The 254,880-nt window shown below is 41.5% G+C and overlaps 5 protein-coding genes and 3 long non-coding RNA genes across 11 annotated transcripts; 6 read left to right on the top strand and 2 right to left on the bottom strand.

The window, feature by feature from the left end:
• The first annotated feature begins 121,525 nt into the window (after positions 1 to 121,525).
• On the top strand, positions 121,526 to 160,247 carry LOC122335490 (sucrase-isomaltase, intestinal-like). The gene is made up of 48 exons (XM_043233372.1): positions 121,526 to 121,659; positions 122,241 to 122,340; positions 123,481 to 123,572; positions 123,652 to 123,772; positions 123,994 to 124,103; positions 124,194 to 124,345; positions 124,802 to 124,973; positions 126,675 to 126,774; positions 126,894 to 127,006; positions 127,093 to 127,218; positions 128,624 to 128,755; positions 128,828 to 128,944; positions 129,196 to 129,309; positions 129,456 to 129,540; positions 129,622 to 129,739; positions 130,027 to 130,198; positions 132,309 to 132,425; positions 132,718 to 132,872; positions 132,953 to 133,037; positions 134,416 to 134,472; positions 136,712 to 136,836; positions 136,970 to 137,058; positions 138,260 to 138,309; positions 138,458 to 138,631; positions 140,288 to 140,437; positions 140,558 to 140,761; positions 141,204 to 141,358; positions 141,508 to 141,676; positions 141,917 to 142,013; positions 142,681 to 142,793; positions 142,879 to 143,004; positions 143,215 to 143,346; positions 143,520 to 143,639; positions 150,329 to 150,391; positions 150,725 to 150,841; positions 151,554 to 151,644; positions 152,388 to 152,526; positions 152,608 to 152,741; positions 152,939 to 152,973; positions 154,953 to 155,069; positions 155,258 to 155,406; positions 155,859 to 155,943; positions 156,290 to 156,346; positions 157,863 to 157,987; positions 158,204 to 158,292; positions 158,878 to 158,927; positions 159,168 to 159,329; positions 160,036 to 160,247. Exons 2-48 carry the CDS (start codon positions 122,241 to 122,243, stop codon positions 160,114 to 160,116), a joined length of 5,436 nt encoding a protein of 1,811 aa, XP_043089307.1. The 5' UTR covers positions 121,526 to 121,659; the 3' UTR covers positions 160,117 to 160,247.
• Positions 134,479 to 136,705, top strand: LOC122335491. Its single transcript, XR_006248972.1, has 3 exons — positions 134,479 to 135,975; positions 136,082 to 136,152; positions 136,247 to 136,705. It is a non-coding gene; the product is annotated as an uncharacterized LOC122335491 (long non-coding RNA).
• Positions 160,248 to 182,751: 22,504 nt separating the features above from the next.
• LOC122335472 lies at positions 182,752 to 183,809 on the top strand. The gene is made up of 3 exons (XR_006248968.1): positions 182,752 to 182,820; positions 183,300 to 183,370; positions 183,562 to 183,809. It is a non-coding gene; the product is annotated as an uncharacterized LOC122335472 (long non-coding RNA).
• A 511-nt stretch (positions 183,810 to 184,320) lies between these two features.
• On the bottom strand, positions 184,321 to 186,579 carry LOC122335486 (serine/threonine-protein kinase pim-1-like). Its single transcript, XM_043233368.1, has 6 exons — positions 186,477 to 186,579; positions 185,897 to 186,042; positions 185,731 to 185,781; positions 185,265 to 185,643; positions 185,003 to 185,179; positions 184,321 to 184,885 (listed from the first exon to the last, which is right to left on the bottom strand). Exons 1-6 carry the CDS (start codon positions 186,577 to 186,579, stop codon positions 184,764 to 184,766), a joined length of 978 nt encoding a protein of 325 aa, XP_043089303.1. The 3' UTR covers positions 184,321 to 184,763.
• A 5,721-nt stretch (positions 186,580 to 192,300) lies between these two features.
• ifngr1l (interferon gamma receptor 1-like) lies at positions 192,301 to 199,564 on the bottom strand. The gene is made up of 7 exons (XM_043233360.1): positions 199,374 to 199,564; positions 196,306 to 196,423; positions 196,040 to 196,221; positions 195,466 to 195,599; positions 195,210 to 195,381; positions 194,677 to 194,798; positions 192,301 to 194,559 (listed from the first exon to the last, which is right to left on the bottom strand). Exons 1-7 carry the CDS (start codon positions 199,441 to 199,443, stop codon positions 194,236 to 194,238), a joined length of 1,122 nt encoding a protein of 373 aa, XP_043089295.1. The 5' UTR covers positions 199,444 to 199,564; the 3' UTR covers positions 192,301 to 194,235.
• A 243-nt stretch (positions 199,565 to 199,807) lies between these two features.
• Positions 199,808 to 206,106, top strand: si:ch73-52p7.1 (uncharacterized protein LOC100321084 homolog). 3 transcript variants are annotated; one of them, XM_043233361.1, is made up of 5 exons: positions 199,808 to 199,959; positions 201,218 to 201,370; positions 201,542 to 202,058; positions 202,370 to 202,596; positions 203,650 to 206,106. In XM_043233361.1, the coding sequence occupies exon 5, from the start codon at positions 203,670 to 203,672 to the stop codon at positions 204,309 to 204,311; it is 642 nt and encodes a 213-aa protein (XP_043089296.1). In that variant the 5' UTR covers positions 199,808 to 199,959; positions 201,218 to 201,370; positions 201,542 to 202,058; positions 202,370 to 202,596; positions 203,650 to 203,669; the 3' UTR covers positions 204,312 to 206,106. The 3 variants fall into 3 exon arrangements, with proteins under 3 accessions (XP_043089296.1, XP_043089298.1, XP_043089297.1); XM_043233363.1 differs by lacking the exon at positions 201,542 to 202,058; XM_043233362.1 differs by lacking the exons at positions 199,808 to 199,959; positions 201,218 to 201,370 and having other exon boundaries at positions 201,385 to 202,058.
• A 788-nt stretch (positions 206,107 to 206,894) lies between these two features.
• LOC122335474 lies at positions 206,895 to 243,286 on the top strand. 2 transcript variants are annotated; one of them, XR_006248969.1, is made up of 4 exons: positions 206,895 to 206,956; positions 207,902 to 207,986; positions 208,066 to 208,149; positions 242,735 to 243,286. It is a non-coding gene; the product is annotated as an uncharacterized LOC122335474 (long non-coding RNA). The 2 variants fall into 2 exon arrangements; XR_006248970.1 differs by lacking the exon at positions 242,735 to 243,286 and adding an exon at positions 211,366 to 211,562.
• olig3 (oligodendrocyte transcription factor 3) lies at positions 222,675 to 224,929 on the top strand. The gene has a single exon (XM_043233356.1). It carries the CDS (start codon positions 223,113 to 223,115, stop codon positions 223,899 to 223,901), a length of 789 nt encoding a protein of 262 aa, XP_043089291.1. The 5' UTR covers positions 222,675 to 223,112; the 3' UTR covers positions 223,902 to 224,929.
• Positions 243,287 to 254,880: the final 11,594 nt, after the last annotated feature.

Below are 254,880 nucleotides of genomic sequence, written 5' to 3'. Positions count from 1 at the left end.
AGGGTATGGTGGATGAGTGAAGAGTCCAGAAGTAGCACCTTCACGGCCAAGATTGGCTAGATGTAGCGCTTCTGGATGTTTGCATTAAGTTTGAATTCTTAAAAATTTCCTCCAGGGTTACCACACGAGTGAAAGGCCCATTAAAAATTTTCTCCAGGGTTACCATGGTCGAGTGGAAAAGCGCCCAAGAAGTAGCACTTAACCCAGCCAAGATCGGCTGGATGAAGCGCCTGGACGTTTGGACTTTCGCTTGAATATTTAAAAATTTCCTCCAGGGTGGCAGGGGTTGAATGGAAAAGAGTCCAAGAAGTAGCACCTTTCACGGCCAAGATTGGCTAGATGAAGCGCCTGGATGTTTGGCATTAAGTTTTGAATTCTTAAAAATTTTCTCCAGGGTTACCATGGTCGAGTGGAAAAGCGCCGCAAGAAGTAGCACTTAACCCAGCCAAGATCGGCTGGATGAAGCGCCTGACGCTTGGACTTTCGCTTTGAATATTTAAAAATTTCCTCCAGGGTGGCAGGGGTTGAATGGAAAAGAGTCCAAGAAGTAGCACCTTTCACGGCCAAGATTGGCTAGATGAAGCGCCTGGATGTTTGGCATTAAGTTTTGAATTCTTAAAAATTTTCTCCAGGGTTACCATGGTCGAGTGGAAAAGCGCCCAAGAAGTAGCACTTAACCCAGCCAAGATCGGCTGGATGAAGCGCCTGGATATCTGGACTCAGGTTTTGAATATTTAAAAATTTTCTCCAGGGTGGCAGTGGTTGAGTGGAAAAGAGTCCAAGAAGTAGCACCTTTCACGGCCAAGATTGGCTAGATGAAGCACCTGGATGTTTGGCATTAAGTTTTGAATTCTTAAAAATTTTCTCCAGGGTTACCATGGTCGAGTGGAAAAGCGTCCAAGAAGTAGCACTTAACCCAGCCAAGATCGGCTGGATGAAGCGCCTGATATCTTGGACTCAGGTTTTGAAAATTTAAAAATTTCTCCAGGGTGGCAGTGGTTGAGTGGAAAAGAGTCCAAGAAGTAGCACCTTTCACGGCCAAGATTGGCTAGATGAAGCTCCTGGATGTTTGGCATTAAGTTTTGAATTCTTAAAAATTTTCTCCAGGGTTACCATGGTCGAGTGGAAAAGCGTCCAAGAAGTAGCACTTAACCCAGCCAAGATCGGCTGGATGAAGCGCCTGGACGTTTGGACTTTCGCTTTGAAATTTAAAAATTTCTCCAGGGTGGCAGGGGTTGAGTGGAAAAGAGTCCAAGAAGTAGCACCTTTCACGGCCAAGATTGGCTAGATGAAGCGCCTGGATGTTTGGCATTAAGTTTTGAATTCTTAAAAATTTTCTCCAGGGTTACCATGGTCGAGTGGAAAAGCGTCCAAGAAGTAGCACTTAACCCAGCCAAGATCGGCTGGATGAAGCGCCTAGATATCTGGACTCAGGTTTTGAATATTTAAAAATTTTCTCCAGGGTGGCAGGGGTTGAATGGAAAAGAGTCCAAGAAGTAGCACCTTTCACGGCCAAGATTGGCTAGATGAAGCGCCTGGATGTTTGGCATTAAGTTTTGAATTCTTAAAAATTTTCTCCAGGGTTACCATGGTCGAGTGTGGAAAAGCGTCCAAGAAGTAGCACTTAACCCAGCCAAGATCGGCTGGATGAAGCGCCTAGATATCTGGACTCAGGTTTTGAATATTTAAAAATTTCCTCCAGGGTGGCAGGGGTTGAGTGGAAAAGAGTCCAAGAAGTAGCACCTTTCACGGCCAAGATTGGCTAGATGAAGCGCCTGGATGTTTGGCATTAAGTTTTGAATTCTTAAAATTTTTCTCCAGGGTTACCATGGTCGAGTGGAAAAGCGCCCAAAGAAGTAGCACTTAACCCAGCCAAGATCGGCTGGATGAAGCGCCTGGACGTTTGGACTTTCGCTTTGAAAATTTAAAAATTTCTCCAGGGTGGCAGGGGTTGAGTGGAAAAGAGTCCAAGAAGTAGCACCTTTCACGGCCAAGATTGGCTAGATGAAGCGCCTGGATGTTTGGCATTAAGTTTTGAATTCTTAAAAATTTTCTCCAGGGTTACCATGGTCGAGTGGAAAAGCGCCAAGAGAAGTAGCACTTAACCCAGCCAAGATCGGCTGGATGAAGCGCCTGATATCTGGACTCAGGTTTGAATATTTAAAAATTTCTCCAGGGTGGCAGGGGTTGAATGGAAAAGAGTCCAAGAAGTAGCACCTTTCACGGCCAAGATTGGCTAGATGAAGCGCCTGGATGTTTGGCATTAAGTTTTGAATTCTAAAAATTTTCTCCAGGGTTACCATGGTCGAGTGGAAAAGCGCCCAAGAAGTAGCACTTAACCCAGCCAAGATCGGCTGGATGAAGCGCTAGACGCTTGGACTTTCGCTTTGAAAATTTAAAAATTTCTCCCAGGGTGGCAGGGGTTGAGTGGAAAAGAGTCCAAGAAGTAGCACCTTTCACGGCCAAGATTGGCTAGATGAAGCGCCTGGATGTTTGGCATTAAGTTTTGAATTCTTAAAAATTTTCTCCAGGGTTACCATGGTCGAGTGGAAAAGCGTCCAAGAAGTAGCACTTAACCCAGCCAAGATCGGCTGGATGAAGCGCCTGGACGTCTGGACTTTCGCTTTGAATATTTAAAAATTTCTCCAGGGTGGCAGGGGTTGAGTGGAAAAGAGTCCAAGAAGTAGCACCTTTCACGGCCAAGATTGGCTAGATGAAGCGCCTGGATGTTTGGCATTAAGTTTTGAATTCTTAAAATTTTCTCCCAGGGTTACCATGGTCGAGTGGAAAAGCGCCCCAAGAAGTAGCACTTAACCCAGCCAAGATCGGCTGGATGAAGCGCCTGGACGCTTGGACTTTCGCTTTGAAATTTAAAAATTTCTCCAGGGTGGCAGGGGTTGAATGGAAAAGAGTCCAAGAAGTAGCACCTTTCACGGCCAAGATTGGCTAGATGAAGCGCCTGGATGTTTGGCATTAAGTTTTGAATTCTTAAAAATTTTCTCCAGGGTTACCATGGTCGAGTGGAAAAGCGCCCAAGAAGTAGCACTTAACCCAGCCAAGATCGGCTGGATGAAGCGCCTGATATCTGGACTCAGCTTTTGAAAATTTAAAAATTTCCTCCAGGGTGGCAGGGGTTGAATGGAAAAGAGTCCAAGAAGTAGCACCTTTCACGGCCAAGATTGGCTAGATGAAGCGCCTGGATGTTTGGCATTAAGTTTTGAATTCTTAAAAATTTTCTCCAGGGTTACCATGGTCGAGTGGAAAAGCGCCCAAGAAGTAGCACTTAACCCAGCCAAGATCGGCTGGATGAAGCGCCTGGATATCTGGACTCAGGTTTTGAATATTTAAAAAATTTTCTCCAGGGTGGCAGTGGTTGAGTGGAAAAGAGTCCAAGAAGTAGCACCTTTCACGGCCAAGATTGGCTAGATGAAGCTCCTGGATGTTTGGCATTAAGTTTTGAATTCTTAAAAATTTTCTCCAGGGTTACCATGGTCGAGGGGAAAAGCGTCCAAGAAGTAGCACTTAACCCAGCCAAGATCGGCTGGATGAAGCGCCTGACGCTTGGACTTTCGCTTTGAAAATTAAAAATTTCTCCAGGGTGGCAGGGGTTGAGTGGAAAAGAGTCCAAGAAGTAGCACCTTTCACGGCCAAGATTGGCTAGATGAAGCGCCTGGATGTTTGGCATTAAGTTTTGAATTCTTAAAAATTTTCTCCAGGGTTACCATGGTCGAGTGGAAAAGCGTCCAAGAAGTAGCACTTAACCCAGCCAAGATCGGCTGGATGAAGCGCCTGGACGATTCTGGACTCAGGTTTTGAATATTTAAAAATTTCTCCCAGGGTGGCAGGGTTGAGTGGAAAAGAGTCCAAAGTAGCACCTTTCACGGCCAAGATTGGCTAGATGAAGCGCCTGGATGTTTGGCATTAAGTTTTGAATTCTTAAAAATTTTCTCCAGGGTTACCATGGTCGAGTGGAAAAGCGCCCAAGAAGTAGCACTTAACCCAGCCAAGATCGGCTGGATGAAGCGCCTAGATATCTGGACTCAGGTTTTGAATATTTAAAAATTTCCTCCAGGGTGGCAGGGGTTGAGAGTGGAAAAGAGTCCAAGAAGTAGCACCTTTCACGGCCAAGATTGGCTAGATGAAGCGCCTGGATGTTTGGCATTAAGTTTTGAATTCTTAAAAATTTTCTCCAGGGTTACCATGGTCGAGTGAAAAGCGCCCAAGAAGTAGCACTTAACCCAGCCAAGATCGGCTGGATGAAGCGCCTGGACGCTTGGACTTTCGCTTTTGAAAATTTAAAAATTTCTCCAGGGTGGCAGGGGTTGAGTGGAAAAGAGTCCAAGAAGTAGCACCTTTCACGGCCAAGATTGGCTAGATGAAGCGCCTGGATGTTTGGCATTAAGTTTTGAATTCTTAAAATTTTCTCCAGGGTTACCATGGTCGAGTGGAAAAGCGCCCAAGAAGTAGCACTTAACCCAGCCAAGATCGGCTGGATGAAGCGCCTGGACGCTTGGACTTTCTTTGAATATTTAAAAATTTTCTCCAGGGTGGCAGGGGTTGAATGGAAAAGAGTCCAAGAAGTAGCACCTTTCACGCCAAGATTGGCTAGATGAAGCGCCTGGATGTTTGGCATTAAGTTTTGAATTCTTAAAAATTTTCTCCAGGGTTACCATGGTCGAGTGGAAAAGCGCCCAAGAAGTAGCACTTAACCCAGCCAAGATCGGCTGGATGAAGCGCCTGGATATCTGGACTCAGGTTTTGAATATTTAAAAATTTTCTCCAGGGTGGCAGGGGTTGAGTGGAAAGAGTCCAAGAAGTAGCACCTTTCACGCCAAGATTGGCTAGATGAAGCGCCTGGATGTTTGGCATTAAGTTTTGAATTCTTAAAAATTTTCTCCAGGGTTACCATGGTCGAGTGGAAAAGCGCCAAGAAGAAGTAGCACTTAACCCAGCCAAGATCGGCTGGATGAAGCGCCTGGACGCTTGGACTTTTTTGAAAATTTAAAAATTTCTCCAGGGTGGCAGGGGTTGAGTGGAAAAGAGTCCAAGAAGTAGCACCTTTCACGGCCAAGATTGGCTAGATGAAGCGCCTGGATGTTTGGCATTAAGTTTTGAATTCTTAAAAATTTTCTCCAGGGTTACCATGGTCGAGTGGTGGAAAAGCGCCCAAGAAGTAGCACTTAACCCAGCCAAGATCGGCTGGATGAAGCGCCTGGACGCTTGGACTTTCGCTTTGAATATTTAAAAATTTTCTCTCCAGGGTGGCAGGGGTTGAATGGAAAAGAGTCCAAGAAGTAGCACCTTTCACGGCCAAGATTGGCTAGATGAAGCGCCTGGATGTTTGGCATTAAGTTTTGAATTCTTAAAAATTTTCTCCAGGGTTACCATGGTCGAGTGGAAAAGCGCCCAAGAAGTAGCACTTAACCCAGCCAAGATCGGCTGGATGAAGCGCCTGGATATCTGGACTTTCGCTTTGAATATTTAAAAATTTTCTCCAGGGTGGCAGGGTTGAGTGGAAAGAGTCCAAGAAGTAGCACCTTTCACGGCCAAGATTGGCTAGATGAAGCGCCTGGATGTTTGGCATTAAGTTTTGAATTCTTAAAAATTTTCTCCAGGGTTACCATGGTCGAGTGGAAAAGCGCCCAAGAAGTAGCACTTAACCCAGCCAAGATCGGCTGGATGAAGCGCCTGGACGCTTGGACTTTCGCTTTTGAATATTTAAAAATTTCTCCAGGGTGGCAGGGGTTGAGTGGAAAAGAGTCCAAGAAGTAGCACCTTTCACGGCCAAGATTGGCTAGATGAAGCGCCTGGATGTTTGGCATTAAGTTTTGAATTCTTAAAAATTTTCTCCAGGGTTACCATGGTCGAGTGGAAAAGCGTCCCAAGAAGTAGCACTTAACCCAGCCAAGATCGGCTGATGAAGCGCCTAGATATCTGGACTCAGGTTTTGAATATTTAAAAATTTCTCCAGGGTGGCAGGGGTTGAGTGGAAAAGAGTCCAAGAAGTAGCACCTTTCACGGCCAAGATTGGCTAGATGAAGCGCCTGGATGTTTGGCATTAAGTTTTGAATTCTTAAAAATTTTCTCCAGGTTTACCATGGTCGAGTGGAAAAGCGCCCAAGAAGTAGCACTTAACCCAGCCAAGATCGGCTGGATGAAGCGCCTGGACGTTTGGACTTTCGCTTTGAATATTTAAAAATTTCTCCAGGGTGGCAGGGGTTGAGTGGAAAAGAGTCCAAGAAGTAGCACCTTTCACGGCCAAGATTGGCTAGATGAAGCGCCTGGATGTTTGGCATTAAGTTTTGAATTCTTAAAAATTTTCTCCAGGGTTACCATGGTCGAGTGGAAAGGCGTCCAAGAAGTAGCACTTAACCCAGCCAAGATCGGCTGGATGAAGAGCCTAGACGCTGGACTCAGGTTTTGAATATTTAAAAATTTCTCCAGGGTGGCAGGGGTTGAGTGGAAAAGAGTCCAAGAAGTAGCACCTTTCACGGCCAAGATTGGCTAGATGAAGCGCCTGGATGTTTGGCATTAAGTTTTGAATTCTTAAAATTTTCTCCAGGGTTACCATGGTCGAGTGGAAAAGCGCCCAAGAAGTAGCACTTAACCCAGCCAAGATCGGCTGGATGAAGCGCCTAGATATCTGGACTCAGGTTTTGAATATTTAAAAATTTCTCCAGGGTGGCAGGGTTGAGTGGAAAAGAGTCCAAGAAGTAGCACCTTTCACGGCCAAGATTGGCTAGATGAAGCGCCTGGATGTTTGGCATTAAGTTTTGAATTCTTAAAATTTTTCTCCAGGGTTACCATGGTCGAGTGGAAAAGCGTCCAAGAAGTAGCACTTAACCCAGCCAAGATCGGCTGGATGAAGCGCCTGGATATTTGGACTTTCGCTTTGAATATTTAAAAATTTCTCCAGGGTGGCAGGGGTTGAGTGGAAAAGAGTCCAAGAAGTAGCACCTTTCACGCCCAAGATTGGCTAGATGAAGCGCCTGGATGTTTGGCATTAAGTTTTGAATTCTTAAAAATTTTCTCCAGGGTTACCATGGTCGAGTGGAAAAGCGCCCAAGAAGTAGCACTTAACCCAGCCAAGATCGGCTGGATGAAGCGCCTGACGCTCTGGACTCAGGCTTTGAATATTTAAAAATTTTCTCCAGGGTGGCAGGGTTGAGTGGAAAAGAGTCCAAGAAGTAGCACCTTTCACGCCAAGATTGGCTAGATGAAGCGCCTGGATGTTTGGCATTAAGTTTTGAATTCTTAAAATTTTTCCAGGGTTACCATGGTCGAGTGGAAAAGCGTCAAGAAGTAGCACTTAACCCAGCCAAGATCGGCTGGATGAAGCGCCTGATATCTGGACTCAGGCTTTGAATATTTAAAAATTTCTCCAGGGTGGCAGGGGTTGAGTGGAAAAGAGTCCAAGAAGTAGCACCTTTCACGCCAAGATTGGCTAGATGAAGCGCCTGGATGTTTGGCATTAAGTTTTGAATTCTTAAAAATTTTCCAGGGTTACCATGGTCGAGTGGAAAAGCGCCCAAGAAGTAGCACTTAACCCAGCCAAGATCGGCTGGATGAAGCGCCTGATATCTGGACTCAGGTTTTGAATATTTAAAAATTTCTCCAGGGTGGCAGGGGTTGAATGGAAAAGAGTCCAAGAAGTAGCACCTTTCACGGCCAAGATTGGCTAGATGAAGCGCCTGGATGTTTGGCATTAAGTTTTGAATTCTTAAAAATTTTCTCCAGGGTTACCATGGTCGAGTGGAAAAGCGCCCAAGAAGTAGCACTTAACCCAGCCAAGATCGGCTGGATGAAGCGCCTGGACGTTTGGACTTTCGCTTGAAAATTTAAAAATTTCTCCAGGGTGGCAGGGGTTGAGTGGAAAAGAGTCCAAGAAGTAGCACCTTTCACGGCCAAGATTGGCTAGATGAAGCGCCTGGATGTTTGGCATTAAGTTTTGAATTCTTAAAAATTTTCTCCAGGGTTACCATGGTCGAGTGGAAAAGCGCCCAAGAAGTAGCACTTAACCCAGCCAAGATCGGCTGGATGAAGCGCCTGGATATCTGGACTCAGGTTTTGAATATTTAAAAATTTTCTCCAGGGTGGCAGGGGTTGAGTGGAAAAGAGTCCAAGAAGTAGCAGCACCTTTCACGCCAAGATTGGCTAGATGAAGCTCCTGGATGTTTGGCATTAAGTTTTGAATTCTTAAAAATTTTCTCCAGGGTTACCATGGTCGAGTGGAAAAGCTGCGTCAAGAAGTAGCACTTAACCCAGCCAAGATCGGCTGGATGAAGCGCCTGGACGCTTGGACTTTCGCTTGAAAATTTAAAAATTTTCTCCAGGTGGCAGGGGAGTGGAAAAGAGTCCAAGAAGTAGCACCTTTCACGCCAAGATTGGCTAGATGAAGCGCCTGGATGTTTGGCATTAAGTTTTGAATTCTTAAAAATTTTCTCCAGGGTTACCATGGTCGAGTGGGAAAAGCGCCCAAGAAGTAGCACTTAACCCAGCCAAGATCGGCTGGATGAAGCGCCTGGACGCTTGGACTTTCGCTTTGAAAATTTAAAAATTTTCTCCAGGGTGGCAGGGGTTGAATGGAAAAGAGTCCAAGAAGTAGCACCTTTCACGGCCAAGATTGGCTAGATGAAGCGCCTGGATGTTTGGCATTAAGTTTTGAATTCTTAAAAATTTTCTCCAGGGTTACCATGGTCGAGTGGAAAAGCGCCCAAGAAGTAGCACTTAACCCAGCCAAGATCGGCTGGATGAAGCGCCTAGATATCTGGACTCAGGTTTTGAATATTTAAAAATTTCTCCAGGGTGGCAGTGGTTGAGTGGAAAAGAGTCCAAGAAGTAGCACCTTTCACGGCCAAGATTGGCTAGATGAAGCGCCTGGATGTTTGGCATTAAGTTTTGAATTCTTAAAAATTTTCTCCAGGGTTACCATGGTCGAGTGGAAAAGCGCGCCAAGAAGTAGCACTTAACCCAGCCAAGATCGGCTGGATGAAGCGCTGGACGCTTGGACTTTTTTGAAAATTTAAAAATTTCTCCAGGGTGGCAGGGGTTGAGTGGAAAAGAGTCCAAGAAGTAGCACCTTTCACGGCCAAGATTGGCTAGATGAAGCGCCTGGATGTTTGGCATTAAGTTTTGAATTCTTAAAAATTTTCTCCAGGGTTACCATGGTCGAGTGGAAAGCTGCCCAAGAAGTAGCACTTAACCCAGCCAAGATCGGCTGGATGAAGCGCCTGATATCTGGACTCAGGTTTTGAATATTTAAAAATTTCTCCAGGGTGGCAGGGGTTGAGTGGAAAAGAGTCCAAGAAGTAGCACCTTTCACGGCCAAGATTGGCTAGATGAAGCGCCTGGATGTTTGGCATTAAGTTTTGAATTCTTAAAAATTTTCTCCAGGGTTACCATGGTCGAGTGGAAAAGCGCCCAAGAAGTAGCACTTAACCCAGCCAAGATCGGCTGGATGATGAAGCGCCTGGACGCTTGGACTTTCGCTTTGAAAATTTAAAAATTTCTCCAGGGTGGCAGGGGTTGAGTGGAAAAGAGTCCAAGAAGTAGCACCTTTCACGGCCAAGATTGGCTAGATGAAGCGCCTGGATGTTTGGCATTAAGTTTTGAATTCTTAAAAATTTTCTCCAGGGTTACCATGGTCGAGTGGAAAAGCCCCCAAGAAGTAGCACTTAACCCAGCCAAGATCGGCTGGATGAAGCGCCTGATATCTGGACTCAGGTTTTGAATATTTAAAAATTTACTCCAGGGTGGCAGTGGTTGAGTGGAAAAAGAGTCCAAGAAGTAGCACCTTTCACGGCCAAGATTGGCTAGATGAAGCGCCTGGATGTTTGGCATTAAGTTTTGAATTCTTAAAAATTTTCTCCAGGGTTACCATGGTCGAGTGGAAAAGCGTCCAAGAAGTAGCACACTTAACCCAGCCAAGATCGGCTGGATGAAGCGCCTGGACGCTTGGACTTTCGCTTTGAAAATTTAAAAATTTCTCCAGGGTGGCAGGGGTTGAGTGGAAAAGAGTCCAAGAAGTAGCACCTTTCACGGCCAAGATTGGCTAGATGAAGCGCCTGGATGTTTGGCATTAAGTTTTGAATTCTTAAAAATTTTCTCCAGGGTTACCATGGTCGAGTGGAAAAGCGCCCAAGAAGTAGCACTTAACCCAGCCAAGATCGGCTGGATGAAGCGCCTGACGATATCTGGACTCAGGTTTTGAATATTTAAAAATTTCTCCAGGGTGGCAGGGGTTGAATGGAAAAGAGTCCAAGAAGTAGCACCTTTCACGGCCAAGATTGGCTAGATGAAGCGCCTGGATGTTTGGCATTAAGTTTTGAATTCTTAAAAATTTTCTCCAGGGTTACCATGGTCGAGTGGAAAAGCGCCCAAGAAGTAGCACTTAACCCAGCCAAGATCGGCTGGATGAAGCGCCTAGATATCTGGACTCAGGTTTTGAATATTCAAAAATTTCTTCCAGGGTGGCAGGGGTTGAGTGGAAAAGAGTCCAAGAAGTAGCACCTTTCACGGCCAAGATTGGCTAGATGAAGCGCCTGGATGTTTGGCATTAAGTTTTGAATTCTTAAAAATTTTCTCCAGGGTTACCATGGTCGAGTGGAAAAGCGCCCAAGAAGTAGCACTTAACCCAGCCAAGATCGGCTGGATGAAGCGCCTGGACGCTTGGACTTTCGCTTTTGAATATTTAAAAATTTCTCCAGGGTGGCAGGGGTTGAGTGGAAAAGAGTCCAAGAAGTAGCACCTTTCACGGCCAAGATTGGCTAGATGAAGCGCCTGGATGTTTGGCATTAAGTTTTGAATTCTTAAAAATTTTCTCCAGGGTTACCATGGTCGAGTGGAAAAGCGCCCAAGAAGTAGCACTTAACCCAGCCAAGATCGGCTGGATGAAGCGCCTGGACGCTTGGACTTTCAGGTTTGAATATTTAAAAATTTCTCCAGGGTGGCAGGGGTTGAATGGAAAAGAGTCCAAGAAGTAGCACCTTTCACGGCCAAGATTGGCTAGATGAAGCGCCTGGATGTTTGGCATTAAGTTTTGAATTCTTAAAAATTTTCTCCAGGGTTACCATGGTCGAGTGGAAAAGCGCCCAAGAAGTAGCACTTAACCCAGCCAAGATCGGCTGGATGAAGCGCCTGGATATCTGGACTCAGGTTTTGAATATTTAAAAATTTCTCCAGGGTGGCAGGGGTTGAGTGGAAAAGAGTCCAAGAAGTAGCACCTTTCACGGCCAAGATTGGCTAGATGAAGCGCCTGGATGTTTGGCATTAAGTTTTGAATTCTTAAAAATTTCTCCAGGGTTACCATGGTCGAGTGGAAAAGCGCCCAAGAAGTAGCACTTAACCCAGCCAAGATCGGCTGGATGAAGCGCCTGGACGCTTGACTTTCGCTTTGAAAATTTAAAAATTTCTCCAGGGTGGCAGGGTTGAGTGGAAAAGAGTCCAAGAAGTAGCACCTTTCACGGCCAAGATTGGCTAGATGAAGCGCCTGGATGTTTGGCATTAAGTTTTGAATTCTTAAAAATTTTCTCCAGGGTTACCATGGTCGAGTGGAAAAGCGCCCAAGAAGTAGCACTTAACCCAGCCAAGATCGGCTGGATGAAGCGCCTGGACGCTTGGACTTTCGCTTGAATATTTAAAAAAAATTCTCCAGGGTGGCAGGGGTTGAATGGAAAAGAGTCCAAGAAGTAGCACCTTTCACGGCCAAGATTGGCTAGATGAAGCGCCTGGATGTTTGGCATTAAGTTTTGAATTCTTAAAAATTTTCTCCAGGGTTACCATGGTCGAGTGGAAAAGCGCCCAAGAAGTAGCACTTAACCCAGCCAAGATCGGCTGGATGAAGCGCCTGGATATCTGGACTCAGGTTTTGAATATTTAAAAATTTCTCCAGGGTGGCAGGGGTTGAGTGGAAAAGAGTCCAAGAAGTAGCACCTTTCACGGCCAAGATTGGCTAGATGAAGCGCCTGGATGTTTGGCATTAAGTTTTGAATTCTTAAAAATTTTCTCAGGGTTACCATGGTCGAGTGGAAAAGCGCCCAAGAAGTAGCACTTAACCCAGCCAAGATCGGCTGGATGAAGCGCCTGGACGTTTGGACTTTCGCTTTTGAAAATTTAAAAATTTCTCCAGGTGGCAGGGGTTGAGTGGAAAAGAGTCCAAGAAGTAGCACCTTTCACGGCCAAGATTGGCTAGATGAAGCGCCTGGATGTTTGGCATTAAGTTTTGAATTCTTAAAAATTTTCTCCAGGGTTACCATGGTCGAGTGGAAAAGCGTCCAAGAAGTAGCACTTAACCCAGCCAAGATCGGCTGGATGAAGCGCCTGGATATTGGACTTTCGCTTTGAAATTTAAAAATTTCTCCAGGGTGGCAGGGGTTGAGTGGAAAAGAGTCCAAGAAGTAGCACCTTTCACGGCCAAGATTGGCTAGATGAAGCGCCTGGATGTTTGCATTAAGTTTTGATTTTTAAAAATTTTCTCCAGGGTTACCATGGTCGAGTGGAAAAGCGCCCAAGAAGTAGCACTTAACCCAGCCAAGATCGGCTGGATGAAGCGCCTAGATATCTGGACTCAGGTTTTGAATATTTAAAAATTTCTCCAGGGTGGCAGGGGTTGAGTGGAAAAGAGTCCAAGAAGTAGCACCTTTCACGGCCAAGATTGGCTAGATGAAGCGCCTGGATGTTTGGCATTAAGTTTTGAATTCTTAAAAATTTTCTCCAGGGTTACCATGGTCGAGTGGAAAAGCGCCCAAGAAAGAAGTAGCACTTAACCCAGCCAAGATCGGCTGGATGAAGCGCCTGGATATCTGGACTTTCGCTTTGAAAATTTAAAAATTTCTCCAGGGTGGCAGGGGTTGAGTGGAAAAGAGTCCAAGAAGTAGCACCTTTCACGGCCAAGATTGGCTAGATGAAGCGCCTGGATGTTTGGCATTAAGTTTTGAATTCTTAAAAATTTTCTCCAGGGTTACCATGGTCGAGTGGAAAAGCGCCCAAGAAGTAGCACTTAACCCAGCCAAGATCGGCTGGATGAAGCGCCTGGATATCTGGACTCAGGTTTTGAATATTTAAAAATTTCTCTCCAGGTGGCAGGGTTGAGTGGAAAAGAGTCCAAGAAGTAGCACCTTTCACGCCAAGATTGGCTAGATGAAGCGCCTGGATGTTTGGCATTAAGTTTTGAATTCTTAAAATTTTCTCCAGGGTTACCATGGTCGAGTGGAAAAGCGTCCAAGAAGTAGCACTTAACCCAGCCAAGATCGGCTGGATGAAGCGCCTGGATATTTGGACTTTCGGTTTTGAAAATTTAAAAATTTCCTCCAGGGTGGCAGGGGTTGAGTGGAAAAGAGTCCAAGAAGTAGCACCTTTCACGGCCAAGATTGGCTAGATGAAGCGCCTGGATGTTTGGCATTAAGTTTTGAATTTTAAAAATTTTCTCCAGGGTTACCATGGTCGAGTGGAAAGCGCCCAAGAAGTAGCACTTAACCCAGCCAAGATCGGCTGGATGAAGCGCCTGACGTTTGGACTTTTTGCTTTGAAAATTTAAAAATTTCTCCAGGGTGGCAGGGTTGAATGGAAAAGAGTCCAAGAAGTAGCACCTTCACGGCCAAGATTGGCTAGATGAAGCGCCTGGATGTTTGGCATTAAGTTTTGAATTCTTAAAATTTTTCTCCAGGGTTACCACCATGGTCGAGTGGAAAAGCGCCCAAGAAGTAGCACTTAACCCAGCCAAGATCGGCTGGATGAAGCGCCTGATATCTTGGACTTTCGCTTTGAATATTTAAAAATTTCTCCAGGGTGGCAGGGTTGAATGGAAAAGAGTCCAAGAAGTAGCACCTTTCACGCCAAGATTGGCTAGATGAAGCGCCTGGATGTTTGGCATTAAGTTTTGAATTCTTAAAAATTTTCTCCAGGGTTACCATGGTCGAGTGGAAAGCGCCCAAGAAGTAGCACTTAACCCAGCCAAGATCGGCTGGATGAAGCGCCTGGATGTTTGGACTTTCGCTTTTTGAAAATTTAAAAATTTCCCAGGGTGGCAGGGGTTGAGTGGAAAAGAGTCCAAGAAGTAGCACCTTTCACGGCCAAGATTGGCTAGATGAAGCGCCTGGATGTTTGGCATTAAGTTTTGAATTCTTAAAAATTTTCTCCAGGGTTACCATGGTCGAGTGGAAAGCGCCCAAGAAGTAGCACTTAACCCAGCCAAGATCGGCTGGATGAAGCGCCTGATATCTGGACTCAGGTTTTGAATATTTAAAAATTTCTCCAGGGTGGCAGGGGAGTGAGGAAAAGAGTCCAAGAAGTAGCACCTTTCACGGCCAAGATTGGCTAGATGAAGCGCCTGGATGTTTGGCATTAAGTTTTGAATTCTTAAAAATTTTCTCCAGGGTTACCATGGTCGAGTGGAAAAGCGCCCAAGAAGTAGCAGCACTAACCCAGCCAAGATCGGCTGGATGAAGCGCCCTGATATCTGGACTCAGGTTTTGAAATTTAAAAAATTTCTCCAGGGTGGCAGGGGTTGAGTGGAAAAGAGTCCAAGAAGTAGCACCTTTCACGCCAAGATTGGCTAGATGAAGCGCCTGGATGTTTGGCATTAAGTTTTGAATTCTTAAAAATTTTCCAGGGTTACCATGGTCGAGTGGAAAAGCGCCCAAGAAGTAGCACTTAACCCAGCCAAGATCGGCTGGATGAAGCGCCTGACGTTTGGACTTTCAGGCTTTGAAAATTTAAAAATTTCTCCAGGGTGGCAGGGGTTGAGTGGAAAAGAGTCCAAGAAGTAGCACCTTTCACGGCCAAGATTGGCTAGATGAAGCGCCTGGATGTTTGGCATTAAGTTTTGAATTCTTAAAAATTTTCTCCAGGGTTACCATGGTCGAGTGGAAAAGCGCCCAAGAAGTAGCACTTAACCCAGCCAAGATCGGCTGGATGAAGCGCCTGATATTTGGACTTTCGCTTTGAATATTTAAAAATTTCTCCCAGGGTGGCAGGGGTTGAGTGGAAAAGAGTCCAAGAAGTAGCACCTTTCACGGCCAAGATTGGCTAGATGAAGCGCCTGGATGTTTGGCATTAAGTTTTGAATTCTTAAAAATTTTCTCCAGGGTTACCATGGTCGAGTGGAAAAGCGTCCAAGAAGTAGCACTTAACCCAGCCAAGATCGGCTGGATGAAGCGCCTGGATATCTGGACTCAGGTTTTGAATATTTAAAAATTTCTCCAGGGTGGCAGGGGGTGAGTGGAAAAGAGTCCAAGAAGTAGCACCTTTCACGGCCAAGATTGGCTAGATGAAGCGCCTGGATGTTTGGCATTAAGTTTTGAATTCTTAAAAATTTTCTCCAGGGTTACCATGGTCGAGTGGAAAAGCGTCCAAGAAGTAGCACTTAACCCAGCCAAGATCGGCTGGATGAAGCGCCTGGACGTCTGGACTTCAGGTTTTGAATATTTAAAAATTTCTCCAGGGTGGCAGGGTTGAATGGAAAAGAGTCCAAGAAGTAGCACCTTTCACGCCAAGATTGGCTAGATGAAGCGCCTGGATGTTTGGCATTAAGTTTTGAATTCTTAAAAATTTTCTCCAGGGTTACCATGGTCGAGTGGAAAAGCGCCCAAGAAGTAGCACTTAACCCAGCCAAGATCGGCTGGATGAAGCGCCTGGATATTTGGACTTTCGCTTGAAAATTTAAAAATTTCTCCAGGTGGCAGGGGTTGAGTGGAAAAGAGTCCAAGAAGTAGCACCTTTCACGCCAAGATTGGCTAGATGAAGCGCCTGGATGTTTGGCATTAAGTTTTGAATTCTTAAAAATTTTCTCCAGGGTTACCATGGTCGAGTGGAAAAGCGCCCCAAGAAGTAGCACTTAACCCAGCCAAGATCGGCTGGATGAAGCGCCTGATATCTGGACTCAGGTTTTGAATATTTAAAAAATTTCTCCAGGGTGGCAGGGGTTGAGTGGAAAATAGTCCAAGAAGTAGCACCTTTCACGGCCAAGATTGGCTAGATGAAGCGCCTGGATGTTTGGCATTAAGTTTTGAATTCTTAAAATTTTTCTCCAGGGTTACCATGGTCGAGTGGAAAAGCGTCCAAGAAGTAGCACTTAACCCAGCCAAGATCGGCTGGATGAAGCGCCTAGATATCTGGACTCAGGTTTTGAATATTTAAAAATTTCTCCAGGGTGGCAGGGGTTGAATGGAAAAGAGTCCAAGAAGTAGCACCTTTCACGGCCAAGATTGGCTAGATGAAGCGCCTGGATGGATGTTTGGATTAAGTTTTGAATTCTTAAAAATTTTCCAGGGTTACCATGGTCGAGTGGAAAAGCGCCCAAGAAGTAGCACTTAACCCAGCCAAGATCGGCTGGATGAAGCGCCTGACGTTTGGACTTTCTTTGAAAATTTAAAAATTTCTCCAGGGTGGCAGGGGTTGAGTGGAAAAGAGTCCAAGAAGTAGCACCTTTCACAGCCAAGATTGGCTAGATGAAGCGCCTGGATGTTTGGCATTAAGTTTTGAATTCTTAAAAATTTTCTCCAGGGTTACCATGGTCGAGTGGAAAAGCGCCCAAGAAGTAGCACTTAACCCAGCCAAGATCGGCTGGATGAAGCGCCTGACGCTTGGACTTTCAGGTTTTGAAAATTTAAAAATTTCTCCAGGGTGGCAGGGGTTGAGTGGAAAAGAGTCCAAGAAGTAGCACCTTTCACGGCCAAGATTGGCTAGATGAAGCGCCTGGATGTTTGGCATTAAGTTTTGAATTCTTAAAAATTTTCTCCAGGTTACCATGGTCGAGTGTGGAAAAGCGCCCAAGAAGTAGCACTTAACCCAGCCAAGATCGGCTGGATGAAGCGCCTGATATCTGGACTCAGGTTTTGCTTGAAAATTTAAAAATTTCTCCAGGGTGGCAGGGGTTGAGTGGAAAAGAGTCCAGAAGTAGCACCTTTCACGCCAAGATTGGCTAGATGAAGCGCCTGGATGTTTGGCATTAAGTTTTGAATTCTTAAAAATTTTCTCCAGGGTTACCATGGTCGAGTGGAAAAGCGCCCAAGAAGAAGTAGCACTTAACCCAGCCAAGATCGGCTGGATGAAGCGCCTGACGCTTGGACTCAGGCTTTGAAAATTTAAAAATTTCTCCAGGGTGGCAGGGTTGAGTGGAAAAGAGTCCAAGAAGTAGCACCTTTCACGCCAAGATTGGCTAGATGAAGCGCCTGGATGTTTGGCATTAAGTTTTGAATTCTTAAAAATTTTCTCCAGGGTTACCATGGTCGAGTGGAAAAGCGTCCAAGAAGTAGCACTTAACCCAGCCAAGATCGGCTGGATGAAGCGCCTAGATATCTGGACTCAGGTTTTGAATATTTAAAAATTTTCTCCAGGGTGGCAGTGGTTGAGTGGAAAAGAGTCCAAGAAGTAGCACCTTTCACGGCCAAGATTGGCTAGATGAAGCGCCTGGATGTTTGGCATTAAGTTTTGAATTCTTAAAAATTTTCTCCAGGGTTACCATGGTGGTCGAGTGGAAAAGCGCCCAAGAAGTAGCACTTAACCCAGCCAAGATCGGCTGGATGAAGCGCCTGGACGTTTGACTTTCGCTTTTGAAAATTTAAAAATTTCCTCCAGGGTGGCAGGGGTTGAGTGGAAAAGAGTCCAAGAAGTAGCACCTTTCACGGCCAAGATTGGCTAGATGAAGCGCCTGGATGTTTGGCATTAAGTTTTGAATTCTTAAAAATTTTCTCCAGGGTTACCATGGTCGAGTGGAAAAGCGTCCAAGAAGTAGCACTTAACCCAGGCAAGATCGGCTGGATGAAGCGCCTGGATATCTGGACAGGTTTTGAATATTTAAAAATTTCTCCAGGGTGGCAGGGGTTGAGAGGAAAAGAGTCCAAGAAGTAGCACCTTTCACGCCAAGATTGGCTAGATGAAGCGCCTGGATGTTTGGCATTAAGTTTTGAATTCTTAAAAATTTTCTCCAGGGTTACCATGGTCGAGTGGAAAAGCGCCCAAGAAGTAGCACTTAACCCAGCCAAGATCGGCTGGATGAAGCGCCTGGACGCTTGGACTTTCGCTTTGAAAATTTAAAAATTTCTCTCCAGGGTGGCAGGGGTTGAGTGGAAAAGAGTCCAAGAAGTAGCACCTTTCACGGCCAAGATTGGCTAGATGAAGCGCCTGGATGTTTGGCATTAAGTTTTGAATTCTTAAAAATTTTCTCCAGGGTTACCATGGGTCGAGTGGAAAAGCGTCCAAGAAGTAGCACTTAACCCAGCCAAGATCGGCTGGATGAAGCGCCTGGACGCTGGACTCAGGTTTTGAATATTTAAAAATTTCTCCAGGGTGGCAGGGGTTGAGTGGAAAAGAGTCCAAGAAGTAGCACCTTTCACGGCCAAGATTGGCTAGATGAAGCGCCTGGATGTTTGGCATTAAGTTTTGAATTCTTAAAAATTTCTCTCAGGGTTACCATGGTCGAGTGGAAAAGCGCCCAAGAAGTAGCACTTAACCCAGCCAAGATCGGCTGGATGAAGCGCCTGGATATCTGGACTCAGGCTTTGAATATTTAAAAATTTCTCCAGGGTGGCAGGGTTGAGTGGAAAAGAGTCCAAGAAGTAGCACCTTTCACGGCCAAGATTGGCTAGATGAAGCGCCTGGATGTTTGGCATTAAGTTTTGAATTCTTAAAAATTTTCTCCAGGGTTACCATGGTCGAGTGGAAAAGCGTCCCAAAGAAGTAGCACTTAACCCAGCCAAGATCGGCTGGATGAAGCGCCTGGACGCTTGGACTTCGCTTTTGAATATTTAAAAATTCTCCAGGGTGGCAGGGGTTGAGGAAAAGAGAGTCCAAGAAGTAGCACCTTTCACGGCCAAGATTGGCTAGATGAAGCGCCTGGATGTTTGGCATTAAGTTTTGAATTCTTAAAAATTTTCTCCAGGGTTACCATGGTCGAGTGGAAAAGCGCCCAAGAAGTAGCACTTAACCCAGCCAAGATCGGCTGGATGAAGCGCCTGGACGCTTGGACTTTCGCTTTTGAAAATTTAAAAATTTCTCCAGGGTGGCAGGGGTTGAATGGAAAAGAGTCCAAGAAGTAGCACCTTTCACGGCCAAGATTGGCTAGATGAAGCGCCTGGATGTTTGGCATTAAGTTTTGAATTCTTAAAAATTTTCTCCAGGGTTACCATGGTCGAGTGGAAAAGCGCCCAAGAAGTAGCACTTAACCCAGCCAAGATCGGCTGGATGAAGCGCCTAGATATCTGGACTCAGGTTTTGAATATTTAAAAATTTCTCCAGGGTGGCAGGGGTTGAGTGGAAAGAGTCCCAGAAGTAGCACCTTTCACGGCCAAGATTGGCTAGATGAAGCGCCTGGATGTTTGGCATTAAGTTTTGAATTCTTAAAAATTTTCTCCAGGGTTACCATGGTCGAGTGGAAAAGCTGCGTCAAGAAGTAGCACTTAACCCAGCCAAGATCGGCTGGATGAAGCGCCTGGACGTTTGGACTTTCGCTTTGAAATTTAAAAAATTTCTCCAGGGTGGCAGGGGTTGAGTGGAAAAGAGTCCAAGAAGTAGCACCTTTCACGGCCAAGATTGGCTAGATGAAGCGCCTGGATGTTTGGCATTAAGTTTTGAATTCTTAAAAATTTTCTCCAGGGTTACCATGGTCGAGTGGAAAAGCGTCCAAGAAGTAGTAGCACTTAACCCAGCCAAGATCGGCTGGATGAAGCCTGATATTTGGACTTTCGCTTTGAATATTTAAAAATTTCCTCCATGGTGGCAGGGGTTGAGTGGAAAAGAGTCCAAGAAGTAGCACCTTTCACGGCCAAGATTGGCTAGATGAAGCGCCTGGATGTTTGGCATTAAGTTTTGAATTCTTAAAAATTTTTCTCAGGGTTACCATGGTCGAGTGGAAAAGCGTCCAAGAAGTAGCACTTAACCCAGCCAAGATCGGCTGGATGAAGCGCCTGATATCTGGACTCAGGTTTTGAATATTTAAAAATTTCTCCAGGGTGGCAGGGGTTGAGTGGAAAAGAGTCCAAGAAGTAGCACCTTTCACGCCAAGATTGGCTAGATGAAGCGCCTGGATGTTTGGCATTAAGTTTTGAATTCTTAAAAATTTTCTCCAGGGTTACCATGGTCGAGTGGAAAGCTGCCCAAGAAGTAGCACTTAACCCAGCCAAGATCGGCTGGATGAAGCGCCTGGATATTTGGACTTTCGCTTTTGAAATTTAAAAATTTCCAGGGTGGCAGGGGTTGAGTGGAAAAGAGTCCAAGAAGTAGCACCTTTCACGGCCAAGATTGGCTAGATGAAGCGCCTGGATGTTTGGCATTAAGTTTTGAATTCTTAAAAATTTTCTCCAGGGTTACCATGGTCGAGTGGAAAAGCGCCCAAGAAGTAGCACTTAACCCAGCCAAGATCGGCTGGATGAAGCGCCTGGATATCTGGACTCAGGTTTTGAATATTTAAAAATTTCTCCAGGGTGGCAGGGGTTGAGTGGAAAAGAGTCCAAGTAGCACCTTTACGGCCAAGGTGATTGCTGACAGCTTTCTGGATGTTTGACATTAAGTTTTGAATTCTTAAAAATTTTCTGTGGTTGGCCATGGCTCTAGGAAAAGATTCAAGTTAGTAGCACTTAACCCAGCCAAGATCGCTGGATGAAGGGCCTGGATGTTTGGCCTTCCTGAAAATTAAAAATTCTCTCCAGGGTGGCAGTGGTGGAGTGGAGAGTGAGAATCCGCAGTGAAGGCACCTTTCTACGGCCAAGATTGGCTAGATGTAGCGCCTCTGGATGTTTTGGTATTAAGTTTTAAATTCCACAATTTTTCTCCAGGGCTACCATGGTTGGAGTGCAAAAGCATATCTATAAATAGCACTCTAACTCCAGCCAAGATCGGCTGGATGGAAGTGCCTGACGTTTGGACCAGGCTTTGAAAATTAAAAATTTCATCCAGGTTGGTGGTTAAGGGGAAAGAGCCCATATGAAGGGAACCTTTCACGCTACGATTGGCTAGATGGAAGCGCCCGGATGTCATACATTAATATTTGAATTCTTAAAAATTTTCTCAGTGCTACTAAGGTCGCAGAGTGGAAAGCTGGGCCTAGCAGCGGTGAGATACCTATCGCAGCCAAGATCGGGCTGGATGTGAAGCGCCTAGATATCGCTTGGACTTCAGGTTTCTAAGATTTAAAAATTCCTCCAGGGTGGCAGGGGTTGAGTGGAAAGAGTCCAAGAAGTACCACGCTTTACTGCCAAGATTGGCTAGATGAAGCGCTTCCGATGTTTAGTATTAAGTTTTAAATTCTTAAAAATTTTCTCCAGGGTTACTACATGGTTTCCAGGTGAAAAGACCAAAGAAGTAGGCACTTAACCTCCAGCCAAGATCATGCTTGGATGAAGCGCCTGGACGCTTGGACTCTTCGCTTGAAAATTAAAAAAATTTCTCCAGGTGGCAGGGCTTGAGTGAAAAGAGTCCAAGAAGTAGCACATTTCACTGCCAAGATTGGTTAGGGATGAAGCGCCAGGATGTTTGGCATATATAAGTTTTGAATTCTAAAAAATTTTTCCAGGGTTACCATGGTCGAGTGAAAAGATGTCAAGAAGCAGCACTTCTAGCCCAAAGCCAAGATCGGGCTGGATGAAGAGCTTCCAGGACGCTTGGACTCAGCTTGGTAAATTTAAAATCTCTCCAGGGTGGCAGGGGTTGAGTGAAAAGAGTCCAAGAAGTAGCACCTTTCACCGCCAAGATTGGCTAGATGAAGCGCTGGATGTTTGGTATTACGCTCTTGAATTTGCAAATTTTCTCTGGCGGTTACATGGTCGAGTGGAAAGCGCTACATGCACACTTAACCTCAGCAAGACAATGGAGTTAAAGTGTCGGTATATTCGGACTCAGGCTTTAGTATTTAAAATTTCCTCCAGGTGGTAGGGGTTGGAGTAGAAGGTGAGCCCGGCAAGTGCAGCACCCTTCACGCTAGATTGGTTAGATGAAGTCTCTGGATGTTTTGGTAATAAGATTTGAATTCCTTGAAAAGTGGTCTCCAGGGCTTACTATGGTTGAGTGGAAAAGGCTCCAATAGTTGACACTCTCACCCAGCTAAGATCGGCCAGATGAGTTACTGGATGTTTGGCATTAAGTTTTACCTTAAAATTTTTCAGGGTTACCATGGTTTGGTGCGAAATGCGCCCATAGCAGCACTTAACCCAGCCAAGATCGCCGTCGAGTGGAAAAGCGCCCAAGAAGTAGCACTTAACCCAGCCAAGATCGGCTGGATGAAGCGCCTAGATATCTGGACTTTTTTGAAAATTTAAAAATTTCTCCAGGGTGGCAGGGGTTGAGTGGAAAAGAGTCCAAGAAGTAGCACCTTTCACGCCAAGATTGGCTAGATGAAGCGCCTGGATGTTTGGCATTAAGTTTTGAATTCTTAAAAATTTTCTCCAGGGTTACCATGGTCGAGTGGAAAAGCGCCCAAGAAGTAGCAGCACTTAACCCAGCCAAGATCGGCTGGATGAAGCGCCTGGATATCTTGACTTTCGCTTTGAAAATTTAAAAATTTCTCCAGGGTGGCAGGGGTTGAGTGGAAAAGAGTCCAAGAAGTAGCACCTTTCACGGCCAAGATTGGCTAGATGAAGCGCCTGGATGTTTGGCATTAAGTTTTGAATTCTTAAAAATTTTCCAGGGTTACCATGGTCGAGTGGAAAAGCCCAAGAAGTAGCACTTAACCCAGCCAAGATCGGCTGGATGAAGCGCCTGGATATCTGGACTTTCAGCTTTTGAAAATTTAAAAATTTCTCCAGGGTGGCAGGGGTTGAGTGGAAAAGAGTCCAAGAAGTAGCACCTTTCACGGCCAAGATTGGCTAGATGAAGCGCCTGGATGTTTGGCATTAAGTTTTGAATTCTTAAAATTTTCTCCAGGGTTACCATGGTCGAGTGGAAAAGCCCAAGAAGTAGCACTTAACCCAGCCAAGATCGGCTGGATGAAGCGCCTGGATATCTTGACTTTCGCTTTGAAAATTTAAAAATTTCTCCAGGTGGCAGGGGTTGAATGGAAAAGAGTCCAAGAAGTAGCACCTTTCACGGCCAAGATTGGCTAGATGAAGCGCCTGGATGTTTGGCATTAAGTTTTGAATTTAAAAATTTTCTCCAGGGTTACCATGGTCGAGTGGAAAAGCGCCCAAGAAGTAGCACTTAACCCAGCCAAGATCGGCTGGATGAAGCGCCTAGATATCTGGACTCAGGTTTTGAATATTTAAAAATTTCTCCAGGGTGGCAGGGGTTGAGTGGAAAAGAGTCCAAGAAGTAGCACCTTTCACGGCCAAGATTGGCTAGATGAAGCGCCTGGATGTTTGGCATTAAGTTTTGAATTCTTAAAATTTTCTCCAGGGTTACCATGGTCGAGTGGAAAAGCGCCCAAGAAGTAGCACTTAACCCAGCCAAGATCGGCTGGATGAAGCGCCTGGACGCTTGGACTTTCGCTTTGAAAATTTAAAAATTTTCTCCAGGGTGGCAGGGGTTGAGTGGAAAAGAGTCCAAGAAGTAGCACCTTTCACGGCCAAGATTGGCTAGATGAAGCGCCTGGATGTTTGGCATTAAGTTTTGAATTCTTAAAAATTTTCTCCAGGGTTACCATGGTCGAGTGGAAAAGCGCCAAAGAAGTAGCACTTAACCCAGCCAAGATCGGCTGGATGAAGCGCCTGATATCTGGACTCAGGTTTTGAATATTTAAAAATTTCTCCAGGGTGGCAGGGGTTGAGTGGAAAAGAGTCCAAGAAGTAGCACCTTTCACGCCAAGATTGGCTAGATGAAGCGCCTGGATGTTTGGCATTAAGTTTTGAATTCTTAAAAATTTTCTCCAGGGTTACCATGGTCGAGTGGAAAAGCGTCAAGAAGTAGCACTTAACCCAGCCAAGATCGGCTGGATGAAGCGCCTGGACGCTTGGACTTTCGCTTTGAAAATTAAAAATTTCTCCCAGGGTGGCAGGGGTTGAGTGGAAAAGAGTCCAAGAAGTAGCACCTTTCACGCCAAGATTGGCTAGATGAAGCGCCTGGATGTTTGGCATTAAGTTTTGAATTCTTAAAAATTTTCTCCAGGGTTACCATGGTCGAGTGGAAAAGCGCCCAAGAAGTAGCACTTAACCCAGCCAAGATCGCTGGATGAAGCGCCTGGACGCTTGGACTTTCGCTTTGAAATTTAAAAATTTCTCCAGGGTGGCAGGGGTTGAATGGAAAAGAGTCCAAGAAGTAGCACCTTTCACGGCCAAGATTGGCTAGATGAAGCGCCTGGATGTTTGGCATTAAGTTTTGAATTCTTAAAAATTTTCTCCAGGGTTACCATGGTCGAGTGGAAAAGCGCCCAAGAAGTAGCACTTAACCCAGCCAAGATCGGCTGGATGAAGCGCCTGGACGATTTCTGGACTTTCGCTTTGAATATTTAAAAATTCCTCCAGGGTGGCAGGGGTTGAGTGGAAAAGAGTCCAAGAAGTAGCACCTTTCACGCCAAGATTGGCTAGATGAAGCGCCTGGATGTTTGGCATTAAGTTTTGAATTCTTAAAAATTTTCTCCAGGGTTACCATGGTCGAGTGGAAAAGCGCCCAAGAAGTAGCACTTAACCCAGCCAAGATCGGCTGGATGAAGCGCCTGGATATTTGGACTTTCGCTTTGAAATTTAAAAAAATTTCTCCAGGGTGGCAGGGTTGAGTGGAAAAGAGTCCAAGAAGTAGCACCTTTCACGGCCAAGATTGGCTAGATGAAGCGCCTGGATGTTTGGCATTAAGTTTTGAATTCTTAAAAATTTTCTCCAGGGTTACCATGGTCGAGTGGAAAAGCGTCAAAGAAGTAGCACTTAACCCAGCCAAGATCGGCTGGATGAAGCGCCTAGATATCTGACTCAGGTTTTGAATATTTAAAAATTTACTCCAGGGTGGCAGGGTTGAGTGGAAAAGAGTCCAAGAAGTAGCACCTTTCACGCCAAGATTGGCTAGATGAAGCGCCTGGATGTTTGGCATTAAGTTTTGAATTCTTAAAAATTTTCTCCAGGGTTACCATGGTCGAGTGGAAAAGCGCCCAAGAAGTAGCACTTAACCCAGCCAAGATCGGCTGGATGAAGCGCCTGGACGTTTGGACTTTCGCTTTGAAAATTTAAAAATTTCTCCAGGGTGGCAGGGGTTGAAGTGGAAAAGAGTCCAAGAAGTAGCACCTTTCACGGCCAAGATTGGCTAGATGAAGCGCCTGGATGTTTGGCATTAAGTTTTGAATTCTTAAAAATTTTCTCCAGGGTTACCATGGTCGAGTGTGAAAAGCGCCCAAGAAGTAGCACTTAACCCAGCCAAGATCGGCTGGATGAAGCGCCTAGATATCTGGACTCAGGTTTTGAATATTTAAAAATTTCTTCCAGGGTGGCAGTGGTTGAGTGGAAAAGAGTCCAAGAAGTAGCACCTTTCACGGCCAAGATTGGCTAGATGAAGCGCCTGGATGTTTGGCATTAAGTTTTGAATTCTTAAAAATTTTCTCCAGGGTTACCATGGTCGAGTGGAAAAGCGTCCCAAGAAGTAGCACTTAACCCAGCCAAGATCGGCTGGATGAAGCGCCTGGATATCTGGACTCAGGTTTTGAATATTTAAAAATTTTCTCCAGGGTGGCAGGGGTTGAATGGAAAAGAGTCCAAGAAGTAGCACCTTTCACGGCCAAGATTGGCTAGATGAAGCGCCTGGATGTTTGGCATTAAGTTTTGAATTCTTAAAATTTTCTCTCAGGGTTACCATGGTCGAGTGGAAAAGCGTCCAAGAAGTAGCACTTAACCCAGCCAAGATCGGCTGGATGAAGCGCCTGGACGTTTGGACTTTCGTTTTGAAAATTTAAAAATTTCTCCAGGGTGGCAGGGGTTGAATGGAAAAGAGTCCAAGAAGTAGCACCTTTCACGGCCAAGATTGGCTAGATGAAGCGCCTGGATGTTTGGCATTAAGTTTTGAATTCTTAAAAATTTTCTCCAGGGTTACCATGGTCGAGTGGAAAAGCGTCCAAGAAGTAGCACTTAACCCAGCCAAGATCGGCTGGATGAAGCGCCTGGATGTTTGGACTTTCGCTTTGAAAATTTAAAAATTTCCTCCAGGGTGGCAGGGGTTGAGTGGAAAAGAGTCCAAGAAGTAGCACCTTCACGCCAAGATTGGCTAGATAGATGAAGCGCCTGGATGTTTGGCATTAAGTTTTGAATTCTTAAAAATTTTCTCCAGGGTTACCATGGTCGAGTGGAAAAGCGTCCAAGAAGTAGCACTTAACCCAGCCAAGATCGGCTGGATGAAGCGCCTGATATCTGGACTCAGGTTTTGAATATTTAAAAATTTCTCCAGGGTGGCAGGGGTTGAGTGGAAAAGAGTCCAAGAAGTAGCACCTTTCACGGCCAAGATTGGCTAGATGAAGCGCCTGGATGTTTGGCATTAAGTTTTGAATTCTTAAAAATTTTTTCTCCAGGGTTACCATGGTCGAGTGGAAAGCTGCGTCAAAGAAGTAGCACTTAACCCAGCCAAGATCGGCTGGATGAAGCGCCTGGATATCTGGACTCAGGTTTTGAATATTTAAAAATTTCTCCAGGGTGGCAGGGGTTGAGTGGAAAAGAGTCCAAGAAGTAGCACCTTTCACGCCAAGATTGGCTAGATGAAGCGCCTGGATGTTTGGCATTAAGTTTTGAATTCTTAAAAATTTTCTCCAGGGTTACCATGGTCGAGTGGAAAAGCGCCCAAGAAGTAGCACTTAACCCAGCCAAGATCGGCTGGATGAAGCGCCTGGACGTTTGGACTTCGCTTTTGAAAATTTAAAAATTTCTCCAGGGTGGCAGGGGTTGAGTGGAAAAGAGTCCAAGAAGTAGCACCTTTCACGGCCAAGATTGGCTAGATGAAGCGCCTGGATGTTTGGCATTAAGTTTTGAATTCTTAAAAATTTTCTCCAGGGTTACCATGGTCGAGTGGAAAAGCGCCCAAGAAGTAGCACTTAACCCAGCCAAGATCGGCTGGATGAAGCGCCTGGATATCTGGACTCAGGTTTTGAATATTTAAAAATTTCTCCAGGGTGGCAGGGGTTGAGTGGAAAAGAGTCCAAGAAGTAGCACCTTTCACGCCAAGATTGGCTAGATGAAGCGCCTGGATGTTTGGCATTAAGTTTTGAATTCTTAAAATTCTCTCCAGGGTTACCATGGTCGAGTGGAAAAGCGCCCAAGAAGTAGCACTTAACCCAGCCAAGATCGGCTGGATGAAGCGCCTGGATATCTGGACTTCAGGTTTTGAAAATTTAAAAATTTCTCCAGGGTGGCAGTGGTTGAGTGGAAAAGAGTCCAAGAAGTAGCACCTTTCACGGCCAAGATTGGCTAGATGAAGCGCCTGGATGTTTGGCATTAAGTTTTGAATTCTTAAAAATTTTCTCCAGGGTTACCATGGTCGAGTGGAAAAGCGCCCAAGAAGTAGCACTTAACCCAGCCAAGATCGGCTGGATGAAGCGCCTGATATCTGACTCAGGTTTTGAATATTTAAAAATTTCCTCCAGGGTGGCAGGGGTTGAGTGGAAAAGAGTCCAAGAAGTAGCACCTTTCACGGCCAAGATTGGCTAGATGAAGCGCCTGGATGTTTGGCATTAAGTTTTGAATTCTTAAAAATTTTCTCCAGGGTTACCATGGTCGAGTGGAAAAGCGTCAAGAAGAAGTAGCACTTAACCCAGCCAAGATCGGCTGGATGAAGCGCCTGATATTTGGACTTTCGCTTTGAAAATTTAAAAATTTCTCCAGGGTGGCAGGGGTTGAGTGGAAAAGAGTCCAAGAAGTAGCACCTTCACGGCCAAGATTGGCTAGATAAAGCCCTGGATGTTTGGCATTAAGTTTTGAATTCTAAAATTTTCTCCAGGGTTACCATGGTCGGCGGAAAAGCGCCCGAAGAAGTAGCACTTTAACCCAGGCAGGAATCAGGCTGGATGCAAGCGCCTAGACGTTTGGACCTTTCGCTCTAAATATTTAAAAATTCCATTCCAGGGTGGCAGTGGATGAATGGAAAAGAGTCCAAGAAGTAGCACCTTTCACGGCAAGTGATTGGCTGTGGGATAAAGCTCTCCTGATGTTTGAAATAAGTTTTGAATTCTTAAAAATTTTCCAGGGGTTACTCATGGAGCCTAAAGTGGAAATGCGTCCAAGAAGTAGCACTTAAATCAGGCAGGATCGGACGGCCGAAGAGCCTAGATATCTTGACTCAGGTTTTGAATAATTAAAAATTTCTCACCATGGGTGGCAGCAGTGGATGAGTGGAAAAGAGTCCCAGAAGTAACACCTTTCACGCTCGAGATTGGCTAGATGAAGTACCTCTGGATGTTTGGCATTAAGTTTTGAACTCTTAAAAATTTTCCAGGGTTACCATAGTCGCAGTAGGAAAAGTTGTCTGCCAGTTGTAATTTAACTCCAGCCAAGATCGGCTGGATGAAGAGCCTAGATATCTTGACTTTCGGTTTTGAAACATTAAAAATTTCTCCAGGTGGCAGCTGCTGAGTGGAAAAGAGTCCACTAAGTAGCATTTTTCACGCTGGGTGCATTGCCTAGATGAAGCGCTCTGGATGCTCTGTACAAGCCTTGAATTCTTAAAATTTTTCTCCAGTGTGGCCATGGTCGATTGAAAAAGTGTCTAGTTAGCTAGTGGCACTCCTAACCCAGGCAAAAGATCGGCGACATGAAGTGCCTAGATATCTGACTCGGGGTTTTGAAGATTAAAAAAATTTACCTCCAGGTGGCAGTGGATGAATGGAAAAGAGTCCTGTGGGCTACCAATCTCTCATGGCCAAAGTGATTGGCTAGATGAAGCCTCCTGGATGCCTGGCAATAAGTTTTGAATTTTTTAAAAATTTTCTCCAGGGTTGGGCTTATGATCGAAAGTGGAAAAGCATCTGGCTGTTAGGTTAGACTTAACTCCAGCCTAGATCGGGCTGGATGGTGCTTTTCGACGTTTGGATTTTCGCTAGAAAATTTCCAAAAATTACTCCATGGTGGGTGCAGTGGATGAGGGGAAAGAGTCCGGCTAGCGAAATTCCTTTCACGTGCCATGATTGCCTAGGATGGGGCTCCTTGGATGCTTGGGTATTAAGTTTTTGAATTTTAAAAATTTTCTACAGAGTTACTATGGAACGAGTGGAAAAGCTGTTCAAAAAGTAGCACTCCAATACAGCCAGGATCGCTGGATGAAGCGCCGACGCTGTTGGACTTCTCTGAGCTTTGAATATTTTAAAAATTTCCTCCAGGTGGTAAAGGTGCTGAAATCGGAAAAGAGTCCCAAGAAGTGAGCAATCTTCACGCCAAGATTGGCAGATGAAGCGCCTGGATGTTTAAAATAAGCCTTGAATTCTTAAAAATTTTCTCTCCAGGGTTACTAAGTGTCGAGTGGAAAAAGCTGGCCCGCTATTTAGTACTTCTTAACTCCAGCCAGGATCGGCTGGATGTAAAGCGCCCGAACGCTTGGACTAGCTTGAATATTTAAAAATTTCTCCAGGGTGGTAGGCTGAAATGGAAAAGACTCCAAGTAGCGTAGCACCTTTCTCACGCCAAGATTACTATGATAAAGCCTCTGGATGCTTTGGCATTAAGTGCCTTCACCCCCAAAAATTTTCTCCAGGGTTAACGCGGTTGAATGGAAAATGGCCCAAGAAGTAGTACTTTAACCCAGCTGGAAGATCGTGGCTGGATGAAGAGTCTAGATATCTGACCTAGGTGTTGAATATTTAAAAATTTCTCCAGGGTAGAAGTTGTGGAGTGGAAAGATTCTAAGATGTAGTACCTTTCACGGCCAAGATTGGCTAAGATGAAGCTACTGGATGCTCATAATAAGTCTTTAACTCTGGCAACCTTCCTCCAGGGCTACTGGTGGTTTCCAGTGGGAAATGCGCTCCAAGAAGTAGCACTTTCACTGACAGGCAAAGGATCAGCTGGATAAAGCACCCGACATCTGACCTGGGGGTTTCTGAACACGTAAAAATTTTCTCCAGGGTCGCAGTGGTTGAGTGGGAAAAGAGTCCCCAGAAGTAGCACCTCTCACTGCCATGACTGGCTAAATGAAGCACCTGGATGCTTATGGCATTAAGCCTTAAATTCCTTTAAAGAATTTCTTACAAGGTTACCATATGGTCGGCGGAAAAGCTACCCAAGAAGTAGTGACTGAATCCAGGCAAGATCAAGGATGAAGCTACAGACGCTTTGGACTTTCAGGTTTTGGTATATTTGGGTAAAAATTCCTCCATGGTGGCAGGGGCTGAGTGGAGCAGAGTCCTATAGCACCTTTCACGGCGCGGGATTGGCTAGATAAAGCTCCTGACAGTTTGGGTGGCATTGGTGCCTTTAAATTCTTAAAAATTTTCCAGGGAAGTTACTATGGTTTATATGGGAAAAGTTGGCCCAAGAAGTAGCACTTAACCCAGCCAAGATCGGGTTGATGAAGTTTCACTCAGAATATCTGGACTCTCTGGGCTTTCTAATATTTCTAAAAATTTCCTCCAAGGTGGTAGTTGTTGAAAATGGAAAAGAGTCTCAAGAAGTAGCACTTTTCATGGCTAAGATTTGGCTATTGTGGATGAAGTGCCCTGAGGCAGAATAAGTCTTGAATTCCCAAAAAATTCCTCTCCCAGATTACTATGGTCGAGCGGAAATGCCGCCCAAGAAGCGAGCACTTAATCCAGGTAAGATTCGGTCGCTGGATGAAGTTACCAGATATCTGGACGACTGCGTTTTAAAGAATATTTAAAAATGCATTTCCAGGGTGGCAGTTGTGGAGGAAAAGAGTCCCCAGAAGTAGTACTCTTAACAAGGCAAGTGATTAGCTGATGAAGCTCCCGGATGTTTAAGTATTGCTTTGTATTCTTAAAAATTTTCTACAGGGTTACCATGGTCGAGCGGAAAGGCTGCTGAAGAAGTGCGCACTTAACCTGTGCCAAGATCGCCGGATAAAAAGCACCTGATCGCTTCGACCCAGGTTTTGAATATTAAAAATTTTTTTTCCATGGTGGCAGGGTTGAATGGCGAAGTCTGCCAGCGGTAGCAATCTTCACGGCCTAGATTGGCTAGATGAAGTGAACTGGATGTTTGGCATTAAGCTTTGAATCTTAAACACCTTCTCCATGGCTACCATGGTCGTGAAAGCGGAAATGCGTCCAAGAAGTGCACACACTTCTTAACCCAGGTAAAGATCGGCTGGATGATGCACCTTGATATCTGACTCAGTGCCTGAATATTTAAAAATTCCTACTCCTAGGTGGCAGTGATAAGTGAAAAGAGTCCCAGAAGTAGCACCTTTCACGCGCGCGATTACTAGATGAAGCTCCTGGGATGTTTGGCATTAAGTCTTGTATTCTTAAAAATTTTCTACAGGGTTACTATGGTCGTGAGTGGAAAAGCGCCCATGAAGTAAAAGACTTAACCCAGCCGACCAGCTGGATGTAAGCAGCTGACGCTTTGGATTCTCGGCTTGAAAAAATTTAAAAACTTCTCCATGGTGGCAGGGGTTGAGTGGAAAAAGAGTCCAAGAAGTAGGCACCTTTCAGGGCCAAGATTGGCCAGGGATGTGAAGTGTAGCTGGATGTTTGGTATTAAGTTTTAAATTTTTAAAAAATTTCTCCAGGGTCACTATGGTCGAGTGGAAAGGCCCTACTATGTTGTGGACTTAACTCTGCAGCCAAGATCAGCTGGGATGGGGAGCTCAGACGCTCTGACCTGTCGTTTTGAAAATTAAAAAAATTCTCCATGGGTGGTAGGGGTTGAAGTGAAAAAGAGTCCAAGAAGTAGCACCTTTCACTACAAGATTGGCTAGATGAAGCACCTGGTTGTTTGGTAATAAGTTTTAAATTTTTTTAAAATTTTCTTCTCCAGGTTGGCCAAGGGGTCGAGTGGAAAAAGGCGCTGCGAAGGGGTAGGGGTGCACTTAACCCAGCCAGGATCGGCTGGATGAAGCGCCACCTGGACAGTTGACTTTTCGCTTGAACATTTAAAACTCCCTCTCCAGAAAGATATAGGCTGGAATGAAAAAGAGCCCAAGAAGTAAAGTGACCTTTCTGTCGCCAAGATTACAGATGTGAAGCTACTGGATGTTTCACATTAAAGCTTTGAATTCCCAAAATTTTTCTCTCCAGTGTTACGCTACCAGAGTGGAAATGCTGGCTCTACAAGTAGCACTTAACCCAGGCAAAGATCGTATCGGGATGGAAGCACCCTCATATCTGACCTGCGGTTTTTTGAATATTTAAAAAGTTTACCTGCAGGGTGGCAGTGGATGAGCGGAAAGAGTCCCAGAAGTAGCACGTTTCACGCCACGCGATTGGCTAGATGAAGCTCCCGGATGCTTGCACTATGCCTTGAATTTAAAAAATTTTCTACAGAGTTACTACATGGTTTGAGTGGAAAAGCTGGCCAGAAGTAGGTGGCACTTGAACCCAGCCAAGATCGGCTGGATGAAGCGCTTCTGACGTTTGATCTCTCGCTTGAAAAATTAAAAAATCTCTCCATGGTGGCAGGCTTGAGTGGAAAATAGTCCATACAGTAGCACCTTCACGGCCAAGATTGGCTAGATGAAGCTACCCTGGATGTTTGGCATTAAGTTCTAACTTTTAAAAATTTTCTCTCCAGGGTTACTATGGTCGAGTGGAAAAGCTGCCCAAGCAGAAGCATTTAACCCAGCCAAGATCGGGCTGGATGAAGCTACTCGGACGTCTTGGCCTTCGGGTCGCTTGAAAATTAAAAAAACTTCCCCATGGTGTGGCAGGGTTGAAATGGAAAAGAGTCCAAGAAATTGCACCTTTCACGCGTAAGATTGGCCAGAGATGAAGCAGCTTGATGTTTGGCATTAAGTTTTGAATTCCCAAAATTTCTCCAGGGTTGGCTTGGTCGCAGCGGGAAAAGTGGTGGCTCCAAGAAGTGAGCACTTAACCCAGCCAGGATCGGGCTGGATGAAGCTACTGAACGTTTGGCCTTTCGCTTTGCCAATTAAAAAACTTTCTCCAGGGTGGTATGGGTTAAATGGAAAAGAGTCCGGCTAATAGCACCTTTCACGTGCCAAGATTGCCAGATAAAGCCGCCGGGATGTTTGGTAATAAGTTTTGAATTCTTAAAATTTTCTCCAGGGACTACAGCATGGTCAGGCGGGAAAAGCCGGCCTGAAAAAGTAGCAATTTAACCCAGCTAAGATCTGCTGGATGGAAGCTCCGGACGTTTGGACTTTCGCTGAAAATTAAAAATTTCTCCGTGGTGGCAGGGGTTGGAATGGAAAAGAGTCTGCCAGAAGTAGCACCTTTCACGGCCAAGATTGGCTGATGACAGCGCCCAGGATGTTTGGTGCATTAAGTTTTGAATTTTAAAAATTTTCTCCAGGGTTACCATGGTATGGCAGTGGAAAAGTCGGTCCAAGAAGTAGCACTTAACCCAGACAAGATCGGCTGGATGAAGCGCCTAGATTGATCTGGACTCAGGTTTTGAATATTTAAAAATTTCTCCAGGGTGGCAGGGGTTGAGTCGGAAAAGGAGTCCAAGAAGTAGCAACTTTCTTACGGCCAAGACTTGGCCAGGATGAAGCACCTGGTTGTTTGGCAGCATTGCCTTAAATTTCTTAAAATTTTCTCCAGGCTTACTAAGGCGGTAGTCGCATAGAAAGCGCCCGCTAGAAGTAGGGGCCCTTAACCGCCGCCAAGATCGGGCTGGATAAAGCGCCTAGATATCTGGACTCAGGTTTTGAATATTTAAAACTTTTCTCCAGGTGGCAGAAGTTGAGTGGAAAAGAGTCCAAGAAGTAGCACCTTTCACGGCCAAGATTGGCGCCAGATGAAGCACCTGGATGTTTGGCATTAAGTTTTGAATTCTTAAAAATTTTCTCCAGGGTTACTATGTGTCGAGTGGAAAAGCTGCCTGAAGAAGTAGCACTTAACCCAGCCAAGATCGGCTGGATGAAGCGCCTGGACGCTGGACTTTTGGCTTTTGAATATTTAAAAATTTACCAGGGTGGCAGGAGTGGAATGGAAAAGAGTCCAAGAAGTAGCACCTTTCACGTGCCAAGATTGGCTGTGATGAAGCTCCTGAATGTTTGGCATTAAGTTTTGAATTTCTTAAAAATTTTCTCCAGGGTTACCATGGTCAGCGGAAAGCGCCCAAGAAGTAGCACTTAACTCCAGCCAAGATCGGGCTGGATGAAGCGCCTGATATTTGGACTTTCGGTTTTGAATATTTAAAAATTTACTCCAGGGTGGCAGTGGATGAGTGGAAAGAGTCCCAGAAGTAGCACCTTTCACGGCCAAGATTGGCTAGATGAAGCGCCTGGATGTTTGGGCATTAAGCTTGAATTCTTAAAAATTTTCACAGGGTTACCATGGTCGAGTGGAAAAGCTGTCAAGAAGTAGCACTTAACCCAGCCAAGATCGGGCTGGATGAAGCTACCTGGACGTGCTTGGACTTTCGCTTTGGAAAATTAAAAAATTTCTCCATGGTGGCAGGGGTTGAGTGGAAAAGAGTCCAATGAAGTAGCACCTTTCACGGCCAAGATTGGCTAGATGAAGCGCCTGGATGTTTGGCATTAAATGCATTTTGAATTCTTAAAAATTTTCTCCAGGGTTACCATGGTCGAGGTGGAAAAGCGTCAAGAAGTAGCACTTAAACTCAGCCAAGATCGGCCGATGAAGCGCCTGATATCTTGGACTTTCGCTTTGAATATTTAAAAATTTCTCCAGGGTGGCAGTGGTTGAGTGGAAAAGAGCTCCAAGAAGTAGCACCTTTCACGGCCAAGATTGGCTAGATGAAGCGCCTGGATGTTTGGTATTAAGTTTTGAATTCTTAAAATTTTCTTCTCCAGGGCTTACCATGGTCGAAAGTGGAAAACTTCCGCTTCCAAGAAGTAGCACTTTAACCCAGCCAAGATCGGGGCTGATGAAGCGCCTGGATTATTTGGACTTTCGCTTGAATATTTAAAAATTTCCTCCAGGGTGGCAGTGGCTGAGTGGAAAAGAGTCCAAGAAGTAGCACCTTTCACGACCATGATTGGCTAGATGAAGCGCCTGGGATGTGTTTGTGGCATTAAGTTTTGAATTCTTAAAAATTTTCTCCAGGGTTACCATGGTCGCAGGTGGAAAAAGCCGTCCAAGAAGTAGCACTTAACTCCAGCCAAGATCGGTTGGATGAAGCGCCTGGACGCTTGGACTTTCGCTTTGAAAATTTAAAAATTTTCTCCAGGGTGGCAGTGGTTGAGTGGAAAAGAGTCCAAGAAGTAGCACTTTTCACGGCCAAAAGATTGGCTAGATGAAGCGCCTGGATGTTTGGCATTAAGTTTTGAATTCTTAAAAATTTTCCAGGGTTACCATGGTCGAGAGTGGAAAAAGTAGTTCAAGAAGTAGCACTTAACCCAGCCAGGATCGGCTGGATGAAGCGCCTGGACGCTTGACTTTCGCTTGAATATTTAAAAATTTCTCCAGGGTGGCAGGGGTTGAATGGAAAAGAGTCCAAGAAGTAGCACCTTTCACGGCCAAGATTTAGGCTAGATGAAGCGCCTGGATGTTTGGTGTAATTCTAAGTTTTCAGTGAATTCTTAACCCAGGGCAAAATTTTCTCCAGGGTTACCATGAGATTGCAAAGTGGAAAAGCTGCCCAAGAAGTAGCACTTAACCCAGCCAAGATCGGCTGGATGAAGCGCCAGACGTCTGGACTCAGGTTTTGAATATTTAAAAATTTACTCCAGGTGTGGCAGGGGTTGAGTGGAAAAGAGTCCAAGAAGTAGCACCTTTCACGCCAAGATTGGCTAGATGAAGCGCCTGGATGTTTGGCATTAAGTTTTGAATTCTTAAAAATTTTCTCCTGGGTTACCATGGTCGAAAGTGGAAAAGCGCCCAAGAAGTAGCACTTAACCCAGCCAAGATCGGCTGGATGAAGCGCCTGGACGCTTGGACTTTCGCTTTGAAAATTTAAAAATTTCTCCAGGGTGGCAGGGTTGAGTGGAAAAGAGTCCAAGAAGTAGCACCTTTCACGGCCAAGATTGGCTAGATGAAGCGCCTGGATGTTTGGCATTAAGTTTTGAATTCTTAAAAATTTTCTCCAGGGTTACCATAGTCGAGTGGAAAGCTGCCCAAGAAGTAGCACTTAACCCAGCCAAGATCGGCTGGAATGAAGTGCCTAGATATCTGGACTCAGGTTTTGAATATTTAAAAATTTCTCCAGGTGGCAGGGGTTGAGTGGAAAAGAGTCCAAGAAGTAGCACCTTTCACGGCCAAGATTGGCTAGATGAAGCACCTGGATGTTTGGCATTAAGTTTTGAATTCTTAAAAATTTTCTCCAGGGTTACCATGGTCGAGTGGAAAGCGCCCAAGAAGTAGCACTTAACCCAGCCAAGATCGGCTGGATGAAGCGCCTGGATATCTGGACTCAGGTTTTGAATATTTAAAAATTTTCTCCAGGGTGGCAGGGGTTGAGGGAAAAGAGTCCAAGAAGTAGCACCTTTCACGGCCAAGATTGGCTAGATGAAGCGCCTGGATGTTTGGCATTAAGTTTTGAATTCTTAAAAATTTTCTCCAGGGTTACCATGGTCGAGTGGAAAAAGCGCCCAAGAAGTAGCACTTAACCCAGCCAAGATCGGCTGGATGAAGCGCCTAGATATCTGGACTCAGGTTTGAATATTTAAAAATTTCTCTCCAGGGTGGCAGGGGTTGAGTGGAAAAGAGTCCAAGAAGTAGCACCTTTCACGGCCAAGATTGGCTAGATGAAGCGCCTGGATGTTTGGCATTAAGTTTTGAATTCTTAAAAATTTTCTCCAGGGTTACCATGGTCGAGTGGAAAAGCTGTCCAAGAAGTAGCACTTAACCCAGCCAAGATCGGCTGGATGAAGCGCTGGACGTTTGGACTTTCGCTTTTGAAAATTTAAAAATTTTCTCCAGGGTGGCAGGGGTTGAGTGGAAAAGAGTCCAAGAAGTAGCACCTTTCACGGCCAAGATTGGCTAGATGAAGCGCCTGGATGTTTGGCATTAAGTTTTGAATTCTTAAAAATTTTCTCCAGGGTTACCATGGTCGAGTGGAAAAGCGTCCAAGAAGTAGCACTTAACCCAGCCAAGATCGGCTGGATGAAGCGCCTGGATATCTGGACTCAGGCTTTTGAAAATTTAAAAATTTCTCCAGGGTGGCAGTGGTTGAGTGGAAAAGAGTCCCAGAAGTAGCACCTTTCACGCCAAGATTGGCTAGATGAAGCTCCTGGATGTTTGGCATTAAGTTTTGAATTCTTAAAAAATTTTCTACAGGGTTACCATGGTCGAGTGGAAAAGCGTCCAAGAAGTAGCACTTAACCCAGCCAAGATCGGCTGGATGAAGCGCCTGGACGCTGGACTTTCGCTTTGAATATTTAAAAATTTCTCCAGGGTGGCAGGGGTTGAATGGAAAAGAGTCCAAGAAGTAGCACCTTTCACGCCAAGATTGGCTAGATGAAGCGCCTGGATGTTTGGCATTAAGTTTTGAATTCTTAAAAATTTTCTCCAGGGTTACCATGGTCGAGTGGAAAAGCGCCCAAGAAGTAGCACTTAACCCAGCCAAGATCGGCTGGATGAAGCGCCTGGATGTTTGGACTTTCGCTTTGAAAATGTAAAAATTTCCTCCAGGGTGGCAGTTGTTGAGTGGAAAAGAGTCCAAGAAGTAGCACCTTTCACGGCCAAGATTGGCTAGATGAAGCGCCTGGATGTTTGGCATTAAGTTTTGAATTCTTAAAAATTTTCTCCAGGGTTACCATGGTCGAGTGGAAAAGCGCCCAAGAAGTAGCACTTAACCCAGCCAAGATCGGCTGGATGAAGCGCCTAGATATCTGGACTCAGGTTTTGAATATTTAAAAATTTTCTCCAGGGTGGCAGTGGTTGAGTGGAAAAGAGTCCAAGAAGTAGCACCTTTCACGGCCAAGATTGGCTAGATGAAGCGCCTGGATGTTTGGCATTAAGTTTTGAATTCTTAAAAATTTTCTCCAGGGTTACCATGGTCGAGTGGAAAAGCGCCCAAGAAGTAGCACTTAACCCAGCCAAGATCGGCTGGATGAAGCGCCTGGATATCTGGACTCAGCTTTGAATATTTAAAAATTTCCTCCATGGTGGCAGGGGTTGAGTGGAAAAGAGTCCAAGAAGTAGCACCTTTCACGGCCAAGATTGGCTAGATGAAGCGCCTGGATGTTTGGCATTAAGTTTTGAATTTTAAAATTTTCTCCAGGGTTACCATGGTCGAGTGGAAAGCGCCCAAGAAGTAGCACTTAACCCAGGCAAGATCGGCTGGATGAAGCGCCTAGATATCTGGACTTTCGCTTTGAATATTTAAAAATTTACTCCAGGGTGGCAGGGGTTGAGTGGAAAAGAGTCCAAGAAGTAGCACCTTTCACGGCCAAGATTGGCTAGATGAAGCGCCTGGATGTTTGGCATTAAGTTTTGAATTCTTAAAAATTTTCTCCAGGGTTACCATGGTCGAGTGGAAAAGCGCCCAAGAAGTAGCACTTAACCCAGCCAAGATCGGCTGGATGAAGCGCCTAGATATCTGACTTTCGCCTTTGAATATTTAAAAATTTCTCCAGGGTGGCAGGGGTTGAGTGGAAAAGAGTCCAAGAAGTAGCACCTTTCACGCCAAGATTGGCTAGATGAAGCGCCTGGATGTTTGGCATTAAGTTTTGAATTCTTAAAAATTTTCTCCAGGGTTACCATGGTCGAGTGAAAAGCGTCTAAGAAGTAGCACTTAACCCAGCCAAGATCGGGCTGGATGAAGCGCCTGGACGCTGGACTTTCGCTTGAAAATTTAAAAATTTCCTCCATGGTGGCAGGGGTTGAGTGGAAAAGAGTCCAAGAAGTAGCACCTTTCACGCCAAGATTGGCTAGATGAAGCGCCTGGATGTTTGGCATTAAGTTTTGAATTCTTAAAAATTTTCTCCAGGGTTACCATGGTCGAGTGGAAAAGCGTCCAAGAAGTAGCACTTAACCCAGCCAAGATCGGCTGGATGAAGCGCCTGACGCTGGACTTTCGCTTTGAATATTTAAAAATTTCTCCAGGGTGGCAGGGGTTGAGTGGAAAAGAGTCCAAGAAGTAGCACCTTTCACGGCCAAGATTGGCTAGATGAAGCTCCTGGATGTTTGGCATTAAGTTTTGAATTCTTAAAAATTTTCTCCAGGGTTACCATGGTCGAGTGGAAAAGCGTCCAAGAAGTAGCACTTAACCCAGCCAAGATCGGCTGGATGAAGCGCCTGGACGTCTGGACTCAGGTTTTGAATATTTAAAAATTTCTCCAGGGTGGCAGGGGTTGAGTGGAAAAGAGTCCAAGAAGTAGCACCTTTCACGGCCAAGATTGGCTAGATGAAGCGCCTGGATGTTTGGCATTAAGTTTTGAATTCTTAAAAATTTTCTCCAGGGTTACCATGGTCGAGTGGAAAAGCTGCCCAAGAAGTAGCACTTAACCCAGCCAAGATCGGCTGGATGAAGCGCCTGGACGCTTGGTTTTCGCTTTGAAATTTAAAAATTTTCTCCAGGGTGGCAGGGGTTGAAGTGGAAAAGAGTCCAAGAAGTAGCACCTTTCACGCCCAAGATTGGCTAGATGAAGCGCCTGGATGTTTGGCATTAAGTTTTGAATTCTTAAAAATTTTCTCCAGGGTTACCATGGTCGAGTGGAAAAGCGTCCAAGAAGTAGCACTTAACCCAGCCAAGATCGGCTGGATGAAGCGCCTGGACGTTTGGACTTTCGCTTTGAAAATTTTAAAATTTCCTCCAGGGTGGCAGGGGTTGAATGGAAAAGAGTCCAAGAAGTAGCACCTTTCACGGCCAAGATTGGCTAGATGAAGCGCCTGGATGTTTGGCATTAAGTTTTGAATTCTTAAAAATTTTCTCCAGGGTTACCATGGTCGGCGGAAAAGCGCTCCAAGAAGTAGCACTTAACCCAGCCAAGATCGGCTGGATGAAGCGCCTGGATGCTTGGACTTTCGCTTTGAATATTTAAAAATTTCTCCAGGGTGGCAGGGGTTGAATGGAAAAGAGTCCAAGAAGTAGCACCTTTCACGGCCAAGATTGGCTAGATGAAGCGCCTGGGATGTTTGGCATTAAGTTTTGAATTTTTAAAAATTTTCTCCAGGGTTACCATGGTCGAGTGGAAAAGCTGCCCAAGAAGTAGCACTTAACCCAGCCAAGATCGGCTGGATGAAGCGCCTGATATCTGGACTCAGGTTTTGAATATTTAAAAATTTACTCCAGGGTGGCAGTGGCTGAGTGGAAAAGAGTCCCAGAAGTAGCACCTTCACGCCATGATTGGCTAGATGAAGCTCCTGGATGTTTGGCATTAAGTTTTGAATTCTTAAAAATTTTCTCCAGGGTTACCATGGTCGAGTGGAAAAAGCGCCTCAAGAAGTAGCACTTAACCCAGCCAAGATCGGCTGGATGAAGCGCCTAGATATCTGGACTCAGGCTTTGAAAATTTAAAAATTTCTCCCAGGGTGGCAGGGGTTGAGTGGAAAAGAGTCCAAGAAGTAGCACCTTTCACGGCCAAGATTGGCTAGATGAAGCGCCTGGATGTTTGGCATTAAGTTTTGAATTCTAAAAATTTTCTCCAGGGTTACCATGGTCGAAAGTGGAAAAGCTGCCCAAGAAGTAGCACTTAACCCAGCCAAGATCGGGCTGGATGAAGCGCCTGACGCTTTGACTTTCGCTTTGAATATTTAAAAATTTCTCCAGGGTGGCAGTGGTTGAGTGGAAAAGAGTCCAAGAAGTAGCACCTTTCACGCCAAGATTGGCTAGATGAAGCGCCTGGATGTTTGGCATTAAGTTTTGAATTCTTAAAAATTTTCTCCAGGGTTACCATGGTCGAGTGGAAAAGCTGCCCAAGAAGTAGCACTTAACCCAGCCAAGATCGGCTGGATGAAGCGCCTGGATATCTGGACTCAGGCTTTGAATATTTAAAAATTTCTCCAGGGTGGCAGTGGTTGAGTGGAAAAGAGTCCAAGAAGTAGCACCTTTCACGTGCCAAGATTGGCTAGATGAAGCGCCTGGATGTTTGGCATTAAGTTTTGAATTCTTAAAAATTTTCTCCAGGGTTACCATGGTCGAGTGGAAAAGCTGCCCAAGAAGTAGCACTTAACCCAGCCAAGATCGGCTGGATGAAGCGCCTAGATATCTGGACTCAGGTTTTGAATATTTAAAAATTTTCTCCAGGGTGGCAGTGGTTGAGTGGAAAAGAGTCCAAGAAGTAGCACCTTTCACGGCCAAGATTGGCTAGATGAAGCACCTGGATGTTTGGCATTAAGTTTTGAATTCTTAAAAATTTTCTCCAGGGTTACCATGGTCGAGTGGAAAAGCGCCCAAGAAGTAGCACTTAACCCAGCCAAGATCGGCTGGATGAAGCGCCTAGATATCTGGACTCAGGTTTTGAATATTTAAAAATTTCTCCAGGGTGGCAGTGGTTGAGTGGAAAAGAGTCCAAGAAGTAGCACCTTTCACGTGCCAAGATTGGCTAGATGAAGCGCCTGGATGTTTGGCATTAAGTTTTGAATTCTTAAAAATTTTCTCCAGGGTTACCATGGTCGAGTGGAAAAGCGTCCAAGAAGTAGCACTTAACCCAGCCAAGATCGGCTGGATGAAGTGCCTGGATATCTGGACTTTCGCTTTGAAATATTTAAAAAATTTCTCCAGGGTGGCAGGGGTTGAATGGAAAAGAGTCCAAGAAGTAGCACCTTTCACGGCCAAGATTGGCTAGATGAAGCGCCTGGATGTTTGGCATTAAGTTTTGAATTCTTAAAAATTTTCTCCAGGGTTACCATGGTCGAAGTGGAAAAGCCGCCCAAGAAGTAGCACTTAACCCAGCCAAGATCGGCTGGATGAAGCGCCTAGATATCTGGACTTTCGCTTTGAATATTTAAAAATTTCTCCAGGGTGGCAGGGGCTGAGTGGAAAAGAGTCCAAGAAGTAGCACCTTTCACGGCCAAGATTGGCTAGATGAAGCGCCTGGATGTTTGGCATTAAGTTTTGAATTCTTAAAAATTTTCTCCAGGGTTACCATGGTCGAGTGGAAATGCGTCCAAGAAGTAGCACTTAACCCAGCCAAGATCGGCTGGATGAAGCACCTCGATATCTGGACTCAGTTTTTGAATATTTAAAAATTTACTCCAGGGTGGCAGTGGATGAGTGGAAAAGAGTCCAAGAAGTAGCACCTTTCACGGCCAAGATTGGCTAGATGAAGCTCCTGGATGTTTGGCATTAAGTTTTGAATTCTTAAAAATTTTCTACAGAGTTACCATGGTCGAGTGGAAAAGCGTCCAAGAAGTAGCACTTAACCCAGCCAAGATCGGCTGGATGAAGCTCCTGGACGTTTGGACTTTCGCTTTGAAAATTTAAAAATTTCCTCCATGGTGGCAGGGGTTGAGTGGAAAAGAGTCCAAGAAGTAGCACCTTTCACGGCCAAGATTGGCTAGATGAAGCGCCTGGATGTTTGGCATTAAGTTTTGAATTCTTAAAAATTTTCTCCAGGGTTACCATGGTCGAGTGGAAAAGCGTCCAAGAAGTAGCACTTAACCCAGCCAAGATCGGGCTGGATGAAGCGCCTAGATATCTGGACTCAGGTTTTGAATATTTAAAAATTTCTCCAGGGTGGCAGTGGTTGAGTGGAAAAGAGTCCAAGAAGTAGCACCTTTCACGCCAAGATTGGCTAGATGAAGCGCCTGGATGTTTGGCATTAAGTTTTGAATTCTTAAAAATTTTCTCCAGGGTTACCATGGTCGAGTGGAAAAGCGCCCAAGAAGTAGCACTTAACCCAGCCAAGATCGGCTGGATGAAGCGCCTGACGCTTTGACTTTCGCTTTGAATATTTAAAAATTTCCTCCAGGGTGGCAGGGTTGAATGGAAAAGAGTCCAAGAAGTAGCACCTTTCACGGCCAAGATTGGCTAGATGAAGCGCCTGGATGTTTGGCATTAAGTTTTGAATTCTTAAAATTTTCTCCAGGGTTACCATGGTCGAGTGGAAAAGCGCCCAAGAAGTAGCACTTAACCCAGCCAAGATCGGCTGGATGAAGCGCCTGACGCTTGGACTTTCGCTTTGAATATTTAAAAATTTCTCCAGGGTGGCAGGGGTTGAATGGAAAAGAGTCCAAGAAGTAGCACCTTTCACGGCCAAGATTGGCTAGATGAAGCGCCTGGATGTTTGGCATTAAGTTTTGAATTCTTAAAAATTTTCTCCAGGGTTACCATGGTCGAGTGGAAAAGCGTCCAAGAAGTAGCACTTAACCCAGCCAAGATCGGGCTGGATGAAGCGCCTGGATATCTGGACTCAGGTTTTGAATATTTAAAAATTTCTCCAGGGTGGCAGGGTTGAGTGGAAAAGAGTCCAAGAAGTAGCACCTTTCACGGCCAAGATTGGCTAGATGAAGCTACCTGGATGTTTGGCATTAAGTTTTGAATTCTTAAAAATTTTCTCCAGGGTTACCATGGTCGAGTGGAAAAGCGTCCAAGAAGTAGCACTTAACCCAGCCAAGATCGGGCTGGATGAAGCGCCTGGATATTTGGACTTTCGCTTTTGAAAATTTAAAAATTTTCTCCAGGGTGGCAGGGGTTGAGTGGAAAAGAGTCCAAGAAGTAGCACCTTTCACGGCCAAGATTGGCTAGATGAAGCGCCTGGATGTTTGGCATTAAGTTTTGAATTCTTAAAAATTTTCTCCAGGGTTACCATGGTCGAGTGGAAAAGCGTCCAAGAAGTAGCACTTAACCCAGCCAAGATCGGCTGGATGAAGCGCCTAGATATCTGGACTCAGGTTTTGAATATTTAAAAATTTACTCCAGGGTGGCAGTGGTTGAGTGGAAAAGAGTCCAAGAAGTAGCACCTTTCACGGCCAAGATTGGCTAGATGAAGCTCCTGGATGTTTGGCATTAAGTTTTGAATTCTAAAAATTTTCTCCAGGGTTACCATGGTCGAGTGGAAAAGCGTCCCAAGAAGTAGCACTTTAACCCAGCCAAGATCGGCTGGATGAAGCGCCTGGACGTTTGGACTTTCGCTTTGAAAATTTAAAAATTTCCTCCAGGGTGGCAGGGGTTGAGTGGAAAAGAGTCCAAGAAGTAGCACCTTTCACGGCCAAGATTGGCTAGATGAAGCGCCTGGATGTTTGGCATTAAGTTTTGAATTCTTAAAAATTTTCTCCAGGGTTACCATGGTCGAGTGGAAAAAGCGCCCAAGAAGTAGCACTTAACCCAGCCAAGATCGGCTGGATGAAGCGCCTGGATATCTGGACTCAGGTTTTGAATATTTAAAAATTTACTCCAGGGTGGCAGTGGATGAGTGGAAAAGAGTCCAAGAAGTAGCACCTTTCACGGCCAAGATTGGCTAGATGAAGCTCCTGGATGTTTGGCATTAAGTTTTGAATTCTTAAAAATTTTCTCCAGGGTTACCATGGTCGAGTGGAAAAGCGTCAAGAAGTAGCACTTAACCCAGCCAAGATCGGCTGGATGAAGCGCCTGATATCTTGGACTTTCGCTTTGAATATTTAAAAATTTCTCCAGGGTGGCAGGGGTTGAGTGGAAAAGAGTCCAAGAAGTAGCACCTTTCACGGCCAAGATTGGCTAGATGAAGCGCCTGGATGTTTGGCATTAAGTTTTGAATTCTTAAAAATTTTCTCCAGGGTTACCATGGTCGAGTGGAAAAGCGTCCAAGAAGTAGCACTTAACCCAGCCAAGATCGGCTGGATGAAGCGCCTAGATATCTGGACTCAGGTTTTGAATATTTAAAAATTTCCTCCAGGGTGGCAGGGGTTGAGTGGAAAAGAGTCCAAGAAGTAGCACCTTTCACGGCCAAGATTGGCTAGATGAAGCGCCTGGATGTTTGGCATTAAGTTTTGAATTCTTAAAAATTTTCTCCAGGGTTACCATGGTCGAGTGGAAAAGCGCCCAAGAAGTAGTAGCACTTAACCCAGCCAAGATCGGCTGGATGAAGCGCCTGGACGTTTGGACTTTCGCTTTGAATATTTAAAAATTTTCTCCAGGGTGGCAGGGGTTGAATGGAAAAGAGTCCAAGAAGTAGCACCTTTCACGGCCAAGATTGGCTAGATGAAGCGCCTGGATGTTTGGCATTAAGTTTTGAATTCTTAAAAATTTTCTCCAGGGTTACCATGGTCGAGTGGAAAAGCGCCCAAGAAGTAGCACTTAACCCAGCCAAGATCGGCTGGATGAAGCGCCTGGATATCTTTGACTTTCGTTTTGAATATTTAAAAATTTTCTCCAGGGTGGCAGTGGTTGAGTGGAAAAGAGTCCAAGAAGTAGCACCTTTCACGGCCAAGATTGGCTAGATGAAGCGCCTGGATGTTTGGCATTAAGTTTTGAATTCTTAAAAATTTTCTCCAGGGTTACCATGGTCGAGTGGAAAAGCGTCCAAGAAGTAGCACTTTAACCCAGCCAAGATCGGCTGGATGAAGCGCCTGGATATCTGGACTCAGGCTTTGAAAATTTAAAAATTTCTCCAGGGTGGCAGGGGTTGAGTGGAAAAGAGTCCAAGAAGTAGCACCTTTCACGGCCAAGATTGGCTAGATGAAGCGCCTGGATGTTTGGCATTAAGTTTTGAATTCTTAAAAATTTTCTCCAGGGTTACCATGGTCGAGTGGAAAAGCGCCCAAGAAGTAGCACTTAACCCAGCCAGGATCGGCTGGATGAAGCGCCTGGACGTTTGGACTTCGCTTTTGAAAATTTAAAAATTTCTCCAGGGTGGCAGGGGTTGAGTGGAAAGAGTCCAAGAAGTAGCACCTTTCACGCCAAGATTGGCTAGATGAAGCGCCTGGATGTTTGGCATTAAGTTTTGAATTCTTAAAAATTTTCTCCAGGGTTACCATGGTCGAGTGGAAAAGCGTCCAAGAAGTAGCACTTAACCCAGCCAAGATCGGCTGGATGAAGCGCCTAGATATCTGGACTCAGGTTTTTTGAATATTTAAAAATTTCTCCAGGGTGGCAGGGGATGAGTGGAAAAGAGTCCAAGAAGTAGCACCTTTCACGGCCATGATTGGCTAGATGAAGCTCCTGGATGTTTGGCATTAAGTTTTGAATTCTTAAAAATTTTCTCCAGGGTTACCATGGTCGAGTGGAAAAGCGTCCAAGAAGTAGCACTTAACCCAGCCAAGATCGGCTGGATGAAGCGCCTGGACGTTTGGACTTTCGCTTTGAAAATTTAAAAATTTCCTCCAGGGTGGCAGGGGTTGAATGGAAAAGAGTCCAAGAAGTAGCACCTTTCACGGCCAAGATTGGCTAGATGAAGCGCCTGGATGTTTGGCATTAAGTTTTGAATTCTTAAAAATTTTCCAGGGTTACCATGGTCGAGTGGAAAAGCGTCCAAGAAGTAGCACTTAACCCAGCCAAGATCGGCTGGATGAAGCGCCTGGATATTTGGACTTTCGGTTTTGAATATTTAAAATTTCTCCAGGGTGGCAGGGTTGAGTGGAAAAGAGTCCAAGAAGTAGCACCTTTCACGCCAAGATTGGCTAGATGAAGCGCCTGGATGTTTGGCATTAAGTTTTGAATTCTTAAAAATTTTCTCCAGGGTTACCATGGTCGAAAAGTGAAAAGCTGTCCAAGAAGTAGCACTTAACCCAGCCAAGATCGGCTGGATGAAGCGCCTAGATATCTGGACTCAGGTTTTGAATATTTAAAAATTTCCTCCAGGGTGGCAGGGTTGAGTGGAAAAGAGTCCAAGAAGTAGCACCTTTCACGGCCAAGATTGGCTAGATGAAGCGCCTGGATGTTTGGCATTAAGTTTTGAATTCTTAAAAATTTTCTCCAGGGTTACCATGGTCGAGTGGAAAAGCGTCCAAGAAGTAGCACTTAACCCAGCCAGGATCGGCTGGATGAAGCGCCTGGACGTTTGGACTTTCGCTTTGAATATTTAAAAATTTCTCCAGGGTGGCAGGGGTTGAATGGAAAAGAGTCCAAGAAGTAGCACCTTTCACGGCCAAGATTGGCTAGATGAAGCGCCTGGATGTTTGGCATTAAGTTTTGAATTCTTAAAAATTTTCTCCAGGGTTACCATGGTCGAGTGGAAAAGCGTCCAAGAAGTAGCACTTAACCCAGCCAAGATCGGCTGGATGAAGCGCCTAGATATCTGGACTCAGGTTTTGAATATTTAAAAATTTCCTCCAGGGTGGCAGGGGTTGAGTGGAAAAGAGTCCAAGAAGTAGCACCTTTCACGGCCAAGATTGGCTAGATGAAGCTCCTGGATGTTTGGCATTAAGTTTTGAATTCTTAAAAATTTTCTCCAGGGTTACCATGGTCGAGTGGAAAAGCGTCCAAGAAGTAGCACTTAACCCAGCCAAGATCGGCTGGATGAAGCGCCTGGACGTTTGGACTTTCGCTTTGAAAATTTAAAAATTTCTCCAGGGTGGCAGGGGTTGAATGGAAAAGAGTCCAAGAAGTAGCACCTTTCACGGCCAAGATTGGCTAGATGAAGCGCCTGGATGTTTGGCATTAAGTTTTGAATTCTTAAAAATTTTCTCCAGGGTTACCATGGTCGAGTGGAAAAGCGCCCAAGAAGTAGCACTTAACCCAGCCAAGATCGGCTGGATGAAGCGCCTAGATATCTGGACTCAGGTTTTGAATATTTAAAAATTTCCTCCAGGGTGGCAGGGGTTGAGTGGAAAAGAGTCCAAGAAGTAGCACCTTTCACGGCCAAGATTGGCTAGATGAAGCGCCTGGATGTTTGGCATTAAGTTTTGAATTCTTAAAAATTTTCTCCAGGGTTACCATGGTCGAGTGGAAAAGCGTCCAAGAAGTAGCACTTAACCCAGCCAAGATCGGCTGGATGAAGCGCCTGGACGTTTGGACTTTCGCTTTGAAAATTTAAAAATTTCCTCCAGGGTGGCAGGGGTTGAAAGGAAAAGAGTCCAAGAAGTAGCACCTTTCACGGCCAAGATTGGCTAGATGAAGCGCCTGGATGTTTGGCATTAAGTTTTGAATTCTTAAAAATTTTCTCCAGGGTTACCATGGTCGAGTGGAAAAGCGTCCAAGAAGTAGCACTTAACCCAGCCAAGATCGGCTGGATGAAGCACCTCGATATCTGGACTCAGTTTTTGAATATTTAAAAATTTACTCCAGGGTGGCAGTGGATGAGTGGAAAAGAGTCCAAGAAGTAGCACCTTTCACGGCCATGATTGGCTAGATGAAGCTCCTGGATGTTTGGCATTAAGTTTTGAATTCTTAAAAATTTTCTACAGGGTTACCATGGTCGAGTGGAAAAGCGTCCAAGAAGTAGCACTTAACCCAGCCAAGATCGGCTGGATGAAGCGCCTGGACGTTTGGACTTTCGCTTTGAAAATTTAAAAATTTCCTCCATGGTGGCAGGGGTTGAATGGAAAAGAGTCCAAGAAGTAGCACCTTTCACGGCCAAGATTGGCTAGATGAAGCGCCTGGATGTTTGGCATTAAGTTTTGAATTCTTAAAAATTTTCTCCAGGGTTACCATGGTCGAGTGGAAAAGCGTCCAAGAAGTAGCACTTAACCCAGCCAAGATCGGCTGGATGAAGCGCCTGGATGTTTGGACTTTCGCTTTGAATATTTAAAAATTTCCTCCAGGGTGGCAGGGGATGAGTGGAAAAGAGTCCAAGAAGTAGCACCTTTCACGGCCAAGATTGGCTAGATGAAGCGCCTGGATGTTTGGCATTAAGTTTTGAATTCTTAAAAATTTTCTCCAGGGTTACCATGGTCGAGTGGAAAAGCGCCCAAGAAGTAGCACTTAACCCAGCCAAGATCGGCTGGATGAAGCGCCTGATATCTGGACTCAGGTTTTGAATATTTAAAAATTTACTCCAGGGTGGCAGGGATGAGTGGAAAAGAGTCCAAGAAGTAGCACCTTTCACGGCCAAGATTGGCTAGATGAAGCGCCTGGATGTTTGGCATTAAGTTTTGAATTCTTAAAAATTTTTCTCCAGGGTTACCATGGTCGAGTGGAAAAGCGTCCCAAGAAGTAGCACTTAACCCAGCCAAGATCGGCTGGATGAAGCGCCTGACGTTTGGACTTCAGGTTTTGAAAATTTAAAAATTTCCTCCAGGGTGGCAGGGGTTGAGTGGAAAAGAGTCCAAGAAGTAGCACCTTTCACGGCCAAGATTGGCTAGATGAAGCGCCTGGATGTTTGGCATTAAGTTTTGAATTCTTAAAAATTTTCTCCAGGGTTACCATGGTCGAGTGGAAAAGCGCCCAAGAAGTAGCACTTAACCCAGCCAAGATCGGCTGGATGAAGCGCCTAGATATCTGGACTCAGGTTTTGAATATTTAAAAATTTCTCCAGGGTGGCAGGGGTTGAGTGGAAAAGAGTCCAAGAAGTAGCACCTTTCACGGCCAAGATTGGCTAGATGAAGCGCCTGGATGTTTGGCATTAAGTTTTGAATTCTTAAAAATTTTCTCCAGGGTTACCATGGTCGAGTGGAAAAGCGTCCAAGAAGTAGCACTTAACCCAGCCAAGATCGGCTGGATGAAGCGCCTGGACGTCTTGGACTTTCGCTTTGAAAATTTAAAAATTTCTCCAGGGTGGCAGGGGTTGAGTGGAAAAGAGTCCAAGAAGTAGCACCTTTCACGGCCAAGATTGGCTAGATGAAGCGCCTGGATGTTTGGCATTAAGTTTTGAATTCTTAAAAATTTTCTCCAGGGTTACCATGGTCGAGTGGAAAAGCGCCCAAGAAGTAGCACTTAACCCAGCCAAGATCGGCTGGATGAAGCGCCTGATATCTGGACTCAGGCTTTGAATATTTAAAAATTTCCTCCAGGGTGGCAGGGGTTGAATGGAAAAGAGTCCAAGAAGTAGCACCTTTCACGCCAAGATTGGCTAGATGAAGCGCCTGGATGTTTGGCATTAAGTTTTGAATTCTTAAAAATTTTCTCCAGGGTTACCATGGTCGAGTGGAAAAGCGTCCAAGAAGTAGCACTTAACCCAGCCAAGATCGGCTGGATGAAGCGCCTGGACGTTTGGACTTTCGCTTTGAAAATTAAAAAATTTTCTCCAGGGTGGCAGGGGTTGAGTGGAAAAGAGTCCAAGAAGTAGCACCTTTCACGGCCAAGATTGGCTAGATGAAGCGCCTGGATGTTTGGCATTAAGTTTTGAATTCTTAAAAATTTTCTCCAGGGTTACCATGGTCGAGTGGAAAAGCGCCCAAGAAGTAGCACTTAACCCAGCCAAGATCGGCTGGATGAAGCGCCTGGACGTTTGGACTTTCGCTTAGAAAATTAAAAAATTTACTCCAGGGTGGCAGTGGATGAGTGGAAAAGAGTCCCAGAAGTAGCACCTTTCACGGCCATGATTGGCTAGATGAAGCTCCTGGATGTTTGGCATTAAGTTTTGAATTCTTAAAATTTTCTCCAGGGTTACCATGGTCGAGTGGAAAAGCGTCCAAGAAGTAGCACTTAACCCAGGCAAGATCGGCTGGATGAAGCGCCTGGACGCTTTGGACTTTCGCTTGAAAATTTAAAAATTTCTCCAGGGTGGCAGGGGTTGAATGGAAAAGAGTCCAAGAAGTAGCACCTTTCACGGCCAAGATTGGCTAGATGAAGCGCCTGGATGTTTGGCATTAAATTTTGAATTCTTAAAAATTTTCTCCAGGGTTACCATGGTCGAGTGGAAAAGCGCCCAAAGAAGTAGCACTTAACCCAGGCAAGATCGGCTGGATGAAGTGCCTAGATATCTGGACTCAGGTTTTGAATATTTAAAAATTTTCTCCATGGTGGCAGGGGTTGAGTGGAAAAGAGTCCAAGAAGTAGCACCTTTCACGGCCAAGATTGGCTAGATGAAGCGCCTGGATGTTTGGCATTAAGTTTTGAATTCTTAAAAATTTTCTCCAGGGTTACCATGGTCGAGTGGAAAAGCGCCCAAGAAGTAGCACTTAACCCAGCCAAGATCGGCTGGATGAAGCGCCTGGATATTTGGACTTTCGCTTTGAATATTTAAAAATTTCTCCAGGGTGGCAGGGGTTGAGTGGAAAAGAGTCCAAGAAGTAGCACCTTTCACGGCCAAGATTGGCTAGATGAAGCGCCTGGATGTTTGGCATTAAGTTTTGAATTCTTAAAAATTTTCTCCAGGGTTACCATGGTCGAGTGGAAAAGCGTCCAAGAAGTAGCACTTAACCCAGCCAAGATCGGCTGGATGAAGCGCCTAGACGTCTGGACTCAGGCTTTGAATATTTAAAAATTTCTCCAGGGTGGCAGGGGTTGAGTGGAAAAGAGTCCAAGAAGTAGCACCTTTCACGCCAAGATTGGCTAGATGAAGCGCCTGGATGTTTGGCATTAAGTTTTGAATTCTTAAAAATTTTCCAGGGTTACCATGGTCGAGTGGAAAAGCGCCCAAGAAGTAGCACTTAACCCAGCCAAGATCGGCTGGATGAAGCGCCTGGATATCTGGACTCAGGTTTTGAATATTTAAAAATTTCTCCAGGGTGGCAGGGGTTGAGTGGAAAAGAGTCCAAGAAGTAGCACCTTTCACGGCCAAGATTGGCTAGATGAAGCGCCTGGATGTTTGGCATTAAGTTTTGAATTCTTAAAAATTTTCTCCAGGGTTACCATGGTCGAGTGGAAAAGCGCCCAAGAAGTAGCACTTAACCCAGCCAAGATCGGCTGGATGAAGCGCCTAGATATCTGGACTCAGGTTTTGAATATTTAAAAATTTCTCCAGGGTGGCAGGGGTTGAGTGGAAAAGAGTCCAAGAAGTAGCACCTTTCACGGCCAAGATTGGCTAGATGAAGCGCCTGGATGTTTGGCATTAAGTTTTGAATTCTTAAAAATTTTCTCCAGGGTTACCATGGTCGAGTGGAAAAGCGCCCAAGAAGTAGCACTTAACCCAGCCAAGATCGGCTGGATGAAGCGCCTGGACGTCTGGACTTTCGCTTTGAATATTTAAAAATTTCTCCAGGGTGGCAGGGGTTGAATGGAAAAGAGTCCAAGAAGTAGCACCTTTCACGCCAAGATTGGCTAGATGAAGCGCCTGGATGTTTGGCATTAAGTTTTGAATTCTTAAAAATTTTCTCCAGGGTTACCATGGTCGAGTGGAAAAGCGTCCAAGAAGTAGCACTTAACCCAGCCAAGATCGGCTGGATGAAGCGCCTAGATATCTGGACTCAGGTTTTGAATATTTAAAAATTTCTCTCCAGGGTGGCAGTGGTTGAGTGGAAAAGAGTCCAAGAAGTAGCACCTTTCACGGCCAAGATTGGCTAGATGAAGCTCCTGGATGTTTGGCATTAAGTTTTGAATTCTTAAAAATTTTCTCCAGGGTTACCATGGTCGAGTGGAAAAGCGTCCAAGAAGTAGCACTTAACCCAGCCAAGATCGGCTGGATGAAGCGCCTGGACGTTTGGACTTTCGCTTTGAAAATTTAAAAATTTCCTCCAGGGTGGCAGGGGTTGAGTGGAAAAGAGTCCAAGAAGTAGCACCTTTCACGGCCAAGATTGGCTAGATGAAGCGCCTGGATGTTTGGCATTAAGTTTTGAATTCTTAAAAATTTTCTCCAGGGTTACCATGGTCGAGTGGAAAAGCGTCCAAGAAGTAGCACTTAACCCAGCCAAGATCGGCTGGATGAAGCGCCTAGATATCTGGACTCAGGTTTTGAATATTTAAAAATTTACTCCAGGGTGGCAGTGGTTGAGTGGAAAAGAGTCCAAGAAGTAGCACCTTTCACGGCCAAGATTGGCTAGATGAAGCTCCTGGATGTTTGGCATTAAGTTTTGAATTCTAAAAATTTTCTCCAGGGTTACCATGGTCGAGTGGAAAAGCGTCCAAGAAGTAGCACTTAACCCAGCCAAGATCGGCTGGATGAAGCGCCTGGACGCTTGGACTTTCGCTTTGAAAATTTAAAAATTTCCTCCAGGGTGGCAGGGGTTGAGTGGAAAAGAGTCCAAGAAGTAGCACCTTTCACGGCCAAGATTGGCTAGATGAAGCGCCTGGATGTTTGGCATTAAGTTTTGAATTCTTAAAAATTTTCTCCAGGGTTACCATGGTCGAGTGGAAAAGCGCCCAAGAAGTAGCACTTAACCCAGCCAAGATCGGCTGGATGAAGCGCCTGGATATCTGGACTTTCGCTTTGAATATTTAAAAATTTCTCCAGGGTGGCAGGGGTTGAGTGGAAAAGAGTCCAAGAAGTAGCACCTTTCACGGCCAAGATTGGCTAGATGAAGCGCCTGGATGTTTGGCATTAAGTTTTGAATTCTTAAAAATTTCTCCAGGGTTACCATGGTCGAGTGGAAAAGCGTCCAAGAAGTAGCACTTAACCCAGCCAAGATCGGCTGGATGAAGCGCCTGGATATCTGGACTCAGGTTTTGAATATTTAAAAATTTCCTCCAGGGTGGCAGGGGTTGAGTGGAAAAGAGTCCAAGAAGTAGCACCTTTCACGGCCAAGATTGGCTAGATGAAGCGCCTGGATGTTTGGCATTAAGTTTTGAATTCTTAAAAATTTTCTCCAGGGTTACCATGGTCGAGTGGAAAAGCGTCCAAGAAGTAGCACTTAACCCAGCCAAGATCGGCTGGATGAAGCGCCTGGATATCTGGACTTTCGCTTTGAATATTTAAAAATTTCTCCAGGGTGGCAGGGGTTGAGTGGAAAAAGAGTCCAAGAAGTAGCACCTTTCACGGCCAAGATTGGCTAGATGAAGCGCCTGGATGTTTGGCATTAAGTTTTGAATTCTTAAAAATTTTCTCCAGGGTTACCATGGTCGAGTGGAAAAGCGTCCAAGAAGTAGCACTTAACCCAGCCAAGATCGGCTGGATGAAGCGCCTCGATATCTGGACTTTCGCTTTTGAATATTTAAAAATTTCTCTCCAGGGTGGCAGGGGTTGAGTGGAAAAGAGTCCAAGAAGTAGCACCTTTCACGGCCAAGATTGGCTAGATGAAGCGCCTGGATGTTTGGCATTAAGTTTTGAATTCTTAAAAATTTTCTCCAGGGTTACCATGGTCGAGTGGAAAAGCGTCCAAGAAGTAGCACTTAACCCAGCCAGGATCGGCTGGATGAAGCGCCTGGACGTTTGGACTTTCGCTTTGAATATTTAAAAATTTCTCCAGGGTGGCAGGGGTTGAGTGGAAAAGAGTCCAAGAAGTAGCACCTTTCACGGCCAAGATTGGCTAGATGAAGCGCCTGGATGTTTGGCATTAAGTTTTGAATTCTTAAAAATTTTCTCCAGGGTTACCATGGTCGAGTGGAAAAGCGCCCAAGAAGTAGCACTTAACCCAGCCAAGATCGGCTGGATGAAGCGCCTGGATATCTTGGACTTTCGGTTTTGAATATTTAAAAATTTCTCCAGGGTGGCAGGGGTTGAGTGGAAAAGAGTCCAAGAAGTAGCACCTTTCACGGCCAAGATTGGCTAGATGAAGCGCCTGGATGTTTGGCATTAAGTTTTGAATTCTTAAAAATTTTCTCCAGGGTTACCATGGTCGAGTGGAAAAGCGTCCAAGAAGTAGCACTTAACCCAGCCAAGATCGGCTGGATGAAGCGCCTGGATATTTGGACTTTCGCTTTGAAAATTTAAAAATTTCTCCAGGGTGGCAGGGGTTGAGTGGAAAAGAGTCCAAGAAGTAGCACCTTTCACGGCCAAGATTGGCTAGATGAAGCGCCTGGATGTTTGGCATTAAGTTTTGAATTCTTAAAATTTTCTCCAGGGTTACCATATGGTCGAGTGGAAAAGCGCCCAAGAAGTAGCACTTAACCCAGCCAAGATCGGCTGGATGAAGCGCCTGACGTCTGGACTCAGCTTTGAATATTTAAAAATTTCTCCAGGGTGGCAGTGGTTGAGTGGAAAAGAGTCCAAGAAGTAGCACCTTTCACGCCAAGATTGGCTAGATGAAGCGCCTGGATGTTTGGCATTAAGTTTTGAATTCTTAAAAATTTTCTCCAGGGTTACCATGGTCGAGTGGAAAAGCGTCCAGAAGTAGCACTTAACCCAGCCAGGATCGGCTGGATGAAGCGCCTGGACGTTTGGACTTTCGCTTTGAATATTTAAAAATTTCTCCAGGGTGGCAGGGGTTGAGTGGAAAAGAGTCCAAGAAGTAGCACCTTTCACGGCCAAGATTGGCTAGATGAAGCGCCTGGATGTTTGGCATTAAGTTTTGAATTCTTAAAAATTTTCTCCAGGGTTACCATGGTCGAGTGGAAAAGCGCCCAAGAAGTAGCACTTAACCCAGCCAAGATCGGCTGGATGAAGCGCCTGATATCTGGACTTTCGCTTTGAATATTTAAAAATTTCTCCAGGGTGGCAGGGGTTGAGTGGAAAAGAGTCCAAGAAGTAGCACCTTTCACGGCCAAGATTGGCTAGATGAAGCGCCTGGATGTTTGGCATTAAGTTTTGAATTCTTAAAAATTTTCTCCAGGGTTACCATGGTCGAGTGGAAAAGCGCCCAAGAAGTAGCACTTAACCCAGCCAAGATCGGCTGGATGAAGCGCCTGGACGCTTGGACTTTCGCTTTGAATATTTAAAAATTTCTCCAGGGTGGCAGGGGTTGAGTGGAAAAGAGTCCAAGAAGTAGCACCTTTCACGGCCAAGATTGGCTAGATGAAGCGCCTGGATGTTTGGCATTAAGTTTTGAATTCTTAAAAATTTTCTCCAGGGTTACCATGGTCGAGTGGAAAAGCGTCCAAGAAGTAGCACTTAACCCAGCCAAGATCGGCTGGATGAAGCGCCTGGACGTTTGGGACTTTCGCTTTGAATATTTAAAAATTTCTCCAGGGTGGCAGGGGTTGAGTGGAAAAGAGTCCAAGAAGTAGCACCTTTCACGGCCAAGATTGGCTAGATGAAGTGCCTGGATGTTTGGCATTAAGTTTTGAATTCTTAAAAATTTTCTCCAGGGTTACCATGGTCGAGTGGAAAAGCGTCCAAGAAGTAGCACTTAACCCAGCCAAGATCGGCTGGATGAAGCGCCTGGATATCTGGACTCAGGTTTTGAATATTTAAAAATTTCTCCAGGGTGGCAGGGTTGAGTGGAAAAGAGTCCAAGAAGTAGCACCTTTCACGGCCAAGATTGGCTAGATGAAGCGCCTGGATGTTTGGCATTAAGTTTTGAATTCTTAAAAATTTTCTCCAGGGTTACCATGGTCGAGTGGAAAAGCGTCCAAGAAGTAGCACTTAACCCAGCCAAGATCGGCTGGATGAAGCGCCTGGACGCTCTGGACTCAGGTTTTGAATATTTAAAAATTTCCTCCAGGGTGGCAGTTGTTGAGTGGAAAAGAGTCCAAGAAGTAGCACCTTTCACGGCCAAGATTGGCTAGATGAAGCGCCTGGATGTTTGGCATTAAGTTTTGAATTCTTAAAAATTTTCTCCAGGGTTACCATGGTCGAGTGGAAAAGCGTCCAAGAAGTAGCACTTAACCCAGCCAAGATCGGCTGGATGAAGCGCCTGGATATTTGGACTCAGGTTTTGAATATTTAAAAATTTCTCCAGGGTGGCAGGGGTTGAGTGGAAAAGAGTCCAAGAAGTAGCACCTTTCACGGCCAAGATTGGCTAGATGAAGCGCCTGGATGTTTGGCATTAAGTTTTGAATTCTTAAAAATTTTCTCCAGGGTTACCATGGTCGAGTGGAAAAGCGTCCAAGAAGTAGCACTTAACCCAGCCAAGATCGGCTGGATGAAGCGCCTGGATATCTTGGACTTTCAGGTTTTGAATATTTAAAAATTTCTCCAGGGTGGCAGGGGTTGGTGGAAAAGAGTCCAAGAAGTAGCACCTTTCACGGCCAAGATTGGCTAGATGAAGCGCCTGGATGTTTGGCATTAAGTTTTGAATTCTTAAAAATTTTCTCCAGGGTTACCATGGTCGAGTGGAAAAGCGTCCAAGAAGTAGCACTTAACCCAGGCAAGATCGGCTGGATGAAGCGCCTAGATATCTGGACTCAGGTTTTGAATATTTAAAAATTTACTCCAGGGTGGCAGTGGATGAGTGGAAAAGAGTCCCAGAAGTAGCACCTTTCACGGCCATGATTGGCTAGATGAAGCTCCTGGATGTTTGGCATTAAGTTTTGAATTCTTAAAAATTTTCTCCAGGGTTACCATGGTCGAGTGGAAAAGCGTCCAAGAAGTAGCACTTAACCCAGCCAAGATCGGCTGGATGAAGCGCCTGGACGTTTGGACTTTCGCTTTGAATATTTAAAAATTTCTCCCAGGGTGGCAGGGGTTGAGTGGAAAAGAGTCCAAGAAGTAGCACCTTTCACGGCCAAGATTGGCTAGATGAAGCGCCTGGATGTTTGGCATTAAGTTTTGAATTCTTAAAAATTTTCTCCAGGGTTACCATGGTCGAGTGGAAAAGCGTCCAAGAAGTAGCACTTAACCCAGCCAAGATCGGCTGGATGAAGCGCCTGGACGTCTGGACTCAGGTTTTGAATATTTAAAAATTTCTCCAGGTTGGCAGGGGTTAAGTGGAAAAGAGTCCAAGAAGTAGCACCTTTCACGGCCAAGATTGGCTAGATGAAGCGCCTGGATGTTTGGCATTAAGTTTTGAATTCTTAAAAATTTTCTCCAGGGTTACCATGGTCGAGTGGAAAAGCGTCCAAGAAGTAGCACTTAACCCAGCCAAGATCGGCTGGATGAAGCGCCTGGACAGTTGGACTTTCGCTTTGAATATTTAAAAATTTCCTCCAGGGTGGCAGGGGTTGAATGGAAAAGAGTCCAAGAAGTAGCACCTTTCACGGCCAAGATTGGCTAGATGAAGCGCCTGGATGTTTGGCATTAAGTTTTGAATTCTTAAAATTTTTCTCCAGTGTTACCATGGTCGAGTGGAAAAGCGTCCAAGAAGTAGCACTTAACCCAGCCAAGATCGGCTGGATGAAGCGCCTAGATATCTGGACTCAGGTTTTGAATATTTAAAAATTTACTCCAGGGTGGCAGTGGATGAGTGGAAAAGAGTCCAAGAAGTAGCACCTTTCACGGCCAAGATTGGCTAGATGAAGCTCCTGGATGTTTGGCATTAAGTTTTGAATTCTTAAAAATTTTCTCCAGGGTTACCATGGTCGAGTGGAAAAGCGCCCAAGAAGTAGCACTTAACCCAGCCAAGATCGGCTGGATGAAGCGCCTGGACGCTTGGACTTTCGCTTTGAAAATTTAAAAATTTCTCCAGGGTGGCAGGGGTTGAGTGGAAAAGAGTCCAAGAAGTAGCACCTTTCACGGCCAAGATTGGCTAGATGAAGCGCCTGGATGTTTGGCATTAAGTTTTGAATTCTTAAAAATTTTCTCCAGGGTTACCATGGTCGAGTGGAAAAGCGTCCAAGAAGTAGCACTTAACCCAGCCAAGATCGGCTGGATGAAGCGCCTGGATATCTGGACTCAGGCTTTTGAAAATTTAAAAATTTCTCCAGGGTGGCAGGGGTTGAGTGGAAAAGAGTCCAAGAAGTAGCACCTTTCACGGCCAAGATTGGCTAGATGAAGCGCCTGGATGTTTGGCATTAAGTTTTGAATTCTTAAAAATTTTCTCCAGGGTTACCATGGTCGAGTGGAAAAGCGCCCAAGAAGTAGCACTTAACCCAGCCAAGATCGGCTGGATGAAGCGCCTGGACGCTTGGACTTTCGCTTTTGAAAATTTAAAAATTTCTCCAGGGTGGCAGGGGTTGAGTGGAAAAGAGTCCAAGAAGTAGCACCTTTCACGGCCAAGATTGGCTAGATGAAGCGCCTGGATGTTTGGCATTAAGTTTTGAATTCTTAAAAATTTTCTCCAGGGTTACCATGGTCGAGTGGAAAAGCGTCAAGAAGTAGCACTTAACCCAGCCAAGATCGGCTGGATGAAGCGCCTAGATATCTGGACTCAGGTTTTGAATATTTAAAAATTTCTCCAGGGTGGCAGGGGTTGAGTGGAAAAGAGTCCAAGAAGTAGCACCTTTCACGGCCAAGATTGGCTAGATGAAGCGCCTGGATGTTTGGCATTAAGTTTTGAATTCTTAAAAATTTTCTCCAGGGTTACCATGGTCGAGTGGAAAAGCGTCCAAGAAGTAGCACTTAACCCAGCCAAGATCGGCTGGATGAAGCGCCTGGATATCTGGACTTTCGCTTTGAAAATTTAAAAATTTCTCCAGGGTGGCAGGGGTTGAGTGGAAAAGAGTCCAAGAAGTAGCACCTTTCACGGCCAAGATTGGCTAGATGAAGCGCCTGGATGTTTGGCATTAAGTTTTGAATTCTTAAAAATTTTCTCCAGGGTTACCATGGTCGAGTGGGAAAGCGTCCAAGAAGTAGCACTTAACCCAGCCAAGATCGGCTGGATGAAGCGCCTGGATATCTGGACTCAGGTTTTGAATATTTAAAAATTTACTCCAGGGTGGCAGTGGTTGAGTGGAAAAGAGTCCCAGAAGTAGCACCTTTCACGGCCAAGATTGGCTAGATGAAGCGCCTGGATGTTTGGCATTAAGTTTTGAATTCTTAAAAATTTTCTCCAGGGTTACCATGGTCGAGTGGAAAAGCGTCCAAGAAGTAGCACTTAACCCAGCCAAGATCGGCTGGATGAAGCGCCTGGACGTTTGGACTTTCGCTTTGAATATTTAAAAATTTCCTCCAGGGTGGCAGGGGTTGAGTGGAAAAGAGTCCAAGAAGTAGCACCTTTCACGGCCAAGATTGGCTAGATGAAGCGCCTGGATGTTTGGCATTAAGTTTTGAATTCTTAAAAATTTTCTCCAGGGTTACCATGGTCGAGTGGAAAAGCGTCCAAGAAGTAGCACTTAACCCAGCCAAGATCGGCTGGATGAAGCGCCTGGACGTTTGGACTTTCGCTTTGAATATTTAAAAATTTCCTCCAGGGTGGCAGGGGTTGAATGGAAAAGAGTCCAAGAAGTAGCACCTTTCACGGCCAAGATTGGCTAGATGAAGCGCCTGGATGTTTGGCATTAAGTTTTGAATTCTTAAAAATTTTCTCCAGGGTTACCATGGTCGAGTGGAAAAGCGTCCAAGAAGTAGCACTTAACCCAGCCAAGATCGGCTGGATGAAGCGCCTGGATATCTGGACTCAGGCTTTGAATATTTAAAAATTTCTCCCAGGGTGGCAGTGGTTGAGTGGAAAAGAGTCCAAGAAGTAGCACCTTTCACGGCCAAGATTGGCTAGATGAAGCGCCTGGATGTTTGGCATTAAGTTTTGAATTCTTAAAAATTTTCTCCAGGGTTACCATGGTCGAGTGGAAAAGCGCCAAGAAGTAGCACTTAACCCAGCCAAGATCGGCTGGATGAAGCGCCTGGACGTTTTGGACTTTCGCTTTTGAATATTTAAAAATTTCTCCAGGGTGGCAGGGGTTGAGTGGAAAAGAGTCCAAGAAGTAGCACCTTTCACGGCCAAGATTGGCTAGATGAAGCGCCTGGATGTTTGGCATTAAGTTTTGAATTCTTAAAAATTTTCTCCAGGGTTACCATGGTCGAGTGGAAAAGCGTCCAAGAAGTAGCACTTAACCCAGCCAAGATCGGCTGGATGAAGCGCCTGGATATCTGGACTCAGGCTTTGAATATTTAAAAATTTCTCTCCAGGGTGGCAGGGGTTGAGTGGAAAAGAGTCCAAGAAGTAGCACCTTTCACGGCCAAGATTGGCTAGATGAAGCGCCTGGATGTTTGGCATTAAGTTTTGAATTCTTAAAAATTTTCTCCAGGGTTACCATGGTCGAGTGGAAAAGCGCCCAAGAAGTAGCACTTAACCCAGCCAAGATCGGCTGGATGAAGCGCCTGGATATCTGGACTTTCGCTTTTGAATATTTAAAAATTTTTCTCCAGGGTGGCAGGGGTTGAGTGGAAAAGAGTCCAAGAAGTAGCACCTTTCACGGCCAAGATTGGCTAGATGAAGCGCCTGGATGTTTGGCATTAAGTTTTGAATTCTTAAAAATTTTCTCCAGGGTTACCATGGTCGAGTGGAAAAGCGTCCAAGAAGTAGCACTTAACCCAGCCAAGATCGGCTGGATGAAGCGCCTGGATATCTGGACTCAGGTTTTGAATATTTAAAAATTTACTCCAGGGTGGCAGTGGTTGAGTGGAAAAGAGTCCAAGAAGTAGCACCTTTCACGGCCAAGATTGGCTAGATGAAGCGCCTGGATGTTTGGCATTAAGTTTTGAATTCTTAAAAATTTTCTCCAGGGTTACCATGGTCGAGTGGAAAAGCGTCAAGAAGTAGCACTTAACCCAGCCAAGATCGGCTGGATGAAGCGCCTGGACGCTTGGACTTTCGCTTGAAAATTTAAAAATTTCTCTCCAGGGTGGCAGGGGTTGAGTGGAAAAGAGTCCAAGAAGTAGCACCTTTCACGGCCAAGATTGGCTAGATGAAGCGCCTGGATGTTTGGCATTAAGTTTTGAATTCTTAAAAATTTTCTCCAGGGTTACCATGGTCGAGTGGAAAAGCGCCCAAGAAGTAGCACTTAACCCAGCCAAGATCGGCTGGATGAAGCGCCTGATATTGGACTCAGGTTTTGAATATTTAAAAATTTCTCCAGGGTGGCAGGGGTTGAGTGGAAAAGAGTCCAAGAAGTAGCACCTTTCACGGCCAAGATTGGCTAGATGAAGCGCCTGGATGTTTGGCATTAAGTTTTGAATTCTTAAAAATTTTCTCCAGGGTTACCATGGTCGAGTGGAAAAGCGCCCAAGAAGTAGCACTTAACCCAGCCAAGATCGGCTGGATGAAGCGCCTGGATATTTGGACTCAGGCTTTGAAAATTTAAAAATTTCTCCAGGGTGGCAGGGGTTGAGGAAAAGAGTCCAAGAAGTAGCACCTTTCACGGCCAAGATTGGCTAGATGAAGCGCCTGGATGTTTGGCATTAAGTTTTGAATTCTTAAAAATTTTCTCCAGGGTTACCATGGTCGAGTGGAAAAGCGCCCAAGAAGTAGCACTTAACCCAGCCAAGATCGGCTGGATGAAGCGCCTGGATATCTGGACTTTCAGGTTTTGAATATTTAAAAATTTCTCCAGGGTGGCAGGGGTTGAGTGGAAAAGAGTCCAAGAAGTAGCACCTTTCACGCCAAGATTGGCTAGATGAAGCGCCTGGATGTTTGGCATTAAGTTTTGAATTCTTAAAAATTTTCTCCAGGGTTACCATGGTCGAGTGGAAAAGCGCCCAAGAAGTAGCACTTAACCCAGCCAAGATCGGCTGGATGAAGCGCCTGATATTGGACTCAGGTTTTGAATATTTAAAAATTTTTCTCCAGGGTGGCAGGGTTGAGTGGAAAAGAGTCCAAGAAGTAGCACCTTTCACGGCCAAGATTGGCTAGATGAAGCGCCTGGATGTTTGGCATTAAGTTTTGAATTCTTAAAAATTTTCTCCAGGGTTACCATGGTCGAGTGGAAAAGCGCCCAAGAAGTAGCACTTAACCCAGCCAAGATCGGCTGGATGAAGCGCCTGGACGCTTGGACTTTCGCTTTGAATATTTAAAAATTTCTCCAGGGTGGCAGGGGTTGAATGGAAAAGAGTCCAAGAAGTAGCACCTTTCACGGCCAAGATTGGCTAGATGAAGCGCCTGGATGTTTGGCATTAAGTTTTGAATTCTTAAAAATTTTCTCCAGGGTTACCATGGTCGAGTGGAAAAGCGCCCAAGAAGTAGCACTTAACCCAGCCAAGATCGGCTGGATGAAGCGCCTGGATATCTGGACTCAGGTTTTGAAAATTTAAAAATTTCTCCAGGGTGGCAGGGGTTGAGTGGAAAAGAGTCCAAGAAGTAGCACCTTTCACGGCCAAGATTGGCTAGATGAAGCGCCTGGATGTTTGGCATTAAGTTTGAATTCTTAAAAATTTTCTCCAGGGTTACCATGGTCGAGTGGAAAAGCGCCCAAGAAGTAGCACTTAACCCAGCCAAGATCGGCTGGATGAAGCGCCTGGATATCTGGACTCAGGTTTTGAATATTTAAAAATTTTCTCCAGGGTGGCAGGGGTTGAGTGGAAAAGAGTCCAAGAAGTAGCACCTTTCACGGCCAAGATTGGCTAGATGAAGCGCCTGGATGTTTGGCATTAAGTTTTGAATTCTTAAAAATTTTCTCCAGGGTTACCATGGTCGAGTGGAAAAGCGTCCCAAGAAGTAGCACTTAACCCAGCCAAGATCGGCTGGATGAAGCGCCTGGATATCTGGACTCAGGTTTTGAATATTTAAAAATTTCTCCAGGGTGGCAGGGGTTGAGTGGAAAAGAGTCCAAGAAGTAGCACCTTTCACGGCCAAGATTGGCTAGATGAAGCGCCTGGATGTTTGGCATTAAGTTTTGAATTCTTAAAAATTTTCTCCAGGGTTACCATGGTCGAGTGGAAAAGCGTCCAAGAAGTAGTAGCACTAACCCAGCCAAGATCGGCTGGATGAAGCGCCTGGATATCTTGGACTTTCGCTTTGAATATTTAAAAATTTCTCCAGGTGGCAGGGGTTGAATGGAAAAGAGTCCAAGAAGTAGCACCTTTCACGCCAAGATTGGCTAGATGAAGCGCCTGGATGTTTGGCATTAAGTTTTGAATTCTTAAAAATTTTCTCCAGGGTTACCATGGTCGAGTGGAAAAGCGTCCAAGAAGTAGCACTTAACCCAGCCAAGATCGGCTGGATGAAGCGCCTGGACGTTTGGACTTTCGCTTTGAATATTTAAAAATTTCTCCAGGGTGGCAGGGGTTGAATGGAAAAGAGTCCAAGAAGTAGCACCTTTCACGGCCAAGATTGGCTAGATGAAGCGCCTGGATGTTTGGCATTAAGTTTTGAATTCTTAAAAATTTTCTCCAGGGTTACCATGGTCGAGTGGAAAAGCGCCCAAGAAGTAGCACTTAACCCAGCCAAGATCGGCTGGATGAAGCGCCTGATATCTGGACTTTCGCTTTGAATATTTAAAAATTTACTCCAGGGTGGCAGGGGTTGAGTGGAAAAGAGTCCAAGAAGTAGCACCTTTCACGGCCAAGATTGGCTAGATGAAGCGCCTGGATGTTTGGCATTAAGTTTTGAATTCTTAAAAATTTTCTCCAGGGTTACCATGGTCGAGTGGAAAAGCGTCCAAAAAGTAGCACTTAACCCAGCCAAGATCGGCTGGATGAAGCGCCTGGATATCTGGACTTTCGCTTTGAATATTTAAAAATTTACTCCAGAGTGGCAGGGGTTGAGTGGAAAAGAGTCCAAGAAGTAGCACCTTTCACGGCCAAGATTGGCTAGATGAAGCGCCTGGATGTTTGGCATTAAGTTTTGAATTCTTAAAAATTTTCTCCAGGGTTACCATGGTCGAGTGGAAAAGCGTCCAAAAAGTAGCACTTAACCCAGCCAGGATCGGCTGGATGAAGCGCCTGGATATCTGGACTTTCGCTTTGAAAATTTAAAAATTTCTCCAGGGTGGCAGGGGTTGAGTGGAAAAGAGTCCAAGAAGTAGCACCTTTCACGGCCAAGATTGGCTAGATGAAGCGCCTGGATGTTTGGCATTAAGTTTTGAATTCTTAAAAATTTTCTCCAGGGTTACCATGGTCGAGTGGAAAAGCGTCCAAGAAGTAGCACTTAACCCAGCCAAGATCGGCTGGATGAAGCGCCTGGACGTTTGGACTTTCGCTTTGAATATTTAAAAATTTCCTCCAGGGTGGCAGGGGTTGAATGGAAAAGAGTCCAAGAAGTAGCACCTTTCACGGCCAAGATTGGCTAGATGAAGCGCCTGGATGTTTGGCATTAAGTTTTGAATTCTTAAAAATTTTCTCCAGGGTTACCATGGTCGAGTGGAAATGCGTCCAAGAAGTAGCACTTAACCCAGGCAAGATCGGCTGGATGAAGCGCCTCGATATCTGGACTCAGTTTTTGAATATTTAAAAATTTACTCCAGGGTGGCAGTGGATGAGTGGAAAAGAGTCCCAGAAGTAGCACCTTTCACGGCCATGATTGGCTAGATGAAGCTCCTGGATGTTTGGCATTAAGTTTTGAATTCTTAAAAATTTTCTCCAGGGTTACCATGGTCGAGTGGAAAAGCGTCCAAGAAGTAGCACTTAACCCAGGCAAGATCGGCTGGATGAAGCGCCTAGATATCTGGACTCAGGTTTTGAATATTTAAAAATTTACTCCAGGGTGGCAGTGGATGAGTGGAAAAGAGTCCCAGAAGTAGCACCTTTCACGGCCATGATTGGCTAGATGAAGCTCCTGGATGTTTGGCATTAAGTTTTGAATTCTTAAAAATTTTCTCCAGGGTTACCATGGTCGAGTGGAAAAGCGTCCAAGAAGTAGCACTTAACCCAGCCAAGATCGGCTGGATGAAGCTCCTGGACGTTTGGACTTTCGCTTTGAAAATTAAAAAATTTCCTCCAGGCTGGCAGGGGTTGAATGGAAAAGAGTCCAAGAAGTAGCACCTTTCACGGCCAAGATTGGCTAGATGAAGCGCCAGGATGTTTGACATTAAGTTTTGAATTCTTAAAAATTTTCTCCAGGGTTACTATGGTTGAGTGGAAAAGCGTCCAAGAAGTAGCACTTAGCCCAGACAAGATCGGCTGGATGAAGCGCTTAGAGATCTGGACTCAGGTTTTGAATATTTAAAAATTTCCTCCAGGGTGGCAGGGGTTGAGTGGAAAAGAGTCCAAGAAGTAGCACCTTTCACGGCCAAGATTGGCTAGATGAAGCGCCTGGTTGTTTGGCATTAAGTTTTAAATTCTTTTTTCTCCAGGGTTACCAAGGTGGTGACGTCCAGAAGTAGCACTTAACCCAGCCAGATCGGCTGGATGGGCGCCTGGGCCGTTTGACCTTCGCTTTGAAAGTAGCTTTCACTCCAGGGTGGCAGTGGATGAGTGGAAAAAGAGTCCAGAAGTAGCACCTCACGGCCATGATTGGCTAGATGAAGCTCCTGGATGTTTGGCATTAAATTTTGAATTCTTAAATTTTCTACAGGATTTTCATGGTCGGTGGAAAGCGTCCAAGTAGCATAGCAGTCAGGATCGGCTGGATGAAGCGCCTGGGCGTTTGGACTTTAACTGAATATTAAAAATTTCCTCCAGGGGTGGCAGGGGTTGAATGGAAAAGAGGTCAAGAAGTAGCTGCCTCACGGCCAAGATTGGCTAGATATGAGCGTGGATGTTTGGCATTGAGTTTTGAATTCTTAAAATTTCTCCAGGAGTTACCGTAATTAGTGGAAAAGCGTCAAGAAGTAGCATAACCAGCCAAGATGAAGCTGGATAAAATAAGCCACATTTGTTTTGGCCTTCGGCTTTGAAAGAATTAAAAAAATTTCTCCAGGGTAGCAGGGGTTGAATGGAAAGAGTCAAAGTATTAGCACCTTTCGGCCAAGATTGGCTAGGTGAAGCGCCTGGATGTTTGGCATTAAATTTTGAATTCTTAAAAATTTTCTCTAGAATTTACCATGGTCGAGTGGAAAAGCGTCCAGAAGTAGCCATAACTAGCCAAGATCATTTGGATGAAAGCGCCTGGATGTTTGGTTTAAGCTTTGAAAATGTAAAATTAACTCAGGGTGGCGGTTGTTGAGTGGAAAAGAGTCAGAAGTAACACCTTTCCACGGCCAAGATTGGCTAGATGAAGCACCTGGATGTTTGGCATTAAGTTTTGAATTCTTAAAAATTTTTCTCCAGGAGTTACCATGGTCGGAGTGGAAAAGCGTCCAAGAAGTAGCACTTAGCAGTCAGGATCGGCTGGATGGAAGCGCCTGGACGTTTGGACTTTAACTTTGAATATTTAAAAATTTCCTCCAGGGTGCTTGGGGTTGAATGGAAAGAGTCCCAGAAGTAGCACCTTTCCACGGCCATGATTGGCTAGATGAAGCTCCTGGATGTTTGGCATTAAGTCTTGAATTCTTAAAAATTTTCTCAGGGTTACCAGTGAGTGGAAAAGCGTCAAGAAGTAGCATAGGCAAGGTCGGCTGGATGGGCGCCTAGATATCTGGACTCAGGTTTTGAATATTTAAAAATTTACTCCAGGGTGGCAGTTGTTGAGTGGAAAAAGAGTCAAGAAATAGCACCTTTCCACGGCCAAGATTGGCTAGATGAGCGCCCTGGATGTTTGGCATTAAGTTTCAATTCTTAAAAATTTTCTCCAGGGTTACCATGGTCAGGTGAAGCGTCAAAGTAGCACCAACCCAGCCAGAATCGGCTGGATGAAGCGCTGGGTACGTTTGGACTTTGCTTTGAATATTTAGAACTCTTCCAGGGTGGCAGGGGTTGAATGGAAAAGAGTCAAGAAGTAGCACCTTTCCAACACTGACCAAGATTGGCTAGATAAAGCGCCTGGATGTTTGGCATTAAGTTTTGAATTCTTAAAAATTTTCTCCAGGGTTACCATGGTCCCAGTGGAAAAGCGTCCAAGTAGCACTTAACTTGGAAGCAAGATCGGCTGGATGAAGCGCCTGGGCGTTTGGACTTTCGCTTTGAAAGATTTAAAATTTCCTCCACTGGTGGCAGGGTTCAGTGGAAAGAGTCAAAAGTAGCACCTTTCACGGCCAAGATTGGCTAGATGGAAAGCCTGGATGTTTGGCATTAAGTTTGAATTCTTAAAAATTTTCTCCAGGGTTACCGTGGTCAGTGGAAGCGTCAGAAGTAGCACTTAACCCAGCCAGAATCGGCTGGATGAAGCGCCTGGGCGTTTGGACTTTTACGCTTTGAATATTTAAAGAATTTCCTCAGGGCAGGGGTTGAATGGAAAGAGTCAGAAGTGGCACCTTTCACTGCCAAGATTGGCTAGATAAAGCGCCTGGATGTTTGGCATTAAGTTTTGAATTCTTAAAAATTTTCTCCAGGGTTACCATGGTGGTGGAAAAGCGTCCAGAAGTAGCACTTAACCCAGCCAAGATCGGCTGGATGGAAACCTGGATATCTGGACTCAGGTTTGAATATTTAAAAATTTCCTCAGGGTGGCAGTTGTTGAGTGGAAAAGAGTCCAAGAGTAGCACCTTTCAAGCAAGATTAGCTAGATGAAGCGCCTGGATGTTTGGCATTAAGTTTGAATTCTTAAAAATTTTCTCAGGTTACCATGGTCCAGTGGAAAAAGCGTCCAAGAAGTACCACTTAACCCGAGCCATCACGGCTGGATGAAAGCGCCTGGGCGTTTGGACTTTACGCTTTGAATATTTAAAAATTTCCTCCAGGGTGGCAGGGTTGAATGGAAAGAGTCCAAGTAGCACCTTTACGGCCAAGATTGGCTAGATGAAAGCGCCTGGATGTTTGGCATTAAGTTTTGATTGTAAAAAATTTTCTCCAGAATTTACCATGAATTAAGTGGAAAAGCGTCCAAGTAGCACTTAACCCAGCCAGGATCGGCTGGATAGAGCGCCCTGGACATTGGTTTCGCTTTGAATATTTAAAATTTCCTCCATGGTGGCAGGGTTGAATGGAAAAGAGGTCAAGAAGTAGCACCTTTCACGGCCAAGATTGAAAACAGATGAAAGCGCCTGGATGTTGGCATTAAGTTTGAATTCTTAAAATTTTCTCCAGAGGTTACCATGGTCAGTGGAAAAGCGTCCAGAAGTAGCACTTAACCCAGCCAAGATCGGCTGGATGAAACTAGACTCTCGGACTCAGTTTTGAATATTTAAAAATTTTCTCCAGGGTGCTTGGGGTTTAATGGAAAGGTCAAGAAACAGCACCTTTCACGGCCAAGATTGGCTAGATGAAGCGCCCTGGATGTTTGGCATTAAGTTTTGAATTCTTACAAAATTTTCTCCAGGCTTACCATGGTCGAGTGGAAATGCGTCCAAGAAGTAGCACTTAACCCAGGCAAGATCGGCTGGATGAAGCGCCTAGATATCTGGACTCAGGTTTTGAATATTTAAAAATTTACTCCAGGGTGGCAGTGGATGAGTGGAAAAGAGTCCCAGAAGTAGCACCTTTCACGGCCATGATTGGCTAGATGAAGCTCCTGGATGTTTGGCATTAAGTTTTGAATTCTTAAAAATTTTCTACAGGGTTACCATGGTCGAGTGGAAAAGCGTCAAGAAGTAGCACTTAACCCAGCCAAGATCGGCTGGATGAAGCGCCTGGACGTTTGGACTCAGGTTTTGAATATTTAAAAATTTCCTCCAGGGTGGCAGTGGTTGAGTGGAAAAGAGTCCAAGAAGTAGCACCTTTCACGGCCAAGATTGGCTAGATGAAGCGCCTGGATGTTTGGCATTAAGTTTTGAATTCTTAAAAATTTTCTCCAGGGTTACCATGGTCGAGTGGAAAAGCGTCCAAGAAGTAGCACTTAACCCAGCCAGGATCGGCTGGATGAAGCGCCTGGACGTTTGGACTTCAGGTTTTGAATATTTAAAAATTTCCTCCAGGGTGGCAGGGGTTGAGTGGAAAAGAGTCCAAGAAGTAGCACCTTTCACGGCCAAGATTGGCTAGATGAAGCGCCTGGATGTTTGGCATTAAGTTTTGAATTCTTAAAAATTTTCTCCAGGGTTACCATGGTCGAGTGGAAAAGCGTCAAGAAGTAGCTTAACCCAGCCAAGATCGGCTGGATGAAGCGCCTGGATATCTGGACTCAGGTTTTGAATATTTAAAAATTTCCTCCAGGGTGGCAGGGGTTGAGTGGAAAAGAGTCCAAGAAGTAGCACCTTTCACGGCCAAGATTGGCTAGATGAAGCGCCTGGATGTTTGGCATTAAGTTTTGAATTCTTAAAAATTTTCTCCAGGGTTACCATGGTCGAGTGGAAAAGCGTCAAGAAGTAGCACTTAACCCAGCCAAGATCGGCTGGATGAAGCGCCTGGGCGTTTGGACTCAGGTTTTGAATATTTAAAAATTTCCTCCAGGGTGGCAGGGGTTGAGTGGAAAAGAGTCCAAGAAGTAGCACCTTTCACGGCCAAGATTGGCTAGATGAAGCGCCTGGATGTTTGGCATTAAGTTTTGAATTCTTAAAAATTTTCTCCAGGGTTACCATGGTCGAGTGAAAAGCGTCAAGAAGTAGCACTTAACCCAGCCAAGATCGGCTGGATGAAGCGCCTAGATATCTGGACTCAGGTTTTGAATATTTAAAAATTTCCTCCAGGGTGGCAGGGGTTGAGTGGAAAAGAGTCCAAGAAGTAGCACCTTTCACGGCCAAGATTGGCTAGATGAAGCGCCTGGATGTTTGGCATTAAGTTTTGAATTCTTAAAAATTTTCTCCAGGGTTACCATGGTCGAGTGGAAAAGCGTCAAGAAGTAGCTTAACCCAGCCAAGATCGGCTGGATGAAGCGCCTGGGCGTCTGGACTTTCAGGTTTTGAATATTTAAAAATTTCCTCCAGGGTGGCAGGGGTTGAATGGAAAAGAGTCAAGAAGTAGCACCTTTCACGGCCAAGATTGGCTAGATGAAGCGCCTGGATGTTTGGCATTAAGTTTTGAATTCTTAAAAATTTTCTCCAGGGTTACCATGGTCGAGTGGAAAAGCGTCCAAGAAGTAGCACTTAACCCAGCCAGGATCGGCTGGATGAAGCGCCTGGACGTTTGGACTTTCGCTTTGAATATTTAAAAATTTCCTCCAGGGTGGCAGGGGTTGAATGGAAAAGAGTCCAAGAAGTAGCACCTTTCACGGCCAAGATTGGCTAGATGAAGCGCCTGGATGTTTGGCATTAAGTTTTGAATTCTTAAAAATTTTCTCCAGGGTTACCATGGTCGAGTGGAAAAGCGTCCAAGAAGTAGCACTTAACCCAGCCAAGATCGGCTGGATGAAGCGCCTAGATATCTGGACTCAGGTTTTGAATATTTAAAAATTTACTCCAGGGTGGCAGTGGATGAGTGGAAAAGAGTCCCAGAAGTAGCACCTTTCACGGCCATGATTGGCTAGATGAAGCTCCTGGATGTTTGGCATTAAGTTTTGAATTCTTAAAAATTTTCTCCAGGGTTACCATGGTCGAGTGGAAAAGCGTCCAAGAAGTAGCACTTAACCCAGCCAAGATCGGCTGGATGAAGCGCCTGGACGTCTGGACTTTCGTTTTGAATATTTAAAAATTTTCTCCAGGGTGGCAGTGGTTGAGTGGAAAGAGTCAAGAAGTAGCACCTTTCACGGCCAAGATTGGCTAGATGAAGCGCCTGGATGTTTGGCATTAAGTTTTGAATTCTTAAAAATTTTCTCCAGGGTTACCATGGTCGAGTGGAAAAGCGTCCAAGAAGTAGCACTTAACCCAGCCAGGATCGGCTGGATGAAGCGCCTGGACGTTTGGACTTTCGCTTTGAATATTTAAAAATTTCCTCCAGGGTGGCAGGGGTTGAGTGGAAAAGAGTCCAAGAAGTAGCACCTTTCACGGCCAAGATTGGCTAGATGAAGCGCCTGGATGTTTGGCATTAAGTTTTGAATTCTTAAAAATTTTCTCCAGGGTTACCATGGTCGAGTGGAAAAGCGTCAAGAAGTAGCACTTAACCCAGCCAAGATCGGCTGGATGAAGCGCCTGGACGTTTGGACTCAGGCTTTGAATATTTAAAAATTTCCTCCAGGGTGGCAGGGGTTGAATGGAAAAGAGTCCAAGAAGTAGCACCTTTCACGGCCAAGATTGGCTAGATGAAGCGCCTGGATGTTTGGCATTAAGTTTTGAATTCTTAAAAATTTTCTCCAGGGTTACCATGGTCGAGTGGAAAAGCGTCAAGAAGTAGCACTTAACCCAGCCAAGATCGGCTGGATGAAGCGCCTGGACGTTTGGACTCAGGCTTTGAATATTTAAAAATTTCCTCCAGGGTGGCAGGGGTTGAGTGGAAAAGAGTCCAAGAAGTAGCACCTTTCACGGCCAAGATTGGCTAGATGAAGCGCCTGGATGTTTGGCATTAAGTTTTGAATTCTTAAAAATTTTCTCCAGGGTTACCATGGTCGAGTGGAAAAGCGTCAAGAAGTAGCACTTAACCCAGCCAGGATCGGCTGGATGAAGCGCCTGGACGTTTGGACTTTCGCTTTGAATATTTAAAAATTTCCTCCAGGGTGGCATGGGTTGAGTGGAAAAGAGTCCAAGAAGTAGCACCTTTCACGGCCAAGATTGGCTAGATGAAGCGCCTGGATGTTTGGCATTAAGTTTTGAATTCTTAAAAATTTTCTCCAGGGTTACCATGGTCGAGTGGAAAAGCGTCAAGAAGTAGCACTTAACCCAGCCAAGATCGGCTGGATGAAGCGCCTAGATATCTGGACTCAGGTTTTGAAAATTTAAAAATTTCCTCCAGGGTGGCAGGGGTTGAGTGGAAAAGAGTCCAAGAAGTAGCACCTTTCACGGCCAAGATTGGCTAGATGAAGCGCCTGGATGTTTGGCATTAAGTTTTGAATTCTTAAAAATTTTCTCCAGGGTTACCATGGTCGAGTGGAAAAGCGTCCAAGAAGTAGCACTTAACCCAGCCAAGATCGGCTGGATGAAGCGCCTGGACGTTTGGACTTCAGGCTTTGAATATTTAAAAATTTCTCCAGGGTGGCAGGGGTTGAGGGAAAGAGTCCAAGAAGTAGCACCTTTCACGGCCAAGATTGGCTAGATGAAGCGCCTGGATGTTTGGCATTAAGTTTTGAATTCTTAAAAATTTTCTCCAGGGTTACCATGGTCGAGTGGAAAAAGCGTCAAGAAGTAGCACTTAGCAGCCAGGATCGGCTGGATGAAGCGCCTGGACGTTTGGACTTTCGCTTTGAATATTTAAAAATTTCCTCCAGGGTGGCAGGGGTTGAATGGAAAAGAGTCCAAGAAGTAGCACCTTTCACGGCCAAGATTGGCTAGATGAAGCGCCTGGATGTTTGGCATTAAGTTTTGAATTCTTAAAAATTTTCTCCAGGGTTACCATGGTCGAGTGGAAAAGCGTCCAAGTAGCACTTAACCCAGCCAAGATCGGCTGGATGAAGCGCCTAGATATCTGGACTCAGGTTTTGAATATTTAAAAATTTCCTCCAGGGTGGCAGTGGTTGAGTGGAAAAGAGTCCAAGAAGTAGCACCTTTCACGGCCAAGATTGGCTAGATGAAGCGCCTGGATGTTTGGCATTAAGTTTTGAATTCTTAAAAATTTTCTCCAGGGTTACCATGGTCGAGTGGAAAAGCGTCCAAGAAGTAGCACTTAACCCAGCCAAGATCGGCTGGATGAAGCGCCTAGATATCTGGACTCAGGTTTTGAATATTTAAAAATTTCCTCCAGGGTGGCAGGGTTGAATGGAAAAGAGTCCAAGAAGTAGCACCTTTCACGGCCAAGATTGGCTAGATGAAGCGCCTGGATGTTTGGCATTAAGTTTTGAATTCTTAAAAATTTTCTCCAGGGTTACCATGGTCGAGTGGAAAAGCGTCCCAAGAAGTAGCACTTAACCCAGCCAAGATCGGCTGGATGAAGCGCCTGGACGTTTGGACTTTCGCTTTGAAAATATTTAAAAATTTCCTCCAGGGTGGCAGTGGTTGAGTGGAAAAGAGTCCAGAAGTAGCACCTTTCACGGCCAAGATTGGCTAGATGAAGCGCCTGGATGTTTGGCATTAAGTTTTGAATTCTTAAAAATTTTCTCCAGGGTTACCATGGTCGAGTGGAAAAGCGTCAAGAAGTAGCACTTAACCCAGCCAAGATCGGCTGGATGAAGCGCCTGGACGTTTGGACTCAGGTTTTGAATATTTAAAAATTTCCTCCAGGGTGGCAGTGGTTGAGTGGAAAAGAGTCCAAGAAGTAGCACCTTTCACGGCCAAGATTGGCTAGATGAAGCGCCTGGATGTTTGGCATTAAGTTTTGAATTCTTAAAAATTTTCTCCAGGGTTACCATGGTCGAGTGGAAAAGCGTCCAAGAAGTAGCACTTAACCCAGCCAAGATCGGCTGGATGAAGCGCCTGGATGTTTGGACTTTTGCTTTGAAAATTTAAAAATTTCCTCCAGGGTGGCAGTGGTTGAGTGGAAAAGAGTCAAGAAGTAGCACCTTTCACGGCCAAGATTGGCTAGATGAAGCGCCTGGATGTTTGGCATTAAGTTTTGAATTCTTAAAAATTTTCTCCAGGGTTACCATGGTCGAGTGGAAAAGCGTCCAAGAAGTAGCACTTAACCCAGCCAAGATCGGCTGGATGAAGCGCCTAGATATCTGGACTCAGGTTTTGAATATTTAAAAATTTCCTCCAGGGTGGCAGGGGTTGAGTGGAAAAGAGTCCAAGAAGTAGCACCTTTCACGGCCAAGATTGGCTAGATGAAGCGCCTGGATGTTTGGCATTAAGTTTTGAATTCTTAAAAATTTTCTCCAGGGTTACCATGGTCGAGTGGAAAAGCGTCCAAGAAGTAGCACTTAACCCAGGCAAGATCGGCTGGATGAAGCGCCTAGACGTCTGGACTCAGGTTTTGAATATTTAAAAATTTCCTCCAGGGTGGCAGTGGTTGAGTGGAAAAGAGTCCAAGAAGTAGCACCTTTCACGGCCAAGATTGGCTAGATGAAGCGCCTGGATGTTTGGCATTAAGTTTTGAATTCTTAAAAATTTTCTCCAGGGTTACCATGGTCGAGTGGAAAAGCGTCCAAGAAGTAGCACTTAACCCAGCCAAGATCGGCTGGAGGAAGCGCCTAGATATCTGGATTCAGGTTTTGAATATTTAAAAATTTCCTCCAGGGTGGCAGTGGTTGAGTGGAAAAGCGTCCAAGAAGTAGCACCTTTCACGGCCAAGATTGGCTAGATGAAGCGCCTGGATGTTTGGCATTAAGTTTTGAATTCTTAAAAATTTTCTCCAGGGTTACCATGGTCGAGTGGAAAAGCGTCAAGAAGTAGCACTTAACCCAGCCAAGATCGGCTGGATGAAGAGCCTAGATATTTGGACTCAGGTTTTGAATATTTAAAAATTTCTCCAGGGTGGCAGGGGTTGAGTGGAAAAGAGTCAAGAAGTAGCACCTTTCACGGCCAAGATTGGCTAGATGAAGCGCCTGGATGTTTGGCATTAAGTTTTGAATTCTTAAAAATTTTCTCCAGGGTTACCATGGTCGAGTGGAAAAGCGTCAAGAAGTAGCACTTAACCCAGCCAAGATCGGCTGGATGAAAGCGCCTGGACGTTTGGACTCAGGTTTTGAATATTTAAAAATTTCCTCCAGGGTGGCAGGGGTTGAGTGGAAAAGAGTCCAAGAAGTAGCACCTTTCACGGCCAAGATTGGCTAGATGAAGCGCCTGGATGTTTGGCATTAAGTTTTGAATTCTTAAAAATTTTCTCCAGGGTTACCATGGTCGAGTGGAAAAGCGTCAAGAAGTAGCACTTAACCCAGCCAAGATCGGCTGGATGAAGCGCCTGGGCGTTTGGACTCAGGTTTTGAATATTTAAAAATTTCCTCCAGGGTGGCAGGGGTTGAGTGGAAAAGAGTCCAAGAAGTAGCACCTTTCACGGCCAAGATTGGCTAGATGAAGCGCCTGGATGTTTGGCATTAAGTTTTGAATTCTTAAAAATTTTCTCCAGGGTTACCATGGTCGAGTGGAAAAGCGTCCAAGAAGTAGCACTTAACCCAGGCAAGATCGGCTGGATGAAGCGCCTAGATATCTGGACTCAGGTTTTGAATATTTAAAAATTTACTCCAGGGTGGCAGTGGATGAGTGGAAAAGAGTCCCAGAAGTAGCACCTTTCACGGCCATGATTGGCTAGATGAAGCTCCTGGATGTTTGGCATTAAGTTTTGAATTCTTAAAAATTTTCTACAGGGTTACCATGGTCGAGTGGAAAAGCGTCCAAGAAGTAGCACTTAACCCAGCCAAGATCGGCTGGATGAAGCGCCTGGACGTTTGGACTTTCGCTTTGAAAATTTAAAAATTTCCTCCATGGTGGCAGGGGTTGAATGGAAAAGAGTCCAAGAAGTAGCACCTTTCACGGCCAAGATTGGCTAGATGAAGCGCCTGGATGTTTGGCATTAAGTTTTGAATTCTTAAAAATTTTCTCCAGGGTTACCATGGTCGAGTGGAAAAGCGTCCAAGAAGTAGCACTTAACCCAGCCAAGATCGGCTGGATGAAGCGCCTAGATATCTGGACTCAGGTTTTGAATATTTAAAAATTTCCTCCAGGGTGGCAGGGGTTGAGTGGAAAAGAGTCCAAGAAGTAGCACCTTTCACGGCCAAGATTGGCTAGATGAAGCGCCTGGATGTTTGGCATTAAGTTTTGAATTCTTAAAAATTTTCTCCAGGGTTACCATGGTCGAGTGGAAAAGCGTCCAAGAAGTAGCACTTAACCCAGCCAAGATCGGCTGGATGAAGCGCCTGGATGTTTGGACTTTCGCTTTGAAAATTTAAAAATTTCCTCCAGGGTGGCAGGGGTTGAGTGGAAAAGAGTCCAAGAAGTAGCACCTTTCACGGCCAAGATTGGCTAGATGAAGCGCCTGGATGTTTGGCATTAAGTTTTGAATTCTTAAAAATTTTCTCCAGGGTTACCATGGTCGAGTGGAAAAGCGTCCAAGAAGTAGCACTTAACCCAGGCAAGATCGGCTGGATGAAGCGCCTAGATATCTGGACTCAGGTTTTGAATATTTAAAAATTTACTCCAGGGTGGCAGTGGATGAGTGGAAAAGAGTCCCAGAAGTAGCACCTTTCACGGCCATGATTGGCTAGATGAAGCTCCTGGATGTTTGGCATTAAGTTTTGAATTCTTAAAAATTTTCTACAGGGTTACCATGGTCGAGTGGAAAAGCGTCCAAGAAGTAGCACTTAACCCAGCCAAGATCGGCTGGATGAAGCGCCTGGACGTTTGGACTTTCGCTTTGAAAATTTAAAAATTTCCTCCATGGTGGCAGGGGTTGAGTGGAAAAGAGTCCAAGAAGTAGCACCTTTCACGGCCAAGATTGGCTAGATGAAGCGCCTGGATGTTTGGCATTAAGTTTTGAATTCTTAAAAATTTTCTCCAGGGTTACCATGGTCGAGTGGAAAAGCGTCCAAGAAGTAGCACTTAACCCAGCCAAGATCGGCTGGATGAAGAGCCTAGATATCTGGACTCAGGTTTTGAATATTTAAAAATTTCCTCCAGGGTGGCAGGGGTTGAGTGGAAAAGAGTCCAAGAAGTAGCACCTTTCACGGCCAAGATTGGCTAGATGAAGCGCCTGGATGTTTGGCATTAAGTTTTGAATTCTTAAAAATTTTCTCCAGGGTTACCATGGTCGAGTGGAAAAGCGTCAAGAAGTAGCACTTAACCCAGCCAAGATCGGCTGGATGAAGCGCCTAGATATCTGGACTCAGGTTTTGAATATTTAAAAATTTTCTCCAGGGTGGCAGTGGTTGAGTGGAAAAGAGTCCAAGAAGTAGCACCTTTCACGGCCAAGATTGGCTAGATGAAGCACCTGGATGTTTGGCATTAAGTTTTGAATTCTTAAAAATTTTCTCCAGGGTTACCATGGTCGAGTGGAAAAGCGTCCAAGAAGTAGCACTTAACCCAGGCAAGATCGGCTGGATGAAGCGCCTAGATATCTGGACTCAGGTTTTGAATATTTAAAAATTTACTCCAGGGTGGCAGTGGATGAGTGGAAAAGAGTCCCAGAAGTAGCACCTTTCACGGCCATGATTGGCTAGATGAAGCTCCTGGATGTTTGGCATTAAGTTTTGAATTCTTAAAAATTTTCTACAGGGTTACCATGGTCGAGTGGAAAAGCGTCAGAAGTAGCACTTAACCCAGCCAAGATCGGCTGGATGAAGCGCCTGGACGCTTGGACTTTCGCTTTGAATATTTAAAAATTTCCTCCAGGGTGGCAGGGGTTGAATGGAAAAGAGTCCAAGAAGTAGCACCTTTCACGGCCAAGATTGGCTAGATGAAGCGCCTGGATGTTTGGCATTAAGTTTTGAATTCTTAAAAATTTTCTCCAGGGTTACCATGGTCGAGTGGAAAAGCGTCCAAGAAGTAGCACTTAACCCAGCCAAGATCGGCTGGATGAAGCGCCTAGATATCTGGACTCAGGTTTTGAATATTTAAAAATTTCCTCCAGGGTGGCAGGGTTGAGTGGAAAAGAGTCCAAGAAGTAGCACCTTTCACGGCCAAGATTGGCTAGATGAAGCGCCTGGATGTTTGGCATTAAGTTTTGAATTCTTAAAAATTTTCTCCAGGGTTACCATGGTCGAGTGGAAAAGCGTCCAAGAAGTAGCACTTAACCCAGCCAAGATCGGCTGGATGAAGCGCCTAGATATCTGGACTCAGTTTTTGAATATTTAAAAATTTCCTCCAGGGTGGCAGGGGTTGAGTGGAAAAGAGTCCCAAGAAGTAGCACCTTTCACGGCCAAGATTGGCTAGATGAAGCGCCTGGATGTTTGGCATTAAGTTTTGAATTCTTAAAAATTTTCTCCAGGGTTACCATGGTCGAGTGGAAAAGCGTCAAGAAGTAGCACTTAACCCAGCCAAGATCGGCTGGATGAAGCGCCTGGACGTTTGGACTTTCGCTTTGAAAATTTAAAAATTTCCTCCAGGGTGGCAGAGGTTGAATGGAAAAGAGTCTAAGAAGTAGCACCTTTCACGGCCAAGATTGGCTAGATGAAGCGCCTGGATGTTTGGCATTAAGTTTTGAATTCTTAAAAATTTTCTCCAGGGTTACCATGGTCGAGTGGAAAAGCGTCCAGAAGTAGCACTTAACCCAGCCAAGATCGGCTGGATGAAGCGCCTAGATATCTGGACTCAGGTTTTGAATATTTAAAAATTTCCTCCAGGGTGGCAGTGGTTGAGTGGAAAAGAGTCCCAGAAGTAGCACCTTTCACGGCCAAGATTGGCTAGATGAAGCGCCTGGATGTTTGGCATTAAGTTTTGAATTCTTAAAAATTTTCTCCAGGGTTACCATGGTCGAGTGGAAAAGCGTCCAAGAAGTAGCACTTAACCCAGCCAAGATCGGCTGGATGAAGTGCCTGGACGTTTGGACTTCAGGCTTTGAAAATTAAAAAATTTCCTCCAGGGTGGCAGGGGTTGAGTGGAAAAGAGTCCAAGAAGTAGCACCTTTCACGGCCAAGATTGGCTAGATGAAGCGCCTGGATGTTTGGCATTAAATTTTGAATTCTTAAAAATTTTCTCCAGGGTTACCATGGACGAGTGAAAAGCGCGCCCAAGAAGTAGCACTTAACCCAGCCAAGATCGGCTGGATGAAGCGCCTGGACGTTTGGACTTCGCTTTGAAAATTTAAAAATTTCCTCCAGGGCAGGCAGGGGTTGAGTGGAAAAGAGTCCAAGAAGTAGCACCTTTCACGGCCAAGATTGGCTAGATGAAGCGCCTGGATGTTTGGCATTAAGTTTTGAATTCTTAAAAATTTTCTCCAGGGTTACCATGGTCGAGTGGAAAAGCATCCAAGAAGTAGCACTTAACCCAGCCAAGATCGGCTGGATGAAGCGCCTAGATATCTGGATTCAGGCTTTGAATATTTAAAAATTTCCTCCAGGGTGGCAGGGGTTGAATGGAAAAGAGTGAAAGAAGTAGCACCTTTCACGGCCAAGATTGGCTAGATGAAGCGCCTGGATGTTTGGCATTAAGTTTTGAATTCTTAAAAATTTTCTCCAGGGTTACCATGGTCGAGTGGAAAAGCGTCAAGAAGTAGCACTTAACCCAGCCAAGATCGGCTGGATGAAGTGCCTAGATATCTGGACTCAGGTTTTGAATATTTAAAAATTTCCTCCAGGGTGGCAGGGTTGAATGGAAAGAGTCCAAGAAGTAGCACCTTTCACGGCCAAGATTGGCTAGATGAAGCGCCTGGATGTTTGGCATTAAGTTTTGAATTCTTAAAAATTTTCTCCAGGGTTACCATGGTCGAGTGGAAAAGCGTCCAAGAAGTAGCACTTAACCCAGCCAAGATCGGCTGGATGAAGCGCTCAGATATCTGGACTCAGGTTTTGAATATTTAAAAATTTCCTCCAGGGTGGCAGGGGTTGAATGGAAAAGAGTCCAAGAAGTAGCACCTTTCACGGCCAAGATTGGCTAGATGAAGCGCCTGGATGTTTGGCATTAAGTTTTGAATTCTTAAAATTTTCTCCAGGGTTACCATGGTCGAGTGGAAAAGCGTCAAGAAGTAGCACTTAACCCAGCCAAGATCGGCTGGATGAAGCGCCTGGACGTTTGGACTTTCGCTTTGAAAATTTAAAAATTTCCTCCAGGGTGGCAGTGGTTGAGTGGAAAAGAGTCTAAGAAGTAGCACCTTTCACGGCCAAGATTGGCTAGATGAAGCGCCTGGATGTTTGGCATTAAGTTTTGAATTCATAAAAATTTTCTCCAGGGTTACCATGGTCGAATGGAAAAGGGTCCAAGAAGTAGCACTTAACCCAGCCAAGATCGACTGGATGAAGCGCCTGGACGTTTGGACTTTCGCTTTGAAAATTAAAAATTTCCTCCAGCGTGGCAGGGTTGAATGGAAAAGAGTCCAGAAGTAGCACCTTTCACGGCCAAGATTGGCTAGATGAAGCGCCTGGATGTTTGGCATTAAGTTTTGAATTCTTAAAAAATTTTCTCCAGTGTTACCATGGTCAGAGTGGAAAAGCGTCCAAGAAGTAGCATCTAACCCAGCCAAGATCGGCTGGATGAAGCGCCTGGACGTTTGGACTTTCGCTTTGAAAATTAAAAAATTTCCTCCAGGGTGGCAGTGGTTGAGTGGTAAAGAGTCCAAGAAGTAGCACCTTTCACGGCCAAGATTGGCTAGATGAAGCGCCTGGATGTTTGGCATTAAGTTTTGAATTCTTAAAAATTTTCTCCAGGGTTACCATGGTCGAGTAGAAAAGCGTCCAAGAAGTAGCACTTAACCCAGCCAAGATCGGCTGGATGAAGCGCCTGTTTGTTTGGACTTTCGCTTTGAAAATTAAAAATTTCCTCCAGGGTGGCAGGGGTTGAATGGAAAAGAGTCAAAGAAGTAGCACCTTTCACGGCCAAGATTGGCTAGATGAAGCGCCTGGATGTTTGGCATTAAGTTTTGAATTCTTAAAAATTTTCTCCAGGGTTACCATGGTCGAGTGGAAAAGCGTCCAAGAAGTAGCACTTAACCCAGCCAAGATCGGCTGGATGAAGCGCCTGGACGTTTGGACTTTCGCTTTGAAAATTTAAAAATTTCCTCCAGGGTGGCAGGGGTTGAGTGGAAAAGAGTCCAAGAAGTAGCACCTTTCACGTGCCAAGATTGGCTAGATGAAGCGCCTGGATGTTTGGCATTAAGTTTTGAATTCTTAAAAATTTTCTCCAGGGTTACCATGGTCGAGTGGAAAAGCGTCCAAGAAGTAGCACTTAACCCAGCCAAGATCGGCTGGATGAAGCGCCTGGACGTTTGGACTTTCGGTTTTGAAAATTAAAAAATTTCCTCCAGGGTGGCAGGGGTTGAATGGAAAAGAGTTCAAGAAGTAGCACCTTTCACGGCCAAGATTGGCTAGATGAAGCGCCTGGATGTTTGGCATTAAGTTTTGAATTCTTAAAAATTTTCTCCAGGGTTACCATGGTCGAGTGGAAAAGCGTCCAAGAAGTAGCACTTAACCCAGCCAAGATCGGCTGGATGAAGCGCCTGGACGTTTGGACTTTCGCTTTGAAAATTTAAAAATTTCCTCCAGGGTGGCAGTGGTTGATTGGAAAAGAGTCCAAGAAGTAGCACCTTTCACGGCCAAGATTGGCTAGATGAAGCGCCTGGATGTTTGGCATTAAGTTTTGAATTCTTAAAAATTTTCTCCAGGGTTACCATGGTCGAGTGGAAAAGCGTCCAAGAAGTAGCACTTAACCCAGCCAGGATCGGCTGGATGAAGCGCCTGGACGTTTGGACTTTCGCTTTGAATATTTAAAAATTTCCTCCAGGGTGGCAGGGGTTGAATGGAAAAGAGTCCAAGAAGTAGCACCTTTCACGGCCAAGATTGGCTAGATGAAGCGCCTGGATGTTTGGCATTAAGTTTTAAATTCTTAAAAATTTTCTCCAGGGTTACCATGGTCGAGTGGAAAAGCGTCCAAGAAGTAGCACTTAACCCAGCCAAGATCGGCTGGATAAAGCGCCTGTTTGTTTGGCCTTTCGCTTTGAAAATTAAAAAATTTCCTCCAGGGTGGCAGGGGTTGAATGGAAAAGAGTCAAAGAAGTAGCACCTTTCACGGCCAAGATTGGCTAGATGAAGCGCCTGGATGTTTGGCATTAAATTTTGAATTCTTAAAAATTTTTTCAGGGTTACCATGGTCGAGTGGAAAGCGTCAAGAAGTAGCACTTAACCCAGCCAAGATCGGCTGGATGAAGCGCCTGGACGTTTGGACTTTTCGCTTTGAAAATTAAAAAATTTCCTCCAGGGTGGCAGGGGTTGAATGGAAAAGAGTCAAGAAGTAGCACCTTTCACGGCCAAGATTGGCTAGATGAAGCGCCTGGATGTTTGGCATTAAGTTTTGAATTCTTAAAAATTTTCTCCAGGGTTACCATGGTCGAGTGGAAAAGCGTCAAGAAGTAGCACTTAACCCAGCCAAGATCGGCTGGATGAAGTGCCTGGAGATATCTGGACTCAGGTTTTGAATATTTAAAAATTTCCTCCAGGGTGGCAGGGGTTGAATGGAAAAGAGTCCAAGAAGTAGCACCTTTCACGGCCAAGATTGGCTAGATGAAGCGCATGGATGTTTGGCATTAAGTTTTGAATTCTTAAAAATTTTCTCCAGGGTTACCATGGTCGAGTGGAAAAGCGTCCCAAGAAGTAGCACTTAACCCAGCCAAGATCGGCTGGATGAAGCGCCTGGACGCTTTGGACTTTCGCTTTGAAAATTAAAAATTTCCTCCAGGGTGGCAGGGGTTGAATGGAAAAGAGTCCAAGAAGTAGCACCTTTCACGGCCAAGATTGGCTAGATGAAGCGCCTGGATGTTTGGCATTAAGTTTTGAATTCTTAAAAATTTTCTCCAGGGTTACCATGGTCGAGTGGAAAAGCGTCAAGAAGTAGCACTTAACCCAGCCAAGATCGGCTGGATGAAGCGCCTGGACGTTTGGACTTTCGCTTTGAAAATTTAAAAATTTCCTCCACGTGGCAGGGATTGAATGGAAAAGAGTCCATTAAGTAGCACCTTTTCACGGCCAAGATTGGCCTAGATGAAGCATTAAGTTTTGAATTCTTAAAAATTTTCTCCAGGGTTACCATGGTCGGAGTGGAAAAGCGTCCAAGAAGAGGCATCTAACCCAGCCAAGATCGGCTGGATGAAGCGCCTGGACGTTTGGACTTTCGCTTTGAAAATTTAAAAATTTCCTCCAGGGTGGCAGTGGTTGATTGGAAAAGAGTCCAAGAAGTAGCACCTTTCATGGCCAAGATTGGCTAGATGAAGCGCCTGGATGTTTGGCATTAAGTTTTGAATTCTTAAAAATTTTCTCCACGGTTACCATGGTCGAGTGGAAAAGCGTCAAGAAGTAGCACTTAACCCAGCCAAGATCGGCTGGATGAAGCGCCTGGACGTTTGGACTTTCGCTTTGAAAATTTAAAAATTTCCTCCAGGGTGGCAGTGGTTGATTGGAAAAGAGTCAAGAAGTAGCACCTTTCACGGCCAAGATTGGCTAGATGAAGAGCCTGGATGTTTGGCATTAAGTTTTGAATTCTTTAAAATTTTCTCCAGGGTTACCATGGTCGAGTGGAAAAGCGTCCAGAAGTAGCACTTAACCCAGCCAAGATCGGCTGGATGAAGCGCCTAGATATCTGGACTCAGGTTTTGAATATTTAAAAATTACCTCCAGGGTGGCAGGGGTTGAATGGAAAAGAGTCCAAGAAGTAGCACCTTTCACGGCCAAGATTGGCTAGATGAACGCCTGGATGTTTGGCATTAAGTTTTGAATTCATAAAAATTTTCTCCAGGGTGACCATGGTCGAGTGGAAAAGCGTCCAAGAAGTAGCACTTAACCCAGCCAAGATCGGCTGGATGAAGCGCCTGGACGTTTGGACTTTCGCTTTGAAAATTAAAAAATTTCCTCCAGAGTGGCAGGGTTGAATGGAAAAGAGTCCATGAAGTAGCACCTTTCACGGCCAAGATTGGCTAGATGCCTGGAGTTTAAGTTTTGAATTCTTAAAAATTTTCTCCAGGGTTACCATGGTCGAGTGGAAAAGCGTCCAAGAAGTGGCACTTAAGCCAGCCAAGATCGGCTGGATGAAGCGCCTGGACGTTTGGACTTTCGTTTTGAAAATTTAAAAATTTCCTCCAGGGTGGCAGGGGTTGAGTGGAAAAGAGTCCAGAAGTAGCACCTTTCACGGCCAAGATTGGCTAGATGAAGACCCTGGATGTTTGGCATTAAGTTTTGAATTCTTAAAAATTTTCTCCAGGGTTACCATGGTCGAGTGGAAAAGCGTCCAGAAGTAGCACTTAACCCAGCCAAGATCGGCTGGATGAAGCGCCCTGGATATCTGGACTCAGGTTTTGAATATTTAAAAATTACCTCCAGGGTGGCAGGGGTTGAATGGAAAAGAGTCCAAGAAGTAGCACCTTTCACGGCCAAGATTGGCTAGATGAAGCGCCTGGATGTTTGGTCATTAAGTTTTGAATTCTTAAAATTTTTCTCCAGGGTTACCATGGTCGAGTGGAAAAGCGTCAAGAAGTAGCACTTAACCCAGCCAAGATCGGCTGGATGAAGCGCCTGGACGTTTGGACTTTCGCTTTGAAAATTAAAAATTTCTCCAGGGTGGCAGGGTTTGAGTGGAAAAGAGTCCAAGAAGTAGCACCTTTCACGGCCAAGATTGGCTAGATGAAGCGCCTGGATGTTTGGCATTAAGTTTTGAATTCATAAAAATTTTCTCCAGGGTTACCATGGTCGAGTGGAAAAGCGTCAAGAAGTAGCACTTAACCCAGCCAAGATCGGCTGGATGAAGCGCCTGGATATTTGGACTTTCGTTTTGAAAATTAAAAATTTCCTCCACCGTGGCAGGGATTGAATGGAAAAGAGTCCATTAAGTAGCACCTTTCACGCCAAGAGATGAAGGCTAGATGAAGCATTAAGTTTTGAATTCTTAAAAATTTTCTCCAGGGTTACCATGGTCGAGTGGAAAAGCGTCCAAGAAGTGGCACTTAACCCAGCCAAGATCGGCTGGATGAAGCGCCTGGACGTTTGGACTTTCGCTTTGAAAATTAAAAAATTTCCTCCAGGGTGGCAGTGGTTGATTGGAAAAGAGTCCAAGAAGTAGCACCTTTCACGGCCAAGATTGGCTAGATGAAGCGCCTGGATGTTTGGCATTAAGTTTTGAATTCTTAAAAATTTTCTCCACGGTTACCATGGTCGAGTGGAAAAGCGTCAAGAAGTGGCACTTAACCCAGCCAAGATCGGCTGGATGAAGCGCCTGGACGTTTGGACTTTCGCTTTGAAAATTTAAAAATTTCCTCCAGGGTGGCAGTGGTTGATTGGAAAAGAGTCCAAGAAGTAGCACCTTTCACGGCCAAGATTGGCTAGATGAAGAGCCTGGATGTTTGGCATTAAGTTTTGAATTCTTAAAAATTTTCTCCAGGGTTACCATGGTCGAGTGGAAAAGCGTCCAGAAGTAGCACTTAACCCAGGCAAGATCGGCTGGATGAAGAGCCTAGATATCTGGACTCAGGTTTTGAATATTTAAAAATTTCCTCCAGGGTGGCAGTTGTTGAGTGGAAAAGAGTCCAAGAAGCAGCACCTTTCACGGCCAAGATTGGCTAGATGAAGCCCCTAGATGTTTGGCATTAAGTTTTGAATTCTTAAAATTTTTCTCCAGGGTTACCATGGTCGAGTGGAAAAGCGCCCAGGAGTAGCACTTAACCCAGCCAAGATCGGCTGGATGAAGCGCCTTGACGTTTGGACTTTCGCTTTGAAAATTAAAAAATTTCCTCCAGCGTGGCAGGGGTTGAATGGAAAAGAGTCCATGAAGTAGCACCTTTCACGGCCAAGATTGGCTGGATGAAGCTTAAGTTTTGAATTCTTAAAAATTTTCTCCAGGGTTACCATGGTCGAGTGGAAAAGCGTCCAGTGGCATAACCCAGCCAAGATCGGCTGGATGAAGCGCCTGGGCGTTTGACTACGTTTGAAAATTTAAAAATTTCCTCCAGGGTGGCAGGGTTGAGTGGAAAAGAGTCAAGTAGCACCTTTCCGGCCAAGATTGGCTAGATAAATTCCCTGGATGTTTGGCATTAAGTTTTGAATTCTTAAATTTTCTCAGGAGGTTACCATGAGTGAGTGGAAACGTCAAGTAGCATAGCAGCCAAGATCGGCTGGATGAAGCGCCTGGACGTTTTAGACTTTCTTTGAAAATTAAAATTTCCTCCAGGGTGGCAGAGTTGAGTGGAAAGGAGTCAGAAGTAGCACCTTTCACGGTAGAGATTGGTTAGATGAAGCTCCTGGATGTTTGGCATTAGTTTGAATTCTTAAAAATTTTCTCCACGATTTACCATGGTGGAGTGGAAAGCGTCAGAAGTGGCATAGCTTGGCCAAGATGGCTGGATGGAAGCGCCTAGATATCTGGACTCAGGTTTTGAATATTTAAAAATTTCCTCCAGGAGTGGCAGGGTTGATTGAAGAGTCAAGTAGCACCTTTCCACGGCCAAGATTGGCTAGATGAAGAGCCTGGATGTTTGGCATTAAGTTTTGAATTCTTAAAAAATTTTCTCAGGGTTACCATGGTTGAGTGGAAAAACGTCGAAGTAGCGCCAGCAGCCAAGATCGGCTGGATGAAGCGCCTGAATATCTGGATTCAGGTTTTGAATATTTAGAAATTTCCTCCCGGTGCTTGGGGTTGATTGGAAAGAGTCCAGAAGTAGCACCTTTCCGGTAAGATTGGCTAGATGAGCGCCTGGATGTTTGGCATTAAGATTTAAATTCTTAATTTTCTCCAAAGTTACCATGGTCGGTGGAAAGCGTCAAGTAGCATAACCCAGCAAGATCGGCTGGATGAAGCGCCTGGGTGTTTGGACTCCCTTTGAAAATTTCCTGCAGGGTGGCAGGGTTAGTGGAAAGAGTCCAAGAAGTATCACCTTTCCACGGCCAAGATTGGATAGATGGAAAGCGCCTGGATGTTTTGTAAGTTTGAATTGCAAAAATTTTCTCCAGGGTTACCCATGGTGATGGAAAAAGCGTCAAAAAGTAGCACTTAGCAGCCAACATCGGCCTGGGCCAGAAGCACCTAGATATCTGGACTCAGGTTTTGAAAGATTAAGAATTTCATCCAGGGTGGCAGGGTTGAATGGAAAAGAGTCCAAGTAGCACTTAGCAGCCAGGATCGGCTGGATGAAGCGCCTGGATTTTGGACTTTAAACACGAAAATTTCCTGCAAATTGTAGGGGTTGAGTGGAAGAGTCAAGAAGTAGCACCTTTCCGGCCAAGATTGGCTAGATGGGCGCCTGGATGTTTGGCATTAAGTTTTGAATTCTTAAAAATTTTCTCACGGTTACCATGGTCGAGTGGAAAGCGTCAAGAAGTAGCACTTAACCCAGCCAAGATCGCCTGGATGACACCTGGGCGTTTGGACTTTCCCTTTGAAAATTTCCTACAGGGTAGCGAGGGTTGAGTGGAAGCGTCAGAAGTAGCACTTAACCCAGCCAACATCGGCTGGACGGCGCTAGATATCTGGACTCAGGTTTTAAGATTAAAAATTTACATCCAGGGTGGCAGGGTTTGAATGGAAAGAGTCCAGAAATAGCACCTTTCACGGCCAAGATTAGTAGATGAAGCGCCTGGATGTTTGGCATTAGAGATTTTGAATTCTTAAAAATTTTCTTCAAAGGTTACCGCGAGTGCAGTGGAAAAGCGTCAGAAAATGGCACTTAGCCCAGCCAGGATCGGCTGGATGAAAGCGCCTGGGCGTTTGGTTGCCGCTTTCAAATATTTAAAATTTTCTCCAGGGTTACCATGGTAGGTGGAAAAGCGTCAAGTAGCACTTAGCAGCCAAGATCGGCGGATGAGCATAGATAATGGACTCCAGGTTTGAATATTTAAAAATTTCCTCCAGGGTGGCAGTTGTTGAGTGGAAAAGAATTAAGAAGTAGCACCTTTCCGGCCAAGATTGGCTAGATGAAGCGCCTGGATGTTTGGCATTAGTTTTGAATTCTCATAAATTTCAGAGGTTACCATGAGTACAGTGGAAGCGTCCAAGTAGCCTTAGCAGCCAAGATCGGCTGGATGAAAGCGCCTAGATATCTGGACTCCAGGTTTGAAGATTAAAAAATTTCCACCAGGGTGTAGCAGAAGTTGGATGGAAAAGTCAGAAGTAACACCTTTCCAATGAATGGAGGCTAGATAGGCGCGGATGTTTGGCATTAAGTTTTAAGTGCAAAAATTTTCTCACAGTTACCATGGTCAGTGGGCGTCAAAAGTAGCACTTAACCCAGCCAAGATCGGCTGGATGAAGCGCCTGGATGTTTGGACTTTCCACTGAATTTCCTACAGGGTGCTTGGGGTTGAGTGGAAAGAAGTCCAAGAAGTAGCACTCAACCCAGCCTAGATCGACTGGATAGAAATTGCAGATGATTTGGCCTTCCTTTGAAAATTAAAATTTCCTCCAGGGTGGCAGGGTTGTGTGGAAAAGTCCAAGTAGCACCTTTTAAGCCAAGATTGGCTAGATGGAAGCACCTGGATGTTTGGCATTAAGTTTTGAATTCTGAAATTTTTCTCGGGGTTACCATGGTCAGGTGGAAACGTCAAGAAGTAGCATAACCCAGCCAAGGTCGGCTGGGTGAAGAACCCTAGATGTCGGACTCAGGATTTGATATTTAATTCCTCCAGGGTGGCAGTTATTTGAGTGGAAAGAGTCAAGTAGCACTTTCCACGGCCAAGATTGGCTAGATGAACCCCTGGATGTTGGCATTAAGTTTGAATTCATAAGAAATTTTCTCCAGAACACCAGCAGTGGTGGAAAAGCGTCAAGAAGTAGCATAGCCAAGATCGTGGATGAAGCGCCTGGACGTTTGGACTTTCGCTTTGAAAATTAAAAAATTTCCTCCAGCGTGGCGAGGTTGAGATGGAAAAAGTCTGCGTAGCACCTTTCACGGCCAAGATTGGCTGGATGAAGCTAAATTTGAATTCTTAAAATTTTCTCAGGAGTTACCATGAGTCGATGGAAAAGCGTCAAGAAGTGGCATAACCCAGCCAAGATCGGCTGGATGAAAGCACTTTCGTTTGGACTTCGTTTTGAAAATTTAAAATTTCCTCAGGGTGGCAGGGTTGAGTGGAAAAGAGTCCAAGTAGCACCTTTCACGTGTGTGGCTAGATGAGCGCCTGGATGTTTGGCATTAAGTTTTGGATTGTAAAGAAATTTTCCAGTTACCATGAGTGAGTGGAAAAAGCGTCAGAAGTAGCATGCTTAATGAATCCCGGCTGGATGAAGCGCCTAGACGTTTGGACTTTCCTTTTGAAAATTAAAAATTTCCTCCAGCGTGGCAGTGGTTGGTGGAAAGAGTCAAGTAGCACCTTTCAGGGCGAGATTGGCTGGATGAAGCGCCTGGATGTTTGGCATTATTTTTACAGATTCATAAAAATTTTCTTCTCCACACCAGGTTACCGTGTGGTGGTGGCGTCAGAAGTAGCATAGCAGCCAAGATCGGCTGGATGACGCCTAGATATCTGGATTCAGGTTTTGCAGATATTAAATTTCTCAGGGTGGCAGGGTTTGAATGAAAAGAGTCCAAGAAGTAGCACCTTTCCGGCCAAGATTGGCTAGATGAAGCACCTGGATCTTTGGCATTAAGTTTTAAATTCTTACAAATTTTTTCTCCAGGGTTGCCATGATGGAGTGGAAAAGCGTCAGAAGTAGCATAGCCAGCCAGTGGCTGGATGGGGTGCCTGGGCGTTTTGGACTTTAGCTTTGAAAATGTAATTTCCTCCATGGTGGCAGTGGTTGAGTGGACAAGAGTCAGAGTAGCACCTTTCACGGCCAAGATTGGCTAGATGAAGCGCCTGGATGTTTGGAATTAAGTTTTGATTTCTTAAAAAATTTTCTCAGGGTTACCATGGTTGAGTGGAAAAACGTCAGAAGTAGCATAACCCAGCCAAGATCGGCTGGATGAAAAACCTAGTTATCTGGACTCAGGTTTTGAATGTTTAATTTCTCCAGGGTGGCAGTTATTGGTGAAGAGTCAAGTAGCACCTTTCACGTGAATTGGCTAGATGAAGCGCCTGGATGTTTTGCATTAAGTTTAATTCTTAAAAATTTTCTCAGTTTACCATGTTCCAGTGGAAAAAGCGTCCAATAAGTGTGCTGCCCAGCCAGGATAGAAGGCTGGATGAAAGCGCCTGGACTTTTGGTTTCGCTTTGAATATTTAAAAGTTTCCTCCAGGTGGCAGGGTTTGATGAAGAGTCAGCGCACCTTTTCGTAGTTTAGCTAGATGAAGCGCCTGGATGTTTTGGCATTGAGTTTTGAATTCTTAAGAAATTTTCTCCTGGGTTACCATGGTGAGTGGAAAAGCGTCAGAAGTAGCATAACCCAGCCAAGATCGGCTGGATGAAGCGCCTAAACCGTTTGGACTTCGCGCAAAAATTTTAAAAATTTTCTCCAGGGTGGCAGCGGTTGAGTGGAAAAGAGTCCAAGAAGTAGCACCTTTCACGGCCAAGATTGGCTAGATGAAGCGCCTGGATGTTTGGCATTAAGTTTTGAATATCTTAAAAATTTTCTCCAGGGTTACCATGGTCGAGTGGAAAAGCGCCCAAGAAGTAGCACTTAACCCAGCCAAGATCGGCTGGATGAAGAGCCTCAGAAATCTGGACTCAGGTTTTGAATATTTCCAAAAGTAGCACCTTTCCTCCAGGGTGGCAGTTGTTGAGTGGAAAAGAGTTGAATTCTAAGCACTTTCTCCCCAGCGAGTGGTATCGGCTGGATGACTTAACCCAGCGATCGGCTGGACGAAGCTTGGACTTGGACTTTCGCTTTGAATATTTAAAAATTTCTCCAGGGTGGCAGGGGTTGAATGGAAAGAGTCCAAGAAGTAGCACCTTTCATGGCCAAGATTGGCTAGATGAAGCGCCTGGATGTTTGGCATTAAGTTTTGAATTCTTAAAAATTTTCTCCAGGGTTACCATGGTCGAGTGGAAAAGCGTCCAAGAAGTAGCACTTAACCCAGCCAAGATCGGCTGGATGAAGCGCCTAGATATCTGGACTCAGGTTTTGAATATTTAAAAATTTACTCCAGGGTGGCAGTGGTCGAGTGGAAAAGAGTCCCAGAAGTAGCACCTTTCACGGCCAAGCTTGGCTAGATGAAGCGCCTGGATGTTTGGCATTAAATTTTGAATTCTTAAAAATTTTCTCCAGGGTTACCATGGTCGAGTGGAAAAGCGTCCAAGAAGTAGCACTTAACCCAGCCAAGATCGGCTGGATGAAGCGCCTAGATATCTGGACTCAGGTTTTGAATATTTAAAAATTTCCTCCAGGGTGGCAGGGGTTGAATGGAAAAGAGTCCAAGAAGTAGCACCTGTCACGGCCAAGATTGGCTAGATGAAGCGCCTGGATGTTTTGCATTAAGTTTTAAATTCTTAAAAATTTTCTCCAGGGTTACCATGGTCGAGTGGAAAAGCGTCCAAGAAGTAGCACTTAACCCAGCCAAGATCGGCTGGATGAAGCGCCTAGATATCTGGACTCAGGTTTTGAATATTTAAAAATTTTCTCCAGGGTGGCAGCGGTTGAGTGGAAAAGAGTCCAAGAAGTAGCACCTTTCATGGCCAAGATTGGCTAGATGAAGCGCCTGGATGTTTGGCATTAAGTTTTGAATTCTTAAAAATTTTCTCCAGGGTTACCATGGTCGAGTGGAAAAGCGTCCAAGAAGTAGCACTTAACCCAGCCAAGATCGGCTGGATGAAGCGCCTAGATATCTGGACTCAGGTTTTGAATATTTAAAAATTTTCTCCAGAGTGGCAGCGGTTGAGTGGAAAAGAGTCCAAGAAGTAGCACCTTTCATGGCCAAGATTGGCTAGATGAAGCGCCTGGATGTTTGGCATTAAGTTTTGAATTCTTAAAAATTTTCTCCAGGGTTACCATAGTCGAGTGGAAAAGCGTCCAAGAAGTAGGACTTAACCCAGCCAACATCGGCTGGACGAAGCGCCTAGATATCTGGACTCAGGTTTTGAAGATTAAAAAATTTCATCCAGGGTGGCAGGGGTTGAATGAAAAAGAGTCCAAGAAGTAGCACCTTTCACGGCCAAGATTGGCTAGATGAAGCGCCTGGATGTTTGGCATTAAGTTTTGAATTCTTAAAAATTTTCTACAGGGTTACCATGGTCGAGTGGAAAAGCGTCCACGAAGTAGCACTTAACCCAGCCAAGATCGGCTGGATGAAGCGCCTGGACGCTTGGACTTTCGCTTTGAATATTTAAAAATTTCCTCCAGGGTGGCAGGGGTTGAATGGAAAAGAGACCAAGAAGTAGCACCTTTCACGGCCAAGATTGGCTAGATGAAGCGCCTGGATGTTTGGCATTAAGTTTTGAATTCTTAAAAATTTTCTCCAGGGTTACCATGGTCGAGTGGAAAAGCGTCCAAGAAGTAGCACTTAACCCAGGCAAGATCGGCTGGATGAAGCGCCTAGATATCTGGACTCAGGTTTTGAATATTTAAAAATTTACTCCAGTGTGGCAGTGGATGAGTGGAAAAGAGTCCCAGAAGTAGTACCTTTCACGGCCATTATTGGCTAGATGAAGCTCCTGGATGTTTGGCATTAAGTTTTGAATTCTTAAAAATTTTCTACAGGGTTACCTTGATCGAGTGGAAAAGCGCCCAGAAGTAGCACTTAACCCAGCCAAGATCGGCTGGATGAAGCGCCTGGATATTTGGACTCAGGTTTGAAAATTTAAAAATTTCCTCCATGGTGGCAGGGGTTGAGTGGAAAAGAGTCCAAGAAGTAGCACCTTTCACGGCCAAGATTGGCTAGATGAAGCGCCTGGATGTTTGGCATTAAGTTTTGAATTCTTAAAAATTTTCTCCAGGGTTACCATGGTCGAGTGGAAAAGCGTCCAAGAAGTAGCACTTAACCCAGCCCGGATCGGCTGGATGAAGCGCCTGGACGCTTGGACTTTCGCTTGAATATTTAAAAATTTCTCCAGGGTGGCAGGGGTTGAATGGAAAAGAGTCCAAGAAGTAGCACCTTTCACGGCCAAGATTGACTAGATGAAGCGCCTGGATGTTTGGCATTAAGTTTTGAATTCTTAAAAATTTTCTCCAGGGTTACCATGGTCGAGTGGAAAAGCGTCCAAGAAGTAGCACTTAACCCAGCCAAGATCGGCTGGATGAAGCGCCTAGATATCTGGACTCAGGTTTTTGAATATTTAAAAATTTTCTCCAGGGTGGCAGTGGTTCAGTGAAAAAGAGTCCAAGAAGTAGCACCTTTCACGGCCAAGATTGGCTAGATGAAGCGCCTGGATGTTTGGCATTAAGTTTTGAAATCTTAAAAATTTTCTCCAGGGTTACCATGGTCGAGTGGAAAAGCGTCCAAGAAGTAGCACTTAACCCAGCCAACATCGGCTGGACGAAGCGCATAGATATCTGGACTCACGTTTTGAAAATTAAAAAATTTCCTCCACGGTGGCCAGTGGTTGAATGGAAAAGAGTCCAAGAAGAAGCACCTTTCACGGCCAAGATTGGTTAGATGAAGCGCCTGGATGTATGGCATTAAGTTTTGAATTCTTAAAAATTTTCTCCAGGGTTACCACGGTCGATTGGAAAAGCGTCCAAGAAGTAGCACTTAACCCAGCCAAGATCGGCTGGATGAAGCGCCTAGGTTTCTGGACTCAGGTTTGAAAATTAAGAAAAATTTCCTCCAGGGTGGCAGCGGTTGAGTGTAAAAGTGTCCAAGAAGTAGCACCTTTCACGGCCAAGATTGGCTAGATGAAGCGCCTGGATGTTTGGCATTAAGTTTTGAATCCTAAAAAATTTTCTCCAGGGTTACCATGGTCGAGTGGAAAAGCGTCCAAGAAGGAGTACTTAACCCAACCAAGATCGGCTGGATGAAGCGCCTAGATATCTGGACTCAGGTTTTGAAAATTTAAAATTTTCCTCCAGGGTGGCAGGGGTTGAATGGAAAAGAGTCCAAGAAGTAGCACCTTTCACGGCCAAGATTGGCTAGATGAAGCGCCTGGATGTTTGGCATTAAGTTTTGAATTCTTAAAAATTTTCTCCAGGGTTACCATGGTCGAGTGGAAAAGCGTCCAAGAAGTAGCACTTTACCCAGCCAAGATCGGCTGGATGAAGAGCCTGGACGATTGGACTTTCGCTTTGAAAATTTAAAAATTTCCTCCAGGGTGGCAGTGGTTGAGTGGAAAAGAGTCCAAGAAGTAGCACCTTTCACGGCCAAGATTTGCTAGATGAAGCGCCTGGATGTTTGGCATAAAGTTTTGAATTCTTAAAAATTTTCTCCAAGGTTACCATGGTCGAGTGGAAAAGCGTCCAAGAAGTAGCACTTAACCCAGCCAAGATCGGCTGGATGAAGCGCCTAGGTATCTGGACTCAGGTTTGAAAATTAAAAAATTTCCTCCAGGTTGGCAGGGGTTGAGTGGAAAAGAGTCCAAGAAGTAGCACCTTTAACGGCCAAGATTGGCTAGATGAAGCGCCTGGATGTATGGCATTAAGTTTTGAATTCTTAAAAATTTTCTCCAGGGTTACCATGGTCGAGTGGAAAAGCGTCCAAGAAGTAGCACTTAACCCAGCAAAGATTGGCTGGATGAAGCGCCTAGGTATCTGGACTAAGGTTTGAAAATTAAAAAAAATTTCATCCAGGGTGGCAGGGGTTGAGTGGAAAAGAGTCCAAGAAGTAGCACCTTTCACGGCCAAGATTGGCTAGATGAAGCGCCTGGATGTTTGGCATTAAGTTTTGATTTCTTACAAATTTTCTCCAGGGTTACCATGGTCGAGTGGAAAAGCGTCCAAGAAGTAGCACTTAACCCAGCCAAGATCGGCTGAATGAAGCGCCTGGACGATTGGACTTTCGCTTTGAAAATTTAGAAAAATTTCCTCCAGGGTGGCAGGGGTTGAGTGGAAAAGAGTCCAAGAAGTAGCACCTTTCACGGCCAAGATTGGCTAGATGAAGCGCCTGGATGTTTGGCATTAAGTTTTGAATTCTTAAAAATATTCTCCAGGGTTACCATGGTCGAGTGGAAAAGCGTCCAAGAAGTAGCACTTAACCCAGCCAAGATCGGCTGGATGAAGCGCCTAGGTATCTGGACTCAGGTTTGAAAATTAAGAAAAATTTCCTCCAGGGTGGCAGGGGTTGAGTGGAAAAGAGTCCAAGAAGTAGCACCTTTCACGGCCAAGATTGGCTAGATGAAGCGCCTGGATGTTTGGCATTAAGTTTTGAATTCTTAAAAATTTTCTCCAGGGTTACCATGGTCGAGTGGAAAAGCGTCCAAGAAGTAGCACTTAACTCAGCCAAGATCAGCTGGATGAAGTGTCTGGACGTTTGGACTTTCACCTTGAAAATTTATAAATTTCCTCCAGGGTGGCAGGGGTTGAGTGGAAAAGAGTCCAAGAAGTAGCACCTTTCACGGCCAAGATTGGCTAGATGAAGCGCCTGGATGTTTGGCATTAAGTTTTGAATTCTTAAAAATTTTCTCCAGGGTTACCATGGTCGAGTGGAAAAGCGTCCAAGAAGTAGCACTTAACCCAGCCAAGATCGGCTGGATGAAGTGTCTGGTAGTTGGACTTTCGCTTTGAAAATTTATAAATTTCTCCAGGGTGGCAGGGGTTGAGTGAAAAAAGTTCCAAGAAGTAGCACCTTTCACGTCCAAGATTGGTTAGATGTAGCGCCTGTATGTTTGGCATTAAGTTTTAAATTTTAAAAAATTTTCTCCAGGGTTACCATGGTCTAGTGGAAAAGCGTCCAAGAAGTAGAACTCAACCCAGCCAAGATTGGCTGGACGAAGCGCCTGGACCTTTGGACTTTCGCTTTGAAAATTTAAAAATTTCCTCCAGGGTGGCAGGGGTTGAGTGGAAAAGAGTCCAAGAAGTAGCACCTTTCACGGCCAAGATTGGCTAGATGAAGCGCCTGGATGTTTGGCATTAAGTTTTGAATTCTTAAAAATTTTCTCCAGGGTTACCATGGTCGAGTGGAAAAGCGTCCAAGAAGTAGCACTTAACTCAGCCAAGATCAGCTGGATGAAGTGTCTGGACGTTTGGACTTTCACCTTGAAAATTTATAAATTTCCTCCAGGGTGGCAGGGGTTGAGTGGAAAAGAGTCCAAGAAGTAGCACCTTTCACGGCCAAGATTGGCTAGATGAAGCGCCTGGATGTTTGGCATTAAGTTTTGAATTCTTAAAAATTTTCTCCAGGGTTACCATGGTCGAGTGGAAAAGCGTCCAAGAAGTAGCACTTAACCCAGCCAAGATCGGCTGGATGAAGTGTCTGGTCATTTGGACTTTCGCTTTGAAAATTTATAAATTTCCTCCAGGGTGGCAGGGGTTGAGTGAAAAAAAATCCAAGAAGTAGCACCTTTCACGGCCAAGATTGGCTAGATGAAGCGCCTGGATGTTTGGCATTAAGTTTTGAATTCTTAAAAATTTTCTCCAGGGTTACCATGGTCGAGTGGAAAAGCGTCCAAGAAGTAGCACTTAACCCAGCCAAGATCGGCTGGATGAAGCGCCTGGACGTTTGGACTTTCGCTTTGAAACTTTAAAAATTTCTTTCAGGGTGGCAGGGTTTGAGTGGAAAAGAGTCCAAGAAGTAGCACCTTTCACGGCCAAGATTGGCTTGATGAAGCACCTGGATGTTTGGCATTACGTTTTGAATTCTAAAAAATTTTCTCCAGGGTTACCATGGTCGAGTGGAAAAGCGTCCAAGAAGGAGCACTTAACCCAACCAAGATCGGCTGGATGAAGCGCCTAGATATCTGGACTCAGGTTTTGAAAATTAAAAAATTTCCTCCAGGGTGGCAGGGGTTGAATGGAAAGGAGTCCAAGAAGTAGCACCTTTCACGGCCAAGATTGGCTAGATGAAGCGCCTGGATGTTTGGCATTAAGTTTTGATTTCTTAAAAATTTTGTCCAGGGTTACCATGGTCGAGTGGAAAAGCGTCCAAGAAGTAGCACTTAACCCACCCAAGATCGGCTGGATGAAGCGCCTAGATATCTAGACTCAGGTTTTGAAAATTCAAAAATTTCCTCCAGGGTGGCAGGGGTTGAATGGAAAAGAGTCCAAGAACTAGCACCTTTCACGGCCAAGATTGGCCAGATGAAGTGCCTGGATGTTTGGCATTAAGTTTTGAATTCTTAAAATTTTTCTCCAGGGTTACCATGGTCGAGTGGAAAAGCGTCCAAGAAGTAGCACTTAACCCAGCCAAGATCGGCTGGATGAAGTGTCTGGTCGTTTGGACTTTCGCTTTGAAAATTTAAAAATTTCCTCCAGGGTGGCAGGGGTTGAGTGGAAAAGAGTCCAAGAAGTAGCACCTTTCACGGCCAAGATTGGCTAGATGAAGCGCCTGGATGTTTGGCATTAAGTTTTGAATTCTAAAAAATTTTCTCCAGGGTTACCATGGTTGAGTGGAAAGCGTCCAAGAAGTAGCTCTTAAGCCAGCCAAGATCGCCTGGATGAAGCGCCTGGACGTTTGGATTTTCGCTTTGAATATTTAAAAATTTCCTCCAGGGTGGCAGGGGTTGAGTGGAAAAGAGTCCAAGAAGTAGCACCTTTCACAGCCATGATTGGCTAGATGAAGCGCCTGGATGTTTGGCATTAAGTTTTGAATTCCTTAAAAAATTCTCCATTGTTACCATGGTCGAGTGGAAAAGCGTCCAAGAAGTAGCACTTAACCCAGCCAAGATTGGCTGGATAAAGCGCCTAGGTATCTGGACTCAGGTTTGAAAATTAAGAAAAATTTCCTCCAGGATGGCAGGGGTTGAGTGGAAAAGAGTCCAAGAAGTAGCACCTTTCACGGCCAAGATTGGCTAGATGAAGCACCTGGATGTTTGGCATTAAGTTTTGAATTCTTAAAAGTTTTCTCCAGGGTTACCATGGTCGAGAGGAAGAGCGTCTAAGAAGGAGCACTTAACCCAACCAAGATCGGCTGGAAAAAGCGCCTAGATATCTGGACTCAGGTTTTGAAAATTCAAAAATTTCTCCAGGGTGGCAGGTGTTGAATGGAAAAAAATCCAAGAAGAAGCACCTTTCACGGCCAAGATTGGCTAGATGAAGCGCCTGGATGTTTGGCATTAAGTTTTGATTTCTTAAAAATTTTCTCCAGGGTTACCATGGTCGAGTGGAAAAGCGTCCAAGAAGTAGCACTTAACCCAGCCAAGATCGGCTGGATGAAGCGCCTAGATATCTAGACTCAGGTTTTGAAAATTAAAAAATTTCCTCCAGGGTGGCAGGGGTTGAATGGAAAAGAGTCCAAGAACTAGCACCTTTCACGGCCAAGATTGGCCAGATGAAGTGCCTGGATGTTTGGCATTAAGTTTTGAATTCTTAAAATTTTTCTCCAGGGTTACCATGGTCGAGTGGAAAAGCTTCCAAAAAGTAGCACTTAACCCAGCCAAGATTGGTTGGATGAAGCGCCTGGACGTTTGGACTTTCGCTTTGAAAATGTAAAAGTTTCCTCCAGGGTGGCAGGGGTCGAGTGGAAAAGAGTCCAAGAAGTAGCACCTTTTACGGCCAAGATTGGCTAGATGAAGCGCCTGGATGTTTGGTATTAAGTTTTGAATTCTTAAAAATATTCTCCAGGGTTACCATGGTTGAGTGGAAAAGCGTCCAAGAAGTAGCACTTAACCCAGCAAAGATTGGCTAGATTGAAGCGCTTGGATGTTTGGTATTAAGTTTTGAGTTCTTAAAAATTTTCTCCAGGGTTACCATGGTCGAGTGGAAAAGCGTCCAAGAAGTAGCACTTAATCCAGCCAAGATTGGCTGGATGAAGCGCCTAGGTATCTGGACTCAGGTTTGAAAATTAAGAAAAATTTCCTCCAGGGTGGCAGGGGTTGAGTGGAAAAGGGTCCAAGAAGTAGCACCTTTCACGGCCAAGATTGGCTAAATGAAGCGCCTGGATGTTTGGCATTAAGTTTTGAATTCTTAAAAATTTTCTCCAGGGTTACCATGGTCGAGTGGAAAAGCGTCCAAGAAGTAGCACTTAACCCAGCCAAGATCGGCTGGATGAAGTGTCTGGTCGTTTGGACTTTCGCTTTGAAAATTTATAAATTTCCTCCAGGGTGGCAGGGGTTGAGTGAAAAAAAATCCAAGAAGTAGCACCTTTCACGGCCAAGATTGGCTAGATGAAGCGCCTGGATGTTTGGCATTAAGTTTTGAATTCTTAAAAATTTTCTCCAGGGTTACCATGGTCGAGTGGAAAAGCGTCCAAGAAGTAGCACTTAACCCAGCCAACATCGGCTGGACGAAGCGCCTAGATATCTGGACTCAGGTTTTGAAAATTAAAAAATTTCCTCCAGGGTGGCCAGTGGTTGATTGGAAAAGAGTCCAAGAAGAAGCACCTTTCACGGCCAAGATTGGCTAGATGAAGCGCCTGGATGTTTGGCATTAAGTTTTGAATTCTTTAAAATTTTCTCCAGCGTTACCATGATCGAGTGGAAAAGCGTCCAAGAAGTAGCACTTAACCCAGCCAAGATCGGCTGGATGAAGCGCCTGGACGTTTGGACTTTCGCTTTGAAAATTAAAAATTTTCCTCCAGGGTGGCAGGGGTTGAGTGGAAAAGAGTCCAAGAAGTAGCACCTTTCACGGCCAAGATTGGCTAGATGAAGCGCCTGGATGTTTGGCATTAAGTTTTGAATTCTTAAAAATTTTCTCCAGGGTTACCATGGTCGAGTGGAAAAGCGTCCAAGAAGTAGCACTTAACCCAGCCAAGATTGGCTGAATGAACCGCCTGGATGTTTGGCATTAAGTTTTGAATTCTTAAAAAATTTCTCCAGGGTTACCATGGTCGAGTGGAAAAGCGTCCAAGAAGGAGCACTTAATCCAGCCAAGATCGGCTGGATGAAGCGCCTAGATATCTGGACTCAGGTTTTGAAACTTAAAAAATTTCCTCCAGGGTGGCAGGGGTTGAATGGAAAAGAGTCCAAGAAGTAGCACCTTTCACGGCCAAGATTGGCTAGATGAAGCGCCTGGATGTTTGGCATTAAGTTTTGATTTCTTAAAAATTTTCTCCAGGGTTACCATGGTCGAGTGGAAAAGCGTCCAAGAAGTAGCACTTAACCCAGCCAAGTTCGGCTGGATGAAGCGCCTAGATATCTGGACTCAGTTTTGAAACTTAAAAAATTTCCTCCAGGGTGGCAGGGGTTGAATGGAAAAGAGTCCAAGAAGTAGCACCTTTCACGGCCAAGATTGGCTAGATGAAGCGCCTAGATGTTTGGCATTAAGTTTTGATTTCTTAAAAATTTTCTCCAGGGTTACCATGGTCGAGTGGAAAAGCGTCCAAGAAGTAGCACTTAACCCAGCCAAAATCGGCTGGATGAAGCGCCTAGATATCTGGACTCAGGTTTTGAAACTTAAAAAATTTCCTCCAGGGTGGCAGGGGTTGAATGGAAAAGAGTCCAAGAAGTAGCACCTTTCACGGCCAAGATTGGCTAGATGAAGCGCCTGGATGTTTGGCATTAAGTTTTGATTTCTTAAAAATTTTCTCCAGGGTTACCATGGTCGAGTGGAAAAGCGTCCAAGAAGTAGCACTTAACCCAGCCAAGTTCGGCTGGATGAAGCGCCTAGATATCTGGACTCAGTTTTTGAAACTTAAAAAATTTCCTCCAGGGTGGCAGGGGTTGAATGGAAAAGAGTCCAAGAAGTAGCACCTTTCACGGCCAAGATTGGCTAGATGAAGCGCCTAGATGTTTGGCATTAAGTTTTGATTTCTTAAAAATTTTCTCCAGGGTTACCATGGTCGAGTGGAAAAGCGTCCAAGAAGTAGCACTTAACCCAGCCAAAATCGGCTGGATGAAGCGCCTAGATATCTGGACTCAGGTTTTGAAACTTAAAAAATTTCCTCCAGGGTGGCAGGGGTTGAATGGAAAAGAGTCCAAGAACTAGCACCTTTCACGGCCAAGATTGGCTAGATGAAGCGCCTGGATGTTTGGCATTAAGTATTGAATTCTTAAAAATTTTCTCCAGGGTTACCATGGTCGAGTGGAAAAGCGTCCAAGAAGTAGCACTTAACCCAGCCAAGATTGGCTGGATGAAGCCCCTAGATATCTGGACTCAGGTTTTGAAAATTAAAAAATTTCCTCCAGGGTGGCAGTGGTTGAATGGAAAAGAGTCCAAGAAGAAGCACCTTTCACGGCCAAGATTGGCTAGATGAAGTGCCTGGATGTTTGGCATTAAGTTTTGAATTCTTAAACATTTTCTCCAAGGTTACCATGGTCGAGTGGAAAAGCGTCCAAGAAGTAGCACTTAACCCAGCCAAGTTCGGCTGGAGGAAGCGCCTGGGCGTTTGGACTTTCGCTTTGAAAATTTAAAAATTTCCTCCAGGGTGGCAGGGGTTGAGTGGAAAAGAGTCCAAGAAGTAGCACCTTTCACGGCCAAGATTGGCTAGATGAAGCGCCTGGATGTTTGGCATTAAGTTTTGAATTCTTAAAAATTTTCTCCAGGGTTACCATGTCGAGTGGAAAAGCGTCCAAGAAGTAGCACTTAACCCAGCCAAGATTGGCTGGATGAAGCGCCTAGGTATCTGGACTCAGGTTTGAAAATTAAAAAATTTCCTCCAGGGTGGCAGGGGTTGAATGGAAAGGAGTCCAAGAAGTAGCACCTTTCACGGCCAAGATTGGCTAGATGAAGCGCCTGGATGTTTGGCATTAAGTTTTGAATTCTTAAAAATTTTCTCCAGGGTTACCATGGTCGAGTGGAAAAGCGTCCAAGAAGTAGCACTTAACCCAACCAAGATCGGCTGGATGAAGCGCCTAGATATCTGGACTCAGGTTTTGAAAATTAAAAAATTTCCTCCATGGTGGCAGGGGTTGAATGGAAAAGAGTCCAAGAAGTAGCACCTTTCACGGCCAAGATTGGCTAGATGAAGCGCCTGGATGTTTGGCATTAAGTTTTGAATTCTTAAAAATTTTCTCCAGGGTTACCATGGTCGAGTGGAAAAGCGTCCAAGAAGTAGCACTTAACCCAGCCAAGATCGGCTGGACAAAGCGCCTAGATATCTGGACTCAGGTTTTGAAAATTAAAAAAATTCCTCCAGGGTGGCAGTGGTTGAATGGAAAAGAGTCCAAGAAGAAGCACCTTTCACGGCCAAGATTGGCTAGATGAAGCGCCTGGATGTTTGGCATTAAGTTTTGAATTCTTAAAATTTTCTTCCAGGGTTACCATGGTCGAGTGGGAAAGCGTCCGAGAAGTCGCACTTAACCCAGCCGATATCGCCTGGATGTTTGGGCTTAGGTTTTGAAAGCTTAAACATTTCTTCCAGGGTTACCATGGTTGAGGGGGAAAGTGTCCGAGAAATCGCACCTATCCCGGCCAAGATCGGCTGGCTGAAGCGCATTGGATGTTTGGGCTTAGGTTTTGAAAGCTTAAACATTTCTTCCAGGATTACCATGGTCGAGTGGGAAAGCGTCCGAGAAATCGCACCTATCCCGGCAAAGATTGGCTGGAAGAAGCGCCTGGACGTTTGGAATTAGGTTTTGAAAATTTTAAAATTTCATCCAGGGTGGTAGGGGTTGAGTGGAAAAGACTACAAAAAGTAGCACCTTTCATGGCCAAGATCGGCTAGATGAAGCGTCTGGACGTTTAGACTTAGGTTTTTGAAAAATTTTCTTAGGTCTGAAGTGTCTGAGAAAAAAGAGTCGCAGAAGTAACACCTAGTCAATATCGCCTGGATGAAGCGCTTGGATGTTTGGACTTAGGTTTTGAAAATTTTAAAATTTCCTCCAGGGTGGCAGGTGTTGAGTGAAAAAGCGTCCAAGAAGTAGCACCTATCACGGCCATGATCACCTGGATGAAGTGCCTGGCTGTCTGGACTTAAGTTTGGAATGCTTAAAAAATTTCTCCAGGGTGGCAGGGGCTTGGATTGAGGTGGAAAATTTTAAAATTTCCTCCAGGGTGAGGTGTTGAGAAGAAGTAGCCATGATCACTGGATGAAGTTGGCTGTCTGGACTTAAGATCGCTTAAAAAAATTTCTCCAGGGTGGCAGGGGTTGAGATTTCACGACCAAGATCGGCTAGATGAAGCGCCTGGCTGTCTGGACTTAGGTTTTGAATGCTTAAAAATTTCTTCCAGGATTACTATGGTCGAGTGGGAAAGCGTCCAAGAAATCGCACCTATTCCGGCCAAGATCGGCTGGATGAAGCGCCTGGACATTTGGACTTAGGTTTTGAAAATTAAAAAATTTCCTCCAGGGTGCCAGGGGTTGAGTGGAAAAGAGTCCAAGAAGTAGCTCCTTTCACGGCCAAGATCAGCTAGATGAAGCGCCTGGATGTTTTCGGCTTAAGTTTTGACTTCTTAAAAATTTTCTCCAGGGTTACCATGGTCGAGTGGAAAAGCGTCCGAGAAGTTGCACCTATCCCGGCTAATATCGCGTGGATGAAGTGCCTGGATGTCTGGACTAAGGCTTTGAACGGTTAAAATTTTCTTCCAGGGTTATCATGGTTGAGTTGAAAAGCATCTGAGAAGTCGCACTTAACCCGGCCAAAATCATGCCCTTAAAAGTTTTATAGTAATGGGTGAGTCTGTGGGCCCAGGCCTTGACGAAAATTGTAATCCAGGGCCTTTACTGAATAAAATCATGTCCAGTAATATGCTACTGTTATAGGGTTAGTCTGTGAGCCTGGATGTCTGGACTTAGGTTTTGAATGCTTAAAAACGTCTTCCAGGGTTACCATGGTCGAGTAGATAAGCGTCCAAGAAGTCTCACTTAACCCGGCCAAGATCGGCTGGTTGAAGTACCTTGATGTTTGGTCTTAGATTTTTAACGTTTAAAAATTTTCACCAGGGTGGCGGGTGTCGAGTAGGAAAGCGTCCATGAAGTTGCACCTATCACGTCCAAGATCAACTAGATGAAGCGCATGGATGTTTGGGATTAGGTTTGAATGTTAAAAAATTTCCTCCAGGCTTACCATGGTCGAGTGGGAAAGCGTCCGAGAAGTTGCACCTATCCCGGCCTATATCTCCTGGATGAAGCTCCTGGATGTCTGGACTTAGGTTTAAAATTTTTCTCCAGGGTTACCATGGTCAAGTGGGAAAGCGTTCGAGAAATCGCACATAACCCGGCCAAGATCGGCTAGATGAAGTGCCTGGATGTTTGGACTTAGGTTTTGAACGTTCACCTCACACCCTGAAGAAGGAAGGAAAGAAGGAAAAGGAAGAGAGAGAGCATGAGCACCCTCACGACACGGACTGGCAAGATCACCTGTATTTGTTTGAGTTTCTTTGTTAATAAACCCACCCTCTGGGGTTTTGATTTGAGCCCTCCTTGCTGTGTTTCTTCACCCCTTCTCAATATAATTAAATTAATTGTTTGATTCATTTGAACAGACACGTGCTGCCATCTACTGGTTGTTTTAGTGTCATATTTATGTACCTATGACCAACCTAAACCAGCACCAAAACACAGTCATTAAATATTGAATTTTTTGTTGATATTAGTATTGTGTTAATATTAGTGTTGTTAGCGTTTTGACACACACATTGTGTGTGCATGCTTTGGTTTAACTTACATTGTAAGGACAAAGTATCCCCACAAAAAAAACAAATAAATGATTAGCTAATATTAAACTACCACTTTTAGCTGTGTACTTTAACTTACTAATTCATTAATAAAAAAGGTTATTGTTAGTTAATAATAATGGAAATTTAATACTGAGTTTTTCATTTGTTCCTCTGTAGTTATTCAACAAACTTCGGTCATTTACACCAATTAATAAAATTGATTAAATATTGAAATATACTTGATCTGTGACAAAGTTTAAGCTATTGAGCATAAGACTGTATTGTGGTTTCAGTATAGATATTTAGATAGAGAGAGTTACAGTGCAACAGTGTTTACAGTGTTTTTTTTTATTCCATCAGGAGCATCAGCAACAGCACCGACTCAACAGGTGTCTGTTCAGAAACTGAAGGAGGAAAATGCTTTTTTAAAAGTTAAAATTAAATTCTTAGAAGATAAATGCAAGGACATCGAAAGCGAGAGAGCCTGACTAATGGTAAGCTGTTTTATCTCTAAAATCAAGTATACTTTACAACCAGTTATATGTTATGCTTATAATGTGTACTACAGTACAAATAGTTATAAATGAATGTTTTACTTCAGGAAATGGACATAGTCCACATTATAACATACCCTGGCATATAATGGAGCAGTGTACTCCAGTCTGAGTCTGTCTTTGTTTTAAATTATATCTTGTGGTGTTTGTTAACAAAGGTAATAAAATATTCAAATTTAACAATAAATTTAGATGGGAAGTTGGCAAAAATGGAAGAAATTAAATGTGCTGTAAATATGATTTGGTTTGTATTCCTTATCAGCCCTTTCAGCAAAGGAAGACATGGGAGCTTCATGCAAATAAGATGATGCTGAGTCAAAGTCTTCCAGTACAGAAGATGAATGTCATACAGAACATAAAAAGAAGACAAAGAGTAGACGAAAAATTGAGAGGAAAAAGAAACATCACAAAGTTGACTCATCATCCTCATCTGAATCAATCTCAACTCAGTCCTCTTCATCCCCTGCACAAGAAGGAAAAATGCACAAGAGGTATGTAGTCCACACATTTACGTTTAATTTTATTTATTTGTTTATTGAGGAACGCATTGCAATGAAATGGGAGAGGCTAATACTTTTTTTAAGATAAACTTTTAAAGTAAACAGGAAAAGGAAAATAAATAAGAAAAATGTGGAAACATTTGTGTCACGTCTTTGGACTTTGTGTTATTGTTTTTGTCGTTTGCCATGTGTTCCGTTTAACCCACTTTAGTTAATTGTCTTTATTGTCTTCAGCTGTGTGTAGTTTAAGTAATTATTATTACTTAGTAATTATTATTATTTAGGTCCTGTGGTTTCAGTTCTGTTTGTCCGATCTCGTCTTTATGTGCATGAGATTTTGTCCTGTCTACCTGCCTGCCTGCCTGTAATTATATAGTTTATTTTCATCTCTGAGTAGATTAAAACGCTTTATTTACCCTTATGCTTGTGTGTGCTCTCCTGCTAACCACACCCGTGACAATTTGGATGTTTGACTAAACAAACGTTTTTTAGTTTATGAATTGTCATAAATGATGAAATGCACAACAAGTGTGTCACACGTGGACTTCTTTTTTGTTGTTGTTTTTGTTGTGTGCCATGTGTTCTGTGTGACCTTATGTTAATTATCGTTTTGTTTTCAGCTCTGTCTTGTTTAAGTATTTACGTTGTATATTTAAGTCCTGTGGTTTCAGTTCTGTTTGTGCGATCTCGTCTATGTTATTGTGGTTTAGTTCGTCTGCCTGTCTACCTACCTACCTGCCTGAGGTATTAATTCTATATATATGTGCATGATTAAACTCGTTAACCTGATATATTCATCGAGTGCTCCTTCACGCTAAACCACAGCGTGACAGAAGATCGGACCCTACAACAGTACAAGTATATAGCGCCGCATTTTCCCCTTTTGTTTTTCTCGAAATGTTCCTCTTGAGGACTATATGGAAATGTTCATCGTCCTCTCCAATGACTTCCATTACCCAGACAGCTTTCTGTGCGGGATTTACTTCCGCGGACTAAACCCTTCCTGTCAAGTTAAGCTGTCCGGGAACGGTCCTCGAGAGAGCCTCGGCGCTTACATCGAGTGGATGCAGCACATGGACAACAACACCAGCCCCACTCAGGATCCAGAGCCCAGCCCATCACTTCACCACATCTTCGAGCTCCAGCCTGAGCCCATCGATGGCGAATTAAGCTTCTCCTAACTTTTGACATACAACCAAATTCAGCAAAGACCTTTTGGCTGTAATATTTGTAATCCTTGTAGCAGATGCCAGACTTCCATTTATTTATAACATAATAATCTTTTATTGTCTGTTCTTTGTTAGTCTTTTTTTCCAGAGCAAGCCATTAACAGATACAAGAAGGTATTGGGCTATTTGAAAGGCTTACTTCAAATGCGGTGTGGATAGAAAGACAATTGTGGATACTGCTGCAATTGCAGAGCTCGAAGCATGTGACAATGAGGCATACAAACATTTGCCTGCCACATTCCAAAGAGGACAGAAACTGTCTGATTTTGCAGAGCAGTGCAGAGATTTATGCAGACAGGAGCCACGGCAAAGCACCATTGAAAAAAAAAAAGCTGGCATACTTATTGACTTTTGTGAGAAACAAAAATAACCCATAGAACCTGTGCATATGCATGTGTATGTGTGTTTCTTTGTATGATAAATACCATTCGGTACAAGCAGGTATTTTATGTGGGTGAATGAATGACCAACATTCTGTTTAATCCTCAATACTACGACTGAGGTGAGATCCTTGAGCAAGACACTGACCCTCCAATTGATATACACATATTATTTAAAAAAAATTACACACATTTAGTATTTTATTATTGTACAATATATTACACATTGCTTGACATATGTACACAAAAAATATTTTCAGATTTTATATCGCGTGTCACATATAAACAGAAATAGGACATCAGGTACAAGTCTGTTATTAGGTTACTGATAATGTAACAGTCTTGCGAATTAGTTAAAATGTTAAAGTACAGCTAGTCATTTGTCCTGCATTACTTATTGTTTAGTTTTGTGTGAATTCTGAAATTTTCTCATTAGTTCTCTGGGAAGAAAAAAAATAGTAGTTATTGGTTAGTTAATAGTAAACCCCCAGTGTCATCTTTGTGCTATTACTTACTAATTTGTTAATCAGAGTTTCTTGTTAGTTAATAGCAGTTCCTACATTGTTGATAATGTGTTACTGATTTTTTCCTGTGTAGTTATTGATTAATGAAGGATCAGTATTCTAAATTGTTACCTGTTTGTCTGCTCTCTCAGACACTGTTTTAGCAGACACTGTGAAAACTACAAGAAATAAAACATAAATATTTCAGTCTCTCCTTCAAATATTCATTGATATGCAATCTAAGGTGACAAATCTGAATCCAATTACGTCTCTAACATAACATTGTTCAGAAACTGATATAAATAACATTAAACAACATTGCATTTGTAATAGACTTAAACATGTATTACCGTGTGTGCCCTCTTAGACCATGCATATAAAACTCTCCATGTGTGTTTCTCTGCATCTATGTTAGATCCACCCATAATGCATTTGATATTTACAATTTTGAACGCGATTCTACTGGTCTAATTGTATTTAATGATCTATGCTAAGCTATGCTAAAAATGCTATCACTAGACTCAGAGATCAGCTGAATGGAGTCAAAAATAGTAAAACACAATTTATTAACTCTGGGGGAGTTGGAGAATGAGCCGTTGTGCTCTCTTGCCTCTCGGAGAGGAATACAGTTGATTTGAATTAGAGATTATGCACACGTGTTAGAGAGAGACGCACACAAAGATAAGTATAATAGAAAAGATAACTATAATAATAGATATATATTTTTTTAACAATACATATCGTGTCAAAGCACTGAAAAGTATCAAATTTGGAGGATAGAGTGTCAGTAATGTATAATGACTAAACACTCAATTTTCAGCTAAAGGCATTTCATTATTGTATGCAGAGACGTTGTTGTCTAGATTAACTCAGTTTCCATATAATCTTTGATAGACAAATATATTATTATTTCTTTTCATATGTAAATTGATCCACCAGAGGTGCAAAGAAAATAAAATAAATTAGATTACATTGGCTAACTTTTGTTTTTATTTATTTATTTTTTTAGGTACTTTATTTATAAGTAGAGAATTTATTATTTAATAAACAATATACCAATTAGCCAGTCATGACCACCTATATAATAAATTGTATGACCTCCTTTAGCCCACAAAACAGCAGCCATGTGGCAAGAAACTGATTAGACAAGGTGGAAACAGGTCTACTGGGATATCTGGTACAACAATCTCAACAGAAGGTTCTTCAGTTCAGGCCAGGACAGTATAGCTTTCCCTGGTTTACATCTAATAGGAGGTACTGGCAAGGATAAAAGAAGGACTTTCTATGCATCCAGACAAATGTGCCATTGCCAAATTTTTGATACATTGTATACTGAGGCATGGAGTTATATGCCCTCCTTTTGGAAGGATTTAGAAGGCTATTAAGCATTTTGAGTTAAGTAGCTGTTTAGCTGTGAAATAGGCTTTGAATGTTTTAGTTCGGGGTGTCCAAACTTGTTCCTGAAGGGCCACTGTCCTATAGAATTTTGCTCCAACCATCTCCACAAAATCTTTCCTGGCACTTTTAGTATGTGTTGTTATAGCTGCAACAGGTCTGTTTAACTTGGGTTAGAGCTAAACTCTACATGACAGTGGCCCTCCAGGACCCTATCTGGTGGGCAGAAAATGTATTATGACTGATCATTAAGACTTAGCTTAGTTTGTCCACATGAGACTCTTATGCCCATATTGAATGCTGTTTTTTATCTGTGCAACCCTTTGACATTGAGGTTTTATATCAGACCGGTCCTGAGAACTGTGCAGCTGATTTCCTCACTAGGAAGCCAATGGGACACTCTAAAGAAAGGGGAGGACATGTCACGATGTAAGTCCGTGACCATGAGCAAACTGTGTGCCTGTACCTCCTCTCATCACAGTCTGTTTGCAGGAACTGATATCGTGTAACCTATATCATGTATCGTGACCATTGAGGTGGTCTCAGTCCGCTTCTCAAACGAACTCTGGTATGGTGCATCTGATGTGCAAATATGATCTGACCCAATAGCAGAATTCACCCTAAGAAACAGAGAGCTCACATATTTAGCAACATGATGTAAGTGCCTTAAATATGCTAATAAGCTTGCCGTTAAGTCCTAGCAGAATTCACAATGAGTTGGGGAAAAATGTGTCGGTGAGAAATATTAAAGGGTTTGTTATCACCCCAAAATGAAAATTCTATCATTAATTGCTCATCTTGTTTCAAACCCATAAGTCTTTAGTTCATCTTTGGAACACAAATTAAGATAATTTGATATAATCTGATAGCTGTCTGTTGAGAGGTTCGTTTGTTTGTATCTCCGTGTAGCTTCGTTGTTCAATTTATCACCTCTTCTCTAGCGATCAAATATAATTAAATTGTCTACATACCGCTGATACTATCTATCAAACTAATCTAACTAATTCGACTGCTGTTAGTTCGCTTGCTTTAATCTAAAACTCGGCGGTGAGTTAGTACTCATTAGCCGATTCACTTTCGTTCCCACCCGCGTTTACACGCCTATTATAGGTTTCTTTTCGCTCCTCTTCATTTGTTCCTCACACTCGTTCGCTCCATTTCCACAAGCTTGTCAAACAAGAGTGATAAGTGAGTCTTCCATAACTTACAGTGAGTAAATGGCTTCTCCTTGCAACGTCACTTGCACCGCTTGCCACATGTATAGCTTATCCTTCTCTGTTAGCAGTCAGGGATTCACGTGTGATAAATGCAGGGAAATAGCTAGGCTGACAGAGAAGGTTTTAGAATTAGAGACACGCATCCAAGCGTTAATTGAGGACAGTAAGAATGCGAGAAAGTTAAAGGTAGAGATACTGCTTTGGATGCGACTAGTACAGTGTATCATGTACATTGTTCAATTCCAGCTTTACAGCCCGTGCAGCAGGCAGCTGGGTGACCGTGAGGCGCACTAGTCGCGGGTCAAAACACCGCTCTTCCATTCCAATCAGAACATAAAACAGGTTCTCCCCACTCAGTGACACACCCACTGAGAAACCTGATCAAAGTGCTCAACGTGAAAATAGAGACACCAGCCACCGTAGTCCAATGCTTACCGGGAGCCAGAGCGTCTGACATCTTTTCAAATTTAAAAGTGCTGGCTAATGCTAAACGTAAATTCCGTAAGATTCTTATTCACGTTGGCACTAATAATGTTCGACTTCGCCAGTCGGAGATCACTAAAAGTAATATTAAAGATGTGTGTGAATTTGCAAGTACGATGTCGGACAATGTAATATGCTCTGGTCCCCTCCCTGCTTACCAGGGGTGATGATTTACAGCAGACTGCTGGGTCTCAATGGCTGGATGTCTAAGTGGTGCCCGCAGAATAACATAGGCTTTATAGACAATTGGATGAGTTTCTGAGGCAGACCTGACCTGTTGAAAAGAGACTTCATCCCTCCTGGGGTGGTGGCGCTCTTCTATCTAAAAATATGGCATATAGAGCTCCAACTTGACCAACTAGTGCCCAGGTCAGGAAGCAGACAGACCGGCTAAACCGACCGTCTGCTAGCTGCCTCACGTCACAGAAGGCAGTTAATTCTCAACACATAGAGACTTTCACCTAGATATCACACTATAGAGACTGTGTCTGTTGAGGTTTTGGTACTGCATATAATATTATCTATAGAATCATGTGCTAGTGACAAATCCATCCTGTCATGTTTGTACTGGTTACTGTATACAGGACACCAGGACACAGCACAGATTTCATTAAAGAATTTGCTGATTTTCTAACTGAGTTAGTACTGGCCGCAGATAAAGTCTTAATTGTTGATGATTTTAATATCCATGTTGATAATGAAAAAGACGCATTAGGATTAGCTTTCTTAGACATTCTGAACTCCGTTGGGGTTAGACAACACGTCGCTGGACCTACTCATTGTCAAAATCAATTAATCAATCAATCAATCATTTTTATTTTTAGCGCTTTTAACAACACAGGTTGCATCAAAGCACTGTACAGTATAAAGTAGAAGAATCAGAATCACTTTATTGCCAGGTATGTTTACACATACGAGGAATTTGTTTTAGTGACAGAAACTCTACAGTGCAACACGATAACAAGACAAGACAGATAATAAAGAGAATTATATACACTATACAAAATATAAAATGTGCAAAACAGCAAAAATAAAAAATATATACTATAAACATTCAAGTGTAAACAGGAATTATGTTTGTGCAGTGTTATGTGCAAATCTGTATGTTAAATAAATAAGTGTCCTCAAGTGTTCATGACATGGACTGCCTGGGGGAAGAAACTGGTCCTGTTTCTGGCTGTCCTGGTACTCAGTGCTCTGTAGCGTCGACCAGACGGCAACAGTTCGAAGATGGAGTGTGCTGTATGTGAGGGGTCCAGAGTGATTTTCTTAACCCTAACCCTAACCCTAACTTCTAGCGATTATCATTGAATTGATTACAGAGACCTTCTCTGCATTTAATATCAAATTGTTCAATCTCGTCATTATACATCCCTGTCATTGTATTCTTCTGCTTTATACTGTTCAGTGCTTTGATGCAACCTGTGTTGTTAAACCGCTATATGAATAAAAATGATTGATTGATTGATTGATTGATTGATTGATTGATTGATTGATTGATTGCTATCAGATCCTTCATACAGCAATGCTACTGAAAAGATCCTGATGCAGAAACTCTAGTCCTCTGACCAGATGCACAGAACTTAATTTCTAATTGTGCACCTGGTATTCATTACGTTATGGGGACCAAATATCCCCATAAGGAAACAAGCTTATAAGCATACATGATTTAATTTTTTTAAAATCTGAACACTTCCTTTAAGGGGTAGGTTTAGGTGTAGAACAGTAACACACAGTCTATACTGTATAAAAACCATTACACCTAGGGAAGGTCCTCATAAAACACGGAAACACAATAAGTGTGTGAGTGTGATATTCTAGGTATTATCAAACAGAAAGATTTTATCAAGATTTTTGTCAAACAGAATCTATTTTTCATTAGCTTAATCTAAATGGCAAATCACATTTTTGCACATTTTTTATATTAAATGTACAATTTTTCACCAACTTAGTATGTGTCAAGGGCATATATACATACCAGTAAAAGTCCATTTATTGGTTTAATTATAGTCTATTTGGTTCAATTTAAATGTACAGAAATAAAGAGGTTAAGCAATTAACTGTAGCAAGTTGTCATTATTTTGTTTGGCCCAATTAAAGCAGCCAAACAATCCTTCCATAGATCTGAATAAAAGAAATGTGTGTTATGTGTAACCACTCAAAATAAACTGAAAGTTATCATCCCTTTTGTAGATGGTAAATATAGTAGGGAATTTAAAGAGGCTCTGTGTTAATGTATACACTTACTCTTAACATAGTGTTACCATGGAGGTTACCGGGCCTCCTCCTCTGCACCACCAGAGGGAGGTCTCGCCAGAGTATTAACCCATTAAACTCCCTTTCCATACTGCCTCTTACCTGGGGCTGAGTACACACCTGTCCCCTTTGCCACGCCCACTGCTCATTAGTTCCCCTATTTAAAAGGACTAGTCAGTTCTACCTGTGCAAAAGTCTTGATTTGCTACGGTGATCATTTCTGAGCATTTAACATTGTATTCTCTGCCTTGTTACCAACCTTCTGGTCATCTGTTCTGACAGCAGCAAACAGGTGTGACAAAAGCAAAACACAGCAATAGTCAAGGAAACAAGCGAGGGTAGAAAAACAGTGTCCAGGATGGCAGGCAAAGATCTGTACAAGAGATAATCAAACACAGGGAAAACCAGGACTATTCAAAGACACAGTGGGGAAAAAACAGGCTTCGTACAGTAGATATACAATACTCAGTGGTTTGTTTAGAACCTGAGCTGATCTAAATAACCCGGATAATGAGTTTACAAGGAAGAGGAGTTCATCGGTTACCAAGGGAACTAAGAATGTGGGCAGGGAACAGGGAACAATGGGGAACAAACACTTCAAAACAAGAGTCCAACAACACAAAGGCAGAGGGAACATTGACTTTGAAATTGTGAACATTGAAATTGTGACATTTATCCCCATCCCCCTTATTTTATGCATGAAAGGAAGGACAGGTGTTTCTCTAATATTGAAATTGCACAATTTAAATGTAAATATTAAATGTATGCACTAATTAAGACACACACATGTAATTTTGATTTGTGAAAGTGCTCTCTTTACTTCTGCTGGCTTTATAAAACGTAGGACACTCTCCTGTACATGGGTCATGTTGATTTGTGCTTTTTAGGTAATTCTGTAGTTATGTGCCTCATTTCTGTGTAGCACAAAATAACAATATTGCGGGCAGGCAGATTGAAACCACACGTATAAACGACGAGAAAGGACGATTAAACAGAAGCAAAATGGAACTTATATACACACACAGGAAATGACAAAAAAAAACTACACAAACCTGAACACAGTAAGATAATAAATAAGAGTCCACATGTGTGACAGTGGGTAAAACATGCCATATTTTTAAATATCTGCATATGGTGACTATGGAAATATGCCAACTGTTTGTGGCTGCATCAGATTAGGTCAGAGTTTGTTGGAAAAAACGTTCATATTACAACCTAACAACACTGATGAAGCATGTTCAGTTTGGTGAAAGCACCAATGGGGGCAGAGGTGTAAAATACTTCAGTAAATGAATGAGATTTTCACATTAATTCATATAATTAGTCGAACATAATTACTTAGAAATATTTGCTGAGAAAAAGACCAAATTTAAAACAAATGAATTATCCTTTTAGACAGTGACGTAGACAACACAAAAATTGTCCTTTCAAAATATTTGAATTCTTTTGCTGTCATTAATTCAGCCCATTCTTGCATCCTGTTTGAAATATGTTTCTAACCTCTGCATCACACTGTTATTAAAAAAAATAATATTGAGATTTGGTCATCCCAGATGTTTTCATGACTTTCTTTCTTCAGATAAACACTAGCAAAAAAGTTTAGGTCATATAATACAAGGGGACAGGACCAGGCCCATAGCCAGAGGTCCGGACCTCAGTAGATGTTTCATGTTCAAAAATAAAATTTGTCCTCTGAATAACTAATTTGCTGTTAAACGTCTCATATGAGTTTCTGCATGACATGTATATTTCAGTTTAAACAGTTGCAAGAACTGTAGTGTCCGTGGTATGGAAATGATAACGGCAAGATGCTGACAAAGTACACAAGACTCTTGAGAGAATTTATGAGTGAGGACACTGATGCAACATCTAGGTTGCCTGATCCATCTATTTTAAGCATTTACACTTGTTTTTTTTCCACTTCATTTGAAAAATTAGAAAGCTAATAAAGTAGGTTGTAGTTTAGAGTTGGCTTTATATGAAAATCTAAATAATTTCATTTTATTTTTTATTAATTTTAGTTTTCTTTATTTGCAATATCTGGCAAGATTGCATCGCCAGTACTGAAAACATCTACATCTCTGTCGCTTTTAAAGTATTTATAATGTATATAATAAGTTGTATTTGTTTGTTATTATAGCAGTACCCACGAGCAATTGCAGGTTATCAAAATATTTTTTAAATGCATAATTTTTTTTTATAGGTAAACTGACATGTTTTGTATTACGTCAGAAATAAACTTCTAATGGTATTTTGTTAATTATTGTGTTAACAGTTCAGAATATTTGTAAAAGGGGAGACTTTGATAAGCATTATTTATTTATACAAAACAACAAAAACACCATATATGCAGGTTGTTGGTGTTTAATGCATGACTGGTTAACCAAACATTGCAATGTGGTACAAGTAAAAAAGGATTTCAATACAACAATCTTATAAAGCTGTATAAATGTTTTACATGTAGGATGTATAAAAGGTTCAAAATAATGCAACTGTATACAATAAGCCCAGTTGTATACAAGCACAAAGCTTAAAACACATTATAGTTTAACAACTGTGACGGTGTGAAGAATCACACATCAAGGGTGGATTTATTGACAGTTAAAATTAATATACAGGTGAAATAAGTTCCAACTTGTGTCCGGTGCTTGTGATGCTGTGTCTCTCCGTGGTATAGTGAGTTGGGCTGATCGGTTTCACGCTAATGTCTGTGAGAAGTAATGGAGGCTCAACTACCAGCGTGTCTTCTGGGACTTCCCTCCCAGCATGCTCATTTACATACTTCAAAAAGGTTTTTTTACTGGTCCTTGCTGCAAGATGGCAGGTGCAGGATTTATTGGCAGATACTTCTCTTTCTTCTAGCCAAACAGTATTATTAGGGTGTAGTATTATTAAGTGTATTATTATTACACTTTCCAACCTTTTCTTGCCAAAATCATGTCAAAGAAAGGGAACATTAAAACTGTTCCCCACTGTGCACTGATCATATAACTGATGACAGACATACTGTCCATTTGGGAGGAGCAACTTCACTTCTACTTCACTCTGTGTATGGACAAGGGTTTCATCGCAAAACTGTGCAATGAGTAAATGGAAAATATGTCCTCAGTGAACACCAAGAATTTTTTTGTGTGGAACAATGGGTCCTGGGCTCAGAGGCAAAGTGTCATCTAGGTTTCGTTCATCTATTTCAATGTCACCAGTGAATACTGTCAATACATTGCTAATAACGTCATTGACAAACTTTCAAAAGGAACATTCAGATAATAATCTTGAACATCCAGATCCTCAGTGGAATGCAAGATACAGAATCAGTGCCTAGACTTTCCACAAAAAATGATATCTGAAGACATTCATTTTGCTAGAAGAAGTGGAAGGACTTTGATCCTGGTTGTTATCTCATACATTCTCATTTAGTGCCACAAACTGATAGCGGTCAGATAGATATGATTTAAACCATGCTATGGCGCTTCCTCTAATGCCAACATGGTTTTCTAGTCTATCCAAGAGAATATTGTGATCGATAGTATGGAATGCTGCACTAAGATCTAATAGCACTAATAACGAGATAAAACCACGATCCGATGATAGAAGCAGGTCATTAGTAATTCTAATGAGAGCAGTCTCAGTACTATGGTACGGTGTAAAACCTGATTGGAAATGCACGCAAATACCATTTTTTTCTAAAAAGGAATACAGTTGTGAGCATACTACCTTTTCTAGTATCTTTGACAGAAAAGTGAGATTAGAGATTGGTCTGTAATTTACTAAGTCTGTGGGATCAAGATGTGGTTTCTTAATAAGAGGCTTAACTACAGCCAGCTTGAATGTTTTGGGAACATATCCTAATGATAATGATGAATTAATAATGGTCAAAATAGGATCTATGACTTCTGGAAGCAAATCTTTTAATAGTTTAGATGGAATAGGGTCTAACATACATGTTGCTGGTTTAGATGATTTAACAAGTTTGTACAAGTCTTCTTCTCCTATAATAAATTCTCCATTTTTCCTCAGGGGATCTAACGCTCACTATCTGATGTGAACCTGTAGTTGACAGCTGCATAGTTACAATTTTATCTCTGATGGTATCAATCATAGAAGTAAAGAAATCCCTGAAGTCATTACAGCTATACTCTTGGGCAATGTTAGCACCTGTTGACGATTTATTTTTTGTTAATTTAGTCACTGTATTGAATAAATACAGAGGGTTGTGTTTGTTTTCTTCTAAACAAGAGGTAAAAAATAATCAGATCTAGCCATTTTTAATGCTTTTCTGTATGACAGGATACTCTCCCGCCAGGCAATACGAAATACTTCTAATTTAGTTTTTCTCCACCTGCGCTCCATTTTCCGGGCTGCTCTCTTTAGGGTGCGTGTGTTTTCATTATACTATGGAGTCAGATTGTTTTCTTTCATCTTTTTTAAGTGCAAAGGAGCAACTGTATCTAAAGTGCTAGAAAAAAGAGAGTGCATAGTTTCTGTTATATCATCAAGTTTTTGCGTTGCAAAGGAATTGGGATAAGTCAGGAAGATTACTTAGAAAGCTTTCTTTTGTGGTGGAAGTGATGGTTCTATCATACTTCTAATAAGGTGCAGAATTTGCAGGTTTAAGTATACAGAGTTCACACAAGACTAGATAGTGATCTGAAATGTCATCACTTTGCTGCAGAACTTCAACCATTTTAACATCCATTCCATGTGACAGTATTAGATCTAGAGTATGAGTAGGTCCAGAGACGCGTTGTCTAACCCCAACGGAGTTCATAATATCTAAGAAAACTAATCCTAATGCGTCTTTTTCATTATCAACATGGATATTAAAATCGCCAACAATTATTATTAAAACTTTATCTGCGGCAAGTACTAACTCGGTTAGAAAATCAGCAAATTCTTAAATGAAATCTGTGCTGTGTTCCAGTGGCCTGTATACACTAGCCAGTACAAACATGACAGGGGATTTATCACTAACACATGATTTTATAGATAATGTTATATGCAGCACCAAAACTTCAAATGAGTTATACTTAAATATCCTATTTTAATTAACACTATAATTCTTAATTGTTGCTTTATACAGCAATTCTATAGGCTATAAATAAGCATGAAACAGAAACATCCTCAGGTCCTTTGTCTTCAATGACCGTATTGTGTGCGTGTGTGTGAGAGAAAGCAAAAAGCAAAAAAAAAATTAAAATTAAACTTTTCTTAAAGAAAAGAAAAATCATGTCAGACGATCGGCGTTGCCTACCACTGTGTGAGCGTCAGCTCACCGATAACGATCTTCACGCTTTCTGCTTCGAGTGCACTGCGAGCTAATGTCGATCAAGGTGCTCCATGCCGGTGGCCGATTGGAGGGACCTCAACATCGGTCTCTCCCCTTTTTCAATGATCTCCACGAGGAGCATGCTCGATATATTCCAACGTTGTCGACGTGAAGGCACGGGGCTATATGATGATGAGGAGACGCTTGCAGGCTATCTCTCTCCTGGTGGCTAATCCTCATTGAGAAAGCCAACCCTTCCCACCAAGCCATACAGAATGACATCTTCGCTGGTGGGGAAGGCTTTTCAGGCAGCGGGTCATGGCGGTTCGGCAAGCATACCAGGCAGACCTGCTAAAGGACTTGAGCACTGGCCCGTAGACGGCCCGTGCCATCGGCCGCTCCATGGACCTTGATCATGTTGGGGTACGCTTGGTGGTGGTGAAGAGGTCCCTTCACCATAGCCATATTTCTGTTCATGTGCGAGTAAAGCACTGACAGATTCATCGTACGATGTTTGTTTTCTAGTACGTTTGGGGCTAAATGCAGCATTCGTTGCAGTACCAGGGGTCCCTATATCTTTCTTTGTTTCATCTGTGTGTATTCTTTGTTCTGTTTCATTTTGTATTCTGCGTATTTGCTCTATTGTTTCCTCTTCCTCTTGTCGTGCCTCCCGTGCACGTAGCACGAGAGGTTGGCCCACTACATCACCTGGACCTTCTTTTTGTAATGCACAAAACTGAACCTTTTGATTTGCTTTTCTCTACCTCTCTTTAGATCTTTTTCCGGCCTGCTCTAGCCATTTCATTGCTTCAATTATTTGTAATTCGTACACCGAGCGTTTACTTCCCTTTTTTAATGAGATGCATATTGTTAGAGCCTCAACCAATCTACTGCACTCAGGCAGAATTAACTTGCCTTGAAACCATGGATATTTCTTTGTCCATTCCACAAGGTATCTACAGCTACCCGGGGCATATGTTTCCATGAATTTAGCATCTCCCGACAGTTTACTGTCATCGTTCCCCATTATGCAGGTATGATTCAACGATAAACCACACGTTGAATGAAATCGTCCACTATATCAGGCTTCTACAGGCTTTAATAGTCTGCGGGTATAGCCGTTTCACTCAACCAGTTTTCTTAATTTTGAATCATACCACCCCTTTAAACCCTATGTGAAAAATCACTGTTTCACGATAATGTGAAGAAAGTTTCAACTAGTGACTTTTCCTAATGTTCCCCTTTAATTTATTGATTTCCTTGTAAAATCAATAACATACATACTATCATTCATACCATTCACACAAAATATTCCTCAGTCGACGACAAAACGTTTCTAACGTTGTACTCAGAATCTGTTGCGGAACTGACATCTAGCCGCGCATCTAGCCTCGTCCAGAGCGAAACTTATCGCTCAGTGTAACTAACACTCAATCAGAAAAACACTGAAATGTAGGCATCTAGCCTTATGGGTCAACGACAAAACGTATCTAATGTTTTACTCAGAAATTTTAATCTGTTGTGGATCTGACATCTAGCTGGGTATCTAGCCTCGTCCGAAGCGAAACTTATTGCTGTGTAACTAACACTCAATCAGAAAAAAAACACTGAAATGTAGACATCTAGCTTTGTGGGTCAACGGCAATACGTATCTAACGTTTTACTCAGAAATTTTATTCTGTTGCGGAACTGACATCTAGCCGGGCATCTAGCCTCGTTCGGAGCGAAACTTATCGCTCAGTGTAACTAACACTCAATCAGAAAAACAGGCATCAAGCCTTGTCCGGGACACAACTCTATTGCATGCATTCAAAGGACGATTATATTTACCTAATTAGTGCTGAGATGTGTTCTGAAAAACGGTCACCGCCAGACAGCGCGGAGAAGTAGATTTTTGCAGACGGAGATTCACTGACCTCCCACGAATTCACGAGGGAGGATTTTAGACAGGCGTCTATTGCCCGACTCTGCACAGAGATATTCTCTCAGGTCCTCTCCGTCCTCCTCTTCTCTGATCTGCCTTGTTGGTAACCGGGCGGAAACACCAAATTAATGTTGGGTCTGGATGCCCCTTTAAGGTTCTTTACCTGCCCGAAGACAACTCAATAACAGACACGAGAATTTGTTCCGAATGTGTAACTTGCAAGTGACATCACTTCAGTTGAAAGGGAAGTAAACTGTTTCCAGCTCTCTTCAGTTTGCAATAATGTCAATAAAAGTACGAAACAAGAATAGTAGTTCCAACACAGACACTTCCAGAACCCTCTCTTCCTGTTGTTTTACAACACCCTCTTCACCTCTGCATTATATGTCATGTGTCTTGTGAACTTCAACTTCATGTTTGGTCTCATTTGAAAGGTCTCAGTGTGATTGGTATATTTGTCTCAATTTCACAGAAATCACTTGTATTATGGAAAAGATTAAAAACTTTGCAGAGCTGTGTTCTGTGAAGAAGGTGGTGTGTCCGTGGTTAGTATATTATGATACTGCAAGGACTGTAAACACTAACTATAATGATTTGTTTTTTTAAAACTTTATTAGGTGTCTGTCAAATTCAGTAAGATTACGACAATCTCTTTGGTGTCCAAGTTCATGAGTCAACCCCGCTCATCAGTGTTTTCAGGAAGAAAGGAGGGGCAGCAAGACAGAAGATCATTTATGGATCAGGTATGTTCTCTAACACTCATCACTTTAATTCTGGCAGCATTTCTTTTTCTTTATTCAGTTTATGCACTCAGACTCATGTTATGAAACCATGTTTTTTCTCTCAATTAAAACTCCAAAGGTAATAATGGTTGGGATAATATAAATGAATAATTTTTTTTTCTCTGAAATGCATCTAAAGCGTGGAATATATTAGAGTTCAAATGCAAAACACTTTATAAGCCACCTTAGTCAAAAGAAGGTGGATTTTAGAGAGAACTGCATCTGAATTCTTAAAATGCATCTACAATTAGAGCAACTATCAGAACAAATATTGAAATTGTGAATAAGCAAACTGCTAATAATGGCTTCTTTGTCACTTTTCAGGATGCCCCCATCAAAAAAAGACGTGAATGCACCCTAAAAGCCTTCGTTGTTTATTTGACTGAAGACCCCTCAAACCTTGTGATGTTATATTGATCTCAATTTAAATAAATGAAGTGTGCTTTTAATAAGAAAACGGAAAGCAAAGATTTGACCAAATTTTTATTAATTTTGGCGATATTTTTCACACAACCACAGTCATTTCTGATCTGACACAACAATATAAATATCAAATTAAAATATTTGAATTGCAACTGAATGGTAAATATACGCATTACTCTGCAAATATTTATGTCTTTAAGCTCTCATTTAATACATCATTCGAAGGGATTTGCATATTTTGAAAACTACACATCTCTTGAAAACATTTTGCTTCTTTGAAGCATTTTGAAAAAATTGGAACAGAAAATATCTTGCATAATGATTTTTTTTAACAGATGTCAAATTCCCAAGACAGCTCTGTTATTTCAGGTAGATAAGGTCATGCTCATGATCATGAATGGAGAAAAAAATGCTGCATCGTGCCTTACATAAACAAACAGCATGGACATGGACACTTGCCTCAACAGCCATGACCTTTGGTTAAATACCATCATGCATTGGAAAATAAGCAAACAAAAAACACTCCCACTTCATTTCATTGCTTTGCTATATAAAACACATGGTCAGGTTCAGCTTTTTCTGCTCTTCTTGTGTGCTTCAAGTTCAGGCTTCACACAGGACAGGAAAAGGAAGGAATTAACAATAGTGCACTTCCATCTAACAAAAAGGTAGGACTGTCTCTCTGTGGCTCTCATCATATATATTAAAATGGGCAGCTGACACATTAATGTGTCCTGTGGTATGATAGAAAACTGTGTGTGTGTGTGTGTGTGGAATAGAAGCATTTATATTTTCAGACTGTTGTAGATTTGAATCAGTCAATACAATGTGTATTGTTAAAAAGCTCTATATAAATAAAGGTATTTATATAGAGCTTTTTAACAATACACATTGTATCAAAGCACTGAACACTATAAAATAGTGACAGTAATGTATAATCCTAACTGATGAGAAGAATTAACAGAGCAGTCAACAAGTGGGGTTTTTAGCACCTCTGTTTGAATGTGCAGAATTTATTAAAATAATGAGGGTGTTTTTGACTGCTTTGTCCTTTTATATCTATAAGTTTGGATGTTTTATGCTTTCATTGAATACATCTAAAGGACAGTATTACAGAAAAAGTTTAACTCCTGTGAAACAAAATAAGGCAAAAGCGACTATTGTGCGTTTTATACATAGATTCAAAGGCATGTACTGTGAACCTCAAAGGCATGCAGGGAAATGAATGAATGTTTCGCTGTTTTGTCAGATGGGAAAGAGGTGCTTCCCAGGGATGGAGGAGAGACTGATGGTGTTGTTTGCATTGGTCACTTTTCTGCACACTGGAGAACCTAGAACAATCAAAGACGGTAGGTGAAAAGATCAATCAATCAATCATTTTTATTTATATAGCGCTTTTAACAACACAGGTTGCATCAAAGCACTGTACAGTATAATGCAGAAGAGTACAATGACAAGGATGTATAATGACGAGAGTGACCAATTTCTTATTAAATGCAGAGACGGTCTCTGTAATCAATTCGACGTTAAATCACTAGAAGTTAAGTGTCCCCAACCAAGCAAGCCAGAGGCGACAGCGGCAAGGAAACAAAAGCAAAAAGATGCCAGTAGTAACCATACACACACACACACAGAGATACAAACATGCATATAAAATCATGTTGAATGTTAAAGACCCATGGCAATGCTAAAAGGCTATGATTTTTGTATGTTTAGCAAATAATTAAAAGTTGTCCTTAAAAGTTCAAAATGTTGTTCAAACCTTCATGGAAGAGTCAGCAGGAGAAAACCTTACCTGCATAAAATCCATCATATCCATCATAAAATCCAATGTCAGAAGTATGCCACAGAACATCTACAGAAGCCTGATGCATTTTGGAAAAAAATGCTGTGGACTGATGAAGTTAAAGTAGAACTCTTTGGCCACAATCAGCAAAGGCATGTTTGGAGGAAAAAGGAGCAGCAATTCAAGAAAATTCTGGAAGCAAACATCACACCATCAGTAAAAAAGCTGAAGCTGAAAAGAGGATGGCTTCTACAACAGGTCAATGATCCTAAACATACCTCCAAATCCACTATGGAATACCTCATGAGATGCAAGCTGAAGTTTTGGGAATGGCCGTCACAGTCCCCTGATTTAAACATCATTGAAAATTTGTGGGTAGATCTTGAAAGAGCTGTGCATGCAAGATGATCAAAGAATATTACAGAACTAGAAGCCAAGGGGAAGTGTTACTGATTATGTAGGGTGCCCAAACTTTTGCACAGTGCCACAATAAAGTTTTTATTTTTTATCTTTACAAGGTTTGCTGAAAATATTGTGCATTTTTCCATTTCCAAGAGAGACTGTCTTAACATCTTTTAATTTAAAAAAGTCACCAAAATCTGTTATTTTTCAAGGGGTGCCTAAACTTTTCATATTAAGACTGTATGTAGCCAGTGTATGATCAAGAAATTGTCTAACAATGTCTTTTTGTCCCCAAATTCAGATTCAGTATCAATTAGAAACATTGTTCCAGAATGTCCCAGCATTCCATATGGCGAGAGAGTGGACTGCTTTCCAGAGCCGAATGCTTCCGAGGTAAGCCACAGTGGATAAGGCCTGTATTCCATACAAACTCTCAGCATGGTTTACTAAATTGTACTGCACGTCATAACAGCAAAAATGCTTGGAAAGAGCTTGCTGCTGGAGCCCTGCGGATGAGGCTAACGTCCCCTGGTGCTTCTTCTCCAAGAACCATGGCTACAGCGTGGTCAGTGAAAGCCAGCCTGACAGCACACGTGAGTTCAGTCTGATCTGAGAATCAAAACTGCTGTAGTACAGAGGTGTCCTGCAGAGATTAGCTTCAGTTTGCATCAATGCACCTGCCTGGAAGTTTGTAGTATGTCTTGAAGTACCTTGATTATCTATATCAGGTGTGTTTAATTGGAATTTTAGCTACACTGCAGGACAGTGGCCCTCCAAGAAGAGGACCTGATGGAAAACATTTGTTTTACTGTAGATATTGAGGCCAGGCTGACAAGAATGGATGCTCCATCTCTATTTGGGGCTGACATTGAAGAGTTGATCTTCTATGCTGAAATGCAGACTGAAAACCGTCTTCGATTTAAGGTCTGTTTAAAAACTGACACAAATAGCAGAGGCATCATGTCAGTGCCAAAATGTCTAGAAATGGTGTGCAATTTTTTCTTTGTCTTTCAGATCACTGATGCAAACCACGCCAGGTTTGAGGTTCCTCATGAGCATGTGAAAGCACCATCCAGTCCTCCCACTGGACCCCTTAAATACAGACTGGAGTTGGTCCAGAAACCCTTTGGACTGAAAGTTTGGAGAACATCTCCTGAAAAACTCCTGTGAGATTTCGTATCAGTGTTGTTTGTACTAAAACAGCTCTTAATAGAAGGACTACCTAGAGAGAAATTTGAAAACATGATAGTAGTCAGGTATATATATATATTGTGTTGTGTGAGTTAGATGGCATGGAAAAACAGTATAGCCTAATTTATAATGAAAATATATTGTAAACGGACAAATGATTGACTCACAAGCAGCTCAAACTGAAACACAGCAATAAGCCTATGTCATGCCACATTAAAGAGCATGAAAAGCATTAGCTTGTAATATAGCCTACATATTGTTTGAATTTCGCTATGAAACTGACTTTTTGATACTTTGATGTGTTAGAGAACAATTCTTACATATGACTTTAGTAAGTTGATTGTTTTGATGAGGTGCTTGTCAGTATTTGTCCTTTATTTATGTGCTTTGGGTGTGTAATGACAGGATCCCTTCATCTCTCACTTTGTCAGGTTTGACACAACCATTGGGCCCCTGGTTTTTGCAGATCAGTACCTTCAACTCTCAACTAAACTCCCCTCTCACAATATTTATGGATTCGGAGAGCATGTCCATCAGACCTTCCGCCATGACACCAACTGGAAGACCTGGCCTATCTTCACAAGAGATGCTTTTCCCAATGGCGTGAGTTATAATGTTCAGATCATTTTCACTATTCCAAATCAATCAATCAATCAATCATTTTTATTTATATAGCGCTTTTAACAACACAGGTTGCATCAAAGCACTGTACAGTATAATGACAGGGATGTATAGTGACGAGAGTGACCAATTTCTTATTAAATGCAGAGACGGTCTCTGTATTCAATTCAACGATAGTCACTAGAAGTTAAGTGTCCCCAACCAAGCAAGCCAGAGGCGACAGCGGCAAGGAAACAAAACCCCATGCATACAGAATGGAGAAAAAAAAAACCTTGGGAGAAACCAGACTCAGTTGGGGTCAGTTCTCCTCTGACCGGACGCCCAGCACTTAACTTCCAGTTCAATTTTAAACGCAGCTGTGTCAGGTAGTGTAAATGACTTAGTGTGTGCGTGTGCGTGTGTGTGTGCATCAGGATCTGGTGATCTGTCGACGGGCGCATCTAAGTGTTCTGGTCTCTGATGAACATAATCTCTGGGTGCTGATCCACCATCTAGTCTGGATACAAACTGAAAACAGATTGAGAAAGAAACAGGACTAATATTAGCGTAGATGCCATTCTTTTTACGATGTCACAAGTACATCGTATTGTAGGAGTAGTGTTCCCGGTTCCAGCAAATCTAAGTAAGGCAGCCTAAAAATCCTTTAAGGGATTTGAATAATAAAAGGTGTGTTGGTGTGTTATGTGTAGGCTAAGTTAAAAAGATGTGTCTTTAATCTAGATTTAAACTGGCAGAGTGTGTCTGCTTCCCGAACAGAGTTAGGGAGATTGTTCCAGAGTTTAGGTGCTAGATAGGAAAATGATCTGCCGCCCGCAGTTGATTTTGATATTCTAGGTATTATCAAATGGCCAGAGTTTTGAGAACGCAGCGGACGTGCAGGACTATAATGTGATAAGAGCTCGCTCAAGTATTGAGGAGCTAAACCATTCAGGGCTTTATAGGTAATTAATAAGATTTTAAAATCTATTCGATGTTTGATAGGGAGCCAGTGCAGTGTTGACAGAACCGGGCTAATATGATCATACTTCCTAGTTCTAGTAAGGACTCTGGCTGCTGCGTTTTGGACTAGCTGAAGTTTGTTTATTAAGCGTGCAGAACAACCACCCAATAAAGCATTACAATAATCTAACCTCGAGGTCATAAACGCATGAATTAATATTTCTGCATTAGAGGTTGAAAGCATAGGTCGTAATTTAGATATATTTTTAAGATGGAAAAACGCAGTTTTACAGATGCTAGAAACATGATTTTCAAAGGAAAGATTAGTTAACATCTTGCTCAAAAATTACCAAACGGTTTTGATGGAAGATAGCCGTATAATTTCGATTAATGTGTATATGTTCTAGCCACATGACTGAGCACTCAAATGAACAGAAGGGATTCCAATATTATGTTTATTCCAAGCAAGCCCCATCAGCAATTTAAAATATTAAGGCAAACACTACTGCATTTTTCCTTCTAGAGATTTGTAGGCTATTTGTTGTCATTTGGATTAAATGACGTTTCATGTAAACCATTGTTCTCAAACTCAATTCCTGGAGGGCCACAACTCTGCACAGTTTAGCTCAAGCCCTAATCAAACAAAGATTATCCAGCTAATCAAGCTCTAAAGGAACACTAGTCTGTCCCAATGTAGAGCCATTAAATTTGCCATTGCAAACCTTACTGTCTTTTCCACCCCAGGGCACCCACAACCTGTATGGCCACTACCCCTATTTCACATGTCTGGAGGATGAAAGCGGCCAGTCCTTTGGTGTTTTCCTCATGAATAGCAATGCTATGGGTAAGCTCCGCCATGAAATAAAGACTTGTGATGCCTATTTTTGTGTTTGTAGTTTTTGAGTGATAGCAGCTGTGAGCAGTTTTAGTTTAGTTTATGTCTGTCTGCTCATCTGTGTGCAGAGGTGACAATCCAGCCTGCTCCAGCCATAACCTACCGAACTATCGGAGGGGTTTTGGACTTCTACATCCTAATTGGAAACACACCAGAAGCAGTGGTGGATGAGTTCACACAGGTTAGAATTTTCTATTTTTCTATCTATCCACACACACACACACACGTGATGTTCGGTGTGTTTACCATTGCTTTATATCTCTGCAGCTGATTGGCAGACCTTTCATTCCTCCGTACTGGTCTCTGGGTTTCCAGCTCTCTCGCTGGGACTATGGCAGCCTGGACGAGGTGAAGAAAGTTGTAGAGAGGAACCGACAGATTGCCATTCCGTATGTAAGTGCCAGGAACAGGAGGGTTCTCACTTTGATTTACAACACTTGATTTCACCCAGCACTTCAAATCCACCATCCAGAGAATGCTGTAAAGCTTACCAGTTCTTACAAAAATAACTCCACACTTCATCTATAACATGTATTTAGCATTTAGCATGTCAGGATATTGCATCTCCGCCTGACTAGAATTTGAAAAATAATGTTAGCAGAATCTTTCCATCTGCTAATGGCTAATGGACGTCCAGCTTTCAGACAACAGTTAATCGTGTTTAGATTTAGAATAAGAATGGATGCAAAAGAGGCTGACAGAGCGTAATAGTGCAGGTAGAGAGAAACATTAATAACCTAAAGCCCCAGCTAAGACCAGCCCGACCAGGTAAAACCAGCCAACCAACCTAGGCAAATAATGCTGCAATTTCTGATACCACTGTAGAACCATCTGTATTGTAAAAATCACTATATGAATAAAGGTGACTTGACTCTGCTAGCAGGAACATGAATTGCATTTTGCTAATATATTTAATCCAATTGTTAGCATTAATTATCATGTAGTTAAAAGGTTTTAGCACAATGTTAGAATTAGCAATGTTAACACTATTAAGTATATTGTAACATGAATTGTAGCATATAACTAGCATGCTTTTTATCATATTGTTTACATGGTTTATTACATGTGCTTGCATGAGTTATTATGCTTGATTTAGCTTGATTTAACATAATGAATTAGCATAAATTAATTAGCATGTTGCTTACATGTTTTATCATGTTGCCAGTATGAATTAGTATGTTGCTTACATAGCAGATTTAAGATGCATAATTTCTGTAACTATGAGATTGTGAAACATAAAAAGTATTTATGTCTTAGTAGATTGCCGTTTGTAAGATGAGTTTTTTTCTGAAACCGTGTGATCTTTATACCACTACTGAAGATTCATTGAGGTACTGATAGCGGTGCAATAGAAGCCCATAATTTCATGTGCTGTCATCTCAAGATTATGAAAATGAATGCTGTGGCATCAGGACAGCATTAGCATGCTAAAAATATACTTTAACATTCTTTCCATGAATTAGCATGTTGCTAGTATGGATTAGCATATTGAACGAATGTAGGCCGATAAGAGCTGGGCATGTAAACCTCATTCACCTGATATCAAGAGACACTCCAGTGACTGATGTTAAAGACTGTGGTCTTTAGCCTTATTGTTAGAGTTCCCAACTCCCATGTAGATGGGCTCAGCTTCAAGTCCTGCTTGCAATATGTTGTTTGAATCAAAAGGAATAGATTAGCTTGTTTAAAAGTGCAACTTCCATAATCCAATGTTAAAGTGAGACATGATATTCAATGAGAAAAGGATAGACTTTCAGTTAAACTACTTTGTTGTACAGTTAATTATTTTGCGTTCTAGGATGTCCAGTACACTGATATTGACTACATGGAAGACAAAAAGATCTTCACCTATGATATGGAGAAATTTAAAGAGCTGCCTCAGTTTGCTGACTACATGCACGAGAAAGGGCAGAAATACATTGTCATATTGGTGAGTCTTTGATATTTATTCTATGAGCTTTGAGTCTTGTATTTTAACCTCAAAATAATTTCTTCCTGGTAGGATCCTGCTGTGTCCACAGGTAAAAGGCTAAATGGACCTTATGAAGCACTAGACCGCGGACATGCAGCTAAAGTTTGGGTCACTGAACCAGATGGGAACACACCTCTAATTGGAGAGGTAAGATCCTCCAAAGATACTCCTGACTGTGGCATTATACTGGTTATTTGTCAGTAGGGTTTGGGATTTCTAACCATTGGTTCTTCTTCATAAAAAATAACTTTGTCTGATTTCCATGATGTTTGGTTTTAGTAATTGTTATTATTTTTTTAAACTCTGATATGGACACAGAAAATTGCATTGTCCTTGTTGGTTGAACTGCACAGTATAAACTGGGTCTGATACAGGAACATATCTCTCATGCATCATAGGTCTGGCCAGGGGAAACCGTGTTTCCTGACTACACTAATCAGGCTTGCGTTGATTGGTGGGTTGATGAAATTTCACGTTTCCACAAAGAAGTCAAGCATGATGCTCTCTGGATTGTGAGTAACCTGCAGAGATGAGCCTGATCATTTTGAACCGATCTTCCAAATCAAAAGTCACAATTTCAATATGTATAGCCTTAATAAACATCTAATATAGATTACAATATTCACAGCAAAAGCTTCAAAACTTTTTTTCCCTTAAGGACATGAATGAGGTGGCCAGTTTCGTGCAGGGAAGCAACAAAGGCTGTGCTGAAAACAACATAAATTATCCTCCATTCATCCCACGTGAGTCTGAAATGCCTCTACAGATGCATTTATTCATTGCAAAATCACAAACATCCATCCTCTTAATTTCCATTCCATTAGGTATCCTTGATAACCTGATGTACAGTAAGACCTTATGTATGGATGCTAAACACAAATGGGGGAACCACTATGATGTCCATAGTCTCTATGGGTACTCTATGGTCCTGGCAACTGAGAAGTATGTTTAGTTTTTTCTCAATTCTGCATGCAAATAAATCTCTGTTGTGATTGACAGATGCTGCTCTGGAGTCTTGTCAGAATGATTCACATGTCACAAATTAACATTACAACAATGCTGTATTTATATGTGGATAGTCATACAATTTATTCCTCAACACCCTTATTTGAACTGGCTTAACTATGCTTTCTTAGGCCATCCTTGTGTTTTTCCGACACCCTGCTGGAAGTCATTTTATTTTGGTACCGGTTCTCCCTATATCTCTAAATTTATGTTTCTGCTTCCAGAGCATCGAGAGAAGTGTTTAAGACAAACCGTTCCATGGTTTTTACCCGTTCCTCCTTCCCTGGGGTGGGCAAGTACGCTGGGCACTGGTTGGGTGACAATGCTGCCAACTGGAATGACATTAAGTGGGCAATTCCCGGCATGCTGGAGTTTAACCTCTTTGGAGTCCCTTACGTAAGTGGTTTGATGTAAATTAAATGTATTTTCCCACATGGGTATGAGCATTTCAAATCAAAATCAAATTCAAATTCAAATATTATTTGTCACATACACATACATACATGGTACGACATGCAGTGAAATGTTCTTTACAACCGTCCAGCATCAAAATAGAAAACAGAATTTAAATATATATAAATATAAAACATAAAAATATGTATAAAAATATGTATAAAAAAGAAGTGTGCAAAGTAAAGTATAAAAATAAAATAAAAATATAGAATATAAAATATAAAGTGTAAAATGTAAAGTGGCTGTGCGAATGTCCAGTGCAAAGTGGCTAGTGCAAGAAACTTTTACTAGGCACTGTTGCCAAGAACCACGCCTAAGTATGATTGTCCCTCCTCCCCGCTTCCCCCCTGACCTGCACTCACATTGTGCTTTAGCATTTGTGCTGTAGCATGCTTACATCATTATGATGCAATGTTTTAAATAGGAAGAGAATTGTGTATTGATAAACAGGTCTATCACCCATATGTTTGGGAAATATTCAATCAGTCGGACTGCTTATCACAAAAAAAGTGAAAGTGAAGTGGTTAAATGAACTGCACCCAGATACGGTTTTAAGTGCTCACACTAGTCAAACTAGCTGTGCTTTGGCGGTCAAACACACACAAGAATCCCGAAGTAACCACATGGTACCATTATTGTATTACAAGTTTTGTGTTCTTACTTGTAAGTTAGCTGAAGATGCTTTCAGGGAGGGGTGTTGCTCTCATTGCGAGGCACTGCCTTTGGCAGACCTGTGGACCATGCCTCTCTGCTATTTGGGGCGTAGTGGCACCTTCTGCTGCGACCCATCCCGGTTTCTCTGCTGCGAACAGAGGACCGCCAGCTAGCACTGTGGGTGATTTGAGTGAGAGCTTCTCCGTCAGTCTCATCCCTACGAACCTTTTGCTCCTTGGTTCTTGGGTGCTGACAGCGATTCTAAATCCCTCTCAGCCCCAGTCCCTTTTTTCCCAGAAGTGCATGAGGAGTTGACAAAGTTATGGAAGGCTCATTTCACAGCCAGAAGCCACTCGTCTCCCTCCTCCATCCTCACCACCCTCGATAGTGGGGCAGTCTGGGGGTATGTTGACATTCCCCAGGTGGAGAAAGCTGTTGCATCTTCGCTTCCCATCAAGAGCAGGGATATTCAGTGACACTGTCTAGGACTTTGCTCAGCAGTTCTTGTCAGTACAGAAGCAGACTGAGGCAATCCAACACATTTTCCCCTGGTGTGACCTTCCTTCTGCCACCGTTCCGCCGTGGGTTCCCCCCTTTGCCTGCTCATCGCCGAAGGCACCCTCCTGCAGTGTCAAGACCTGCTCTGCTGCTAAGTCCTCCAAGAGGTTCGACAAAGCTGGGCTCATGGATTGGGTTGATTGTGAGCAACACAATGCTTCCTTACAGTTCCCCATTATGCCCACCATTGCCAGTCACCAAGAGACATAAATTCATTCTTCTCCCTCCTTGGATAGAACCTGTTGCAGAGGCTAAGCTCATGTGTTGCACTGCCCCAGACCTGGGTGAGTGCACATCAGTGTTTCCACATGTCACCTCCTTTGGTAGGATGTGGTCTCCGCAGTGTCCTTTTTCAGAAGGCTTGCTTCCCCATCAATCTGCCAAACTGTAACAACAAATAGGGTAACCCTCGTTCCCTGATTGAGGGAACGGAGACGTTATATCCGCTTGCCACAACCTCGAACCATCACTGGGTGCCAGGGACTAGTTCTCGGGTCCATGTTAGTTAACCACTTGCAAAATTTCATTGGCTTTTTCTCTTAATCAGAGCTAATCAGGGCTCCAAGCAAGACCCCCCAGTCTGTCGTCACAACATAATGTCTCTTTTACCTCCATCAGGGAATGAGGGTTACATACGTAACTAATATGTTACTCATGTGTTCTTGTGTAGTTTTTCATTAATTATGCAACCATATTCTTTAGTGTTACTGATAACTGGTGTCTTTTTCCATACATAGACTAGAATACCCTTTTTATTTCTAATTGTCTAGATTTAAATGATAAAGAGTAATTTTTTACCGTACTCTGGAGAGAAACTAAATCTCATGATGTTGTTCTGCAGATTGGTGCAGATATCTGTGGGTTCTTCGATGACTCGCCAGAGGAGCTTTGCAGGCGTTGGATGCAAGTTGGTGCATTCTACCCCTTCAGCCGTAACCACAACGCACAAGGGTACAAGGTCTGTGCTGTTCTTTAAACACCAATAAACATAAACACCCATAGGTTTCTAAGTGTATGAAGTGTCTTCCTCTTTGAATGCTATTTGGAGAAGGTTTGTTTTTCTAATAATTATTGGGAGCATTAGAGAGTTTGAAATGGCAAATGAGGATTACTGGAAAGTTATATTATTAAAGAAATTAGATGAGTACGATTTGACCTTTAATTTGAGTAATCATTCCATGGCTGACTCTACCATAATAAACATATTATTCATAACTCTTCCTAACTAGTTTTATTTGCCTTTCTTACAGGACCAGGACCCTGCATCATATGGTGCTGACTCTCTCTTGGTGAAAACCTCCAAGCATTACCTGAACATACGATACACCCTCTTGCCGTACCTCTACACTCTTTTCTACAAGGCTCACGTCAACGGAGACACTGTATTGCGTCCAATGATGCATGAGTAAGTCTGTAAATATGTGCAAACAACAGTGTAATAGTTACAGTAAACTGCTTTATTAAAATTTTTTTCCTGCCCTGCAGGTTTTATTCTGACAGCGAAACCTGGGGAGTGCACAACCAGTTTTTATGGGGACCACATCTTCTCATAACACCTGTGTTGGATCCTGTGAGTGAACACACACAACACACACACTGTTTTTATACTGTATAAACCGTTTATTCTATCCCCCTACACCAACTTACACTAAACCTACACATCACAGAAAACCTGTATGTTTATTGTTTTTATGATGAACTCTTTTCTACAATGACAAGTAAGGTAGGTTCAGTTCATTTTGTCGTGGCCATGAGCTATTTACTTATGGGAACATGATAACACTGTATATTGTGACCACAAGAACATTTTGTCAAGGTAATAACATCCTTATGTCATGGCCTCAAGATGGTATGTTGAGGAAACAAGAGTTCAATACATAAACAAACCTATGCAAAGATAGCAACCAAAGATTGTCAGATGTATTTGTTTTATTTTTAATTAATATATTTTTATATTAACAATATACCTTTGAGTGCAATGTAAACAGCATTAGAATTAAGTTTGTCATGAATAAATATTACATAAAGTGAATAAAATTAAATAGGCCTACTAGAAAATGTGTCCATTAACTGATGATTAACTTAGCAATAAACTATATTTATGAATACTGTAGTAGAACTCTGTACTCATAGTTTCATTTGGGGGAAGTCATGGCTTGATGCATACAGAGTCAAAGCTATAACATAACTTTGCAGGTTCAAGTCCTAGGGAGGGATTCAATGTTTAGTGCTCTCTCGACCTCCAATATCATGAATGATATTCTTTGCAGCTTTGGTTTCCCACATCGGTTGTGTGTTCATGGTGTTTGTGCATTCCCTTCTCACTTCTTTGTGTGTGCACTTCAATAGGTTAAATTCAGAGCACAAATTCCAAGTATGGGACACCATACCTGGCCACATGTCCTTGAATTATAAACACAACAAGGTCATTTATAATCACACACATGCATAAATGCAATCATAAAGTCAAAAGTTTATTGCCATAATTGTCTGGCATTTACAGTATTTACAGGAGTTTCCTCAACAAAACAATATTGTGGTCATGATATATTATCACATGAGTTCCCACAAATTAATATTTCCTGGCCACAACATATCAAATTTTCACAAGATAACATGTTTAATCAATGTTTAAACATGTTTAAACAAAATTACCCAAACTTACCATGTCACCTCACTGTCACCATACCTTTGTTTTCTGATTCTTTTCATGTCAGTTTCTTTCTCTCCCAACATGCTTTATTCTTTCAATTAATTATTCATTTAACATTTCCCTAATATTCTCTCCTTCTAACTCATGAGAATCCATGACAGGAAGACCATGTCTTTCTGAAAATCACTACCCGTGACGTGACCTGTTGGTTTAATGAATAATGCTCATCACTAAACTATCAAAATAATGTTTATCATTATATTTAGCAAATTTTACAGTTTTTTTTTTATTTCAGGGTGTTGAAAATGTGGAGGCCTACATTCCAGATGCCATCTGGTATGATTTTGAGAAGGTAAGAGCATCCTCTTGAACCACTTTTACATCAAATTTTAATGTGTACAGATTAAATGTACACATTAAATGTTTATACTGGATAACAACGCAGCATTATTTCACCCACATTTTGACAAGTATAAGAGTGTGTGTGTGTACACAACATTATCAGACTAATATCATAAAAATAATTGAAATGAAAATACCCTTCACAAATAACATTTAGGCTGTGTTTCTGATTAAATAAATCAGTAGTTTAAGCCATAAAATAATGAGCATGTTTTGATTTAAATGTCAGAAGCATTTGCTTACATGAAAAGAAAAAAAACACAAACACATAGTATTGTAATGGTGGCTCCGAGGCAGAATTAGAATCCATTTACAGAAATTTAATAGGAAAAATCCAAAAGGCAACTTTACAAAAAGTCAGTGGGTCAGAACCAGTAATACAATCCAAACCAAGCAAACAGGGCAAAGAGATAATCCAAGGAATCCAAAGAAATAGAGAACAAAGCAGAATAAAAGCAGTTATAAAGCCCTCAAAAAGGAAATGGTTGCAGAGGAAGTCTGATTGAGCACATCTAGTACTCGGGCGAGAGCTTCCTCTGCTGGTTAGGCGTTACAATTATTTTATATATACTGTTTATTCATTAATGTATAACATGTTTACATTTTTGTAAACAAATCTTAAACCCTGAAATATTTGAGTTTTTACGTTAAATTTTAGTGTTAACACTGCATCTTTCTGGTGAAAAATGTAAAGACTGATGTATAGTTTATGTATAGTTATTTTTAAAGCTTTTAAGTACTGTTCAAAAAACGTAACTGTTTATTTTTAACAAACAGGTTCTTGTTAAAAACTAACCAAATAAAAAAAAAAGACTTGGTGTTATTTCCAAATAAACAGAAATAATAAACAGCATTGTTATCGACTAAAATGAGTTAAAAATATGGGCATATCTCATATAAAATCTCATATCGTGCACCCCTTATAAATAGAAATGGATACACACACACTATATATATATTATACATATAGAGGTCAATTGATGTATTGGTTTTCCCAGAAATATCAGTTATCAGCAAAAATGCGTCCACTGCAGGAATGGCCTCTATCACTGCAAAATCACTGCATTTGTTTTAAAAAGGTGACGCTGCAAACTGTAATGGCTTCTCTCTCCCAACAAAACATTGTCTTTGTGTTTTTTGTATCGTTACTTGCAGTGTTTTTGTTTGTGTCATGTCTACCTACTCCAAAACGTGCATATGGTCCCATGTTTTTACTGGATGTTGACAGAACCACAGTTTTACAGTTAAACTCTAGCTGAAGCATTAGCTAAAGAGCTGCAAGACAACGGTCCGCTCCGGAGGCCTACTTCATCATCGGGTCTCTACTGCACCTCTCCAACAGTAGAGGCACCACAAGAGGTGCGAAAGAAAGCAAAAGAGGGATAAGCACGGAGGTATCCAGGCTATGCTAGTGGCTGACCCACACAACCCAGCTATCCCCACCATCGTATTGGTGAATGTTTGCTCTTTGGACAATAAGCTGGATTTCTACACACAACACAGGGGACTCTAAGAGACTGTTGTGTTTTTGTGTTTACGGAAACATGGCTCAACAACAGCATACCAAACTGCACCATTCAGCTCTACTCACTAATATGCTATCGAGCGGACAGAGTTCACGTCGAGGGAGGTAAGACCCACGGCGGTGGGCTTTGTGTTAATATTAACAACGTGTTAATTAAAAGAGCCAGAACCCCAGCATCCATCATGTGCACCTTCTACAGAGGCACCATCGAGAGCATCCTGACCAGCTGAATCACTGTGTGGTACGGCGCTTCCGATGAGTTCTGCCAAAAGACCCTCCAACACATTGTGAGAGCAGCTGAGAAGATCATTGGCCTCTCTCTCCCATCCCTCCAGGACATTTATAACCCCCGTCTCACCCGCAAAGCCCTCTGCATTGCAGGTGATCCTACCCACCCAACACACAGCTTCTTCAGTCTGCTGCCATCAGAGAGGAGACTGCGGAGTCTCCAGGCTAGGACCAGTAGACAGTAGACAATACAAGGAACCAATCAGAATATGACACATTTACTAGGGTAACACAAGAGATGGTGACATGAGGGGCAAAGGACACATACAAAAAAAAGAGTCCAGATACCAATGGCAAGAGTCCTGGGTGGAGTGCTCTCTAATTGAGTTCATGGGCACTCCAGCTGGCGAAATGAAATTTTTGGTTTGTTTTACAGGAGGAACGGATTACCAATCGCAAAGCAAAAGTTATCTTGAACCTACCCGCTGATAAACTTGGTTTACACCTAAGAGGCGGAGCCATTCTGCCCGCACAAAGGCCAGACATCACCACAGAATACAGGTAATGATGGGAAACACATCACATTTAATGCTTAAAAAGAGACCCCACACACAAGAATCCCAACTTCAAATAATTTTTTCTTCAAAAAGTTTTGCTTCTGCTCTTGAGTTTCTGTATGTTTGTGTTCCTTCAGCCGACGTAATCCCTTGAAACTGATTATTGCTCTTGATGACAACAATACTGCATCAGGAGAGCTATTTTGGGATGACGGAGAGTCTCGAGGTATTTTGCTACTGATTAAAAGTTGTTCACTTCAACACCAGAAACACGACAAATGTACCTTATACAGGGATATTTCTGTTAGCTTACGCACACAGGTGGTGCCTAGCAACGAAAAAATTTAAAGATGCGACATGGTGCTGCACTTCTCTTAAGCTTAAGTGTAGTCTATAGCAATGACACAACCTAAAGAGAACGAGAGAAAGAGAACTCAGCATTCACACGCTGACTGACAGGCAACTATTTTGTGAGTACGCTTTCATCAACTGTCCCTAGACTCGGTTGGACTCAGACATATTTTTAGAGTCCAAAAGGCTCAAGTCTGTGTCAAATCCGAGTAAAACTGCATCCAAGTACATGACATGAGTCCTTTAAAAAGCTGTACTCAAGACCAGACTTTTAAAGTTGACCGTACCTCAACTCTGCACATTAATAAAGCATCACAAAAAAAATTGAAACATCAATTTTGAACGTTGAAACGATGTTGATTATGTGCCATAGTATGATGTCCAAACTGCACCAGATTTGCACGTCGAGGGGATGTACAGATAAGGTCCTGGACCGACCAACTTAATATCGACAAGATCCGCACGTCTATACAACGTCTAATGTTTGTTGAGAACACATTAATGAAGTGTTGAAACATGCTAACAAGATGTTAATTCACATTAGCGACATGCTAGCAATATGCTATTTCATGCTAACATTGTGCTAAAACATGCTAAGAATGCGATAAATCATGCTAGAAACATATTTGTGTGCTCCCTTTTCTGTCCCAGACTTAAATTTCAACATTTTAATTCAACCTTTAAGCTTTTCAAAGTGTTTCAAAATTTCAGACAAGGCTTTTTAAAGCCATTTTTAAGCTTTGCTTTACTAGACGTGCTTCAAATGCATTTATATTTCATTTCTGCAAGGACCACTATAATTAAATCCCATTAAATATATAATTGTATACAATAAACTCACTTTTTTCCCAAACAAACATCATCTGTGTTGGCAAGGTCGTATAAATCTGCATATATGCTGCTTAGTATGTTTTAAAGCTAGGATGCTGGTTTAAGTTGGTTTATACTGGTTTAGGCTCGTGCTTTAACAGCACTTTGATTAAGACTTACCCAAATGTTTAAAAAAATACTAGTAATACTACTAATAATAACACTTTTTTTGAATCACTCATAACTTCTTGTTCTCCTTTTCTTAGATACTGTTTCATCTGGCTCCTACATTCATTACCAGCTTTCCGTGGCTAATGTACGTCATCCTAATTACTGAATTATATATATATATATATATATATATATATATATATATATATATATATATATATATATATATATATATATAATTTTTAATGTCAGCTTTTACACAAATCTTTTTTTTTTTTTTTTTGCTGCATCAGGATGTCTTGACAATGCACGTCACCCACAATGGTTACACAGACCCAAACAACTTGAAGTTTGAGAACATCACCATAATGGGAGTGAATGGAGCTCCAGTCTCTGTGCTTGTGTCAGATGGCACCACTACTAATGCTCTAACCGAGTCCCAGATTAACTACAATTTTACCAGGAAGGTAAAACAGTTTTCTACCCACCCACCAAGTCAATGTGAATATATATATATATATATATATATATATATATATATATATATATATATATATATATATATATATATATATATATATATGGCTTTATGTTTGGGGTCATTGTCCTTCTGCAGAATGAATTTGGGGCCAATACGCCTCCCCGATGGTGTTGCATGATGGATAAGTATCTGCCTGTATTTCTCAGCATTGAGAACATCCTTAATTCTGACCAAATTTCCAACTCCATTTGCAGAAATGCAGCCCCAAACATTCAAGGAACCTCCACCATGCTTCACTGTTGCCTGCAGACTCTCATTATTGTACCGCTCTCCAGTCCTTCAACAAACAAACTGTCTTCTGTAACAGCCAAATATTTCAAATGTTGACTCATCATTCCAGAGCACCTGATGCAATTTTTTCTGCACCCCAGTTCCTATGTTTTTGTGCATAATTGAGTCGCTTGGCCTTGTTCTCACGTCGGAGGTATGGCTTTTTGGTTGCAACTCTTCCATGAAGGCCACTTCTGGCCAGACTTCTCTAGACAGTACATGGGTGTATCTGGGTCCCACTGGTTTCTGACAGTTCTGAGCTGATAGCACTGCTGGACATCTTCTGATTTCGAAGAGTAATAAGCTTGATGTTTCTTTCATCTGCTGCACTAAGTTTCCTTGGCCGTCTACTGTGTCTTCGATCCTCAACGCTGCCTGATTCTTTGTGCTTCTTCAAAAGAGCTTGAACAGCACATCTTGAAACCCCAGTCTGCTTTGAAATCTTTGTCTGGGAGAGACCTTGTTGATGCAGTCTAACTACCTTGTGTCTTGTTACTGTGCTCAATCTTGACATGACATGAAACTTTCTTTCACAACCTCAACTTGGTAACAGAGTTTGACTGTTCCTCACCCAGATTTAAGCCCCCTACACAGCTGTTTGCATCTCGGTCCAAGGCCTAAAGCTGAGGCCCATGCAGGGCTCTCAACTGTATTAATTGCTCAATTTAAGATCAACATCAAAAACTATAAAAAATAAATCAATACTCGCAAGGTGGCTTTGGATGTCATTTGAAATTTGTAGCGAACGAGTTTGGCTTGCAAATTATACATTTTTGTGACGAAGCAACAATGACATGATTAGAGAATTCTGACAATTCTGTCAAAGGTCCTGAAATACAAACAAAAGTTTTAGATCAGTGTATTGCAGATGAGATGTGCTGATATGAAACTTCAAAGAATGTGAAAAGAATTAAGATGCTGTACTGAATCACTCACACTGTTTTCAAATGATTGGTTTAATCTGCTAGACTGTGTGGATTTATTAACTCGTATAATCTACTACACTGAATATACTTGCAGGAGTTTCCCTCATTATAAACTTGAAAGCTATGGATTAGTACAACATTCCCCACCGAAATTCTGGACATGATTAAATAACTCTGTTAAAGAGATTAGTGAAATAAAATTCCTTTTCCAGGTATTTCATTTAGGTCTACAAACCCTAAAAAAAGCAACTGATGCACCCTATTAATCATTTAAATGAATGAATGAATGAATGCTCCTCTAATCACATGCTAGATCCTTCATCCCACTTTTTTTCTAAGACATGCACGATCTACCTGTAAATCATTGGGTATTTGTGGTCTGCTAGGTGCTGTACCTGAGAAACCTGGAGCTGGAATTGGGGAAGAACTACACAGTCAACTGGGAGAATAGATACAGGAATTCTAGGCATTTTGATTGCCATCCTGAAGCAGGTTCCGATCAAGCCAAATGTGAAGCCCGTGGCTGCATCTGGGAGGTCAGAGAGAGAAGATATTCAACATCTGATCTGTGCATTCTCAAAGACTCTAATATTTCCTGTTATTGTTGTAATATGATTTAACTTATCTGTTCAAAGTGTTTTTATTGTCTTTAATAGCCTTCAAATTTTCCCAATGAGCCCTGGTGTTATTACCCCGACACCCACGGCTACATTACTGGCAACGTGGTTGAAACGGCGAGTGGCATCACCGTAGATATAGAGCGCAATATGGCTTTCCCAAGTCAACGTTCTCAATCTCGAGACATCAACAAACTCCGTGTAGAAATTACATACCTGAGTAGCAGAAGCCTGCGCTGGAAGGTATGATCTTCTAAATGTATGATTACGACCAAGGCAGTGACTAAATAGACAGTTTAAAACTGCCCCACACGACTCCAGGGGGGTTACTAAAGGTGCTGGAAAAATAGATAAGTTTAAAACTTCCAGCTTTCAATGATTTATGAAGAATGCATAATACATGTTATGTCATACACACATTCAAACACAGGTTTATAAAGCCATGCATACTGTACAAAAATCTGGTATTCTGTAATATTTGCACTGTCCATGGAGTGGACCTGACTAATTTCACTAAGCAATATGTCCCAATTATAGTTCACATTATTCATGTACACCATGGCTTGAGGGTGAGTAAATCATGAGGTCATTTTCATTTTTGAGTGAACTGTAGCTAAAGAAAATAAATAATCTCAGTCTTAAACATAGTTATTTTTTAAGATTGATTTTAGTCTTCCTAATATAGATCTTTGACCCAAGCAATGCACGCTATGAGGTCCCTGTTCCCCTTGACCTGCCCGCCACACCAGAGACAGAGGAAAACAACAGACTGTACAAGGTTCAGATCAAGAACAAGCCTTTCGGGATTCAAGTCATCAGAAAGGACACAGAAGAAACCATGTGAGTAACACAGCTGATTACTCCAGAGAGTTAAGAGAGAAAAGTCCAGAGAATTTCTTTAGTTTGACTGTAGTTTACAATGCTTTAGAACTATAAAAGTTAAAAGTGAATTTAGAAGCCATTTTGTCAAATCATATTCTTTTCTCTAGATGGGACTCTGCTGTGCCAGGGCTTACGTTCTCCAATCAGCTCCTTGAGATCTCTACACTCCTCCCCTCAAACTACATCTACGGTTTTGGTGAAACAGAGCACCCCAGCTACAAACATGACCTCAACTATCACAAATATGGCCTGTTTTCCAAGGACCAGCCTCCAGGGGTGAATGGCAAAATCATTTAATATTCATTGTGTACTATTTTTGCATGTTTTAATCTCTGGGAAGGAGGGTCAGAGGGAGCAGAGTAGAGCGTGGCAGCCTGGGAATCTAGTGTTGCTTTCCTCCCCAGTTCTATTTGTTACTAGCAATCGATATTTTCAAGTCCATTGTATTTATTTACATCAACCCATGGGCAGCTATATTTCCTCAGCAAACTAGAATCCATTTCTGCCTATCTCCAGTATAAACTGAACAGTTATGGAGTCCATCCCTTCTACATGGGTCTGGAGAAGTCAAAAAATGCTCACGGTGTCCTCCTGCTCAACAGCAATGCCATGGGTGAGTAAATAAATGGTGTTTTTATGGTCTAACCTAAAACCAGCTTTAGATGGTTTGTTTGATTAAACTTGACCAGCTGGCAGCTTGTTCATGGACAAAAGCAATGAAGACACTTTCAATTGTAAGAATTGTATTTATTATTATAATTTTTTTTTTTACAGTTGTCTGTTATACAGTCCAGATTTAGAATTTTTTTTGAACATTTAATTAGATTATATTTGTATGTGTGCATACAATACAAATGTGCTTTTATGTATTAATAAATGTTTCATTATTGAATTCAGAGATCGTTGTCCAGCTCTGCTCAGTAGTATCTTTGCAATCAAAATGATGATAATCGCTGGAAATGAAGTGTTCCCAACTAAGCAAACTTGGGAGAAACAAGACTCATGTTTTATATGTGTTTTATGTCTAACACATATAATACTAATACATATTGCTGTATTTAGGGATTATCTGCAACCTGTAACCCTAATAACTGCAGATTTAAAATCACAAAACATTTTCATAAGCCATTCTGCTCTGGAATAGTAATGTTATCTGCCATAAAAATCCACTAATATTTGCAGTTAAGTGCAGGTGTATTAAAAAAAAGAAAAAGTCAATGCATTGAGTCACCGGGATGATGTCATTGTTTTCTCTTTTTGTTCCTGTTTTGCTCTTTTAGATGTGACCTTCCTGCCTACTCCAGCTTTGACCTTCCGCACCGTCGGAGGAATCCTGGACTTCTACATGGTGATGGGACCCACTCCAGAAGCTGTGGTTCAGCAGTACACTGAGGTGACTGTTAGATTCTCTTTAGCCACTTAAATATTTATGTTTTAAAATGCATTTGCATAAAAAGTAAAAAATATTTGTTTGACAGATGATAGGTCGCCCAGTTCTGCCAGCATATTGGTCGCTAGGGTTCCAGCTTTGTCGTTACGGCTACTCCAACGATGCAGAGATTGCAGATCTTTACAGAGACATGAAAGCTGCTAAAATTCCTTATGTAAGCCATCTCATCAAAATGTGAAAATATGAAAACAGAATTCTTATAAGGGCCTGTTAATAACCCCAGAGCAACTGCACAGCATCCACCCACAGGATACTACATCATGCTCCCAGTATTGCAGAATCAAATTTTCAATGCAAAGTTCTCAGTCAATCACATCACATTTAGGTTCAGCGATCATAATGTTTGACCTTTGATTCTTCAAAGGATGTTCAATATGCAGACATTGACTATATGGAAAGGCAGATGGACTTTACACTGGACAAAGTGAACTTCAAGGGACTGCCTGCTCTGGTGGACGACATGAGGGCTGAGGGGATGCGCTTCATCTTCATTTTGGTATGAACAATTCTGTACTACCTGGAAAAACTAAGTTGTTTCTATAAAATGGTTACCCAAAAAAAGCTTCTGCATCTAGGATGATGTACAGTATTATGCTGTTCTTATTCTGTCTAAAAATGCAGTGAAATGTGTTCTGTACCAAAACTGATTTATTTGTTTGTGCACTTCAGGATCCAGCTATAGCAGCCAATGAGACAAAAGGTTCCTACCCTGCATTTGATACCGGGATTGAAAAAGACATTTTCATCAAATGGCCTCCCGAGCTCAGCGATGACATTGTGTGGGGAAAGGTATGACAAACACAAGAAGAACACACAGTTTCAAGAAAAAGTAAGTGAATCAATTGTATTGTTTGGTTTTCTGCATTAATTGGTCCTGAAAATTGATCTGATTTTCACCAAAGACACAAAAATCAATTATTAAAAAAGTTGCTAAAATACAAACAGTCATCATCTTTCATATCTTTATTCAACATAACCATTAAACATATGGTCACAGTTTGTTTTAGGTGGCCTTAACTACTATGTGTTTACATAAAAAAATAGTTTTATTAAAAAAATAACTAGTCAAGTCAGATTTTATTGCAGAATTTTTCTGCTACTACTAGGTGGATACGAGTAAGGTTAGGGACAGGTTTGGTGGTATCAGTAGGTGTAAGGATGGGTTAAGCAGTAAGAGACGGGAGAACTGAGTGATTATAAATGTAAGTGCAGACATTAATTATGGATGTAATTACATATAAGTATTTGGAAAAATATAAGTATAACATGCATTGTACTTAAAAAAATCTCTCTCTCTCTCTCTCTCTCTATATATATATATATATATATACTGTATATATATATATATATATATATATATATATATATATATATATATATATATATATATATATATATTTGTGTTATTTAACATATTTAATTACTGCAAGTTTGTGGCATATTCTGAGTTTGCATTTGACTGTTAATTTTCATAAATACTAAATATTTTTATTTGTGAGAAGTATTAATGCATGTTGTCTAGATCTACAGTAGCATCATGTTCACAGCACACACAACGCCTCTGTACTTGCAATATCTTCCAACATGGGAAATATATAAAATAAATTTATAAAATATTGTAGCAAATTATTAATGTAAATGTATGTACGTAATGTGGTGTATATAACATATAGTCCACCTTCTGAAGTCAAAAAATGCCCAGACCTCAACCCTATATCTGTGGAATTGTTTGTGACTGGTTGTGTTTTATCAGCTTTGAAATATCGTTTGTTGATACATCTTTGTGACTTTACAAATCACATTTCATGACCAATTTAAGCACAAAACCAGGAATCTACAAATTAAAAATAAGTAAATTAAATGAACTTACTTTTTCTTGCATCTGCATATTGATTGAGGTTTTTTTTTTTTGATAGTATGTTTTTCTATGTGGGGTCTAAGTTTGGGGTCCGTCATGTTCAGATGTACTATAAACTCTCTAGCTTTTAAAACATTGGTTTGCATGTTTTGTGATTTTAAGTATTATACGACTATCTACATTAGACAACAGTATATGCCTAATTGGATGGAATTAAAGAAAGTCTGTGTAACTAACCACTATGCCTCAAGCAGAACTCCTAGATTGCCAGTTTACAAAGACACTAAATACCACAGAGTCTAGCATACCCAGATGTATATGATTATCTGTAAGAATTCATAATAGAAACCTGACTCGATGGTTCGGTGGCATTTTTCTCTGTGTTAATGCATAGGAGAATAAAAAATAGGAGAATACAATGATAGTCATGTATAATGATGAGATTGAACAATTTGTTATTAAATGCAGAGACGGTCTCTGTAATCAATTCGACGATAACCACTATAAGTTAAGTGTCCCCAACAAAGCAAGCCAGAGGAACCAAAACCCCATCCATACAGAATGGAGAAAAAAATCCTTGGGAGAAACCAGACTCAGTTGGGGCCAGTGTGTGTGTGTGCATCAGTAATCTGTCTACGGGGTTAATTTAGGTGTTCTGGTCTTGAATATAATCTTTGGGTGCTGATCCACCATCTAGAAATAGATTAAGAAGGAAATAAGACTAATATTAGCATAGATGCCATTCTTATTACGATGTCACAAGTACATCATTTTTTAGGAGTAGTGTTCCCGGTTCCAGCTGATCTAATTAATGCAGCCTAAAAATCCTTTAACAGATTTGAATAATAAAAGTGTGTTGGTGTGTTATGTGTAGGCTAGGTTAAAAAGATGTGTCTTTAATCTAGATTTAAACTGACAGAGTGTGTCTGCTTCCCAAACAAAGTTAGGGAGATTGTTCCAGAGTTTAGGTGCTAGACAGGAAAAGGATCTGCCGCCCACAGTCGATTTTGATATTCTAGGTAATATTAAATGGCCACAGTTTTGAGAACGCAGCGGACGTGCAGGACTATAATGTGATAAGAGCTCGCTCAAGTATTGACCATTCAGGGCTTTATAGGTAATTAATAAGATTTTAAAATCTATCCAATGTTTGATAGGGAGCCAGTGCAGTGTTGACAGAACCGGACTAATATGATCATACTTCCTAGTTCTAGTAAGGACTCTAGCTGCTGCATTTGGAGTAGCAGAACAATCACCCAATAAAGCATTACAATAATCTAACCTAGAGGTCATAAACATGAAAGCAGATGTTTAGGGCATAGGTCATAATTTGGTTATATATTTAAGATGGACGAACACAGTTTTACAGATGATAGAAACATGGTTTTCGATGGAAAGATTGTTGTCAAAAAGCACACCTAGGTTCCTAACTGATGATGAAGAATTAACAGTGCAGCCATCAAGTGTTAGACTGTGTTCTAGATTAAGTCCAATTAGCACCTCCGTTTATTCATCATCCAGTTTTTTTTTTTTTAATATCGACTATGCATACGATACGATGCCTACGATAGTATTGAATGCTGTGCTAAGATCTAATAGCACTAATAATGAGATAAAACCACGATCAGATGATAGAAGCAGGTCATTAGTAATGAGTGCAGTCTCAGTACTATGGTACAGTCTAAATCCTGATTCAAAATCCTCACGGATACCATTTTTCTCTAAGAATAAATATAGTTGTGAGTATACCTTTTCTAGTATCTTTGACAGAAAAGGGAGCTTAGAGATTGGTCTGCAATTTGCTAAGTCTTTGGGATCAAGATGTGTTTTCTTAACAAGAGGCTTAACTACAGCCAGTTTGAATGTTTTGGGAACATATCCTAATGACAATGATAAATGAATAATGGTCAGAATGGGATCTATGACTTCTGGAAGCATATCTTTTAATAGTTTAGATGGAATAGGGTCTAACATACATGTTGCTGGTTTAGATGATTTAACAAGTTTGTACAACTCTTCCTCTCCTATAATAGAGAATGAGTGTAATTTATAGTGCACTATTTGATGTTATACTGTAGCTGACGGCTGTGGAGTTACAATTTTATCTCTGATAGTATAAATCTTGAAAGTAAAGTAGTACATAAAGTCATTAATGTTATATTCTTGGGGAATGTTAGCGCCTGTTGATAATTTTTTTTTTGTTCATTTAGTCACTGTATTGAATAAACACCAGGGGTTGTGTTTGTTTTCTTCTAAAAGAGATGAAAAATAATCAGATCTAGCAGTTTTTAATGCTTTTCTGTATGACAGGATACTCTCCCACCAATACGAAATACTTCTAATTGAGTTTTTCTCCACCTGCGCTCCATTTTCCAGGCTGCTCTCTTTAGGGTGCGTGTGTTGTCATTATACCATGGAGTCAGATTGTTTTCTTTCATCTTTCCTAAGTGTAAAGGAGAAACTGTATCTAAAGTGCTAGTGCTAGTTTTTGTGTTGTATTGGATGTGCTAAGGAATTGAGATAAGTCAGGAAGATTATTTAGAAAGCTTTCTTTTGTGGTGGAAGTGATGGTTCTACCATACTTGTAATAAGGTGCAGAGTTTACAGGTTTAACTATACAGAGTTCACACAAGATTAGATAGTGATCTGAAATAACATCACTTTGCTGCAGAATGTCAACAATATTAACATCAGTTCCATGTGACAGTATTAAATCTAGAATATGATTTTGACAGTGGTAGGTCCAGACACATGTTGTCTAATCCCAACAGAGTTCAGAACAATTAAGACTTTATCTGCGGCCAGTACTAACTCAGTTAGAAAATCAGCAAATTCTTTAATGAAATCTGTGCTGTGCCCTGGTGGCCTGTATACACTAGCCAGTACAAACATGACAGGGTATTTATCACTAGCACATGATTCTATAGATAATGTTATATGCAGCACCAAAACTTTAAATGAGTTATACTTAAAGCCTGCCCTCTGAGAAGTACTAAGAATATTATTATAAATTGTAGCAACATCTCCCCCTTTATCTTTTAAACTTGGCTCATTTTTATAGCAATAATTTTGGGGGGTCGACTCATTTAAAGTAATGTATTCATGTGGTTTTAGCCAGGTTTCTGTCAAACAGAGAAAATCTAGGTTCTGATCTTTGATCAAATTGTTTATATAAAGTGCTTTTGTAGAAAGGGATCTAATATTTAACAAGTCAAGATTTATCATTTGCTTCTTTGTATTATAAGTAGTTTTTATTTGTTGAACATTAATTAAATTGTTGCTTTTAATTTGGTTTGGATGTTCTCTGTGTATTCTAATTCGGGGAACAGACACAGTCTCTATAGTGTGATATCTGGGTGAAAGAGTCTCACAAGAATCTGTTATTTTTTTGTGATCTCAGAACATCATTTGCTTTTAGCATTAGCCAGCACTTATAATTTAGGTTTTTAGAAAAATTACTAGTCCATTTTGTCCCATTTTGACCTGACTATAACCAAACCAGTGCAGCAAGAGTCTGAATGTCAATAATTATCAGAAAAGGTTGACATTTGTGATTCACAAATTCTAAAGGGCACCAAAACATTTGCAGTGCATGGAGCCAGTTTTACTATAACGTCTAAAACGTCAGTTTTACTATAACATCTTGAAGTCATGCTCGATAACTGTTAAAAATCATGAAAACAAATACATTTACTTAGTACATTATTGATTGTAATATTATCATACCAGTTTACAGAATTCTCTCAAACAAAATGCATGTTTTACAGTGAAACAAACCAAATCTTACCACAAAGCAGCGCTGAACTCATCAGATCCAGTGTCAATACTTTGTGCTGCTGTTTATGTTGTAGTTTTTCCTCCAAAACTGATGGAAAACTGTTTTTGTATGCTGCATTACGCAAGTCCTAAACTGGAATATCCATTAGTAAATAAGACTTGATGATTTGTTTGGAGCTTTTTACAAACCGGATTCCAAAAAGTTGGGACACTATACAAATCGTGAATAAAAACTGAATGCAATGATGTGTAGGTGCCAACTTCTAATATTTTATTCAGAATAGAACATAAATCACGAAACAAAAGTTTAAACTGAGAAAATGTACCATTTTAAGGGAAAAATATATTGATTCAGAATTTCATGGTGTCAACAAATCCCAAAAGTTGGGACAAGTAGCAATAAGAGGCTGGAAAAAGTAAATTTAAGCATAACGAGGAGCTGGAAGACCAATTAACACTAATTAGGTCAATTGGCAACATGATTGGGTATAAAGAGCTTCTCAGAGTGGCAGTGTCTCTCAGAAGCCAAGATGGGTAGAGGATCACCAATTCCCACAATGTTGCGCAGAAAGATAGTGGAGCAATATCAGAAAGGTGTTACCCAGCGAAAAATTGCAAAGACTTTTGCATCTATCATCATCAACTGTGCATAACATCATCCAAAGATTCAGAGAATCTGGAACAATCTCTGTGAGAAAGGGTCAAGGCCGTAAAACCATACTGGATGCCTGTGATCTCCGGGCCCTTAAACGACACTGCACCACAAACAGGAATGCTACTGTAAAGGAAATCACAGAATGGGCTCAGGAATACTTCCAGAAACCATTGTCAGTGAACACAATCCACCGTGCCATCCGCTGTTGCCAGCTGAAACTCTACAGTGCAAAAGAAGCCATTTCTAAGCAAGATCCACAAGCTCAGGCGTTTACACTGGGCCAGGGATCATTTAAAATGGAGTGTGGCGAAATGGAAGACTGTTCTGTGGTCAGACGAGTCACGATTCAAAGTTCTTTTTGGAAATCTGGGACGCCATGTCATCCGGACCAAAGAGGACAAGGACAACCCAAGTTGTTATCAACGCTCGGTTCAGAAGCCTGCATCTCTGATGGTATGGGGTTGCATGAGTGCGTGTGGCATGGGCAGCTTGCATGTCTGGAAAGGCACCATCAATGCAGAAAAATATATTCAGGTTCTAGAACAACATATGCTCCCATCCAGACGTCATCTTTTTCAGGGAAGACCCTGCATTTTTCAACAAGATAATGCCAGACCACATTCTGCATCAATCACAGCATCATGGCTGCGTAGGAGAAGGATCCGGGTACTGAAATGGCCAGTCTGCAGTCCAGATCTTTCACCTATAGAGAACATTTGGCGCATTATAAGGAACAGTTAGAGGCCTGTATTAGACAAGAATGGGAAAGCATTCCTATTTCTAAACTTGAGAAACTGGTCTCCTCTGTCCCCAGACGTCTGTTGAGTGTTGTAAAAAGAAGGAGATGCCACACAGTGGTGAAAATGTCCTTGTCCCAACTTTTTGGGATTTGTTGACACCATGAAATTCTGAATCAACATATTTTTCCCTTAAAATGGTACATTTTCTCAGTTTAAACTTTTGTTCCGTGAGTTATGTTCTATTCTGAATAAAATATTAGAAGTTGGCACCTACACATCATTGCATTCAGTTTTTATTCACGATTTGTATAGTGTCCCAACTTTTTGGAATCCGGTTTGTAATTAAATAACCTGATGTTTTAAGACATACAGTATATGGTATGATGTAGAAATGTACTGAAAGCAGTAATGATCCTATAATTTTATCTGTTGTTCCTGTGTGTTGAAGGTATGGCCTGATTATCCCAATATCACTGTGGATAATTCTTTGGACTGGGATACTCAAGTAGAGGTATCTGCTTCTCTCTCTTGTTCTGCTTCATCATCTTTCTCTATATGTTGCTTACCTTCTCTTTCTCTCTCTTTAAGAATGCTGGACATTTTTTCACTTGTTCTCCAATATATCATCAGTACAGTGGTCTATAATTACAAATACAGTCAAGAGATACGATCATCGATAGTATCAACCAGTTAGAATGCAAATCCCATAGCATCAGCCAAAGAAACCCATCACCCACTGCCTGTAGTAAACATTCAGAATACATAAGAAGTTAATTAAAAATCATAAAGTAATATCCAACATACACTTTGTCTAACCCAAAGATTTTTTTGTTCAAACTACCAGCTATTCAGAGCTTTTGTGGCATTCCCTGATTTCTTCAAGAGCAGTACAGCAGATTGGTGGGCACAGCAGATTAAAGACTTTTATAACAACGTCTTGAAGTTTGATGGACTTTGGATTGTAAGTGCTTTGTTTTTTGTCATGTTTCATGTTGGAATGAAAAGTAAAGCAATTTCATGAACTAGATAAAAAAAGTTAGTCAAGACAGACCTTTAGAGAAAACAAGCCAGACCAGAAAGTTTGAAACTAATTTTCTAATTCAAAGTTTGAGGGTTTTATCTTTAGTTTAAAGTAGTTTAAAAGGTTTAAGAGTCTTGACTCATTTGAACATTCCATCAATGTAAGTCTATAGGATTTGTGTGGTTACAATCATTTTATGTTGATCAGTTTGAAAAGACAGCAACACTCTTCAGAACAGTCTGAAGATCAGAGTTAAGTGGCTCTAGCTTTAAAGCTCTAGGAGAAGATTGTGTTGAGCCTCAGGAGAGGAAGTAGTTTCAATAGCAGTATGTTCTTAAGCCAACTTAATTAAAATTTGTGTTCTCTATGACATTTTACACAATTGTTGCTTCTAAAAAACACATTTGATTCTAACTATTATGATTAAATGCCTGTAAAATTGAGGAAAATGACAGATTCTTTTGAATGTTGTTGAAATCTCAACAAGGAGGATAATTCAGGAATACATCCTACTTGACAAAGTCTTGGTGGGCTATTCAAGAACAGGTGGAGGCTTAACATGGTCAAACCCCATTTTAACGCTCATTTACATATCACCACTGTTTGTCATATCACTAATAATAATGCTGTAATTATGTTTTGCTTTCTGAAGGACATGAATGAGCCAGCCAGTTTTGTTCATGGCACCGTCGGAGAGAAATGTCTAGGGGATCCAGCTTTGGAAAACCCTCCATATATGCCCCGTAAGTAGGGTGGGGTAATCATTTGTTTTTTTTTTACAAAACCAGAGCCAAATTGATTCCAGTGAACCGATACCTATAAAAAAATTTATAAAATTTCCGCCAAAAAGGTGTACTAGCACTATAAACACATGATGTCTGTTTAATTCATACTGGATGCCAGAGGGCTCCCTCGCACAGAAAATACACATATATACAGTCACAGAAGTAGGGGAACTCATCGGAGCTATCGCTGTAACTGAGTCAACAGAAGATAAATAATCATTTTAAATAATATAACAAAGACAATAAACACTTTACACTGCACCAATTTATAGTTTATTTGTGATATCCAAGTCATCTCTGGTATTTTCATAATAACCTAATTTCCAACCTATTTCCAAACATCCTGTTTGTTTCCATTAATTTCCAAATGCGCAAGATTTGTTGATATACAGAAACACTTGCACATTTATCTAGTTTCACGTTTATCACATTTAGCATGTTCATCTTAATGCCAGAGTGAGCAGCCATCCGAAGTTGTTACTAGTAATGTAGAATTACTTATATACTTACTGCACATGGGCATTCTGATTTCGGATCCCAACTCCTTACTGTTCAATAATATGAAATAACACGCCATTTTTGATGTAGCTGAATGATAAACCACCTTTTGGATTCCTTTTTTTTTTTGTTGGACTATTAACAAGCATTAACATGTGCAACTGTATTTAGCACTTTCTGTCCAAAATGTGCTTGGCTTTTAGCTCTGGAGTCCATGCACAGAGGCCTGAACCATAAGACTTTATGCATGAATAGTGAGCAAATCCTGGCTGATGGCACACGCGTCAAGCATTATGATGTCCACAACTTATATGGCTGGTCTCACACCAAACCAACTTATGAGTGAGTTTTTAATACTAAATTTATTTCTCTGTTGTTCTAGAATGAGTTTTAATTGCTGTTTGTGTTATGTGTGTTTCACAGTGCTTTGCTTAGCACCACTGGAAAGAGAGGTGTCATAGTTACCCGTTCAACATATCCATCTAGTGGTCGCTGGGCAGGACACTGGCTGGGAGACAACTACTCCGCCTGGGATCAGCTTCTCAAGTCCATCATAGGTATAATATACCTCATTATTTGGTGGTTTTTCGAGAAGATAAACATTGCTATTGTTCATATTTAGTACTCATTCTAAATTAGAATAATTAGAATAATTTCTGAAGGATTATGTAACACTAGTAATGAATCTGAAAGTTCAACTTTGGTCACATTCTGATCACAAACCAAACAAAAATCTTTTATTTCTGTATTTCAGGCATGATGGAGTTCAGCATATTTGGCATCCCTTATGTAAGTGCCTCTTTTGTCCTGCCACAGCACTTGCTGCTGATTCTTATTTGCATTTTAGTTCAGTTGAGTGTATCCCAGCTAAAAGGTTTTGGTTTAAAAAGCTTTGGTTAACTGTAAGATTGTAGAAGTGTTACTACTGCTCAACATATTGATAAATAACTTTCTCTTTTATTAATTATATTATACTAATTAAAATTTTATTATACTAATTTTGTTATTATTATTTAAATTGGAAATATATGTATCCATCCATCCATTTTCTTCCGCTTATCTGGGGGTCTGGGTCGCGAGGGGAAAAGCAGCCTAAGTAGGGACGCCCAGACTTCCCTCTCCCCAGTCACTTCCTCCAGCTCTTCCGGGGGAACACCGAGGCGCTCCCAGGCCAGCCGAGGGAAGGGAAGGGATGGGTGCTTGTCTGTTTGACTGTAGGGCAGCGGTGTTTTCCCTTCTCTGGAAAGTAAGCTGGTCATAGTATTCCAGTATTCCAATATTCCAGAAAAGTTTTTAGTTTTAGTTTTTCTAATGAAGTTGTTGTTTGAGCATTGTGCTGATCTGCTGAAAGTCAATTTTTCTAGATGTAGCATCAGGACTGAAGTAGATATTTGAGCATCAAGATGCTGTGAAGAATAGAATGGATGTTGGGATTATAGATGCTGTATTTTTGTGGATTGCTGTAGAGCTTTAATGGAAGTGGCATGTGAACTAATCATTTTTCATAGTTTTTGTCTTCCAGTCTGATGTTCTTCCATGGTAGTCATGCATATTTTATTTAACTGTGCTAAGGCATGGATCTATTTCTAATTCAAATCCTGCGCTCCTGTCTGATCGTTTGCCGTACTATGAATGATTGTCAACTAAATGAATGACTATATAAGTGTTTTCTCGTCTTTGTGTAACTCACAAGGCAATAAGCTCTTTTCTGTTTATTTCTAATTCTGTGTTATGGTTGAACAGATTGCCTGTCGATCAAGCTTGTGTTGGCCGCCACTAGGGGAGCTGCTGTCTGAAGCTGTACGGGAGAATTCTTGTAGTAGAGACAGTGCAATATGAGGCTGCCCAATATAGGAAGGATTCAGGAATTATATTTAGTAAGGGGCTGTTTACACTTCATGTGTTTTGTCTGATTGGATAGCTATCTGATCGTGAAAAGAGGTCGTGTAAAAAGGTGATCTGAGCAGCATTACAAAATTAAACTGGCCAAGTCTAAATGCATTTGGTTGTTGAAACCACAAATGTAAAAAATTGTACTCCCAAAATGTTAGTGGGATGTTAGTAGTATATGTGTGAGAGCTTGTTATAGGCTATATAACGTTATAGTCAGACTATTGTCAGACATGACTGTGCTAATGCAACACGCATGTGGATAAGTAGCTGAGTCTTCAGATAGATGACTTACAAACTGCTGCAAATGAAATTAACAGACACAGATGGTCACTACACTATCTTTATTAAAAGAAATGTGACAAATGGCCACTTTCATCCCATCATTCCCTCACTCATAAACAAGACTCTAAGATACTTAGACTCCTCCACCTGAGGCAGGAGATCTCCACCAACCTATAGGGGACAAGCTACTCTTTTCTGACTGAGAACCATGACCTCAGACTTTAAAAAAACTTTTTAGAATGTTATTTTTTTGTTTCTCATTGTTATGCAGCCTTTCTATGCTGAGATGGCTCTTGGGGTTCAGTTTTACAGAGATCTACACCAGTGGTTCCCAACCGGTGTGCCGCGCACTAGACTTTGAAATTTCAAGAAAATTTTTTTATTAAGGCAAATCAGTTATTTCATTCATCTAGTTTATAAGGTTGTTATGCAAACTCCTTGAAACAAATAAAACAAATAATAAAAAAAAGCTGAGAAAATATCTATTTCTTGGGCTGTTCAAAGGCTTTCCACAGAAACAAGATTGGACCACTGATCTACACAGTAGTTATATTTCTCTCCATGTCTCCTCTACCTTTCCATGTGCATTCTAGACTGGTGCTGATATCTGTGGCTTCTTTAACACTGCCCAATACGAGATGTGTCTGCGTTGGATGCAGCTTGGAGCTTTCTATCCATTTTCCAGAAACCACAACACCATAAACATGCCAGTAAGATAACACTTGACAACACTTTTTATGGACAGATTTAAGATTTTTAAACCAGTGTTTAAGGGATAGTTCATCCAAAAAAATGTAATTCTGTCATCGTTTACTCAAGCCCTTACAAATTTATTTGTAGAAGAAGAAATTTTTATTGATTGATTCTAATTTGTTGAGTTTTTTGTGGACTTTCACAGAGGCAGGATCCCGTGGCCTGGGGACCAGAGTTTGCTGGGATCTCTCGCGATGTTCTGAATATTCGCTACACCCTTCTGCCATATTTGTACACACTGATGTATGAAGCTCACGCTCATGGAAACACTGTGGTCAGACCCCTGCTGCATGAGTAAGTGTTTTCCAGTATTCATGTTTTGTAGTTTTTATAGCTGTGAAGTTTGAACAATCAACAAGATTTCCCACAACCGTGCTAAAACAATCTAATTTCAGTCCCTTTCAGTACAAAAGTCTTTTGAGACTTTTGAGCATTAAAGAGTTAGTTCACCCAAAAATTGTGAATTAAGGCCTCCTGAAGTACATGCATTGGTTTTTGTAAGATAAATATACACCAGGACTGCTCCTGGTTACCAAAGTCAACAGAAGTGAGAAGTGATTGCTTCCTATTCCCTCAGTTTACTTTACTTTCAAAACATTCATTTATGGATTTGCATTGCATAACATGGAAATTTTAATTGCCATGGCAAGAGTACATAACACATAATTACAGTGTGTGCCTCAAATAAAAAAGTAATCATACTCTGCTTTTTTCTGGGGTGCATTTTACTCTCTCTCTGTCTGTAGATTTGTCACAGATGAAAGCACATGGAGCATCGACCGGCAGTTCCTCTGGGGTCCTGCGCTTCTCATCACAGCTGCTTTGGACCCGGTACACTCTAATATGTTTACGCTGACCTACATGCACAGATAAATTTATTCTATTAACGTTTATGGGAGTAATAGCAATTACATAGTATTATATTATTGTATACATAATATGCACAACATAACAAAATATTATTTCTATTATCTCTTAAGTAAAAAATAAGGATGGATTTCCATGATCTATGTAATTATATCATTAATATGTTATAAAACAAATACAACTTATTGTTTTAGATTTGTTTTTTTAAATATGTATTTTAATGTGTATATTCATTCTTGTTGCTAAATGGTTGCTATATGTTACAATGGGTTGTTTTTGTTCTTTTTTACATTGATTTTGTTTTGTGAAGGGTGTTACTATGGTCAGGGGATATGTGCCAAATGCCCGCTGGTACGACTACCACACGGTAAGCAATATTTCTACTAGCAAGATCTAGTCAAGTTAAGTCAAGTCAGCAGCCATGTTGTATTGTGTAAAGGGCTTATCTTATTCTAGTCCCAATGGGGCATTTTATTTATAATTGAATTTATTTGTTATTTTTGTGTTTTATTCATTATTTACAGTTTTGCATGCTATAATTCTAATGTATAGGTTAATGCATTTGATTCTCTGTCTATTATTTGGATATTATTTATAAATAATTATACATTTGTTTGTGTATTATCATTTTATTTTACAGTTCAATATTTTTTCTGTTGTATATATTTTTATATTATACTATTTATTATTTTAAAAATTACCTTAAAAAGGTTTTTCATGATGAAGCAGAGCGACAGTAAACAGCAAGAGAATGTTCTGAACATGCTTCTCATCTAATGGAGCTTAAATAAAAATAGCAGAGAATAGCATTCACTGTATCATTTTTCTCACACACTTTATATGTAATTAGTTAATGATGAACTAATATAGTTATAATATAGTTATAATAACTAATATAGTCATGTTTTTTAAATTAGTTCATCATCATCTGATCGCTTGAAAATGATTTATAACTCCATCTACAAAACATGTCACTTGTTAAACTAATCATTTATGAATGAATTGCAACTGAACATTATTATAAAGTGTTACCCATACATCTGCTTGAAAAAACCTCTTTTAATTTCAAAGCAGATCGTGTAGTGTGAGATTGCAAGTGTCATTACAGTGTAAACTGCTGAAGATATGGACATATTAAATCATACCTAAAACAGAAAACTAATAGATGCCATAATATTCCAGGCACACATATATGTCATCATATATATCATATATCACATCATATAATATCAATCAAAAGCATAAAATACACGAAGCGGTTTTAATGCTGTATTATTGATTGTTTACGTTGCTAATGGCGGTTGCTAAAGGTGTTGCTATACCGTGAATAAAATACAGTTGCTGACCAGTGAGAATGAAGGAATGGAACTATCCATCCATTCGTCTTCTGTATATCCGGTCCGAGTCGCGGGGCCAGCAGTCTAAGCAAGGACGCCCAGACTTTCCTCTCCCCAGACACGTTTCCAGGCCAACTGAGATACATAGTCCCTCCAGTGTGCCATAGGTCCTAGGGGCCACCCTACGGAGGAAACTTATTTTGGCCGCTTGTATCCGGGATTTCATCCTTTCAGTCATGACCCAAAGCCCATGACCATAAGTAGGAGTAGGAACATTGATCAACCGGTAAATCGAGAGCTTCGCCTTGCAGCTCAGCTCCTTCTTCACCATGACAGACCGGTACATTGACCGCATTACTGGGGAAGCTGTCGATCTCTCGTTCCTATATAACTAACCGTCAGTTAAAAGTATAATGTATAAATTAATTCTATATTTATTTGTATATTGTTGCAATTTCTAAAAATATCTTACAAGTTCAACCAGCGATACTTTGCCCTCCGTATATTGGGTGCTTTTTATCTAATTGTATGTGATTTATCTCCCAGGGTAAAGTTGTTGGAGTGCGAGGACAGTTTGTGGATATGGATACACCGTTATCGAAAATTAACCTGCACGTGAGGGGAGGCCACATCCTGCCCTGCCAGAAACCAGAGAACAACACACACTACAGGTGCATCTTCAGTTCTCAGAAAGGACGTCTTTAAAGAGTCACACTCTTTGATCAAGCTGTTTTAGACACTGTGAAAGTGAGGCGTGTTGTGAAGAATATTATATGAAAATTAAGGCGGTTTTGAAATTGGGAAAAAAATACATTTGGAAATATTAAAATATCACAATACAGTTGTCTAGTAATTAAATGTAGATTCTCTTTTTTTCCTTCTTGTAGTCGTCTGAATCCTCTGGGTCTTCTTGTTGCTCTTGATGATGGAGGTTCAGCACATGGATCCTTGTTCTGGGATGACGGAGAGGGAATTGGTAAGTCATGTATGTTTGTATCTGGAAATTGTGAGGAATTGAATGGTTTTGATTTAACTTGATGATCCCAATTAGCTGTTTATTTCACCCAAACATTTTAGGTTCTTATAGATATGAAAAAGTTTCATCCCAAACAGATGATTGTGAATCTGGCAATGTTGTAATTCTTTGTCTGGTGCTCGATCTGATTTGAAAATGATGTACCAGAATCCTGGTCCTAAATCTAGTTCATAACGTTTTCTTCATTGTTTCACTTTACTATGTGCCCTACTGAACAAGCTTTTACATCAGTAAAGCTGTACTGTATATATGGAATGAAATGTAGGCATGTATTTCCAATGCACCTGTGTTGGATTCATTCGTTTTTACATCATTTCATGTAAGACTTTATCAGCACTGCAGACAATAAAACAGTATTCTGAATATATATATATATATATATATATATATATATATATATATATATATATATATATATATATATATATATATATATATATGCATGTATTGTTTTCTGCATTGTTTTCCTTTCCATTGTTCCTCCGTGTTCTTCTCTTAATCTTCTATTCTTGTTTCTCCTTGCAGATACTGTTCAGAACAAGCGTTTCCTCTTGACCACTTTCTCTGCATCTTCGGTACTTCATATGTTTTGAAGAAAGCCGTTTGTGCATATCTTTCAGATGTATTTGGATGGTCACTTAAAGACAAACAGCTGTGGCGCTTCTCTATTTAGAAACATTTCTTCTCAATTTATATACATTTCCCCACAAAACAACGCATTATTTACAGTCAGCTCTTTTCATTTGCAATAGAATTCAGCTTCTACTGTATATGTGCATGTGTGTAACAGCTGTCCTGTGTGTTTATATGTTTAGGGAGTTCTCACTAGCTCAGTTCTCACAGACGGTCTGGCCGAGGCCGACAGGCTGACCCTGGGTGTGGTGAAGGTGTGGGGTGTAACAGCGCCCGTCACCCAAGTTATCATGAAAGTGAATGGAAAGCCTGATGCCAAACTGGAATTCATGTATAACGCTGAGGTGAGATACTTCATGCAAACATCTTCAGAGCAATTTAATGGAAACTTGTTTCCACCGCTAAATATAAAACAAAAAAAGTGAATTGAGTTTTTATTAGAATTTTGTATTAGAAAATTCAACTAAGTTCAGAACTGTGAGATATAAACTCACACCTAAAAGAAAAGAAATTGTAGTAATAGTCAGAATGGTGATTTTTAATTTCAAAAGTGAGTTTAGATCTTGCAAATACTGAGTTTAAGTTTAAAAGTTAGAAATGTGGGATTAAAAACGTACAATTGCAAGTTATACAATCTCTTCCATCATTATTTGACCTTCTAACTCTAGCACTCTATTCTAATTCTATTCTTAAAAATGAAATCTTCATTTACCGTCTTTTTTCTTCTATATATTCTATATATATTCTTTCTATATAATTATATGGGCAATTAAATTGGCTGAGAAATTACTCCAAAAGATCATTTAAAGTCAATGTTGTATAAAGCATCAAACAGACATTACAAAAATTAGCTTCAGCAATAATAAATATGAGACATAAAAAATATGAGACAAAACAATCACTGAGTTGTTGCCCTGCCTCATATTTGTCAGTAATATCAATCAGCTTTATGAAAGGTCTATATATATATATACAGTTAAAATAATGTAAATGCGTTGAATGTGTTTGCTGCCTTTGATCTACACTGTCTGTTCTCTTCCTCTCCCTCAGGTTCAGGAGCTGCAGTTTGATGCAGCATCACAGTCTCACACCATCGAGAGGCCTTTCACAATCACCTGGAGCACAGCTTAGACTTGGACATGGATCTATAGAAACGGGCTTAAACTAATTTTTTACATGATTATTACTGTTTATTTACCAATGTTCAGTTAATTAATTGTTTGTTTAGCTGCAAAAACTGCAATAAAGCAATTTATTCCCCATTAAGGTTGTGACTGATTAGATATTTTATGGCAATATTTCATTTAATCAGCTGTTTCTTTCCTGCATGCACACGCAAAAAGACTAAATTTACTGAACAGTCAGGTGCATTAAACAATCATTCTGATTCAAATAAATTAAAAACTGTTAACCGACTCCAATTTAAAGTGATTGTTCATTTTAGGTACCATTCATAATTGGCAATTGTGGAAGAATTTAGATGAAGGGGGAAGAGTGGTTATAATGCCTATTATCGTCGAATTGATTAGAGACCATCTCTGCATTTAATAACAAATTATTCACTCTTGTCATTATACATTGTTGTATTACAAATTTATAAAAGGTTAAACACAGATTCCAATATAACAGTATATGCTGAATGTGTATTGTGATTAACATTCTAAGAGCAGGAAGCCCAAGCCCAGAGACAGTTATCTTTTGTCTTTCAGTTCTGGTAGTTGTCCTAAGTCAAGTGTGAATGCTAATCCTAAGGTACAACTGTGACATTTGTTTCACCTATGCATTTGAATGACACTTGGATCTCCTGGTCTCTTCTTAAAAAGAAGCTAAAAAAAGTCTCTCTATCATCTCTATCATTGTATTCTTCAACTGCAACAATTACGCGCTGCCCTGCTCCAAGACCGTGGAAACACTGGACTACACATTAATCTACTCAAAATAATAACTTCAGAGAGTCAAATGTAACAATTTATTATTATTAGTCAGGTAAAGTTGTATCATGCCAATTACATAAACATTTAGAAGCCAATTCAGAGATACATTTGTGACAATACAAAACATCAAATTCTCAAAGATACACCTAGAGTAAAAAATGCATACCTGACCTTTAGAAAGTAAATAGTGTGGTACATGGAGACACACACACACTATGGGCTGATATAGCTACAGAATCGCGCCTTGTCATGTTTTGTCACTCTGCTTATATACTACTGCTTATATTCAGATCGGTTGTAAAACTATAAAAATACCTTTTGGTTTTTAAGTTCCCATGCTCCAGGGTCCAAGGGTCACATTTTTAGAGACCCTAAAAGAGGACACACCCCCTTCTTAAAGGTTTTAATCTTTTTCATAATACAAGTGATTTCTGTGAAATTGAGACAAATTTACCAATCGACCTTTCCAATAGACCAAAGATGAAAAATAAACAACTGGTTCACAAGACACATGGTATATAATGCGTTATTCTTAATGAACTTTGAACCAAGTCTTTTGGGCAGAAGGTGGGGAAGCAGGTAGAGCAGAGGTGAAGAGGGTGTCGTAAAACAACAGGGTGTTGTTTGCTCTTCGTTCTTCGTTCTTTGGAGATTAGTTTTATTGTATGGCTGGTTTTCGTTTTTTTTTTTTTAAATTTGCTCCTTACAGTGACCCTGGAGCATGGGAATCTAAACACCAAAAGGCCTTTTATGGTATTTCTAAAAGTATGCATCTTTTAAATTTGATGTTTTTACCAATATGAATTTAATTCTGAATTGGCTTTTAATTGTTTGTGTAATTGGCAAGATACAACTTTACTTGACTACTAGTAATAAATGGCTATATTTGACTTGTTCTGATCATTTCTCAAGTCATTTCTTACAAGTAGATTAATGTGTAGTCTAGCATTTCTGCAAAATCTGTGCCAGGACAAAAGCATAATGAAGAGCCCATGTGGATGCTAACTATCAGCGTCCTTCTGATTATTTTGACATGATACTAGAACTGTAATGAACTGAGAATTGAAAGAATGGGATTTCCAGAATAATCAAATATCAAAATTAATATACAATCAATATTTGTGATCGCTTTTTAACTAAGAATATTGCCAAAATTCAACAATCACTTGAAATCGGAGTCAGATTGAACACGGGGCTAGATCAAAATCTAAACTAAGCACAAGTAAAAGACTGAATGCTCATTAAACATTCGACCAGGGACTCTGGATTCTGTTCTTCAGGCCAGGGCTGGGCATTCAGTTTCTGGAATACATTAGAGAAAACATGAAAACACTAAAATAACAGATACAGCATTTATAAAATGTTTCAACCTATTATAAAACCATCATAAATGTGATCTTATCATCTCTCAAATATGTGTATGTTTGATTCATAGAATAAATTACAAAGGAATTCAGTTTTATTATTGAATTCACAGATATCATTATCCATCTCAGTACAGTTTAAGTAGTATCTTATCACATTATAGTCCTGCCCGTCCGCTGCGTTCTCAAAACTCTGGCCATCTGGCCAACTGCGGGCGGCAGATCCTTTTCCAATCTAGCACCTAAACTCTGGTTTACTTTAAAAATTGACACTACAATGGATATAATGGATACAACAGAAAAACGACCAGCTATGGAACAAAAGACATTTACATTTACATTTACATTTACATTTAGTCATTTTGCAGACGCTTTTATCCAAAGCGACTTACAATTGAGAGTACAACAGCGATTCATTTTTTGAGAGACAAACAGACAGAGTAAGTGCTTATATCACCCAGTCACAGGCAGTGTTCAAATTAGTACATGCCAGAAGGGAAGGAATAAACAAGGGGGAGATAGAGACAGTGAGAGTATATATATATATATATATATATATATATATATATATATATTTTTTTTTTTGATGAGGTCAGGTATTGCTGAAAGATGTGAGTTTTCAGCAGTTTCTTAAGATTGACAGAGATCCAGCATTCCGGATATGATGGGAAGATCGTTCCACCAGCCAGGAACAGAGAGATGAAAGTTCTGGAGAGTGATTTCGAGCCTCTTTGAGATGGTACCACGAGATCCAGCATCTCAGACTTCTAGAGCAGTGGTTTTCAACCTGTGTACATGGGAAGTGGGCCGCATCGGTATTGCAGGGGGCACCAGTTATTATCAATAGAAATAATAATATTGCTAATGTAATAAAAATGTGTAGTAATAATTAAATATCATAATTAATTAAATAACAAAAATAATAATAAACTGTTACTATGACTATTCCAGGCCGTTGATTGGTTTAAAAACAACCCGATTTAGGCTATGTAACTTTTTGCTGCATACATTTAAATTTTTTTACATTTTTTGCAGTACCACGATGTGTTTGGTTGTGTGGGCTGCGAGTTAAAAAAGGTTGGGAACCACTGTTCTAGAGGGTGCGTAGATTTGTAATAGTGAGTGGAAGTAGACCGGTGCAGAGTCTGTGGTTGTTCTATATGCAAGCATCAGTGCCTTGAACTTGATGCGAGCTGCAATCGGTAGCCAATGTAAGGAGATAAAGAGAGGTGTAACATGGGTTCTCTTGGGCTCATTGAATACCAGCCGTGCTGCTGCATTCTGAATCATTTGTAGAGGTTTTATTGTGTTTGATGGAAGTCCAGCCAGAAGAGCATTGCAGTAGTCCAGTCTAGAAATGACAAGGGCCTGGACAAGTAGCTGCACAGCTTGCTCTGTTAGAAAGGGCCTGATCTTTCTGATGTTGTGTAATGCAAACCTGCAGGATCGAGCAGTCTTTGCAATGTGATCTTTGAAGGTTAGTTGGTCGTCGATTTCTGACTGAGGTTGATGGGGTAATTGACGAAGAACCTAGCTGGATGGTGAAGTCATGCTGTGTAGTTGGAGTGGCAGGGAATACAAGCAGCTCAGTCTTTGTCAGATTGAGCTGTAGGTGGTACTCTTTCATCCATGCCGAGATGTCCGCCAGGCAACCCGAGATCCGAGTAGCTACCGTTGGATCGTCTGGATGAAAAGAGAGGTAGAGCTGTGTGTCATCGGCGTAGCAGTGGTAGGAGAAACCGTGAGCCTGTATGATGGGGCCTAGTGATGTAGTGTAAATGGAGAAGAGGAGGGGTCCAAGAACCGATCCCTGAGGAACCCCAGATAAGTTGATGTGCTGTGGATACTTCTCCTCCCCAGGCCACCCTAAAAAACCTACCAGTGAGATTCGAACCAACGAAGTGGGATCCCAGAGATGCCCAGTGATGAGAGGGTAGACAGCAGGATCTGATGATTCACAGTGTCAAAAGCAGCAGATAGATCCAGCAGAATGAGAACTGACAACAGACAGTGATTTCTGTAATGAAAACTACAAGGATTTAAATCAGAAACATGATGATACTGAAAGCTGGGCAACTGTTATCTCCAGAAGAAGAAAGACTGGAGTGACTACACAGAGAGGAGGAAATGAGGAAGTACAAAAAAGTCAAGGTAAACAAGGGTATGGAATAAATGATGACATACAAGAATCAAATCGAAGAAATGAGATGCTGAACAGACTGAGAAGACAATCAAAATACCAGAGGGAATACAAGAAGGAAACAACTTTGTCTATGACAGTAAAGGATCCTGGAAAAATAACAGTTATGATGATAATAAAAGCTGTTGAAGAGACCACAGGAATTGGAAAATTGTATGGCCTGAGAAAAAACAATTAATTCTGACTATGAACTGACTATGGAAAATAGATGGACTGTGATAATTTAATGAATGGACTAATGATCAATGGCCAGGTATGTGAGATAAAAATGTGAGATATGTGAGTTAGTACTCGCTTTTGTTCCCACCCGCGTTTACGTGCCTATTATTGGCTTCTTTCCGCTGCTCTTCATTTGTTCCTCACATTCATTCGCTCCGTTTTCACAAGCTCGTCAAACAAGAGTGATAAGTGAATCTTCCATAACTTACAGTGAGTAAATAGCTTCTCCCTGCATAGTCATTTGCACCGCCTGCCACATGTATAGCTTATCCTTCTCTGTTAGCGATCAGGGATTCATGTGTGATAAATGCAGGGAAATAGCTAGGCTGACAGAGAAGGTTTTAGAATTAGATACACGCATCCAAACTTTAATTGAGGACAGTAAGAATGTGAGGGCTGTAGATACTGCTTTGGATGCGACTAGTACAATAAATCATGTACATTGTTCGGTTTCAGCTTTACAGCCCATGCAGCAGGGCAATTGGGTGACCGTGAGGCGGGCTAGTCGCGGGTCAAAACACCGCTCTTCTTATCTCACTTATTTCAATTCCTTAGCACATCCAATACGACGCAAAAACAGATGATATGACAGAAACTATGCACTCTCTTTTTTCTAGCACTTTAGATACAGTTGCTCCTTTGCACTTAAAAAAGATGAAAGCAAACAAGCTGACCCCAAGGTATAATGACAACACACGCACCCTAAAGAGAGCAGCCCAGATAATGGAGTATCCTGTCATACAGAAAAGCATAAAAAATTGCAAGATCTTGTAAGGAGGTGAATCAAAACCTGTATATGCATTAAGACTGATCTGAGTAGGGATATCCAAAGAAACAAAAGGACTTCAAAAAGAGAGCAAACAACAACAGATGTGTTGTGAGTCTGTTCTGGCCAAACAAGGTATCTAAGTGACCCAGACTCCTAACGAACGATAAGTCGAAACTAGGAAATATTATAGTAATTAATGATCCAAATTTAATCACAACTAGAGGGATCAGCAGTTATGTTTTAATATTATATTATAATATCATTTACACTATCTGACACAGCTGTGTTTAAAATTGAACTGGAAGTTAAGTGCTGGGCGTCCGGTCAGAGGAGAACTGACCCCAACTGAGTCTGGTTTCTCCCAAGGTTTATTTTTTCTCCATTCTGTATGGATGGGGTTTTGTTTCCTTGCCGCTGTCGCCTCTGACTTGCTTGGTTGTGGACACTTAACTTCTAGTGATTATCGTCGATGTCACCAAGCCAGCAGAGGGAGCTCTTACCTCTGGGTGATCTGCGATCACTCCCTCTGCTGCTACTTCCTGTCTGAGGACTATAAATACTGTTGTAGGCCCCTCACCTGCAGGTTGCATTGTTCGCCTGTTCTATTGTTGTTTCAGAGTTTCCTTGTGTTTTCCTAGTTGTAGATTCTTTGGTTTTGACCCTGCCTGTTTTCCGTTGTTCTGATTGTTTGCTGCCTGACCTGACCACCGCCTGTGTCTGGATTTTGTGTTTGCCTCATCTCTGATACTCCTGTTTGCCCTGTTCGACGCCTGCCTGTTTTGACCATGCCTTCGTTTAATAAAAGCCTGCATATGGATCCGCACGCCTCAGACCCCTCATTTGTGACAGTCGAATTGATTACGTCTCTGCATTTAATAACAAATTGGTCACTCTCGTCATTATACATCCCTGTCATTGTATTCTTCTACATTATACTGTACAGTGCTTTGATGCAACCTGTGTTGAAAAAAGCGCTATATAAATAAAAATAATTGATTGAAAAAAAAAAGATTGATTAATGTCAGAGGATTATCAACTAAAATGAAGTTTGAAAATGTATTTAACAGGCAAAAGTGATATCTTATGTGTGCAAGAGACTGCATGGAATGAAGAAATAGTGAAGGGTTTTAAAAAATATTGGGATGGAGAAATATTTTACAATAATGATGTAAATAAGAAAAGAGGGGTGGCAATATTAATTAGAAGAGGTGTAGCAGAATCAACAAATGTTTTATTTGAAGATGGTTATGGACAAGTGCTAACAATTAAAGTAATACGTGAGGGAGAAGAAATTACAATATGTAATATACATGCTCCTAATGAGGATCTTAAAAAATTGACTTTTTTTAAAGAGTGTTTTAATGGATGGATGGAAGAATGTGATAGTAATGGGGGATTTTAAACTGTTTTAGAAAGAATAGATGTGGACGATAACATGGTGCATAAGGCTGATGTGGGGAGAAAAGAATTCAAATGTATGATGGAAAAACATAGATTGTTGGATGTATGGAGGTTTAGGAATAGAGCGAAAAGAGAATACTCAAGGGGACAGTTGGTTAATACAGTTTTAAAACAAAGCAGAATAGATTTGCTTTTATGTAACAGACAAATTGAGCACTTAATTGCTAAAGTCTTTTACAAGATATATAGTGGAAGTGACCATGATTTTTTATATGTAATGATTGATTTTAGTGGGGTAAAGAGGGGACCTAAAGTATGGGTTTTTAACACGGTGCATTTAAAGAGTAATGTTTATAGGATGGAGATGGAAAATTTGATTATTAATAGTGTAGATAATGTTTTATATGAGGAAGCAATATGTGTATGGTGGGACAATGTTAAAGAGGATATAAAATGTTTTTCCATGGACTACGCAAAGAAAATGCAAAAAGCAAAAAGAGCTTTAAAGAAAGAGAATTAAATCAGGAATGGGAAAATGAAATGAAAAGGTTAACAGAAGGGGAAACAGATATAAGGAAAATTGTAATTCTAGAAGAGAAGCTTAAAAAAAATAGAAGAGAAATGCATGGGGGTGAGAATAAGAAGTAAAGCAAAAAATACTGTGGAAGGAGAGAGAAGCACAAAAACTTAGAAAAGACAAGACAAAAAGCCGAATTGGTAAGAAGTCTTTCTAAAGAAGGGAAGCAAGTAAAAGACAATGAAGGAATATTAAATGTGGTTAAGGATTTTTATAGAGCCCTTTTTAAAAAACAGGGAGTCATCGAAGAAGATGAAGATTTTTTACTTAAGCAAATAAAAGATAAAGTGAATGAGAATGATAAAAAAATGTCTGAAAGAGATATTACTGAGTAGGAGATTGATGAAGCAATAACACAACAGAGTAATGGGAAAAGGTTTAGATGGCTTAACAGCAGAATTTTATAAGGTTTTTAAGAATGTTTTAATACCCATTTTAAATCATCTTTTTATCGCCATATTTAAGCAAGGACAACTAAATGAGATTATGAAGAAAGGAATTATTAAAATAATTTACAAGAAAAAAGGGGATAAGGATAATCTTCAAAACTACAGACCGTTGAGTATGCTTAACATTGGATTTACACAAGATGAAAAATGTAAAGAATTGAATTGTTAATTTTACAGAAATTTGCTGAAAATGTAACTTTATTTTTACTATTTCTAAGTGTTCTGCTCATTTCTCTATTGTCCAAACATTTGAAACCGTACTTTCTGGAAAATGAATGATTAAAATGTATATGTACACACATTTGTGTTTATGTTATGAATTTACTACATTTTTATACATTTTTTTGGTTGTTTAATGTTGTAACAGATCTAGAAAACTGTTACTTGCTTTCTGTGTTGAATGAAAGGTGTTATTTTACTCCCTGCCATTAGAGGGCACTGGGAGCTATTACTGTGAAAGGTTCTCTAGGCCAGAGAATAAGAGGAATAGGGAAGTTTGAATGGGGGCACATGGAAGCTGAGAGTGTTGGCTCTCTCTATGCTTTTATTTGGAAACCCTTGTTGAAGAATATTTTGTTCTACATCTCAATAGGAGTTTTGTGTCTGTCTGATTATGGGATCATCTACCCTGGTCATGGATCCTTTTCTTCAATATTGGGATTTTCATCTGAGTACTTTTTGAGGATTGCTATTCCCTTTGGATAAAGTTTACTGGATGGACTTGGATTTATCCTTTTAACATCTATGCATTGATGAACTGAGGACATGTGCAGTAACACTGAGCTTTATTGTTGTGTGGACATTCAAATGTTTTTCTTCCAAATGTGACTGCTGCTCTGAGATGGTCATGATTGTTGTGCGGTTTCAAACTGTATGTCTTTTGGAAATGTAAATACAATAAGATTGGTGGTGACAGATCCCTCCTCATTTTTTGTGTGACATTTTGCGAATAATCTTTGGGAGTTTGGGAGCATGGTAGATGAAGACCCAATAGCATATCTGGAAAAATGTGCAGAGTACGTACGACCCATGAGTGATGCCGAGATATTAGCAACACTGCCATCAGTACTGACATATACTGCCAAGGATTGGTGGGTAGCTGAAAAAACACACGTTAAAACATGGAGTCAATTCAAGTCTGCCTTTTTGCGATCACTTCTGCCTGATGATCATGAGGTGGAAGTGGAAAGGAGGATAAGGGAGAGAAAACAAGGAATCGATGAAGATCTTCGAACATTTGCTTTTCAGTATCGAGCCTTGTGTCTCAGACATAAACCGGCAATGACAGAGAAGGAGATTTTGCAGGCTACCTTGAGAAACTGTAATCCCAGACTTGCAAGTATCTTGAGAGGAACAGTAAATACGTTTGATGACCTGGTGCGCACAGGGGCATTGGTGGAACAAGATATTGCTGAGGAAAGGGCCTTCAGGAAGCAATGTCAAGCAGAGAAAAACTTCAAAAAGATGGTCCAGGATAAGTCCTGCAGAGGTAAGCCTGGAGGCCACAGCATGGCGTTAGTAACCAGAGGGAATGTAAAGCTCCTACCTTTGAATATAATTCTGTGTAATCAATCTTGTGAAGCCATTGTGGACACAGGCAGTTCATACTCATTGATTCAGGAGTCATTGTGGAGGAAATGGAAGGATGGAGCAGAGTCATGGCAGTCCAGTCGAGGACAGATGTTTGCACTTGCGAATGGCCATATCCAGAGGGCTTTAGGTGAAGTGACATGGGACTGTACTTTGCAAGAGTGCACAAACCCTTTGCGTCTATTTGTTATGAGGGATAAAGACTTGGCGTTTCCGCTCATCTTAGGCCTTGAGTTCCTTGTGATAAGCAGAGTGAAGCTAGATTTTGACACCTCCACCTATTCTTTGCCTGGACAAAGGGAGATATTACATCCTTTCTCTTGCTATTACCAACCATGTACTTTGTGCACTGCCGTTAATGCAAGCGTCCAGCGATACCATAACTGTAGTAAAGGATTTAGTGGGTCTTGCTGATGTCTCCCAGACGGAGAAGTATCATTTAGAAGAATTGCTGTTGAATTGGCCAACTGTTTGCACCGATGTATTGGGTCAAACCTCAGTGATTAAGCATCAGATTATAACAAGTGATTCCATTCCAGTGCGCAGAAGAGCTTATTCTGTCCCTGTCAACAAGCAAAACTTTATTGATGAGGAAGTCAGAGCAATGCTGAGTAAGGGTATAATTAGGCCATCTACATCTCCGTGGGCAGCTCCAGTAGTGCTAGTATCAAAGAAAGATGGAGGTATGCGTTTCTGTGTCGATTATCGACCACTGAATGCTAAAACCCCACTGGATGGCTTTCCCATGCCTCAGATACAAGATATCTTACAGTCTGTCTATGGAGCTACAGTCTTCAGTACCCTGGATCTGAGAAGTGGATATTGGCAAATGGCAATGGATGAGAGCAGTATCCAAAAGACTGCTTTTGTTACCAAATACAACCAGTATGAGTTTGTTCGTCTACCGTTCGGCTTGAAAAATGCACGTGCAACATTCCAGAGGCTGATGAACAAAGTTCTGCAAGATATTATAGGCAACTTTTGTTTTGTGTACATAGACGACATTGTGGTATACTCCAGAGGAATTCAGCAACACTTCCAAGATTTGAATAATTTTTGGGATCCGCTGGCTTGACACTTAATCTTAAGAAATGCAAATTTGTGAGGAAATCATTGACTTTCCTGGGACATGTCATTTCGGAGGAAGGAATTAAGACAGAAGATTCCAAAGTGGATGCTGTTAAGAACTTTCCTATGCCCAGAAATGTGAAGGAAGTGGAGCGATTTCTGAGGTTTGCAGGATGGTATCATCGCTTTATCCCACACTTTTCAGAACGTGCTGCTCCTCTTCATGCACTTAAGAAAAAGGATGTACTATGGAATTGGTCCAAAGCATGCCAGCATTCCCTGGAAGACTTGAAGGATGCCCTGCAAAAGGCCCCTGTATTAATGCCACCAGATACAAATAAGTCGTTCAAAGTGCAGACCGATGCAAGCAATAGATGATTTAACAAGTTTGTACAAGTCTTCTTCTCCTATAGTAGAGAAAGAGTGTAATTTTTCCTCAGGGGTTCTAAAGCTCACTATCTGATGTGAAACTGTAGTTGACAGCTGCATAGTTACAATTTTATCTCTGATGGTATCAATCTAAGTAGTAAAGAAATTCATGAACTCATTGCAACTATACTCTTGGGGAATATTAGCACCTGTTGACGTTTTATTTTTTGTTAATTTAGTTACTGTACTGAATAAATACCAGGGGTTGTGTTTGTTTTCTTCTAAAAGGGATGAAAAATAATCAGATCTTGCAATTTTAATGCTTTTCTGTATGACAGCATACTCTCCCACCAGGCAGTACGAAATACTTCTAATTTAGTTTTTCTCCACCTGCGCTCCATTTTCCGGGCTGCTCTCTCTGTGTTTTCATTATACCATGGAGTCAGATTGTTTTCTTTTATCTTTTTTAAGTGCAAAGGAGCAACTGTATCTAAAGTGCTAGAAAAAAGTGCATAGTTTCTGTTATATCATCAAGTTTTGCGTCGTATTGGATGAGCTAAGGAATTGAGATAAGTCAGGAAGATTACTTAGAAAGCTTTCTTTTGTGGTGGAAGTGATGGCTCTACCATACTTGTAATAAGGTGCAGAGTTTACAGGTTTAACTATACAGAGTTCACACAAGACTAGATAGTGATCTGAAATGTCATCACTTTGCTGCAGTACTTCAACCATTTTAACATCCATTCCATGTGACAGTATTAGATCTAGAGTATGATTTTGACAATGAGTAGGTCCAGAGACGTGTTGTCTAACCCCAACGGAGTTCAAAATGTCTAGGAAAGCTGACCCTAATGAGTGTTTTTCATTATCAACATGGATATTAAAATCACCAACAATTAAGACGTTATCTGCGGCCAGTACTAACTCAGTTAGAAAATCAGCAAATTCTTTAATGAAATCTGTGCTGTGCCCTGGTGGCCTGTATACAGTAGCCAGTACAAACATGACAGGGTATTTATCACTAGCACATGATTCTGTAGATAATGTTATATGCAGCACCAAAACTTCAAATGAGTTATACTTAAAGTCTGCCCTCTGAGAAGTACTAAGAATATTATTATAAATTGTAGCAACACCTCCCCTCCTACCTTTTAAACGTGGCTCATTTTTATAGAAATAATTTTGGGGGGTAGATTCATTTAGCGTAATATAATCATCTGGTTTTAGCCAGGTTTCTGTCAAACAAAGCAAATCTAGCTTCTGATCTTTGATCAAACCATATACATAAAGGGCTTTTGTGGAAAGTGATCTAATATTTAGCGAACCAAGTTTTATCGTTTGCTTATTTGAATTACAGGTAGTTTTAATTTGTTGCACATTAATTAAATTATTGCTTTTGATTAGGTTTGGACGTTCTCTGCATATTCTAATTCGGGGAACAGACACAGTCTCTATAGTGTGATATCTATGTGAAAGAGTCTCTATGTGCTGAGAATTAACTGCCTTCTGTGACGTGAGGCAGCTAGCAGACGGTCGGTTTAGCCGGTCTGTCTGCTTCCTGATCTGGGCACTAGTTGGTCATGTTGGAGCTATAAGACTATATGCCATATTTCTAGATAGAAGAGCGGCACCACCCCAGGAGGGATGAAGACCATCTCTTTTCAACAGGTCAGGTCTGCCCCAGAAACTCATCCAATTGTCTATAAAGCCTATGTTGTTCTGCGGGCACCACTTAGACATCCAGCCATTGAGACCCAGCAGTCTGCTGTAAATCTCATCACCCCGGTAAGCAGGGAGGGGACCAGAGCATATTACATTGTCCGACATCGTGCTTGCAAATTCACACACCTCTTTAATATTATTTTTAGTGATCTCCGACTGGCGAAGTCGAACATCATTAGCGCCGACGTGAATAACAATCTTACGAAATTTATGTTTAGCATTAGCCAGCACTTTTAAATTTGACAAGATGTCAGATGCTCTGGCTCCCGGTAAGCATTGGACTACGGTGGCTGGTGTCTCTATTTTCACGTTCCGTACAATGGAATCGCCAATTACTAGAGCACTTTGATCAGGTTTCTCAGTGGGTGCGTTACTGAGTGGGGAGAACCTGTTTGATGTTCTAATCGGAACGGAAGAGCAGTGTTTTGACCCACGACTAGCCCGCCTCACGGTCACCCAATTGCCCTGCTGCAGGGGCTCTGAAGCTGGAACCGAACAATGTACATGATTCACTGTACTAGTTGCATCCAAAGCAGTATCTACAGCCCTCGCATTCTTACTGTCCTCAATTAAAGTTTGGATGCGTGTCTCTAATTCTAAAACCTTCTCTGTCAGCCTAGCTATTTCCCTGCATTTATCACACGTAAATCCCTGATCGCTAACAGAGAAGGATAAGCTATACATGTGACAGACGATGCAAGTGACGATGCAGGGAGAAGCCATTTACTCACCGTAAGGATTCACTTACCACTCTTGTTTTGACGAGCTTGTGAAAACGGAGCGAACAAGCGCGAGGAACAAATGAACAGGAGCGGAAAAAAAGCCCACAGTAGACGCGAAAACGCGGGTGGGAGCGAAAGTGAATCGGCTAACGAGTACTAACCGCCAAGTTTTAGATTAAAGTGAGCGAACAAACAGCAGTCTAATTAGTTAGATTAATTTGATAGTATCAACGGTATGTACACAGTTAAAATTATATTTGATCGCTAGAGAAGAGGTGATAAATTGAAAAGCGAAGCTACACGCAGCTACAAACAAACCAACCTCTCAGCAGACAGGAGCAATCGAGCAGACAGGAGCCAGAGAAGGGAGAACAAGTTATTGCCTATGCCTCCAGATTGCTACAAGAAGCAGAAAAATCATATGCTGTCTCAGAGAAGGAGTGCCTTGCCGTGGTCTGGGCAGTTGAGAAGTGGCGACAATACTTAGAAGGGAGATCCTTTGAGATTATTACAAGTCACGCTGCTCTCACTTGGGTATTTAACCATCCTCGCCCGACATCCAGACTTACTAGGTGGGCCATACGACTACAGGGGTTTGAATTTACAGTGAAATACCGTAAAGGGAGGTGTAATGTTGTACCTGATTCACTGTCTCGTGTAATGCCTGAAGAAGAGCCATTTGGAAGTGTAGCAGTATGTAATGCAAAGGATGAAAGTGGAGATTTGCCGATCAACTGGGAAGAACTTGGTCGAAGTCAGAAAAGTGATCCGTCTTTGCAACCTTTATGGGATGAAGCGAAGCTAGACCCCTTCGACCCCCAGCGTATTAACTATGTTGTGCAGAATACCTTTCTGTTCAGATGTGTTCCTGATGGCCAGAAGGGTCATATTTTGCAGGCGATCGTCCCTAAGGATCTTCGGCCACAATTTCTTCAGTTTGCTCATGATAATCCTTTGAGTGGGCATCTAGGACGCATGAAGACACTGCGTCGGCTTCTCAATGTAGTGTATTGGCCAGAGATTCAACGAGATGTATGGGATCACTGCAAACAGTGCCAAGTTTGTCAGCAATACAAACCACGTATATCCAAACTTTCTGGAACACTTCAGTCTACTCCTGTGAAGGAACCTGGATATATGATTGGTGTGGATCTTATGGGACCATTTCTGAGGAGCATGAGGTTAAATGAGTATTTGCTTGTGACTGTGGATTACTGTAGCAAATGGGTTGAGGTATTCCCTCTACGATCAGCTAAAACACCTCTGATAACTAACATCCTCATCAAAGAGATCTTCACTCGATGGGGGGTACCTACTTATTTGGTGTCAGACCGAGGGCCGCAGTTTACCTCGCAACTTCTAAATGCCACTTGCCGGCAATGGGGTGCTATTCAAAAGCTCGCCACTGCTTACCATCCGCAGACTAATCTAACTGAAAGGGTGAATAGAACTCTCAAGATCATGATAGCCTCATATGTTAAGGACAATCATCGGAACTGGGACCAGTGGATCCATGAATTCAGATTTGCAATTAACTCTTGGCAGGAGAGTACACACTATACCCCTGCGGAAATTGCACTGGGACGCAAGCTGAAGGGGCCCCTTGAACAATTCTAGAATCGTGCACCTGATCCTGACCAATCTGCCTGTGGAGTGATTGAATGGCAGCAAGCTCTTATAGAGAGAGTGAAAGAGAACGTCACAAGAGCCCAAAGTAGACAACAAAAATATTACAATTGGAAAAGGCGGCAAGAAACTTTCCAAGAAGGGGAACTTGTCTGGGTACGTGCTCACCCGTTGTCTCGTGCAGGGGACTCATTTATGGCTAAGTTGGCTCCCAAGTGGCAAGGGCCTGCCAGAATTGTAAAGCAACTCAATAATGTGAATTATAGAGTTGAGTTGTTAACTGATCCCAAACAAGTTGAAACTTACCATGTAGAAAAATTGAAAAGTTTCTATGGCCAGGTTAGGCCTTCTTCTGAAAGGGGGGGTGTGTAACAGATCTAGAAAACTGTTACTTGCTTTCGGGACCACAGTGGAGAGAGTGGACAGTTTCCGGTACCTGGGTGTTCACATCACGCAGGACCTGTCTTGGTCCTGTCACATCAACACCCTGGTGAAGAAGGCCCGGCAGCGTCTATACCATCTGAGGCGCTTAAGGGACTTCAGACTCCCATCTCAGGTGCTCAGGAACTTTTACACCTGCACCATCGAGAGTGTCCTGACGGGAAACATCACCTCCTGGTTTGGAAACAGCACCATACAGGACAGGCGAGCTCTTCAGAGGGTGGTGCGGTCAGCTGAGCGCACCATCCACACTGAGCTCCCTGTGCTGCAGCACATCTACAACAAGCGGTGCTGTACCAGGGCCAGGAAGATCGTGGAAGGCCTCAGCCATCCCAACAATGGACTCTTTTCTCTGCTGCGTTCAGGAAAGCGCTTTCGTTCCCTGAAGGCAAACACAGAGAGAATGAGGAGGAGCTTCTTCCCGCAGGCTATTCGGAGTCTGAACCAGAGAACACCCAGCACCTAATTACCGGGATTCCAATGTTCACCCCTCTTTCCCAGATACTCGCCACTTACTTTGGACAATTGCACTAGCCGCTTTGCACTGGACATTCGCACAGCCACTTTACATTTTACACTTTATATTTCATATTCTACACTTTACTTTATTTTTTTATACTTTGCACACTTCTTTTTATACATATTTTTATACATATTTTTTTATATTTTATATTTATATATTTAAATTCTGTTTTCTATTTTGATTTTGATGCTGGACGGTTGTAAAAAAACATTTCACTGCATGTCGTACCATGTATGTATGTGTATGTGACAAATAAAATTTGAATTTGAATTTGAATTCTGTGTTGAATGAAAGGTGTTATTTTACTCCCTGCCATTAGAGGGCACTGGGAGCTATTACTGTGAAAGGTTCTCTAGGCCAGAGAATAAGAGGAATAGGGAAGTTTGAATGGGGGCACATGGAAGCTGAGAGTGTTGGCTCTCTCTATGCTTTTATTTGGAAACCCTTGTTGAGGAATATTTTGTTCTACATTTCAATAGGAGTTTTGTGTCTGTCTGATTAAGGGATCATCTATCCTGGTCATGGTTCCTTTTCTTCAATATTGGGATTTTCATCTGAGTACTTTTTGAGGATTGCTATTCCCTTTGGATAAAGTTTACTGGATGGACTTGGATTTATCCTTTTAACATCTATGCATTGATGAACTGAGGACATGTGCAGTAACACTGAGCTTTATTGTTGTGTGGACATTCAAATGTTTTTCTTCCAAATGTGACTGCTGCTCTGAGATGGTCATGATTGTTGTGCGGTTTCAAACTGTATGTCTTTTGGAAATGTAAATACAATAAGATAAGGTGGTGACAGATCCCTCCTCATTTTTTGTGTGACATTTTGCGAATAATCTTTGTTACAATGTTTTACAAATTTATTCTAGGTAGACATAAAATAACTTCTGAATGCCTTTTAAATTACAGATTAATTCCGTAAAAAGGAGGATTAATCATGTAAATATACAACATTTTTGTAAAAAAAAAAAAAAAAAAAAAAAAAAAAAAAAAAAGTGTGTGCTTACTGCATTTTTAAACATTATTTCTTAGTTATTTCACATAGAAAAATTGTACTTTAAAAATATATTACTTTAAATGGACATAGCAACTATATAAAATAACTAATTAAAACCTTAAATTTACAGTGATAAACCTGAACGTTGGTGGTTTTTATATGTAATTTCACGTAATTTGTCAGTTTTTTAATAGTCTAAAAACATTATCAACGGTAATATACTGTAATTTAATTAATTTTGACTGTAAATTCAATTCTGTATTTTTACAGTTTTTGCTTGTAATTTTGTGAAATGGTTATTTTCTGTAATTTAACGGAATATCTCTGGAAGCCCTCACTGTAAAAAAAAATCCATAAAAATACACTAAAAAAGTTAAGGATTTAGTTTTTGTTTTTTACAATCTTTAGTAATGCCAACGTTGTATTTAGGTGCTATATCTTATTAGTTTGTTGAGACCCGTTGAGTTTAACTTAACGTTACTGTTTTGCATGTCCTCACACAACGACACAATTATTTGATTCCAGTTTCGATTTATTTGGTATTTGTGGAGATAATGTGAATATATGTGACTGTGCCCTTATATTTCAGTGTTTTATTAGACTAATTAATTGTGGTTGCAAGAAATTTCTGGCGCGAATCGCATGCGGGAGAAGGAAACGTCATCAACACACGGATTACTTCATTTGGAGAATGATTAACAATCCTGAGGTAAAATATTAAGAAGACTTGCTTGTTCAACAACATATTGCCTGTTTTTGCTCTATTTCGCCATCAAAAACATTACAAACCCAGCCACAGCACTGTTTTCCTTCCTGAATGAATCAACAGTTTAAATGAATCGGTTGAGTCGTTATGACTCACTTATTAACGGTGACTTACTGCCACCTACAGACGGGTTAATTTTTTATTTTATATCAAAACATGTATGCATAAAATTAGGCCTTTATAAATATGCCGTTTTAAGTATGTAAAAGCTGATAGATTTTGTATTTTTTCAAGGTTTGGTGCTTGTATGTATGCATTTAGGTGTGATTATTTAGCTGCAGCTTTGTTTTTATTCCTGTCTTTGTGTTTTTCTTTTCATTAATTTGACTTGTTTTTTTATTTACTAATGGAGCTCATTTTTTGACAGTGCATCACTAATATTGTACACAATGCTATTTAAAACATGGCATTGTTTTAATGTTGCTTGTATGTATGCATGTTATTAGTTGGTGTTTTTGAAAATTATTTTGCAGTATTACAGTTTTGTGCTTGTATTTTCATTAGTAATACAAAAGCTATTGCATACATTTACCTGTAGTAAAACATAAATGTTTGGTTTGTGTACACATCTTTCATTCATTGGACCATGTTTATTATATATTGTTTGTTTTTAGTATAAATAAAATTAGATATCTTAGCATAACTAAATTCAAATTCAAATTCAAATTCAAATTTTATTTGTCACATACACATACATACATGGTACGACATGCAGTGAAATGTTTTTTATAACCGTCCAGCATCAAAATAGAAACAGAAAACAGAATTTAAATATATATAAATATAAAATATATGTATAAAAATGTATAAAAAGTGTGCAAAGTTTAAAAAATAAAAATAAAGTGTAAATAAGTGTAGAATATAAAAATATAAAGTGTAAATGTAAAGTGTCTGTGCGAATGTCCAGTGCAAAGTGGCTAGTGCAATTGTCCAAAGTAAGTGGTGAGTATCTGGGGAAAGAGGGGTAAACATGGGAATCCCGGTGATTAGGTGCTGGGTGTTCTCTGGTTCAGACTCCGAATGGCCTGCGGGAAGAAGCTCCTCCTCATTCTCTCTGTGTTTGCCTTCAGGGAACGAAAGCGCTTTCCTGAACGCAGCAGAGAAAAGAGTCCATTGTTGGGATGGCTGAGGTCTTCCACGATCTTCCTGGCTCTGGTACAGCACCGCTTGTTGTAGATGTGCTGCAGCACAGGGAGCTCAGTGCGGATGGTGCGCTCAGCTGACCGCACCACCTTCTGAAGGGCTCACCTGTCCTGCATGGTGCTGTTTCCAAACCAGGAGGTGATGTTTCCCGTCAGGACACTCTCGATGGTGCAGGTGTAAAAGTTCCTGAGCACCTGAGATGGGAGTCTGAAGTCCCTTAAGCGCCTCAGATGGTATAGACGCTGCCGGGCCTTCTTCACCAGGGTGTTGGTGTGACAGGACCAAGACAGGTCCTGCGTGATGTGAACACCCAGGTACCGGAAACTGTCCACTCTCTCCACTGGGGTCCCGTCGATCTTGATGGGATGGTAAGAGCGCACCTGCTTCGTGCTGAAGTCCACTATTAACTCCTTTGTTTTGCTGACGTTCAGGAGCAGATTGTTCTCCTGACACCATCTCTCCAGGTTGTTGATCTCCTGAAGGTAGGCCATCTCATCGTTGTTGGAGATCAGGCCCACCACGACAGTGTCGTCAGCAAATTTAATGATGGTGGTGGAGTTTGTAGTGGCCACACAGTCATGTGTGTACAGCGAGTACAGCAGGGGCTCAGAACACAACCCTGAGGGGCTCCAGTGCTGAGAGTGAGGGAGGATGAGGTGTGTTTTCCCATCCGTACGGCTTGTGGTCTGTCAGTTAGGAAGTTGGTGATCCAGTGACGCAGGGATGGGCTGAGTCCCAGGACCTCCAACTTTGAGGTGAGCGTGGAGGGAACTATGGTGTTGAACGCTGAACTATAGTCCACGAACAGCATTTTCACATAGTTCCCTTTCCTAAAATCCAGGTGGCTTGTGGTTGTGTGGAGGAGGTGTGTGATGGCATCCTCCGTGAGACCGGTTTTGGCGGTAGGCAAACTGAAGTGGGTCCAGTGTGTCCGGTAGTGATGCGGTGATGAAGTCTCTGACGAGTCTCTCGAAGCACTTCATCACTACAGACGCGTCAGAGCTACAGGGCGGTAATCATTTAGGCAAGATGGTTGAGGTTTCTTCGGCACAGGAACAATGATGGACTCTTTGAAACATGAGGGGACTATAGACTGCTTCAGGGAGAGATTAAATATCTCAGTGAACACCGGTGCTAGCTGGTCAGCACATGCTCTCAGAACCCGACCTGTGATGCCGCCAGGTCCTGCTGCCTTCCTGGTGTTCACTTTCCTGAATGCCCTCCTTACGTCGTGCTCCAATGGTGAACGCGATTTCTCTCTCGGCTCTCTCGGCGTGCGTGCTGTTAATCATGCGCTAAGCGGCGCTAGCGTGATTAGCGTGATTAGCTGCAGCCTCGAACGAGCATAAAAGGTGTTTAGCCTCGTCTGCCAGAGAAGCATCCGCGCTCCCACTCTGGAGGTTGGCGCTTTATAGTCCGTGATGTTTCTCAGTCCCTGCCAAAGGCTCCTAGAGTCACTGTGTTGAAACTGTGACTCAAGTTTCCTCCCGTAGCGCCTCTTTGCCTCCTTTACCGCTTTGCACGCCGCGCATCGACGCGCAGCCTTGTATTCAGACATATCCCCGGTGACTATCCCCGTGTTATAGGCTGCGGAGCGGGATCTCAGAGAGTCGCGGATAGTTTTGTCTACCCACGGCTTCTGGTTGGGAAACGTCCTGATGACGGTTTTCTCTACCGTGTCATCCGCTAGTTTCCCGATGAATCCCACCACCGCTTCCGTAAACTCGTTGACGTCCTCGGAGCTACACCTGAACATGGCCCAGTCTGCGTCATCCAAAGCGTCCTGCAGAGCGGCCACCGAATGGTCAGTCCAGCGTGACACCTCCCTCTGTACCGGGGCTTCCTGTTTCAGCCTCTGTTTGTAAACAGGTACGAGGAAAATGGCGGCATGGTCCGATTTACCAAACGGTGGGCATGATTTTGCCTTGTAGCTGTCTCTGAAGGGTGTGTAACAGTGATCCAGTGTCCTTTCGCCCCTGGTGGGGCAGGTGATGTGCTGGTGAAAGTTCGGCAGTGCGCGTTTGAGGTTTGCACTGTTAAAATCCCCCAGCACAATGAGTGCGGCGTCCCGGTGCTGTGACTGGTGTGTTGTGAGGTGGTCGTGTAAATCCCATATTGCAGCGTCCGTGTCCGCTTGAGGTGGAATATAAACGGCGCTGACTATGACCGAGCTGAATTCCCGTGGAAGGTAGAAAGGGCGACATTTGATGGTCAGAAGTTCCAGGTTTGGTGTGCAGGAGCGTGAAAGAGGAACAACGCTCGCGCTGTCGCACCAGCGGTTGTTCACCATCAGACACACTCCACCTCCCCGTGTCTTCCCCGACTCCATTGTTCTGTCCATGCGGTAAACAGAGAAAAACTCGGCCGGTTGTATGGCGTGGTCCGGTACCGCTGGGTTCAGCCATGTCTCGGTGAAGCAGAGGAGGTTGCAGTCCCGAATGTCTCTCTGGAACTTGATCCTTGCCCTGAGGTCATCGAGCTTGTTATCCAGAGACTGGACGTTGGCTAACAGGACACTAGGTAGGGGAGCGCGGTGTGAGCGTGCCCTCAACCTGTTCCTGACGCCGGCTCGTTTCCCTCGTGGACGCCGGTGTGGGTCGCGTCCTTTTGTCTTCGTCAGGATCTCGCTCGGCCAACATGGGTCCGGGTTTAAAAACGGCGAAAGTTGGGTGCATTGTACACCAATAGATATAAGAGTGGCTCGATCATATTTAGTGATAGCCATCTTATATAAAGAAAACCGCGCAGACTATCCAAAAACTAATAATTAACAGAAAAACAAAAAGTTTTGCCGGAGCGGTCGTGACGGCAGCCGAACTCAACGGCGCCATCTTGTTTTATAACTAGTGATTATATAGAGAGCAATACAGATTTAGTTAATGCTACAGAAGAAACAGTATGCCAAAGTTTCATAATTTGCTATATAACCATTAACGGAAGTGCACTGTAAATTTACGAAATTTTCCGTTTTTAAATTGAAGGAAACGTCCGTAATTTTACCACAAAATGACCTGGTAATTTTCTGCCAGCAACTTCTCTGTTTTTTTACAGGAATTTTTTTTTACAGTGCAGCTCTGATGGAAGGGCTTCTGAATAATCTTTTTAGAAAAAGAGTCAATTTAAATGATGGTTAGATCATTTCACAAACAAAACTTTAGAGCAGGTCTTGATAATCAGTTGACAGTTGCAGTTTGCTAGTCTTTGTTTGTGATTGTTAATAAAAGATGTTTGAAACTGAAAGACAGACAGAGCCAAGGCTACTTACAAGGTATATATACTTGATTTCCGTTTCAGCAGGAATAGACATGGGAACCTGGTCATTCATGCAAATCTCTGAATGAGTGGTTAGCAAGCCTCCATCACTCAGCTCAATGCCGATTTCATCGCTGCAGGAATGCACGCCTGGTAAAAGAAAAAGAAGAGGTGTTACGAAATATGACGCACGATTTATTGGATTTATGTATACGTAGATGCTACATGGAATATGTATGCTTTTAGAAATTTTGTCAGTGCTGCGGGATTGTGAAATGTCACAATCCCAATTTAACCGCATACATACGCGCATCTTTAAATCAAATCATGTAAAATAAGGAGCACATTTCCATGTTATCTGTCTATTACCTTTACAGAGAGTGCATACTTAAGCCGTTTTAAGGCGGAAACCAACAAACTGCTAATTTCTTTGCCTCGTACAAAACAGATCTTGTATAAAATTGGTGTTTTTCTTGCGTTCCGGTATCTAACTGACCCATAGCTGTTGTCTCATTATCCTCCAGCTGGCAGGACCAGGGTGCTTCGGGAATGTTGACTAAATCGACTTCAGGGTCAACAGTGATAGGGTCCTCTGTAGTCAGGATGTCAACAACCAATTCGAGCACAGACTCTGCTGTATATATGGAGACCCTTCATGTTGTGTGCTTTTCATTATTGTGCATGCAGTTATAATTCAGGTATGTGAACATGAACAGTGGCCGTACCGTCTTTTGAATATACCAGGCCTTTTAATTAATTGGTTAATTGCAGTTGAGGTAAAAAAAAAAAATTGTTCCAATTCTCCAACAGGTTAACAAACTAGTCAAACGTTTTGGAACGGTAAGATTTATGTTTTTTTTTCTGTTTTTTTTTTCATTTATTTGATCCTAATAGTATTTTTTTTTTAATGTAAATAAATTTGTAAAAATATATATAAAATTTCGAAATATTTGGTGAGCAGAAGAGACATCTTCTAAACTAAATTATCTACTGAATGTTAAGTAAAGTTTCTATGTTCTGGGTTTTTTTTAATATGCAAACACACTGCCTGTAAACTGATTTGCATGAGATTTGATTGAATGCAACCAAAGAGTGTTCTTTTTTTCCAGCGATATAAAAGAAGCTGCGGTTATTCCTAGTTAAGCATTTTGTGTAAATGGCTATCACATAATTTCAGGCATACGCTAAGCAGAAGTTTCAGGACCGTTCAAAGGATTAGGCGTTCTTCTTTCGTGTGGTCGCAGTGTGGTAAGTTATTTACTTTGACAGTCTTGCAATATGTAAAGAAAATGTGGGGTAATTGTAATGTCTGCTAAATTAGTCCCAAAAGGCTGCGTCTCATTTACAATAACAAAGTCGATAACATCTGATGTACTTGTTACATCTTAAGAAGTATGGCATCTTTGCTAATATTAGTCTGTTTTCTTCTTATTCCAAAGTCACTGGATCAAGTCTGTATCCGGATCAGATGGTGGAGACAACTCTACAGAGCTGAATGTCAGCAGAGACCATGTCAACTAGATGAGCCCCAAAGACAGATCCCCAGTGAAGACCTCATTAACTATACAGCCATTGACACAAAACCTCAGCAAAGACCACAATGACAAACACCATGTTGCTTCATCTGGACAGGTTTTTCTCCATTCTTGGCTTGCTTAATTTGGGACAATTAATTTTTGGGTGTATTAACGACTTAATTGCCGAGACACTGAAGGGAAGTGAACTGAGCTGGATGATTATGACATCACTGAATCAGCGATGATCTGTATTGTGTGAAGTGCTATATATATATATATATATATATATATATAAACCTAGGGTGAGTTGATTTTGACAATGCTTCATAGAAATGTTTCTTCTGTCTGTTTTGAACAATTTTGTGGTTTTGAGAATTGTATCGTTAGTTCAGTGTGAAAACAATCAGTAAGATTACATCAAATCTATCTCAAGTGAAATGTAACTACAAGTTGTGGTTACTCGAATTTGATCAAGGCAACGGTTTAATGAAGTCAATTTAATGAAGTAGACAGAACTCAGATTAACTTGTTAGTTTTAAGTAGATTCGCACTTTTAATTAATCTCAATTGAATGAATTTAGGTTAGTTCAACTTCAAATAAAAAGTGACCAACACATTTTGATATTTTATTTATCTCAGAACTTAACACTTTTCTTTTAATTTTGCATTAGTTTGCTTTTATCTAATAATTTCAAGGTTTGCATGTCATTGTTGGTGGAACGTTCTAAGAACATTTTTAATAACGTTCTTTACAACCAAACAATAACGTTAATAAAACTTCTAAAAAAAATACATTTTGAACGTTCTAAGAACAACAGGAACATTACTGTAAACTATTAAAAATAACTTAAAATAAAAAAAAAATAAAAAACCAAAAAGTGGCAATCAGAAGAAGTATGTCCATATATACAATATGTACACATCCCTCCGGAAGCAGTACCGCCAGACGCAAATACTGCTTCCTCAAGCCGGGGCGCAAGACGCTACACGAGGCCTGCTCGCCCCGCAAGACGCAAAGGTGAGAGGAGGGATGAAGAGACGCCAACTGGAGCGGTCCTACAAGAGGGCCTGAAACAAAACAGAAAGAGAACGGGTCGGACCTTTTGGTTCCTTCCCACCAGTAATTAATTCTTTATAGCTGATCTCAGGTTCCCTACCATAAACCAGCTGTGGAACACGATTTGCCCCAAACCAAGTCTCCGGATGGGCTTTTCTTGGAGGAGAGCCCCGAGGAGGTCACAGCATTCTGTGCAGGAAGACGGAAAATGCGTTACTTTCTTACCTTAAACTTCACAGCTGTTCTATTTCATCATGTTATTCTAAGCTGTAAGATGTTTGGTATGATTCTGAATTAAGATCTCACCTTTTGACAGGCCAGGTTTGGACCAGCGCTTCTTCTGCAGCAGCAACAGGTCATGGTCGCTAGGGAAGTGTCCACACAACAGTGCGAACATCACGACCCCTAGTGACCAGACCGTCGCTGGCCAGCCGTGGTACTCTCCCCTGCGGTGGTACTCTGGAGGGGAGTACTTTGCTGTGCCTGGACCAGAGTGGAGTTTAAGTTTGCTTTAGCGCAGCATGATTGTTCCTTATCTATCAGAAGAAGGGAATCATCTGAAACATACCGTGGTAGGACTTGTAGGATGAAGTCCCCAGAATGTCCCCGCATCCGAAGTCAATCAGCTTTACTTCGGATGTCTCGATGTTGATCAGTAGGTTCTCCAGTTTGACGTCACGGTGGAAGACTCTGCGGAGGCAGCACTTATGTGCAGCGTAAGTCGCCTGCCACATGATCTGGCGCGTCGTTTCTTCATCGATTCTTCCACCGTGGCGCCTCATGAACTCTACCAGATTCTCGCAGGGAGAGGGACATTCCAGGACCAGGACGAAGTGGTCAGGGTGGTCCGTCCAGTCCAGCAGCCTGATTATCTCCGGCACTCTGTGACCTTTGTTGGCCAGGATGGTGAGGGCGATCTCTTTCGGAAGAGGGTTTGGATGATCGGCCTAGAAGAAGACAAATAGGTACTTGTGCTAATGTTAACGTGAGATGATGTTATATTTTATATTGCATGTACAGTGCCATGTACTTACGATGAAAATACACTCCGTGTGCTGAGTCTTTGTGACATATTTCACAGCCACCTGATGAACAAAACCAAAAAAATGAACTTAAGAAACACAAAGAGGGCTGAGAGTAAAGGGTGAGGATGAGACAAACCGTTGCTGGCTAGTTTATGTCTTATTTATATTAACTTACTTTAAGATCGTCATCCAAACGTCTCCCTTCATACACCACGCCAAAACCGCCTTTCCCCAGCTGATCACCAATGGCGTAGCGGCTGAAGATGTAGTCTGTAAAAAGACAGAATAACGCAATAGGTTTTGGTGTAATGTGTGCCGACGTACATTTTTATATTGTGTTTTATGGTATTTGTTTTTATATGATCAAAGTAGAGCTGTTTAAAAACAAAACGCATTCTCATGGTTGTGCCGTGTACCATCACTACTTCTTCCTGCCCATGCCACCTTCCTCTTCTCTCCCTCATCTTGCTGCTTCTGCTCTCCCTGACCTGAGCTGTGAGCTGGAGGCTGTTTTTTGGCAGCTCTGAAGAAAGAGCGCAGCCTCTGCCACCACTTCTTGCTCTTCCTCTCCTTCTTAACTTTCTCTGCCTTCTTCCTCTCCTTCTCTCCTGCTTTTCCTCCTTCCTCTCCTCCTCCTCCTACTCTTCCTTCCTCTCCTACTACTCCCCCTCCTTCCTGTCCTACTCCTCCTCCCCCTCCTCCCTCTCCTTCTCCTCCCTCTCCTCCTCCTCCTCCTTCCTGTCCTCCTCCAGCACCAACAGGGGTCTCATCGCGGGGAGGGGGATGTTGAACCTTCGTGTTGGTGCTGGGTTTTGGGGGTGTACTAAGATGTTGATCGTACACCTCTCCAACAGTCATCGGACTCACTTTCGTATTTCGCTGTCCCATCGCTTTGTGAGGTCACTGATCACTACAACAAATCCACAATGAATGTAAGAATGTCAAGGTTTTTGTAAACCTGTGAGTTCTATTCGAATGCGTGCTATGTGCTATTTTCTGTTTTTGATTCATTTAATAAAAGTTATGTCCCTTTTATTATTGCCTGTACAAAAGACTGCACATTTTTTGTGAAATTAAAATCTACACTATAATAATGTAACAAACAGCTGTCAAGCTGAATGAGACGTTGATTCAGTCTCTGCCAGCAGGTGGCGCTTAAAGCGTTTCGTTGTTTTTCTCTGTAATCAAAACAGCGCTGCACTTATGAACCTATGCGTTATACAGAGGCAAGATGAAAAGCATCTGCACTTTTCTAAAGACGGTAAGTTCCGCCTCAGACAGACATTCGTATAAACTCCGCCCCTATTTGAATCAATTTGAACCAAAGCATATTGCATCGATTTAATATAATAATGCCTGGACAATTTTCAGTCTGGTTTCCACAGTCCTCAAAACATTTTATCTTACCACTAAGAGTTCTTCTAGACAGAGGTTTTCAAGAAACCTGTTCACAAAGAAGCTGAGACAAACTTTCACTCAGAAATAAAAGTCTTACAAAGAGTATGGCTGCATCCTTGTTGCTATGGATGACGTCAGCACGCTTACTCACTATACATTACCGTGATTGGCTGATAGGAGAGGAGTCTCTGTCAGAGTTTATTCCTAAAAATTTGCAGCTGAATATTACTTGCTGGCATATGAAAAGCAAATTACATTTACATTGTAGTAATACTTATATTTTTTTAAATGTAAAAAAAACAGACCTCTCCAAAGACGAGATCTTTGAGCAGCTGATCGACGTTTGTGTTTGTGCACATTACAATATGATATTATATACACGGGAACAAAGATGAATTATCTTTGAATAATTATAAATTCATAACAAATTCGCTATGATGCCGAACTCCTCGCGAAAGAAGAAAGCGTTCGTGTTTTCAATCAGACGACAAGATTAGGATCAACTAAGCACAAGTATATCACCGAATCTTTCAAATAGGTCCAAGGGGTCCAAAACACGATGTTGAATCAAACGATTTTGATTGGTTGTTATTATATTATATTGTAGCCAGATTGGGCAGGTTTCGAATTTTGATTGTGTGGGTAAATCGAAGGCTGCATCCTCTGGAGGTTGTTTACCCTGTACTATAAAATACATTAATTCTACTTAAATAAACAGTGTTTAAGAAATTTGACTGAATAGTCTTTAAAAAACAATCTATAAAAAGTATGTTAATTGTATGTCAAGTAAATTGTTTGACATAGCAGTCATCACATTTTTTAGATTGGATCCAAAACCACGTTCAATGGTATTTTTAGTTTTTTCTCGAGACAAGCAGCAAAATAACAGCAGATATAAGTTTAAAAAAATTAATCTTCCTTTGTTTATTTCTTTGGATTTTGGTGAGTTCACATTTTTTAATGTGTATGAAAAGTTCATATTTTGTAACGATAATTATGATGTGCTTTGTGTGAACGTATTATTGCCTGCATTGAACGGTTTATTTTTGTATATTATTTGTTATTTAATGGTCTGATGTTCTTCTCACTATTTCATTGTGTGACTTTATTCTAAAGTCAACCCCGATTAACGCATAATATTGTACATTGAATTGAATGTTATTGAATTTCTCTTTTATTGTGAGGTAATATCTAAGTGCTCTTGTGAATTCTGTCAATATTCCTACTTTATTTTTTCTGAAAAACATTCTTCCAAATATGTCTTTAAGTTTATTAATTTTCCGCCTCCCGAGTCACTTAACCATTTCTCTTGTGTTTTTTTCTTCTTCTCTAGAACAATAACCACCTGAAGACACCCTGTAATGAGAGATCACCCTCACAATGACAAGTTTGACAAGTCGTTCCTTGTTTGTCGTGAAAAAGTGAGTTCCCATGTTTGATTACATCACATTTTGATGTAACCTATAGATTGCTCCTGCTGACTGTATCCAGTCTCTTATGAAGACTTCAGATGATGCCAGCCCTTGAGAGGACTTCAGATGAGGCGGACTTTGAATGGACATAGAAAACTGCTAAATTTGCCTTGCTTTGTAACGAACTTGATCACATCACCTAACCATACAAAACATACAAGATGTATATCTATCTCAACAGGCTTAAGTTACCTTGGTAAAAGACGTTATATAACAAACATGGACTATGGACATCTACTTCAAATCAATATTTGGTGTTACTACCTTTTTTGCCTTCAAACCAGCATCAATTCTTAGAAGTACACAGTCAGGGATTTTGTAGGTTCTGTAAACCTACAAAATCCCTGACTGTGTATAATTGGTTATATTGGGTATAATTGGTTGATCATACACCTGACTATATCAGGTATATGATCAACCAATTATACCAAACAAGTGCTAATGATCATCAATGTCACACAAAGATTGAAACTGAACTGAAACAGAATCAGCTTTGTAGGAGGCTTAAAACTGGGTGAGGAACAGCCAAACTCTGCTACTAAGGTTGTGAAAGACAGTTTCAAGTCATGACAAGATTGAGCACAGCAACAAGACACAAGGTAGTGTGACGGGGTGAAGAATCACACGACAAGGAGAGCTCGAAACTAAAGCCCCGGAGGGTGCCGATTGATCCTCGGGACGATCGTCACAGTAGTTCTACTGCATCAACGAGGTCTCTCCCAGACAAAGATTTCAATGCAGACTGGGGTTTCAAGATGTGCTGTTCAAGCTCTTTTGAAGAAGCACAATGACCGGGCAACGTTGAGGATCACAGACGCAGTGCCATCAGCTCAGAACTTGCAGAAACCAGTGAGACCCAGGTACACCCATCTACTGTCTGGTGAAGTCTGGCCAGAAGTGGTCTTCATGGAAGAGTTGGATGCAGCAGAAGGCGGTTTGTCTCGTCGAAGGGCTGGAGAGCGGTACAATAACGAGTGTCTGCAGGCAACAGGGAAGCATGGTGTGGAGGTTCCTTGAATGTTTGGGGCTCCGTTTCTGCAAATGGTCAGGATTAAGGGTGTTCTCAATGCTGAGAAATACAGGCAGATACTTATCCATCATGCAATACCATCAGGGAGACTGGTCCGAAATTTATTCTGCAGCAGGACAATGACCCCAAACATACAGCAAAAGTCATTAAGAACTATCTTCAGCGTAAAGAAGAAAAACTGTGTGCAAGTGTACCTAGAAGAATTGCTGTCGTTTTGAAGGCAAAGGGTGGTCTCACCAAACACTGTCTGGACCAGAAATCTGCCAATCAAGGTGTGCAGGAAGTTATTGTGGCCCAGAGTCGTTCAGAAACAGAGTGGCAACACTCCCATAGGCTTCCATAGGAACTGAGGAATGCGGAAGTAAAGCGTGTCATGAAGCGGCCAATAGTTCCAGCATTGAAGTACATTCATTTCAGTGCTTCTCACGCACACTCGCCAGAAAAATGACAGCAGTTTTTGTCATTTGAACCCATTCGTTTACCTGGAAATCTGGCCAGTAGTTGTTAAGATTGAGATCATATCAATCAATCATTTTTATTTATATAGCGCTTTTAACAACACAGGTTGCATCAAAGCACTGTACAGTATAATGACAGGGATGCATAATGACGAGAGTGACCAATTTCTTATTAAATGCAGAGACGGTCTCTGTAGTCAATTCAACGATAATCACTAGAAGTTAAGTGACCCCAACAAAGCAAGCCAGAGGAACCAAAACCTCATCCATACAGAATGGAGAAAAAAAAACCTTGGTAGAAACCAGACTCAGTTGGGGCCAGTTCTCCTCTGACCGGACGCCCAGCACTTAACTTCCAGTTCAATTTTAAACACAGCTGTGTCAGGTAGTGTAAATGACTTAGTGTGTGTGTGTGTGTGCATCAGGATCTGGTGATTGGTCCACGGGGCGCATCTATTATATCATATCATATATGTTCAGAGACTCAACGGTAGCAAGGAAGAATTGATGAAGAACTGACGAGGAGATTATACAAGGTAAGGTACTTTCTTCATTCATAATTGATGCAGACTTAAACATAAAGTATTTTTATGATTTGATTCTTCGATGTAATCGATAAATTGATTCACTGTCACCGTCACTGCACTTTTTGGCGAATGAACTAAGTTAACGTTAGATATTTTCCACGCTTGCTAACGTTGTAACGTTACTATCGTTTGAGTATGTGGATCAGTTTAGCATTTAACTTTAAGCAGCATGATTTGTTTTGTATTTATCTCGACGCACGTTCACTTTCCAGACAGAACATGTTACGTTAAAGGATTTCGGCTAAAAACAAATCTGTCGTCAATTATCTGCAACTTGAATCATTTTAAGATATATGTGGTCGACTATATTCATCTTTTAATCAAGACTGCGCATGTATGATTTAAAAATAATAGATTAGCCACCGTAACATTAGCTTTAGCTTTTCTATAAATATGCTTTACAAATATGATGAATAGTTGTGCAAACACACTCGACACTAACATGTAAAATGTTGTAGGATCATGTCATGTTAAAGTCTTTTCATGTAAGGTCATGTCATTTTTATGTTTCTAATTTTACAGAAACATCGTAGTGACATCATTCCACATAGAATCTGATTAAGGTCAATCACTCACAACTTAACTCGTTTAATTTCCTTCACTTCATTTAAAGTGTTCATCTTTTCTCTCTTTTGACATTTAGTTATGCAAGTATACAAAAGGTTGCAAAGTTGTGATTTCATTAAAAAACTCAAATCATATGTCATCTTTACTATTTCAGAGACCTCATCATTGTGACTTTCCACATGTCTCCAGTTTGGGGCACTCACTTCATTACAGTAAGTGTTGTTTTATTTAACTAAATATAGTGTGTTCATACACAAAAGTGTACTTGTTCACGTACTTGGTAAAAGTGTTAATGTTCTCACATTCTTTTTTTTTTACTTTTAGGTGTGTGAGTCTTGGGAATGTGGCGATTGTAAAGTGTGTGGCACAGAAGTATCCAGAATCCATAGAATATACTTTTTAATGATGTTTGATAATTTTGAGTAATAAGATACTAGGACATTTCGTATTTATTAGTACTTGATTATTTTAATAGGGTTTAATGTAGTATACTTTAAATAAAAGATTTGCAGTGGGCTTTTTACTGCATTCAGACAGTTTTGACCAGCAGGCATCATGTTGATTTTAACTAAATATAACTAATATCCAATAAATGCAATGTTTAGATATTTTGACTAGAAACATGACAAAAATACTAAGTTTTTTTGTAGTGTGGCAAACTTAAAAAACTTTTCTTTACACCATATGAAAAATATGCTCATCATAATACTAACAATGTATTATTAGGAAGTGACGTGATATTCTCACAGAATCTACTAAACTATTTGAGAAAGGTCCAATAAACAATGTGCTCTTTGCAATTCATTACATTGTATACAAACTATAAGTAAATTCATCAGAGTATGTACTAAATGCGTATTCACGTACATATAATAGTTAATCTGTAAACAGCTTAGCAATTTTTTAAGTAAGGATATATAAGTAAGGATAGTATAATATTAAGACATATACCTTTATATATATAATATTAAGACATATACCTTTCGAAATCAACAAATCAAGAAGTGACTAGATGAGCTGAACACACACACTGTTCTCCCACACACAGATTCAATCAAGCGCTAGAGTAACGAAGCAGCCGGTCAATTACTTTATTGTGATTAAAATATGTGAAAGCACATGAACATCAGAAGACACGGTATACAGACGTCTAGTTAAAGAAAATAAAGTCTATTAAAGTGCAGAAACTTGTTACATATTATCATCTAAATGATGGCACCTGCAACCATTAGTGCAATTTCCTGGAAACAAATACGTCTTGAATGTATCGTATGGGCCTTCAGATGAAAGTACGCTAGAGATTGAGAATGCCTTGTATGATTGTCATTTTTTGGGTTCTAGTTACAATGGATTTACAATTTTTGACACCTTTTCTAGTCAATGCAGCCTTCTTTATTCCAGATCAATTCTTGATCAACTCTGTGCAAATTTGCTTAATTTTTCCAAAAGCAAAACTTTACAGCATTGTAATTTAAAAAAAAGTGCACAAGGAAAAAAAGTCATTGATATCGGATCACATTTTCCTCCCTTGAAATTGCATCTTGACATTTTTCTAAGCGATGAAACATTTGATCACGCGACATTCAGAGTAATGCTGTTCTTTTTATACAACGTACAATGCGTAACATTTATAGCAAGTGAACTGTAGAATTACAGAGAAGCGCCTGGCAGCTATTAATTGTAGCCTGTTATCGTTTAAACATATGCGAACGCTTTAGAAATGTAACGAACCACTGCCTGGAGGAGTGCATTGCATGCAATACACTCAGCTCTTCCTTCTCCCCTGAGGTAAACGAATGCTCTGAAACGTGAAATCAAGATTAATAGCAATATCCGCTTATGAAAAACCGGACGGTCATGGCTCATAGCAGGTACACGAGCAGTTTTATTTGAGTGATTTTTACAGCTGTTCACAGGATTGTTTTCCGGGTTTACTCGAGGTCTAAAACCAACTTTTTCCACACTGATACTGCTACTGTCTCTATTAAAATGCATTTTCCCCCAACTTTACTTAATTATAAAGAACTCAGCATTACAGTATAATTAAAAGCATTATTATTAACATACAGGCTTTGATTATTTAATATTAAGTGATTTTAAAAGAATCTTCACATAAACTATACAGATTAATCGGCGACTAGAACAGTCCAGTGATTGAAATCAATGATAGACTTCAGCGGGTTTTACTTGAAAAGCAGTACTGTCTCTTTAAAACCTGATGCATTTGATGCGGATCTGACACATATCCGTCATACATACTGTATTATTTGATTCGCTCTTGCCTCTTAGGACAGAACAGCGATGATCTTGTCTTCAGAAAGATTATTTGGCTTTTAGTCAGAAACAGCGAATCCCTTTTAAAACAACCTGTTGTTCCTACGACACCGCATTGTTATATTTCAGAAACGTTTTACCTGGCGACTTGTCAACTTTTACTTTGGCAAGTGTGGATTTTAGGCCCTGGATGAACCTAAATGTAAAATTACTTTTGTTACTTTAGGATTGCAGCAAATGTGTGTCCTTGTTACAGTGCAATTTTGCTTTTAAGTACCGAGTAATGTTAATTAATCACATGTACTTGCTATGTGGTTGGGATTAAGAATTGCTTTAGGGTTACTTGGATGCGATTAAGCATCATTTATTGTTATAATAAGTACATGTATCATTTGTAACACTGCGTTACTGTAAATGTAATGAAAAAGCTACTGTTTTTTTCCCCTTCCTAGCAAAACGTTTTCTTTTATACATTGATTTTTTTTTGGTTATTTTGTGGGAAACTCGCCACGGCTGTAGTTAATACTGAGAATGCATCTTTACAACAATAATACATCGCTCTCACTGCGAGAACCAGAAGTCCCTGCCTTCACCGTAGACGGCTTTTAATGGGTGCCATGTTGTTTTTTCACAGCCCGCTCAGCACGAGCCACCCGACCACTGTGAGAAAAAGTAACGATAACATCAAATGTGGACAAGCCATCTTTTCTTCTCACGCACATTCAGAGCTAAAGCACTGGTGGTCGAGGGCCGTATCCCTCAGTAAAGTCCTCCGGACTCATCTCCTGCAGGAACTTAGGACTGTCGTAGTCAGACGACCTGCCAAAGCCGCCAGAGTCTTCAAAATCCATGTCCTCTTCTGAAGCCTCAGGGAGATCCACTACGGTGTCGAGGTTAGGGTTTGCCTCGTCTTTCTCAGTTGGAGAAGTGGGGGAAGAGCCGTAATTAAAAGTGTCCTCTGTCAACAGGGGTGTGTGTCCCTGAGATGTCATCTTAGAAATGGAGGTTGCCTCGGGTTGGGTTGTAGGAGACTGGTCAGGTATAATGGTATGCTGAATACGGAAAGGAACAAAAGGGTAGCCTTGGTTCTGCTGATGGGTTGCCAGATCCCAAATACAAAACACTGATGAATAACTGCATGTAAAAAATACACAACAAAAAGGACCTACCAAAAATGCAGGGATTTTGGGCATTTTGGAAAACCTTCTGCAGAGCAGCCACACAAAGCCAGAGATGATGAAGAGCACAACGATCCCTCCGCCTAGCAAAGCTGCTAATATGCCTGTGTCGTCTTCAAAAGAAAGTCAAGAACAATTCAGTGAAGCGCTCACAAATTAAGATGAATTTCCATATCATCAAAATCAGACACCGATTCTTTATTCCCCAAAACTGCCACTGTTTGGACAGATAAATGATATAATCTCTTTTCTGAACCGAATGAATTATAAATATTTATTTAGGGTAAGGTAGTGTTGACTGGTGCAGCTAGTGGCACAAAAACAACCTATAAAACATGCCATGTATCCTCTGGTGCACTATGACCAGTGTGTGAAACTATAGAGGAGATTATCCAACACACAGAAATAAAACTAACTACCCATGACACACTGTTAGGGTTAACATGCTTAAAGTCACACACTTCCTGCACTTAATAGCATCTGCACTGCATCGAGGAAAATAACTGAACTGATAATGATTTTACCGGTCTCTGGCGTCTGCTGAGGGACGGAAACGCTTCTGTAGGTATATGAATGAATGCCAGCAATCTTCCCTTCAAACTTCAGCTCAACACGCTGTCCAGCTGCGCTTTGGTTCAGGTAGATCTCTGCAGTGCACAGCTCCTCATCCTCAAAACACGAGAATAAAAACTTTCGCTGCGGAAGAAGAAAAGAGCAGGAAGTGAATTTTAACACTTCAGCATCCCGACGCGACTGCTTTTCTACGGCTGCTTTTCTAACCTCATCATGTGTGATAGTGTACTCAAATTCATCATTTAGTATGTCTTGGTTATGAAGCATGAAAGGGTGCTGAAAGGACACTTCAATCACATCTTTGTGGACAGATGTATTTAGAGCTGGGAAGTCCAAAGAGCCTAGAAAAAGAAAAAGCGATATAGTTTAGTCAAAATAACCTGGGAAGCGAATGAAGCAAAGCAAATCTCTAAAATTCAAATATCTAAACAGATTTGCATTTCCTGAAGGAAACGGCAGCAGTGCTTTCGAGGCAGAACAATGAGAGTCACTTTCTTTTAGGTTTAGAAGAGCGATCACGTGACTGAATGTTCTTCGTAGTCTTAGGGCAGATGTACTGTTAAATAGATGCAGTAGAGAAAGCCCCATTCCTGTCTAACGGACACGGTTTTGTCAATGCCGGTCCAAGATTTAACAACTGCAGATGTTTGATACTTAGCAAACAAGCCTCAAAATGTCTGAGAAATATCTGTGTTTAGTTAACAACAGTGCATTGAATATACAGTGACTAACAGTGGATAATACTGTATGCGCATGATTAAATTATACTCAGAAAAATTACATTTGTATTTATGTTTATTCTCATCGAAATAGTCTTTGCTGTAGGTGAATCTAATGGAGGCACGCTCTGATATCTCCTGCCCATCATGCGCCGACACGGACACAAAGTAATCATCCCCCACATCTCCGCTGTAGCTGCTGATATCCAGGTACGTCTGAGAGGTGTCAACTGTTCGGGAAGCACTAGAGATAAATAGGACAGAAAAATTCAGTAATTCACATTTCATGAAGTTTTTCCTCGATCAGTTGATTGTGACACACACGTACCTTTCATAAGGTTTGACCAACACACTGAACTTCAGCTGTTCGGTCGGTTTACTGTAGTTCCAGTACAACACATTCACAAAGTTGTGACAAACAACACTGACGTTTGTTGGAGAAGGAACTGTAGAGAGAGAGAGAGAGCTCATGAGAACAACTAACCCTTTTAATATTGCTCAACTACAGAAATGCTGAGTCTTTTCTTAAAACGGATGTCATCTTCTGAGATGTCACAATCTAGAACTAGATTTCGAGGTTTGCTCAAACAATCACTGACTTTGACACACATCTGTCACACATCCTGTCATCTGACTATTAGGGCTGACAATAGTTGACCAGAAGAGGCTTAGTTGATCGAAATTTCATTAGTCACTTAAATCACAGAAAGAAAAAAACTTTTGCACTTCTGCTCATAAAGAGTAAAAAGAAACTGTAAAAAGGTCTCCTTTCATTTCAGTGTGTGCTCAAAATAAAACATTTTGTATTAATAGAATATGAAAATCTATGAAAATGAAATGTATATATTTGTTACAGTAATTACCCTAACCTCCATTTGTGTTATTAGACTCATAGGATATTGTATAGTCTGAAACGGAGTTGTCTGCAAGTCTCAGTACTTATAATAAATTAGGTCTTGGATGCATACGTGTGATTTTTGGATGAGCGACCATCATAACAGCCTGCTATTTCAGTCATTTGAACGGAGGAAGTGGCTGACAGCATGTGCAACCACAGGAAATGCAGGACTTACTCAATATAAAGACATGGAAAAGCATTATAACTTATGGCGGTCCCTCACTGTAGCATTTTATAATGGCATGCATTACTACTTTGGAACCCATGAAATCGAAACAAAGCATGTACACCACCGGAAACATCTCTCAAATAGAAAACACTAAAAAAGAAACCAGAAAAAAAGCACTTCTTTTAAAAGGGTGTCCATTTGCCATGTTTCTATGATTCTTTAGGGTTTTAATGAAAAGCATATAACATGCATCGGGTTTTCAATGATAGTGTGAAACAACACTTAAAAAGGCCCACTGCGAATGAGCTTTTATTTTGAAATGTTCTGGCGATCAGCCAGTGTTTGAATGCGCAGCAAAGTAAAGCCACCAGGCTCCGCCTCTTTCCAGCAGGCGTCTGGTAGAAAGGCACCCCCATGGAGTGGGTCAAAGAACGGGGACTTGATGCTTGCTTAATGTTTGGGGGTGGAGAGTATTAAACGAACCAAGAAAAGTCATTTATTTACTTCAGCTCAGGTTTAACGGTGACATTCATACCATATCACACTGTTCAATCCATATTCACTGTTTAATGTATAAAAAATGATTTATAATCATATTTGCTCATTACGTTGAATATTCACGGAAATGTTTTTGCCATCTTTATTTGCATGAGTTTATCGGATTTATTCATTTGTGTTTATTCTAACTTGTTAAAGATCATCTACAGCACTTATCTGCTCGATATTTATTGGACAGTAATGACGAACTACAAGGGCAAGACAACAGTTGTTCAGTAATCATAATCGTGCAAACCAAGGTTTTGATTTTAGGTCATACCTCCCTGTAGCCATGACACAGAATAAAGACACACTGTACAAAGGTTACAGGCCACACTGATTTGCCGCCGTAACCACGTGTGATCAGTGACGTTTTCACACCCGCTCAGATCAGACCTCGCTGCGGTTTTCATGCGATACAAGTGTGAAAATAAAAACAAAGGCTACGTACCACGTTCTACAATTAACTATTCAGACCGGGCCACGCACTGCCGGCTGAACGCAACAAGAACAGAGAAAGAAAACAGAAATTAAAGACATGAGGGAATGAGAGGATCGACGGGGAGAAAGTGAAAGCGCAAAAGAGAAATGAGAGAAGGTTTAAAAAGAATTAGACATTCATTAACGATAAATACAACAATACGGAGTGCATTATGAAGCCATTTCGAGCCGTGCACATCTGAGCTCATGACCTGCCATGATTTGAGCTCCCATGGTATCAACATAAAACACAGAAGAACGTATCATTGATTACCCATGAACACTTTCTGAATACAGCTGACAGATATTGGTTAATATTCACTGTCATCCATGGCATTTCTTTCTATCACTCCGCTCATCTGTTTTCCTCATTTAAGGTTGTTTGCTTATCTGTGATGCGTCTCCTTTTAGATGTCAAACAGACGTCTATTAGATGTCTTTAAGATGTTTATGATTTATAATGTACGTCTGTAGACAGCAGATGCGTTCCAGATCAAGACATCTTTAACAGAGCTAGGTGTGCTACCTGCCCGAGCCAACTAAAAGAAGCATCATCGATTTCACTGAAAAGTTAATCTGTTAATCGCGTTCAAACTGTGGTCATGATAAAACACGTTTTATCAGGGAGATTCCCACCATAGTCACCTTTTTACTGCAGAAACGCTGATTTTTATCTTCTCGGAGCAAGAAAATGTAATGATATTCAATATTTAAAATGTATATCAGTATTTAAATGAAGTTGGGCAGCGTTGACAAGTTTCTGTGAAGTGTTACCTGGATGTAAGAGCTGTGAGATCTCCGATGAGCGTTTGTGTAAAAAAAGAAAAGCAATATTAATATTGACATGTGACGTGGTATTGAACTGTTCATACCGATGGTATTCAGCACGGTACTTTTAACGTGATGTGCCTTAACTCCACTCATTTTGTTGCATAATTTCCTCGCATCTGGCCTTTAGCTCGTGCTGTATATGGAGCCTTTATGTCAGCACACAGGCAGGCCTTAGCTTCGAGTCATTTCCCATCAGCGAAATCAAAATTGTCAAACCAAGCCTACTTGTATTTCCAAGATTTCCACGATCGCCAGGAAACCCAAACAGGCCTTCCACCGCAATTAATCATACAAAGAAAAAAAGCGGAGGCGCATTTATAGCCTGGCATCTTTAATATACTGTACAGAACGTATATAACATAATGCTTTACACTTCAAGGACGCTCACAGTGGGACGGAAAAAAAAGTAGACCAATACAACACAACAAAAACAACGACATGTCACCGTTAGCGCGAAATGCTTTAGCAAAATGATACTCACCGGTAGCGAAGACAACTGGAAACAGCAACACGGAAAACACTCCAAACTGGACTACAGGGTCCTTCGACATGGTCAAGTCTGCTTTCTAAAGCGTCGCAGGGCGCATTCAGGTGTGTTTTCTGAAGCCAGACGGCATTTCCTGAGCGTGTTGACTCTAGAGCGTGCTCTGCGCTCACTTCTGTTGAAGACGAATAGACAGGGTTGCCAAATATTCCGCCTGACAAAACAATACGGCGACCGGTTTGTGCTTTGATGCATTTTAAACGGTATAGATACCCTTTTCCGTTGATTGAAAAAAATATTTAGGTATAACATTTATATTTTTTAATATATGAATCCTCCTAACACAGTGAAACGTTGTATTTTATAATTCAATTTTTAACAAATCTGGCAACGCGGTGAGAAGATCCGGTGCTTTCCACATTGTTGATAAATTATTAAAAAATGTATCAGCCCCAAGCAAAACGCCGTTATCAAAGTCAGCTTACCTGAATGCTCGGTAAAGAGGGTAGACCACCCATAAGCCTGATTAATAAAAACGAGACCAGGTCTGTGAGGCTTAACAGTCATTTCTCAGCGTGGTCAGGTAGGTCTATTTTTTGAAACATCTATCAAGCATCTGCATTGTTACTGCCAGAGGTGGAAAGTAACTAAGTACAAATACCTCAATTCTTTCTACTTTCTTATAAAAATTAAATTGTGGTGCTTTTAGCTGTACTTGAGCAAAATAAATCTAAAGTATTCAACTTCGCTACATTTATTTTCCACCAAAAGTAGAAAAAAGGAGAACGAACCGCTTTGTTTAAGGGACACAGTTGCTGTCCACTGCTGGGGTCAGGTCCTGAAATGGCTAATGCCGTTGATATTTCACAGCAGTAAATAGAAACAAGAACAATGTGTCTAAAATACATGCACACAGTTTAGCGGAATGGTAAAAACCCCCTTTACTTCAACACGAATAACAACACTGAAAAAAAAGTGCATATATTTTTTCGTGCATCTGGCTTTATAGATCAAACACGGCTTATCTGTCAATCGGATGCTTGAGGTATTCGGCCAATCACAACGCTTTAGGTAGCTAGCTGGCCAATCAGAGCACACCTCGCTTTTTCAGAACGATGAGCTTTGTACATGTTTCCGAGGAAGGAGGTTAGAGGAGAAATTATTTGTTTTTTTGCACCTTAAACAGCACAGACGCATTGCATTACACTAACTACACAAAATAATGTTCTTCTTAGCAACATCGTACGACCCCTTTAATAACAACAAAAATAAGTCACCTTTTATGGTAGGTTCATATAAGTTAATGCATTGACTAACATTAACTAACAATGAGCAATGCATTTGTTACAGCATTGATGAATCTATTTTAATAAACATACAACTGTTTACTGATAATTCATGTTAACTCAGGTCTACTGAACAACAATTATTTTTCTAATCCCTTAAAAATATTGTTCTACCATTCTAAACCTGTGATTTGATTAACGCATTAGCAAATGTATATAGTATATAACTGCTGACAAATGGATCCTTATTGTAAGTTACCGATAAAATATTTCCACATCATACATTACTAGACACTTTCAAACTAAATTATGGGATTCATTTAGCATAAGAATGATACATAATATAAATGGAAGTGAAGATACTGTTTGAACTCACAACAATTATATACACCTCTTTTAAGTTGTTCCTCAAGATTACCAGAACGTCCAGTAAACCTTACCCTGCCCTGTTTCAAGCGAATGCTTTTATAAGCTTCATCTGCGCTTACATCATATTTTTTATCGACTGTCTCATGTTTTTCCCAGATGTAGTTAACATTTTCCTTCTTGGCTTAGCTGGTCACGCATAGCAAGATGCTGAGGACACGATCTTGTGGCTTTGGCAGTGTCTGAATCCGGGAAGCCCGGCCCCAGAGCTCAGGAATGAGCCGTTAGGTCCTCAGACACCCAGACCGAGAGATGGACATGTGTTTGACTGCCGACAGACAGGTACTGCATGCCTTTCTTTTCTGTTTAGATGTGGCTTGCTGTAAATGAAGCCGCATGTGAATAGTGTTTATCTAAAGGAAATCTAACCACTTTAACAAAACATAACGGTCTTTGCCCCGGGTGTTATCTTCTGACAACTCAGACAGCTCACGGAATTTTTTTTTTTCTCAGGCTAGTTACAGGAAACTATAAATCAGCACAGGCAAAGCTGCCAGGAATTCTTCACGAAGGACACTCTTTATGAGTTGCTTCCCTTTATTTAAAGCTAAGAAGAGGATTCAACGATCAAAAGCGCTCTTAGTTAAGAACGAACAGGTCACGGAGCATTAAAAGAGCTCTTAAAGCACTGTTTGCTCTGTGCGAGAGGTGAGATGGAAAGGAACTCTTGCGCGAGCTCTGACTTGCAGATGAAGTGTGGAAACACCCTGGTGTTATTCAGGACAGAAAATGGAGGACAGCTGCATGCATTCTGGACCAGGCAGGAGAAACAGTGGTTGCTAACGGCACGTCCGGCCAGTTTTGTTGCATAATAAGAAACCCAAGCATAGTTTCAGACTCTGGAGTAAGTAGCCTGCCAGTTCTAGCGACGGTACTGCAGCTGAACTGCCGCTCAGGAAGTTTTGTGTATGTTTAGCTCATAAAATCCAAACCTGTACATCTGAAGTGGCCCAAGAAAGCCGATGAAAAGGTACGGTTTCATTGTTGGTGATGTAGATAAGTGCATGTACTTGAATGGTTCAAATAAGCAGATGATCAGTTGTCTTTTAGTCGCTAACCTTTGTGAACTCTTCTAATGTCACAGTTTTATTATTATTTATTGCAAAATATTTAGTACAGTTTCTGCTGCATACCCGAAGCTGACATGGAAATACGGTCAATGTCAGATTTTCTTACGTTTCAGTCGTTTTTTTACAAGGCAGAATGCTTTTCTTTGTTTTCAAAATCCTTCCCAAATAGACAAGCTTTTCATTGTGGCCTTCTGAACCTTTATGTTGTCAGACGTGACCCGGCAGACCATGTCCACCGTGTTTCTCCGGACAATGTTGTTCTTTTTGCTATCTGAGACGACGGCTCAAACGGTCCCTTAAAACCATGGCACTGCTCAGAGTGGGCCGCACCACAGACTGTCAGAGGCCTGAGCCTGGTGTATTGTGCTCTCTGCTTCTCACATCGGCTGAATAATCATCACAGAGGATCTCTTGTTCTCGCATCACTCAAACATACTGGTGAGTCGCAGCTCTTTCACTCTTTCATCTGGCCAGAAACATGACGGAACGTACAGAAACATGATTTAAAGGCACACCCTGGGCTGCTCCAAAACATAGAACACTTACGCTGGTTTCTTAGAATCCTTCTGCAAGGCATACTAAGACTATCCTTTCTTAAAAACAAAGTATCCTGCATAGAAATTAATTGCAACAAGCTCAGAGGGACGGAGAACGTAAATAGTGGTCAGTAGAATATATTTAGCATTGCTTCAGTAAATTAATTCAGTAAAGTATAGTTTAGTATAATTCAAAATGAAAGGTTTTACCCAGTATTTTTTTTATTTCTGCCATGTTTATTCCCTAATAGTGTCACTTTGTTAGCTTGCAGCCCTCTAACACTGGATACTATTGAAATCAGTAGTGGGATAAGTCTCCCATGCTCACTGAATGCTTGACAAATGCTTTTAATTATATAGTACAACATTTAACATATCTTTTAAAATACACGGATGTTAAAGTGCCCCAATTATGGACTATGTATGGTTCATAATTTGGCTTAGAGAATCCCAAACAACAGGTTGACATACTAGCAAAATCAAAAAACACTTGTTCAAGACTCCCAAACGATTAGTGCAAGGACTCATTTTTCCAAAAAGGCCGTTTTTAATGCTCCAAAAGCGGCACCTAGTGGCAAAGAATGAATTAGCATTTTCATTCAGACCAACGCAAATTCTGATTCTTATACATTTTGTTAATTATTGTAGTTTTTACATTTAATTTTATTATTACTATTATTGTATTGGTTTTAATGGAAGCTGTAATGGTCCCTATTGGTCTCTACTGGTCCCTAAAGCAGTGGTCTCTAGGTTTTTCAAAGACCTTAAATATTGAGTCAGATCTCCTATGTGTGCTAAATTGCACACAGTGAGGGCTGTAATGCAAATCTTCACTTATGAGGTGTCATTTCCTTTAGGATGCTGTCTCTGCAGACACAAGGCAGCTGACCAGGATTTGGAACGAAGCCACAGTCGAAGCCCAACAATAACTTATTCTTCTTTCTTGCACACGCAGGCCTCAGAGGAACCCAGAAGATGGCGTGCAGTCCGATGAGTTTTGCAGTGCTGTGCTGCATACTGTGGCTCGCCGCGCCTGCCTTCCTGCACTCCGAATGTAAGGTGGCCTACGTGACCGAACACAGCGTGTACATGTGCTCGTGCGCCCAGGATCTGGCCTTCTGCGAGAAGATGAACTCCAGCGAGTTCAGCAGCTGCAGGGACGAGTCATCTGTCCTTCTCAAGGCAGAGAGTCCCAGCCCGGTTCACAAAAAGCATCTGACTGTGTACTACAGCTCGCCTCTTAACGTGGCCCTGCTGCTGAACAACTCCGAGGTCCGTCACCTCACTCTGGTCCAGTGCAAGCCCGCCGCCGAGCGGCCCGTCCCGGCTGAGTACTTCACAGTGCAGCGCTTGGAGAAGCTAATGGTCATGTATCCCTTCTGGAAGCCCAAACAAAGCTACGACATTATTGTAGGCAAGGACAGGGACGCCCCTTACCACGAGGAGGCCAGGATCGCCGTCATTCATACCTCTGTGCTGGCTGGAAAAACAGAGCTCAAGTCCTACACGGTCCAAACCAAAGTGGACAGCAGTGGAATGTTGGCCTTCCCCAACGTTTTTGTGTCTAGCAACGAGCTTTCAGAAATGTCCAGGATATTTGTCACTTTTCTGTACTGAGAGGCATTTTTTTTGAGGAATTTAAAAGCTTTGTTGTAGGCGGTATAACACAAATAGCTGGTGTGCATAATTAAAGTGCCCCTATTAACGGATTTTACGTTTCATGTAGTGTGTAATACAGCTCTAAGTGAATGAAAAAAAACTGCAAAGTTTTCTAAAATGCACTGTGCACAAAGTTATTTCTCTCAAAAGTAAGAATCATTGAAACGAGTCAAAATGATCTCCATGATCTTTTGGAGATGGTCTGAATAAAAATGCGAATAGATTTTTTTGCCAATCGGTGCCATTTTTGGATAACAGATTTAAATGAAAACGACCAATCACTGAAAGTGTTTGGAAAAATACATTTTTAAACGAACCGCTCGCGCGGGAAAAATAAATGTGTTTTTGACCTTGCTTGCATGTCAACATGTTGTTTGGGACTCCCAAAGCCAAAATACGAACTGTTCATAAACCAGGGGCACTTTAATAATTGATATGCTTATAGAAATACTTATTGCATACATTGCAAACATCAAAAACAAGAGGTTTGGGTCACACTTTAAAATACTGTTCCATCGTTAATGAGTGACAGGAACAAATGATGCACTATTATCATTGGAAAAACTACTATTGCCTAACAAGAAACTCTAATAATTTAGTAAGTAATAGCACTCAGCTGAAACTGGTAGTTCACAATTAGCTAACACTATTTTTCATATATTCTGGAGAACTCCTTTACTGTATGCAGGTTTATAACTAATGCATAATAAATAATGATTTCCAAAATGAAGATAATGGTGACCCTAGTGGGTAATGACTCAAGTACACTACTAATTATTTGGCTTTTAAGACATATGTAAGTTTTGAGATGTATGTAAGGTTTTGGATAGTAATGGCTCAAGTGTTACAACCTCCTTCTGAAGATACTACTAGTTATATGGATCATATTTTAATTACCTATTACTTACTACTTCATTAATCAGAGTTTCTTGTTAGTTAGTAGTGGTTACTAGAGCGCTAATGCATTGCTCATGTGTTCTTGTGTAGTTATTAAAGATGGAACTGTATTCTAAATGTCACCGAGGTTTGCAGGCTTTGCACATTTCGTGTGTTTTGCGCATACGCTGCTGTTTTACTGAGGATTTAATTCTCCTAAGATGTTTTGTATGCACAAATAAATGGGATAATATTGCTTTTTTAAAATGTATTTATACAAATAAAAATGGATTTTCAGCAATTGTGCGATGCTGTCGTTCACGGGTCTAATCGTGAGGGTAGACCTGAGAGGTAGTCATCCGTAACGCTTGTTTAAAAAACAACCCAGGCTCGTATAAAAATCAAAAGCAAAAGTATAAGCAAATGTGAGATAATAATGCATTCGCTGCAGCAATCCTGCCGTTTTAGCTTGTATCTGCATGTCTTTGACTCATATCTGAGCGTTCCGCATCCCAGGTGCGTTTCTGCGCCAGCTGAGCTACTGAGCAGATTGAATAGATCAGAAGAGGACTGGTACGGAACTGGTAGGCAGTCATTTGTGTGCAGAGGAGTAAAGGTGTTGCTGTTCCACTGCCTCTAGTGTTCGTTTCACTTGGAAACTGCATGTGGCTTGTTTTGTAGTCATGCAGAGTTTTTCTTATTCATGATAGACTAAATGCACAGACATAGTAACGTAAGATATATAGACAAGTTGCTTCCAGAAGGGCCATCCAGTGTAAAATATACTCATTGCAACCAAAATAAAAGAGAATGTATATATTTTTTTCAGGCACCAAATGTATAGTCTACCACTTAAAGGTTATTTCAGAATTATGCAGTGCAATAAAATTAGCCTTTTTTCAGATATTAAGGAAGTTATTCACTGTGGTCTGTTTTTGTGAGTTCAGCGCTTACATGTTCTGGGAGTGTTAGTACGTCACGGGTCAAAAAAACGACAAAGAAAAGTATGTCTGCGGTCTTCTCCAGTTACCCGCACTGGCATTTCTGACCTCCTGAGAGCAGGAAGTCCTGACCCAGGGATTAAGCGTATCCCATCATGCATCGAGTTGTGGAAATAAATTCTGAGTCTTCTTGTCAAGAATTTGCTGCAAAAGTTAAATATTGCAAGGCTACCTAGTTATTATAATAATATCATAATACTATTTACTTAGTACCCTACATTCAGGCTATTTTGTGCAACATTTGCTTTTTATCACTTAATTAGAATTTAAATTGCGTAATCTGTTATAAGGACTGCAGACAAATTAAACTAACGGACATTCAGAAGTTTATTTTATAATGCAAAGTACTGGGAATCAAATAAAGCCCTCTAAACATAATTATATCAAAAGTAGACGTCCACACCAGCTAAGCGTTTTTAGCATGTGTTTGCTAGCTTTGAACAGTTTTGTTTAACTCGTTGGCTGGTGGCAGTGCGATGAAACCAAAATATACGGTCAGGATGTCTGGATTATTTTTCTAATGCTTCACATGGCTTCAACCTTCTTCAGGACGTTTAATCCTTTCTTTTATATAGCGGTTAAACTCTCTGCACCTTCAGTTTGTGGTGGAGCTCGGAGCTGTGAGCCACCAGGTGTCAGTGATGCTCTACAGTACGTGAGGGGCTGCATTTCTCCTTCAGCTCTGGACTGGAAACGCAAAGCAGACGCTGGTTTGTCAGATGCCAGGTCAGTGGAAGTGTTGCTTATGATACCTCATCGTAATAATCTGACTGCATTTCCCAAAAGCATCCTAAGTCTAAACTGAGTGTAGCTCTATTGTTTTCAATAGGTGTGCCATGTACTTTGAGAAACTGAGCCCTGAGGCCTGGACCTTGAAGCCGGGTTCATTTAGCCGGCTAGCCAGCTAGCACCAATACAGAGTTTTAGCTTTTAGCTGTGTTCATTTCCATAGTAACTTACACAGCTAACCTGCTTTGGGGAAGGTCAGAGATTTAAAAGTTAAGTTGGACCAGTCAGATGTGAACAAAGTGACACATGTCTGATGCAAAAAAAAATATATATATCTATATATATACACACACACTTTCAATTTCTCCTCCTAAATGATAATTTCAATATACTTATGATTTATATATTTCTAATATGATTTATATTAGGCCTATTATTAATCCATTACACAAAAGCACTTTTGGTTTAACAATTATTATTGAATAAATGAATATTAATATATACAGATCATATGTAATATAAATAAGTGGTAGATTCAATAAGTAACACTTTAAAATGAGCTGCATGTACCCTGTCCGTTTTCAAAATTTCATATATTATGAACTATATAGACTAAAGTTCCTTTATTTGTCCTCTTTCATGGACAAGTAAATCATATTCTTTAAAACGAATCTCTTAACCTTTAACAACAAAAGAGTTCTGGCTCGATCACACTTGCCCTGTGTTGTGATTGGCTGTTTTTCACTGATGTCTCCACAAACTCAAGATCAAAGCCCGAGTCGATAGAGAAAGATGATCAGCATCATGGTACCAATAAGTTTTATGCTTAAATGCTCGATTTTGTCAGCTCAAAACAATCATGCAACGCCAACCATAAATAAAACATGGTACAGGCCCCTTGTGTGTGTGTGTGTGTGTGTAACAAGTGTGTTTCTGCTTTAGTCCTCCATGACATCCTTTCATGCAATCCTTCAAGAGCAACCTCTCTGGAATGAAATATCTGACACCTTTGCATGATTAGAAAAATGTAAGTGAAACCTTCAAATTTTAATTTGAGATTGTATTCCGATGTTTTTTCGCTATTTCAGATTTCCCTCAATTTCCAGGTTTTCATCTCCTTCAGATGTCTGAGTTTAGCAGATTTCACCGCTAAGATCCCTCACAAGATCCCAACGGACTGCCCATGCGAGGTAACGACTAATTATTAATTTTTAATCATCGCATTCGAATTGAACTTGCGACTGTCGCGATAAAACCAAATTTCACGAAACTACTTATTGATCAGCAGAGCGTAAAGTACACGGCGGCTTGCTGTAACGGACGAGGGTCAAAAGGTCATAGTGGGCAGGATCAAATCACTCTCACCACGGCAGATGTTGGCATTTACGATTAATAATCCACCCAGGGAATTGCATTTCCCAGCTCCGAACGCACATCTTGCAATTAATAGCGACCAATTAGCGAATGCAAAACTTGCGGGGAGAAATCAGACAACTGAATGCCTTGTTTTGCATCTCAAAAACACGCAGCGTACGGATATCAAACAACACCGCACCTGCTGAAAGACCAGGCGTTCGATGAAAAATGACAAATTAAGGCTGTGTTTGGAGCTGATTGCTGGGGAACCCTCGCTGATATAGTTGACCTCACTAATGGGTGCCAACCGGTTGAATGGGGGGGGGGGCCACAGATTGCTCCAGTGCTTCCAACGCATGGCTTTTATTTATCCTTCTCTCTTTTTTTTTTTGCTCGAAAGCCTGGGAAGTCTATAAAAATCAGCCTTTGCTCTCCTCACCGGCGGTTCACCACTAAAACATTTTTATAATCAGCCTTTATTGTTCAGCCGCTCCTTGTGGGAGATGCGCCCATGTTCATTTTTTAAAAGGGCAAATCAACCATAATTCAGTTTATAAACTGCAGCAGGGCTGGCGCGTGCACGGATGAATATTCATGAGGCTTCCTGAAGATGCCACGGCACGGTGATTCATTAGGCATATGTAAATATCACTCACTTTAATTGCCCCTAAACTGACTCAACATAATGTTGTCATTAGCAAATTATTACTTATTTGTCTTACTAATCGTACAGTATGGCACAAATGCAGCGTCTCTACATATATGATTACAATTATAAAGCTCTTCCTCAGTGGCTGCCGGCACGATGTGTGCCGTCCTCACCGAAGAGATGGATCGTGGGTAAAGTCTGGGTTGTGGGCGGTGATGAGTTAGCGAGGTGTTTGGCGATTAAACAAACTGGCACTTTTGTGGGTTTAGGCCCACGGCGGGCTGCTGTCTCGGGCTCCAGACGTCAGCTTTGTTTTTCACGTGAGAAATCACGACGGTTATTACGATGGTCTCGCGCTGAATATAATGGGGGTACTTTTTCAAAGAAACTGTTGTCATAAGCGGAAGCCCTTCGAGGTCGGGAAATATAATTCAGGGAAAAAGGAGAAGGAAAATGGTCTGATGACAAACATAATGGTCCGATCAGCATTGAAAGATGCAGACGTATTTTAACTGCTGTCAGGAAAGTTCACAGGAGGACGGTTCGACAGCGGGAGTGGGAACTGACACGGAGGTTTTTAATTTGTCGATTTATGGTCTTGTGTTCATTTATAAGTAAATAACACCGTCTTGGATTGCATATTAAAAATAACGATTTGTACAATTTAGAAGTTACCCAAATGAACATTTTACGAAGATTATCGTTTTTTCGGTCTTTTCGTTTATAGGAGGAATGTGTGAGCAAAAAGTCTAACTAAAACCCAGGAACACATTTACAAGACTTTAGGAAATGTTGCTTGAAAATGTCAAACACAACTCACACGTTGGCTTTCCTTGCTTCAGTGAAAATGAATGTGAGTCTCTAAGATTCGCTTTGTGCTCCAGAAGAAGTCATTGATGACACCTTGTGCATTTTGGGCCAAAAGTCGGAAGAAAATCTGTTTGTATTTGACTGTCATAAAAATGCACTTTCTAACCTTTTCAGTCTACATGGTTGATACCATGTTGCATAAATTTGTTCTAAATATAACAATAATGCTAATAATAATATGATGATATGATATAATTATCATCCATTTTAAAATAGAACTAAATCTTTATATATTAAGCAAATTTTTTTTAATGAATATATATATATATATATAAATCATTTTTAGGTTTTATTATGCATTTTTTGCTTAATAATTAAATGTCAGAAATGAGCTCTTTCTAATATGAAGGATACTGCAAGATCCACTCTGTATTATCCATTCAGTGATGCATTTTAACATAAAGTCCATATAGTTTCTCACGCACTCACGTAAACGAGCCTCTTCTTACCTCTGGTGTTAGTAACATGTGATTGTGAGAGTAGTATTTGTGTTGGGAACGTAACTGAGGTAATTAGAGGCTCTCATCTGTCACAGACCCTCACAACAGCACTGTTTAGTAGTCGAAGCATGATCGCAGGTTCACGGTAACAAGCCTTGCACTGACCCCAACTCATAATTGGTGCTGATTTGATTGATTCACGGGGGAATTCATTTGGACCGCACTTGTTGAGGAAGATTTGGCTCGAACCTCCGCGTTCGTTTTAATATACACCTCTTGTTTTCCGTCCCAATTTTTTCTTTCATTTGAACAAAAATGACAATCTTCACGCGGGTGAAGCTTTACGACGAACAGAGCCTGGGAAACAAACTGAACTTGCGTTTCTGCGTCTGATTGACCGTGACTGCAAACCTTGATTGAAAAACTCACTATGAACTTCTTGCTTATTAGCATTAGCGTTGGCTGATTATTAGCATGTCCACATTTTGTCCGTGTTTTAGATCGATAAGCAGTAATTAGGGGTTGAGAATTGAAAGTGTGAGCAGAAAAATAAACTTACTGTATACATTTTGAAGCGCGCCTGCACGGCTACAGTAGAAGCATTTACGCCCGCATATATTTAGCGCCGTGCTCGCCCCCCGGCCCGTACATCCAATTTATTTATCCTTTTACAACCTCACAATTAAGCTGTTTAGAGTTCTTTATGGGGCCAGTTGTGCTCGGTACAACAAGCATGACAAAACAGGACCTAAAAAAACTGAAAAGTGAAAGGCTGGACTGCGCGAGACAGGCTGGAAAGCTAATAAAGTAATGTGATGGATGGCCCTTTCTCCCCGAAGGTTTCCACACCATGTAAATTGGCCCAGACAATGCATTATGGATAAGGCGTTTGAGATTATAGCTTGTTAATGTGTTTCCCCCTCCTCTGTTCTGGTGGCCCCCTCTGCTCGTGTGCAGGCAGGGACATGGCCACCTCATTGTCGGGGCATGAGGGTCTTTAGGTGCAGATGGGGAGGTACGGGGGGGGTCCTGTGCTGCAATCTGCCAGCCACTACAGCAGCGGTGTGTGTGTGTGTGTGTGTGACAAGCAGTCAGCAGGGGACGGGACTGCAGCCATATGCCTCTGCATCAGCCCTCCCTCCAGAAGAGCCAGAGCTGTCCGTGTAGCCCCGCGTCCTCAGAGACTGCAGGCCATCTGTTTGGGGCTGAGGCTTTCTTACAGCCCACGATGGGTGTGAAGTGGGACTGAGGACGTTCAGGCCTCCGTAAAGAGCCGATGGACGCTGCTGAAGACATGTCTCCGTCAGCGCTGCGTTCAGAGAGCGACGGAGCGAAGTGAAAAACCAGCGAGCAGTGACTTTTCATGACTTTACATCGTTTGCTGCACGAGTCGTTTTACGTTTTGATTCATTTTCAGGAATGAGTCATTTTGACCAAATGAAAGGAATGACTCAAAACACGGCCTCGCTGAATGAAATTGCATATTTGTAATTGGATGGTTATTTAAAACGTTAAAAAAAGACTTGTTGTTAGATGGAAAAAAGTGTCGATTTGTATGTGTGCTTTGCTAAATCTGTTAATAATAATTATTAAAAAAATGTTAAAAATTAAAAATGTTGTCAGCCTGTAAATCAAGTTGAGGAAAAACGTGTTGTACTTCAAAGTTGAAAATAATAATAATTTTCTCTTCTCTTCTGCTCGTCAAATCTGCATTTATTTAATTTAAAAAAATACAGTAAATCAGAAGGTGAAATTGTAAAATAGAATTGTAATTGTAATTATTTGAATCATGTTAATAATGGAATATTTATTTCAAATTTGAACTCAAGAAAAAATAGGTTTAAAGGCCTTTGTTTTCAACAAAGATCAGTCTAAGCAAGCTCTGTTTGAACATTTTTACTTTCAAGATTAAGAGTTTTAATGTTAAGAGGGTCTCAAAAATCCAGCAAAGCAACAATATCGTGAAATTAAAGTACAAGGTAAAATAAATGTTTCCTGTCTGAATACATATTATATAAAATGTTCGTGACTGGGGTGATCAAAGCTGAATTTTCAGCATCGTTACCCCAGTCTCCATGAGTCACATGATCATACAGAAATCACTCTAGTATATCATTTCCACACTACTCCAGAGGTGCATCTATCAAAACGAACCATTAAAAGTTGTTTTTAGGCTTTTTGAAGTTTCTAAATCATCCATTGTCATAAACTGTTATTAAAAGGATGACGATTAGACTGTTCCAGACTCGCCTGACACTTCCAGCTAATGCTCAGACGGTGTTGATTTGATGAAATTGGTGCGCCATATGCTAGCAAAGCCAGACACCTTCATTTGCCCAAACAACCTTACTGCAGGTCTTAACGGCGGCATCATTTTGGCTTGTTTATCTAATGCGTCTGTTAATGTAATTTATAGCACTTTCACGCCTCGCGCTGCGCCAGCGCATGCTAAGGAGAAAGGCATAAGATATGCTAATGCCTTTGTCAGCCCAACTTTGCCGCAGTAAAACAAAGCATTTGCATTTGATAGAGCATGTAATAAAGTGAGCATTAGCATTTTAAATGCGAACAAATAAAAATATGTGGAAGAAAGCTATTCGGACCGTTGGCGAATTAAATACAAAGCTGCATGACATAATCGTATCGCGTAGCTGGGAAATGTTGAACTTCTTGAGCCATGATTAGAAGTTATTCTTAGCCGTGTGCGTATTAAACGTTTCACTACGGATATCCTTTTAAGAGAGAGCGGGGCATCGTTTTTTTGTGTGCATTTGAATAATGATTACATTTAATGATTACATGCCACACCCTCCAATAGTGAAATATCAACTTTTTTGAACGATGGTATTTTTATTCACAGATGCATTGGATTCAAAAGTGACTAAAATGATTTGTCACAAATGAATCATGGTTTTGTAATGCTTCTTGAGCGGCGATTACAACGATGTACAAAGGTGTCACTGAATATTATGAAATAGCTATCGAATCATGCCTTTTTATTTAGTACCTGGACCGCTTCGGAGCAAACGCATTTTGTTTGTGCGCGTGAAGAGATGTGATGCGATGCTAGCAGCAGGATAACCGAGACATCTCTATTAAGTTTTGACAGCTTGTCCGAGAGGCGTCCTGCAGCCATGAGAAGAACGGCTGCTACTCCATACAGATGGCCGTATTAAACTGCCGTTCTCTCCTCCGGCTGTTGCTGGCCAAACTTTCGCTGAAGTCACTAACGCAGCGAGCATTTGTAGTCCTAGTGAAACAGAAAACAAGATCCGACGGAGACTAAATTCTCCGTTTTATGCTTACTTGGCAAGACGCGTTCTGTTTATCCTTGTTGATTGTGACGGTTGTATTGTTTGGTTTAATTACAGCTATTTTGGATCTGGCTGACAGGCTCAGCGTTTGTAGATGTTGTTTTCATCGCGCGATGAATGTGTGTGTGTTCGGTGGTTCCCCGCCACGGCTCAGGCATGCTGTCCATGCCACCCTCGTCCTATTACTATGGAAATAAGGCTGGCGTGACAGGTGGCCTTACAACCAACACAATTAACTTCCTCCATTAGCTGATGGGCTGACGAACGCGGGGAAGCGCCGCATGAGCACAGACCCCGGGTCTGCGAGGCAGGGACACCCCGTCTGCAGCTGCATATGAGAGGGGTGGAGAGGATCGGGTCCCCCTCAATATCGCCAAATTACCCTACTTGCTGCTTTGCTGGGTTTCTCCTCAGAAAAGCCTTCTTTTTCCAACTCTAAATTGCTTTACTGTGTCATTTGTTGCACAAGGGCTTTGATGGCCCTTTCAGAAGCTCCGCGACACACAGGCGCCGCTCTCTGCTTCTTTAAGATCGCCTTTTCTTTAAAGAATTCAAATTGTTGGTGCTAATTATACCTTTTAATTACACGGATAATCGGTCGTTTTTTTTTTGTTAAATCCTCATCCGGTATTTCGAGTAATATAAAATATGTTAATGGCTTTAACGTTACGTACGAAGAAGCGCAGTCGGTCGCTGCAAACGCATTTGATTTCGTAATAAAACCATTTGTCAAGTGATAAAAAGCGCTAGTCTATATCCCAAAAAGCGCAAGATCAAATCTGCTAGTTTAATTGCGCAGATAATTGGATATGTTGTCACTTTTTTTTCTTCCGTGAAACAGAAAATGATATTAGGCAGAATGTCTGAGCGCAAATGTGGATGGTCTTTTGGATGCTTATGATTTGTAAGTTATTCCCTGAATGCCTTCTTTTCATTTGCAGTTTCATTGCTCAACGTGCGCTCGTTTTATACCGCTTATGACTGAGACATATATGAACATATAACTCTCTGCTTATTAATAGGGATGCAGAATATGTACTTATATGTACTAAAACCTGTCAGCTATTAAAGAAACGAACGTGTTCATTGTATAACGATCCAAATTAATTCACATAAAGCTAACATGTGAAGTCATAGCGACTGCGTCTAAGAGTCAGTTCTTCTTTTTTGTATAAAACCGCTGAAATAGATAGACACAAAAAAACAGTAAGGCTGACAAGAATCGTGTCTTTTATTTGGAATTAGTATTTCTGTTGATTTTATTGTAGTCCTGTTGTGTGTGTGTGTGTGTGTGTGTGTGTGTGTTAAGTCAGATTAGAGCAGTCAAGCAGAATGAATCCACTTTTGTTTGGCGTTTGTGGGTAATTAGATAAGTGTTAGTTTAACTTCACGCTGGCCTTCACCTCCCAACTGCACTACCTGAAAAGCTAATAGCCCTTGACTAGTGAGTATTAATGAGGTGTTCCCCGAGAGAGAGAGAAACAGACAAAAACAGCCCAAAGCACACAAGACTGCAGGTGCAGACACACACCAGATTCATTGCATCTGATGATTGCGGTCCGCACATCTTTGTTCTTACATAGAAAGCGATGGTCACTTCCTTTGACCAGTCAAAACAGGTATGTAGAATTAGAGCTGTAAAATAAATGAGTCACTATACTAAATCATTAGTATGCTGTACATTCTCCTGAAATATTCTGCAAACGCTTTAATTTAATAAATTTTTTTTACATTTTTCCCATATTGAACACAGATCATTTTCATTTATAGGCACCAATAATACATAAACATCAATGATACCCTGTATTTACTCAAATATTTTATTGTAATAAAAATGTGGAGACTTTTGAATGATGTAATGGAAGGTTTACAAAGATGAACAGAAATGAATCAAACTTAACTCTAACACCGTTTTTTAAGATGCTGTTCAAATCTAAATCTCTCGTAAGGCATCAAGAATCACGAAAGAGAGACATCTAACCAACACGATATTCACAATTTGGCTTTCTTTTTTTTTAGATTTTTCTTTTGCATCATTTTATTTAAGCAAAGTCATCACAAGTATATCATGAATATTTTATATATTGCCCAGCCCCACACAAAACACAATACAACAAGAAGCATTTCTGAAATCCATTCAGTGGCGATAAAAGCAAAACTTTGGCCTGATGACTGCTTGCATCAAAGAGTCCCATTGGACTGTGAATGTCTCATGCATGAGCGTAATAAAAAAGGCTTTTCATGGGGAAAGACATGAGAGGGTAAAAGGTGAAGCTTGGCCACCAACACTCAGAGTTTACTCAAGACTGACCTTAAGGCCTACAGCTTCAACAGGGAGGCGGCGCCATAGTCTGAAAAGGTTTACATCACTATAAAATCAGACTGGCCACTAACAGACTGGAAATGAGTTAGGAAGCATGTCCGTGGGTTTTGGATTATTGCAGAAAATATGTGACCAACAAAAAATGATTTTGTTCATCTTGATACTCTTCAGAACTGAATGAATTTTTTTAGGTTACGAATGCTGAAGCTAAAACATATTTGCCAAAAGTATTCTGTAATCGAACACAGTCGCATGCCTTTAGCGTCATAAAACATGGGGTAATCACAAATCTGCAAAACTTTTACCTTGAGGGGTTCAATCGGGCAGTAGCCTCAAAGGGACTTTTTGTCAGCACCACTTACAGCAGCGAGACATCTTGGTCTTTTACCGATCCGGATCCAATCCAGTCTCTACTCAATGCCGTTCTGTCCAATAAAGGCATAAAAAACCCTTAGAAATAATGTTACTCTGGATTACAAAATTCACCAAGGCAAGTCGCATAGGTTAATTTGTAGCAATAGACAACCAAACACTGTGGGTCAAATTTACCAATTTTTATGTTATGCCAAACATCATTAGGATATTAACTAAAAATCTTGGTCCATGGATTTGGTAATTTCCCTTACCTAAATATATTTAAATTTCATTTTTGTGTTATCAATATGCATTGCTAAGAACTTCATTTGAACAAATCTAAAGGTGGTTTTCTCAATATTTAGATTTTTTAGCTTTAGATTGACTCTTATGACTGGTTTTGCGGTCCATGGTCACATAAAAAGAGACAACGTCATACCTAAAATTTGTTCCGTATTAACTTTTAGTTCAGGGCTGTTTTTTCCTGCTCCTGGAGGGCCAGTGTCAGGAAAACACCCCCGTTTTAAGGGAGGAGAAGGTACAGAGATGTACCTTTGTGAGAACTGCCTCAGTGAAACTGTCTGTACTCCTAAAAGTTAATTTTTTTTGGCCCTTAAAGCGTAGATCGTCTTCAGTTTCTCCATTTGGGACAAGGCCCTACCTCTTTTGCCTAATTGAAATAAGCAGCAGCCAGGAATCTCCAAGGTTTAGGAAGGCTCCGCAGTCTCGTTTTGGCTCCGGGATGTTGTTGGGCATTGTTGATGGGTGGGAGGGACGCTCTAATGGGAAACTATCCAGGGGCGCATTTAGGCAAGCCCTCATAAAGTTGTGACCCTCCCACTGGTTTTACTGGGTTACCAGGGGGCTGGAGAGGGCCGTCCCAGCTGAATGACTGTAATCCAGGACAGGTCATAAAGCAGCAGAGTTTTGCGGCGTTGGCGAGCTGGAGGAGAATGAGGACAATGAGTCGAAGCCTGATGCACCCTCTCAGGGTACAAGCCTGGGCTCTTTTCAGCTTTATTGTCTGGTGTGTGAGAGCCTGGTGCTGGTGGGCAGAAGGAGCAGCGACGCCTCATCAAGCTGGTGTGATTTTTCTTCTGAAGTGCCTGTGACAATGGCTAACCACAATAGTGCTTAGCACAGACTTAGAGGGGAAACAATGCGAGACCACCATCAGTTTACTGGGATAAGGTGGCCCGGGACATCCTAGAAGAGCCTCCTTTTCCTAAACCGGCGTGGCCTCATTTGAGATGAAAATCCTTTGGATGAGATCAATGTGTTTTCTCGTTCTCTGCCCTGCCTCGATCTGGCTGCCAGCACATCTGTATTTTCTCTGCCGTACCTCCCACCTTGCGGCCCAATGGCTAATGTGTAATTAATGAAACAACCGCCCTCATGTCGTCTCGCACAATGGTGAGCGGGCGCTCCTCGGGACACGTTTTGGTGAATGAAAAGGCCAGCCCCTCTCTCCTTACATGTAACCCTCCCTGGGCACAAAGCACCCTCCCCTGTATCCAGCTTAGCCGCAAAGCTTACATATTAATCTCTTCTCGCCGTTCCCCGTCTTGACGAAACCCTCACGCAGGCCTTCATTTTCTGGTCATGTGCACCCATTAGAAGGGGGCGAACCAGACACAGAGTGACACACAAAGCAGAATGGAGGCTACCAGGCTGAAACTGAGCTTGAAAAGAGACGAACAATTGTCGGCGCTGAAAGGGACAGTTAAAGTGAGAGTGCTGCGATGGCGGTGTCAGGCGGCTCTGTGGCTGCTCGAGGGCTCCGTGTATTCTGATGTACCGGACTTGTTGGCCATATGGCACATTTTAGCCTCTCGTGTGGAGCGTTGTCAAGGGCCTGATATATATTCAAGTGTAATCGAAGAGCGAATGGTTGTATCATAGTTTTAAACAAAATTGTTTCTGGGTTTCGGTGGTTCAGATGAACTTTCTTGGAAATCTTTGAGCAGTCTGCAATGGGTCTCTGTTATGTAATAGGTGGGGATGCTCTGGGGCTTCACCTTCTCTTCAAAGAACACTTTTCAATTTATTTCTGCATTCCTTCAGTTCCATAAATGTATATATTGTTTTATAGTAAGAACGCAACTGCCATGTATGCTACCTGTATTTGGACAGGTTTCTTTTCTAACATGACAATGCCTCTGTCTTTAAAGGCAAAATTGAAAAAATAAATGATTGATTGAGTAAATGTCATCCAGTGTTGCTGGACGGGCTTCAGACAAACAGACCAAAGTTTGAAAGCATAATGCTGGATTGTCTTATTGTACGTGCTCTACGGCAATACGCAAGCCTCTTTGATAAGACGATAATTGAATAAACATAATGTTTCAGACACAACCGTGTGGTAAAGAGTTATTCATTTGGTATTTACTGGATCCTTTACCAGTGTGTCCAATCTTTCAGAGGTGTTTCTGAGGCCCTGAGTGACAGCTTTAAAAAGTAAACTACTCGTAGTAAAAGTAGTTATTCCCACTTCTCAATTTAAAGAGAAACATAAAGGTATGTTTTTGCACTGAAATGTTAATTTCTCTAATTTTGCCTAATGAATGCAAATGTCCTCTTTGAGGAAAATAACCCTGAAAATATTAATTAGAAACCTCACATTCATTGTGCTGCTTCTTACAAGCTCTTTAATTAGTGAGCTTTTATCGTTTGATCGCAATGATAATTAGATTTCTCAAATTTCAAGGTTTGTTTACTTGTAAGATAACAGAATATAGAATCAAGGGATTCAAAGATTCATTGATATCTTTCTTTCAGCAACCCTATGGCATCGTCACAAAAAAATGAACAAAACTTTTTTCCAGTTTTGAAAAAAATGAAGTATTCATCTGAAAATGTTCTTTTTCGAACCTCATCTGATTTGTCTAAATTCGTTCTTGTGAGTAAAAAGGATAGTTCTACTTCAATTGGCTTAAGTAATTCTGTTCAACGGATAGGTCACCCAAAAAAGAGCACTATGCCGTCGTCATTTACTTATTGTTCCAAACCTTCAGATAGAATATGAAAAGTACATACATATTATTTTTGTTATATGTGAAACCGAAAGGTTCTTCAGTTGTTAACTTCGCTCAAAGACATCTCGACATTGAGGAGTTTCTGGAGTTTTGGTGTTTGGTCTTATTCTTGCCTGATATAGGTTTCCAGCTGCTGAAGAGTTCATGATTGTCTTTGACGTGTATTTCGTTTAATGATGCCCCAAATGTTCTCTGTAGGTCAAAGATTTGGGCCATGTTCACATATGGCTTCCTTTTTCCTTTTAGAGCTTTAGTTGCAGATGACCCGGCTGATTGTGTTCACCGACAGTGGTTTCTGGAAGTATTCCTGGGCCCATTTAGTAATGTCAGTGTCAGAATCACGCGATGCATTTCTCCAGTTCTCTTAATCGTCTGATGATGTTGTGCACTGTTGAGTTTCGCAAAGCCATTGCAATTGTCCCTGTGCCTGTGTTTTTTGAGACCTGTCACAGGCATATGAAATGAGCTCATTTAGTGGATAAGTGTCAAATTTCTCAGTTTAAACATTTATGTTGATATTAGACATAAATATATTATACGACTATAAGATATTTTTCTTAAATATATGCATATGCTTAAACGATACATTTATCTTTGGTACGCTGAGCAGTAAGTGGCGTCTGACAGCAGCCGTTGCAATCCGGGCCCCTAGCACGTCACTTATTGTCTGAGAGCACTGGGCCCTTGCAGGGACTGGACGGCTCTTACTGAAGCACACAGTTCTTCTGTTAGCATGGACTGCTTCTGTGATAGCTCTTATTGAACTGCTGACATTTTTGTGCACGGAAATGTTTTCGGACCCATTCTGATTTATTTGATTCTCTACACCTGTGGACAACTTGCCTACGCGACCTTGAGCTGAACTGATTTTGTACAGTCAAAAAAAAAAATTTCCACACAGCAGATGTTTTTTTTTTTTTTTTTTTTTTTTTTTACTTGTTTGGTGCAGCAGAACCAGCCCAAGGCATAAGAAAACTAAACGGCTGCTTAGGGCCCCGGGGCCACCGGAGGGCCCCCAAGAGTAGCCTACATGAAATTACTTTTTTTTTTATTTAATTCACAATATATTATGCCGATGGACAATGGTAATTTTACAGAAGCGCAATATTAACTAATACAATTATTTGTACATATCAATTTATTATTCCGCATCTTTTTTTCTGAGTTTCTGAGTTTTCTGAGGGAACCCCGAATAAAATTATGCTTAGGGCCCCATCAAGGCTTGGGCCCTGTGGTGCAAGTGAGGATAACAAAACCAAATAAAATATTATTCTCAAAAAGTCTTCATGCAGTGGAGTGAAATTGAAGACCAATTTTTTTTTTTTATTACATTTTTTTTGTTCTAGTTCACAAACTGAACAAAACGAAGCATTGATTGCTATTCGGTTGAGCTAATTAAATTTAGCATCTGAATAGTTTTTGGTTGATTGTAATCCATCATATACCTTTCTATGTAATTTGACATTATTAAAATGAATTTGTTCTAAAAAAAAACAGGTTAGCCGTGTGCCTCGTCATATTTCATTTTCTATAACGAATAAACTGCTTTGGATTTTCTAATCAGCACAGAACAAAACGAACGCTCGAACCTTATTATCAATGATCCGCCACCACTACATGTATTAAAAATTATGTAATAATGTGAGAAATGCGCGTGTGAGAAAACCTCTACTTAAAACGCCCAGAAAAACATTGTGGAAAACCTCCAGCCTCGTACTACTTGGGTGGAAATGTCGTTATCTAATGCAAAGGACTTTATACAGTTTCTGTCGTTTTTGGAGCCACTGTGGAATTTGAACTGCCTTGTTGTGGTTTCTGAGGGCCAGGATCCGTGCGGGGAATGAGTGGGACGCTCCAGACCGTCCAGCGAAGGGGGTCCCGCCGTTGGGGTTTCCTTGAGACCCCCCACCGCTCTACATCCCCGTAACGGCCACATTCAGTCCCCTCCCGTCCCGCTCCTCCGGACTCTTCCCTCTCCTCTCCTCTCCCCTCCGCTCACACACTGAGACATTTTTCCACATTGGCCGGATTAGGAACACTTTCACTTAGATCTATGCGGTCGCCCCCACAGACAAAGAAACACTTGGAGACAGGATTAGTAGGATTAAAAAGGATTCACATATGTCCAGTTCAAGCAATTGGTATTCAAAGCTTTACACTTTCAAATGCCACCAAGAGAGAGTAAAGCAGTCCCGAGCTTTTCTTTGCATTGCAGCACCTTTATGAGAAACGATTCCCTTTCAACTTCCTCTGTGCTGCGGTGAATTCATGTTTTCACTCTTTTTATGAGAGGATTGTATTGCTGTGGAAAACCAGTGAGACTAGCAGGGGGAAGGCTTTTTTTCTTCTCCAAATGCCCAAAATCGGGAACTTCTACCTATTTCAGAAAGCTTTTCGTATTTACGCTCGCTTTTAATTTCACCTTGTACGCATAAATCTAGATCGTTTCCATAATTATGAGACGGTTTGTGTCGTACAAAACCGCATCTTATTACGCGAACTAATTTATCTTTCTTTTTTTGGGTTTATTTGTCCGGAGTTAACAGACCCCTTTAGTTATTTTAAACTGTAACGATATCAGATTCCACATTAAGTCTGTGACTTAAGACATCAATAAAAGAATAATAATGCATAAGAAAAACATTATATTTGCTATATTTGTAATGCATAACAAAAGATCTTGGAACTAATCATTTAATAGGCATGTTGTCATATAACGAAATACATTTTTTTCTTAATAATAATCATTGTAATCCTTTTCATTTTGTTAATGCATGAGCAAGATCTGTGCGTATTGTCTGTTTTTATAATATCGTAATAAATGGATAGCATCTTGTCAGATAATTAACTAAAGGTGACAGAAGACTGTCTTCGTTAACGTCAGGTGATGTATAAGAATTATTAACATGTTTAGAATATGCTTTATTCATCTTTCTGTGACATATTGAAACGCAAATAAACATGTAGTTGAATTTGTCTTTTTGCAAGCAGAAAAATAGGCTTAAACATCGCTTATCTAACAAAATGCATATTAAATGGACAGCATTCAATTTCGCCCCAAGAGAAAAATTGTCTGTTATTAAATGTTAATAATCATATCGCCAGAATTCTGTTTGCAGCCTATCGATTGAAAACGGACCTTCAGTCGTTCCTCAGAGCAATTCAATGAAAGGTTTAGTTTATACTGTATTGCATTGCGTCCACTTATTCATAATATAACGCGTGCCATCTTCGGTTGTAACAATGTCTGTCAAAGTTGACCGTTTTAACGAAAGTGATAAGGCTCCATCAGCGCTCTGCGACGCGTACCAGCAAACCTGACAGCGCGCGAATCTCACGACCGCACACCCGTGACAAGAAACGATGCGAGGCGCATTGCGAGCGACCCGGCGTCGTTTCTTAAGCGTGGAGAAGTATTTGCAAACTTTCAGAGGCTCCTGGGCTCAAGTGTCTCCCCGCGGCGTCGTTACAATGAATGTGAATAGATGCTCCTTTGGTCAATGGGACAGTCAAAGCACACCGCTCTAGATAATGGGGACGTCATCCTAACAAGACCGTTATGAATAGAGGGGCTCCTTTTGTTTGGCCCCTCTCGAGCAGCGCTATAAATACGGAGCCCTGTGATGCGACGCCACAGAAGCAAGAGGTGCGAGATCAAACCAGGAGACACGGCCTCGGTCTGCGGAGAGAGACAGAGAGAGGGAGCGAGAGAGAGGCTCCGGTGGGATAAATCAGGTGATCAAGCAGGAGTGACTTGAAATAAAAACAAGGCAAGAGCGAGAGACAACCTCCTACCCGAGCGCAGCCATAAAATGAATTCGGACTCCAGCTCCAGCAGAGCTTCCTCTCCAGACATGGATGGGATGTACCACCACCACCACCACCACCACCACCTGCATCCTCAAGACGGCCGCCTGAACTCGGTGTCGTCCACGCAGAGCGAGCTGCTCCAGAAGATGACGGGCGAGCACGGGTCCAAGACTCCCTCCGGCAGCAAGTACAAGCTCAAGAAGCAGGTGACCGAGCAGGAGATCCAGCAGCTGCGCCTGAAGATCAACGGCCGGGAGCGCAAGCGCATGCACGACTTGAACCTGGCGATGGACGGGCTCCGCGAGGTCATGCCGTACGCGCACGGGCCGTCGGTGCGCAAGCTCTCCAAGATCGCCACGCTTCTGCTGGCCAGAAACTACATCCTGATGCTGACGAGCTCGCTGGACGAGATGAAGCGGCTGGTGGGCGAGATCTACGGCGGCCACCACTCTGCGTTTCACTGCGGGACGGCGGGCCACGGCGGCGCGAGCGCGGCGGCGGCGGCGGCGGCGGCGGCGCACCAGGTGCACCCTCTCCTCGGGAGCGCGCTGACCTCGTCGGCCTCCGCGTCGCTTTCGAGCACGTTACCGGGACTTACCTCCATCAGGGCGCCGCACTCTTTGATGAAGAGCAGCCCCGCGCCTCCGCTGCAGCTCGGCGGCTCGTTCCAGCACTGGGCGGGCTTGCCGTGCCCCTGCACGATCTGCCAGGTGCCGCCGCCTCCCCACCTGCCCATCACCTCCACGGGACTGACGAGGCTTTCCACAGAGAGCAAGGACGCGATGAAGTGAACAGCGCGCGCACTGGACTTTGCATGATCTGTCTGTCTGTCTGTCTGTCTGTGTGTTTTAGCCCTTACGAGTTCGCAACTTCGTCCTTGTAACAAGGATCTCTTCGATTGCTTTTGTAAGGTAACCACTTTACCGTTATGGAGTACGTGCTGCATAACGCTCTGTAAATTCACTGTAAATGAGAGTAAATTGTTCTATTTGAGGTGGAGTCTGTGTGTTTGAAGCTGCCCTGGGAACGCGAGCACTCGCTCCCCTCTCCAAACTTTGCCGTGGTAACCGTAGCGTCCGCCAAAAAGCGCAGAGAAAACGCGCAGAGTTTCCGGTGACGCTCGGCGGGTCGCTTTTGCGCGTTCTGTCAGCTAGGCTCATCAGTAGACTGCCTGGTTAATAAATGCTAACTATTTATTCCGCTGGCTGCGATGTGGTCGCTTCCACTTATTCGAACCCTAACTCCAGGTGCACTCCGAGGAGAGTTAGACGTTAGTTACGCGTAAAAGGGCCCCGTCAGAAGGGTTCCAGTGTAAAACAGTAACGTGGGATCTCCTAGATTCTGACTTTATTCATCTCTTCTGTAGTTTCTAGGGCGCAGGCTGTCCCGGTGAGGGTCGGCAAGGCCACTTGTTGATCACGTGATGTGGGGGAGTCCGCGCGCACGTATCTTTTTCGCAAAGGGTATAAAAAGACGTGTTCCTTGTAACAAGGATTGTGAAATGGCATTTCGGATGAAAACTGTACGACTGTGGATTTAGTTCGCACTAGAGTGGTATTATTATATCTTCTTCGATTATTTTATTCATCCACCGTCAGCCTAAGTACTAGCTGAACCTTCAGTCGTGTTATTTCTGTGTCGTATCTTTATTTGAAATCCTTCGGCATGGCATCTTGTTCAAACAACCTATAAGCATGATCTTTTTTTCCTTGGAAAAATTTTGTTATTCCAGAGAGATTGCCGTGGTCTTTATTTTTGTACATTCTTGTTGACAAATGAGATATTTATTATTGCCCAGTGTTCCTGGATGAAATTTCAATAAAACGTTGCTGTAAAAAAAAAACCGAAACGTGTTTGTGTTGTGTATATTTTGTGCATATTGAATTAATTGTGCTTTATGCAAAAAAAAAAAAAAAAAAAAAAAAAAACGTCCCAGTCCGTTCTAACGTATCAGAACGGTCACAGAAAATCATGGCTATTATCAGTTTCGTTTCATATAATTGCATGCGAATCAAATATTTTTTCACACCGTTTCAAAAAATAACGCGTGACGGCCGGAAATGGTTTCTTTCGGATTAATCAACTAATGATAAAAAGGAGAGAAAATAATGTCATGTTCTCAAACGTTTAATTTGCGCGTGCTAGAAAAAACGCCGCGAGCTGACAAACGCGAATGCCGGTTTAAAAAACGATTTTAACGAAACAAATAAAAATGTTTTGCGCGATGACACAGCAAAATTAAATTAATTGTAAAGCCTGATTTATTATAAGATACAGGCTACCGATTAAACATTAATTAAACAAGCAGCCTATTAGCAACAATAAAACAGGCTAAACAATTTTACATCAATAAAAGCGACAGTTTAAAATAAAACAGCCTTAATAAAAACATTAAAACAGTTCTGTTTTTATTCTAACGCAATGCCGCGATGATTTCCTTCATTTATGTCTTACGTCGATATTTTTAAAATCGCTCGAGGAAATATGCTCTTCTTCATCGCGACATCCCTAAAATAATAGGCGATTTCCTTAAGTGTCAGCGGGAGAAGTAAATGATAAAATTGCGCTGGACACATTTGAAACACAAAGGCAGTCCCTCGGGTCCTTTCACAGACCCAGCGCACATCAGATAGGCAGCAGCTGAATGTATGTTTGTAGAGATTACAAGTTAATTGTTCATAGGGGAATGGGAGAAGAAAACATCAGAGAGGCCTTGCGGATTACAGGACCCTAAATGCGGAAGATTAGATATTCAGGACTCTATTCTTGGGGGATGTAAATGAGGCGAAGGATTAAAAAGCCCTTTGTAACTGACTCGTTGAGGGGCTCGAGTCCCTTTTTAGACAAGTAACAAGAAGCTCCCGGGCGAGAATGGTGAGCTAGTTTTACACTTTGTTTTTAGGGACTACAAACAGCGTATGAACACCGGCCAGGACCCGAGCCAGATGGACGGAAAGCAGCGAGCTCACTTCGGGACAAACGCCGCGCTGGCAATAGACGTTTGCGTAATTGGATTCGTTCTGCTGCGCAAAGCGTTATTTTATCCGCTGATTTAGAGAATTAGTATTTGTCGCAGGAAACGGGGTGTTAAATCTGGGTTTCCAGAAGGAAAGTAGCAGTGCAGGGCAGACGTTTAAAAGCGTTTCAGTCCGGTTCGGCTTTGGTTCTGTGATAATTATATCATTTCTGCGCGGCACACTTTATAGATGCTAAAATGCATGCAAGAAAGAAATAAAAAAAAAGACCAGTCGTAATATACAAATAAATTCAAGAAGGCCAGTCGTGATTTTTATTTTTTTTTGTTCCATTATCCATTCCATTTTAAAATGTGAAAAAGCTCTTTTTAATTTTAATTTTAAATAACATGTTTTCTAGAATGCTACCTATTTATTCTTAGTAGTTTTAGTAGTAGTAGCTTAGTGTTTAAAATGTTCAACCACTAGGCCTACTGGTGTACGTCGTTTGGCGCTTCGGCTGAAGTTGACCAATCAGCGTTACGCAAACGCAAGCGTCGTAAACTTCTAATTGTTGAAACCTGCCTCATGTAGCCACACCCCATACGGCGGAAATTGTGCGCAAAATAAGTTCAACGCGAATCTGTAGTCAAATTGAGTGGTTTAGAAGTAATTTCACATTTTCTAAAAAAAAAAAAAACAAACAAAAAAAGAACCACAAAACACTTGCTGTTACAGTGTTAAGTTCTTACGCGTGGTTGGCAGGGTGTTACTCAGTGGTTCTGAAATTAACCCAACCTGAAAATATTGTATTCGGGTCTCCAGATGTGGCCGCGCGAGCGTCCATCCGCGTCACGTGATCTGAGCCGTCATTAACGCGCAGCGCGAGCGTCACGCGCTAATATTTACACGGCAAAGTTTACGACATAGAGCTCTCTACTGCGTTACGGCCCGTCTGCTCTTGCTCTAGATTGTTTTGCGTTCCAAGCAGCGCCTAAGCTGCGGGCCAGCAAAATGGAAAGCAGCATGCGGCATACTGTCGCTCGCTTCTGGAGTCAGAATCTGTCATTTGTCAAAGTCTGTGTTTATGTGTTATGTCTTCCAAAAAAGCATCTGCGAGGCCGGCGATGCAGCCAATGAGAGCTCGGCGCGAAGCAATTCTCACGCGCTCGCTCGAAAGTAAATTAAACGCCTCATGGTATTTTTCGCTCCATGCCTCTCCCTTTGTTTCCTTTAATTACAGTTTGGTGGTTAATAAACTCCTTTCCTGCTGGTGCTTCATTAACCATTCTGATTGGTATGATAACATGTTTGTTTACAGTTTCCTTTTACAAAGTTGAGGTAGTTTTCAAAGTGAACTGAACCGACCTCAGCGGCACACTTGACCTGTTGAAGAATCATCTGATGCCTAACTTGCTGTCCTGGTGCAATTTTTTAGTGAGGTAAGATGATTTGTAGCTTCAAAATATATGTGTGCTCTGTATATATATATATATTGATTAATCGTTTGACAGTTTTGTTTTAAATTAATCTTTATTTTGCACAGCACGTGACTTGACATAAGCAGCTGGGTTCATCATGTAAACGCACCATGCGGATTTAGGCAAACAGGTTAATTTTTGCAGGATCCTAAGTTTACTTAGCGCGCTGAAGCAAGCTAAGAAGGCACCAGATTGCCTGCCGTAAAACTCGGAGGGGTCAAGCGGGGTTGGAAGAGGCTCGCATGCTCCCGGGTAATTTCCCGCGGCCGCTGTCGAAAAGACAGCTACGCTAAGTGGAGCCCTTTCTTTTCACACATGACAAATGGGTAGTCCTCGCCAGTGGACACACCTGTTACTGGAAACACTTGAGATTTTACACTTTCCAGAGTGGCCTTATTACCATCCGAGCGCTCAAAGGTCCCGAACAATGGACGCGGACGCTAACAATGCTCCCGGCCCAGGGCTAAAGAGAGTCCCGTCAAAGCCAGGCTTGTGCCGGGCAACACCGGGGGCTGCAATTGAAAATAAATTTCAGTTGAATGAGGGCATGGGGCACATCGGAGGAACCCGCGAGCTTGGGCTAGAACAAAAGCAGTTGCGGGGATAAGTTATTGACTCTGCTGACAGGATGAATGCAGTTCATTATGCCTGCCAGTTACTCCGGTCCATGTCCGGGGCTGAATTAGGTGGCAGGTGCATGAGCCATTTTGCTCTGCCCCCGGGGAATGCCTAAGGCCTGTCATCAGCTGATTTCATAGACAAATGTTTATCCCATACAGCCAAAACAGAAAGCATATTTCCATCATAAGAGCGTTTTGCAACAGCCATTAGTGTCACCGCTCATTTGCATGTTAATTGTGCAGTTAAAACGGTAATGTCCGCGTTTGCTATTGTTCGCGCTATACACGGGTATGATTTAAACGCTGCGCCGACCTGCTTTATTAGTTTCGAGAAACTTTTTGCTTGCTGCGTTCACACCGCCGCCGTTCCTCCACGTACCGACCAGCAGAATGTGCTCATTTAAATCGATCGTTCATCAGCATTCATCCTGGAAGGACTTCATTGCCGACGAGCAAATTACAAGCTAAACGGACTAAACAGGAAAGCGCAAACCCTGGAGCCGAATGACAGAGAAGCAGATCCTTTTTTGTGTTAGTCAATCTACAACATCCAAGTCAGCATTTGGCATCCCTTTTTACTCTAAATACGACAACATAAAAGAGCGAGGCTCTCAGTTCTGTGCTCCGTAATGTTCTCCTACTGTGTCTGACAGATGGCGTTCACTAGTTGGCCATAAATGGCTGTCACTGAGTGTTTGTCTGTCTGCCAGTAGCCTATGGATAAGGGACTCCCTGGGAGAATGTTACTGCCCTGATATTGCCCAAAAACGAAATGTCCTTGATTGTCAACCGCCAGCGAGCGCGGTCCTCGTGCCACCCGGCCTTCTGGTCAGAGAGAGGGAGGTTTTTGGGAGCAGGTGTGATCAAAGGATGTGTGTTTATTTAAATTGCGCTGCGACACATGCTTGAAAGCTGCCGCGGCTCATGTAGCACGAGGTGGACATGCTCTGTAAGATGTTGGGATGCATGGGGTCAGTGGGTTCAAGAGGAAGTAGGCAATGTGGAAACGGCTTAATGAAGTAGTCCAAGCGAGCGAATAAATGTCCCAGTTTAGCGTGCTGTCGCTACTTTAAAAACGATGCAACTCTGAGCAGCTGTCCAACTCAAACGCCACACTTCACAGGACTTTGGGGCAGAAGTAAAGGTACTGTACCTCCAGGCGGTGGCAGATCAGGGAATGCTCCATTTGGTGCTGTTACTGGTGTAGAGGTTTGAAGCGTAATCTTTCCTGCGACAGTCCATGTATCGTCAGATTAGTGATTGGGAAAACAGTTTTTTCCCCACTGAACGATTCTCTACATTTGGATTGAGTTAAGGTCACTTTAAGACTTTGAACGTAGAAAAATATATATTACCATGGTCTTTTTTTTTCTTCTTCTGAATTTTAGTTGGCAATACTTTATTTGGATAGTCCGCTTTAGACATAATACTAACAGTAAGTAAAAAAATTTTTCACATGAGCTGACTTAAAGGGTATCCTAGGTATATGTGACTTCTTTCAGACGAATTCAACCTTTTAAATTCTGGCATTGCAGTGGGCGGGAAATCAATAAAGTGTTACTGTCAATATGTTAGTCTTAAGGCTATCTATAAGCCAGTGTGCTCCGAAACAGTGACAAAATTTGTATTTAGAAAATATAAGATCTCGAAACTTGCAGTTCCGTCACTTCCGGCCAAACGGATCAATAGCTATTGGCTATTTTAAAAAGGGGGTGGGGCTGCTCGATATGTCCCACCCTGTCTTCCTGTTTAATAATGACGCGTGTTTCAAGGCACTTCACGGGTCTTAAACTTTAAATAAAGTGCACGCAAACATAATTAAAAAATCTCTCACACAGTTCCAGGGACCTGTGGGACGTTTTGTTAAAGTTTCAGCACACTTTATTTGACATGTTTTAGACTGTTAAAGGGAACCGCCAGCCTACTGCAATGATAGAGCTTAAAAGTGCCTGGACAATTTTTAGTACGACTCCGATTGGATTCGTCTGAAAGAAGAAAGTCGCATACACCTAGGATGCTTCGAAGGCAAGTAAAAGACTCATTTTCATTCCCTCAGTCCAACTTTTGATATTTCAATACTCCTGGTCACATACATTATTTTTTATATAAATCCAGAAGAAATTGCTCTAACCCTATCTCAGGAAAGTGCATATAAATAGTCAAACAAAAATGAAAATTATTGTATTGACGTGTAAAAATTGATATACATGGCATGTGTGTGCTAGGCGATGGGTAGGGTTAGGGTTGTGGGGTAGATTTTTCTCATATGCACGCCAACAAATTTCATATCATACGCATGTGAAAATTGCATATTTTATGCACACCAAACGTGTGTCACTATTTGGAGCACTATTTATGTGCATTTTAATGAGAACTCAGAAAACGTAAGACTGAACCAGTTTGAAAATATACTGTTAGTGCGAAAGTTTAAAAAATTCTCTGTTTTACTTTAAGAATTTTGTACTTTTGATTACAAATTCAGCCAAAAGCATGGGTAGTTATTATTACCACTCGGCAACACAGAATTATGGTAATTCCCACATGACGGGAATGCACCAACAACTCTGTGTGGCACAGCTGATAGAAAGATGAAAACACAGATAGAGCAAGATGTGAGACGTCTGTAGGACGTAATGTGTGTGCCAGCTCGTGTCTTGGCATAGGGAAGCGTGGTAGTGCCCCTCACTGTAGGGGACGTTGTTCGACAGAATGATGTAGGCACACAATGAGAGCGTTGGCGTAAATGTAATGGCAGTCAAGTGTGCACAGGGACACGGTGGACTGCTTATATTCAGCTGTCAAAGGTTTGCTGACTTATAAATCAGCTATAGAGACCTAAAAATGTATGCATCGAGCCCAGGTCTCTACAGCGGTGGAATAATGCGAGATGATTCTCGATTAGGCAAGCGTATGGATCGTCTCTCCGGAGGCACATTATCTCAAACAAATCCGATTGAGCAAAATTGATACAGTGACTACTTAATCACACGCACAAAGGGGAGTGGTGTACGCTAATTAGGGCACATCATGCAGCCTTTTGGTAAATGGCTGGCTGTCAGCTCTGGTCGGCTGCTGAGAGAGAGAGGCTAGTTAGCGCGCCGATGGCTGAGACGCTGACAGTTTGGCTGAACGATCGCTCCGCGCGTGGCACGCATGCAGATGGTACGACGCAAGCTTAAGCTCCAAGTGCTCATTATAGTGCGCTCCGTTGCATCGCGTGCACGATCTGGACTGGAACATTGAAACTTGATGATTCAGAGGCTGCTGCTGGTGAACCGTTGAACTAGTGCCGCTCAACTCTGGGTTATGCAAGGAGTACTGTAACACAAATATCACAGTGTTCACCAAACCAGGGGTTTTGCTGGTTGTTTCTGCTTACACACCTTTTCAAAACTTTGTATGTGTTACACAGAGAGCTGTGTGCTGTGTCTTGCAAAAAGGTTTTTATGAAATTGAAACAGAGTCAAACTCAAGTCTTTTAGAAACTATGTGACGAGTGGAGACTCACTTGTGTCAAATACACTGACAATAATAAGAAATGTGCCAGTGAATCAGCATATTAGAATAATGTCAGATGCTGAAAATTCAGATTTAATCACGGCGATCACTAAAATTTAAATTGCGATGATGTGAAGATATTTTTAATCAAATAAACGCAGCCTTAGTGACCATTCTTGTAGAGTAATAAAAAAATGACCTAATTGTCTGGTAGTGTATCATTTGCCAAATAAAATATTACAGAACGTTTCGTGTGTTTGAATTTGTTTCCTGTTCTGTCTCATTGTGGCATCAGCTCTTTCAGATGAACGGTTAACGGCAGAGCGAGCTGTGGTAAAGCTCATGTCGTCTCTGTTGTGGTGTGTGTGGAGGTCGAGGACTGCTCGGCGAGGCTTCGAGCGGCTCAATGAAGCTGGCCGTGTGCCAGAAGACATCGGTCACGGTGGGCGCTCTTGAATGCCGTTTCAATGTAAACGACAGACGGTTTTCTAGTAAAAACAAATGCACAATGAATTGAGAGATACCTTAATACCTTTTACTTCGAATCGCTGTTTATACACGCTACACAGCAGGATATTAGAATATTAATCATTCCACGATTTAACGCACAAAAGAAATGAATTTGTTATTATCTATAAATCAACGTTTTTTTACATTTGTAACAAAACAAAAAATTACAAGTACACTTACGGCATTAAGTTAAATGACATGGAGCTGTAACGTGAAGCACTGAGTGAGTGTGTGTGTGTGTGTGTGTGTGTGTCAGGCCAGCAGAGCTAATTACAGTGTGTGTGCTGTGCGCTGGTGTGAAAACAGAAGTGACAGCAGCGTTGGTCCGTCTGCAGCGCAGGATTGAGCCCCCCGCGTCTGGCTAGGCCAGAGTCATCATATGGACAAATCACAACTGATCTGGAGCTGTAATGGATGCCAGATGTTAACGCTTTGTACCCAATGGCTCTCCTGAGAGCTCACCTAATCGGAAGAGAGACATCGCTGTGGTGTGTGTGTGTGTGTGTGTGTGTGTGTGTGTGGCTGCTGCTGATATATTACAGAATATTTATATTTGTGAGCAGAATCTCAAAACCCTTAAATAATATTGCCTAGAAGACACAGTACTGTCTATTTGTGGATATATTTATCTGTATATTTAACACAGATAAATTCTACATTTGTATGTATTATAAGAACAATTTTTGTAAGTATGTATAGCTTATTGTTTATGATATGTAATGGGGTATAGCATACTGTTGTATATAAATATGAAAATGCAGGATTTTTTATATATATATATATATATATATATATATATATATATATATATATATATATATATACAGTCATGTGAAAAAATTAGGACACTCTTTGAAAGCATGTGGTTCTATTGTAACATTTTTAATAAATGGTTATTTCATCTCAGTTTCAACAATACAGAGAGATTAAAGTAATCAAACTAAACAATGAAAACTGAAGAAAAGTCTTTTCAAGATCTTCTGTAAATGTCATTCTACAAAAATGCCTATTCTAACTGAGGAAAAAGATAGGACACCCTCACATGTATTCCCTCTTAAATTGGCTCAGATCTCACACAGGTACATCACACCAGGTGCACATAATTAGTAGATCGTTACTCTGCATGTTGAATGAGGCTTGCCCTATTTAAACCTCAGACATTTAGTTTGGTGTGCTCCTGACTGTTGAAGTGAGAGTGAGCACCATGGTGAGAGCAAAAGAGCTGTCAGAGGACTTCAGAAAAAAGATTGTAGCAGCCTATGAGTCTGGGAAGGGATTTAAAAAGATCTCAAAAGATTTTGAAATCAGCCATTCCACTGTCCGGAAGATAGTCTACAAGTGGAGGACTTTCAAAACAACTGCCAACATGCCCAGGACTGGTCGCCCCAGCAAGTTCACCCCAAGAGCAGACCACAAGATGCTAAAAGAGGTCTCCAAAAACCCTAAAGTGTCATCTCGAGAACTACAGCAGGCTCTGGTTACTGTTGATGTAGAAGTACATGCCTCTACAATCAGAAAGAGACTGTACAAGTTTAACTTGCATGGGAGGTGTGCAAGGAGGAAACCTTTGCTTTCCAACAGAAACATCAAGGCCAGACTGACATTTGCCAGAGATAAAGTTGACAAAGACCAGGACTTCTGGAATAATGTTCTTTGGACAGATGAGTCCAAAATTTAATTATTTGGACACAAGAGCAGAGGACATGTTTGGCGTAAACCAAACACAGCATTCCAAGAAAAGAACCTCATACCAACTGTGAAGCATGGAGGTGGAAGTGTCATGGTTTGGGGCTCCTGGACCCTGGTCAGCTCACCATCATAGAATCCCCCATGAATTCTACTGTGTATCAGAAGGTGCTTGAAGAACATGTGAGACCATCAGTTAGAAAATTAAAGCTGAAGCGGAACTGGACCATGCAACATGACAATGACCCAAAACATACTAGTAAATCAACCAAAGATTGGCTGAAAAAGAAGAAATGGAGAGTCCTGGAATGGCCAAGTCAAAGTCCAGATTTGAATCCCATTGAGATGCTGTGGGGTGACTTGAAAAGGGCTGTCTGTGCAAGAAACCCTCAAACATCTCACAGCTGAAAAAGTTCTGCATTGAGGAGTGGGGTAAAATTTCCTCAGACCGATGTCGGAGACTGGTAGATGGCTACAAGAACCGTCTCACTGCCGTTATTTCAGCCAAAGGAGGTAACACTCGCTATTAGGGGCAAGGGTGTCCTATCTTTTTCCTCAGTTAGAATAGGCATTTTTGTAGAATGACATGTACAGAAGATCTTGAAAAGACTTTTCTTCAGTTTTCATTGTTTAGTTTGATTACTTTAATCTCTCTGTATTGTTGAAACTGAGATGAAATAACCATTTATTAAAAATGTTACAATAGAACCACATGCTTTCAAAGGGTGTCCTAATTTTTTCACATGACTGTATATATATATGCAGTGCAAAATTGTAAGATTATTTATAATTTTTTTAAAAAAAAATAATGCGGGATTTCTTAACTATAATGTCATTAAACAAATGAGGAATGAACAAAACCTATGCATTCATTAAATAAACGTTTTTCTCCAAAAAAATCCTTTTTTCTCAATAAAGGATTTTAACCTGATTAACAGATCATATAATTTGTAACACACACACACATATATATATATATATATATATATATATATATATATATATATATATATATATATATGTGTGTGTGTGTGTGTGATGCAAATAATATTTAATATATATACTGCATTAGAAATTGTAAAAATGCCAACTGAAATTTTATAGAAATAAGTAAAAATGTGCTGAATTGGTGCAAGAACGTCATCACTACTGTTAATACTAAAATATGATTTCTGAAGGATCATGTGAGACCAAAGACTGGATAACACTAAAAAATCAGTTTTAATCACAGCAACAAATGACTTTTAAAAATACATTCACATAGACAACTTTTATTTAATCACATAACACAATATTAGAGCTGTTACTGCTTTTTAATGAAATCAATGGAGCCTTTGTAGACTTTGTAGTTCTCACATCACATTCTAGCATAAACAGTATCGTCATTCTCGCATCACTTCATTAAAAAAGTTGAATAATTGCTGGTGCTTTTAACATCAAAATCCCATAGAAATGAATTTAAGATCAGGCTTGTGAACATAAAGTCCATACATTTTTGATACACTGAATGAGAATGAGATGAAGGAAAGCAGGCTTTTACGCAGACCCTGAGCTCAGAAGGCAGTGGAGGGTGTAATGATATGGGTGGAATCACAGGACACTGTTATGGGAAATACAGCAGATGTTAGGTTATATGTGTTGGATGCTGAAATGCAATATAACAGCTGCTCACCATGAGACAGACCATCATGAAGGAGGCCGACAACACAAGTGTGCATTTGGCCATTTGTTCGCATTCATTTTCTCTTTTTTGTTGTTGTTGTTGTCATAAGTACAAACATATAACTGCTAAAAGTGAATTATTCTAAAAATCATGACACCGGTCCAAAACCTTTTCAGCTGAGCAAGCTTCTACCGATTTGACAATAAATTATTGTTACTATCTGAATTCGATTTATGGCTATAAACGATTTGGTGATTTTAAATATTTCGCGACTGCTGCTGCAGCTCCTGGTGTGTTTTGGATCAAATAAATGCATGCTTGGCGAGCAGAAGAGAATTCTTCAAAACAAACTTTGACTGGGAGTGCATGAAACAAACGGCTTCCGTTTGCGCCTGTCCTGAAAAGACGGCGCGGTGATTAACGGCTCAGATCAGCCTCGGTGTCGGGTTGAACACAGCTAAGGTGAACCCATGCGGAGCGCCTCTGTCTCTGCTGTGACGGGAGGAAATGCAGCAGGCTGGCGGCTGTCGCTCTCGTCAATCACGGCCCTCGTTCGTTCTGATCCATCGCTCCGGCAGAAGAGGCCGCTCCATCTGTGCTGCAGAGCCTGCTGGAGTGCCGGGGGCCGGCTACATCCTTATTATCCCATTAGCGAGCCGCAGAGTTCCCTCACGGCTGGAGGATACCTGCTGCTGCTGCTGCTGCTGGAGGACACAAAGAGCAGCGGCGGCACACTTCTCCGTCCACGGCTCACACAGATGTCAGGGACGCCAAGGGATCTCAGATCCCAGGCCCATTTAAAATAGCGATAGCATTACTTTCGAATTTTAGTCAGTAGCGTAATCTCTAGCTTTCAAGTACTCTGACCAGTTTCTTTCTCGTTTTAAAACACTGAAATAAATCCAGTTCTTTGCTGTCGAACTCAAAATGTGAAACGAAAAACGTCAATAATGAGCGTAACTCAAAGACATCAAATTTGCATTCGCATTAGATGCTAGCTATTTCATTTTATTTTAAAACACCAAAAATGACTAGTGATTATTCTTTGCGCGTTACAATCAAATGATTATTTTCTGAAAAAAAGATTAAACCTTATTATTAAGGTTGGTGCTTGTAATTTTAGCTGCTTAATTATTTCAGTCAACTAAATTTGTTCCTATAAAAGCAGCTAAAATCATTTTATTGCAATCTCTTACCTTAAAAAATGTAGTGAATTCAATGAATCCTTTTTTTCAGTCTATGATTGACATGATGTTCGATGCGAATAAAAATGGCACTTTATCCACTGAATATATCTCTAAACTCAAGACCTAACAGCTTAAGACCGACTAAGTTTGTTCTGAGGATTTCGTTGCAAGTCAAAAGTTCTCCCCAGTTTTAGTTTGGAAAGAAGCGAAGTAAACACAAACTAGGATCTCCCATCTGGGAAGGATTATATCCGGTCTATATCGCAGGAAAGCAGCTTAAAAATACGTAAGGCAGGAATAGTAATGCATGTGTGTTTGTTCAGATGACAGCAGGCTCGTGCCTGACCGCATGTACGGTTCTCTCCTCATCAAACGGCCTGTCAGATCTGTCAGTCAGAGCAAACACACCTCCGTCTCCATCTGTCTTTACCCACCAGGAGAACAGAAAGTGATTTTCTCCTATTAGCAACTCATTAGAGTCGGAGTTGCACTTTCTTCTCCAGTCTATTCCCTTTCCATTAGGGCTGATTTGAATACCTGTGCTGGCCTTTGTCCCGCGGCCGGCCCTGCTGCTCGGATGGCCAGTGTTATGCAGGAGCTGGGGAAGTCTGCTGGAGGTTGCTCAGAGGTCATCCATCACCTTCTGTCAAAGAGGAGGTGACCTCCTGGAGAGCCTCCGCCCATGGCTTCCCCACCTACTGCCCCGTCCCGGCATGCTTCTGTAGGATGAGCTTTCACTGTGTGTGTGTGTGTGTGTGTGTGTTTTCATCGCGTGTTAGAAAAGTGCACATAACAAAGAAAGCCACTTTGATATTTCAATGCTTTCTAGCAGCAGAGGAAATGAAGACTTTTAATTAAGTCTCAACAAAGTCTCAGAATGGTTCCGTCAGAAATAAAAGTTTACTCACCCTTAGGCCGAGACTCACCGGAACTGAACTGAAGAAAACCTGAATCTGTCACTTCTGGCCGTTACCACACCAATCGGCGATATAAAAGTCCATCTCTCACATCAGAATCCAGTCACGGAGATGTTTTGGATGTTCTTGATCTGTGCAGATTTCTCTCCTGATTGACTCTTTGACTGGAGACAGGATTATTATATGGATTGTTATGGATATAGTTTCGGTGTAAAGTTTATTGTATCGTTTCTTTGTTTAATTGTTGGTCTTGTTGGTTTTTGTGATCTTCTCATTCACTGCAGAGCATCCATTGCTGAGACAGCGATGCGGAGACACATTTCTACACATATGACCCGTCTTAATCTTGGTGAAGTCAGCTTTTGGGCGACCTCTTAGTAAAGTTGAAGAATTCAATACGAACTCATCCAGTTCTACCACGAACAAATTATTGTATGCATCAACTCTCTCAGTTGTTTCTGTTTTGTATCTCCCGAGGAATCACTTCAGAAGCAACTCTTACTTTACCGAGGGAAACGAACATGATTATTTCCTTCTAATTTGGTAGGGTTTCGGTATATACACCCTCACACTCCTCAGTCCCGTTGGTGTGTGTTGATACTGAACGTGTAGGATCTATATTGTTCTAGGAGTGTCGGGTGCTAATCTGCAGCGTTAGCTGCTAATGAAAAGAAAATATTGTTGATGTGAGAAACACATGGATAATTTGGTTCTACAAGTACAAACTTTTTTCTCTCTGTCTCTGCCCACGCGGTTGGCATGGGCATGAAGACCGGACTGCCGGCCATCTGTGCGCTTGTGTCTTCTGTGTGGACGGCCGAGCCTGACGGGGGCTGGACGCTTTATTTAGGAAACCAACACACCGACTACTGAGCTGAGCTCACAGCTGGGAAACAATCCTATCTACCCCGATCATTTTCCCAACGGCAGGCCTCGCTGGCAGTTACAGCAAATACTCGCACAAACGCAAACAGACGGGGACACATCTGTTTAAGTAGCAATATCTATAAACAATATCTTTTTGTATGGAAATTATGTGTCACGCAGGTTTGTTTTTCAAACCGTTTAAACTGCTCTAATTAAATAAATTGAGATGTTGTACAACTGATAGTGGGACGTCAATAAACGCTGACAATTGAAATGTCTTGCTTGAATGTTGAAAAAGAAAACTTTGTGGAGTGCAGTGAGTACAGGTAAAGTTATGCTCTATTCTGTTACTCTATAATATAACGTTCTATGCTTTTCCTTACGGTTAAAAGGTTTCCCTTATCTTTTTTTTTTTTGCATGTGAAGTGAATATGCAATTTGTATAAAAATGATAAATATTTTTATAATGCATTAGTAAATGCTTAAATTAGCATTAACTAAGATTAATAAATGCTGTAGAATCATTCATTCGCGTTGTTAGCAAATGTTAACCTTGTTGTAAAGTGTCACCGTCATAATATTTCATGATGTGCATCAATAAAAATTCATTTCACTTAATAGTGTATCGTGTCATTTATTCCTCTGTTTCTCGTTACTTATTGAGACAGGATGATAAAGGAGTACTTATATAGCAATAACGTTGACTGAATGGCAGGATATATTTACATGTAATAAAATGTATTTCATAATCATATGACAAGAAAATAGAGACAGGAAGCGCCAAGACATTGAGGAGTGAGACGAGGATGAATCGCAACGAAGCAAAGTGGTCATTTAATGGATATTTAAGCAAAATCTAATTAGAAATTTGTTGCTTATGAGATGCTTTTAACTCTTCAAAATAAAATGATAGAGCTGTACCTTAAAAGGTAGCTTTACTTCGCTTAAATACTTAAAGATTTTGATAATAACTGATTAGTAATAAGCAATAAGAAGTTCATTTGGACAGCTTTAAAGGTGATTTTCTCAATATTTGGATTCAGATTCCAGCTTTTTAAATAGTCGTATCTCCTGTCCTAACACATGATTAAAAAAAAAAGATGCTTCTGTTTTGTAGTCCTCACGGATGAGCGCTGGCTTTGAACGCTTCTCGTCCAATCAGAATTCAGAGTGAGCGCTATCCGCTTTTAATCCACATTTTGCATCACGATCGGAAAGCGTGAATACGATGAAAACAAATGACAGCGAACACCAGTCCCGCAGAATACAGATGCCTCGGAAGGTCCGTGCTGCTGCTGATGATGATAAATGACGGGCACAGCCTTCACGGGGCGCTCTCTCTGGGTTCGGCCCATTGTGTGGGGCTCAGCGGCATCAAAGCGCGGCACACACAGGCCCCGGCCGCGGGCTCCTGGCGCCAGGGCCGCCTGGACACAGAGCTCTCCCAGCACCCGCTTGAAGGGTGTGAAATCGGCATGATTAATAATTACAATTATTTGCAAATGTGCCAGCTGCTCTCGCGCGGCGGATACCTTTGATTTATGATGCTGTAAACGCCTGCGGCTATTGTGCTGTCCAGTGCTGGGGGACATTTATGGCGAACCCGTCGTTACAAAATATGATTTTATCTGCTTTCAGGGCTTTACCCCGTTCACAGTCTCTCTCACACACACACACACACGCTTACCTTATCCAGAGAGGCTTTCTCTCCGAACAAAAGCATCTGGTCGCTGCGGACCGGAGCAGCAATGCTATTGTGTGTGCTGTTGCTCACAGGGACACTTGATGGCGTTTGATGCAGGCAGCTTCATGTGGCTTCAAATGAATATGTATCAACACCCTGTGACAATGCATTGAGCTACTGTATAATTCATATCTGGAAATTTCATTTAAGACTAAGTAGGGTTGAAGAGAGAGAGAGAAAATACGTTTCAGGGATTTAAAAATATATGCATTAACGCGCGTGACGTTAAATTAAACGTGCACTTTCCGATTTTCTCTAAACTAAATGAAATTGGCACACAAAAATTGCGACAGAAACATCTGTTAATCTGCACTCAAGCAAAAAAGAAGACAGCGTGTAATGATATTCTGTCCAACTAACAAACAAGCAGCCTGATTTATAGCATAATCGCAATGTTTTAAGTTGATTACTCAAAATAAAATAAAGCTGTTCTAATGCATTTTTATCATAACTGAGTAACCGATTAAACATACGTATTAAATGCTCATTGTGAAATATTTCAAGTCTTTACCTTTACTCGAATCTCATATAATAATCTCTTTAATATTTTGACTTCTATGCATAGCATGCTAGAAATAGATTTTTATAGAAATGTAAAACTTTAATTAAAAAGACGATCAATAGAATGCAACAAATGAAATAAAATATTGTTTAAATTACACTCGCTATTAAGTTGATGTAATCCTTTTTATGTAAAAAGCAACTTAAAAGGTTTCATTAAATAAAAAATCTAAACCTTTAATTCAATTTTACTTCAACTGTGGGAATAGGTGGCCTTCTGTTTAATTTCTTCTGTTTTTTGTTACAACATTTTTAAATGTTGACTGAAAGTGAATGAAATGAAACTGAAAATAAGTTTACTTCATTCGTGGCATAACTTTCAGCTGCTCAAAAATGTCATACTTTGATGTGCATAATGTTTTCCATATTAATATTATCATGGGATGGAAGACTGTATTACACAACATCAAGAAATGACACGCTTCGCTTTGACGCGAAGAAGAGACATTGAAGTTGTTGTTTTCTATACTAGTGTGAGCGTTTGGCACGGCACCCAGAGAGGGACACTGATGATGTGTCTATCAGCAGATTAGCACACTCATTAATCACTATAAGAGCCATATCCCATCATTTGCACACAAAGTGAAGCTGACAGCAAGTGCCCGTAAACCTGTCCAAAGTCCTAATCTGATTACTGTCCGACCAGCATCTGTGCTGTAACGGGGGGTTTGCCTTTTGACAGAATGAAGAAGACAGACTGTTCATGCGGAAAATACACACCTAAATCAGTATTTAGAAAGTTGTCACTCAGTTTGGCTTTTGATGACAGTATCTGGTGGCATATAATAATATTTGACCAGTTAATCAGGCAGCCATTTGGATGCGGCCGATTCGTTCATTACGGTGAAAAACAACCGCGTTTTATATATTAGGCCTTAAAACCTTTTGCTGCCTCTTTTTTACCCTGTATCTATTTTATCGACAAGTCTATTTATTTGTTATTGGCACTGAAGCATTAGGTATTGATTTTCCAGCAGCTGTCGATATATAGAGATTCTGCCTGAAGCTAAATCAAATTAAAGTCATACCCATAACTCATAACTCATAACTCACCGCGGACTGCTAATTCAGTTCAGAAATTGTTAAATGTGCACCGGACTCCTTGAAAACTGTGCAGTTTTTTAGCTCTGCTTTTGAACTCTTTAATGTCTTCACTGTGGTCTTAAGCAGCAATAACAAAAAAATCATTAGGATATTATGTAAAGATTATGTTTTATGAAGATATTTGGTTATACTTCACTTTAGAAATTTGGCTAACTATAAGTACCTTTGTAGCTCCATGCCAACTAATTCTCCTTCATTCATAAGCTATATGTCTATACTAACTCTCACTGTAGACTGTTAGGACAGCTTTAGGGTTAATAGCATAAGTGACATATGCTTCTGATAGTCAGTATGTTTTGGACTCATCAAAATAAAGTGTTAAAAGATTTTAAGCAGACACTACTAATACTCCGATGACTGCTAGTTGACATGTAGCTGCAGAGTTACTTGCTGTTAGTAAAGTGGACTTTATCAAATTATATTATTATATACATCGTACTGTATATATATATTAAAACATAATTTTTGATTAATAATGCATTGCTGGGAACTTCATTTGGACAACTTTGAAGGCCGTTCTCAATATTTAGTTTTTTTTGCACCCTCGGATAGTGTCATAGTGTCCAGGCCTAAAACTTTCTCTAAAATAATACAAACGATGACTTTCTGCGAAGCTACTTTGAAACAATGTGTATTATCTATAGCTCTATCCAAGAACATTTGAAACTAATTTGAAATGATCATCCGATCGGATCTGTATCGGGATACTATCAAGTAAAGGGTGACTAATTTCTCTGTGACTTAAGTCAGAGTTTCTCCCATCCGCGAGTAGCTTTTTTCCAAACCTCGTATGAATCAGAATCCAACAAGCTCTTTTCTTTTCTCCGTGCAGAAGAACAGATTGAGGAAGTGGAGGTGAGCTCTATCGTCCAGGAGGCCGACCGAGTGCAGATGCTCCTGATCAGGACGGTGTGAAGCTGTGACAGGCTTAAGAGCGGCGAGCTGCCACTCACACACACACACACACACACACACACCTGCAGGCCCCGCTCTACCTGACAGCGCTCTGCAGATGGGCCAGTCCCTCAGGTGGAGCCCGCCAAACACTTGCCATTAATCATTGCATAAACCTCGCCCAGAGGGAGAACTCGAGGTTAGCCATCATTTGGAGCTAAATTGAGTGAAAAATAGCTCTGGCAATGGGACGACTGTGTCACCGTCCCCTGAGGGCCCCCGCCAAGTGTGAAAACAGCTCTATCCAAGCAGCTAAGTAATCTGTCAGTTAGTAAAAGACATCATAATTCATTTAGCCTAATAAAGCCAAGAGTGATCACAGACGTGTCTGTTTGCTCTCGGATCTTACAGCATTTATCTTCTTTATTTTCCTGCATGTCCTTTGACAGCACTCGTTCTCAGATGAATAATCTCAGTTGATGTACGACTTTTTATCTAAACAGTGGATTACGCGTGTAAACAGCAGGCCTGGATGCTCTTTAAAAAAACAAACTGATATTTTTACAGTTTAATGCAAGAAAACAGAAGGAGATAAAAGAAACAAAAGAGATCCATCTCCAGAGAGAGAGAGGTAGCAAGAACATTAGAGGAACATTAGGAGATATTCTGAGAAAAAAAAAAAAAGAGCGCGCTGGTGAGCTCAGAAATATAAAAAGAGCGGAGGACATCAGAGGATCCTCTCCATGGTAAAGAAAAAGCTTTACACAACATCCAGCCAAGAGAAGAACACTCTCCAGGAGAAAGAGGTGCCTGCAATCAAGAGAAGACTTCAAGCTTCACCACAAGCTGAAAACAACACCAGATTAGGGAAAAAAGAACATCTGAGCACTTCTGGAAAAGCATTATTTGGACTCTGAAATTAAAAGATAAAGTTTTAAGAAGGTGTGTAACTGTGTCACGCTTGGTGGTTGGACGCGGGAAGGAGCACTCGAGAAGTAACATAAACTTAAACGGATTTAATTCTCTAAACGGCAAAATAAATATATACAAACAGTCAGGTACATAACCACACATAAGGACCTTGACGATCGGACAAACGTGAACTCAAAACACACAGGACTAAATACATAAGGTAATCACTAAATTAACAAGACACGGCTGAAGACAATTATACAATTAACACGAAGGGAAGGTAGGACACAGAGAACACGTGGCAACAACGAAGAGTCCAGAGACGTGACAAACTGCTTATGATCCACAGCATAAAGAATGATCTGAGAAACATGGAGCAGTGTGAAGATGAGCATGTCTCCAGTGTTCAGTGACGATGAACGGAAGCAGACCGATCATTTCTGAAGTGTGTCTGCCACAAAAAATGGTTGTGATCCCTAAGCGTTTCGTGTTATTTTTATTCAGTGTTATTTTCGTTTGAATTAAAGCTCCGCCACAATGTATTTTAAAAATCATTTAGAAGATTACTTACATACATAGCTGCAACATTTCAGTGAAGTTATTAAATTTAGCTAAATTCCATCCATTCCGTGCGATCAAAAAATAGTTTTGAACATTGAGTAACTGAATCAGTTTAGATGACTGCGGAGGATGATCCAAACCGGTTTCATTTTACAGTATAGTCTAAAATGTCTCTGCTTTTCTAACAAGTTTAGTCAAATTAAATGATTCAAAAAGGATGCAACATGACGGTAAAAACAAGATGTAAACACATAACAATATACGCATTTTACACAATAAGCTTACATATTACTCTATTATGTAGCGGTAATTAATATATTAGATTAAATATTTAATTAAATGCAGTTCTCCTAAGCAAAATCATAAAATCATGTGAAAGTTGAAAAAGCGGTAATACACTTAAAAATCAAACTATTAAAAAACGTGGTAACACTTTACAACAAGGTGTCATTTGTTCACATTCAACATTAGTTTTAACTTAGTATTAACTAACATGAACAAACCATGAACTATACATTTATTACAGCATTTATTAATCTATTTTAAAATTAGTTAATAACAACACAAGCATTCGCTCTTAGGTCATGTTAGCTCACAGTTAACAAACACAACTTGTGATTTTAATAATGCATGAAATGAACATGTAAATGATGAAATGAATATTAACTAATATTAATAAATGCTTTAGAGGTTTAGAGGCACTTGTTAATTAGTGTTGTTTACAATGAGGTTTATCAGTTAACGTTAGTTTTTCTAAAAATGTTACTGATAAATAAAATAGAGCTGAAATAAAATCTAAAGATTACATAAAACAGTCCCACTTTATATTAGGCGGCTTTAACTACTATTTACTTACATTCAAATGAATTATTTGCTTCAATGAACTTATTGTGTACATTCATGTTTTTAGATTGCACTTATATTTTTAAAATACCTATATGTAGTCACATCTGTAATTAATTTCTGTACTTACATTTATAATTACACTGTTGACCCATCTTACCCACACCTACTTATATCACAGAACCTGTCCCTAACCTTACCCGTGTCCACCTCAATAGCAGCAGAAGTGTTTTGCAACGCAATATGAACACAATAAATTGTCCTTATTTTTTTTTGATGCAAATACATAGTAGTTAAGGCCACCTGATATAAAGTGTGACCTATAAAATAATGTTTTAATTCAATGTGCCTTGTCAACTCACTGAAATAAAGAAGCTGTAGTTGCAAAAATGGAAATAAAATAAATCAAAACTAAATGGATTTTTTTAATAATAATAATAAAAACAACAATAATATAAATGATCAGATACAAAAAGTTAATGCAATTTTAAAACTAAAATATAAAAAGTATTTAATGTTATAAACAACAGACAAAAAGAACATCTGCTTTCAGAATCCAGGACCATTAATACAACATTTATTCATAATTTTTATTTTTACTTTATTTGCCATTTACTCACTTTACAAAGTCTCGCTTTATATATACTAATATTCACAGTGAATGTAAAAGGCACATTTATTAAATGCCAAGTAGAGATGCGTTTGACAAGAGCGGAGTGAAGTAGGCCTGTGCTGTAAGTATGTCATTGTTTCACGTTCCTCTTTGGTGTTTCCGAGCGCACTAAAGAGGCCGTCATGATTGTAGCCGCTGTCACCTTCAGGCGCTCCTCGGGGGAACCGAGCCCAGGCTGTTCTCAATGCAAGCGGATTAGGGCAAGCAGGAGCGGAGCTGTCTGCAAACATGATTTATGACTGTGGGGACTGGGCCGCTCAATGGCAGAGCCTGCTGTATTGACACTTTAGTTATTGTCAGCGCTGACAACACCATGAGCCCTGGGGCAAGCCGTAGCAAGCCCTTTACAATATTCAACATAAGTGCGACTGAATAACCATTCAGCTTATCTGACAGTCTTCTGAAGACGCTGCGTAAACATTAACGTGCGCTAGTTTTGATTCGCTGTTAATTAGTAATCTAAAAGACAAAGAAAGTCTTAGGAATGTCTTGTTCTTTCTTAACACAGCTAATAAAGAACATACATTAGCTTGTTTATTTGCATTATATTTATTTATCGATCAATTTTGTGGTTACGCTCATTTTGAGTCAGCGTTACAGAGTAATTAGACGGTTGTTACAGTGTAATTACACAAACAAGTGCTGAGTAATGTGAATTAGCAAAACGCACTTTCTATAAGGGTTAGGTTTAGGGTTATATTCTTGCGATTAAGCATAATATAGTCATATAGTACACATGTAACGTCGTTAAAAATAAAGTGTTATTGCTCAAAGGTGATAGGTTTCGAAATCATTCCAAAGCGTAATTTATTTGCAGATTCTGGAGCCCGTTGCAGTGGTATAATATATTTGTATAGTATTTATATAAATGATACATCAATCCGTCTTTTTTAAGTTGATACAGCATTTGTTGCAACGTCACAATTAATATAAATTAGCAACACATACTTTCTCTAGGGGTTAGGGTTTGGATCAGGGCTACGTTCTTGTGGTTCTTCATTACACGCAAGTATATATCTGCCACAGGGCTCAAAGGTTGCTCTTTTCGATAGTTCTTGGGCTTAAAAGAGCTGCTTTAAAGAGCGAGCTGCCATGGGACGTCGGCTAGGGCCGTTGTCCCATTTATTTATTTTTTTTCTGTGGCGTTTTATTATGTGTCAGTCGGATTCTATTTGAGCACTTAGTGACAATAGAAGGTCAGCGTTTCTCTCTCTGATCTCGGAGCTGCTATTGTGACCGCGGGTGTAATTAATAGGCTGTGGAAGATGAGCGTGCCCTTTGTTTGTGTTCTGTCTGTTTGTTCTCACTCCCCCATAGTCAAGGGCACAACATGGGTGCTCATCTATCAAAGGGGGCATTCCTTTACCTGCCCGCCTTTGATGGCCATCTAAAGAGACAGCTCACGAGTCCATTTATCAGCCGTGGCATGCGCTGACCCCACCTTGCTGAGCTCTAGTAAGTCTACAACCCCGCCGATCGCCTCGTGGAATAATTATTAATCCGCTCGGATTGTGCTCCGGCTTCATGGTTATGCGAGGTCATTTCGCGGAGGTCACTGAGAGGGGACACAGTGGGAACGGACACGAACTTCTCCGTTTCGGGGCAAAAAGAAGCTGGATACGGAACCGTTTGCAGCGTGAAAGATAAAACGAGGCCACTTTGATCCCACCAGTGGTCTCCCTACAATACGGTCGTAGGGTTTCTTTCGAAACCAAAGCGTTAAAGAAAGACGGGCAGCAGTGAGCAAACACTACTGGGATGCAACCGTTTGAAAGACACTGACAACTATTTGTAGACCTCTGGCCGTCACATTTCATCAGCACTCGCTCTGAAAGGACGCCGGTCGGGAGAACTGACTTCATGCTCAAATCATCGGTTTATGAAAAAGGGCGGTTTGCAGATTCTGGTGACCGTCGCAACGCTATTAAGTCATATATATATATATATATTTCTCATAGATAATTACATAAATCTTGGGGCCACTGTATCCGCATTTTAAAACTCCCCGAGCAACATAACCTGGGAACCGATGGATTAAGTGTGCACTTGCCCCCTCATAAAAGCTCTATCGGTGAAAAACAAGCCAATTTATGCCGCTCGCTCATTGTGATCTGAGGAGGCTTTGTCTGCCACTTCACAAGGCATATTCTAAAGATGTTTAGGCCCTGTAGAGCATAAATCAGGACCTGGTCTTTGCGGTCCCTTGAAGGGCCGGCTCTAGATCATATTCGAGGGCCAGGGCCGCTTGTGAACGGTCAGTCTAGGAGGCAGACACTAGCGGGTGGTCTGCCACATAAGGGTTAAATATGGTTCAATCCACAGAGCTCTCAAAGCCAGCTGTTGTTAAAAAAGTAAGTTATGTTGGCTCTATATCTCGTCTCGTAGTCAGAAAATGACAAATGCGGCAAGAGAACGCATTGCTGTCCCGAAATTGAACTTCATGCATGAGTGCGAAAGTGTCGCCGTTTCTGTTTTCCCTAAATTTATGAACCATCTTTCCAAAGCAAAGAATCAACACGCTCTTTAAAAGTGCAAGACGCTTTTAATAACGATTATGCCGTGAAACTCATTTTTATAAAGTTTTGCATTTATTTTGAATGTTTCTTTATGAAGTTTGACATGCTGAGTACAAAAATAAAATGACTTTTTGTATGATTAACAGTGCTATAAAGATATTTTTAAACTATATACATTTAAAACTTATCTGTACTAAATCCATGTCCCAGATGGGTTTTTTTTTTTTTTTATTATAGTGAACCAACTGAGTTATGTACATAACTTTGAAATATGGTTAATGAACAATTAAATTACAACTTATTAACTAATGAAGAATAAGAAATACTGTTAATTAACTCAAATGACATTGTCTAATAGGGCCTGGATGTAAAGTATTTCTCATTTGTACACATGTTAAACATTAGAAGATGTAACTGGTAATATTTGCAATGAGGTGCAATTCATATTCGCTTTTCCAATGAACAATAATTTAACAGCATCTTCATAATATTGACATTATTCAACATAAAGTGACATTGGTTAATGTATTATGAACATGGATAAATTAAACAAGACCAATGGCATATTAATAGATTAAGAAATTGTAATAAATCATCTGGTTTTCGTCACGATCCAGTGATTGAATTTATTGATTTGATTTATTTTTATAGTGCTTCTTGTACACGCGGATTTACATACGATCATGTTTATAATATTTATATAATAAACCTTATGCCTCATTATAACATTTAGCAGGTTAATGCTAAAATATAGTTAACATTTTTGTGCACTATATCTATACATTTTGCAAAGGCAAACAAATCTGTATGCATGCAGATAAAGTTGTACATATGTGACCCTGGACCACAAAACCAGTCGTAAGGGTCACTTTTCTTTTAAACTGATATTTATTTATCATCTGAAACAAATAAGCTGAATAAATAAGCTCTCTATTGATGTATGGTGAGATTCAATTACTTGAAAATCTGGAATATGAGGATGCAAAAAAATCTACTTTAAGGTAAGGCAGCGATGCATGTTGCTACTAAAGCATCGATATATTTATTTATCTATTTACTTAATATCCGAATGATTTTTGGCACAAAAGAAAAGTGGATCATTTACAGCGCTGTAATAATATAGTTAACATTGTGTGCTGTATGGTAGGCTTATATTACTTTGCATGAGTATGCTGGATATATTCACACATCAACATTTACAAAAGAGTAACATCGTAATAAAAAGCATCATTTAATTACGTTATATCAATTAATTTAATAATTGAACACAATATGATTCTACATTGCTGTGGTATTGTGAATATTTCATGATATTTAATTCATACACCGATTGCTGCTACAGATGTTTCTTTTTTGTGCATGATTGCAGATAGCATCTATGTGTGTGTGTGTGTGTGTGTGTGGTGCTGGGAAATGTGTGCAGCAAGGCCCTGCGCTGGTCAACAGTCCCTTTCTGCCGTCTATTGTCAGACAGCCAGCGAGAGCACCATTGATCACGCTGACAAAGTGTCTAGCGGCTATTCCCACACAGACAAGATACACGTCCAGCAGGTACATCGCCATGGCTACGGAGCGCTGAAGGCCGCCACTCACCTTTGACATGGCCTCGTGAATGCCAGTTTGTTTTCCGATTGCTACGGTTCATCTTCACGCGGAGGCGGACAAACAGCGGTAAACAGGCAGCTAGCGGCTCAAAGGCAGAACAGAAAGGCCGGGTCCCTGCTTCAGCTGTGTTCACATGAGAATCAATCTGTTTTGAGTCTTTGAAGAGCGCCGAGGATAAAGGAATAACAGGGGTCTGCTCTGAAAGGAAAACAAGAAATGAGGCTGAGAGAAACTCTCGCCCTCGCCAGTGCGTCTCTCCTTTTGGACGCTTATCTGAGACATTGTTTTAGTAATAAATTTTCAGCCGGGTTCTTCCGGTAGTTCTTACATTGTTAATACGATATATGAGCCTGGAGCACAAGCGCTCATCAGGAGATATATTTGTAGCAATAGATCGTATGGGTCTGAAACGTTCTTTAATGTCAAGAATCATCAGGATATTAGTGAAGACCACGTTCCGTGGAGATATTTTGTAAATGTCCCACTGTAAATATATCCTTTAAAGGCATCGTTCTTAATATTTAGATTGGTTTGCACACTCAGACGCAATATTTTCAGAGTTGTACGTCTTCTCAGCCAGATATTGTCCTATCCTAACAAACCATACATCAATGGAAAGCTTGTTTGTTGAGCTTCAGATGATGTATGAATCTGGATTTCAAAAAACAGGCTCCAGGGTCACAAATGTTAGACTGTATTAAACCACTAGCAGTTTTAACTGACCCATCATTTCCAAAGAAATGTTTCACGTTTTCATGTTACAAACAATCAAAACACATTTTATGGAATTATTTTATACACTTTTCTCAACAAACAATGAATTTTTTTTTTTTATATATTTAATATTTCATCTCTAATCATTCATTTGGCAAGTAGCCATCTATTATGCTCTTATATTCATTCACCATTTGATTTCAGACATCATTTACCAAGTCTACTACCCTTCGCGTCGAAGTCCCCATTCCCGGTTGCGCGTGATCTCCGCTCTATATTTCCACGCTGCGTTCTTCCGGACTCGGAGCTCTGGACTGACAGTCGTCAGGCGCTGCAGCCTGATTGAAAGGAATGTTGTTTTATTTGTCTTCCGCTCTGAAGGAAAACGCTGATTTCTGTCACGAGAGAGCACCGAGACAATGAGAGGTGGAGAGAAACACTTTTCAGCCTTTTTTTTATTTCAACGCCAACACGCTCAGACAACAGCGGCCTTTCAGCTAATTAAGCTGTTTTAAAGAGGGCTGGTCGACCAGTGACATCTTGGTGGGGTATCGGGGAGTCAATGGGGCGGTACAGAAGGGGAGACGTTTACGGGGTGGCTTTTCCCATTGTTTCCGACCTGGCAGGATCTTTTCTACTTGGCCGCCTCTGCCTCGGTGACCTGTACAATGACAAGAATGCAAAGGGTAAACTCTGTGCTCGCCACAAAGGGGACAATTGCAGAATAAAAATTTCACGCTGCTGGGCGATGCCTCTTCTCTGCCAAGATTCCACAGATACTTCGGTCCGACACAACGTCATGGTGCTCGGAAAAACATGGAGCATGTTGTTTTGTCTTAGTTGCATGTCTATGGAAGGTCATGCTTTTGTTACTGGGAAAACTAGCAAGAGCTGTGATTTTATTCACAATCGGGCATGCGCTTTCCCGTCTTGCAGCTTAAATATGCTCATTTGTAGCAAGAATTCATGAGCAGTTGAGAGTTGAGCAGAACTAATCGCTTATGAAATCAAAAAACAGACATGCTCGATCAGTTGATCGGTTTAGGTATGGATTGGATTAATGCATCTAAAATAAAGTCTTGCAGGATAAGCCATCAATATGTGCTTCGTAAGTACTAATGAACAGACTATATGCATGCTAATATATAATAAGCAGCTATTACTACCGAGAAATAAAATGTCCTTAAAATACAGTATTAATCTCTAAGTCTACAGTATCACGTACCAGTGAGGTTCGTTTTAAAGGTACGTCTGAGCTTTCAGTGCCTTCAGTTTTCGTGTGAATAAAATATACTACATTTAATCTGCTCATCATATAAAGCAACCGTGTCTCTTGTATTATACCCAGTTTATACGGATTACTTTTATGATCACTTTTTGAAGCGCTAACGAATTGGGTGAATGGACTTTCAAAGGAGGGACAAACATCTCTAAGGTTTCATTAAAATATGATGTATTATGCAACGCAGCAACACTGGCCAACTGATGGGGTTAATTACGTCAAAGGTGGTGCAACGTAAAAAACATTCAAAAAACATTTTATAATCATTCATACCATTGATTATTTGATCATTTTTTGAAAGAAGACTGTTAAACACTCATCTTGGGCATCGGCAGCTTGTTCTGTTACGGGACTATTACTTTGTCTTTCTGCAAGTTGCATCGTTGCATGGTTTATATATGACGCATCACCCAAAATACACTTAAAACCATTTTTTGCGAAGGGTGGATAAAGAGCTCTATACAGAGGCCACATTACAGAGATGCCGATTCGCACGGAGCTAATATTATCACACGACCACGGTGTTCAGAGAAATATGGTAGGTCATTTGTGGGGGAATTATTACTTTACAAATTACACACATGACCGATTCACACAGGAGTAAAATAACAGACGACCTCTGACCTCCAATGACTAGAGGTCACCAGGTTTTGAACAGGGCTCTACTTGGACCTCATTACCTGATCTATTGACTACAGTAAATGAGCTATTCTACAGTAAGCCTAGGTCCAGAGCAGGAGAAAACTCTCCAAAATAACGGAAGACAATAAATTGCTGAATTAATTATGTTGTATTCTCATAGCTGATGTATTTTACAGAAGTCCTTGCTTTCATCAAAAATATCTGAAGATAGGTCTTACGGGTTTGGAACGAGGTTGAGTTAATAATGACAGTATGTTAACTTTTAGTTGCACAATTTTTTCTGTTCTTTTCGCCATTCCGTCAGCGGCTCTTGTTTAAAGTCCCTATCATCAGGCATGGGTTTGCAGCAACCTGAGGATGAGTAAATAATGACCGTATTTTTACTTCTGCCTGAATTATTCCTTTAACTAACAGCGACTCACAGTAGCTTAGCCAAACTTTGAAAAAAAGAAACTCTATTAGTCTGAGATTGAAGATCAGCGTGGAGGGGAACAAACGGCTTCCACGGCGTCTCATCGTAAATCTACGCATTAGCCGGTCTACCCCGCTGTGCTGGCAACACTTCATTTAGCTGATCGCGCTTTATTTAGGGAATCTGCCGCTCTTCTTCGGCATTACCTCGTTGATGTTTGGCATCTCTGATCTGCGCGCTCGCGAACTTTAAATCATTATTCTGAGAGCTGACGAGAAACTGTCAACACCACCTGCTACGTCCACGAGGTCCTGCCAGCTTACATCTCTTTTGAGCGAGCCATGTGTTGTTGTAATGTAACGCGATTACAGAAAGCGTTTCACACCGTTTTCAGCAGAGCCAAAACATGAACAACAAAGCATGCCAATTATGGAGTCATTTGAGTGTTTGTTGAGCTTCGGCTGGGCTCCATTTTCTCTGGCTGACCATATTGAAGGGGTCAAATGGAACATCTGAATCTCTGCTTTATTACACATCCTGTAATCCCTCTTTGCCCAAGAAGAAGGCGGGGATAAAAAAAAAAAAACGCTCCTTGTTACAATTTGGCTCGGAGTGTCTGTGCACATTGCACTTGCGTCTGTAGCAGCATGTGTTTCTGGGATTGTTCTGGAAGGGAAAATGCCGAAACAGCAGGGAGCAAGAGATAAACAGGCTATTCGTGACTCGTTAAAAAAGGCGACGGTGGCCAACATTGTGGAGAGCGTAAGGACCCTCGTTCCAACTGGGCTATAAACTTTTTCGGCACCAGCTGGACCGAGCATCTGTCGGCTCGCGCGTGGAGAGATGATCCGGTGCGGATGACGGCCGAGCCGTGCGTTTAAAAACACGACACCTTACATAACTGTGCGGGTTAAATACTCAATAACGCAGGGGCTGATACCTGCTATCAAGGGACCTCCGGCTGCACTCGAGCGAGTCTCTGGTGCACGACCAAGGCTGGACCCGGCTGAAATTCGGATATGAAATGTTTGGACTTACCTGGAGAGGTTTTGCACGTAGTGTCAGTTTGTTGCACTGACCAGGAATCACAGAGAATCCCACTCCACAGTAAAGTTAGGGTGATAACAGCCAAATTGCACAGATGCTGTTTCATTTTGCTCCACCTTTAAAACTACTTTCTTTCCAGTTGACTTCCACAACCAACCAGCTGGCCTTGTTTTTTTATGCTCTGGTCAATTAAACCGGATCAGTCACTGAATAAAATGAAGCCTCATGCTACATTTTTCTTCACTGAATGTCGTGTTTCACTCTAAATTAAAAACAGCAATACAGAATTAAATAGAAAATGCGGTCACCCTTTAGTTCGGGGTCCAACTCTCAATTTTGCCTCAATCATCTAATTTGCTTATTAATATTGAGAAGTTGTTGGATTAAAGAATCTAAAATATGGTCAAGTAGACCAACACATTTATATGTGCTTTATAAGTATTAATAAACCTCCAACATGCTATTATTCATGTTAATTAACAACTCCCTAAACTAAAGTGTTTCCAACTCTTTGTTTTAAGGTGTCCTTTTAAGACGTATTACATGTATTTACTATTATAATAGCAATCAAAGGGTTACTTCAGAAGTCTTACTAGTTCAGTTAGCAAGAACTTTGTTCATCTTCAGAACACAAATTAAGATACTTCAGATGAAATCTGAGAGCTGTCTGACTCTCCCTTTACTGCAAGGTCCTGAAACAGTCCATGTGACCTCACTGAAGAACCCATACAGACGGCAACTGTCCCTATGCTCTTGAAAACAGTTACTATAATTCCTGCGCCTAAGAAACCCTGTCCTTCTGAATTAATTCATTATAGGCCAGTAGCACTCACCTCCATAATAGTGAAACGTCTTGAGAGACTGGTACTGAACATCG

Source organism: Puntigrus tetrazona, unplaced genomic scaffold (assembly GCF_018831695.1).
Source record: "Puntigrus tetrazona isolate hp1 unplaced genomic scaffold, ASM1883169v1 S000000793, whole genome shotgun sequence".
Taxonomy (NCBI): Eukaryota; Metazoa; Chordata; class Actinopteri; order Cypriniformes; family Cyprinidae; genus Puntigrus; species Puntigrus tetrazona.
The sequence above is the reverse complement of the archived record's forward strand: the minus strand, read 5'-3'. Positions and strand labels throughout refer to the sequence as shown.

Coding starts and splice junctions, on each gene's coding strand:
- LOC122335486 (XM_043233368.1), bottom strand. CDS start 186,579: ATGACTGTTGGAGAGGTGTACGATCAACATCTTAGTACACCCCCAAAA. Junction 186,043..186,476: donor CCGCGATGAGACCCCTGTTG/GTGCTGGAGGAG, acceptor TATAAAAATGTA/CGTCGGCACACATTACACCA. Junction 184,886..185,002: donor CAAACCTGGCCTGTCAAAAG/GTGAGATCTTAA, acceptor CTTCCTGCACAG/AATGCTGTGACCTCCTCGGG.
- ifngr1l (XM_043233360.1), bottom strand. CDS start 199,443: ATGTCGAAGGACCCTGTAGTCCAGTTTGGAGTGTTTTCCGTGTTGCTG. Junction 196,222..196,305: donor TTGGTCAAACCTTATGAAAG/GTACGTGTGTGT, acceptor ATTTATCTCTAG/TGCTTCCCGAACAGTTGACA. Junction 194,560..194,676: donor CCAAAATCCCTGCATTTTTG/GTAGGTCCTTTT, acceptor TTCCGTATTCAG/CATACCATTATACCTGACCA.
- LOC122335490 (XM_043233372.1), top strand. CDS start 122,241: ATGGGAAAGAGGTGCTTCCCAGGGATGGAGGAGAGACTGATGGTGTTG. Junction 124,974..126,674: donor GAGATGCTTTTCCCAATGGC/GTGAGTTATAAT, acceptor TTTCCACCCCAG/GGCACCCACAACCTGTATGG. Junction 143,347..143,519: donor TGCGCTTCATCTTCATTTTG/GTATGAACAATT, acceptor TGTGCACTTCAG/GATCCAGCTATAGCAGCCAA.
- olig3 (XM_043233356.1), top strand. CDS start 223,113: ATGAATTCGGACTCCAGCTCCAGCAGAGCTTCCTCTCCAGACATGGAT.
- si:ch73-52p7.1 (XM_043233363.1), top strand. CDS start 203,670: ATGGCGTGCAGTCCGATGAGTTTTGCAGTGCTGTGCTGCATACTGTGG.